This window comes from Scatophagus argus, chromosome 10 (assembly GCF_020382885.2).
Source record: "Scatophagus argus isolate fScaArg1 chromosome 10, fScaArg1.pri, whole genome shotgun sequence".
NCBI lineage: Eukaryota > Metazoa > Chordata > Actinopteri > Scatophagidae > Scatophagus > Scatophagus argus.
Window position 1 is genome coordinate 18,133,571 of NC_058502.1, and position 285,069 is coordinate 18,418,639.

The 285,069-nt window shown below is 40.1% G+C and overlaps 19 protein-coding genes across 37 annotated transcripts; 10 read left to right on the forward strand and 9 right to left on the reverse strand.

The window, feature by feature from the left end:
* Positions 1-6,282: 6,282 nt before the first annotated feature.
* On the reverse strand, positions 6,283-12,251 carry emx2 (empty spiracles homeobox 2). Of its 2 annotated transcripts, XM_046402714.1 has the most exons (3): positions 11,417-12,145; positions 10,019-10,203; positions 6,283-8,509 (listed from the first exon to the last, which is right to left on the reverse strand). In XM_046402714.1, exons 1-3 carry the CDS (start codon positions 11,805-11,807, stop codon positions 8,342-8,344), a joined length of 744 nt encoding a protein of 247 aa, XP_046258670.1. In that variant the 5' UTR covers positions 11,808-12,145; the 3' UTR covers positions 6,283-8,341. The 2 variants fall into 2 exon arrangements, with proteins under 2 accessions (XP_046258670.1, XP_046258671.1); XM_046402715.1 differs by lacking the exon at positions 10,019-10,203 and having other exon boundaries at positions 11,417-12,251.
* A 2,295-nt stretch (positions 12,252-14,546) lies between these two features.
* eif3s10 (eukaryotic translation initiation factor 3, subunit 10 (theta)) lies at positions 14,547-24,402 on the reverse strand. Its single transcript, XM_046402136.1, has 22 exons — positions 24,202-24,402; positions 23,509-23,699; positions 23,275-23,411; positions 22,760-22,923; positions 22,125-22,324; positions 21,664-21,872; positions 21,410-21,581; positions 21,082-21,186; positions 20,817-20,915; positions 20,592-20,708; positions 20,248-20,433; positions 19,460-19,807; positions 19,258-19,362; positions 18,933-19,046; positions 18,696-18,818; positions 18,174-18,327; positions 17,637-17,818; positions 17,002-17,084; positions 16,438-16,910; positions 16,165-16,297; positions 15,898-16,076; positions 14,547-15,417 (listed from the first exon to the last, which is right to left on the reverse strand). Exons 1-22 carry the CDS (start codon positions 24,248-24,250, stop codon positions 15,236-15,238), a joined length of 3,705 nt encoding a protein of 1,234 aa, XP_046258092.1. The 5' UTR covers positions 24,251-24,402; the 3' UTR covers positions 14,547-15,235.
* A 1,404-nt stretch (positions 24,403-25,806) lies between these two features.
* Positions 25,807-29,390, forward strand: dennd10 (DENN domain containing 10). Its single transcript, XM_046401259.1, has 10 exons — positions 25,807-25,966; positions 26,054-26,108; positions 26,403-26,599; positions 26,699-26,778; positions 26,869-27,017; positions 27,198-27,309; positions 27,421-27,521; positions 27,670-27,777; positions 27,881-27,975; positions 28,088-29,390. The coding sequence occupies exons 2-10, from the start codon at positions 26,063-26,065 to the stop codon at positions 28,253-28,255; spliced, it is 1,056 nt and encodes a 351-aa protein (XP_046257215.1). The 5' UTR covers positions 25,807-25,966; positions 26,054-26,062; the 3' UTR covers positions 28,256-29,390.
* On the reverse strand, positions 29,389-32,949 carry sfxn4 (sideroflexin 4). Of its 2 annotated transcripts, none has more exons than XM_046401261.1 (14): positions 32,797-32,949; positions 32,601-32,666; positions 31,886-31,942; positions 31,770-31,796; positions 31,526-31,580; positions 31,105-31,130; positions 30,954-31,007; positions 30,781-30,843; positions 30,597-30,665; positions 30,407-30,497; positions 30,117-30,232; positions 29,930-30,015; positions 29,731-29,848; positions 29,389-29,655 (listed from the first exon to the last, which is right to left on the reverse strand). In XM_046401261.1, the coding sequence occupies exons 1-14, from the start codon at positions 32,833-32,835 to the stop codon at positions 29,578-29,580; spliced, it is 945 nt and encodes a 314-aa protein (XP_046257217.1). In that variant the 5' UTR covers positions 32,836-32,949; the 3' UTR covers positions 29,389-29,577. The 2 variants fall into 2 exon arrangements, with proteins under 2 accessions (XP_046257217.1, XP_046257216.1); XM_046401260.1 differs by having other exon boundaries at positions 30,597-30,668.
* Positions 32,950-33,439: 490 nt separating this feature from the next.
* prdx3 (peroxiredoxin 3) lies at positions 33,440-39,634 on the forward strand. The gene is made up of 7 exons (XM_046401262.1): positions 33,440-33,589; positions 35,949-36,060; positions 36,712-36,853; positions 37,083-37,218; positions 37,502-37,605; positions 39,016-39,181; positions 39,440-39,634. The coding sequence occupies exons 1-7, from the start codon at positions 33,554-33,556 to the stop codon at positions 39,488-39,490; spliced, it is 747 nt and encodes a 248-aa protein (XP_046257218.1). The 5' UTR covers positions 33,440-33,553; the 3' UTR covers positions 39,491-39,634.
* A 227-nt stretch (positions 39,635-39,861) lies between these two features.
* On the reverse strand, positions 39,862-50,409 carry tm9sf3 (transmembrane 9 superfamily member 3). 2 transcript variants are annotated; one of them, XM_046401256.1, is made up of 15 exons: positions 50,195-50,409; positions 48,981-49,176; positions 48,692-48,814; positions 47,025-47,185; positions 46,827-46,904; positions 46,185-46,316; positions 45,750-45,916; positions 45,222-45,316; positions 44,978-45,108; positions 44,165-44,304; positions 43,471-43,539; positions 43,242-43,388; positions 42,984-43,067; positions 42,776-42,852; positions 39,862-41,523 (listed from the first exon to the last, which is right to left on the reverse strand). In XM_046401256.1, the coding sequence occupies exons 1-15, from the start codon at positions 50,285-50,287 to the stop codon at positions 41,456-41,458; spliced, it is 1,761 nt and encodes a 586-aa protein (XP_046257212.1). In that variant the 5' UTR covers positions 50,288-50,409; the 3' UTR covers positions 39,862-41,455. The 2 variants fall into 2 exon arrangements, with proteins under 2 accessions (XP_046257212.1, XP_046257213.1); XM_046401257.1 differs by lacking the exon at positions 50,195-50,409 and adding an exon at positions 50,011-50,161.
* A 1,339-nt stretch (positions 50,410-51,748) lies between these two features.
* On the reverse strand, positions 51,749-57,393 carry si:ch211-117n7.7 (Monoacylglycerol lipase ABHD12-like). The gene is made up of 13 exons (XM_046401258.1): positions 57,187-57,393; positions 55,192-55,307; positions 54,993-55,098; positions 54,748-54,867; positions 54,585-54,615; positions 54,434-54,479; positions 54,018-54,147; positions 53,349-53,386; positions 53,173-53,252; positions 52,992-53,074; positions 52,794-52,872; positions 52,539-52,660; positions 51,749-52,429 (listed from the first exon to the last, which is right to left on the reverse strand). Exons 1-13 carry the CDS (start codon positions 57,279-57,281, stop codon positions 52,408-52,410), a joined length of 1,068 nt encoding a protein of 355 aa, XP_046257214.1. The 5' UTR covers positions 57,282-57,393; the 3' UTR covers positions 51,749-52,407.
* Positions 57,394-57,924: 531 nt separating this feature from the next.
* mocos (molybdenum cofactor sulfurase) lies at positions 57,925-66,303 on the reverse strand. Its single transcript, XM_046402526.1, has 15 exons — positions 65,806-66,303; positions 65,636-65,725; positions 65,460-65,526; positions 64,706-65,350; positions 64,518-64,594; positions 64,176-64,375; positions 63,950-64,066; positions 63,478-63,861; positions 63,223-63,385; positions 63,006-63,093; positions 62,498-62,622; positions 59,830-59,926; positions 59,559-59,700; positions 59,358-59,462; positions 57,925-59,235 (listed from the first exon to the last, which is right to left on the reverse strand). The coding sequence occupies exons 1-15, from the start codon at positions 65,915-65,917 to the stop codon at positions 59,137-59,139; spliced, it is 2,511 nt and encodes an 836-aa protein (XP_046258482.1). The 5' UTR covers positions 65,918-66,303; the 3' UTR covers positions 57,925-59,136.
* Positions 66,304-72,063: 5,760 nt separating this feature from the next.
* zgc:110045 (uncharacterized protein LOC664755 homolog) lies at positions 72,064-79,594 on the forward strand. The gene is made up of 12 exons (XM_046401953.1): positions 72,064-72,155; positions 72,312-72,335; positions 72,461-72,493; positions 72,596-72,712; positions 72,918-73,049; positions 73,490-73,618; positions 74,741-74,830; positions 75,459-75,500; positions 75,907-75,982; positions 76,931-76,983; positions 77,811-77,980; positions 78,311-79,594. Exons 1-12 carry the CDS (start codon positions 72,078-72,080, stop codon positions 78,669-78,671), a joined length of 1,305 nt encoding a protein of 434 aa, XP_046257909.1. The 5' UTR covers positions 72,064-72,077; the 3' UTR covers positions 78,672-79,594.
* A 2,883-nt stretch (positions 79,595-82,477) lies between these two features.
* vwc2 (von Willebrand factor C domain containing 2) lies at positions 82,478-106,083 on the forward strand. The gene is made up of 4 exons (XM_046402861.1): positions 82,478-82,783; positions 90,498-91,215; positions 92,630-92,759; positions 104,591-106,083. The coding sequence occupies exons 2-4, from the start codon at positions 90,577-90,579 to the stop codon at positions 104,740-104,742; spliced, it is 921 nt and encodes a 306-aa protein (XP_046258817.1). The 5' UTR covers positions 82,478-82,783; positions 90,498-90,576; the 3' UTR covers positions 104,743-106,083.
* A 12,485-nt stretch (positions 106,084-118,568) lies between these two features.
* On the forward strand, positions 118,569-127,409 carry LOC124066283 (spermatogenesis-associated protein 48). The gene is made up of 8 exons (XM_046402551.1): positions 118,569-118,995; positions 120,924-120,963; positions 121,753-121,891; positions 123,357-123,424; positions 123,520-123,561; positions 124,206-124,313; positions 124,712-124,807; positions 127,016-127,409. The coding sequence occupies exons 1-8, from the start codon at positions 118,569-118,571 to the stop codon at positions 127,164-127,166; spliced, it is 1,071 nt and encodes a 356-aa protein (XP_046258507.1). The 3' UTR covers positions 127,167-127,409.
* Positions 127,410-130,798: 3,389 nt separating this feature from the next.
* ikzf1 (IKAROS family zinc finger 1 (Ikaros)) lies at positions 130,799-149,851 on the forward strand. 8 transcript variants are annotated; one of them, XM_046401830.1, is made up of 8 exons: positions 130,807-132,310; positions 136,772-136,825; positions 136,995-137,111; positions 142,959-143,228; positions 144,866-145,033; positions 146,975-147,100; positions 147,616-147,720; positions 148,218-149,851. In XM_046401830.1, exons 1-8 carry the CDS (start codon positions 131,977-131,979, stop codon positions 148,919-148,921), a joined length of 1,878 nt encoding a protein of 625 aa, XP_046257786.1. In that variant the 5' UTR covers positions 130,807-131,976; the 3' UTR covers positions 148,922-149,851. The 8 variants fall into 8 exon arrangements, with proteins under 8 accessions (XP_046257790.1, XP_046257786.1, XP_046257787.1 ...); XM_046401829.1 differs by having other exon boundaries at positions 130,811-132,310; positions 147,616-147,750; XM_046401835.1 differs by having other exon boundaries at positions 132,275-132,310; positions 136,772-136,869; positions 147,616-147,750.
* Positions 149,852-153,537: 3,686 nt separating this feature from the next.
* fignl1 (fidgetin-like 1) lies at positions 153,538-157,253 on the reverse strand. Its single transcript, XM_046401961.1, has 2 exons — positions 157,096-157,253; positions 153,538-155,726 (listed from the first exon to the last, which is right to left on the reverse strand). Exon 2 carries the CDS (start codon positions 155,707-155,709, stop codon positions 153,811-153,813), a length of 1,899 nt encoding a protein of 632 aa, XP_046257917.1. The 5' UTR covers positions 155,710-155,726; positions 157,096-157,253; the 3' UTR covers positions 153,538-153,810.
* A 281-nt stretch (positions 157,254-157,534) lies between these two features.
* On the forward strand, positions 157,535-162,833 carry ttl (tubulin tyrosine ligase). Of its 3 annotated transcripts, none has more exons than XM_046401965.1 (8): positions 157,535-158,082; positions 158,679-158,757; positions 158,977-159,055; positions 159,193-159,425; positions 159,695-159,830; positions 159,929-160,198; positions 160,788-160,931; positions 161,529-162,833. In XM_046401965.1, the coding sequence occupies exons 2-8, from the start codon at positions 158,718-158,720 to the stop codon at positions 161,725-161,727; spliced, it is 1,101 nt and encodes a 366-aa protein (XP_046257921.1). In that variant the 5' UTR covers positions 157,535-158,082; positions 158,679-158,717; the 3' UTR covers positions 161,728-162,833. The 3 variants fall into 3 exon arrangements, with proteins under 3 accessions (XP_046257921.1, XP_046257918.1, XP_046257919.1); XM_046401963.1 differs by having other exon boundaries at positions 157,536-158,082; positions 158,618-158,757; XM_046401962.1 differs by having other exon boundaries at positions 157,535-158,757.
* A 4,559-nt stretch (positions 162,834-167,392) lies between these two features.
* Positions 167,393-173,060, forward strand: polr1b (RNA polymerase I subunit B). Its single transcript, XM_046402050.1, has 15 exons — positions 167,393-167,669; positions 168,034-168,201; positions 168,289-168,435; positions 168,519-168,651; positions 168,772-168,908; positions 169,065-169,288; positions 169,392-169,563; positions 169,690-169,861; positions 169,943-170,224; positions 170,330-170,463; positions 170,556-170,726; positions 170,817-170,973; positions 171,111-171,307; positions 171,385-171,635; positions 171,818-173,060. The coding sequence occupies exons 1-15, from the start codon at positions 167,481-167,483 to the stop codon at positions 172,698-172,700; spliced, it is 3,417 nt and encodes a 1,138-aa protein (XP_046258006.1). The 5' UTR covers positions 167,393-167,480; the 3' UTR covers positions 172,701-173,060.
* Positions 173,061-174,202: 1,142 nt separating this feature from the next.
* LOC124066012 (N-acetylneuraminic acid phosphatase) lies at positions 174,203-177,788 on the reverse strand. Its single transcript, XM_046402051.1, has 2 exons — positions 177,538-177,788; positions 174,203-174,860 (listed from the first exon to the last, which is right to left on the reverse strand). The coding sequence occupies exons 1-2, from the start codon at positions 177,625-177,627 to the stop codon at positions 174,219-174,221; spliced, it is 732 nt and encodes a 243-aa protein (XP_046258007.1). The 5' UTR covers positions 177,628-177,788; the 3' UTR covers positions 174,203-174,218.
* Positions 177,789-200,718: 22,930 nt separating this feature from the next.
* LOC124065652 (cytochrome P450 1B1) lies at positions 200,719-207,288 on the forward strand. Of its 3 annotated transcripts, none has more exons than XM_046401242.1 (3): positions 200,719-200,798; positions 203,471-204,475; positions 205,306-207,288. In XM_046401242.1, exons 2-3 carry the CDS (start codon positions 203,481-203,483, stop codon positions 205,877-205,879), a joined length of 1,569 nt encoding a protein of 522 aa, XP_046257198.1. In that variant the 5' UTR covers positions 200,719-200,798; positions 203,471-203,480; the 3' UTR covers positions 205,880-207,288. The 3 variants fall into 3 exon arrangements, with proteins under 3 accessions (XP_046257198.1, XP_046257197.1, XP_046257196.1); XM_046401241.1 differs by lacking the exon at positions 200,719-200,798 and adding an exon at positions 202,653-203,329; XM_046401240.1 differs by lacking the exon at positions 200,719-200,798 and having other exon boundaries at positions 203,336-204,475.
* A 5,554-nt stretch (positions 207,289-212,842) lies between these two features.
* LOC124065653 (regulator of microtubule dynamics protein 2) lies at positions 212,843-241,095 on the reverse strand. 5 transcript variants are annotated; one of them, XM_046401246.1, is made up of 11 exons: positions 240,978-241,095; positions 237,246-237,700; positions 227,893-228,070; positions 227,695-227,797; positions 226,627-226,687; positions 217,245-217,320; positions 216,585-216,662; positions 214,899-214,997; positions 213,511-213,564; positions 213,319-213,399; positions 212,843-213,176 (listed from the first exon to the last, which is right to left on the reverse strand). In XM_046401246.1, exons 2-11 carry the CDS (start codon positions 237,689-237,691, stop codon positions 213,123-213,125), a joined length of 1,230 nt encoding a protein of 409 aa, XP_046257202.1. In that variant the 5' UTR covers positions 237,692-237,700; positions 240,978-241,095; the 3' UTR covers positions 212,843-213,122. The 5 variants fall into 5 exon arrangements, with proteins under 5 accessions (XP_046257202.1, XP_046257200.1, XP_046257201.1 ...); XM_046401244.1 differs by having other exon boundaries at positions 240,902-241,040; XM_046401245.1 differs by lacking the exon at positions 240,978-241,095 and adding an exon at positions 240,465-240,858.
* An 18,528-nt stretch (positions 241,096-259,623) lies between these two features.
* Positions 259,624-266,237, forward strand: cdc42ep3 (CDC42 effector protein (Rho GTPase binding) 3). The gene is made up of 2 exons (XM_046402723.1): positions 259,624-260,152; positions 264,393-266,237. The coding sequence occupies exon 2, from the start codon at positions 264,625-264,627 to the stop codon at positions 265,699-265,701; it is 1,077 nt and encodes a 358-aa protein (XP_046258679.1). The 5' UTR covers positions 259,624-260,152; positions 264,393-264,624; the 3' UTR covers positions 265,702-266,237.
* The last annotated feature ends 18,832 nt before the right edge of the window (positions 266,238-285,069 follow it).

Consider the following 285,069-nt stretch of genomic DNA (forward strand, 5'->3'; position numbering starts at 1 on the left):
AATAAACTCGTTTATATATTCCATACTCAGTGTTGCACCTGTTCTTTTTGGCTGTTTTTTAGTCCAGAATCGTGATGCACATGAGTGCAGTTCATGACTCATCATGTGACATCAAAGTCCCCTGCAAGTCATTTCTGTGGGTTTCATGTGTTTAGAGTTCATATGTTCACATTGCATGCAATTATATGGTAGACAGTGCTTCGGCCTGTGAACATAACCACCAGTTAGTGTCAGGTGAAGCAGGGTACTTCTCAGTTGCTGCTAATGCGTAATGAAGTGCTGCGCAACTGTCGATGTTGGAGGGTTCCCAACCGTCGCCAGTCGAACTTCAAAGTCTCTCGGTGTACGAGGAGTGCTGCTGCTGCTGCTGCTGCCGCTGCTGCCGCCGCTGTTGCTGGAAGGGTAATTATTTCACTTTAAGCTTACATAAACCCTCAGCAAGAAGTTATGCTTTATATTAATTAGAAGGCGGCTCTCGGACACTCCACTTGAGATCGTTAGACAATGCTAGCATCCCTCTCCTTCAATGACTAAGCTCTGCAGTGTGGAGGAAGAACATTATGAGTGAATGAGAGTGAATGATTAACAAGTATAATTTGGGTTGGTTTCTCTGCGAAGGTGTTAAGGTGTTCACTGGTCCATAATAGATGTCACAACCTGAATCAGTACTACCAATCATTTACACCGCCTGTCAAACAATGCTCTGACTCTCCAAGCAGTCATACTGAGACCCCTCGTTTATGCTCAGAACAAATAACTAGACACCTCCTCTTCTCTTCCTCCATTGCTTAAGCATGTCATTGTTTAGATGTCAGACACATCAGCACACTCTATTTTTTCCCCCTAACACACTTTGAACATATGGCTACACTTTTTTATGACAGGGAAGTCAAGAACATCTGCCACTAAAAGTAAGACATAACAAACATAAACTATCTCTTACTTTTTCCAACTTCATATTCTGTATATTACTTCCATGTTTTGTATCCAGCTTGTGCTTCATCTATGTCATCTAAGTCTTCAGTCCACAGGCTCGTGAGATAAAGCCACTTCTTCACTTAGATGTTTGTGCTGAACATACAATCAAATGTTTATAGCCACAACCCAGGACATCCAGTTTCTTGAAACAAACCCAGAGACTATTTTGTCAAACAGCATTTTTCCACTAGGAAAAGCAGAGAATGCAGAGATAGACGCAGCCTACCCACAAATGCATATGCACACATACACGAGACGTGCACGCAACCCTCACAGGAAATATTCTTTGTGAATATTAGTCATGTTGAGACCAACTTCAAGTGTCTGCTGTGCAGCGGGGAAGAGGGTATTGTGACAGCACTGACCAGAGAACTGGCACAGAGTTGCATCTATGCCACAAATAACTTCAGGGTAATATGAAAAGCTAATGAGAGCTGGCGTAAGAGTTAGGTCAGCATTCATGAAGACGCTGCATGAAGCCATGAAGAGGCTGAAACTTTGTGAATTACGTGTCAAGAAATCCCTGCTTGTGTGTTATGAGTGTTGTCTGCTGTAAATTGGGCCTCACAGGGAATAAAGTGTTCTGCTCAGCATTACTTGTCATTCTCAAGTTTATACAGGGAGACATTTTGTAATCCAAATTTAAAAGTGGATCATAATTTAAAACACTAGTCAGGATTTTGAATTTGTGCGAGTTCTTTTTTAAAGAGCTGGATGTGATGGCTCAAATATGTATGCAGTACTGCATTATTGTTTTAGCATTTCTCCTGCAGTGTCTCAGACTTTGATTTTTATCCAGTCTTAAGACAGTGAATATAAATTCCATATTTCCTGTCAATATATAAATCAACACAATAAAACATGCATTAAGAACATTTTTTTAATATTATCAGTAATGTTATTACTCTATTGTTGTTGCTGTTTTTATTTGATTTTAATGTTTATGGAAAGTCAAGCAAGTGATTTACACACAACTGTTTTATCATCATTTTATCCAGCCATTGTTTCTGTATTTGTTTTGTTCGTATAGCGTACTGCGTTTCATGAATTTCTTGTTGAGTTTTGTGTATTTAAATGCCCGGGGTGTGGCACTGCAAACTGTTGTGGGCTATAAATTCTGTGGTGTGGTTGCATATTCTCCCTATAAATAAACATTTAAAATATATATACAAAAGTAGATGCAGACAGTCCACAAGCAGTGATCCACATGTCATGGTAATTTGTAATAAATTGTCCAAATCATTGACACCCTAAATAATTTTTAAAACCACATCTGATGGCAGATTTTGCATTTTTGGATTTTGCTGTTTAAACCAATACAAGCAATAAAAGCATCATTTTTCCAAAATCATGCAAAATCACAAGCACTCCAAGACAGAATAATAAAGAGTATATAAGGATATAAAGTGTGGTGTTTACTGGTATGGGGGTTGTTCTCGTTTCACCTTTCACTTAGACAACAAAATTTATTTTAAAGCACTTAACCAAAAATCCAAGAATCTAAAATTACATTTTAAATATGTGTCACCGGTTTCAGTTGACTCTCATGTCAAAAAAAGACGAGACGATGCACCGTCCGCTATCCAAATGCACAGAAGCCCCTGTCCAGAAGGTCCACCGCTAGTATTTTATGCTGCCTCACTTTCCAAACACTAAGCACTCAACTGCTGTCAGACTCAGCCAACAGAAACTTGATATTTCATGTTGTTTTGGGGGGCAGATTTTTCTCCCTCCCAGCAACCAAGAGGGGGAGACACAGCGAAGCTCGGATGGGCGCAAAGCAGGGACAAGAACAGGTGCCCACAATTTCACCTGTCCGTTCAATAACCTACACACTAGCAGCTTTATTACATTTCAGCTCTAATTGAAGCCACATTGACGGCACTCTAACAGCTGAGGAGAAGCGGACTCACACTCCAGTTTTAGATGTGAGCTAATTTCATTGGATGTGATCTTATCCTGACATGCAACGACACAAAACATGGATGGGAGAATTAGTAGCCCTCTCATGGGTTTTAACAGAGCCAGACACACGAGCAGTGTAGCTTCACCAAGACGTACTCCTACAAGCTATTTAGCCTGCAGCAGGTAAAAACGGGAGCTTCTAAAACCTGTGGTATTATTTTCAGAAGTACCTGCTTGTGGTGCCATGGCACTGGCAGACTGGATCTGTGCTGATGATGTGGGAGGGGGACTCACGGGTCAAGAGACACAAAATAGTTCAGCAGGCACATGTGATATATTTAGTGAGGCCATTGTTTGTTTTATTTAGGGAGCGAATTGAGGATTTTCCAAACTGCAGGGCCCCTGAGGTATTTTATCAGGTGTACAGTCCTCCATATGTTACACATTAGTGTACTGAGGAGAATGCTGGTTGCAGATACGACCTATAAAATGTTTGGAGTTTGGAACTTCAGCAGGGGGGGTCGACAATTGCTCTCTTCAGAGCTGGTGCATATTTGGGAAACACTTATATGCAAATGAAACGGCATCACATTACAGCCTAAATTCCCTCTATCATTAAAGAAAATAAACCTCAGGAATCTATGGCCTAGCAGCAATTCATAAGAATATTAATGCATTGAAAAGAAATGTCTTCTGTTACAGTCAATGAAAATATTAAGAGGAATAAAACAGCTAATAAAGGCTTTAAAGCATCTTGAGGCTTCCCAGACTGAGCTGTGTCTGTGCAGGCTGACTTCAGGCAGATGCAGGAGGTGTCTGTGGAAGGCGCAGGGCATTGTGGGACGGAGGCCAACAGGAAGCCTGACAGAAGGAGAAAGAGGCATCTGTGCAGGTGGAAAAAGTTTAGTGTTTCTGAATCGCAGCCCTCGTTGAATATTTCATCGTGAAATGGCCATTTGTCACTTGTAAGTCATATGTTGTCTGTGTGGTGACCTTGGTGAACGTGGGCAACGGAGCACCAAAAACCTACAGACTGGAGCTCTGCATGGCTCTGTCTGAGAAGCTTGTAATGTGGCGCTTGGCTTCGCTCACCTATTAACAATCACATTTTGGTGCCAGGCTCTTAGCGTGTGTGTCTACAAGCTGTAACCCTTCTCTCAACTCATTTATTGTGATGAAGAAAATTAAAAAAAAAAAAAAAAAAGAAGAGAAGAAAGAAAAAAGAGAGAAATTGGAGACATTTAGCGGGCTAATTGGGGCAGGGACAGGAAATAACTTGATACATCACTGCCATCATTTGTCATCTTTTCACTCAAAAACATGGTTTTTGTTTATTTTAGACAGCTTATTAACCAGAATCCACTGTCTGACCGAACTGAGTTAGACTTTAACAGGAACGATTTGTGTCATTGAACGCATGTTGCATTTAAGGCCGCTGCGTGAGTGTATGTGTATGTCACATCTGCGTCAAAATCAAAATTAGAACTGAATTCAAATACATAACAATAAAAAAGCACATGCATTTGAATAATGTTTCGTGTCAGTAGAAAGTCAGTGGACTAGTTAGTCAGTCCGAGTCAATAAGTGCTGACTGCACCCGATGGCAAATTGGAAATTGCTACGTTTGGAAAACATAATCATCAGAGCACATCATGACTGCAAACGCTCCTCCCTCGTTATTAATAATAAAGAAAGAAACTGAATCCGAGGCTCCGATGTTTAATTTATTATTATGTAAGCTATTTGAAGGGTGATTGTATGGTAATTGCTCATTAGTCTTGTATATTTATCGCTGCACCTTATGTCAAGGCCAAGGGAGCTGTGTAGGGCTCATTCTCTCGTTTCAAGGATCAATTTCAGAGGTAATTTGTGAAACAGGACAGATCAAGTTAGTCCTGACGTCGTTTTATGGCAGGGTCGGCCTACAGGTGCCACCTCGTTTATTGCATCGTGACGACACGCTCGGAAATAAAACGAGAAAGACCCGTCCGGAGCTCCCTCCGCAGACAGCATGTTGACAAACTATCCAAAGCCTCCCTTTTCAAAAGCCACTTTTCCCAACTTAAGAGATTTCAACTCGATCAATTATTGACTTTGAGCACTAATAAGAATCCTGTCTCCCGTCTATTCCCTCCCTCAGCCACTATTCACATTAGTGGTGTCAGCGGACGTAATTATACCTACTAATTGCAGATTAGAGGTTTTGGGTCAGTGGGGTCACTCGATAGGACCGACTACTCTTTTCAGTGACGGATAATCATTTCACGTTGCAGACCAAATGCTTCATGCAGCGGAGTTAATGTCCAAAATGTCCAAACTGACTCGGTCGTGAATGTTAAAGGAGTAATCGAAGTGTTCAGGGGCTGCGATGCTTTTATGGAGCGTTTGGCCCCTGGACGGAGAGGCTTACGTTTAGATAAGCGGGTCACCGAAGGTCCCCGCAGCTGGCCCTCAACGCACAGCACGAGTGTGAGGATACGTGAGGGCCCACTTCACATCGTAACACACACACACACACACACAGTCTGAATTCTGCCCAAACCAGTTATATTCATGTGACTTTAGTCTCAAATTGCGCTTGATCGCCTTTTAATAAGCGTCAAGCTCTGAGAAGAATGACGCATTGATTTTTTAAGGTGCAAAAAATAAATAAATAAAACTAAATACTAGCCATTCTCTACAATCTACATGCGATGTGCATTATTATTGTTATTACTGTTATTTTAAAATATCTACCTTTTATTTTTTATTTGACTTTTTTTGTCTTATTTCGGCATTTTGATGGGTGCCTTCAGAATAAAGAGCTGACTTTTAATTTAGTAATTTAGAATACAGAAAGACAGTCGACCTAGTTCTGTAAATATGGATTTTAAATTGTGTATTTTTACCCGCTCAACTCTCATGTCCGCATTAAAAAAACATATGTGTACTTAATTGCTTCCCGTAAACAACAGAATAAAAAACGGAGATAATTCCAGGTAAAAAAGAAAAAAAAAATCAAAGGCGTTTAAATGAATCAAATTGTGTCAGGCTCTAATGAGAAGCCTGTCCTGTCTCCTGTGTGTCCATACAGGCGCACAGAGGGTGGCGGGAGGAGGGGGGGGAGTGCGCCAAATTTGTTTGCGGCGGATCAAGGCTCACCGCCTCCACTGCACTTTCTTTATCTTAATTCCAACTTGAAAAGATATAATTATCTAGTTTGAACAGGACTGCTATCAAATCCTTCTTTAGAGGCAGGGTAGGGAAAAGCTCGAGTGGATTGTGAAGCTCTGAGCCGCTCGGTGTTGCCCGAGATAGGAGTAATGAAGTTGTGGAGTCCGGAGATACAAAGGGCATTAACCTCATTAGCATGAAACCTTTTCTTCTAACTATTGTGGGACCCTTTCAGTCCTCTAATCCCCCCTATTTCAAAGCTGGGTTTGTAATAAAGCTTTTAGGTTTTTTTTTTTTTTTTCAAAGCTAATGGTATTCTCTAAAGATTTTTATTGCTGTTATAATCTATGGGCCGATTAAGAATTCCCTATGCCTTGCACCCCAACCTAAACCATAAAACTGCTCTTTTACTTTATCAAACAATTAAACAAACACATGCACCTCGCACCAGAAAACACTGAAGTTGGGCTTGTTATGTATTCACTAGGAAAAAAAAAAAAATCATAATCCAGTTAAAATGTGTCAGATTTTTTTTCAGCGGAGTGTTCATTGTTTTGCTGTTGGTTTGTTTGTGTGTAAATAGGGAATCACTTCCTGCTGTAAATAGCATCTTTTTAGTTTCGCCTACAGGGTCCTAAAGAGGCCCTGTAATGTTCCAGCAGCTTGCAGCATGATGCAGCCTACAAGACAAGATTTTAAACAAAGATCCCATTTTGCGGCACATTGCAACCTTCCCTTATCGCGTCGTGAGGGGTAGTCAGATTGTACTAAATTATGTCCAACCAAGCCCCCTTGGATCCGTGGATTAAGAGATTAAAGTGGACCACTGGGCAATGCATCCCCTTTCCCCCTCATATTACTCGCATGATAATTGCCTAAACTGATTTGCACTTTCACAAAAGCTTGTAGGGACTCTTTGTAGCAGGAGCGGAGCAGACGCTGCAGCCCTTCAAAAATAAAACTAACGCCGTCTATGAGGCTGAGAAACAAACGCAGAGCTGCAGGCTGCGGCGGCTCTCTCTCTCTCTCTCTCTCTCTCTCTCTCTCTCTCTCTCTCTCTCTCTCTGTATGTTTTGACTTTGCGTTCTAGTGTCCAAACGCCACATCACCAAACCTCACTGTACACTAAATCCAAATTATTTTGTTTGACGGCACGAAATAAGAATAAAGACCATCGCCCTAAAAGCTCCAGAGGCCTCCATTCATCTGTTCTATAATCAAAAGTCTATACTTTTACTGCGCGCAACATATTGATAAAACTTTATTGACAAAATATTGACAATTACATACTTCTTGGAAGTATACTTTGTGTTAAAATTGTAGCAAACTTAACACAAACACAAAATTATTTACATTCTGTAAAAGAGGGTTTAACAGAAACATTAACTTTTAGCATTTCTGTACATGGAATACGCTCAGTGCTTGAAGTTTTCTCTCTCTCTCTGTCTGTCTGTCTGTCTGTCCGTCTCAATTCTTGCATTTAGTCCTTCGTGGCAACTTTAACTGGAGGGTCAAGTCCTGACAGAAGGCTGCATGGGGCCACAGCGACACACTGGTAAAGCTTTAGGTTAAAGGAATGTCCTGATACCTTCCCTTTAAGTACTTGATCTGTGATCTGATTCACTTTTTAGAAAGGTTTTTTTTTTCTTTTAAATCGAATTTTTTGTTCTCTTTTTCTTTAAAAAAAAAACACTATAACGCAGCACCGCTACTTCATGTTTTCACAATAACTTTTACACGAGAATCATTAATTAAAGACTGCACACTTTGTAAAAAGGAAGAAGCACGACATCTCTCAGTTTGAAAATAGAGTTAAAAACAAAATTGGTTTTTTTTTCTTCTTCTGGGGTTGAGAAAACTTGTCAAATTAAAACAACTACCAGGGAAAAACATGCAATTCAAGTTTTACAAAAGCAGTTTGGTGTTTTGGTATCTTGAGTGGAAACGTTTTGTTTTTTTTTGTTTTTTAAAAAAAAAAAAATCTGAAGTGCAAACGTCCAATATGAACTGGAGAAAAAAAATAGATGGTGGTAGATGGGAGGTTGTAGTGGTGGTGGTGGTTGGTGCGTGGAAGGGTGCAGGTAGGTGGACTGAGACACTGTCAGTTCACATGTTCCTGGGTCATCTGGATTGACAGACCCACACGGGTGACAGCAGTGCCACCAGTCGGGTTTCTCTCACCCTCAGCTGCCGATCTCTGGAGATCTGAAATGTGACATTGGCTTGTTACCCTCTCACTGTCTCTACGCGGCATCCTTTATCCATGTCCTCCGTCAATCAGACGCTTCTATAGTTTGTTTGTTTTTTAATCGTCCGAAGTGACATCAATTTCCTCTGGGCTCGCCTGTTTAGTCGCCAGTCTCCACCGGTTTATGTGATGCGATCCTTTCTTCTTCTGCTGAGACTCGGAGCCCTCCTCCTCCAACTTCTGTCGCTTGAACTTCGTCCTCCGGTTCTGAAACCACACTTTTACCTGAGGAGGTGGCGAAAAAAAAAAAGAGAAAGAAAACAAAAAAACCTGGATCAGTGTCACGAGATAAACCGCGATTGGACAGTGCGTAAAACCACGCGTAAAAGAGACACATTGTTTGTATAGCAGGGCTAAATACAAGGAGGCAGCCGCGCATTGGAAATAAAAAGGTGAAGTGTGACCTGCAGGTGATGATCATACAGCAAACAAATGCCAGAACAAACAAAGATCAGTTATATTTTAAGGAAAGCGTGTGTTCGTGTCCTTTAAATGGCAAAGAAATATCGTAAAATTAAAAATGTTACTCCAATATTTAATCAACTCAACGCACAAAGAGTGAACAGGACTGAAGTTTGCCCATAAAATGTCAGCCAGCTCCGTTTGAAAAAACGGTGCAATCCATCACATCACATCACATCACGCAATAAGCCAACAATAATAAAAATGGGAAATAAAGTAAATTCCAACACTTGGATTGAATTAAAATTATTTTTTTATATACAGACTGACAAACATCTGATGTCTGGAAAAACGTTTCATCTGAAGTAGGTCAGAATCATTTTTCTACATATTTATAAATCAACATGTGAATGTAAAAAGAAATAAAGGAGTCATGTCCACAGCACGTACTGAACATACATTTTCACACACTCCTCTCAGTCGACTCAGCTCTGTTAAATGGTACCGTGGGGAATTAACAACATCTGAATCGATAAATTGTGCGCGCCTGCTTTGTCACTCTGCGGCCCTTTAAGCGCTTAAACGGCGACTGAGGTGCGTTTAATAAGCCTTCAGTGGGCTAATTGAAGTAGGTGATGGTTCATTTCTCCCTTCAGTTCCTCCAAAGACCCAGCAGTCCAGAGGAGACACAGCGAACAAAAGACAGCGGCTGATGGGCTCAAACAGCATCTTAAATATGGCAGAGGGAATTCACTGAACCCGCCTCGCTCTTTGTATCGTCTATCCCATAAAATGGTTAACTGGTTAATTTGCCCTCCATTTTGAAAGGCAGCATTCTCCCCCCCAAAACAAAGTAATTCAACCCCTCCTAAAATGAGGTTAGGCCTATACAATGATAGTGGATTTGATCCAACAGAAAGCCTCGGTCTTCGGCTGCGTTTATGGACCCTGGTGTGCTGAAACAAACTGGTAGCTGATCATTTAACACGACTGCTTTGCTAACTATATGTCCTTTCTTCACTGTCTTGTGTTAACATTTAATTTATAGCGGCCTCATTAAAAAAAAATAAAAGGCACCATGACGATAAAAACAAAAATATCACAAACATTCCACTACACCAACCGTAATGTGAGAAATAGCATTTTATAGTAACAATAAAAGAGACTACAGAGTGCAAATAGACCTGCTCTAGTAGTCAAAACACACACACACACACACACACACACACACCAAGAAGCAGCGGTTCAAAATGAAAGGAGCGCGTCGTCCAGGTGGAAGAAAAAACACGGGATGTGAAGTTTAAAGTTGAGTAAAAATGGTGTGTTTCTTACCTGAGTTTCTGTGAGGCTAAGGCTGTGGGCGAGCTGCTTCCTTTCTGCTCCCACCACGTAATGGTTTTTCTCAAACGCGTGTTCGAGCCGCAGGAGTTGCGAAGGTGAAAAAGCTGTCCGGATTCTTTTGGGCTTTCTGGCCAGCGCGTTGTGCAAAAGGAAGCTCTCTGGACTCGTTTCATTACCTGGAAACAGGCAGAAAACCGGGGTCCCTCTTAACCTTTTTGTATTTATTTGTTTTGTTTAATTTCACAAGAAAATTTTAAAAAACAAACAAACAAAAATAACAGGCCTGCGCAAGGGACAAAAATCTGCTGAGGGCAGACGAAATCTGGCATGATAATAATGTCGAGGGGTGGGGGGTATGGGGGGTGGGGGGGGTTGAACATCATTCAGCAAAAGATGATAGTTTGTGAAAAACTTATTTGTTCTAAATTATTTCTTATCTAACATCTTTCTTTATCAACCAATTGTGAGAGCACCGCATGAAAGGAGGGAGGACACAACACAAAGCAGAGGTGTAATCCTGGGCCTAATTAAATTAGCTCAAAAACAGCCTTTGCAAACAGAATCACAGGCAAAATGGAAGCAGCTAAAATAATCAGCAGACAAAGGGCATTTTAGAAATCAGTTTCTAATAAATATACATAAAATATGTTCATTTTGCTTTCATTTGCTCGGGGGAAGAAAAAACGAACAATCACAAGTCTAAATATCATAAAACGAGTGGCCAAAACAGTGAGTGTAAATAATTAAAAAAGAGACAATCGAATTTTCCATCTAAACAGATAAAGTCAACTTAGTTCATAAAATTTAAATGATCCCAAATTTGAATCATGGCAGCTTTAAAAAAAAAACAACAATAGGTTAAGAATAAAACCATCAGAATAGTTGTATTTTTGACTTATATTAAAATGTAAACGAAACTGCGGGGCAGCGAGATACCTCAGTTTCGTTTTAGACACGGATATAGATCACATGCTATACATAACCCGGCCGGACCAACAGTGCACCAACATGTCAAAATTTCCTGTGGTCTTTTTTTTTTTTTTTTTAGCCCTGAATAGACGCTCCCGACAGCAGACAGCTTATAGAAACAAAGGCAATTTATATATATATATATATACATATTTATACTCATGGTTTTATTTCTTTCTTCTAAATTAAGAAATTCAGAGTCATTTTAAGGGAAATAATCCTTTAAGTAAGGGTCTATTTTTGCCAGAGAATTGTTTTAAAAGAAAAAGCTGCTCTGCTACAGCTTCACATATTTTTTATTGCACGTACATCCTGCTGTCTGCGCTGACAGAGAGAGACAAACAATCAGTGACCACTCTCCTGCCGCTCGGCACGTTTCATGCGTAAAAGTGAGCCAAAGCAAGCACTTTAATGACTTACCTTGAAATCTGTGACCCAAGTACCTATATCTGTGTAATAACCAGGGGTAGAAAGTTGATGGGTCTCTTTGCTGGCTGGCAAAAAGAGGGTGTGGACTGTGTGAGGATGAAAGCGGGTGAGCGGCCAGAGCGTGCGGCGGTGCCACCGGATGCACCGGGACGGCGGAGTTTGGCGGATGCGAGACCGCCTCTGCAAACACCAAGTCCGGGTTAGAGTAGACGCCCCTGCCGCTGGAGTGAAAGCCGTTGAGAAAGGGATTCATCTGGCCAGAGTTTGCATAGCTGAGCGCTGCTGGCCTGATGGGCTCCTCGGAGCGGGACGCCGGTACAGGATTATCCTTCGCCACTAAAGACTCTATAGTAAAACACCTCTTGGGTGTAGGTTGAAACATGGTCTGATAGTCCAGATTCCCCAGTTTAAGTTAAAGTTGTCGTAGGCGCTCTCGCTTAAAAAATACTCCACACCCAAGAAAGGGGGAAAGTTTCTGCGCAGTAAATAAGTTGGGAAAAGGCGGCAGTGTTGAGAAAGCCAAAATAAAAAGTGCTCGACTAGTCCCAAACTAATCCATGGATGTGATCGTTTTCCTCGCCGTGTTCGTGCAGGCAGATTTGTTAGTTCATGAGCCTAATTAGCGCTGCAGTCCCATAAACAGCTTCCTCTGAAGGCTGTAATAGCATGGTGATTGGTCGCTGCCGCTGCTGCTCGCCTTAAGGTGGAGAAGGGGAAGACGCTTAAAAAGTGCGTCAATGGCAAGCAGGGGCGCGGAGAGGCGGACTCGAACGCGCAACACGGAACGGATTCGTCCAGAGAGGAGCCCCACGCACGCGTCTTCTCTCACACACACACACACTCCCTCTCACACACGCACACACTCACACACGTAGACACACTCACGCGCACATATCTCCCGGACATTTAACACACTCATCTGGACCAGTAGAAAAGCTCTAGCCTGCTTATTTGCATTTACGGCCTATGACAGGTTCAAGCTGATTTTTTTAGAGTGTGTGTGTGTGTGTGTGTGTGTAGTGTTAGTACCAGCAAGTGATTTTTATTTTTTATTTGTTTTGTTTTTAATTATGCACAGCAATATTGCGCACGCATCAAATCAACTCCATTAAAGTCTATTATCTCTGCTATGCGCGCGGATAACATTTAGCACGAGCTTAATTGGTCAGCCGCCCTTTATTTATTTCTTAATTCTACTCCTGCTTTTTTGCTTTTCCAACTGGATTTATGGTGTGAATTTGTTCTTGTTTCGTCCCATCTCGGTTACCCCCCCCCCCCCCCCCCCCCCCCCAGATTCTATTAGGATAAGTTTCAAACTGAAGACTCTCTTAATGCCTGCTGGACGGGATGTCTGCGAACAGCGGGGACACGCAGGCTTTAGCTATAGAGTCTTTTTGGCAACTGCACGGGACGCTGCGTGAAGACTGACAGCCTTCAAAATTCAATCACCCGCCGACGAGTCGCCGTGCGCCAGGGTTGTTCAGTGCACAATGCTCAGGTGTTTGCCGGAGTCGCCGCCTGTGACTGCAGGCTGTCACCCCTGTGCGCAGATCAGTGGCTGAGAGCAGCAGCACAAAGCTGGCCGCGCACCGAGGGCCTTCATAAACAAATGATACACACTAATACACTCATGAGGCTCTGACAATGAAAATATGCAGCCCTGAAACGGAACAATGCTTCAGTGTTTAAAATGTATTGCTATACATTTTCTTTTTCTTTTCTTTTTTTTTTCTTTTTTTGCATATTTTTGTTTCAGTTTTGATGGAAATATTCAGATGACTTCAGGTGTTGTAAAATTGAAATTGCCTTTTAAAGAAATACATATAAACCCGAATGGTGAAATATTTATTTAACCGTATTATTATTATTGTCATTATTATTATTATCATCGCTAACTGGCAATCTACTTGTCCATACGAGGACTATGAGGTCTGCTCGAGGTTTTGTTTGTGCGGGTGGGTTAAGAGTCTGTGGAGTAAAATACAAACTAGAGATTAAAATGGGTTCTTGAAGCTGTCAGAGCACCAGCAGCTCTACAGCACACAACACGCCTGATCTGAAATGTTCTAAATGTCTGACCCCAGGTTACATCGTTATTATCAGCTGTGAGGAATCATTGGGAGTTGGAGGTTTTAGATGTTTTATTTGAAGTCGCTTAGTCAGTTCGTGATGGCTGAGGCTCTTATTTTGTAATATCACCAAATAAAGATCAGGCAGTGTCTAAGCATAATTATTATTATTGTTATTATTATTACTATTATTGTTATTATCATTATTGTTGGTAGTGATAGTAATAGCAGCAGTAGTAGAAGTATTGTCATCATTATTATTATTGTTGTTGCTGCAATACGTCGTAAATGTACGTCGAGACGAATTCAAAGCCATTTTTAAGAGACGTTTTTTTTTAAAAAAAAAAAAAAGTTCAGCACAGTTGTGTTTCTTTTTTGTAACAAGTCTAACAGCATGTTACCGCTCTGTTAACTGACCGCCCGCATGTTTATATTTTCCTGAGCTTTACACCGAGCAAAACCTCGCCGCTCTCACACAGTGAAGCACGTCGGTCCTCTCCGCGATGCTTTACCGACCTCCAGCGGTCACATGGCGGCACTGCAATCAGGTTGGTATAATGACTGGGGTTTGAGGCGCCTTAGAGTACCTTGGGAGAAGAGAAGACCCCGCACGTCCCCAACAAAATGAGGAATGGTTTAGTTTTCCTGTGTAGAAGTTAGGGCAGGAGGAGAACATGGCAGAGCTCTAAGCACCTTCAGCAAACACAGGCCACCTAAACAGTTCTCTAATCAACATTTATTTCCAAAACACGGCTTGTCAGAGGAGGACGAAAACCATTCAGTTCTTACGGCGTGGACTAGCAGACACTGCTACAGCTATTCCGATGTAGCGAGTCAAATGACCCAGTGTGACCCTTAAAACACATAACTGCAACTCCACACTCAAGGTACCATTCATAGCAACCCACACACACACAAAAGAGGACTCAGTCCCCCAGGTCAGAAAACAGCAGTCCTAAAAGACATTTTTTTTATGCACCATGCTTCAATTAAGTGTGCTACTTTAATGGTGATATACATATGTGATAGGGAGAGAAAAATGCCCAAACAGGTGGTGAGCAAACATCTTTATTAATAAAGGCTTTATCTGTACACATCCAACCTGGTTTGATATCAGTGACTGCAGGAAGATAGAACCACATACTGGATATCGAGCAAGACCAATTCAATACTCTAAGCATGCACATCAAAATCTAAATTCCATGAATTCTTTACCAGGTTAAGAAGTGTCTGAACATTAGATGAAAAGCAGAGATCGTTTAAGCAGATGACAAATTTCTAGTCATTTTCAATATAAGAATTATCGAAAGGTTAATTTAAAATAGGCAGTTGGTGATACACTGAGTTTGCATTGAAAGTTGGTTTTCTGTTTGGTCAGCTTCACTTCATCATGGAAGGTAACAATACTCCCAACCACAGAGGGCAGTCTTGTTTACACTGATGGTCTGCGTGAGTCCTAAGTGCACACGAGTTCATCGATTCATGGTGTTGTGGGCGGTGAGAAGCCTCTGGGTCAAAACTGCAGGAAATCAAGATAAAGAGAAAGAGAAAAAAAAATCCCCGGAAACACTACTGTCTACAAATATTTAATTCAAGGGAATAACACACACAAGTATCAGGAGCTTGCAGCCACTGATTCACCTATGTGGCTAACCAGCTGATGGGATACTGAAGAATTTTTTTTTCTTAATTCAAAACCAATTAATCATCAACTGAGCCAATTAGATATAGAGGTTGTTGCTCAGCGGCGGACAGTGGTCCAACCATCATCATCTGTCTCGTTCTTGGTGCGACGAGGGTTTTCTTTCTCAGTACGCCAACTTCTCTCTCCGTCAGGTTCACGCTCACGCTCCCTGTCTCTCTCTCTGGGTCGTTCCCTGTCCCGCTCCTCCCTCTTATCATCGCCTCCACGACGCCAAGAACCTGATCAGGAAACAAAAGATGCTCATGAGGACATATTCAAGCAGGAACATACTGATTTTACAAATATAACTCACAAAACTTACGAAGTGTACATATTTGTCCAACCCAGGAAGAAGCCTTCTAAGATTTAGCAGTAATTTAAAAAGGTAAATAGCGCCCTCTGCTGGCTGAATACAACACCTCCACATTTGTTCTATTTTGTATCTTGACAACTTTATTTGGAGCCTGTCAGGCTATTTAACAATTTGAGAGTGTGACTGATGACTGCTACAATGTTTTCATCATGCAGTCATTGATCTGAAAGTAACTCAAACAGAGCCTGAACAGAACCTAAAGCCTGAATGCTACTGAAGGTTCTGTTCCGCCATAAGCTGAGTAGTTTATACAGCTTTTAATTCTATCCTGTCTTTAAGGGAAAACTGTGACGCACCCCTAATATGTACGCAACAGTTAAGTTTTCCTAAATCACGCTCTTCTTACCTTCTTCATGACTCCTGGGTGGGCCTCTCTGTTCACGGTCATCGCGGCGGTCTCTATCGCGACGGTCACCACGGCGATCGTCTCGGTCACGACGATCATCGCGATCGGGGTCCTCTCGTCGAGTCTCTCTCCAGGAGCTTCCTTCATCTGTGGGTGCTCTCCTCCAGTTAGTCTCCTCTCTGTGAATACACAGTGACACTCATTAACATAACTGTGACAACCCTGAAAAGAAATTATGATATCTTCTGCATTTATTTAAAAACACACCTTTGTGGACGACGGTCTCTGAAGCGGTCACTGGGTCTTTCCACTCCTTCAGCATCATCTCCCTCATCCCGTGTGTCATCACGGGGAGGGCCCCAGCTCTCCTCTCGGGCCTTCTCCCGCTCACGCCAACCACCTGCAACAGAAGCATTTGCTCATCATCCCTCTAGACATTAGATTTTAACAGAGCTGCTAAGCAGTCTGACTACTTAAACATTCCTCAGGTACATTACAACACATCATCGCTAATTAGCAGCTGAGTGGCAACAGGTTTACCAGGTCTGCCCAGGGGCTTCCAGGGTTTGGCATCATCACCACCACGTCGTGGGCCATCATCCATGCCTCTCCTTCCACCTCTGTCGTCATCTCCTCCTCTTCTGGAGCCCCAGTCATCATCAGCTCCACGCCTGGGACCCCTTAGGTCATCCATGCCTCTACGGGGACCACGGTCATCATCAAAGCCACGTCTTGGACCACGGTCATCATCAAAACCACGCCTAGGACCACGGTCATCATCTCCACCCCTCCTTGGGCCACGGTCGTCATCAAAGCCTCTGCGAGGACCACGGTCATCGTCCATCCCTCTGCGTGGAGGACGATCATCATCACCTCCACGACGTGGCCCTCGTTCATCATCAAAGCCCCGACGTGGTCCTCTGTCATCTCCACCCCTGCGAGGACCTTCTCCTCGCCTGAAGGGCACCTCTCTCTCCTCTTTGTCATCCTCACGCCCTTCCTGTCTCCAATCCCTGGAGAGCACAAGTATTGTTAAAGTAGCCCTCAGGGTTTAATGGTGTTAACAGTAGGAAAACAGGATTGAGTTAAGGTATCAACACATACCTGTCAGGTGCAGGACGACGCCATTCTGAATCTCCTCCCTCTGTGCGCCTCCTCCATCCTCCTTCCTCCTTGTCGGCCCAGTCCTGTATAATCAAAACATGTTGATCAAGACACATTATTTCTGGGACACTCAAACGTCTGTAGACTTAATTTGTCCCTAATGACAAGGTACTGTACGAGATTATTAGTGACCATAAATATGTAAAATGATTAAGCCTGTAGTGGATTAGTCCTTGAACTAATGCGATATACGATATAATACAATAAAACAATATATTTCAATCACACTTGTATCTTACAGACGATACAAATAAAACATATCACAATATTTCAGAAATTTCCTTGCAATATGTTACTGATAGACAGGCACAATGACAATATTTCCTTTACTCTAAACATCTGAACTAGCAACCTTTTGCTGGTTTATGGCCATTTTACATTTGAATGATTAAAAGCATTTCAATATGTAGTCAAATAAAAAGTATATGGTTTTCAAAAATTTCCTAATTTATTTTTCTTGGGACCATGGTATCACAGTTATGATGGGTTACATAGTCGTGATAAGATCTTGGATCAGTTAATTCGGGGTGATTCCCCCTCTGCATTTGCAGGAAGCTTGTGAAACTCAGTAATACCTTGGCTTTCTCCTCTGGAGGACCTCGTCTCTCCTCCTCGCGACGGCGTTCTCGCTCCTCGATCTCCTGCTGACGAGCACGTTGTTTCCGTTCCTGCTCCTCAAGCTTACGCAGACGCTCCTGGTACTCTCTCTCCTCCTCTTCCCGCTGCTCTTGTTCGAGGCGTTCACGCTCCTCACGCTCTGTAACAAAAGCCGGAAATAACATGAGACAAGTACAAGCTACATAAACTATAACAGAATAAGAGCTCTGTGTTTTACTCTATTAACAAAGGTGTGTCGTGACATATTTTGAGAGGCTGCCATAATCAGAAGAGTACCAAAGATGAAAGTGGAAAACATTTTCCTTGCTGAAACGGTCATGTCCAATTTCACTTAGCATGCAAAGGTCACCCAGTAAAATGAAAAGTTCATCAAAAGAATCACTTTAACCACCACTACCAGAATTTATACAATGATTTTCTCTATCCTGGTGGGATCACGATGGTTGGCTCATTCTCTGTGTCCTGGTGCACATGTGCAAACAGAAATAAATTACCTTTCTTGAGCTGCTCCTCGTGGATACGCTGTGCCTCCTCCTCTTTCTGACGGTAGTAAGCGTTACGCCTGTCCTCTTTGCGCTGCTTCTTCCTTTCTTCCAGACGTTTCTTCCTCTCCTCTACCAAACGCTCCTGGAAGGCTTTCAGTTTTTCCTTTAAAGACAGAATGGCGAATATGAAACCACTGCTTCAGTTATGCAATTGTTATAATACTTTTGTGAGGCATCAATGCTGCGGTAGAGATAGGTTCATCTGCATTTAAATTCTAATTGTGAGGTGCTGCTGTGTGCTCCAACAACCACCAGGAAGTGGAGTGAGTACATGGTGGTTGTAGTCCCACAGTCCAATACACCTTACTGTAGATGCTTTACTGAAAAGAGGAAGTAAAGCCACACAACAAACTGACAGTGGAAGGGAAATACTGATGCTCTGCAGTCCCCTTGTGCCCAGTGGCATAAAAAAAGGGAGTGACTACTGTTTCTGCACTCTGCTTCAGTTAATTAAGGACTCAATGGACGTACCTCATAAATGAAGCTACGGGCAGCAGTTATTTTGGACAGGAAGTTTTCTTTGTCCTCCATCATCCTGGACATGCGCTTCTTGTGCTCCAGAGCCTTCTCCCGTTCAATTTTCATGTTACTGATCTACAAGAAAGAAAGCAAAATGATTACAACGTAGACACTCACCTAGGTGTATTTAATTTATTTGATTTATGTCATTTTTCAGTTGCGTTTTTTTTTTTTTTTTTATAAACATACCCTCTCCTCCTCCTGGAGCTCCCATAGTTCCATGTCCTTGATACGCTGCTCCTCATAAGCCTTCTTGATGAGAGGAATTTCTTCAAGACGTTTTGCTCTCTCAAAGTAGTCAATCTAGCGGAGAAAAACAAAAGTGTCCATTTAACATCCAGGTGTCCATCTATTTCACCGATGTATTCATTTAATTATTTTCAATGTATTTATATAACACCAAATCACGACAACATGACACTTTCCAATTAGAGCAGGTCTAGAAAAAACTCTTTAATATGATTTTTAGAGAGACCCATCAAAACCTCCAGGAGCAAGCACATCACTCCATTACCTTCTTCTCCTGGTTCTTCAGACGCTCTTGAAGTTCCTTCTTCTCCTTCTCCAGCTGTTCCACTTGTTTGGCCATGATGAAGTCAGGATCGAGCTCCTCAAGGTCCTGTAATAACAGATTTGTTATTCTCATCTTTGAACTTGATATTACAATGACTGGTTTCTGCAATATGGAGTTCAACCCAATGAATGAGTTTGGTTACCTCAATATCAATATCCTTGAAGGCCTTGGCACCAAGTTCAGTCTTCTTGATCTGCTCCAGCCGTTCACGGACAGTCTTCTTCTTGATCTGCTCATGCTCCTGCATGATGCGCTCCTTCTCCCTCTCTTTGGCCTCCTGGCGCAGACGCTCCTCCTCAGCCTTGCGAACCTTCTGCATCTCAGCTTCCCGCTGCTCCAGCTCCTCCTTCTCACGCTGAATGTTCAGGCTCTCCAGGCGTTCCTTGCGTTCTTCAATGGTCTGTCTGCGAGCCAGGATGCGCTGATGATCTTTGCGGGCATTTTTGAGATAAGCTGCAATGGCCTGCTGGTTCTGCTCCTCACGCTCTTGCTGAAAGGGGACAAAAACAGTACAATGCAATTTAGAATTGAATAATAAAGTAGAATGTACTACAACAAGACAGACCATGAACTGAAGTTGGACACCACACGAAGATACATGTATGTGTCTATCACTATTATGCTGAGTGTATGTACAAAGCTAATCTTGCCCTGCATTCGATTAGTGCTCGTAGCGGAAACTCCAGATTCGGAGTCAAAAACCGATTTGCATGCGTTCTATTTGCTTTGTTCGTAACGTTATTCAGGCTCTGCTGTTATAACAACATCAACATCGGTTTCAAGCAAATTCAGACTTTGGGGGGTTCTATGTGTCACTTCTGGCTTTGGGAGTCGGAAACTCAAAAAACTACTTACGAGAACAAATCGAATGCAGCATCGATTACTGTTGATCAGGTGGCTCGGTCTGTGTCTATAGTACAGTGAACTTACCAAAATGGAAGCAGGCTTGATAACCTGGATAGCTTTGGCTAAAGAAGCAGACATGGCAGTCAGCTGGTTCCTTATCTGCTCTGAGGGCATGTTCTGCAGGAAAGGACCAACTGGGGCATCCTCTTTGGTTGAGTAGTTCAGGTCAGAGCCAAAGCTCAGAGTTCGAGAAGTGTGATCTATACGGACCTAAAGGGAAAAAGAAAACTTCAGATGTAAGATGTTATGTCAAACAATATGATAAGCACACTTTAAGTGTTAAAATCCTCACAAATGCGATCACACTTTTGCTTTTGCAATAGTTTAATGCATTGAAAAAGCAAATTCCCTTCCGATATTAACATTACCTGTAGATCACAGTGCCGGGCAGCATCCACAATGGAGCGTTCTAGCTGGAAGGCATCCACAAATGGAACCAGGGAGGCCAGACGTGTGAACTCAATACTTTGATAGATCTGTGCAACCTAAATAAAATAATGGCCACAGAAAAATTAGAGCGATTTTTACCATAATAGTGTAGATGTGACTTAGGTGTGTATTCCAGAGGAATGAGGAAGACTGAACATAATTACCTGTTGCAGGAGCCTAAGGATGGTATTACTCTGCAAATGAGGGACATACTGCTGCAGATCAGCCTCCTTCTCAGCCTGGTCTCTCACCCAGTTCAACACCTAGTATGAGAGTAAGGGTTGTCATTATACACTGCAATAACAAATGAATAGCTATGATAAATATACTCAATTAGATAATGAATATAAGCTGCATAATAAAAAACTACAAAAATGGATGGACAGATGTTTTCCTTATTATCAAGCTGGTTGCCACCAAAGCATTTACCTTGGTCACTCTTCCACTCAGCTTCAGAGGATGAAAGTCTACTTCAAGCCAGTTGTAAAGTTCTTTTACTTCAGGGACAACATACTGCAGCAAGTTAAATCTCACCTAGAATGCAAACATTAAAATATAAATTGCCAAACATAATAAAGCAAATATTTATTACCTTAATTTAATTTATTAACAGTTAACAGAGGAGCGAGGTGAAAACCCCAAGTCTTAACTAACTTTTCCTAAAGGAAAAAACAACAATCTTTGGACTTTGTATTCAGGGGCACCGACCAAAACCCAACACACTTAATCAAGCTTCTTTCTCATGCACAAAATGTACCATGTCATTAATGAGACTCTGTCGGGTCGGTGGAGACTGCAGGCCCAGCAGGGTGGCAAGCCTGCGGTGTTTTTCCACAATGATGCCATCCATGTCCAGCAGACGAGCAATGTCAGTGCGCTCAGGAGTGATGGGAATAGACAGTGTGGCCAGGAGGACTCTGGTGGACATCCTGAAAGATTTAAAAGTAAAAATTATTATTACCATTTGGTCACTGTGTGTACTCAAGTAACACTTGCACTTAACAGACATACCTCTGCATCTCATCTTGGGTCAGATTCTTACGCATCTCTCTTGAGAGGTGATAGAGTCGGTGGAGGGTGCAGGCATGGAAGAGAGCATTTCCAGATTTCCAGAACACAGTGGACACCTTGTTGTAGTAGTTGGCCATCAGCTGGGGTTTGGGAGGCTTCTTGGAAAGAGCAAACAGCCCATGGATGTCCTCAACAGCCTTGAATGCTTCCTGGAAAAGCGGTAGCAATATATACATCAGTAACAATATTGTCTTCACTTTGACCATGTGTGTAATGTTGAATTAAACTGAAGGAAATTAAAAGACTAGTGTTCATTTTTTCCACTAGTCATGCAATATTTATTATAAATAACAATCAACTACTTTCTACATAATTTCTGATATATTTACACATTTTTATACATATTAATTAATAATGAGCACATCTGGTCCTTTGAGAGATTCAGATTTAGGTGGACAGACCTGCCAGAGCTCCATGCTTATGGCGCTGTCCAACTGCACCAAACGTGTCTCTAGGTGCATAGACTGGCTTTCTGGGTTGTTCAGATTGATGGCAGTGCTCTGGTTGTGATGTCGCTGAATCTGACCCAGATGCATACGCAGGTTGTCACAGAGCTTGCGAAACTCGGCTTTGCGGGTATACTGAAGGCAAAACTTGAATGCTGCAGAAAAATGACCAAATATTATTTATAGTAATTAGCATGCAACGTGTAATTTACATCTGAATTTTTGATCGTACTGAATTGTTTTCTGTTTCCCTGTACTTGCTATTAAGAGGACAATCGTAACAAATATAAAAGCAATATTTAAACTGAAACGTTAAATGTATATGTTATAATGGGATCTATTAAAACATTAATTCTCTTGTTGCTGACTGAAAACAACACTGTTTACCATTGTAAAAATGGTGCCAATGCCATATTCTGCATATGTATTATCACTCAGTAACACCTCCCTTCATTAAAACAGAACAAATCTAAAATATTTTGTCAACAGCTGCTTTTATGCAGCTTTAAAAGTATCACACTCAGTTCAGGCAATAAGGGTTAAATGAATACAAAATATACTTCAATAAGGTGTTCAGAGTGAGTCACCACCTTGCTGGGCAATGTCATGGTACAGGCGCTCCACCTTGGAGTTGTTTCGCAGCAGGTCCAGGCACTGGCGGTAAGACTCCCACAAGAACTTAACCCAGGGAGTAAGCAGCAGGCGATCGGTACGATCCTGAGTGTCCTCACCACTCACAGCACTCAGAAGCACACTAAAATCCCAACAAGTTTCATGTCAGTAATGCACCTTAAATCTTTCAAGCATATGCTAATTCCCCTGTCCCCCTCAGCTCAGTATACTGCATCATAACATACACTTATCTTACCCACTTCATACAAAATAGCATACCCATTGCTGTACACCTGTCTATCGGGGTATTATAATTTATTGTATTATTTTTATTATATTTAAGACAAATGCACTATTATATCCCTATATTTGAGCTTCCGCTCTCATCTAAATTCAGTAACACATTAAAGGGAACCTAACAACAAACCTCTTATGTATTACAAAATGCTGAAAAGTAACGTCATTATGGCATTCAACATTTGAGAATATTCACCTTTCAGGAGTCTGGATGTTGTCCAAATCCTCAATGTCCAAGACCATTTGCTGGGACTCCTCCTTGGCTGTCTCAGTCTTTTCCTCAGCCAGCTTAAGGTAAGCCCTAACCACATCCTCCAGAGATTTGATATTCACCTGAAAGCAAAGACAAACATTACACGTGTACTCTAAAAGACTGTAGAGCCAACAAAAACCTGATCTGTGCAGACATCGAAGACATCTCCTCACGCACCTGCTGGCAGATGTTTTTGTACTGGTAGAGACCCTCCTTGGCCAGGTGACTCTTGCGGAGATCCACGCAAAGCTCCAGGTATTTGAGCATGATGGGCTCGTGGATCTTCTGCCATGTTCGATGTTTCTTGCTCTTGATAACATCGTACAAAACATCCAAGGCTGGCTGCTTCTTGCCAACCTCAAGAAACTCTGCATCAACATAACGAAAAATAGTCTAACTCCTTGACCGATCAGTGATGACCGCATACATAAACCGTCGAATATCAACATGTCGCACCTTAATTTACCGTAGCTAAACCTGCCTGACATTGTTAGGCCCGTACTGCTGGGTGAACCTGACATTAGCATCGATTACATGCTAAAATAACAGACGCACTAACAATCTGTCAGAGGCTAACAAGCACTGTCATTAACACTACCGAGCTTTCATGAGCCGCTCAAGATACATCCCAAAAATACTACTACACTGTTAAAAGGGTCAATGCCACAAAAATGGCCTAGCCGGGTAGCTAGGTACTAGCGTAGCCGTACAGCGATATGTCGTCCCCGCCATTCCAGCTAAAATGCTAACAGCCAGGCTAACTGTGCTGCAGTAGTAGTGACTAGGCATGAGAAAGCTAAGTCAGCTAATGCTAACTGGTTAGCATGGATGTCTGACATACGTGAAACAAGAAGCTGCATTTGTACTCACCATTCGCTCGTTTCAGAGCATTCTCTGGCCGTTGAAAATACGCCGGCATGTTGGTAGCGTTCTAGTGAAACTCGTAACCAACTGACTTGAGTGAATTTTGACAAATTTCACCAGTCCATTCACGCCACGCACTCACCCACTGCAACGGTGCTGGCGGAGAAAGGAAGAACCTCGTGAGCGGCCCAGCTTGGGTTGCCAGGTGCGTCATGCGCTTTCCCCGTATCGCAATATCTACCCAGTGAATGGACTGTAAAGTGAAAACTGTTCTGTTTTGTTTAAGTAAGTTTAAGTAAAATATTAAAGGTTGATATCCCCGTATTTAGGGTTTAGATTTAGTTACTTTTGCTTAATATGCAAATCTATAAACGTTAATCCGTTTTCAGGGGGGCTTCTGTGTCTTTTTGAATAGTACTAGTAGGTTACTTTCAGTATTTGATACAGATAAAGTACAGTTTTTGGCACATCTTGTGCTGTACACACTGCGACTGGCTCTCTGTATCGTCCATAAGTTAATGTGCTGGAAGTGAATATATAATATTGAGTTGTGTGGAGTGTGTACTTGCGTGTTGACCTGTTATTATTCATTTTTGCTACCACATATTATATGTACTCCCTGATATGTGACCATGAGTGTTAAGTGAAAGGTATCAAATAAATAAAATGTGTGGAATCTGTTGAGAACTGTTCTGAGTAGCCTAATTCTATGGTATTGCTTTTAAATAAGTATTTAAATAAATGTCCTTATGACAAAATAGATTGCAACGTCCTAAAACACGCTTTTGAATCAAACCTGGCAGCTCTGGTTGAGTAAAGTCCCCGTATGCCCTCCCTGATGTTGTGTTCATGTAACCCACGTAAAAATGTCAATCACATCAAAATATGTAGGTTTAATTCTGAACTGCATGGTCAACACAGGTCCTTAAAACAACGTCCATCAAAACTGTCATGTGAACTATGTGATTGAAGTGGTTTACTTTTTTTCAGCGGTTTTGACTTTAAAGTGAAATAGATTGCTAGCATAAAAGAGGAATTAAGTGTTTTGTAGGTCTGTCTTAAATTGCAAGTTCTGTCGTAGATTGAAGCAATTTTGCTCTTAAAATAGGGCTCTTCTGCTGTCAGGCATACTTAAATTGCTTCGCTAATTTTAGTGAAGGCTTAATGAGGCTATAAGTGAAGATCTATTGTTACAGAAAACTTGGTAAAAACACAAGAAAGTCAATATTAGATTGGTGTCAGTATCAGCAGATACTTGATGTTAAAGGATCAGTTTAAAAGGCATTGCCAGGACATCCCTAGTTTAAGATAAGAGATAAGATCCCTAGTTTTGACTTGTGACCTTGTGACATTCCAATGAGAAATATTTCTAACATAAACAAAGTATAGTTAATTACTCAATTTTACTGTTTTCAGCGAACACGTAACAGTTGAAATACACATACTATCACATCAGAAATGTAGGCAGTATCATTTATTCCATATATTCCACCTGTTCTCAAAACTTTGTATGTATAAAGGTAGAATTCCAGTAACATTGAACGCACCATTTTTTCTGACCTCCCGCCAGGTATGATTGGCTGTAAGCAGCTCGACTCCGCCCACACAGTCCTCCTTGTCCCGGAAGAAGGAAGATATTTCGCAGAGGGATGAAAGTCTCTTGAATGCAGAAATCCCACCCAGGCCACTGACAATTTTGAACTAATTTGCTGTCTTATTAAATCTGTCCAGCATCGCATTCTGCTATTTGGACTTCGCAGGAGCTCTCAGGGTACTCCCCAGTTGCATTAGTGTCCTCAGAGGAAGGTTGTTGTTGGTGGTTTCTCTCCAGTTAACTAGTGCTTCTGAACTCTTTCAGGTATGGAATATGGCAACAACTGAAACGCAGCTTATGTTAAGCGTCGGATTAATCGGTAAGTTTCAGGTCACAAGTCTTTTGTTGTTTCTTGGTTGGTTTTCAAGCGAAATTGGCGCCTCAAACACACTGAACGTGCCGGACAATCACATGATACCAGTGTGACCCAAGCAGGGCTTCGTGTGCCTCATTGGTTCATTGCGCCTGCATGATGGTGGGCAGATGGTTTCCTGAGCGCATCCGATGACAACGACCTCCGCATGATAAACATGTGGTCCCAGAAAGCGACAGTTTCTAAAGTTTGTCCAACTTTTAACACGTTATCATTTGTTATTGGTGGTTGTCTACCCAGAGAAAGATGTGAACGGAGACACGCTGTGGGTGTGGTGCTATCCCTCTGTGGGCTCAGACCTCAGACAAGTCCTGCTCAGCAAGTGCTGTCTGACACAGGACGGCCGGGATTTTCACACCTTTGTGTTTGGTCAGTTCTGTCGTACGTGGTACTACATCACCACAGCGGAGGTGCAGGAATCCACACCACTTAACAAGGTACAGTGTCCAGAGACTCTGGATTCAGAGGATAAGTGTGCAGCATTTCTATGTTTCTGATATTTATGCTGAATTGTATTTCCATTTTTTTCCTTCAAGGTCACTCATTTTTCAATAGTTGTTACAGCAAAAGACTTCAACCCTGAGAAGTATGCCGCACTTAGCAGAATACTCTGCAGGTACACTGTGCGCTTCAGATACTGTTGTTTGTACAGTATTCTTTACAAAGTGTTTCATTGCTGAGTGGTATGTGTTTGGTCGTTATCCAGGATGTACATCAAACATGGGAGTCCAGTGAAAATGATGGAGGCTTACGTCAACGTCCTCACCAAAGGAATTTGCCAGAGCGATGAAAACGGCTCATTTCTAATCAAGGACTATGACGCCCGGAAAGCGTACTTGGCCAGTTCAGTCAAAGGTAAGGAAACACAGCCTGTAAGATGAACATTTAGTAGTATTTTGACCACCTTTGAAATTCTATTGACATGATTATATTCATATTCATTGAAATTAATAGTGGTTAATAAAAGTTCACTTGAAAGATAGTCTGCACTCCTCCCGTCATCCAGTTTACTTCCATGTTTGTGTCCCACCTCAGATGTGGTGTCTCAGTTTGGTATGGAGACCATCATCCTATATACTGCTCTCATGCTGAAGAAGAGGATCATTGTCCATCACCCTCGGATTGAAGCGTTGTTGGAGTTTACAAGGTGCATTTGAGACTTAAATTCAAAATATTTTGGCTTGAAACCTAACTTATTAACTTATAACGGTTTGTAGTGGAAACGGATTGTCATCTGTGGGTAACTCTTTCCCCTTAGAGTTCTGCCCACTCTGACATGGCACAGGAAAGACTGGTCCATCGTGCACCCATATGTGCACCTGACTGATATTGAACTAGAGGATCTCAAGAAATGTCCTGGTGAGGCTGCCTCCTGGTTTGTTTACTCTTAATTAAGAGCGAACCTCCTCACGGTTGGTGATTAGTCATCATCTGCGGTGTGATCACTGTGATCTCCTGGTGGGGGGGATGAATAATTTATGCACCAATATGTTTGTTTTTTCTGCAGGATATGTAGCAGGGTTTGTAGATCCAGAAGTGAGCAACAGATCAGACTTGTTTGATGTATATGTGAACCTCCCAGACAGTGTCATCACAGTATCCCAGAGTGCCAAAGGTACAGTATGTTCAAAGAGAAAGCAATATGTTTCTAAGAGTGCTTTGATACCTGAGAGCAGGGCAGGATTTACCACAGACTGATGTTCAGTATCCCTCCACAGAGGCCATGGCTATGGGCAAGTTACACAAGGAGATTGGCCACCTTATTGTCCAGTCTGCAGAGGATGCTGAGAGGTCAGACAGTCAGGTCATTAAGGTGAGAATTCCTGAACGTATCGTATTCGATGTTATGTATGTATTGTATTCGACACATGGTTGTATGAAACGTAGCCTTGAATCTAACACGACAACCACACGTTAATTCACAGGATATTTCCGTCAAGACAAAAGAGGTCCTTGCTAACTTGGTGGCCCTGGCTAACGAATGTGAAGACTCTAAAATCACATTGGAAGCCTTAAAGCGGCATAATTTCCCTACTGCGACAGAGAACTTCCTCTTTCACTTGGCAGCTGCCGAGCAGCTGTTGCGGATATGAGCCTGCTTTCAGTCGCTCCGCTGCAGGACTCTGGCTGTGCTGTTGTGTGAATTTTGGGATAATAGCTGTTTTCTGAAAGGCTCATGCAGACTCTCACTTATCACAAGAGTGTGCACTTTCCACAGTAATCTTCATGTGAAAGTGTTAGAGTTTGTTAAAAATGACAGCGCACAGGTATTTCAAGTTAGTTTACCTTTTTAGTAAGTGAAACTATGTATCTGTGATTCCCTTAAAGGAAACTATGGGCCTGGAGCTAAGTGCTACACACAGTAGTTGAAAACAGACAAACGTGCTATCCATTTTGATCTTTCCATGGCATTTGGCAACAAAAAATAAAATAAATGAAATGAGTACTAGCTTTATCTTTTCAGCATTACTAGTTATGGATAAAAGGCACTACAGTTAGTGTCCATGAGAGGATGAGATGGATACAGATAAGCTGGTATGTCTGATGGTGTACTTCACATCTGACTTTCCGCTCCGCAGTGCGAAGCTGTACTCAGAAACGTCCGAAATCTCGTCCCTGGTCTGAAATGTCGGGTGGTCACTGTGAAGACACTGTGAAGTTTGACCCACATCATTATATAAATTCAGCATCAGCAGCTGAAGTGGCTCAGATGTTAACAAGCTCATATCATTATTGTTATTAAGTTAGTTGATGAAAAGCATTGCCCGAGTCTGCCTGGGTTTGTTTGCTTTTTTTTTTTTTTTTTTTTTTTTTTTTTTAAACAATGTCACATTTTGTATTTTACTTATCACTTTAGTGCTGAAATACACAAGCAAACTGTGTTGTGTTATGAGGCTTTTTCTCAAAGTGTTTTCTAAAAAAGCAGAAAAAGAGCTGTTCCTCAGCCGGTGGAATAACGATTGGTGCTTCCATGTCCACATTGATTAATACTGCATTGTGTGTCTTGCTGTTCAGGTTCTGTTTTTTATTGGTAGTTAGTGCTGTTGTTTTATAGCTGAGTACATTGTTAACCACATTGCCAAAAGCATTTTTTCAGATAAGACACACAGTGGATTACATAGCAATGCTGATGTAACTTTAAAAACTAAATGTATTTTCATGATGTAATATTTCCTATCGATAAATACATGCAGTAATCCAACTGAATAAATTTACTACCAGAAAGTGGCTTTTTGTTTGTTTTAATGTCGTAAACAAAATATTTTACATAAAGACAGAAAGGATAAAGCTGCGTTTCATCGCTGGGTCTTACATACATCTTACATTTTCAGCTGCATGACATTTAGCATGACACTATTCAGTGATGGCAACAAGTTTTTTGGTTGGTTTTCTATCTGCTATGTAAAACAGCTCCTCAGAGTCCTCGATGGTAGTATAACTGCCCGCTTTCTGCTGCAGCCTGCAGCTCCTCCTCTATGTTTTCCTTCTTTATCTGTAAAACAAGGTCGATGTCAGCTGAGTTCATCACAAGGAAAACATTACAGCACAGGAGGGCCGTGAACCTTACCGTTCCCAGCTGTGGAAAGAGACTGAATGAGACGGGGATCATCACGATCAGAACAAACGCAGCACTCATGTGCCACAGTGGAGAGAGCAGCAGAGAGTGCCCCTGGAGAAGTCTTCTTCTGTAAGGGAAGATCTCTGTCAGAGTCTTAACAGGTGCGACTTTGTCCATGTAAATGAGACTACTTTTAAAAGTGTCTGACCTCTGTGAGAGAAAAAGCAGGAGATTAGGAACAGCAGTGGTTGTGCCAAAAAGTGCCGCTCTTGACAATGCAGTCTCCCTCACAGCCTGAACAAAAAGAAAACAAAATTTAAAAAAAATTATGCAGCATTACAAGGTTTCAGTGGGAAGACCTGTCTTTGTCCATTTGCTAATTTATTGTTTAAAACCTTTTCTCCTGCTGCTTTTGACAGGCCGACAGGATTTCCATTGGAGTCAAACACTCGTATCCCAGTTTCTGACTCCTCACTTCTGACAACAAACACATTGAAGAAGGCCAGAGCAGCTGGAGAGAGTTACACAACATGTTAGTTTAAAAAGTCCGACCTGTTATAACTGGATTTACCATGATGTGAAATTAGAATGGACCTGTGTACCTACCTTCTGACACGCAAAATAAAGTATTGATTAACATACTATTTATGTTCCAGTATTTTAGCTTCAGAGATGAAGAACTCACCTGAGAGAGGGACTGGTAATATGAACCTCAAGAAAGTCTGGATTGGTGTGCTGCTTATATGAAGTCGGTTAATGACAATTTGAGGAAGGGCCTGAAACGATACACAGAAATTTATTTTTAAAAAGTTACAAGAAACAACTCTTTAAACTGGACACACTGTAGTCACCATAAGTTATCAGCTTATACACACCCCTGCACATGTTGTATAGGAAACTGCTCCTGCGATCAACAGAAGCTGCTTCAAAGACGCCTTCTTACCCTGCTGGTGAGAGATTAAGACAGATAAAGTGAAGCAGAGACAGAGGGAGGATGTTGAAAGACACTGAAGGAGGAGGAGTCAAGCTACATATTTTATACTTTTAATTATACACTACCTGCTCTGATGAAGAATTTCTGTTTGCATGGTTGAACCCCGCACTGTAACTCTGCATCAGTAACTGAAAGATTGCATTTTTAATTGTTAATTCATGCCGTAAAGTCACAGGTAATAATATATTTTTAGAAATACAATGAAAAATAATTACATATGATGAATATTCTTCGTTACCTGAAAAAACAGAGTGGGTTTGACATGTCTATGTGGCAAAAGGCTGCCAAGCACCTGAAAAAAGATTTGAAAAAAATTGGTCACAACATTCGTTTCACAACCTGCGTGAAGAACAAGGTGTCATTACACAAGCTGTGGACGACACACGTACCAGAGGCGCTGATACTGGCAGAAATGCTAGGAAGAGAATGACATGAATGGGGGAATTACCATCTCTTTTTTAAATGAGTGTTTCAGTGTTATTTTTGCATAGTAATAACAAACATGATACACTATGAGCAAGTTTGAAAAATGTCATATGAGAATTTTAGAGACTTATTTAATACTACCGGAACTGGAACTGAACCCAAACCCAACAAACTCGGTGTAAACAATGAAAGTCATTTTTGTTTGACTTGTTAGACCTGCAAATACTGTGATTTACTGCCATTACAACAACAACAACAACAACAAAAAACAAAACAAAACAGTATAATTACTGCCTGACATGACATACATGACATGAATGCATCCTAATTTTAATAATAAATGGAAACTCTAATTAATTTGTAAATGCTAGGATTTGACTGTACCTGGAGGACGGAAAATAGTTGGAAGAGCAGCACCAGAATCAGCGTGGACAGCCGACTATAAACACAACAGTTATAACACATCGGTAGAAATAAATTCTTAATTAATAACAGTCAAACTCGGTTGAACACACAGGAAGAAGAAGCAGTAATGGATGGATGGATGTTTATGCATAGAAATTTAAGTGGATTCTGATTTATTTTGAGAGGATGTTATTTGCGGTGTTGTGTTTCTTCTAACACTCACAAGTGAGAGGCCCAGCGCGCGTTCATCCTGGAGGAGGAAACAAAATACATTTAAATAAATATTCAGTTGATGAAGCTGACTGACTGTCCAGTTAAGATTCTTAAACATTAGCTGACCTTTTCATTTAGTTTATCTCCGCTTCCCAGCAGAGTGCGGGCATTCTGTATTTCAGCCTGAGGAGAGCAGAATCACCAGTTATCTGTCAGGTATCCATGTGGTCTGGGGGAACAGTCGATTCTGATTGGTTGCAGGGTGTCCATCAGTTCTGGACAATAGACATCTACTTAGTAGTTCCAGTCAAACTGTTATTTGTTGGTGAAACTTGGGATTGATTCAGGGACATTGAGACAGCTGGATAGTTAGATAATCTTGTTGTCAAACAGATGGTCAAGTTTTATTTACTGTTTATTACAGACTTGCGAGTATAACATCAGTTTTCCTACTCACAGCTGAGCAGACTAGAAAAATCTCCCTTTGTAAAGTCCTCTTTGATGTTAGACTGTATTTTTATTTACTGGGGTGGTGAAAAGGTTTCCATTGCACAGGAACCTTATGAAATGAGAAGGACTGTTCTTGGTATTAACCAAACGAACGATAAACTTAATATTTTGATTGAAAATGCCTTAAAATATAAATTGATGGCCTTTTTAATTTATTACTATTATCATTATTATTATTATTATTATCGTTATTGGTAAATGGCCATAGTATGATGGCTCCATGTCGGAAATCGCAGTGATTGATAATGAACTTCTCGTCGGGCATCATCCCTTACATACTTTGTACTCATCTCACAGTATAAGATCACTGCTTATACTGGCTGCGACTTACATCAGAAGCAAACAGGGAAGTTGGATCAAGAAGATTAAGCCAGGCCTGCAAACGACTGAGGAAAGACTGAAAAAGAGGAATGTTAGGCACAAAGAGGAACAATGATGTAAATTTTTTTATTGTAAATGACTGAATGCAACATATCTTCATTCAATGATGATGCTCTGCATTACCACACTGCTGTGCACATTTATACCTGACCATGGCTTTTCCAATACAACAGATTAGGATCCATTAGAACGACGATGACATCTGCTTCCCATTAATAACAATAATAACTTACAACAGGGCACATTTTCCCAGCATATCTTTACTGCCTTTAAGGTCAAGCGCCATGGACAAACTACTTCCGCCTTCAACCATGTGGTAAGTTGTGGGCGGGTTCATGCGACATTCCTGTTAATCGTAAATATCGGAGATTATAGATACATCGTGTTCAAATTTTTGCTGCGCTCAGTTTATTGGGTAGACAGCTAAAGTGCCGTTTGATGCAACTGACACCAAACGTTTGGAAGTATAAGTAGCGCAAATTTCTCCATAGCATTTTGCTGTCTTAACATTTACATTTACTTAGACATCTAAAAATGACTTGAAGGATTTTTAATTTAAAAATACTCTGAGCACATTATTTTTCCCATTGTTCGGAAACCAATAAATGGAACTAGGTGTTTTATTTTTCCACACTGCTATTTCATAGGTCAATAACTAACAATAAAACCCCGAATAATTCCCTTAACACCTGAGGAGCACCTGAAGGCAGCATAAAAAGCAGCGCCGTTGTTTTGTTATTAAGGAGTTATTTGTTATTTTTTGATTTTGATTTCTTCATGATTCAAAATTCTAGCTAACCGAATCTCATACAGATGAATATTTTATATTTATATTTTTTCAGTGAACAGGTTTGCGTCGAGCACGTGCTTAAATGACGTAACTGCGCTCTCACACAAGGTAAAATGGCAGCCACCATTGGAAGCCTGCTCAGGACGTCTGTAAGTGCAACTTGTTACAACACAACTTCAGATTTGCTCTCGACATTCTTTTGTCTTAGTTTGGAATTTTGAAGCAATAATAACCTCGTGGCAATAGCAGCTATTGATGAACAAGTCACCTTTGCGCTGAGGCGCTGCTATGCGTGTGTGTGCGTGTGTGTGTGTGCGCGCGCGCGTGTCGTACATTTGAACCAGACAACCAACTGACACTGTGGTGACAAACCTCTGGCCCGCGGTCACTGTTTTATACATAGACCGATAGTAAAGGCCCTCTGTGTTTCACAATGAATATTCAGGTGATACTCCTATCCCATTCAATAGACCTTCACACGGCACACAGTGACATGTCATCGCAGGGAAAAGCACAGGTGTAACTAATGACATTAACGTTCATCTATTGCTTATTATACTAAGCCATGTTTTATATTTTATGTTTTTTGTCTTCTTGTTTTTATGTTTTGTGTGATACGTTTGAGATTTTTATTATCCCGGAGAAACTACATTTAATTAGAACTGTTTTTTTGTTTTTATATCATTGGAGCAACAGCAACAGTTTTTGAATTTCAGCCATGTCCTGAAACTGACACGTTTAAGAGGGCTGCAGCCATTACTGATATTTCTGATATAATATAACAAAATGTATTTTATGAAAAAGGTCTGCACGCAGCATCCTTTAGCAGCCATGTGGCTTGGAAGTAAACACTGCAGCAGCATAAAATGTCATCATTTCAACATAAACAAATGGCCACTTATAGGTTGTTAATATACAATTTTACAGGTTTTTCTTTTGTTTGTGGCTTAAACATCATAAGATGAAGGCCATAATATTGATGAGACGATATTAAGTTAAGAGTACTGTTTGTAACATCAAAATACCTGTCAAAAGCTGCAAGTTACACATGCAAATAATACAGTTAGTGTGGGCTGAATTCCAGTTTTCTGCTTCTGTTTCAGGGTCTGATAGTGTGCATGCTGGCTCTCCCTCACTATCATGATGTACTGGGAGTATTTGGTGTATTTCTATAATCACATCTGCAAGAAAAGATGTTTTACTGGTTCAGGCACTTACTTTTGGCTGGCCTGTCTTTAGTCTTGTTGTTAGGTGTGTTGCCCCCGGCAGCTGATGGAAAACACCTGCTTATGCAGGTGTTATGTGACAATTTTGAAATTACCCTTTGATATGTGAAAGATTTAGTCAACATATTTTAAATAAAGCTTATTTTTTGGCCTGAAGGTGGTACATACTGGTAGAACTGCACGTGTATAACTATGGATATTTAGAACCAACAAAAACATTAGTGGCAAAATTTTAAAATAACCAGTGGAAGGTAACTAAATACAGTTTACTCAAGAACAGTATTTAGACACAATTTTGAGATACTTGTACTTGAGTATTTTCATTTTCTGCTGTTTTATACGTCCACTTCACTACACTTTGGAGGAAATACTGTACTTTTTTTAGTTATTTAACTAACTTTAGTTGCTCTTTACTTATTACAACTTACTCGTTGCCTGCATATTCAGATTACTTAACGTTGACTTACCCGTGGCGTGTAACCAATCAGATTGCTGTGAGTGGACATTGAGTGAGACCACATAGTGTTGACTACAGACAGAAAGAGAGGTGGCTGCATCAGAGCCAAAATAGAGCATTTTAAGTCAATTCATTATAAAACACCAATACTGAGAATCAGAAATGATGAAAATTGGATCCAATAATCAGTTGATTGCTATGGAATCATAAAGACACAGGGGGCATCTTTCTCCAAGTAACTCCAAAACAACACATGGACATGAATTGATAATACTCAATGATAAATATAAATCCAAATTTCATGCATATTCTTCACAACAATAAGCACATATATCTCATTCAATCGAAAGATAATTGTTAATGTTTCTACCTACAAATATTCATTATGTAAAATAATTAATATTAATTAATAATCAAAGCTGAAGCTTGTGAATAAGCTGTAGCATTTAATTCATGCTTAGGATGTGGTCTCATTCAGACTGATGATGTCCTGTGTATTGCATCACCCAGTGGTTCATTTGCAGCTCATTAAACAACCCGACATTCATTCATGTTTCTTAATAAGTCTTGTCCAAGTAGACTCTGAAGTGGGAGCAACAAAAGAAAGCTATGAAAATAATAGAAGAAGGGTAACAGACTCAAGATTCAACATAAGAGATTAAATAAGATTGAATTTTTATCCTTAAGCTCTTACGTTTCACTATATTTCATATTGGAGACACAAACGTCGTTAAACATAAGCGTTCGCAAGTTACTAACTAGAACAGCTTAGTATTTCCATTTATTTGTGGATCATTCATGTTGGATTAATGTATCTTCTTTCAGGCAAGGGTCGCAGCAGGAGGGTTGAAAATCACAGCAGCCTGTCAGCATGGAGCATCTGGGGCTGCAAGAACCCTCATCTGTCCTGCACTACCAAGAGCCTGCTTCTCTACCAGTATGTGCAAAATCAAAGAGAAAGAATATACCATCAATTGGATTGTTCACTGTTCTGTGGTAGGGTTTTAAAAGCACACCCTCCCATTATAGCTGGTCAATAACAGTATTATATTATTTTTACACTGAAATGTATTATAGCAAGGCAACTGCATTCACGTACATATGAAACATTCAAACTGATGATTAGTGTAATGAACCGGTCAGAAAAAAACCTTCACATGTAAAACAAAACCTTCAGGAACCTTTTGTTTGTTGGTGTTTGTTACAGACACGTGATCATCTCAACATCACGAGCATCATCACAATAATAAATGCACTGGCAGTGTTGTGTAGTTAACCTTGTTATTCTTTTTTCTTTGTGTAATTACTGTACATGTGTTGATGTGCTTAAAAAGAACTTTGACATTTTTTGCATGATTCAGTATCATACCTCCCATCAGTAAATACTCCATATAAATGCTGAACATGTTGTCAGTCAAAATCAGAGCAGTCACACTAACAGGCGTGTTGCATAACTGTTATCCTCACTTTAGACTTTAACAGTCATATTGTGCAGAGATGTCTCAGTGCTTGTCACTGTAAGAGTTAACCTTGGTTTTGCAAAGCTGATGGTGTGAATGAATAAATAGTGTTGGGCTTTCTATATCAGACACTTCCAGATGGGCCCCTGCTGTCACTCAGCCTGCTCCTGCTTTTAAGGCCACAGCCGTCCACAATGGAGAGTTCAAGGAGATGAGCCTTGCTGATTTCAAGGGCAAATATTTGGTGCTCTTCTTCTACCCACTGGATTTGTGAGTATTTGTGTCCCACATGGAGAGATGTCCTGAATAACATGATGGTTTTCCCTACCTTTGATGTAAATGTTCTCCTGCTGATGACCAGTAGAAATTTCCTCCCATCACTTAATGTTCATTTCATCTCATCAGTCCTCTGCAGATGTACCCTGGTTATTTTGTGACTGGCTCCAGTAAATATTTCACTCACAGGGTTTGTTTTGTTTCTGTGTTTGTCATATTGCAGCACCTTTGTGTGTCCAACAGAGATCATCTCATTCAGCGACAAGGCCAATGAGTTCCATGACATCAACTGTGAGGTGGTGGGTGTGTCGGTGGACTCTCACTTCACCCACTTGGCATGGATCAACACTCCTCGTAAGGTACTGTCTCTTTGTTAAACATGATCAGACACATGGTGCAAGGTTCAGCTCCGTGAGCTTTTTCATTCATCCTTTGATGAGGGCCATAAGGGGGCCTGTATGTATATGACTGACCTGCAAGTACCATATGTGTGTGTTGTGATCACATTGTAATCAGAATCAGAATTCCTTTATTTATCCTTTAATGTTGACATAATCTGAAATGCGTTCATATTAATTGTACTAGTAGCAGTAATGGAGTTAGTGTTAATCTAACAGATATTATTTCATGATGTTTTGTCAGACTGGAGGTTTGGGCAAAATTCATATCCCCCTGCTGTCCGACCTCAACAAGCAGATCTCCAGAGACTACGGGGTGCTGCTGGAGGGTCCAGGCATTGCCCTGAGGTGGGTTAAGTCTGTGCTCTTTAGAAAGGATCTGCTCACAGCTGTCTTTAACTATTGCTACTGTTAAGGTTACTGCTGCTATTATTTGTCATGTGGCAAACATCATAGGTACCTGAGCAATGGCACGATGTGTTATCTGATCCACCATCAGCACTTATTTTAATGAGAAATGTTACGTTGTGTTGGTCTTTCACGTAAAATGCCAATAAAATTTATTTATGTTTGTGGTTGTAACGTGACAAAATGTGGAAAAGTTCCAGGGGTATGAAGTGATGCCATAGGTGCATCTTTATACACACACATATATATATATATATGTGTGTGTGTATTGATGTCAAATTTATAATAACACTGTCAACACATGACACCCTTTATCAAGTGTTTCTAGTGTAATGTGTTTTTTATTGACACGTAAGGAATTGTCAATATGTCATGTTTCTTAAAGGGAGTTTAATAATATGTGTGTTGGTTACTTGTGTGGCTGATCAGTGATCATGATAATTACTAGCCTAATTGTACTCCATTTCTAACCGTGTATGCAGTGAGTTGCTGCCCTTTGTGCGTGTACTCTTCATCTACTTCCCTAATATGATGTGCTCAGGATGTTGTTGATGACTCCTGGTGAAACTTGAAAGCACAGCATTCTCGTTGCCTTTTAACTTCCCTTTAAGCCACATTAACATTTACATACCAAGAAAAAGCTAATGTTTCTGTACAATATGACCTCCGCTTCCTGTCAGCTGCTGTCTGCATTGTATTTTGTTTTCACTTTTAGCTATAAATAAGCGCCCATGGCATCACTTGAGTTTTGGTATTTTGTCTTATGTACAGTGGCTCACAAAAGTATTCATACCCCTGGAACTTTTCCACATTTTGTCACGTTTGTTTGTTACGTTACGTTGCCATTTTATGTGAAAGACCAACACAATTGTGAAGTAGAAGGAAAATTAGATATGATTTCCATTTTTGTTGTGGGGTATGAATGCTTTTGCAAGCCACTGCAGTATTACAGGACTGTTTTAATAAAGGGTCATCCACCTGGCTTCTATTGAATTTTATTTTGCCAACTCAGTTCATGTGTCTAATCCAGATGTTTTCTATGTTGAGTATAAAGATGTTGGTCATATGTTACAGTATTTGCATAGTGTCATTATCATAAACAGATACTCACTTCCAGTGTCAACAGAAGATGCAGTACATGTGTATGCTGTATAATAGTTGGAGAGGGTGGATTTGTCAGGCCTGACCCAATGGAAGCTCATTGAGAACAAAATCTATAGCTGGCACTGGTTTCGCATTGTTTACTTTTTCTTATGGCCTGTGAGTCTTCTGTTTATTTTATGTTTTTCAGTCTGTTTTTAAGGTCACAAGGCTGGATATCTTATTTCTTATGTTGTTACTGTCCTTCAGGGGCCTGTTCATCATTGACCCAAACGGTGTGGTGAAGCACATGAGTGTGAACGACCTGCCAGTGGGCCGAAGTGTGGAAGAGACCCTTCGTTTAGTCAGGGCGTTCCAGTTTGTGGAGACCCATGGTGAGGTGTGTCCAGCCAGCTGGACCCCTGAGTCACCGACGGTGAGTTCCTTCACCTCAGAATCTATAGATGTTCTGCAAAACACTGTATCCTTCTCAATCCTTTCAGGACTGACATTGAAGTATTTCTGTCACAGACCTAATACATTAGTATTCTCATTGTTTACTTGTTATGTGTGTGATTTTAATTTAAAGAAACTGTTATGTGTTTAAATGTGCATTACGTATTAGTACTTGTAAAAGACAGCCCCAGTGGAAACTAATTTTGAAGTTTACTTTATATAAATGTTTGCTTTTCAGATCAAACCAACCCCAGAAGGTTCCAAAGAGTACTTTGAAAAAGTCAACTGAAGACAAAGTTCACAACTCTTACACCTATTAACAGTGAATGGTGCAAGTCTAAAAATACCTGTACCCTCTTAGTTTACCATTTACAAATTGTAGTTACACATACTCATCTGAATACGCTAATAAATACATTCTTTATAAATGACAGATCATTGTGTTGATTCATGCACTAGATTGTGGTGTTTTTATTTTAAACAGCGGCTCAGCCTGTTAGGATTAATTGAACCCACCTTCCCCTGGACACACTGCATAAAACAAAACTCTAATACTGTATGGTTCTGTGACTCTAATGCACATCTCCAGTGCATTATGTATGAGTTAAATAATTCAGTTTGAAAATATTTGCCCTCAAAATCAAATCCACACTTAATAACCCCTGTACATAAACATGTTTATTTTCTCTTTTTACAGCAAGTTAATATGCAGGTTCAAAATGTCTAATCAGACACTGGTACACAACATGAGGTGCCGAAATCAACTTCAGTGGGTGGAGGACTGGAAATGAGAAAAAAGGCATTGCCACTGCCACTTCTCATACAAGTAGGGTACATACTGTATTTACACAAAATGGGGCGAAAAAAGTGTTTCAAACACTCCTCAGCACTGTGTGTGGTGATGAAAACATTTAGTTTTAAGTGTACATAAACTTGACTTTGTACAGTATGTTGCAGAAACAAAGCAATCGCCTCATTCCTTCTGACATTCACAAATATTTCAGGTTAGGCAACAGAAACAAACATGAGGGAAATGGCTTACCAGAAGATGCAGAGCCTTTTAAAGCTTTAAATAATATACGGAATCAAAATCAGAAGAGCGTCCATAAGCGGGTCTATTGATCATCAAAATGTACCGTTACACTTTGACTCAGAGGGGGGAAAAAAACAAATAAAAAAACAAAACTGACTGCGCTGACTGAAGTGGAATTCTATGAACAGTTTGGTGAAAACTTCATGCAATTTCAGGCAAGATGTAACAGCGCCAACAGCCCCATCCCAAGCACCAAACAAAGACCAAAAAAAAAAAACAAAAAAAAAACCCAACATTTTTTTTTTGTTTGTTTTTAACTGAATGATTCATTTTAAAAAAAACACCCTGTAGTAAATCTGTACAACGAAAATACATTTGGGATCTACATCTAAAGGTACATTAAGGTTATATACACTCCCATCCATATATTATCTTTACAAGTAGACTTCATTCAAACCCAAACATTAAGAAAACCCCAACTAAACGGGGAAATGGGATCACATCAAACATCCATTTAAAAATCAGTTCTCACTGTACCTCAACTGCAGATCAGTCCCTCTGTTTGTCTGTTTGTCTGTACAGTAAACTACAGCAGGACTAAAATCTCTCAAACTGGATGGACTGCTACTGTAACAGGGAATTTAGAATCATCAAAATGGGGGAATGATTCCGGAGTGACGACAGCTTTTTATATCATTTTTGCCATGGAAGTAAATCAGAACAGACAGCTGTACTGTGTAGTAATGATGATTCGAGTGACTTCGAGAATACAAAATAGAAATCAAGTCAGAACATGGGCACAAACCCAACTCTCCAACATTCTGACACAATAGAACAAAGGCTTTCAAATACACTTAGGCCTCTTCACTGAAGAGAGCTACACTGTTCCTTCAATAAACATTTATGTTCTCTGGTCTCAGGTGGGACTGGGTTGGAAAACAGAAGCCATGTCAGCCTTAAACATTTGCTCCAACGTTTGTTAGAAAGCAACTGATAAAAACAGAAACTTGTGTTTGATATCTCTTCCGCAGATTTGCTCTTGTTCATTTTGAGTTGCGGAGTTGAAATTCATTCAGAAAATGGAAAAACTACATTGTATAAAGTGAGATTCTCACAATCTCTTTGCAAGAAAGAAAAGTAATAAAGGATGACTTGTGCCTGCCGTTTTTCAGGATACACGTAGGCAAATCCATTAATATCCCTGTGTTGCTGCTTCGCTTCTTAGTCAATTTTCACATTTGTGTAGATCTTCCTCACAAAGGCACTTGTTCCCATGTATCCAACAGCACCTGGAAGAAACAAATGTGCTCTGAGTTTCTTTTAAGTCACCTATATGTGCAAGCAGTGCACTCTACTCTCACTTTTCAAGTAAATCCGTCACAGGACAAAATCACTTCTGGTGAAGGAATCCAGTAAAGGTTTGGGAAAGACAAAGCACATCTTACAGCCACAGAATAACCAGTCAGACTTTCAACAAGCCCAGAGGGCACCATGAGGCAGCTAGTGCACATTAGATGTGGCACCGCACAAGGTGCCATGTCTGGCTTATTACTCTTCAAGCTGAAGAATGAGTTTGGCTTGCAGCTGATGAGAAAAAGGATTTAAGCACACCTGAAGCTGAAGAACCAAAGTGGAAAATTTGTGCAGACTGCCCTCAAAAGATATCAGGCTTCATGTAAGAACTACTGTATGTACAGATTTGTGCCAAAGATACCTTAATCTGAATGAATGCTTAAATATAAAGGAAATCAACTAAAATAAAAATAGATAAAATGTGATGCTAAAATATATTCTGTAAATTCTATAAATATTTCTTTTGACCATTTCATTTTTTAGTGTAATATTCTCATATCCACCTCCATGTGTGAACACACCTTCCTAAACATCAAATTCAAGGACTTTACAGGCCCAGTTCTCTCAAATTCAAGGACCCAGTGTGACAGATACGACACAGATCAAGGTTAATTATTGTTAAAATACAGAATTTCTCTACTGACAACTGGCAGGCTTTTCACAAGCTCAGCGACAACAATTAAAAAGGCTTGAATGTGTGACCACTTCTCAAATGTGCTGTTACTGACAAGCCAATCTTTGTAAATGCTCTTTGTGAACCACCAATCATCAACAGTTAACATTAGCAATTAATGATAATCTATGTATTTTCTAAAAATAGATAGATGCAAAGACATGTGGGAACTTTGATTTATAAACAGTAGGCTGCTTTGGTTATCAATAAGTACACCCCAACTCAAACAGGCAACACTCATCAGGTTAAATCACATCATTTGTAGCCTCTGGAGGAGCAAAACTTCAGAAATACACCAAAAATATTCAAGAGCTCTGCCTCTTAGCTAATTAGTCACACTGGCACATTAATCCCGTCACTACAAATTGACCGATGAAGTTGTGGCAGTGTACTCCAAGTCTCTTGTGCTACAAATCTGGAGTTTAGAAAAGCTGAATTCTGTAAAAAGGATTTTCCAAAGAGTTTCTTTATTATCGGACAGTCCTGCAGTATTTAAACATGATGGAGGGACTCACCACACATGATTCCTAGGGCAGTGCTGAACACAGCCATGTAGCCAAAGTAGAAGGATGTCTGGAAGAGCCCATACATTCTGAAACAACATGAAGAAATGGACTCAATTCTTCAGAGGTGATTTGTTTGTTTCATGAATTTTAAATGTTTTTTCCCATAGTTGGACTGTATGAGATGTGGGCATTTGGTCAAATGACGGCTAAAACTTACTTAGTTTTGAAGAAGTAGTAGTAAAAGGAGTACATGTAAACATAAACAGCAGTGGATGCAGCAGAGAGGAAGCTTGTCCATTGCCTAGAAAAGAAAAAAGTAACAGTTGTTTTGTGTACGTCACTGGTTGATTCAGCTCTCAATTAGGTACTGAGGCAGGTGAACAATAATCCTCTGAAATGCTGAAAGAAAGGATAGTCCACCGTAGTCAAAGCCTTAAGTCAGCGTCAAACTATGGTAAACCATGACTCTACTCACCATCTGTAGTCCTCGGCGTTGAGCAGGAAGTACGTACACACGATGGTGACACACACGGTCACAATGCACAGGATGACCAGAACCAGCATCATGAAGCCGTACACATAGTAGATCTTGTAGGCCCAAAAAGATGTGAAGATGAAGTACCTGAAGAACAAGAAGAGATGTTGCCTACTGCAAGGATCATCTCACCACATACAAAACCCTCAGTATTACAGCACAGACTTACATTTCAATGAAAATGGACCCGAATGGAAGGATTCCTCCAAGGCAGACGATGACAGCTGGCTCCATGAACCTGACAAACCACATTTAACAACATGACTGTCAGTGGTGCACATCAGATTTGAACTCCACAACAAGGAAACATGACTTATTGTGTTATGAGAAGAAAAAGGCAGACACAAGGGGGAAATTTAAGCAACGTCTGACAGTGGCCTGAAGTCACATCTACATATCCTGCTGGCAGCTGGCCACCTTGGCAGAGGATTGTAAATGTTAATGCACTCAAAGCTTATTGCTTTGGTATTTTTCATTTCCCAAAGAGTTTGTGCAGACAGCAAAATCATTTTCCACTTCAGAGCTGACGCGTAATGCTTGAACAGAGTCATGCATGGAGTACAACTTTTTCACTGTCTACTGGTTGGTCATTGCACTTCCTCTGCAACCAGAAATAAGCCCAATAAGTCTATTTTTGACATTCTATAAGCAAAGTTCATTAACTTCTTGTCAGTTACTAGATCACAAACTACTTGATTGTAACAATAACGGTCTGTCTCAGCACTATGCAGTATGTTCAGAGTATGGGTTGTCTATGTTTTAACTGACATCTTTATATTGTATTTATGTACCAACTGTCTTCAGCTTTACTCCATTCTCATGAGGGCAGATCCCTAAACATTTCCCACTCAGCCCACACCTACCATTTCTTCTCGGGGATCGGCCGCGGCACAGCATTCACTCGGCACGGAAAATTTGGCTGGCCAGACAAATTCCTCCCCAGAATTGTCCCCACGAGGTTTAGCGGCAGAATGACAAAGAAGCAGATACAGCAGACGGCAACCTGCGGGAAACATGAATGATTAATATTCATGTGGATGGTCTGTGTTTATTGGCAATATCGGGTGCTCTCAGATCCCCTGTCAGTCATCTCTACTGTCCTTTAGGTTCAGGGAATGTTAAGTTCAGCTCAATAACGTTTGATAAAATACTGAAATAGTTTTAAGAGGATCTGGATCTCTTTATTCCCACATTTTCTTAATAATTAACACTCACAGCATGATCTAGAGGGACAAATCCCTCCAAAAGGCTAATTTTTAACATGGTTACTTGGCACTAAATACTCTGTCGTGCTCACGAGTGTTGTGTCGAGCCAACAAACAGCTGTTTGTAATTAAGACACTGAAGAGATTCTGTGGAAAACATTCACGTTTTTTTTTTGTTTTTTTACTGTTCAGTTTGGAAATGCTGCACTAAATGCAGAAATAATCAACTGAAATGAGTTTTTTTTTTATGAATCCAGTGTCATGTGGGACATTTTCACATCATTTTTTGTCCTGAGTTATACCATAATATTTAAGGACTCACAGAGCATGAGAAGCAAGTTAAAAACTTATGACTGAATATGTATTTTCTGTTCCTTCAACTCCACAACTGATTACTCTTTATCACATCAGCCTCGTAAGCTTGTTCTTCGTGACTCTGGTATTTAGGGAGGTCTGCTGTGTCAAACCTACCATGGTGCCAAATGGGATGGCTCTGGAGGCGTGGTAGTAGATAGCAATGAAGTTGATGAAGAAGGCAGTCCCACAAACCATAGCTGGGATCATAAAGGCCCCAATGAACATTTGCTTAATCCATCTTCTGCCTGTATTATTCAAACAAATCAAACATAATTTTAAGAAACTGACAGTAGCGTTTTAGAGGAAATCTCAAATCAATATACAGGAGAGAGAGAGAGGGACAAAGCTGTTTGACTACCTCCTTGTTTTGCATACAAGCTTCCCCCAAAGTAGCCATTAACAGGGGAGGTGGCAGCATACATAAAGATGGCTGTGCTCAGCATGGATCCTCTCCTGCAGAGAAAAACGACATGAGTGGGGCTCCATGAAGTCTCAGTGTTTGAGCTCTATTCCCCTTGAGACTGATATTTCTTATTTACCAATTTATAGTGTTTTCCTGCACTCATGTCTGATCATATATTTTTAAGCCACATTCCAATAGGGGGTTTGCCTTTTACCAAATATTCCCCAAAGTGCAAGGCTTTTCATACACACAGTCAATCAAATCACTTGTTTTCCAGATAAAAACAATATAGACAGACAAGTAACTCCCTGTCCTTTCCTCTCAACACCCATTCCTTCTGTGGTTTTCCCCATTCGTATAAAAATAATACTTCTTAATAATAGTATTATAATAATATTCCTAACTTTGATTGTAACACGTTTTATCCAAACACTTACACCGAGTTACATTTCACAACCTGGCAGATATTTGTCATTTACTCACTCTGTGTACAAATCCTCAACCATAGCAACGATGATGACGATGAGAGAGACGGAGAAAATCTGGCAGCCGGAGCCAATGAGCGAGGAGAATATCAGTGGATGGCTCGATGGCCGAAACACGTCACCGTGTACCTGCTTCCATCCATATTCATCTCCCAGGTCCCTGTCCTGATCATACACAATGGCAACAAGAAAAATTAAATGAAATTTCTTCACAAAGGCTTAGTGACAGGTGTGCAGGTTTTCAAAAACCTAGACTTGGAGGAGGAACAAGGAATGAACCACACTATTTTTTACTCTCTATGACAATCTAGTGCAAGTACAAACAAGCAAAAAAAGCAGGGGAAAAGGACTCACTGAAAGACAAAACCTACAATTCACTAAAACAATTAAGACAAAACTGAGGTCAAGAGCAGCTGAGCCAACAAAAACTTACCATGTCATCCATTTCCTCCTCTTTGCTGTATCTGGCATAATCCTTTCTTAGTGTTCTCATCAGAATCATGGACACAAGACCCACCAAGAAAATGACCATCATGAAGGAGTTGAAGATGGAAAACCAGTGAATCTAAAAGAAATAGTAAGATCAACTGTTAACTGAAAACTAACCCTGTTATATACTTTATCACATCAGAACAGAAGATATTAGAACTTCAATGAAACAATGCAGTGACACAAAAACCTTCTCAGAAGAAACTTACTTAACACAGTATTGGGGATATTTCAAGGCATTTAAGCCATACAAGCACTCATTTGTAAAATCCCTGCTCTCAGCAGGCCTCTCTGTACAAGTCATGGCAGGAAACTTTTTCACCCACTAGCTGTAGTAGCTGGCACATACTGAAATTCAGGCTCTTTAATCAGCCAAACATTAGACAGAGTCTGGCTGTATTCCTAACACAACAGCAGGAGGAGTTAAAGAGTCAGTTAGATGTTATCAGTTTGGTCAATTACACCAGACCTGCATGACACAAGGCCCAACTCGCACCCTCAGAAAGATAATGTGCGCTAGTACTGTTACAACAAGCTATCAGCGTTCTTGAATTGCATAATGAAGCATGAAGAATAGTCAACTCACCCTGTGCTGAAAGAAGGATGGATCGAGGTATTTGTCGAATCTGTCTTCAAACTTCACATCTGACTTCTTCCATTTCACCTGTGATACGAAAAGTTTACTTAGATTCTAATACTAACATGTTTATGCAACCTGAGTCCCATGAGATTACAAGACAAAATGTGGCATATAAAAAGTACCGGTAGGTCATTCAGTACTTACAGAATAAGACATTGCGATTCTTGTGTTTGGTATGAGTTTGACTTTGCCTTCACTGGTCAGATTTACATCAACAATTCTGTTGCCATTGAAGCCAATCTCCAGTTTTTTGTACGTCCACAGATAATGCTCTTCTCCGTTTTCATCTGCCTCACCAACAATGCCTTAAAAAAGAAATTCACATGCAATGAATTAGGGATCTGGTCCTTATGTAAGTGGTTAAATGGACAAGTGTAAACACTGGATTTTCAGGTACAGAACATTAATAATCATGGAGTGTAAATGCCAAATAAAGGTCATTTTCTACACTGCTTATTAACTTTGTAACCGAATCATCCATATTCATTTGTTACATTCTGTCTTTGCTGTTACCAAAGTTTGTCTCTGCTGGCCACCATAAAAGATCTCTTCTCTATCCCACTATCTCAAATTACTTTGAACAGTCAGTCTAAACCAACTCCCCACTGGCTGTCTGTTATTCTAAGTCTGCATTTTTAGCCTCCCGTTTCTCCACTTCATGGGACAAATTTTATGTTACACAGATATTAAAGCTCTATATATGTGTTTGCCACTTTTGTGATAATCCCACTGCTACTGATTATAGCACTGGTAACAGGTGCAGTTTTATAATACTATGAAAAATCTATCAATTTATCTTCATTCTGAATAATTAATTCATTTTGTGAGATCAATCTAAAATAAGAGACATTGTGGAAAATGATGCCGAAAGTGTGTTGTGATGAGAAAGTGATTAACTACAACTCCGCTTTGCAAAACCACAACCAAACATGTCACTGTCTTAGACATTATAAGAGCACCAGCTACCGCGCTATCATACCAGATATGGGTTCAAAGTCTAAATCTACTTATTGTGATAGAGGCACAAGTATGTAACTTACAACATGGAGAACTGTCTGAATAAATGCCACTGCCACACCCCCTACTTACAACATAACAAACATGGTGGTGTTTGAGGAGTGTAGGAGTGGCACCACTATGTAAACCATGTCAGTAATAGGTTTCTTAGCACAGAACAACACTGGAGAACTGTACTTCAAGTTCAGCATCAAATGTTCTTTTTTTTTTTAAACCAACACCGTAAGATGCATGAGCGTAATCAGTCACTAAATGGAGTGCTTCATTCAATAGATCAAACCAGTGCCATGTGTCAATACATTTGCAAAAGTGCAGAAATACAAAGTGTCCTGTGTGCACTACAATTATAACTGATTTTGAAAATTCAGCAGCTAATCAACCACAGCACCGCACTATTCAACAGGTGCTGAAATATGCAGAACTGTTTGAATCAACACAAAGGGTTGTGTGCATTGCTACACCGCTGTTTTAGCGAAGTTTAGTGAAGGATGACTGGACAGTACCATTCATGACTGAAAACTTGTTGGATCTTTTCAATATGAAGATAACTACACTGACACACACAATGCCAGCATTACCGCAAACCTCTGCAAGAGGCTAATGAGCCAATAACCACAAATAAGTCACAACTGAGACAGAATGGAAGACACAGAAAGGCAGAGCCAAGAAATACTGAAGCAATACTCTGAATAACATGACGTGTCAGGACACAAACTTGTATTCAGTATCTGGTAAACTGATAGAGGTCTGTCTAGCAAAGAAGATTTTTTTGAAGGAAATGAAGTTTCACTTACCCCAGATAGGCAGGTCATCTATGTACATTTGGTACCAGTAGTGATTCTTTATGGCGTAGACAAAGGCATCCCGTTTGGCTTTGTCCAGGTCAATTTCACAGTATGTTGTCTGCATGACTTCATCTACAGGGATCATAAATGTCATATTAATTTTGTTAAATAAGAGAATATTATGTGTGGGGAAAAAAATGGACCCAGAGATTAAGAGACATGTGACAAATTATTTTATCCATGCACTCATCAGTTCATCTGTGGTCAACAGGTGAAAGTCAGTGCTGCAGTAGAACACCTTTGAACTTTATGTCTAGGCCGCTGAACTCGAGCTCCACTCCCTGCAGAGCCTCTCCGAGTGTTTCATGGTAATGACTGATGGTCTTCTTGGAGCCCGCACAGAAGGGCAAAGAGAAATACTTGTATGTCTCCTGTCGATTGTGGTAAGGCCCCACTGTGTTCATCCATAAAACTACCTCCTCCTTATCTGTGTACTGTAAAGGAAAAACAAGGACTCTTGTGAATTTCAAAAATGCCATACCAGTACCTCTAGTCCTTCTGGTTTAAAATTCTCAGGATCACTTATGCTACAAGAAAATGCCAGTGATTGACAAATAACTTCCAATACATGTTCACACTGACATTAATAATAATACAGGAGATACATTTTCTTCGGACAAAGCGGCTTACAGGAGGATGACTTGTGTAACGTGACGTTAACGCCAAGTTTCTCCTGAAACGGATTGGTAAAAGGAGCGCTATTATATTCAGATTCATGCAAACAAGAGAATGTAACAGGCTTCTCATCGCTGCGTCAGCCTAACACTACAGAAACTGGTGCATGTTTGCTCACAGTCCATGAAGTCAGCTTCAATGCTATATCCCTTTCCACCAAGTATACACATAGAACAGTAGGATCGTGTAAAGAAGACAGCGTAATACACATTATTAACCTGTGAATCAGTAGTAATTAGGAGTCTGGGAGCAGATATGCCGAAAGGCCCTCATGTGAAACCGGTGTTTCGGCATAGTGTAACGTTGGCTGGTAACAACTAATCAGCCATCACAGTTATCACGTCGGAGAAATCCTATTTGAAATGAATGCCGAGACAAAAAGCTTTACACGTTCAGTATATAAATAGTTTTAATTTTGCTGAACAACTAACTGACGCCTGCTAGCCTAACTTGAGCACAGTTTCCGCCGGTGCTCAAGGAAAGCTTGTGAGGACCAGTGAGAAAGACGTGCTAACAAGCTAGCAGTGAAACGTTAGCCATAAGCACTTAGGCCGATAAGTGATAACAAGTTAGTTACCCAGATGAATGCATACCTGTTTAATAGCTCACCAAGTATCGATAAATCGAACAACACTCCAACCCAAGCATTCCGTCGTGTCTAGAATTATGTTTTCTTACATGCGGCTAGCCGTTAGAGCGACAGTTAGCAGGTTACACAAACGTCCATTATTTTCAAGGCTCCCCCTTTTCAATCGGCCTCTCAAAACGCTGTCTTACCGTGTGTTCATGTTCATCTGCGTCGACAGGTAATAAAGAGGCAACTATAACAAGAAATGCCGATGCTGCCACTTTCCACCTGGAAGAGCCCATTATTTTCGGAGAAAGTATGCAGAAAGATTGGGGACGTTAGCTATGCAGGGCTATCCCACCTTCTTCCTGGTTGTATGACAGAGGCAATTTTTAGGGATGCTCTCGTACGCATATGGCGTAAGCGCTTAACGAAAGCTCATCGCACGCACATCAGATTGGCTGAACTGGATCACGTGGTTCACAGCACCCAATCACTGTTGAAAACGATGGATCAAATGGTGACTAAAGAAACTCAATCGGCGCTTCGTCCGCAACCTTTAGCCACGTCATCCGACTGCCAAGACTGTAGCTTCACCTCACCTTTGACAGAGCTGGTGCATGAAACACGATCCCTGTGCACAACAAATGGGTCTATTCTCTGGATGATGAGGCCCCTTATGTCCCGAAAGTTGTCTGAACAATATATCACTTTTCACGCACTCACGAGCAGTTCAGAGCATTCATAATAACCTCAACCTTTCATTTCATACATGGTTTTCATGTGACAGGGAGGGTATAAGAATGTGATCTGGGAGGTAACTAAAGCTGTCAGGCAAATATAGTCTAAAGTAAATAAAGTAAATAGTAGGCTAAAATATATGCTACTGAGATGCAGCAAGTAGAAATACAAAGTTATAAAAGTTAAAATACTCAAGGTGAAAGTATCTCAAATTTCTAGATAAGTGCAGCACTTGAGTAAATGTACTTACATTCCACCACTGCTTTTACCATACCAATCTGCAAATGTGGGACAAGAGTGGACAAACCTTGACTTCAAAATGTGACAGATACAGGTTACTGGACTATTTGCTCAAGCACCTAAGCTCTTAATAATTCAATTTAACATCTGCAAATCAAAATCATCAGTATACACTACAGAAATGTACATGTGTATCAGTACATGTGTATCAGTATTTGAAGGGCCTCGATGGAAGGTTCATCTTATGTTATTGACTTTGATTCGTAGTTAGTAGGGTAGGTTACACTATAATATTCTGTTACTGTGTACAAAAGGTACTTGGTTCAAAAAATAATTCAAACTGACAGTTTGTAGAAAAATATAGTTCAGCATACAGAAGCAAAGAGGAAGTGCATAAAAGCGTACCTGAAGACCTAGTGAGCAGATATTTTTTTTATATATGAAAGAAAAAAACTGCTTTGTAGAAGATTTTTCACAATCAAGCACCTTTTGCACAAGTTTGCAATGCTGTGTGTGTAAGCACTCTTTAGTCGTTATATATTTCCTAATAAAACTTGTTTGAAAGCGCTCCTAGTGATTGAACAGATTCCTTTACAGATTCATTTAACTTTAAATGGTGCTGCATATACCTGAATTACTGGCAAATACTCTTTGCCAGTTCTTTGTGAATTCATAAGAGGTTAGGTTGGTGTTACATACATTTTGCAAGGTGAATATCTTTTCTTAATGAGACCAAAATGTTAATGTGTGTTTTCTTGTATCAAAAAATGCAAGACAGACAATTGCACTATTGGTTAACAAATTTACTGTAATCAATCTACAGTGACACCTGATTCTTTAAACTCATCTGAATGCATCTTAATATACAGATTTATGTGATTAAAACAAAGAACTCCAAACTTCATAATTCATGTTGTTTTTTCTAAAACCACACTTGTGATAGCAGGATCACACACCAGACATTTCAGCCTGTTCTCCTTGTATTATCCTGAAATGTCATTGACACCTAGACATTGTAAACCTTGGATTACCAAATTCATCATCAGGTGTTATAGATGGACATTATCACTGCCCAACAACGCCCAGTAGAGGGCATCTACTGCAACAGTGTCTCATCTAAATTGCATTTCCTGTGGGAATTGTTGTAATTATTCACAGATAAGGAAACAATTGTAACTGATCTAAAAACAGTTTAATATCTGTTTTCCTGAACAATTTTCTTCATTCTTCATTTCTTCCTTCATTCTTAAAATACTGAAAGTTTTACACAAAGGTTTAGTATTCATAAAAATCACATATAAAGTAAAGTAAATCACATATTTATGCAACATGTCTGCAGCAGTTAAGACAAACCATTTGAATGTAGTGTATGATCAAATGAAATCAGCGGTGTGCAACTCAAGTCTGGGAAGGTTTTTCTGCATCAGTCGTCTTTCCAGGATTACAACGACAGCACAAACTTCCTGTGGAGGAGATGTAATGAGATATACATGTTGTAGAAATAAAACAGATCATTTCACGTACAAAGATTTACAGAGCCAGAAAACACTTTTAGCATTATCAGTGTCTCACTTTATGATGTCAGGCAGATGGGGATCTCTGTATAAACCATTATGCAGGTACCCCAGAGAACCGTCAAATGACACCATCTTGACTCGCTCTGCATTCTGGGCACTCACTGCTACCTCATACATCTGGAATAGAAGAGCACAGAAACTTCAGTCTACCTAAACCAAAAAAGTTATGGGAAAGAAGAAATTGAATCATTTAGAGCCACAAGGAAAATACCACCTCAGTTTACAGTGTGGCTTTCTTTGCCAGTTATACCTGCTCAGCAAACCTAATGGGAACTAAGTGATCGTCCTTTGAATGAAGGAACAAGATAGGGCTTCTCATTTTCTTCAGGCTGCAGAACAACAAAAACACACGTGAACTCACTGCATTTCTCCGGTAAGATTATTAATAGCTCATCAGTGTTTGATATTATGCATGCATTATGCATGCTCACGTTTCGTCAGAACTTACTTTTCTTCAGTAGGAAAGACTACCTTGCTGTGCGCCCATGGCTCTGGGAAAAAGTAATCAAAGCCGGGAAATTTCCAGTAATACTTTAAAAAGAAGAAAAACAAAACACTTACAGGTTATGCATAATGTAGCAGCAACCACACGAAACAAACAAAGCAAATATTACTAGTGGTGAGTTTACCCAAGCAAAAGGATGACCTCTTATCTCCTGTCGAGCACTATTGAAAGCTCCCTCCAGGATCACACCATCAAAAACCACTCCTGAAAAAAAGAGTAAATAATCATCACACTGAGACGTTGGAATTATTTCCACTTATTGTTATGTGCAAAAAAAATCGCTGCCAGAAAAAAGCCTACCTTGCTCATTTAGTTTTACTGCAGAGTTAGTGGTCACTCTGCAGAGAGAGATGAAGAACAACAGCTTCAGTTTCTCCATTTTGTTTATCGTTTACATTGACAGACAGTAGCTACAGCTTTGCTCTTTAACTATTCCTGACAGCAGCAGGTTTCTTGTAGCTGTGGACTACTGCAGGGGATTTTTTAAGTATGCTACTCATAGTTACAGTTTCGAGTATTTCTCCTGCTAGCATTTTCTAAAACCTGTTCTTTCCTACGATGGCTTGAATTTGTAATGCTATATATGCTGAGAGCTGTCTATTGTTTGTATCAGTTGCCAACAGTGTCACCAGTCCCTCTTTCACAGAACTCTTCACAGTCTTCTGTTGTGATTCTGTGCTGAATTCAAAGCTTTTTGCACTACATTTTATGTGTCTGATTTTTTTCTTACTGATTTCCCTTTGATACGTGTTCAGTGTTTGAACACGTCACTTCATTTGTTCATGCTAACTGCTATAGGTGTCTGGTGTTCTATATCGAAAGGGTTATGGTTAGCAATGGGAAAAAGTGTGCTTTTAATTCAAAATTCAATATTATTACTCTGCACATCCAAGATAGTCCCTACGACAGTGATCTGAGTCATTGGTACTTGAGTAAAATGCTGTAGATCTAGAGTCCTTCCTAACTGACCCAGTGCCAAGAGAGTGTCCCCAGATGATGACCAGGCTGTTTCCACTGCGTGCTTTGACCCACTTGTACAAGTAGAGGGCATCAGTGGTCAGACCGGCTTCAGTCGGCTCCCCAGTGGAATCTCCAAACCCTGCCAGAATTTGTTGCATGAACTACTGTTCCCTGGCAGATCACGGAGCTTCTCCTCACTGCCACCAGATGGCAGGCGCTCAGAGGAAAACCTGCACTAGATACTGACTGCTGTCTTTCGACTGCCTTACATTAAAAATTGGTCAAGCACAACAGTAATCATATAGCTTCAAATGATATTAAATCAATGTGAGAGGTTTGTGTACTACAATCAATACAAAGGCAAGGATGCACAGAGATGGAAAATATGTTTGGACAAAGAGTCATAAATCTTCATTTGCACCAACCTCTGTAGTCAGGCACCAGCACGTGGTAACCAAGTGCACTCAATATCTGTAGACACATAATGCTTATTTGTCATCAGAATGGCTACTGAGACTTTCATACCTTTCTCGAACATCCAACAGATTATTTTTGTTTGTGCTGTTGATCACTCACCTTTGCCACTCCTACCCGATGTGGGGCTGCCCTGTTGGAACACGCGACCCAATAAATTGGGATTTTCAAAACCAAAACAAAAAAACAGTAGCTTGCTGTGTGACACTTTCAGTCTCTGCTCCTTCAGGAGCCAACTATAATACAAATGAATTATTTATCATACCTGGTGCCCGTGTTCCCGTGAAGATATATGAAAACTGGACTGCCATCATTTAAACTGTTCTGGTACCATGCCAAGTCCTTCCCTTGTGCCTCTTTCCACTGACTTACAGGGACAGTGTGCCTTGAATAGGTTAAAACAATACACCCGCTTAGAGAGATACAACTGAGGATAGCTTTGTTAAAAAAAAAAGCTTTGGTCTTTTTATATCCATGGTAGAAAAAATGTTGAACTTGGGTTGTACTCACCAAACACCAAGGGAGATTCCCTCCTCTGATGTTAAGTACATGTTGATGGTGTGATTAAGGGAGAGATCAGCAGGTCGGCTGAGGTCAACAAAGAATGGCACCCTGACTACAAACAACAAAAGAAGAGAAGTGGGCCTTTTTATGTGAGTAACTTGAGGATTTACCACACATCCAAGAGGCAGAAAGGGAATTCACTTACTTCTGTGAGTGTAAACAAGGTGCTGGATTAATTCTGGGAGTATTCTGAGAGAGAAAGGTGTCAAAACTAAGACAACAAAGAGGGCCAAGAAGCCTCTTTTCAGCCACCATTGGGACCTGAGAGAAGATAGTGAGAGATATAAAACCAATGTGGCGACTTAAAGGCGGATGACCCTCCAGCGTCACGAGTCTCCAGGTGGTCTCTATGTAACTTAAACATTTGTTGTACTCTCATTCTTATAGGTAAGCCAAACTGGAAGAGACCACAAGAGCGCTATATAAAGTTGGATGACTCAGCCAATGTGAACAGCTCAACATGGAAATCTCAAATCACTTCAGTAGTCTTTGTATCCAGCGACATGCAGTTTGTTTACTTTTTTTCCTGAGAAAAGCTGTCATACTTGAGAAAGCGAACGCATCTCCATTCATATGGCCTGACCTTCAAGGCTGATTCTGACCTTCTTCAGTTCAAAAATATGTTTTGTTTGTTGCTAGACCAAGCTGTCAAATTCAATCAAGTGCAAAACTTGCCAGTACAAGCTTTGCCCATGAGGTTAATAGCACAGCTGTATCTGTGAAAGTTATCAAATTATAACCATCACGCATTATGATTAGCTTGCACTGTTTTTTTGCCACAAACTAATGCAGTGTAAATCACAGCTGAGCAGACAACGATCACCGGTGAGGGATCTCTGCTGCTTGTTATAATGGTGAATCAGCACAGTCATTTCATTTTGAACACTTGTAGGTAAAGATTCATTTACAGATATACTGCACACCTCCAACAGATGCATCAAGGGAGGACAGAGGAGGATGAGGATGTGGTGGATGACTTTGTTTAGTGGTGCTAAAACAACCACCTGCAGCTCCATGTGGCTACATTATACAACAGATGTACATGGGAATGTACACTCAGGTCCACTGGCATGTGCAGAGCTGCTCCACACATGTCCTACCAGTCTGTAGTTGCAGCATTAATATGGAAACATTAATATGGAAGAGAGGAACTGAATAATCTAATCAAGCAGGCAGGCTGTCACTGGAGTCAGTCTTGACTCCCCAGAGGCAACAACAGAAAGGAAGATACTATTCAGACTATTGCCAATTAATGGACAATACATCCCACCCCGTCCATTAACACTCTAATCAGCCAAATGAACCCTTTTAGTCAAAGACTGATTTCTCCACACTGCTCGAGGGAAACATATAGGAGGTTGTTCATTTCAGCAGCCATCAAACTGTCGCTTCATCTGTCCAGACTTAATGCTTTTACTTTACTATTCACTCCCAATTCTTCCATAGAAGATGTCCAAAAGCTCATAGGGGATTTTTTAATGAGAGCACAGCTGCAGTGTCATGTAAGGCAACCTTTGCTTTAGCTGCCAGCCACTCTACAGAACAAGTGTCTGCTCATTTTTGAAGTTGGATTCATTTAACTGTTATCTTTCAAGTTTACAACTAAAACTCTGAATGTAAAGAAAATAATTGAGACGTTCACAAAAAAGCTTTGAGATATTTATAGTTTTTTCAAAAGATGTCCAGTCTTTGACTACAAATGTTCATAATTCAAGACACTTTGAGGAAATTTACAGTAAGTTCTGGAGGGCCATTCGAGGAGCAGTGTAATATATTTTGTTCTGTACTAATAGGTTCTCTCACTGTTGCATCTTGTTATTGCTATATGGTTCATACTCTTGCGTACTGTGTGTTGTCCTGCTACAACATTCAAATATTTCTGTCTATAAACTAAATCATAGGCTAGTTCACGTCTTGTCAAAGAAAGGTGTCGCACATGTCGTCACCTGGTAAATCTTAACTTCAGATTCTGGATTTTGATCAACGCAGAAATTAATCAGGAAGTTCGTGGCAAAAGTATAGAGTTCACCCTTCAGAGATCATTTTAATTATACCCTCATCACCACTTTTACATATTTAACAGTAACCCTGCGTGTTCATAGATAATTTAAAAATGAGTGAAGCTCGCTAGCTAACTTACGGCGTCCCCTCCTCCCTCTGAGCCCTGGCGTCTCTCTGAACGTCGTGGGATGCGGAGGACGAACCATCCTGTTTAATGACCCTTTTCCTCATCATGTGGCGTCAGTATTATCCAAATAATTAAGACGTGTGACAAAGTCGAGTAGTTTTTTGACCCCTTGTCAATGGCTACTATAAAGTTAGTTCAAAGTCCACGGAAATCGCGTAGAAGTCGAAGTACATGAAATTGTTAAGGTGGCACTGCTTTACAGCCTGTGTAGTGTATAACAGCATAAACACAGCATGTTACATATGACGCCCCCTTAAAAAGAAATCCTAACCCGCTAAGGTCTTTCATAACGGTACTGCACCGACAGCTATGACGCAAAAAATACTGTTGCAGTGCAATTGAAACGGTCTTTTAATTACACAAATTACCTTATAAAATTACAAACAGAAACATACACTATACTGTACTCTCTGCTTCTCCAGGAGCCAACTACAAATGAAATATTTATACTTGGTGCCCGCGTTCCCAATGAAGAAACATTGTGTGAAAACTGGACTGCCATCTCTTAAAGTGTTCTGGTCCAAGTCCTTCTTCTGTGTCTCTTCTGACTTGCAGGGACTGAGTGACTTGAGAAGCAACTGACAACTGGTTACTGACTTAGCCTTTTTCCAGGTATTCCAGCAGAAATATTATTATATTAAATTATATATATATATATTATATAAATATAATGTTGGACTTGTGTTGTAGTTTCTTATTTAGTGTTCTTTAATTCATTTTATTTCAGTAAATAAATAAAACATGCACATATAACAATAGAAATCACCGATTAGAAACAATTAGAACTTCTCAACAACATTCATTGTCAGAGTGCACAGAGTAACTTTAAAATGTGAAATGCATCAATGAAGGGTAATAATTACATAGCATATCCTATGGCCTATGGGAATATCTTTTGGAAGAATTGTGCTCATTCCTTCAGTTCAGTTCAGAATTTGAGCGACTTGCAACACTTTGATAGGACACTTCGCTTCATGTACTTCTTTTAATTTGTCATCCATCTCTATATTAACTTGAACTTTCCTGTTCCTGATTCCTGTTTGGAATCCAACTTATCATTCTCTACCTTTTGACCCTATCCAATCTGTGCATACAATTATACATATGATTTCTCTGTACCATTTAACATGTTATATGCTACAAGCAGTGCAAACGTGCTACAAGCAATACAAAACCTTGGGACACACTGCAACCTCCTCATGCCGCTGTTCCTATAACTACAACACAAGTGAGCAATCTGCAGAAGCAAATTTACTGCCAGACCTTGACAGATCAGTTGAGCACACATGGACTTATTGTACAATCATATGACTCTGGGTAAACCTTACCAATTTTCAGGTAATACAAATGTTTTGTCCCCTTTACATCAAATTAGAACTTTTTCTGGCATTAAATCTGTCCAAATTTGCAGCACTTTGGGAGCACTGCGTGACTGGGAGGTCTTCCCATCACAGAGAGCAATATGTTTTAGATTTGTGGCAGCTGTAACCCTGATGGTGTGTTTGGAATAAATAATCTTCCGTGGGAATGAACAGAGGAGGAAATGCCTGGGAGAACTGCCTGTTATTATTGCCTCAAGCCTGACATGTTTTGGTTTGTAATACATTCAAATTATAATTATACTTCATATCTACTTTTTTCACACATTCTAAGACAGAACCACCGGGGGTGGGGGTGGAATCAAAAAATCTCATTCATTTCCCATCAAAACAGACTTAGATAAAATGAAATCTGAATGTCCTGGTATGAAAAGGACAGGGCTTCACGCTCAAAGAAAAGAGCAGCATCTATAGAAAGTCCCCACAGTGTTTGACAGGTGAACTTTAGGACATGCAGTGCAGCAATGACCACTTAGGACAAAAAGGAGTCAGTTAAAATAAGAGGATGTTACAGATGAGCACTTCAAGAACTGTGTGGCTGTATGAAGGAACCAGCAGAGAGGACATTTGCTGTAGCGGAGCCCCCTGGCAGCTGATGGGTCAGGTACACACCAAATGTTACCTAAAAATGTGCAAAAAAAACAAAACAAAACAAAAAAGAAATAGTCATGGACTTATCCTGCCCGTAACTGCCATTACACACAGAGAATCTATATGAACGAGCAGTAATTGTTTTTGACTAACCTTCCTGGTGCGGTAGGCTGACAGAGACAATAGTGGCTCTTTTGTTTTGGTCCCAGTGTCTTGGTCTACTCCAACCATCTGGCACCTTCCACACTGACCTGCGACCTTTGGGTTAATCACACAGGGAGAGCATTCATTTTTGAGAAATCTGCTCTCAATGCATGTAAAGATTTCCTCATTTATCTCTAAGTGTCAGCTCACCATGAATCGAATGTTGCCAATAATCAAGTGTGACCAATTATCCTCCTCAAATGGTTCTATTCCAGCGATGACTAAATTGGCTCGGAAGCGGCTAATGACATTCTGTGTGTCGAGGAGCTGATCACCCTCAGAATCGTCCTGCCTGAGAAAGGGAGTGTGGAAATTGCATGTTATTTTCATCCACTGTAATGTAAATGCTCAGGCGTCTACACATCCTGATGTTTTTCACCAGAGCGTTGCATTTTTTGAATAACATATCATGTGTTCAAACCTGCTGCTCATTAGTTTCTGAATGAGCTCCACACTGGCACGGTTGATCATGAGATACTGAGCTTCATTCACCAGGGAGAGGGACGTGGAGGTGGAAGCTAGAAGGGAAAGACTTTATATTACCCCGATGACTTATTTGATTTATTCGATTTGAAGAAAACATTCAGATTTTTGGTCTGAGAAGCCTGCATCCTCAACGAGCCTGAAAATTGAGGTTCTGCAGTACTACAGAGGGTGAAAAATATGTCACTTTAGTTAATGTGTTTGATCAGTTCAATCAGTCAATGATCAAATTGTGCACTCACAAGTCAAAATACATGAAACTAGGATGGATTCAAATCAAGCGATATTAATCTGAGAAGTCCTTGAAATGGTCTGAAAATGTGACTCATCTACAATTCCGTGGTAACTGGACAAACTCTTTCTGTTAAGAAGACTGTTTGAGCCAGATCCAGATCTAGAACAGCCACTGAATGGATCTTGTGATAAGATTCTTTGGTCAAATTTGATATTGTCATTAGAGTATTTTAGAGATTCAGTTTATAAAGTGCTGACAGATAAAACAGCTGAGATGGATGTACGTAATTCATATTGATGAAAAGAAGGAAAGGTCATATCGCAGTGATTCTCAGCAATGCACCATTACTACCGTAAGCACAAAACAGTTATAGATATTAAATGGGCATTTCTACACATGAGGGCCAGTATACTCGTGATGAGGAGTGCACGATCCGTGAGACTCAATTGGATACATCAATACATAAATTTATTGTATTCATGATTGTCCATAGGCATACCATAATATACTTATACCTATATGATACTAACCTTCCCTGTAACCATAACTCACTGTCCATCCTGCCTGCAAGTAGGGCAGAGGATAGTGAGAGATGCTGCTACAAGACTTTTGTGTGTCTGTGCACTGTCTCTGTCCTCTTTTCATGCTGCCATCAGTAAGAAATTTGTTTTTCACCTTGTATAAACTGTATAGTATACTGATTAACCAATAAACTTTAACATTTACTATTACTGAGTGTAATTTGGTTCATCATATTCTATTTTTTTTCTCAAGTTGAACAAGTTGAAGGAAAAGCATTCTTGCGGATTCACCCTTTGCTAAGTCCCGCCTGCCCCATGAGCACAGATTGGCCAATCATAGCATACCATCGGGTTCGAGTCAGGTGTTGTTAAACCTGGGTTCTCGGTGTGTAAAATACTAATGAGTAAAAAAAGTTTAGAGCCACAACATGGGCTGCAATGGCAGTCCTTGTAGAGGATTCAGACTGTCAAGGTAAGTCCACTCAAAGTGCTTGCGTTTGCCACTGAAAGACGATTATTATTCTGTGGCTGACATGACTCCTACAGACCAGCCCTGTTTGGTTTGGAATAAAATCCTTTTTGTCGCTCTTTCTAAATCAACCATAATGCAAAAAATTGTAATTTTGCCAGGTTGTACAACAGACAAGTTTCACAATCATCCAAATCTGCCATAAACAAAATAATACTCACCAAAACCAACTTGGCTCGTCTTTCCACTATTCCAGCAATCAGTAACTGGTATATAACTTTGTAAATAACTGGTAAATAACTTTGGTTGAAATAAAAAGTTTACTCCCCCACGTAGATGTGAAAATATTGGGACAAGAGTGAGATGCAGGGAGGACATCAGAGAAACAGCGGGGGAAAACGACAAGAAGAGCCAAAGTATTTTCACATCTAACACAGTGAATTTAGGGTTTGTTTCAACCAGTCCAGAGTTGGTGATTGCTGGAAAGAATAACAAAGATGGTGGGTTTTATAAAAATTTCATTGTCTTCTATCTCAATCACCAGGTGATATGGTGGTTCACTTTTATACTCTGTGCTCGGTTGGCTTTAGCTTGTCTCTTTAATTTTTTAACTGCTTTCCCTGCTGAGTCAGTTTGACATCCTGGATACATCCTTCAAACACATTTTGTAGACCTTGTTATCGGCTTCTCTCTGAAATCCCTTTTTTGTTTTTCCAAAGATTGGATAAGATTTCTTCAGGGAGTGCAGTTAGTAACAGAGCAGTCTCCACGCTAACTCCAACAGCTTGATGGAGTAGTGGCAGCTAAAACTGCAGATGAATATTTAATATAAAAGAATTCACATTAGAGACATTAGCACAGACTGATGTAATGATTTGGCTACAATGTTGTTCACTGATCATATACAATTCACCTATATACAAGGCGACGACCTAGCATTGCTTCTATTTAAGCCATTTAACCATTAGGTTAAGCTACTTGTTTCAACTTCTCTGCTTGCTCGATAATAAGTATAAGGCAGCGTGAATCACAAGATGGCGTTTGGGAATTGTAGCCGATATCTGGAGATACTACTATTATAATTTCTTATTTTTGAAAGTACTTGAGTTACTCACGAACTTTCCATCCACCTTGTCGGAAATGACTGATATATATCATTATATCACTCAACCTCAGCCTGAATTTAATTTTCTTTCATGCAACAAACGGCATTTAAAGAGAGTAACTTGCAAAAGCAGAAAAAAAGAAGAAGATTTTCAGTGCAAAGTCACAGCTACAAGAAGCAGGTACTGTAGTATTAGTGAGGAATGTGACCTTGTGTTGCCCATGTGCTTTACGACAGATTAAAAACAGATAGCACAGGTGAAGTGCTTAAGGGTACCTCCACTAGGCCTCTTCTTCATGTCTCGGGTGAAATCAGGACTTTGTCTTATCAGACGGCATGGCTGTCCAAGGAAGTCTGAAAGCCATGATGCAGCCTCATCCCCACAGTCGACAGTCTCCACCCTGGGGGAACACAGAAGATTACGTTGTGGAGGCCCCGAGGGAAATCTGCAGGGTCTGATGCTGCTCACTATTTGGTATAACATCTAATCCAAGAATCACTAAATGAAAAGCGTTTTATAACTTGCGACTGGTCTTGCAGGTATTTGAGGAGATAAATATCATGTCCTGATTGTTGTTTTTTTTTCATTAAAAATAGTTAAGAGAAATTGCACAGGTAACTGAGAGCCGGAGACCTTATAATGCCATCCGTGGTAAAAAGGTAGCATCAAGAACAATGGAAGGAGAGAATGCCTTGATACAAGAGAAAAATATGGAGCAAATCATATGTGTCACAGTACTTCCTGCAGCTGCTGCTTTCAGATGTTTAAAGATTGTCAGCTCACCTGTCACCACAAACTTTACTCTGACACACGTCATGGCTAGTGTGCATTTGAGTGTTGTTTTCCAGGGGAACCGAAATGGTATCCATCCCTGCAGGGCAATGGAAAAACTATAAATCCTCTAACAAAGACAATTCGGAGCTGAAAATCTGACTGATTGAAATTTCTTTTGGCTAAACAGTGTGTGTATTTTCAGCGAGCTGCTGACAGACTGTCTGACCTGATGCCTGCAGGAACAATCTGTTTGAGGGCACGTGGACTTTTGGGCGAATGAGACATAAACGCGGCTCTCTCTTTTGACTCAGGCACACACCGTTTCTATTCACCACCATCCAGCCTCTGTCATACAGTAAACCCAGCGGTCCCACTGGCCAGCCGTGTACCTGCATGAAGAACAGCACAGAATCAAATCAAGACAGAGAGGGGGGAAAGAAATAGGCGCGACAGAGGCAGAAATACGTGAAAGAGAGAAAACCTCATGTGCTCCACAAGATTTGATGGGATATATGTAGATGTTGGTCAGAGTATAAGCCTCCCTGTGGCTGTTTGACTCTCTGTGTCCAAACCCTCTCTGTGGCACTTCTGTAGGCTTCTTCTTCTCATCTACTTTACATATTTCTCCATTTGTGATTTTGATCGGAGGATCCTCATTTGAGCCTTGGGATACTTCTGCGGCTGTTTTAAGCTTCTCTAGTCTCACTTGGTCCACTGTGACTGGTTTCTCCACAAAGCACTCAGCAACAAAGTTCAGGAACTTCTGACAGTCTTCAAATGTTGACATGTAGCCAAAGGACACGCGAACAGATCCGGTCGGCTGGCCGTCCACCAGGTCAATGCTGTCTCCGCAGACATGGCCGGCCTTGAAGAGAAAAACATAATGTTTTATTCCACCTACGTATGCCCTTAACATATTTAAACATTTTTTTTCCTTTTTGTTGATCTCTCACCTGCAGATTTCTCCTCATTTGCTGATTGGTGATCCCAAGAAAAGACTGACAGGCTCCAGTGTTACAGAAGCAACCTGTGCGCACATGAATATTGTACAGACAGGCCATTCTGTCCACCTGTCGGCGAAAGAGGAATTATTTTAATATTCACCAGCACTGCCTAAGCATAAACATGCAGTAATTAAACTGTTGTGAAATAAAAATAACTCATATTTATTGAATGCACCTGAGTATATCCAATTATCTGCCCATGAGGATCCATGATGTTGAAGTTTAAGATTGCGCCCTGTGTGCTTGGACTCTCAAACTGGCCTTCAGTGTATATCTGAGCCACTGGTCGTCCGTTGCCATGGCAAAGACTTGACAGCAGCATGTAAGTGTAGCGTGCCAAGCCAAACGTGTGCTGCTGGATGTTGTGCATACCACCTGAAGGCAAAAAAATGGATGAAGACATACTGTTAATTTGAAGCAGATTATCATTATGAATGACTTACATATGCTTAGTGATTCTGCTATTAAATTAGTGGTTTAATGTTTTTCTATGAATCAACATGATCTGTCACTGCACCTGTGATCCTGTCAAGAGCTTCAATACTGTGATTTAGAGCAATGATGTCCAAGAAAGAAACAGTCCCATCTTGAAATCTTTGAAGGAAAGGAAAGCATTGCATTTTAGAATAAGGATGTAGAAGCCAGATAACCAGTCTGGGCTTTCAGAGAATATGTAGGATTTGGCAGGCTTGTACAGTACTTCACCTGTCAGAAATATTTGCTGCATGTACATAAAAATCTTCTCCAGAAAGATAAGCTGCTGCTGTGCCTCCTCCAAAGTAAGTCTTTTTTAGTATGCCCGCTGCGTCTTTATGGACAAGAAGGGCGCCCAGACCCGTAGGGAAGCCAAACATCTTGTAGAAGGAGATGGGAATGAAATCAGCAGGACAGTCCTTTAGGTTTAGAGGGGAACAGCTGACATGCGAGGCTGCATCAAGCAGCACAAACCAACGGCCCTGGTGGTCACATGCTGGGTAAAGGCGTCTCGCCTGGATGCCTTGCACATAGCTAAGAGGATACTTCCTCCCAGAGAAGTTGCTCTGTGCTGGGTAGCAGAAGAGGTGTGGCGTCTGGCAAATAACATCTTCACCTTGAGCCTCATCCTTTGCTCGGTTTTCCACTTCCTGGGGGGAGACAGGCAGGGCAACTACCCCCCGGGCAGAAGTCAGTCCTCTTATACCAACTACAGAGGTATGGCTGTCAGTGAAGTAGCAGAAGTGACTCCCTGCTTCACTCACAGTCTGTGGCCTCCAGGGAAAAATCTCAGCCACTAATTTGAGAGCAGCCGTACAACCAGAAGTGAAAATCACAGAATACTCCTCAGGGGTAGTGTTAAAATGCTGCAATACCCTGTAAGAAAATGTTCTGTTTTTTTAAGTCATTTAATCCAGAAAAGTACAATTCAAAGGAGTCACACGGGCCCATTATAAAGGCTTCTGAGGGCACGAACAGACTTTACCTGTATCTGACCCTCTCCACGGTGTCATGTGTCAGTGTGCTGCTGGGGTTATGGCTGTGAGGATTTCCTTTTGGGACACATCACAACACTTAAAATACGTTTATTTTGATGAATCAGCAAGAAACTCCTGAAAATAACATGCGTTAACGCGAGTAATTACATGTGATTTCTCTCACCGTACACATTCCTTGAAATGTCCTGGCAGTAGTTCCTGACGAGAGACTCAGGGTACAGAGTAGTTGCTGCATGATCCAGATATGTTATTCCTGTTTACGATAAAACAGCAGCCATGACAGCAGTCAGTTTTGGAAATGCTACTTATGAGCCGACACAGGGAACACTTTACCTTTAATCCGTGCGAACTCCTGCTCAATCACGTCTTTCAAGTTTCCCCCGTAACCGTAGTGACTCCAGACCTGCTTGAAACTTTCAAAAGTGCATAATCTTTGGAAATCCATCGAGCGCCTCCCCTTGCAGCTATAAGGCACAAGGCTGCTGTTTTAACAGAGACATAGACAGAAACAACTGCTTTCATGGGCACTGATATTTTTCGGGGTCTAAATCCAGGAGCAGCAGTTGATACCGTCCAGCTGCAGCCGTCTATTTACTGGTATGACGGGTACATACATTCATGTTGCATACAGTTGGTTGGTAAGTGATTAACTCCTACACAGCCGAGTTTTAAACACAAGGTACAACGGTCAGCAGTCCGAACTTGTAATAAGTGCTTTGCAATCATGTGACAAGCGGGTGTTTGACTATCTCTCCTCCCACAAAACTGTACAACTAAACAGGCTTTTCCTGATTAGTTTACACCGCACTACAGCATGAGGTGCGGTGTAAACAGCAGCTAAAACAGAACAGGCAAGAGAGTTGACTGAGTGTTTACTAGTGGAGCTATGAATGCACCCCCCCCGCACCACACACACACACACACACACACACACACACACACTTAACAGATATAACCATAGTTGACTGAAAGAAAATTAGAAAAGAAAATAAGCGAGAAGTAAATTGATTAATAATTTCAAACGTTTTTCAAGCCAAAATGTCAAACATTTGAACATTTGCTGGTTCCAGCTTTATAACTGTGAGGATTTGCTGCTTCTCTTTTGTCATTTATGAGAGCTAATGAAGTCTGTGCGTTGGACAGAAGAAGAAATCTGAAGATGTCATTTTGAGCTCTGGGAAACTGTGATGAGAATCTTTTTTTGTTTGTTTGTTGTTGTTGTTTTAGATTTTATAGACCAAACATTAATGAGTTAGATGTGAAAATATATTATTAATAGTAAAAACAACTGATAGTTGCAGCCCTATTATTTATAATGTATGCTGTGCAATATATTCATAGTATTTCCTCCAAGAAATGTAAGCCCTCCAATAACTGTAACTATTTATAGCCTATACCAACAAATATACTTTATGACTTCTATACATCTTCATTATTTAACCCTCCTGACTTCTAACTCAAACCCAAGTTCAAAACCAGAAAAAGTAGTAGAAAGTAAAGTAAAGAATGTATGTTATGTTCATCTTTCATTTTCTGTAAGGACATTTGTAATTTAATTTATTGTAATCCTGAGAAATATGTAATGTAACCTACTGTCTTCAGATGCCTGACAGTAAAGTTTAAGCACAGACATTGATAAAAAAACATGAATTATGTGATATTCATTCTTTACAGCAATTTGTTCCTATAAAACATTATTCTTATGGCATTTCTTTCAAATACATTTTAAGTAACTATATAGTAACTGCAACAGATTACATTAATAAGTCTCAGTGATCATTTCCCAGTATTGCCATTACATATAATACCTGACTCTCATCCTCAGTGACACAGTCAGGACATAAAGGATACAGTTACTTAAAATCAGATAGTGTTCAAAATCTCCTTAAAAATGTTACTTACTTCACATTACTGCAGTCTAATGGTTACTTTATATGTCAATACTGCAGAGTACTGCAGAGTATTATTAATGTTAAGGAATGAAGAAGGGAACCATCTTTATAATGTATACATCATTTGGCTATTCTTTCAGTTTAGATAAAATGAATACAATTTTGATCCTATGTCTTTTCTTTTTAATTTGAAATCTACCCTACTTTCAGCAACTGTAACTGATTACACCAACAAGTCTCAGTAATCGCTTAACGGTAATCCCATTACACATAATCCCAGACTCTTTAATCTCACTGACACACAGGGTATGTGAAGGAGTGGAAATTAGTCACAAGTGATTGGCATTTCATGCCATTTCATGCCAATCACTTGTGGTCTTTGAAAGGGCAGAAATAACTGTCACATTTTGTCTATGTCAGATGCCTTGTTCCTGACAACTTTTGCTAGCTTTGTTCTGGTTCTTATTCGGTTTGCAGAAACAAAAAGGCACATTTTTGTAGAGTTTTGCTATACTTTTCTAGCCTCTTACTGACCTTTAGCCATTAACCTTGAAAGAGTCCCTGAAGAGAAATGACAAAATACCGCTTCTTCATCGTTCAATTGTTGTCAGCGTTGCGTTCTCACAGGGACATTCAATAAGTTTAATCACAGAAATACCACTTGGAAGTTGTATTGAAATCCTAGCGGAGAAATGAATGTAATGTGGCCTGCTTGGATGCCTGATAGAGGCTCATAGCTGCCATCATTGTCCTAGTGCAATGCAGTGAATAGTAATTAAATATGCCACTTATGCTTCACTGATTCATTTCCTTCACAATTTTGAAGCTCAGCTGAATACATTTTTCTGCGCAGAGGGCCTGTATTGTATCCACTATGGCCTCATTATGAGGGCAGAAGGGCTTGGTGTGGGGGAGGGCAGAGGCAGTGGGGGGGGGGAACTCCCCATGAAGACATTGTGCTTAACATCACTAAATACCTCAAACACCACATTGTCCTTCTGAACCCTCAATTAGTAGGGCTCCTTGTACAAAGCGCCGATTTCATACAGGGAGATTTATTTTTAGAGAAAATCCGGCCCTGTGCAGGCAGGAAGTGCTCTGAAAATCTAATGAAGAACATTGCAGTCATGCAGAGTTGCTAGCCTTGGTTAACAAAAGCTTCTCTTCAGTGTCTCAGTGTGCGTTTCTGATGACTGCAAAAGGCTAGACCTTCCCGATTTTTGGTTGTGGTGGCTGTAACCATAGCTTGCCCTATCTATGCTGGACGGTGTCCAGCCAAAGAGCCTCTTTGCCCTGCCCTCAGGCCTGCTCGGCTTGTGGATCTCCGTGCAGAGGAACGCCTCTTTGGTGGCCGTGACAGGGAGAATTAGGCAAGAGATGCGGGTTCACTTGCCCTGCGTAGGGGCTTATCTTGGGCTAAGCTGAGGGACTAATAGCAAAGCCAGCCTCCGCTCCAGCCGGTCTGAGGGCACAGTGAACCATCTGTCCACTCTGTGCATAACTGACAACAAAGGGGGCAAACACTGGACACGGACGACAAACTAAAAGGCTGTTCATTTAGGAGATACCAGAAAAGAGGAATAAGTATTTTGTGTATAAGGTCAGTACTTCATATTAATCATTCTTGTTCCATTACAGGCCTCTCATTGAGCCACTGCGAGGGTCAGACTGTTCATGATTCAGTTTCTGCTGGTAACAATGTTGCAGACTACAGTATTGTTGGGGTTTAGCCAGACAGAAAGTTGAGGTTGAACTTTTAATTCAGCCTGTTTCTATTTAGATCAGTTTAGCCTGTGTACATTTAAAGAGAGCTACGTGGGTCTTTGTTTTAATTCACCACTCCTGACTCTCATCAGAGTTAATTTGAGCTGGTTGTTTTTCTGTGCCCTGCTGTGTTGTACATTCGTTTTGTTGCAGTCATAACTTCAAAGATAGTTTGGAATACAATGAATTATCACATAAGGGGATGCCATTCATGTCTGATATTTTATGGCCCCATGCTTATAGTCTGAGATGTGGTGGTTATAAATAGAATGAGTCTATAATGATCACGACATGATGAGTTATTAGTCGAAATCTTGAATTTTGATAAATTATTTAACACATGTTGTTTCCCCATGTACGGAACATTGTTTTAGTTATTGTCTGTTTAGGTGCTTTGTTCCTCAACCAGAGCACTACCATGTCTAATAATCTTGTAGAATACAATCATCTCTTCATTACATTTTTCAGAATTCTTTGTTTTAGCCTCCAATTTGAATATATTTTATAATGAAACCCTTCAAGTAATCCACTTACACATTGTTCTCCATTTCTCTCAATGATTAAATGCCGTTTGTTTGTTGTTTTTTTTATTATTGTCTGATGCACACTTGTGCCTGTCAGTACTCTGGGAGCTGGGTTCCTGTAGATTATCTGTTTTATCATGTATACTCTGTGGGTGCTGTTGTGCGCCAGTGTTTTGTTCGGAAGTCTTGAGTGGGCGCTGATGTGCTGGAGGTGACAGAAGTGGGTCAAAAGGGTCTTAGCATTAACTAAACAAATCCCGGCCTATAGGATTAGATAGAGATGTTGCTGTTTATTTGATGTATTCACTGTAACTTTATAATGATACACAGAGGGGAGAACAGTTGTGAGCCTTGTTAGCAGCAAGACACCCTCCACTTATTCATGACATTGTTTGGATTAAGTCCTTTAGCTCAGTCTGGGTATTATCAACACTGGAATGTGCCAGAACAATATTTTACTGTAAAGTTTACTGTCTCAGCTCCTGGAAAACCATGTTTTATTTGTTGTTGTCATGCTGGCATTGCCTGCATTTCGTCAAATAACTACTGATGCGTGTGCTATCAACTGATGCATGTGCTATCATTAGTGTTAGCATGCTTGACTCGAACCCACACTCATTTTCGATCTTTTTTTTTAGGTGTGGGGGTTGGCGTCACAGAGCTCTGTATTTATTGGTTTGTGTTAGTATCCCCTTTAGCTTAGCACAGAGACTGGAAACGGGGAAACAGTTAGTCTGGCTCCATAAGGTAACAGCGTCTACCTGCTGGCTCTTCTAAGGTTCTCTAATAAACACATTATAAGTTGTTTGTTTAATCAGTAAAGTGTAACAGAGACAATTCACAGTTTCTGCAGAGGGGTGGGGGGCAGACTATGTCTTGGCTGGGAGCAGTAACCTCCTAGAGTCAGTGGTGTTGGCTTGGCAACTGGTTAGTCATGAACCACAAGGTGTTTTTACATAGTTTTTGTATATATTACGTAAACAAGACATAACATGTTAATTAGTGAGCTGTGGAGGTGCTGCCAGACAGATTTTCTTATGTTGTGTTTCCCCTGTTTGCAGCTGTGTTCAAAGCTAAGCTAACTGGCCGCTGGCTATAGCTTCATATTTACCATGCAGACATGAGAGAGGTATCAGTCTTCTCATCCCACTGTTGCCAAGAAAAGAAGTAAACATATATCCCAAAATTTTGAGCCATTGCTTAAAAATTGTCACAACCCCATAGCAGCATTGAATTAAACTCTGGATTAACTTGGAACAACTCATGCACGCTCACCAATAGCATGCCGCCATATTCTCTTTGCTTTATTACTACAGTCTCAGAAAGTAAATCTACTGTTTGCATTAAGTCAACAGTTTCACACATCCAATCCTAATTTATTAGGATTGGATGTGTGAACTTTCTTTCATTTAGATCATTTTGTTTATTAGTTCCAACTTCTTCATATGAGGCATTTTTGTGTACAATTTGTCTTTGTCAAGCCCACTGTCGAAAATTAAAAAAAAAAATGCCACAGTGATCTCACAAACAAGGTTATTTCAGTCCTTTCATGGAGTATTCTCTCTGTCTGTCGTGTTGCTATAAGCTGCCCTTCCTGCACTGCATCGAGACATTCTTTATTTGTTCTGCAAATACAACAAATTGGATACACTGCCACAACAGAGCAGACACTGTGTGGTGTCAGTGCGATATTAAGAGACAGTCACACACACATCACTTGATTTCCCACAGCACAAGTGGCTTCCTTTGTATCTTATCTTATCCAAGGGAGTCACACAACTTGTATTTAGCCGGAACTAAAGACACAGTCCCATGTGAAGATGGCACCTAGTGATAGGCTTATCTTCCCCCTCTCACTTCTACACGATCAGAAGACAAACAACAATGATCCACAAGTCTTTAGAGAGCCTTGGTTGCCTGATAAATTCTAAAAGAGGGAATTTGGTTCCTTTTAGCAGCATAAAAATGACTGTTCTAAGTTTGGAACATTTTCTGACTTTTTGCATTCACCATTATTTAACATAATGAACCATAACATTTTCAAATAGAGATCTGTTTTATCTGCTGCAGACTGAGTAATGATGATGTGACTGGGACACAGTTCATGCACAGCTTTGCTGTGTCTGGTAGCTCTTTCCCAAAAAATGTTTTTGGAAATGTTGTTTATCACATTTTCTGTAGCTGCACCAGTTTGATTATAATAAACAGAAGAAGAAGAACAGGGTAGTTAGCATAACCACATAAGACAAAGAAAAGGCTGGAAATTAAAATTATGTATACGTTTGGATCTTGCAGATGATCTCTTTGTCTCAACATATAATCTACTGAACTACCTAAAACACTAGGGCTCTTGTGATACTCAGGAACCCTCTTCAAAAATGTCTTTCTTTTTGCAGAGTGTTTTTCAACACTTAGAAAACACACAATGTCTGACAAGGAGGAAATGGCTTCAGATGGGAGTCTGAATGTTACACTGACGCTGAGACTGCTGATGCATGGAAAGGTAATAATGTAGAAATGTTTAAAATAATTTTGTGTCTTTTGTAGAAATAGCCTAATGGTCTGGTAATAGCATGTTAAAATGATTGCATCCTGCTCTAAATGTGAAAAGCTGTCAAGAGAACATCTTACTCAAGCATTGTTATCTTTTCATTCACAGGAAGTTGGCAGCATAATTGGGAAGGTAGGTTTATCTTAACATCTATCAGCATTTATTGATTCATACTGCTTTCATTCTAACTGACTTATTGTCCTCTCTTTGTAAAACTAATCAAACCTACTATTTCATATTTTTCTACATGATTCCAGAAAGGAGAAACAGTAAAGAAAATGAGGGAGGAGGTGAGCATTCACTTTGATATTCGCTGTGTGTACACTTTCTGTGTTGTGACAGATCAATTACAGCAAATTGTGGCAATAATAATTGTGCATTTCTGTTTCCAGAGTGGTGCTCGTATCAACATATCAGAGGGTTCATCTCCTGAGAGAATAGTTACAATCACAGGACCCACAGAGGGCATTTTCAGAGCTTTCGCCATGATTGCACAGAAGTTTGAGGAGGTACAGGAAAATAAATATGCAACAAATTTCACCACAGCTCTTCACATATGGTTAACAAAATATCATTGTCTTAGACAAGAATTTAAGAAAGACTGGTTAAAGATTAAGTCTGAAGCCCGAAGGACGCTGAATGCACCTTTTCCTCAGTCAAAAAAGGGACCTGTCAATTGGTTCAGAAAAAAACATATTTTGATTTCTTCCCCAGGATATTAGTGCTGCAATGACAAACAGCAACGTGACAAGCAAGCCACCTGTGACACTTCGCCTGGTTTTCCCAGGAAGCCAGTGTGGCTCACTGATTGGCAAAGGAGGCTCAAAAATCAAAGAGATCAGAGAGGTAGGAGTTCTCATCTTTTTTATATTCCATCAGGAAGTTGTTTTTCTGCACCCAAACAGGGACAGAAGATATTCTCCATGCTGCTCTGACACCCCAAGTATCAAACACTCAAGTCAGACTCTCCTTGTTTTTCCCTGCCTTAAAGTCTGTGTATTTTTTTTTTTTTTTTGGGGGGGGGGGTTGGTGCTCATGAAAATCCCACTGATTATGCCTGTAAAGATCAGTGAAGGCTGAATACTTGCTCTGAATGGACAATATTTGTGTACGCCTCTTCAAATATTGGCGCACACACTGCTATTTGGCTTGCAGCTGCTCCCTGCATGACAAAATGTGTTCGGGGTAATTTGTGGGTGCTTGAAACAGCATTTCAATTTGGGTGATGGTGTGCTCTTTTCAGCAATAAATAGCCTTTGTTTCTTCTGCTGTCTGGGGATGTTAAGACCACAGGCGCTCAAGTTCAGGTGGCAGGAGACATGCTGCCGGACTCTACAGAGAGGGCTGTCACAATCTCCGGCACTCCACAGGCCATCACTCAGTGTGTAAGACACATCTGCTCTGTCATGCTGGAGGTAAGCGCTGTCAAGCAGCAGATGATCTTCACATTCAACAGCTCTATTTAGGCGTCAAGTATGTCACATTTGTTTAGGATGTGGTACAAAGTATTCAGTAGCACATTCTGGATATTTGCAGTTACTCCTGCGAGGCTAAAGCTTTGCACTCAGGTGGTAGGTTGTAGTGGCTGGTCATCCCCATGTGACGTGCAAATAGGCACAATTTTCTATGATGTTCGGTATATTATTACTTTTTTGAAGTATCAATACCACAAGTAAATGTGGTATTGATACTATTGATACCACAAGAAAAGGTTACTTAAGTAAAAGTGAGCAACATGAGTATCATCAGTAAGATGTACTTAAGATATCACAAAAAAGTACTCAATGCACAAAAACGCCCCCTTTGATTTTACTGTTCACAGTGTATCTAATGTAATCTTTTATTATGTAGTTTTGCTCACACATTAATGTTTCAGCAATAATTAATTTTTATCTAATATTTTAATCATGTATGTATCTGCTGGTTATTTGTTTAAGTCATCTGTTTATTGTTTGATTTGTGAAAACGCAAGATCAGAGTTAGAAACATCACAATTACCGAGTGACACCTTCATCTGTCTTATTTTGTCTGACAAAATTAAATGATTAAATGCTTCATCTGTCACGAAAACAGTGGTCGTTTGGTAGTTTACTTATTTATGAATTAAATTTTTACATTTTTAAAGTTTTAGTAATTAGTAACAAAAGCTGTTAGATAAACACAATGGAGTAAAATGTACGATATTTTGATATTATTATTATTATTAGGTATTGTTATGTATTGTATACTATCATTTCTATTCAATTACTTACATAAGCTTGACAATACATATAAAATGGATTTTTGTTTAGCATCCACTTGACTTCTTTGTACTGTCATAGGCTTCTCTCCTTTCAGCTTTATTCACAGCTGCATCATGGTTTTTTTTGCCCTTAGGTTTCGTGTAACTTTTTCAACCAGTAACTGTGATATAAAAAGATTCAGCAAGTGATATAAAAAGGGATATAAAATACATCAGTTCCAGTAAGAGTTCTTTTCTCACTTGCAGTGGCATATAAATTTTTATCCCTTTTTGGTGTGCTTGACTGTGTCTTTAGTCTCCACCAAAAGGAGCAACTATTCCCTACCGTCCCAAGGCCATGCCTGCTGGAGCCCATGCAGTATTAGCACCACAGCATGCTGCACAAGTAAGTAGCCGCATGGGCATTATTTAGCTGTAATTGTAGCCACTTTGCGAAAATATAGATCTTTATTTTGTGGAATCGCCCAGTCACACAATCATTAAGCATATTTTCACCACTAGAGGGACACATCTGTGTAATTATACAGAAATAAGCTCTTCATATTGTAGTGCTGTTAGCAGTAAGATGAGGTTATGATCATATAAGAATGTATTTAGCCAAGCTGTAATGTGTCAGAAAGATGTATAGAAAGCATTTACATGAATAACACCCCTTGCAGTGTGAATCCTGAAAGATGTTATGACTAAAGCTTGTGCTTTCCATGAGCTTCTCTAGTTGCTGTCCTGAATTTGGCACAGTGTGTCCTGACCTATCAGACATCTGTTTATGTTATTGGATTTCTGGCCATGGTCAAAGAGGGTGAAAAACAGCAGATGACATTTAGATGAGATTCCATCAAATCTATACACATTAGAGCTATGGAAAAGAGGAATGGAATTGATTTTCAGAAATGCACTCAGTGCACTGACTTATCTCATCGTGCACTGTGACAAATTCAGCTGTCAAATAACATGTTTGAACATGTCTGCACCGCCTAGTCATGTAGCCACATCTCTTCTCTTATTCCTTCCAGGCCTTTGCAATTCCAGGGCAATATGCTTTTGCACATCAAGATGTAAGTATGTCCTTTTGAATGACTGACATCAGCCCCAATGACCTCCCCCTGCCCACTCCTTCCAAGCCACCACTATGCCCTCTGTGTACCCTACTCTGCAAAAATGAAACTTCTGTAATCCTGATCTTTTGAAATTACTAACACTAACAAAACCGTAGCAGCATGCATTGATTGAAATAAAAGTGAAGATCTTAAGATGTAATGATCAGTTCTAGTCTTGTAGCCAGAGATGTGTTTCAGATGACTGCCATGAGAAGCCAGCATGCTTTCTGAAGGAAATGAATCTCTTTACACCGACGCCATCTGTGATGTTTGTGAACGTCAGATTGGCTCTGTATTGTAGTTCAGCTCCTCTGAAATTAATCCAGTTTGATTGGTTAGCTCTAACTTCCTTCCTACCCTGCAGTTGACCAAGCTTCACCAGTTGGCTATGCAGCATATCCCCCTCCCTTCCCTTGGGCAGAGCAACCCTACCTTCCCTGGTACGTACCCACGGCTCCCAGGGGAAGTCCATCTATCCCTCTGTCTTCACTCCTCTTCGAATCACATCATCAAAACACCCTGTCACTTCAGAGAGGATCAAGGATGTCACCATTCTCTCAGAGTTTACAGACTCTCACAGGTTTTTTTTGTAGGAGGTGGCTTTACAGAAATGTATGTAGTGTATGCATTGTGCATAGTGCATTGGTATTTACATCTATTTGCATCACAAAATAGGATGAAAACAAAACAATACTGAATAGTAGTGAAAATTTAGGGTTAAGCCACCAAAGTAGTTTGTTATCAGCAATCTAGAAAGTTAGTTACTGAAATATTCATAATCCAAAAGAGTATGTGACAGATTGAAGCAGACAGAATGAACTGCAAAAGAAAAACAGCAGAGTTCTCTGAGAGGGAAATGTGAAAAATGACAAATATTTACAATTCAGTAAATATTTCACCATTTCTCACTATTTCTCATATTCTGCCAAAATATCATCTCCATTTGCCCAATTATCCTCTCCATAAACAAATCCTAATCTCTTGATCCCACCCTCCACCTCTGCAACATTTCTCCTCTAAATCTAACATTGTCTTGGCCAGACCATCCCTGACCTCAACTACCCCATGTCCTCATACATTCTGCCAAAACTAACAGAGGACAAGACATTACAACATTTGGACTATGTAGGTAGGGCCGGTGTGATATATACATGCTCATTTTGATTAAAAAAAAATCTCTCATATTTTAGCAATAAAATTTGTGCATAGAATGTGTGCTGACTATGTATATTTACAGATGCTTATCTATAAAGATTTTCATGCCACATGCCATTTTCATGTTCCTAATTTAGCAGTGTACCAGCGATGAATTAGTCGAAGTAGGGCAACTTGTCATACCATGAAACTGAAAGCCATTAGTGCCATACTGTTGTTGTCCTACTTTGCAGGATTGGATGCATCTGCCCCCACAAGTTCACAGGAGCTGGCAATACCTAATGATGTAAGTGTCACATTGTTTGTGTTCTTCCAGTCACTCTGTTAATCCTCCTGCTTCTTCCCTCGTTAACACTTTCTAGGAGGACTGCTATAATAAGGAATTTTGGGACACAAGTGTTTCACTTTCTTATCTGCAGACAGTAATTTATCTTTTGTTATTTCTTTATTTTCGACTAAAATGAATTGCATGTGTGAACCACAATGATGATGTAGCATTAGTAACTTGTTGCAGTTTAAATGTTACATATACAGTAGATATAATAGACCAACAAGAAAATGTTTGCATGGATTAACAGTGTATTAGTTATGCTTATTTTATATTTTCATCATCAGAATCATAAATCATCTCAGAATTACATGTGATCATAGGTTTACAGAAAATGTCTGCTAGAGGTCAAACTTAGAGGAGAAGCTCTATACCAACTTGTTTCTAGTCTATTTAGCTAAGCTAAAGTAATAGAGGTTGGTGGTAGCTTTGTATTTACTGTGCATACATGAAAGTGGTATCAGTCCTCTAATCTAACTCTTGGTCTATTTCCCAAAATGTTAAACTATTCATTTGAAATAATTAATAATTAAAGCCTATGCATCCATAGCACCATCAATTAACCTTTCATGTGATCAGTATGATGTGTTAGTAATATAAATACAACGGACTAATGGAGATGTCCTCTGCTGGGAATGTGGTTTCCTTCTAGGGAAAACCACCCAGAGGTTGGTACTGCTACCATGGCAGTTGCTTCCACATGCTGTTTTGAAATCTAATTGCTGAAAAGCATGAAAACATGAGCTGATTTGCGATTTACATGTTTCCAATCTCTCCCCTTCTAGTTTATTGGCTGCATAATTGGAAGACAAGGCAGCAAGATCAATGAGATTCGCCAGGTCTCTGGAGCTCACATCAAAATTGCCAGCGCCACTGATGGCTCAGCCATGCGCCAAGTCACGATCACAGGCTCGCCGGCCAGCATCAGCGTGGCCCAGTACCTCATCAATGCCAGGTAAGACATTACGGAGGGCGACCACATCCAGCAGGGCCTCACATCACAACCTGGTGATAAAACAGCAAAACACCATGCTATTGTATGAGGGAAGAGTTATTGTACTCAGAGTGAGGCTGGATTTGTTCCATCTCACTACTCTGTTCTCTTGACTGCATTAAAATCCTTATTGTCTCTTCTTTTTAACACGTTCCTTCTTTGATTCTCATGTTTTCTCCTCTCTCACCTCCCCTCTCCTTTGTCTCACCCATTTTCGTCGTTTTCATTTTTCACTATCTCCTCTTAACCCTCCACCATCTCAACTCCCCCTCCACACGTCACGACCTGCAGCTTAGAGATGGCTAAATACACCATGCAGGCCGCTTCCTCAGCGACCCCAGTTGACCTCAACATGGGCTTCTCTCAGTCCACTCCCACTGCCTCCACTGCTGCTACCTCTATGGCCGTCCTGGCGGCCACCACCCCAGCCCCCACCACCATTAACGTCCACTCTCCCTCCACCTTACCAACCATCCAAAATCCACACTATGCCATCCCTGTTTCCAGCCTGCTTGGCATGAAAAGCCTCCCTGTCCTGGCTGTCCACCCAGCAGCCGCTTCCAGCCTAACGCAGGGTTTATCCCCTTACACCGCAAAAATGACAACCTCCGGCGTCAAAAAATCTGAGCGGCAGAAGTTTGCTCCCTATTGATGCCTGCTTTTTAAGTCTAGTCAGTGTAGCTGACTGGCAAGACATTATTAAATGATGAGAAATTATTTAAAATTTGGCAGACAGGCATAAAAAATAGCTTACACCAGTGTGTGTAAGTTTTGCCAGTGTAGCACTTGTTTTCCATAAATCAGGAGAATATTAGAAACAGGCTGAAAGGATGGTAGTGTCAAAACATGTCCATATTAATTGACACTGGCAGCTGAGGTGCATAATAACTCAGTATTATCTTAAGCGTGTGCATAAGAATTCATGTGGGTAACTCAGGCTTGTATTAATATCCAAGAAAAGATATTTTTCAAATGGATTCATGTTACAGAGCTTTATATGAAGAATTACTCCAGGAGAGGCATTTTCCATAGTGCAAATGTTGATTTAGTTTCCTATCTGCGTAACTAGTTTTACAGACAGTTTTTGTTAGAAAATGCAAACTGGTGTCATAAGAGCTGGTGCTTTGTTGGCAGCAGGCTGTTAAAATGTTTGTCTTGTACAATAGAAATCGGTGCGTTGAGTATTTGTTTTTTCTTTTTTTGTTCAACAAGGATTGCTCCACTCTACTATAGGCTCTCATCAGTGCTAACAGGCTTGGGTGTCCTGTAGTAGCATGGCACTGTAGCAGTTCTGATGGGATTATCCTAAAGCCACATTGGATCTTAGTGGATTTCACTCCACACAGTAATCCTGTAAGGCAGGAATGGTCTATCTAACTCATTTATTGTTTCTGTATGCTAGCTCGTTTCTTGTTTATTCTCCAACCTAAATGAGTGGAATTCTTCAACTTTCAGCATCTGAAATGGACACTGATCAATTAATGTAATAAATGTTTTATTCATGCATTTCTGATGCGGGTCTAATCCCAAACGATGCAGATTTGTAATATTTGTCAATGAAATGACTTTGAAATAAATGGGACTTTTTATGAATACCTATTGTTTTGTTATAATTCTTCAGCTCTATGTAGAAAATATTTTCCACTTTTGCTGATTACTCTGACCCCTAAATACAAACATTTAGTTTGAGAATTTGTGCATTGTTTAAAGCTTCCAGCTTTAATTGTATATAAATCAGGACAACAATTTTCCACTTAGCTGGAATTACAGTTAATAAGCATTGAAGCTATTTTCTTCAAAATATCATGAAGAACTCCTTGGTGCTAAAACATTTTTTATAAAGCAAATATATTAGTTTGTCAGCCTTATTCTACACACAGTCGATAAGAAATTTGAGCACCTGTAATGATGTAATATTTGTCTAATTTTCACTTTTTATTATTGCAAATCCTTGACAAATAAGTGAGCTTACACATAAGGTTATATTTCTCCCATAGTCTCACTTATAGCTAACAGATGCTTTTCTGCATCTTCTGATATTTTTCTCCAAAGACAAACTGTACCTCCACAGCCTGTGCACATTGTAAAACATTAAACAGCAGTGATACTAAAATATAGAAAACAATACAGAGCGGTGGCCATTAGCAGTTTGCAACACATGGACATTTAGAGATTTTGGCAGGTGTACAAAGACAACTCTGCACAAACCAGTCTTTGGTATTATGGATGCAGTTTGCTGATGGCAGAGGGCACAGAGCTCCTACCCAAACAAACTTTTTCACCTGCACTCTCCTGCAAAACAGATGTAAACTTGGACTAACCTCACACTAAATATTCAACATGTGTTGTGGCAAAATTCTCACGGGTCCCGAAAAAAGAACAACTTAACCTCCAGTTGTCCGCTCAAGCATACTGCTAATGGGCAGGTGGGTACAACGTAGTCAGTCTTTGTTGCTCTGTGTCTTGCTTTGTCCCTCTTTACCCCTGCCCCCTGAATCTGAATTTCCCCCTCCATTTTTAGTGTAAAAGCCACGAGGTGGGCACTTCTGTTCAGCCTGAACTGTGGAGAATGGGTAGAGAGCCATGTGGGTCAGTTCCACAGCAGGGCTCAAAATGTTGAAGTGGAGATAATCAATAGTTTATGGGGCCAGAAATGTAATGACATTTGAAAGATGACATTTGAACCTCAGGGAAGGTTTAGCAGCAGAGAACAGTTCTGCATGTATGCTGATGTGTGCCCTGGGCAGTTATGGTTTCACAGCCAGCTTCTAATGCTATATTAATGATTTCCTTTTTCAACCTGACACAGGAAGAAGTTAAGTCCCCATTTTTGGAGCTTGCTGCCATCGTGCAGTTTTGAAAAAGCAATTTAGAGGTAAATAAGTAAATAAATAATTTTAGGTGCTAAGCCACTTGAAAGTTTGTGGCAAATTGGTAGGCAGGGCCGTCACTCAATGCCTGATGAAAAATCATTCACTCCAAAAATATTCCCTGCATGTGGCTGCTGCATAATTGTATTTTTTTACTTTGTCTGTGCTATTCTTTTGGTAGTTTTCCACCGTATATATGCCAGTGTCATAAATCATAATACTGTGATCATACTCTGTATTTTATGTATATTTATAAGCTTTTTTTTTTCTTTGATGGCAGTAAAGTTTTTAATCAGTTCTGCTGCTTTTGGGATTGCTGGAGGTATTTGGTAAGGTAAAATACAGGCCACACCCTTATAAGTAAAACCCCTGCATTACAAATACTAATTTTAGAATGCAAAATTGATTAATTGCATTAATTAATGTTCATTTATTGGATAAAACAGAAAGCTAACTGAAGATACCATATGAAATTTACAAATAACATTAAACATGAATTACTGCCTCACCTTTTACGTCTCTGATAGCCAGTCAAGTTACAGTTTACATCCATATATGCAGTAAAGACTTTAAGGGAATTTAATAAAACTTGGCAAAATGGAAGTCCTCACTATATTGACATGTGTGATTCCAGTATACAATTTCCAGTGAGAAAATGCTGTCTTCACTGAGAAACTACTTTTTTTCTGTTTCAGTTCAGTTTATTTATATAGCACCAATTCACAATAAAAGTTATCTCATGAATCAGAATCAGAAAAACTTTTATTGCCAGATAGGTTCTGCCCACGAGGAATTTGTTTTGGCATCTTTCCAATTAGAGCAGGTCTAGACCAAAATCTTTAATTACAGAAGAAAGCTTCATCACATGGTGCAACAATACTCACTGACGGTAAGACCAAAACCAATGAGTTTGTGGTGAACTGTACTGCTGTAAAATTTCTTGGATGTGTTCACACGCTTGGCCAATAAAGCAGATTTTGACAAATTACAACAAAGCTAGAAATTCTCAGATGGGGATGCTTCACATGCATCTTCATCCTGGCAGCACAGATTGAAGATATGAAGATATTGCACTCCCAAAAATGGGATGGACGGACATATGGACTTTGTAAAAAGAAAATGCCTCCAGTCAAGCCATGGCCATACCTACATTAAAACTATGTACATTTTCTTTTTGCTTTCTGGTCAGTATAATGGTGGGTCATGCGTGGGGCTCAAGACTTCAGCGTTTCAAAATTCCTTTCTACGGCCCTGCATGGGTCTTGGTTCCGGTATTACAGTCACAGCCGTCTGCATTTTTTATTCCCTCTTTGTATAATAATGTGCTTTATTCTTTTCTCATTAGGCAACAAATTACCCGGTGACCAAACTGTGTCACGGAAACGACTTTCTAATTCGAGGTAATTAAGTAAAGTCGTTAATCACAGCCGTGTGTGAACCTTATGAACCGACCTGTGAACATCTACTGGGCTCACTAATTGACTGCCTGTTATTCTTCAGTCATTTAAAACTGCTCCATCTAGTGGCCGTTGGGCGGAACGTGACGTCTGAACACCACTGTTTTGCCCCCCCTCTTCATTAAATTATTTATTTTTTTGTCACCGTGAGAAATAAAGTGCCTCCGAAGAGCAGGGACATCAGTAGCCGCGCGGCACTTGCAGCGGCGGATCGCCGGAGACGGAGCGCTTTCACTCACTGTGGCGATTAAAGTTGAGCGCGACACGCCGATGACCTGCAAGCATCCTCAGGGGAAACTGTGCATTTGACTGGCGTAACGAGCGTCAGTTTCCATTTCTTCACTACTGATCATTTGTTGCTGTGGTGGCTCCGCTGTCCAGCAGTCCGAAGGCTGCGTTTCAACCCAGCGCACTGACGGAGACTCCGAGGATCACAGGTGAATTATATCAATGCTGCTGTGTCAGGGTGCAGCTTTTTATTTAAGCACGTTGGTCTCGTTTGTCTTAAACGCTCAGGTTTCACATCAACTTACTTTAGGACTGGGAATGAACTGGCCAGTGGTTTCAGTTGAAATTGGTATTTGGGAGTATTTCATCAAGGCTTTACTCTCTCAGGGTTACAATATAATACAGTGCCTGTAAGAAAATTAAACTGCATCTGTCACAAAAGCCTTTATATGCAAATGAGCTTGATGGGGAACTCTTATGCAGATTGTTCCACCCTGTGCAAAAGGCTGTTGCACCTGTAGACAACAGATATATGTCAGTGAGTGAATATTGTTGGTATTTTATTGTAAATAGGACCGAGGCTTTTCTAAGAAGCATTAGAAAGATTTCAGGGGCTGCAAGAAGACTCTGCCTGCTTACACACTCCAGGATGCAACATCCAGTCCACACTGGCTCTAAGACTGGAGTGGGAAGGCAGCCAAAACACATGATACAATGTATTCATCATTTAATAAAATAACGGTTTCCAGTAAAGTAGGTGCTTGAATGATGAAATGTAAGCCCCTGTGAGATGTATATCTGCATGGTTTTGGTGCTGCTTTTTCATTTAGTTTTGATCACTTACTTTATTTATTTATTTATACACATTTATATCTAAATATCTCTACATCTCTGGGAGTGAAGAAAGTCAGAAGGGCCGCTTGCCATCACCATCTATTCTTCTAGAAAGACAAAGTTGGCTTACAATCTTTGCCTTAATACATTTCCTGCTCGAGACTTTTCTTGACGGGCTTTGTTTATGAGCAAATTTTCACCTTGTTCCACTGCACATAATCTTGAGATCATGTGACAGGTTTGCAAGGGTCGTTGGTTTTGCACTGCATGTTTAGGCAAGCTTTCTTTTGATTTGGGTCACTCGTAAGATTTACAGTCAGAGGATAAAATTCAATTAGGCAGCCCTGCAGCAATCTTTACTCACTGGCAGAACTGTCCCCTATTGCTCTAATTGGATTTCATCATTTCACACTGTTTATCTGTATAAAAATGAGCTTTAAAATGTGGCATCATTAATTCAATACTTTCTCCGCCCTGTCAGATCCAAGCCCACTAGCCACCACTGTCCAAACATTTCACGTCTCGTCCCTTGTGATCTGCTTTGTCATAAATTGATGTAGACCTCCAAGTAAATTGTTGCATTCCCTATGTGCCATCAATGGCATGTTGGGATGTTGGAACAGGAGAATATGTAGTGTGCAGTAAATGAAGTGCACACAGCAGTGAGGACATATTGTCTGTCTGAGTTAATTCTAGCCCTGAGGAGATGGCTTTCCTCTCAATGACATCCCGCTTGATTTACAGAGGGACATCGCAAGAGTTTCATTCTCCAAGACAATATGACTGTGATGTTTGCTTGTTTTAGAGACTCATTTTCAGACTTCACCCAAAATCAAAACGAGAACGATGCTGTAAGCCTCACTACTCTTTCAAATACTGTTATAGGACCAAATGGTAATAAGAAGTAAACCCACAGATGAAAATATCTGAGCTTGTGTGTGGAAAATTCCTGGAGATGAGAGCGCTGTCAGTACATTTGGCCCTATTTATAACATTATTGTGTGAGTGAAAATGCTATCAAGGCCCTCAGAAGAGTCCTTTCTGAGTGACATCAAAGAAGAAGGCAAGAGGCAGATCAACCCTAACACAACTTAACTGCCTTGCTTTTGTCACTGAAGCCTTGCCAATTCAATCTATATGAGTATTAATATCTTATTAGTCAAGGTAGAGCTTAAATTTCACTCCAAGCTCAGGTTGTTGTGTCAAGATTTGTTCGCTCCGCTGGGTAATGAAAATGACAATAATTTATGAGTCATAAATCAATGCGATGTTGAGCATCGTTGAACCGTGAACTCACAGCCAGGTTGAATTCCTGCTTGATTAATCTTTGTTGCTGCACCTCAGTGGTCAACCATGCTGTGAGATGTAAACAGAACTTTGGCCTTTGACAGGGGGATTTACAGCCACAGTGACGGTAATGACTGAACCTCCTCTTGCCAGCAAACACTGAGGCTAACACTGAGTTCATTCTCTGGTGCACGAAGCCACTGCAACATTTAAATGTCAGTAAGAAGTGGAAACATCGTCAGTCCTCAACAATAATAGCACAGCGCAAGACAGCATTTAAATTTGCAATGTTAATAGGTGAGCAGAATAACAAAATGCAACTTTATCATTGTGAAATCAGGCATTTATCTCAGATGATTATAATTTAATGCTGCTGCATTGCAATTCCAAGGTAACGTCTAAGGAATATCTAATAAGGAATATCTAATAACAAGCTGTGGAGATCTGGAAATGGAATTTGTGAGGAAATGGGAAACATATTTTTTCAATGTATGGCAAAGCTGGGTCCTGTTCTTAAAAAGGTCTGGTCACCGTTTGTCTTATGTCGTTATCTCTACGTATAAACAGGCACGATTCTTTAAATTTAACCTCATTTATACTAAAAACAAATTAGTTATTTATTTCTCAAGACAATGAGACTGCCTTCCCTTCGATGTGAAATGACACCACTGCCTGGCAAAGATCTTATATGTGCAGCATTAACGCATATATGTTTTTGACACTGGCTTTACCTCCTTGTTATTTGGGATGTAAAAATATTAACTGCTTTCCCCCATTTTAATATTTTTGCAGAATATTTTTGTAGAAAGGTACTGAAGTGGTAACATGTCACTTTGACACAGACTGGACTTCAAAGTGACACTCTAAGGAAATTACTGGACAGAGTTGTTATTACATCAAAAAAGGGGTGTTTTTTGTGTTTTTTATGTTACGGGGCTAAGAATGAACAACTACACGTACACTCACACACACACACACGCACACACACACACACACAACACATATCCCTCTTAGATCTCTTACCAACCAACTTCAATAATGCGAGTACAAACACACTTTTTTGTGATTTTGGAAGATTAAAAATCTGATGTATTTGACCATATTTTACAGTCATTCTCTGAGTCCTCAAGCATGTGTCATTTTCTGGAGTGGACTTATGGTGATTGTTATTAGTTCAAAATCACATTTTTAGGCAATTTTCATAGAATTTGAGAAAAAAAAATGTCACCAATTAATAAAGTGATGAAACAATCTCAAGTATATGTTAAAGCACAACAAACCTAAAATCGATGAGACTGTTTAATATACACACTGTGGAACAATTGACCATCTAACACTAATACATGTCTCACTCAGTCCTCTCTATGATAGTCTGTTCTAATGATGTAATATTGCGTTTCACAGAAATACACTTCTCTGCTGTTGAGTTTCTAGCCGAGGTTTTCCTGCTGTTCGACCTGTCAGACCTGAGGTTTTGAACTGACAGCTTTCACATCACATCCCAGTGCTGCCTGACCGCAGCTGGCTGGCTCAGTGTCAGAAACTCACTTCATTTAAACTCTTGTACCACTCAATCATTAAACTTTGATAATATGCACAGAGATGAGTTATATATTTTACTCCAGGGATGAGTAGTTTGTTTGCCAGTACACACACACACACACACACACTACATCTCATAGCTCCTGATTGCATTGTTATTTATTAATCAAAAATCAATTAAAGAAACAACATTTGATTACAGTTTTGGACAACAGCTAAGCAGAGAGTTTTCATGTGTGTTTAACCACAAGAGGTTTTCTGCCAGGTTCTCAAAATTCTCTTGGTTCAGCCTCTTAGAGTGCAATACAAACTGCATGTTGGTGCGTTTTAAAATCTAGAAGAATCTGGATGATTTTTCAAATTTTGCATCTTGTGTTTCCTTTTTAATTGGCCATTTTTCGCTCAACTTATATGTCGTTTTATCACTTTATGTCACTTGGTAATTGCTTAGACCACCATTTGGAACCATGCAGAGTCCTGTCACTTGCAGATCAGATATGGAAACAGCGAAACCACATGACCACTTGGCTCTGCGCAGTTTAAAAAGATGACTGTTCTTCAAAGATAAAAATATGCAGCTAATTTTTCAGGATTAATAAGTGTTTGTTTTCCACAGATAATTATTTGGAACTGACAAGTGTAAATTGCAGAGTTGTTTTCCCACTTACAGACTTGATTTTTTTATTTTTTATTATTATTTTTATTTTTTTGCTCTGAAGTGGGTGTTCAAATGTGTCAGAAGTGTGAATGAACTCAGTGATGCCGGCTTATATAAACCCTGGTATGCTGCTGATTGATGGCTCCGTCTGGCTGCAGAATCACTCTAGCAGTTTCGTTAAAAACAGAGAATTTCTACATCAGGTTCTGATCCTAAAGAGACCATGTAAACCACAGCTGCAGTATATCAAACAATGTGTGCTCATTACATTCAATTTAATGTTTACAGTTTGTCTGAGCAATTGTCCACAGTGTTGCACAGTGCCCTGTGCTGCAGAGATGTGTTGACACTGTATTGTCGCTTTATGCCAATTCATAGTTGTTTTTTCTTTCCTGTCAAAATACCGTTGCAAGTATTCCAGATAGAGCAGTGAAGCAAAAAACTGAATCCTCTGCAGGACTGTAAATCCATGACCTTTCCCCAAATGGTTCCCCAAATATATGCAACACTGAAAATGTAAGAAAGTTTGCCACCACTTGAATCTGAGGAATGTCATCTTGAAAATATTTAACAGTAATAATACTGTAAGATACTGTGATTTATGTTTCAATCCAGCCAGTAAAATTTCATGACATCTTAGTCACACATGCTGTGTGATTAAGAGTTCATTAGAAATTTACAAAAGATGTAATCTGTAAGATGGAATTAGAATGTAATCAGTGGAGTTTCATTTGTTGATTCATATGATCTTGTAAAGATGTTTTTATTTGATTAAAAAGGTAAATATTAAAGGATATCACTGAATGTATTCTCTGGTTATATTATCTTCCTTGAATCCCATGAAAAGACAGAAGCTGGCAATGTCAGGTCTGTCTCTTAGTACTTTTAATTTTCTCTGTGCCGTGTTTCACTCGGGCCTAAGCCCATGTATTCCTGTTGAAGACTCAAGAGACAAATACAATAGTTTGAACCAGGCTCTGTGTCTTGTCAAAGAAGCAAGGCACCGCAGTTTTAAGCAAAAGTTATTGGGGATTACTTTCAGTTACTGATTAATACACATTTGGTGCTATTGGTTAGTATTTATAGGAGAAGAATAGTGTATTTATGTCTAACTGAGCACAGCCAACACCACCGACTGACTAGTTAGCAATGCCTTGACTCTGTGTTGCATTGTTGGTGGAAGGAATAATAGAAGAGAGGCTTGAGTTTATTTGTATGCTTATTTGTACCTGAATAGGAACAGAATGTACAATATGACGGGCTCCAGACTTACTTTTTGCACTGGTGGCACAGATGCACTTTTTCATTTAGGTGCACCAACCGTAATTTAGCAGCATTCAATCATTGGTCACCAATGTGCAACCAGTGTGCGATGAATGAAAATATTAAGGTACACTCGACAGATTTTTGGCTCCTTGTAAAACACAACACAACAAGATCATCAGATGAGTTTATCTAGCTAAACGCTATAACTAGCATGGTTACTGAGAGCAATATTACATGCTGTATGTCCAAATTAGCTCTCTAAAATGCATTACACCTTTCATAGGAGCAGTTCACTGAGTCACAATGAAAACATGTTGACATTTGATATGAATTATTGCTGCATTTGTGCAAAGCGCTGAGCTTAACAATCTACAGAGTCATGAACTGGCAAAGCAACACAGCCACCAGCGGCTTTTTCATATTCCAAAAGCCAGTAGACTATTAGTCTACTGAATATAGCATATCTGCGGTGCCGACAAAATAAACCTCAAATGCGTATGTTCATCACAGTGAAGGAACAGACCTTCACATTTATGTGTTTTTAATCGTTTTTTGAACAGTAGAGCCCCGTGGAGTGGATCAATACACTGAATTAAGCTTTGGATAGACTTAAAGTTATACACCCCTCTTTAGTAGGATCAATTTATTAATGGTTTCGGTCTTTTCATTGGAATTTGTCAACAATGAGAAAAAATCTATTGCCAACCTGTTAGATACTGTGGTGCTATGGCTAGTTGTGGTATTTTGAGAAGCTGCCTGAGGGCCGCCCAGCGCTCAATACTGACGGAGGGCCAAGCAGCAGCAGAAGCAGTGTGACAGCTAGTAACAGCTGTTAAGGTGGAGAGGTGAGGCTGAGAAAAGCCAAATGAGGTCCTTTTACTAATGAAACTTGGGCTCATTTCATGTCTCTCTCTCTCCCTCGCTCTGTCTCTCTGTCTCTGTCAGCTGCAGCAGCGTTATCGGTATGCACCTCGTTCTGCTTCCTCTCAGTTCCACAGCAGCTCCAAGGATTCTGCCACAAACACAGCAATTCAGCTAAAACAGCGCTCAAATACCACAGGCGTGCCAGCAGTCAATTTCAGCCTGTTTCCCCTCTGAATAGATCAGAATTCATGAATATCAAAATGCATGACTTAAAACATATGGAGAGACTTCTTTGGCTTCATAGTCGGAGCCGGATAGAATTAATGTTTCTGGTTGTTGCAGCATTATCTAGCTCATACTGAAACAGATTTGCTTTACGGCTTATTTGATGCTCAGTTTCTCCTCACCTCCTGTTTAGCTCTCCTTATAGGTCTGTAGGAAATTAGTTGCGTTCATTGAAGTTGACAAGTTAATCAATATGGTGAACTATTCCTAAACAAGCGCAGACGGCACTTTAAAGTTAATTGTTGAGTGAGCCAATATGGAGCAGTCTCACCTTCTTTCAAAATAAGCTGCAAATGTCAACATGGCTGCAGCCTGTTAAACAGAGCTCAGCATTGACAACGCACATTTGGTGAGGAAATGAATGGAAGTAGGCCACCGAATGCAGCAAAGCAGGCATTTGAATTTCAAGACACCGCAGTAAATCAAGTTAAGCAAGAGACAAAAACAAAAACATTGACTACAGCTTTTCAAAAATGTGCAGGCTCTGCAACGTCTGCAGCTGATCCTGGGATTTCAGTCTACTTGAGCGTTTGTGTATTGACTCCTCACAGTGGTGAAAACTGCAAAGAAAGTGATGTGCTTTTACTTTTTATTAAAACTAAACAATGGGATATTTAATGGGCTTCTTTCAGAGAAACTTCTAATGCCCATACGACTCTTTGCAAAAGCTGTAGCAGATCGGGTTTTATTTTGAAATTGATATGGCTGTTTCTGTCAGCTATAGTAAATTCATCTTTCCAGACTGGAATTATGTTCTATTTTCAAATCAATTTCTCCTTTTGTACAGTTGACTGTGATTCATTTTAAAAAAAGCAGACATTGATCCTGATTTCTTTGTTCCGTAAGAGGAGCAGAAGCTATAGAGTGTTAGATTCAGGTCCTTCTTTGGCTACTTGCCTTTTTCTCTGTCACTACTGGGACCGATTGATGCAGGGATGTGTTACAGTATGAAGCAGTATTGATTTCCTAACACAGCCCTATGAATAGTCCCTGTCCTGGTGATCCATTTCACTGATCCAACAGGCTTGCGTCACACTCAGCAGGATGTTTGACATGATGGAGCGGTGCTCTGAAGTTGCCTGAATTTCTCTTTCTGTTCTAGAGGTTTAATGATACAAACCCCACACCTGGGATACAAAGTGACAAAATACTGAGCGCATAACCCCAGTTTAATTTTCTCTTTCCAGATGGACTGGCTCACACCTGAGATGTGAAGTGTGTTATGTGAGCCAAGGTGTTTTCCCACCTCACTGGTGGTGGGGAGAGATGCTGTACTCCGTTGCCATGACAGCAGAAGTTCTCTTTGTTCTCGGGGTCCTGATGAGCAGCGCTCAATGTAATCCCATAGTGACCTTACCAGCGAGCCGAGAACGTCTGGAAAGGGTGCTGACCCAAGCCAGGGAGGACAAACATCAGGACAAGCAGGCCCCAGTGGGATACGCCGCTCAGCAGCAGGAGGAAATCAATGCCTTGGGCTCCAACAGGACTGTAGTGAGTCGCGTCAGGCCAAACTTCAGCTCCCAGACACGAGGTTCCAAGGGCGGGAAGCCCCAGGAACTGTGGAGTGAACAGGACAGCCTGAATCGAATAGATGAGGGCCCCACCAGTGACGTCACTCTCTCCCTGGACGCCATTGATGAGTACGCCTACCCAGACTACAGGGGGAAGGGGTGCATGGATGAGAGCGGCTTTGTGTTCGCCATCGGTGAGCAGTTCACCCCAGGCCCTTCGACGTGCCCTTGCCTCTGCACAGACGAGGGCCCTCTGTGCACCAAGCCAGAATGTCCTAAGGTTCACCCTCGCTGCATTAAAGTGGACACTAGCCAATGCTGCCCGCAGTGCAAGGAAAAGAAGAACTACTGTGAGTTTCGGGGCAAGATCTACGCTTCTCTAGAAGAGTTTAAGGTGAGCCCATTAACTGCATTCACTCATTTCTGACATGCTCAAACAAAGAAGTGCTGACCGAACGCTCCTTGCTGTTCAATGGCGTTCATCACAGGCACTACACAGAAACTACTTACCTTGCCTCGCAGCATGCAAGCAGGCAGGCAGGCAGATTTATAATGGCAAAGGTCAGCACTTGTCTTTTTTTCTCACACAACGCCTGAATATTACTGGAGGCTGAATTTAGCAGTGCAGCTTCAGCACAGTGTTTCCATATTCAGTTTGTTGATACACATGATACGGTTACAGATGTAGTAATGTTACAACTCTGCAGAGCACAGTGCTGCATGTAGGTGTTTGTGCAGTTTTTATGTTTCATCCTCTGACCCTCCTTTGAAAGGCTTGACTCAGGATTATGCCAGAATTCTGGTGTGATGTCTCTTATAAGACTTTTACATTTTCCAGTTTCTAATTCTTCTCTTCACGTTGGTGAGTATCTCAACAGGAGGTTAATACTAATATGGGATTTTCTTCCTCTAGCTTACAGACGGCTCTATGTCAAGTCTCTGCTGAGGGAAATCTACAGAAAGCTCTACTTTGACAGGCAGCATATGTCAGCCTTTGTACTGCGTGGTGTAGAGGAGGGTGCTTTGAAACTAAGCAACAGGCAGGTTTTTATGCTTGATTGCTAAGTTCTGGGGCACTGTGCTAAGTGCTGCCTCGCTCCATTTTTCATAGTGGAGTGCATTGCGGAGGCGCAAGCCTCTGCAAGCTGCAGCAATGCCGGTAGAATTAACCTTTGCTCTCTTGTTAAGACTAAAGGTGTATGGCTTTATACAAGCTGCTAAATGAAGCCTTTCATAGTGAATGTCAGAGCTGTATGTAATTCAAACTTTATACTATTAATTCCAGCTTTGTTCTATTTCAAGACATACAGGAACGCTTGAACAACCAAGTCATTTCTAATGTTTCTGTTCATGCACCAAGAAAATTGGAAGCATCTTTCTTCTGTTTCCCATCATATTGATTTTTCCATATCCCGATTGAAGAGTGAAGTTCAATTCTCGACTCGGCTCGCCCTAAAGTGATGCGTTCATTGGCAATTAAGTTGAGAAGGATGAGGCTTCTGTATAGATGTAGCTAGTGACATTGAATGCACACTGTCTTAAACAAACCAGACAGGCAGGAGCATTTTTGTGTGCCTGTGTGTGTGGGGTGTGTGCAGGCGTGTGTGTGTGTGTGTGTGTGTGTGTGTGTGTGTTTGTGAGATAGCTGTAGAGAGACAGAACAGTGGAAAAGGAGAGACAGATAGAGATAAAAACAGAGCCAAAGATAGCAAGAAATTAATTAAGAGCAGAAGACTCTTCGTTGTCTGTGTATCTGTTTGTGAACTGTTTATAGGGGTGTTAATTACTATTCCTTCTGTACTATTCAGGTGTCTCCATGTGAGAAGTGCCGATGTGAGCCAAGTGGAGAGGTGCTGTGTTCTGTGGCAGCGTGCCCTCAGACAGAGTGCGTGGACCCGGAGTACGAGCCGGATCAGTGCTGTCCCATCTGCAAGAGTGGTGAGTGGAGATAATTTCCTGCAACAACACTGGAGCAAATGCTTTATTCTTAGTCCTCTAGTGGTGATTCCACCAGACCAGACTACTGTCAAATGTTTTTTGTTCAAGGGCAGGAGCGATGAGGGCAAGGTATGGCAACACGTTTGCTGACGCAAAGCACACAACACTGCTTAATAATCCTGTGCAGATATTAGACCTTGAGGATTTTTTTTCTACAGTTAAAGATGAATTTGACTGTGAGCAACCCCCCCCACCTAAAAAAAAAAGTTATATCATGACCATTATCCTGAATTATTTTGGCCATGACAATCACGTGCTTAAAATGTGATAAATGTGTTACTTGTTACACCCCCCACAGTAGTCAGTTAATCAGTAATGAGTCATAGTCTGTTTTTTAATTTTATATAATTTCTCATTTCACCTGATGCAGACTGTAGCATATGAACAAAATCTGTCTCTGCTGTCTGGTGCAGAGATTTGAGGTCTACGTGTTATGCTGCTAGGCGTTGTAAGTTTATGATCCTGTTGGGTTGAGAGCTTTGGCCCATCTGAGAAGAAGGAATTCTGCGGCTCAGAGTCGATTATCTGAAGTTGTTTTGGATGATTCCAGACAGCATGTCCTAGATTATGTCCCCTTGTTTTCTTGGTGTGACTCTAATGCAACATGGCAATGTCAGCAACATTGCTTCCTTCAGCAAAAAGAATGATGACTTGCGATATGTATCTATGACTTAGAATCTTAAAGTGGCGCAGGCTGTCTGCTGTAAACAAGCAATCTGCATTAAGAAAAAAATCTCTGTGTTTGAGGTACATAGTACATTGCACTTAAAATGCTTTGCCTGTATGAATCCTTTATTAGATGACAGTGCTGCTAATAATCATTTCTGAGCAAAACTGTAAGCAAGATTTTTTGGTTTTAATGGTGTTTGTTGAAAACGAGCATTTACACATTGAATGGGAAACACGAGAGATAGAAATAACAGATTGTGGCAGGTGAAATTACAAAAACAAAAAACAACTGTTATTCATCTAGATTTATCTTCAGAAGAGGCGTGACAAAAATACACTCATGTCAAGAAGGTAATGACTAAATGAAGTACAAAAATAGCCTTTAGAACATACGACTCGCATTTACTTAGTTTATTATAATTACATCCAGAATGTTACAGTAGGATAATTCTTGACTCATAAAACATGATATAAGTATTTGCATATGATGAATGTTCATGACTTGTTATCAATCAAAGGCTGTCACACTCAAATTAAAAGCCTTTCCTACAACCTCCAGAGATAACATGCCGAAAACATTGGTAGTCACTAAGCATTACTCACACTATTAATATTTGCCTGCTGTAACCTTGGGAAATACATGTTGGTCCTTTGTTTCCACTATTTTTTTTTGCTGTTCACCCACTTTTTCTATGTGCACATATTGATCATGCTGAGAGTGCCTTGTGCAGAATTTGGGTAGTGCTCCACATTTTCTCCTGAGAAATGCCCAGTGGATTTACTGGGTTGGATTCACATCCATGTCAGTCTAGGAGTCAGATGTAGATACTGTACAGTATGTGCAGAAAGGTGGCAGACTGAGAACATGAGAATGTGCATCTGTATTCAGAAGTCCCACCAAATCCATGGGCTCCTTCAGCCGATGAGGATTTTCAGGTTCAAGATGGCATCAGTCCTTATTACCATAAGATTACCACACAATCCCATTCAATAAACAGAGCTTACTATGTTTAAAATGCCAAGTTACTAAACCATATCTAACACTGTCTCAATCTGAATTAGAAATATTCTGATTATATTAGTCCTTTGGGATTCTGTGGTTAAAGGCACACTACACTGATTTTACACATTGAAACCAGTTTTACTCATCATGAGTAGGACTACTAAACTGAACTACTTCAAAATACCAGGCAGAGAGTGTTTGATGCAGTTTTCAAATGAAAGGTTCTAGAAGTATCATAAGACACTGCTAGTACCAAGCATTTCTTATCATGACAGTCTGGAATGTTATGGATTTTAGTTTATCACCTTGGAATTGTTTCATCATTGAGAAATCCTATTTTGTCTGTCAGTTTGACATTGCAAAAGGTCCTGCTTGGTCCTTGACTGTTCATTTTAAAACATTCTGTCTTTAGTGAGTCCCCCAAATTTACTGAACTGAAATACTAAATCGCTGGAGTGCCCCTTAAACCTGGTCATATTAGTTTTCATCATGCATACACCTGTACGGCACTGCACGTCTAAAAGTAGGATTCTGTTGCTACATCATCACCCATCCTCAGCCAGTCCCGCACTCTTTTAGAGTAATCTACAAGAGCACAGTGGTATTTATGAAGATGCAGAAATGGCCATTGGCAGCATTTGCGCCTCATTTGTGTGGCAGTCAGGCAACAGTGCTTTAAAGCTGCAGCAGGTGACATTATGCTAAAAATAAATTGATTTTTATGTTTGTGCCAATCACTTCCAAGACTTCCTTTCTCTTTTCTACGCCTCCTGCTGGTGTTTTCACATATTCAGAATAGCTGTGAATATCAGAGCTCAAACTGTTAATTAGTGGAGTTGAGTATCTCTGTATCAGTATGTGTTCTACAACTGCTTATTGGACAGAAAACAGGTTTGGCTCTCATTTATTGAACAGGACTGATGGGGTTGTCACCTTGTAAACATGAGGAGTAAACATTCTCTGCAATTGCCAAACATCTTTTTGAGTTTTTGGCTCTGCATACTGCTGCTGTCCTCCACCTACCGGAGCTCTCTGTCAGTCTGTCAAAAACACGTTACTTTTTCAGGCTTAATTTATAACGTGCTTCATTTGCATTTACAGTTCATTTCATGCTAGACTTGACACCATAAAGTATATATAATAAACATGTTTAAAAAGGGGATGTGGATATGCTGTTCATTAATTGGACGGGACATAAAATGGAAGAAAACTGAAATAAATGAGACATCACTTGCTTGCAGCACCGATCTTCCATCAGCTCACATCAACATCAGAACGATTAGACATTGGATTTCACTTTGTCTTTCATTCATTATACCTCTTTGCCAGGTATTACAGACGCCATGCTCTAAATGATGAGGATCATCGATTGTCAACTCCCATTTCAGCACTGCTGATAGTACAGCGCTCAATATGAGACAGTGCCGCAGTGGTACCTCCATGATGAAATGCTGATGATGTAAAATAAGGTTATCGGAGGTCATCAGAGAGCTCCCGCTCAGGTGGTGTTGTTTGTCTTTTCTGCAGATGTTGTTTGAAGTGTAGACAGATGTTGAAACCTCCAAGGAACTCTGAAGCATCCGTGTCACATCAAAGCTCAGCTTATTAATGGGAAAGAGTTAAATGCTTATCCAGATGTGTAACGCTACAGAAAGGGAAAGAAAACAGTGTAAGAATGTGCACATATAAATATAAAAATGAGGTGAAAAATTGAAACATCAGATCTGTAAAGAGAGAAAAACCCATCAGATTTGGTTTCTCATTCAGCAAGTCATGTCTGTTGTCTTTTATCCTCGTTTCCCAGCTAACAGCCTTTCTCCACTTTACCATCACTATTGATATAAGTCACAATGAAGTATTTCAATGTTTGATAAGTTCATCAAATATGCACAGGCATTATCTTGGCCTTTTCAGGCATGCAAAATCAATGCTTATGGCGGAGCACCCTGTCTCCGATGTGTTATTCAGCCTGTATGCAAGGAGACACTTGAGGAAGAGCCAGGGGAGGAAGATGAAAGTGAGAGGTATCGCTAACATCCACCCCAGACAGTTGTTCATGAATATCAAAGAACAGCTGTGAATGGAGGCAGGTTCTCATCATTTTTTGCTCATTATCTCAAAGCACTGGAACACATTGCAATTAAATGGTTTCATACCCTGTAAAGTTTGCGACTATCATTCACTGGCTGCCATAAAGTTTAATTAAACAATATTGATTCTTGCAATGAAACCTCAGAGAGGGAAGACATGTCCTAAATATTTTTTCCTACTTTATGTCTTGTTTTTATTTTCCACAAAATACAGGTGTGAAAAACATGGATGTGTTTGTTGTAAATTCCATGCCAAGTGTTTTCTCTCATGCAGCATCTGCTTTTGAAGAAAGCTTATGGGAAAAAAATCAATGCAGGAGAAGCATCTCTCCTCTGCACCTTGGCCATGGCTGCCTCCCTCCTGTCCTTTGCTTTTGCAGGGTATCGCCTTGGCAACGCATGAGGAAACAAGTGGTGCTCTTCAAGACTCAGACATTAGGGTCAACACTAATCTGGGGGGGATGTGATAAACAGTCTGAACCCGAGCCAAAATCACTTCAAATAGAGCAACACGAGACATGGTAGCATGGTTGCCAAGAGGGATAGAGACTCATTTAAATGAAGAGAGGCATGATTCATAGTGGGCCTTTTAAGATGTGGCAGTTTTTTTTTTTAAAGGAACACATTAATAAAAAAAAAAAAAAAAAAAAAAAAAAAATAGCATCCGAGTGAAAGGGATGTTGTTTATATGGCTGTGAAATGGTGTGGTTTGTCCATTTCAAGCAGCCTCCATCTCATCCTGGCAACACAGACAAGGAATATTTTGACAAACAGGGCTAGTCTCAGTCAATAATTAATAAAAAAAATGTATTAATTAAGCTGAGAACTGACCTGCCATCCTTAGTTATTATTATATAGTTACTATGCCTTACAAGCGCTCTCGTATGGCACATATTACAATTAAGATGGCAAATTAACCATCAAATTTGTAGTAATTTTTTTGGCAGTTGTTTTCACGCAGAAGTTAACCAGAGCAGGCTATTTTTAACTGATGACCATGGATTTTGGTAGCAGAGTTTATCAGATGAAGCTAACGTGTATCAGCTAATGTGTGTGTTAAAAATCAGTTTGTTGATGAAACATGTTTTTGATTTATTTTAAAATAAAAAAAGCTGTAAATTGGTCTTATGTCTGCATGTGATGGCTAGACATACATGATGTAATGCTAAAAAACAAACAAACAAGCCAAAACAAACCCTGGGACTAAAGCTGCATGTCCCAAAAGTCTGCATTGTTTGCAGCTGATGACCCATGAAGATAAAGCATATTGTTTGAACATGTTTGCATGCTCAAACAATATGCTTTATTTTTACAAGGAAAGGATTCAAGAATGAGGAATGCCTGATGGGTCTGACAAAATAACATTATCAAATTCAAGTTTGGCTGCAGTTTCTGGGGTGTAAATGTCCAAAACGGAACAATACAGAGATGCTAATGGTATTCTAAATTCTGATGTAGTTGCACCTTTGCTACTATGCAAGGGACATTGCAAGGCTGAACATATCTTAATATTTTGCAGTCTGGTACTCCAAATAATAATGAAGTCCCTTGCAATGGTAAAACAACAGCAGGTTACCATGGTAGGTATTTAGCCAATTAGCTGGACATGCTAACACTTGCAGCTTATTAACTTACGAGCAGACTAATTCTCTTAGTAGAACTCTTTTACCACTTTTGAAATTCAAAGGCCTTTTGTGCTTAGTTACATTTCTAGGCTATAAATCAACAATTGCTTATTGCCTCCTTTTAAGATACTGTATTACATCAGTATACAACAAGTAATGATGACCAGGATTTGAATCAGTGTGAGGTGTGTGTATTGCATGCTGTAATCTGAATAATAACCAAAGTGTAGACTTATTTGGTTTTTTAGATAAACTGAGAATGCAAAGTAGGACATCAAATCATCTAATAAAGTCACAAAAGGTTTAAAAAAAAAAACTTCACCCTTTGCTTTAATTCTTTCATCATGCAACTATATTTTATTATATAAAGGTCATTTACCATTACTGGACTTCGGAGTTATGATTACAATAGAGAAAGGTCACGATAATGAAGGTAATGGTTGATCACATTATGTCTTAACAATTAGAGTACTGCTGAGTCACTGAGGCGTCCGCTTGTTATGTGTTATTTTCTATATTATTGCCTGAATAAAAGTCAGTGTTAATATGACTTCCAAACACATTTTTCACAAACTGAACAAAACCACATGATAAGATCTTCTTAATCAACATAAAACATTAAATATACTGTTTATGAGGTTAATGTAAATGAAGGCCTCCTTGTGAAGTCTGTCACCTGGACACCGCTGAGATGGCTGGCGAGGTTTTGTGTCTCATCCCTGTGAAGGACATCGGTCGTGACAGTTCTGCCACTTGTGTGCAGCTGGGTTGCTCAGCCACAAAGAATATCAGTGGGTAGCAGCAGTAGTCGGAAAAGACATATGCAAACAAACATTCAATATGAGGTGGCACTTCTATAAAACTTATTGTTTGCAGGTTTAATCCGAGGAGGTTCATATTGAAAAGTCTGAATCTGTTTCATGCAGCATCTCTGAAAAAAAAAAAAAAGATTCATGTTGTTATTAAATCATCATCTCTCCCTGCAAAGGTCTCCCACTTCCTGTCGTTACCAGGCAAGGTCATTTTTATTCTGCATTTATAATGCAAATGTACTCAAGAAATGCATTAAGATGAGTGATTTCTGCTATTCTTCTCTTACCATTACCTCATAATGGAGCTCTGCAAGTTTTCAACATTTCAGAATTAAGGGGTGTGATGATTGGGATGTGTCCTCGTTTTCCTGTCCATTATCTGGCGCTGCTATAGAGCCAAAAGTGGGTGCTAATGGCTATCTTTTTCACATGCTGCCCATGCCAACTTCTAACAAACTGTAGTGACAGTTTGGGTCCAACTGTTCATGCACATGCACAGCCCATTTGTCTCTGCCTCTTCGAATGTGGTTGAAAAGCTCTTGTGAAGCTTGATGTGCCTATGAAAATCTCTTTCTGCCACAGAGGGTGAGAGGCAGAGGAAGACAGAGAGTGATGGAGAGACAGGGATATGTTATATTAATAAAGCAATGACAAAATGGTGGGTGTTATTTGAATGGCAGAATAATAGGGTGACAGCGATGAGTAAGCACAGTGGCGCCGAATCCATGCATTAATTAACACAAATGAGTGTCTTGCAACTGTGAATGACTCGCTGACAGGTTGTGATTTAATCCCAGCTCCAGGAGAAAGTAATTTTGATTTATTTTGTAAAGTGCATGATTATTTTTTACATCTTTCTCTCAAAGGATATCCTTGACATATGCGTCTTTTATTTGAGACAGTGTGTTCTAAATGCTGCTAATGATGATGAATCAGTAGCGACAGCAGCCTGGGCCACAGGATGAGTTGTTATTCAGATAGGGTGTGTGCGTGTTCATCTGAAGACTTATAAATGTGTTAGGGTTGACATTTTGACAGGCCTCGGCAAACTGTTCTCATTGATTGATGTGCCAGCACGCTCCTCTTCTGTGCTGACATCCAATGAAAAGCAGTGGCTGCAGCTGAAAGACTCCCCATTTATCAGCATCTTAATTATACAACAGAGTGGCTCAAGACCTTGTTAGTCTAAGGGAAATAACCATTGTTATGCCGTACCTGATGTTGTGGAGGCATTGCCCGCAGTGTTTATATTTTGCTGTGCAGCTGGAGAGATAATAGATGATTTATGAGCACTTTCTTCCAGCCACTGGTTGAGAACAGAGGCACCTTGATGAGACAAAAGCTTTCCTATCACACTTGGTACCAAAGAAAGTAATGCTGTAGGTGATGCAAGGAGGACATTTAAGTTTGATATCCTGAGCTTGGCAAGTGGATTATTTGTATACACAATGCTGGCAGACAGAAGAGAGCACCAAAATAATCCAGGCCCTGGTGGCAGGTCAGTTTTTTGCATGTCTCTGGGTCGTATACAGATCTCAGTTCTTAATAAATACAGCCCTCAACATCAAAATTTCCATTAGTGAGATCCAATTTCCTAAAAAATAATAAAAAAAGAACAGTCCCTTGGGGTGCACTTCAGAACTGCATTAAAGCACTGCATAACAGTACTTAATTTATTTTTGATGCGCAATTCCCACTCTGTACATTCCAACCTTGGAGTCACATATACAGGAAGGTTAGCTTCAGCAAAAGTTTTTATTTACTTGTGTTGTATCTAAGGAGTGTTCACAAGACTTAAATTAAAAAAAGGTTAAATGTTTGAAACCCAGGACAAGACAGTAGAAGAGATAATTGTGTGAATCTGGCCCTTAAGCATTCAGTGTAATCATTCTAATCTCAGGATGCATCTCTTTTCCTGGTGGGAGCTGAGGGAAAGAGCTCAAATGCTCCTCTACATCAACCATGAGTGGTCACACAGTGGTCTGAAGAGCATGCTAATGGTCAATGGAAAAGATTTTGTGAGCAGATACAAAGCCAAGTATCAGAAACTGCAAATTACCACTTTAAAGGGACCCCAGTGACAGCTCATATTCATTATGTTAAATGTGATCAGCATTGGTTTCATTCTGAATTAAATCCTGTCAGAAATGGCCACTGATGCTAGCAGAAGCATGTTCACAAATCTTGATGCCTGCTGTGTATCCATTATTTTTTCTGTGCCTTTTATTACACTATTTTGGGATACAGTCAACGAAGGCTCAGATGTGAGAGCCCATTTTCCACTGAGAGAAACGAAATGAAGGGCAGCACATTTGGTCTCTTGTGTTCACTCTCCTCTTTGACTGACTGCATTCAAGTTTTCTGGGATTTCATGAAACTATCTTAAAGAAACAAGATATGATAAATAAATGCACTAAGCTCCATATGGAAATGTGGTAATACCAACAGTTATGGAATCTAAAAGTGCAACAATAACTGAGGTCTTGTCCTACTTTCAAACTAGCTTGTGTCCCATTTGCCTTCATTATACAATATATTTTTACATAGAAGGGTTTCTTCCATCAGCCTATGTGGAAAGTTGAAATATATAGGTGGATGATTCTGCTCATACTCTCTTTTATATGCTCTTACGTTGATATGAATATCTGCACTTGCTATTAAAATTTGAGCACTTTGTCAGAGCATTGACCTACTTCAGCTTTAGTCTTATAGTAGAACAGGAACATTATCAAAGCGTTGTCATATAATAATGACAAAATAATATAAAATGTATAAAATCATTTTTGTCAAAATGATGAGGTACTTTATCCCCTCAGCGTCTTCAGATCCTATCAGGTGCAGAGCAGATGGCTTATTGCAGGACCTGTAGTGGATCCCTACACAGCCTGTCGGCTGTATGGAGATGAGGCCTGATCTATAGACGGATGGAACCTCAATCAGAAAAAGGACAAAAAAGACCAGCATGGCAGGCAACCAAAGAAAGAAGACAAATGAGTATACAGTTTGACATTCAGTGATGCTGGATGCCCATACAGCCACATTCCACAGTCAAGCCACATATTCAACTGAGAGCCATTGGCATTGGAAATAACATCATCAATAATAATGTCATTAATGAAATAACCTCCTGACTAAACTGACATCCCTTCTTTTTTTCTTTACACATTTATTGTTCCAAAAAACGATGAGGGAAGTGTAAATACAGCAGACAGGCTGCAAGCTTTTAAAACTGACAGCAGAATCGACCTAGAGTTGCTGGGGCCATACTGAAGGGGCACTTAGGGGATGGAACAAACAACAGTACAAACGGGCCGCAGTGCCCTCGCTGGTGCTGTTTGCTGAATAAGATAAGAACCCCTAGGCAGTGGTGCAGGCCTGGGATCAGCCCAGTTCTGCAGTAGATGTGATCTGAGTTTTTGCTGCAATCAAAATACATAATCACATTTAAATGAAAATACTCAACTAAACAACAAAAATGCACATGCAGTCAGGCAGGATGGGCCTAATGTAGGCCCCTTTATATCTGAAAGGACCCTCTGATACAGGACATTATAGTAATGTCATCTGCATAGCAATCCCCAATGCTTTCAGCTAACATCAGAGAAGGAAAAAATACCAGAATATTATACTAAAGTGAAAGTGAATACACTTGGGTTAAAATGAATATTTTCAGCACACTCGAATATGCTTTGCATTGAGTCTATATATAATTATGCCACATGAAAAATCTTAAGTGTGAACACAAGGTAATTATTTTCACTCGAAGTTATGACCAGAGAGATTTAAATATGTTGGACTTGAACAGATTTTTCTGGTTAAAAAACAAAAACTGAACAAAACAAAACAAAGAAGGTAATTACCAGATAATGGAAATTCTGCTCGCAACCCAAGCAAGCAGTAAAATGAGACATCACACATGCGTGTTTTCCAGACTGTCAGCCAAGTGCAGAGTGTTTCCTCCCTGGACCCAGAGCTCTGGAGCTCTTCCCTCCTGCAGATGCGAGCACTTCAGCTGCTTCATTTAAAAGAGCTAGAATATACTCGTCTTTAATTACAATGCTACATAGTTATCTATGTAGTGATGTTTATTCATATATATTTTTACAATCAAAATGCTGATTTTGGTAAAGGGTGTGAAATGTATATAAAGATGTATATAAAAGCTACTTATCCTGATTTATGTCTCTTATCTGAGTAACTGACAAAAACAAAGGAAGGTTTTCTATCAAAGGAACTGCAGGATTTTCTGAGCAGCGTGTTCAGAAAGATGTCATACAGTGGACAGTTTTGTTGGGTGTTGGAAATGGAAACTTTGTCTGTACTAGACTAAGCAAGAAAAACATTTTAGCTTTTCACACATCTTTATAAAAGAACACTAATAATTTCAACAATATTATGATACAATATGGACCTAGGTCACACACTGTTTAGCCAATGCTTGTGTTAGCTTCAGTTAGCTATGGTTAATCCCTATTAAAGTTGCTCAGTTAAGCATAAAACCAAGCCAAGTGTCCATCTTCCTAGGTATAAAATTACCCAGATTGTCTGATAGCCTCTGCTTTGTGGGGGCCATGGAGCATGCCCACATGTATATTACTAAACTTCCAGTTCAGGTCACTGCTAACTTGAATGGTCTTCTGCCTGGCCATGGCCAAGGCCAGCCACCTCTCCTCTTTCCACCTGTTGATGCATAATGCAGCCAACATATCTGCACGTTTTTGTGTATTTGGTGGCATCCACATCTGAATTATTCAGTTTTCGCCCTGCAATTGACTGCATCCTCCTTATTTTGTTTTTGCTTATCCATCTTGACAAAGACACTCTCCTTCATCCACAGATGTTTGGCTCCAAGCTCCATAGCATTTGGCACAAGAAATAGAGGGCGCTGAGGGAGAGGGGCGGGCCTAGTCCATTAAGAGATATGATGGTCATTTTAGAAATTAACCATTAGGCCACTGCCCCTGCTTCACAAGTGGGTTGTTAGTAGTACTTTTTTAAACCATTAATGATGAGCCCCAAGATGCACTGACCCACTGGAAAATGCCTGGTCTGTCAGAGTACCAGGATACCACTGCTGGGATGCTCTGAGCAACAGCAAGGAATGTGACATTGAATCTCATCTTTTGTCCTCTAATTAAGTGTCTACACAGTGAACAGTGTCCTTGGTGGGTCTATTATCAGAAAAAATTATAAAGACTGTGGTGACCTTAGTAACACAGGTATTTTTTCTTTAAACTAGACCAGCATACAACATAAGGAGGATTTTTCTGCTCTGTAACTGCACAACTGCAAATTTGAACAATAAGACACAAATTGACAATTCATCAAGTTTCTGTGCATTTGGTTTGACCAGAGCACTGCTCCCACAACAAGTTATATCTCTGGAGCAAAGCAGATCATGCATTTTCAGTGTTCAGAGTTTGACCTCGATAATGTGACATGTCCCTGACAGCACCAAATATATGCATTAAAAATATATAAGGCCAATTTGAAATTCAATTTTGAAACATATTTTAAACGACTCTATTTTCTATTTTGCTCTAATCTTCCTGTCATTCTTGTACACCTACAGGACCAAATTGCTACGCAGACACAGCAGTGATACCGGCTGGCCGAGAGGTGAAGATTGATGAGTGTACAATCTGCTACTGCACATATGAGGAGGGCACATGGCAGATTGAGCGTCAGGCCACCTGCAGTAAGAACGAGTGCCAGCGAAGCTAGAGACTGGCAAGGGTAGAGGGGACGCTGGAACACAAAACCAGCGCCAAACCGCATGTAAACTCTTGGCCTTTCACCCCGTCTACCGGACATCAGGGTTAGACAGCAACCCCGTGCATTTCAGCATTTATAGTCACTTCTGTGTCACTGAAGAAAAAAATGCTTTTATGGAAGTTTATAATCCACACACAGAATATCTATTTATCTATGTATTGAATTATTTATTAATATATACAAAACTATGACTCATTAATGCTGAACTAGTGAAAAAGTATTTTTTATAGCCTCTGTATTTTAATAAGCAATGTACTGGACCAGAGGTCAATAAAAAAACAGAATGTATAGAACACACACAGCTGTCTTTGGAGGTGCAAACCTCAATGTCTTGACATGCGGTGTCATCTGATAAATCCTGACACCAGTCCCTCTACCACCAAAGTGCAGACCAGACTATGTGTGATCCATTTCAGAGTAAAGGGTAAAGATTTGCTGTGTAGAACGATCAAGCAGAGTATTAAAAACAATGATAAAACAGAGGAAAATTCACGAAGACATGACTGTTTCTTGATTTCTTTTATCTTTTTTGGATGTTCAAATGTGTTTTGATTTGAAAGTGCTTTTTTGTATTTCTCTTGGTACTGTGTGTTCATGTTTCAAATAAATGCCAATCTGTGCTCTGTAAATGATCAAACAGTACTTTTCAGCTGTAGGTCCTCATGTTTAGTCATTGCTGAAAGGATGGTGTTTTTACATTTACAGACAAATTGAATAAAACGTTCATTCAAATCAACAAATGATACTGAGAGGAAATGTTCAACCCAATTTCTTCTGATTTTGCATTTCAGATGTCACATGTAACCTTTAAATGTGACAAGCTTGAACAAATATACCTTTTGTTGTAAATGTTTTCCTATTTTTAAGTTTCAGTATGAGAACTATTTGCGGAAAAGTTACAGGTAAATATTTAATGAGTTTTCAAGAGGATATTAAGTCATTTAGTAATGCTGTGGTTTCATTTTCAATAGCCTTAAGGATCACAATATAAACAAGAGAGTTTGTAAGTGAGAATACAAAATCTCCATATTGCTTCTGGGTTTTCAAGGTCCATTAATAAAGGCCAGACTGGACAGTGCACTGTCATTGATCCCAATTTGCTTCCAGAACTTTGAAATTGAAAGGTCATATGACTTGCAGCATATTTTTTTCTTGCCTTCGCCTTCAATTTTAGGATGAGGAATAATGAATGCATGTATCTGGCAGAGCCATGGGGCCCATCGACCAGCAGATCAAAATGATGATTAATAATTTAAGTCCAGGTTACAGTACGAACACTGAAGGGCAGGCTGTGATAAATGGATGCAGATGTGTTTTTGTTATCGTTTTTTGCAGTGCGTCTCTCTCTCCCTCTCTCTCCCTCCCTCTCTCTCTCTCTCTCCCTCTCTCTCTCCCTCTCTCTCCTTCTCTGTCACTGTTTGCAATGTCCTGGCCACACAACAAAACTCTTTGATCAAGGGGTTGCCAGACAACGACATTGCATCTCCAACAGTGAGACGTGCCTGTCAGCCAGCCGGAAGGATCGAGGTAAATAAGCCTAAATGCATGTACATGCTACATGACAGGCTTCTCTCAGAGCAGTAGGGGAGCGATGGCACAGATCTATTAAGGTTTTCTGACTGTCCTTAACTCCTCTCTGTTTATATGACTGCCAGGATTTTCTCAAATCAAACTCATTCCTGAAAGGAATGCAAGACTTGTGCTTGTGCGCCCATGTGGTAAATGATTGTGGGATTTTTCTCTCCCATCCACCAGTACTCACGTGTAATACGCAGAGCTCATTTTACTGTGCCTTGTTCTAATGTGCTCTCTCTATTTTTTCATTTTACAAGATAACACTCCCATACGTTGAATTTCCCAAGCAGCTTTCAAGCTGCGCATCAGCTGGTGAAATAATGACTCTGACCAGAGATCTTATCTGTCGGCCCGATCTGCTCCGTCTGGGTCATTAACATTCACAATTGGCTTTAGATCAGTTCATATTCCAGCAGTTATTCAAGGCCAGTTCTGTGTATGATTGGACAGAAGAAGGTGGTGATTATGACTGCCAATAGAGTCTACTCATCAGAAACAGGCTAGGTCTTTTACTTTGAAATAGAGTTCCCAGAGTAGCACACATCCAAACTCCTTCAAAGACAGGTCATTAATTGGACACATCTGTTGGAAAAACCCATAAGAGATTAGCCTCATCTCCCCAGTGCTGTAACTAAGTAATTAGGCCTCTGCCCTGCTCTGGACAATGCACTAGCTGCACTGAGATGAGATGTGTTCATATTACAGTAGGTGATGAAATTCATTATTCATTTATAGCAATATGCCAGTTCTGTAATTTGAAATCAAAGCATCATAAGAGCAACCCACAAGCCTAGTCAACAAAGGAAAGTTGAAAGCTTCATCAGCGTCAGTTTCACCACAAAACTTTAGGTCAAATATAAAGGCATTAAATCAAATGATGCCCAGAATGATTGGCTCCAGATAAAAGATTGTTAAATGTTGTTACTTAAATGAGAAATGACACAATATGACAAAGTCTATTCTACTCCTCACTAGCTTTAAATTATTGTTAAAAGAAATGCCTCTGGTGCCTCTAGGAACTCTGTATAAAATTATCTGTCAAGAGTCTTGAATTTTTGTCCATTTTTGTCCAAGATTCCATTAACCATTAAATGCATACCTTGTGAGTCAATCCAGTCTCCTATAAATTACATTTATATACAACTTACTTATGATAATAAGCATAATTTGAGGAACACTTAATGCTGACCAAATTGCGTTTTTTCTTAACATAACGAGCAAATGTTCTTAATCAAACTGTATTGAGGATAAAATCAAAATATCAAACATGAATGGAGCCACAGAAAATGTGTCAAAATGTTAACTGACAACAAATTTAATTATTTTTTTTGGCAAAATAAGCAGTCTCGCAATACACTATCTATCTGAAGTGACCACAGCATTATTCAACTTGTTATGTTTAGCCACTGGCAGCAATTAAGGTTAGGGAAAGATGACAGTCTGTTTAAACACAGAAAAAGCCAGCAGTGACTGGAGTTATTGCTAACATTTAATTGAATCACCATCCTTCACTAACGTTAACCAAAATGTGTCTTGCCTAAACACAACCAGAGACAGGAGTCCAGACATAAACTCTGTATTCTGGTGTCACAGTCTTGCACTTTGTATGCCTGCCATCCACCCTCACCACCTCCTTGCAATTCCAGGGTGGTTTATAAATGTGGTGTTCCATTCACTCTGAACTGTCTCTGAACACAATCCAGGCAACAATCATGTTGTCACCACAACATAATTATGAAAAGAAATTAACAAACTTAATTTCTATGAGACTAGGTTTCATGAGTTAAATCTTGTAGACCACGTTGATGTTAGCCATGGTAGTGGCATGGCTCTTTGAATGGTAGTGTTGGCCTGTTGATGCAGTCAACCTTTCAGATTGAAATATGTCAGCAACTACAGAGCTAATTTGTCACAGACTTTTTTTTTTTTACAGTCCCAGAGGATGAATGCTACTCATGATGAGTTTGGTGATCTCTTGACTTTTCCCTGCTGCCAAAAGGTCAAAGCTTTCACTTGTCCTTATCTGCCATGGTTCCCAAATATCTACAAAACCAATGATATCCACATCAGTCCCCAAGCTGTACTTGTTTACTGCTAATTACAGAATGTTGGCTAAACAGCAACATGTTAAAATTGTGGGTGGCACGGTGGTGCAGTGGTTAGCACTGTCGCCTCATAGCAAGAGGGTTCCAGGTTCGAATCCCGTTCTGGGCATGGTCTCCCTGTGCCTGTGTGGGTACTCTGGCTTCCTCCCACAATACCAAAAACATGCACATTAGGTTAATTGGCTACTAGGTGAGAGTGTGTGGTTGTTTGTCTTTGTGTGTTGGCCCTGCGATTGACTGGCGACCAGTCCAGGGTGAACCCTGCCTCTTGCCCGTAGTCAGCTGGGATAGGCTAAGACGGATAAGCGGTATAGAAAATGGATGGATGGATGTTAAAATTGTTCCTGTGAGCTTGTTAGCACGGTAACATTAGCATTAAGCTCAGTCTCACAGAACTGCATGCATACAAATTAAGGCACATTTGTATGGGTTTAACATTGGGGAGGTGAGATTAAACATCAGGAGAAATCACAGGCTGTGGTCTGTGATAAACATGGGCATTTTACAGGCTTAGCCAGCACTTGTCATATTGGTTCCCAGATAGGTCTAAATGTAAAAACATTTCCCGTTTCCTCTACTTCACACAAAAGTCAAATTTCACCCTCAGCTGATTAAAAAATATAAAAAGTAGAAGTACAAGCAGTTCTTTCCACAGAAAAACACTCTGAAAAACACCCTGAAATACAAGGATGTCACCTTGGATAGAAAATTACAGGAAAATCAGCAATTTTGCCAAATGGGTAATTGCCAGAGTAATTATTACTGGTGAGGTAAAAAATGATCGATGTATGTGCTCTGACAGGATTAAAATCACTGACAAGCACAGGTGATGAAAAATCAGGCTTCAGACTTCCCCTGGAGAAATGAACTCAGTCCAAATAGCAACTCTAATCTTGTTTAACAAATCTCTAGCGTCAAAATTTCAGAGATCTATTTTGTTTTTCATGGTATGTTTGACCATATTTTGTGTTACTGTATTACAAATGTACACAGACAAAAGAATGAAGTTATTTGGTTGTTTCAGAGTATTCTCACATTAGCCGTGTTGTTGATTTTGAAGGGTTTTGATGACACTAAAATGACGATACTGTATGTTTGAAGAAAGTGATGTGCCAAGTGGTCTGTAAGATAATTTAGAATCAGAATTGAAGCATGAACACAAGAGTATTAGCTCAGAGGACATAAACTTGACAGCAAAGAGGACCCTTTAACACAGCTGTGTTGCAATGACCACAAGTCAGATGTTTGTGTCAACTAGTTTGTTAAATTTGTTAAGTTTCAGCCTTTGAATGGTTACAATGACTGGTGTTTGGGGGAAAATAATAGTAAATAATGTGTTTTATATAAAGTTATTAAGTCAACATTTAGAAAGGTTGAGGTCGAAATTTCTGTTTAAAATCACAATTTCTATATGTGGAAAAAAATGCCAGCGAATGCACTTAAGGGTCATGTTTTTAGCATTAAAGTGATATAATTATATCATATTTACTTAGCCAAATGCTAACATTTAGTCAGTATTGTGCCTACTGCCAATTTTCCCACCAAAATATTGTGTTTGGGACACATTTATTTGTAATAATGCGCTTCTTCACTGGGGTGCAGGCAGATTATGTGGTTTTAAATGACAAAGACGAATAAATAACAACAAAAGCATTTTGTCATTTTGAAGGGAAATCTCTCCTGATACTTTTTATATTGATCATTTAAACCAAGTGTCAGTTTTGCATTTGTCCTTACTGGTTATAAAAGCTCATTAAATTAACAATCATCATGTGGCTGTATTTGCCACAAAATAAATTATTGATAGCCAGCAGGAGGCTATCTATGAGCATGTCTGTTATTAAAATAGTCTCATTTTCACTCTCATTTCACCACCATGCTTCCACTTAAATTACAACCAAGTGATCTAAGGCTTAATATAACCTTTTCTATGCTGAGTAATTTGATGAAAATAGATGAAAATCAGAAAAAAGAACTGCTGTTCTGTTGGATGGATTGTCACATTTACTGGTTGTTCTCAATGATATATTTAAATGTTATATTGTTATAGCCTAACCTATGAGATGAAAAAATATGATATCTATCAAAAGAGCATAAGATTTACTCCGGTAGTTTGATTTTAAGACCTTCAGAAAAGTCATCTTCACAGTTAAAATGAAACTTTTTGTTCATTTAATGCAGGATCTCCTATTCAGGTTGTGTGCTGCCCTCTCCTCTCCTCTCCTGGCAGCAGCTCTATAATAGGGCTGACAAAATCAACCTCAGACCAGTATCACAACCTGCAAGTCATGGTAAGTTACTGTGTTACACGGCACACACTTTACATTATAATTCAGTCCAATACAACAACTGTCCACTCCTCAGTCACTCCAACCCACCACTTGCTCTTTCCCATCTGTCAAAGTTGAACTTTTAGGGTGATCTACAAAAAAATGTTTTAAAATAGTTTTTAAAATGTAAGAAATCAAATCCTGTTCAAATTTAGAATGTGTATAAAAAGTTGTCTTAGTTTCTCTGTAATTTGTGGGAAAATTTTCATATGCATCAGTGTTATATTTTCCCCTTGAGTTTATTATGACTTCTAAAATCATCTTTTTTGTTTGTTTGTTTTTTAAATTAAAAATGAAATCATTTTCATTGTTGCCCTCTTGCAACACAAAAAGATCATGCAGCTGACCCTCAGCGATGACCAGCAGCACTGGAGAGAGAGGCTGAGAAGTTTCAGATGAAAAATAATTTATGCAAGTGTGAAATCAGATGAGGTGACCACATCAATATTGTATGTTCTATAAGTGTTTCACTATTTTACACATACTTTAATTTGCAAGCTGTCATATTACACTTTACTTTACAATCATTAACTCTGGAAATGTCAAATGTTCAAGATATTTTTTTTTTAATTAAAGAAAATGATGAACCATACAATGTCATGTTGTTCAAATGCTGTAGGAGAAAATAGTAGTGTAGTAATGTAACATTGTGTCAGTATATCAAATTATATTAAAACTAAACCCCTTTTCAATTACAGTGAATCAATATTGATTCTGTGTCACTAAAACAGCAGACATCAACATTGCCATTGATTCAACATAAGCAAAACAAGTACTTATAATTTTGATTTCAATATTTCACTATTGATTAAATAATATTTTGGTATCTGTAAAGTTAATGCTATTTTTTGAAAATAAATCTGTGGCTCCATTCGCGTTTCTGTTGAAATGGGTTTCTGAAAACCTGAGACCTGTATCACTGTTTTACAAAACACAAGCAAGCAAACATAACAAATTTTGAGGCTCATTATTTACACCCTCAGGCTTCAAGAATGTCTTACATTTGAATAACTTGTTGTTTTACAGAAGTATGCAGAAAAGAATGAATATTAACAATAACAGACTTTTTCCTCAGCAGGTGTTGTTTTTATCTAAACTTAACTTTATGGATTGCTGACACATTCCTCTCATTTTGACAGCTTTGATTTTTTTCTCAGTTAATCACATATTGAAAGTAATGCACTATTTACTTCACATACTTGAAGGAGATACTGAGCTGAATATGTCAAGTTTTCCAAAAGCTGGATGATAAAGTCCTTCAGCGCCCTGAGTTGAATTTGGAAGCTTTATCAAATCTTTTGAAATGATAATAAGCCCCTCTTATTGTTTTATCAAATCATTATGTTATACTGCAATGCAAAATATAAAAGCTGTGGTTTCATGAACGTGTAAAGATTTATAAATGTTTTTCCAGCTTGGTTTGTCTTTAAAGTTGAGAAAAGATGCCATTTGACTGAAGCCTTGGATGAAACCACTTCAGTGCCAACTTCAATCTAAAGTTTTGAAAGCGCAGATTTACTTTCATAATTTCCCACACGAATGTAAGTCGAAGTCAGTGGCCCTATCTGTCTGCAGTCTTATGAAATGCATTAAAAGCTTTGTGAGACAATGATTTGACAGGGACCAAAATGTTCCAGGAGCCAACAAGCGAGGAAAATAAGCAGTCGATGCAAAGTTTACTCATCTGCATCTACAGAGTTCCAGGCAGTGTTAGTTCTCGTTGTCCAGAAAGAAACTGCAGCAGCGCTGAATGTCTCATGTATATCTCATTCCACATAAAAGAATCACTTTCCCATACTGCTGTAATAATCTACCTTCATGGACTTCTCACTTATCGGAAGTGAATATTTATGTAAGTTTTTGTTTTTTGTTGCATATCTATCTTCAAATAGGAAGATGACAGCTGAAAGTTATGAATATTTAATGTCACATTTTCAGCATTTATTTCAATTTCTGAGGCAGCACTTAGTTTTTAACCAGAATCACTTTAAATAAAAGAAAGCTTGTTATCTGTAAGTCTGTTATCAGCAGCGCGGCTCATTAGTAGATTTCCGATTCTTCTTTGAGAGGACCAGATGCTTAGAATTTCTGCTGTGAGAATACAGAATAAATTGCAGTCCTCTGTTTCTCTGATGGTGACTTTATTCCTCCAAATTCCACTGTTCTGAACATTAATTTCATTGGACAGCTGCTAAATGCTGCTAAAATGCTTTGAGGATTCCATTTGCACCTTCTGAAATGATTTCCAAGCACATCACCTCAGATCCATTAAATCCAGCTTTGAATCTCTTGACAGTTCTGCAAGTCATCCTTGAAGCCATACGTAACATTCCCATGTGATTACGATGCTCCTTGATCAATCTGAGTGAATCATTTCATGATTGAGAGCCTGAATCTCCAGAGTCTTGGGCCTGAAATTGTCCTTTATAGATTTAGTATAATATCTCCAGCACTGCTCCTCTGCCACTAGCCAGACATTCACATTTTCAATTTCACTTCTTTCTGTCTTGTCTTGCTTCCATATGAGGGTGAGTAATGTTGAATTGTTTTCCCATTCATACATATGTGGAGCACATCTCACACAGTGACAGAAATGCTTTCATTAACTACAACCAGGTTGTGGAATGACGATACAAGAAGAAAACACCTAACTTGACTTTGCCACAAAACCAAGTTAGGTGATTGCTTCTTTGAAGTAATCTGAACCTGGGAGAAAGCAAATCCCTTATTTTCTGTAAATGACACAGGTTGGATAGGTGACTGCAGGTTCAAACCGGCCCGATCCATCAGAGGCTGTTATAGGCCAGGTAGATGATTGATAAGGCTGAGAGCATCTTGGAAGACAGCATTTCAGAATTTCATCGACAACAGGCAGCTTACGCCAATGTGACCTGCTTGCTGAACACTTTTGAAGAGGGCTCAGTTCAACCGAGCAGCGCACATCTCTTGATGTCAGACTGGAGATAGTATTGTGGACTGCTAGGTTATGGTAAAGGGAGCAGCTTTTGTGTGAGCCATGTAGAATACCAAGTGTTTATATATGCAACACAACATTCATCCTTGTGTTTTTTTTCTCTATGGTCCTTGTTTGGTAATTCATCATCCAGGCCTTAATGCATATTGTGAGAGTGCCCGGCGAATGTGTTAGCCACTGGCTCATATGCAGCTGTGGGTTGCCTTGGGATATTGTGTCTGTGAAAACTATAGGGACAACAGGCCTCAGTGCAAACCACCCTGCACAATTTGTTTGTTGTTTTTTTTTCCTTTTTCTCTCTTAAAGAACATACAAAACCTTATCTGGCAGGCAGAAAATGGAGGTTCACACTGTGGGCGACTACTCTGTGGCTTCTTCACTGTGCTTCAGCTTCAAAAGCAGGTAATTTCACTTTGGTCAGAGGGAACGGAAACAGTCTAGGTGGGCAACGTGCTAGAGGTCTAATAATGGAAACCAGGTCTCGAGGGACAAGTACATCTTTCTGAGCAACAGAAAAAGTCCATTACACTCAGCGTTTTTTTGCCTAATGCAACGTCTTATTCGTAATTGAAAATCACAGGTGTGTTGTTGCAAGCAGATCTGAAGCCCAGTGGAGAGTGGTGTCCCTTATGCCACATTTAGACACCTTTAGACAGAGCCTAAAATATTTATAAAGGTAGAGCTGATCTAAAACGGTGGTTACCTTTATTGTAAGCCGTAATCTCAAATCCCTATCATATGAGCTGTTTTTCATTCAGTTGAATTATCTGTTTCTAGGTTGGTTTGTCGACCAACCTCTGGAGTGGCAGAAGCTAAACAATCAAACTACTTATCCATTACTTTTAACTGATTATTTCCCCCGTTTACTCTTAGCTATAGATAGAGGTGAATAAAAAGCAAATGTACCATCTGAACAATATTTGGAATAATGTCAGCACACAACCCAACAAGATATATAACAAAGGTCTAGTTGTTTTTAGACATTTTGATGTAAATCTTTAATTTTAGGAGATTATTTCAACAATTTATCCATTAATTGTGGCAAACTGTTTCAGTTGTTTCATGTTTAGCTATCTGTTTTAATTCTCTCCACACATGCCAACTAGTTTTTTTACTGCATTTCATTTGGCATAACATGAAGTGTTCCAGCTGAGTTGGCGTGAAACCTGTGCTGTGCAGTCAGCCTGTCATAGCTTGTTTCCTCCTAAACACAAATACATGGATGTGGCTTTTTTCTTTTTTTCATCAAATCCTAATTTCTAGCTGAAGCACCACATCCGAGTGTCACCTGAGTATTTATTTTTTATTTATGGCATTGGTTATGTGTTTCCATGCAAATGAATTGATTTAAAATATTTGATTTGAAATAGTTACAGACCTTTGTTATTTGTGTGATGACTTGCTTTTGATTCTTTTTGAACTGCACTTGTGTTCATTTGCATAATCTTTGGATCGTTATGCTTCTCTCTCATACTTAATAGTCCTCCATTTCTAGAAGCTCATGGGCGTGCTTCCTTGTAAACTAATTAATTACTGTAATGATGTGAGTCCTGAATAGGTGACTCGTAGTACAGTAAGAGTTTTTTCCCCACCAGTAATTTCCTCTTCTTTGCATGGAGGACAGGGACTCTTATTCCAGCTTCTGACTTACAGTTCCTTGTACATCTGCTGTAGTCAACATATTCATCACTGAAAGTGACATTGCATTATGCTGTCTCTCCCATGGGGAATGTTAACATTAAACGTCATGCTCAAGCAGCATCATGATAGCCCAGAGGGTGCTTTGCGGGGGAAGAGTGTGTGTGAAAACTTCCATATTAAAAGCATTATAAAGAGCAGATTTTTCACTCCCACCACTCTCATGAAAAATGTACAGCAGCATATTCATTACTTCATTGAGCTAACTGAGTGTGACAAGCGGAGAGCTGCAGCAACTGAGGGCAGGGAGGCAGCACTACAATAAAGCCTTCGGCCACTCTCTGAGGACATGGCTACCCCCGCCGCTCCAGGGAGTTTCATCTCTGCACTCTGTTTGGATTTTTCCAAATGGGTGCCGAACACAGCCCGAGACAGAGTTCACTTCAGCCAATTTTCCCTCTAATCTAATGTGTGCATGGTCATCGAGCAGTAATCAATTCACTGTCTTTACAGTGTGATGAATATGACCCATGAGCTATGACTTAAGTCCCTTATGCTATAAATATGTTCATGCACTTTCTTCAGTTTATGAGACATGCACACATAATCCCAAAAGTGTATGCATGAAGCATTAGTCATAGATGGGGCTCTTTGTCAGAATTGTATTGTATATCATGCATAGAAATACATTAGAAGGCTGTGACTCTTTCGAGATAAAGCCCTATACAGGTATCCACAGACAGCTAATGCATCACGGCTTTATATAGTTATAACATTGAACCTTAATATTTGTCAGTCGTATGTTCCCATTTATCTGTTTAATTTCTTCATGCGATGATTTGCTAGCACAGTTTGTGATGAAGGATACCGTCTGTCTTATTTTGAAGCAACCTCTCCACTCTTGGATGATCCATTCTCTGCAACCCGTAGCCATATCTCCTCCCAGCCCTGCCCTGTCTGGGGTGTCATCCTAGGTCACCCTCAGCCCTCTTGTCTGATTAACAAAAATAATGCCCCGCCTAGAGCAGCATCAGCCCATATTGTCTTCAGCCGTAACACTGCAATTGTGACTTTGCCTTGATGACCCTCAGCAGCAGCAGCAGCAGCAGCAGCAGCAGCAGCGACAATGCCTCTTAATCCAGAGCAACAGTTTCTCTCAGATGAATGCAGCCTGCGCAAATTAATGGCTGCTGCACTGTAGCATTGGGCCTAGCACCATGGGCAAAATGTGAGATTTAAATAATTTCTGAGACTGTGGAGGAGTCTGCAGAATGGCAGACAAGCTGACTAATAACACAGGATTCAGTAACAAGGACTGCACTGATGGTAATGACTGCTCACTCCAGAAATATCCGATTCCCAGCAAAAAATACAGTCATCTCAGACTGAGGTTGGTATTTAAATTCACAAAAAAACAAAACAAAAAAACAAAAACCTGAAATAATTGGGAAACAAAGCACTGGGGGGAAACAATACAGTGTGTGAAGGAATTTATGATATGGGAATAATTTATGGTTTCCAAATGTAATAAATCATGTGGACCTCTGGACCTATAAAGCCTCATTCATTAGAAATGAATATGAATATATAATCAGCGTGGCTCTCCTGAGACATAAGGCTGATGCAACAAATAGTATGTTTATTATCTGGAGAACGATTTCAAAAGGAGCTCATAACAGATCTCACAAGTGTCATTTTATGCTCTCCTTTTGTGGAGGAACATTGTGTGGGAGTCGGGCATATTCACCACTCAGTTATCAGAATAACTCTAATTAGGCTATTTTTAACACATCCTTTTCAACCGCTCTCGGGTGTTTACATTTGCTAATGACAGCCTGAGTAAAAATCATCTATCAACAAGCATCACCATCATCGCCACTGACACATTAACATGGATCCTTTCACAAGGAAAAGACCACCAAGCCAGGGTGCTTTCACTGGCTGTACAGAGCATGCATAGGGCTGTGTAGCCTCAGTTTGTGTGCTTATATATTTAGGTGGTATATTTAGATTTGCACATTACATCTCAAACTACCCAAGCAAACTAATTAACAGGCACTGAGGCACACAGTATTTGGTGTTTTTTTGCTCCAGCGAATATAAGACAGTTCTTTCAAGCCAGCGCACTCACCAGATTACACCCTTTGTGGAAACACTTTTCACATCCATGTGATTTACATAATTTTCATTTAGTTTACTGTCAACATTAAAAACACAACCTCTATTTGAAGTTTTTCTGTCAGCTAACAACACTTCTGCTGAAGAAAATGCCTTGTTTAGCCTGCATGCGCACTGAAAAATCTTTTTAATGTTTCTCTGGGACTTAAACTGTGTCTGAGGTATTCAGTATTAGGTTTATGGTCACCTTGCTGTACTATAATAGTATTTTTAATGTCATAATGTATCATCATAATTTTACAGCTGGGACTTACATTTTTCCCCGTTATATTTAATTTGTAGGACAGCATACGCAGGCCTGTTTCTGGAGTTACCACCTAACACAGGTTCCATTACTCCATCTAGTGGTCTGTTACAGCAAAAGTGGAAAACTAGCCTACCATCTTCTACAGACAGGAAAATATTTATTTATTTTTTAAAGAAAATTAACAATTCCTAACTCATCACAAGAAATAGCACCCTCTTGGGAGGATCAGTTCTCCAAACCCCGAGGCAAGGCCAAGTCTTCTCATTATTATTTGCTACCAAAACACATCTGTTCTCCAGGGACAATAGCTGCCCCTGACTACTGCAACATTTTTATTTGGTCAGTGTGATAAATCAGTGGCTGTAGGTTGCCAAAATATGGCAGCTCAGAGGAAACAATATTGATTGTGAATGTTCCCCCTGGGGCAAACTATTGGTGTTTGGCATCCAAAATAGACATCTTTGTTCTCTGTTATTATAACAAATATGAAATAAATGTTCACACATAAATGATGTGCAAAGGTATGTGGAGCTACACACATGCACAGCCTGCAGGTCATGTTGCCCCTCTACACATCGGTAATTTGATCTGAGCAGCAAACACAGACGGTCTCTGGGCAACCATCGCTCACTGCATCATTATGCCTGACAGCAGATCTATGACCTGCTCTGGCAAGTACACACAAACGGACACACACACATACACTGCAAGTTTCTCTCCTGGTAATAATGACTGCAGTTTTGGATTCCTCCAGGCCGTTCTCCACAGAGCTACATGTCATCAGACAGCTGAATTCTAGTCTGTACGGAGCTGGTGGCAGACATGGACTGGGACCCGGGCGAGAACACTCTCCCTTTGCTCGATTTCATGCCCCTACTGAACACGTTACCCTGGCTCCTTTACGAGATGACGTCCCCCTGCTGGATCCTTGCTGTGGACAGCTGAGTGCTGGAGCGGAGGTAGAGCTGGGGGTCAAAGGTCGACAGAAATTCATAGATTTCCATCATGTGGCCTCTGCTCTGTGGGTCCCTCCAGGTTTCAGTGAGAGGCCACAAACAGCCTTAAACCCCTCCAGTACCTGTGTAGATCTGAGAGAAGACAAGGCCTGGAATTCCAGGAGGATCCCTGATGCAGCCTGGAGAGCAAGACTCAGTGGTAAAATGACAGGAGATCCATTTATCATTGCCCCAAATAACACCATTGTTGCTAATACTAATATCCATCACAGTTTAAATGAGATGCTGTGCAGGCTACAGTTGTGACGTGGGACAATATTTCGGTTTGAGACAAGTCAAAATTGGCTTACTGACAGGGCAAGTACTCCAGGACCCCAACACTCAGGGGCATAAAATAAACTTAAACCAGACTACAGCTGATATGAGTAGCCAGTTAACTGATTCACTGTTTAACAGAAAATTAAGTGGCAATCAATAATTAATTAATTAATTAATGACACCCTGACCCTTTGATTTTATGTGTCAGCTATTATGTGTCTTATATCGTAGCAAATTAAATATCTTTGAAATTTGTTCTATTGACCTTGGCAAAGTCTTTGTTGGAGAAAGACATTTATCACTATTTATGGACATTTTATAGACCAAATACTACTACTCTACTACTCTGAACAGATATAGTCACAGAGATTTTTATGTTCTTGTTTGATCCCAAGGTTCAACCAATCCTCTTAAATTTCAACCACACTCAATGAGGACAGCAACCAAAGAAACTTCACACAACAGTTTACCTGATAAACACACTGGACGTCAGGTGGGTGATGACTGTACTGACTTTCCTACTGAAGTGCTTTGCAGAACATAACTTTTTCACTCCGTAGTATTCATATTCTCCCTGTCTACATATATATATATATGTATATGCACTGTATGAACTCCAACAGGTTTTTGTTTTCATTTTTCTTAATTTTTCCTGTTTAACTCTCTGAGCACAGAAACACTCATTGATTTATACATCCAATTTACTGCTGCACTGACACTGAAAACATTTGGTTGAAGTAATGGTTCGATTTCTACACAAATTAGTTACTACATTTCATCACATCACTTGTGAATTAATTACATTATTATCATAACACAAACACATATTAAATATGAAAGCCTAATCCATTTAATCCCATTGGGTCTCACCACACATGTTAACTCATCGCATTAGCCGGCTGTTATGTGGGCAGGTGTTCACCGTGAGAACATAATCATGTTTTATTGTTATTACTATTAATTTGTTTCTGAGTCTGCTAATTGAAGAAATCATAATTAACTTGACATACATTATGTTTTAGGAGAAGCTTTTCGGTACTCAGATGTAGGGAAGGATTCTCAGTGCTGTCTCGTGAATGGAGGCTTGGTTGGCACCTGTGTTTACCCAGTTTGATATGTGGGAGCAGAGTGCTGAACACAGTGCCACTTCTTGGTATATAAAAACATCAAATTGTTTATTGGCTCATTTATTTTCACTTAAGAGATTGTATCTGTATTTTTTTTTTTTTTTACTTTTGTCTTTACTTTTGTTTTGCATTTAGACAACACCCTGCCATTTTGTGTTTATAGGCAGGCTAAAATCATTGCTACAAGGGACTGAATATTTCTAATGGTAATCCGGTGGAGATAATCATGTTTTTCAGGATTGATCTGAAAGACACAGGTGATCTCTTGCAATGTTCAATGTTGTTATCTTTTAAAGAAATATCTCAGCAACTGGATTGCCATGATCCTACACACACTCATGCCCTCCCATGTGTAATTTATATTAACTTTGGTATTCCCTTCTCTGTTCATTTAGCACCACCATCTGGACAAAAAATGGACTTTAGTTTATGTAAAAATTACCACATTCCCACTTAGTGCTAATGTGCAAATGCTCGCGAACACAGTAAACATTGTATCTGGAATTGACACTGTGAGCATGTTAGCACGCTCATGTTAGCACAAAGCATTGCTGAGCCTTGAAGTAAGTCCTCATGGACCTTCTAGTATGGTTGTAGACACTTAGTCTTGTTTTATTCTATGTCTTATTAGATATTTGGAATTTTATATCTTGATCTCATTATTTATTTATAATTACTGCAGGGATTTTGAAACTGTGCAGCCTGGAGTCAGATAAGCTGATGTAAGAGGTATAATACTGTTTCTATTAAAATCTAATCATCTGCCTATACAAGAAATGAAAATTAATGTTTTGCTATATGGTGCTATAACAATATACATATGAATAGACATGTTCAAATTACCTATCTTTATATAGAACTGAACAAGACCTTTATGAAAGACATATTAAACAAAAGGAGACAGAAAAAATATCATCAATAATTAGACTTCATGACTTTTCAGCATCTCACGTGCTAATCTCCTAATTTTTGGCACTTGCTGCCTTTTCAAATGGATTGACAATAATAATAATTAGATTATGAATATTGTTTATTAAGGATGGCTTCCCCTCTGATATGAGACTGTGGACAGACAACTCACGGGTGGTTCAGCGCCTCAGATATACTTCTGCAACACAGAGGTCAGAACACAGAAACCTTTAATTGTCTCATTTCAGTAATAATAAAGCTAAATAAAGCTCACTTCCCATGTAATTAATTACATTTTTGCTTTGAGGGTTATTGAAAGGGTTGATTTTGTGTTCCAGTACTAGTCATCAGGGGGACAGTATGTCCTCTTGTTGTGTTACCTGCTGTTCAATGAAATGATGTAGATGAACTGTAGCCTTGTTTAAGCCTCAGGGAAGAATCAGCTCCCCAGTTAATAAGCTGCCTAGTTTACGTCATGAAACTATGGGAGCTGTTTAAGAATTCAAATTAAAGAAAATAACATTTGGGAATCACGCTAATCAATTAGATTCAAGGAACTTTGTTCTGGTAGTTAATGGCTGGAATTTCCCATCTGTGTGCAGGAGTTACGAGGATGTTGGATGGGATAGAAAGTTAACCCGGCACTTGAAGGCACCACAAACTCCCAGGGAGAAAATGGCAGATCCAGTGAGTGAGTGTCCCTCATCGAGGCGCTATAGTAGTGGACCTCAGTTGTGGCAGGTGAGCCTTGGAGAACAAAGAATACCGATGAGACCAAGGCTGGAGCAAATTTGTTTTCAGCTGTGGGCTTCTAGACATTTTCACTCCTTCTCACAGCTGGCTGAAAGAAACAGAAATGCTGTGCTTATGTAATTAATTAGTGGTGCTTTTTAAGGAAGTAATTTAGAAAATCAATCTAATTGGGTTACCTGAAGATAAAAAAAGTAAAATACAAAATGTTTGAAAATGAAAAACAATTTTCTTTCCAACACTCACTAATTTGTTTTATTGTTGTTTCAGTGAAAGGTATAAATGAGGTATTTTTTCTCAAATGCTTTCCCTCATTCCACCATGTTTCAGTAACTCTGCAGACTGCAGCTCTGTACTCTTTGTGCTGTACAGCAACGTGCCACCGATCAGCCACAACATTAACACCACTGACATGTGAAGTGACTAACATTAATCATGTTTACAACGCAATATTCTGCAGGGAAACCCTGGGTTCTGGCAATCATGTGGATGACCTTTGACACAAACCACCCACCTAAACATTGCTCACTAAATATACCAAGCAAGTGGTATTAGTATTGTGGCTGCTGTGCTCATTATGGCCCTAGTGCAGCACACTGGCTATCAGTTTTGACCAGCTGGAACACAATGTAAAATGCGGAAGGCACATAAAGGATGTGTCTGGGGATAATCTGTTTCCATCAAATCCCATGAACAGGCCAAAACCAGCAATGAATTGATGCAGTAATGTACTGAAGGTGCTGTATCCAGTATCTGATATAACTTATCAGGAATGAAGTAAAATAGCCTTCAAACTAGAGCTGAAACTGAGCCAAATAACATTATCCTAAATTATTTTATCCTCACCGTCTTCTGCTACCACTTCAGCTGCAGAACCTTAGCTGGTCCCTTCACTGATCTCAGTGAACTGTGGTCCTGAATCTGTTTTATTACTCTGGTCACCCTACTCCACATTTGGATGCCTCTATATTGTGGGATGTCAGCTTATTTTCTTGTGACTTTATAACCTTGCTAGTCCTCACGGGGTCAGTGTGGATATTTAAAGATGTCTTCCACAGAAATGTTAAAGGGGTGGGCGGGGCTGTGGGACCCGGCCAGGTAACTGTACATGTTGTCCAAGATGAAGGGCTGGGGATGTTTTGATGTGTGATATTTTCATGCTTTTTGTAAACAAGAAACAGAATTTAGAATATCACCTGACTTATCATTTAAGTCTTCAAGACAATGTAGTAGTAATGTAGTGATACCAACTACTGCATGCAGCTTTTTATTAAAGCTCAGATGACCGAGTTTATTTTTCAGCACTATTGAAGTTCAGGTCAGATTACAGCTTGTCGCATGTCTACCTCTATGGGTGTAGTGAAGGGAGGGCCTTTGAGGTTGTCAGGAGTGAATTTTTGACTAAAGATGCCTGATAAATTGTGCTAAACCATGTGTTGTTACTGTCCTTTACCAGTCTGTAGGAGCTGAGTGGAACAGACAGCAGCTTCGACTGAGGAATGATGCCAAGAAACCCGTTTCATTGTAAGTTTAAAAACATGCACCACCTTTTGTCATAAGAGTAGCGATATTAACGAGAATCACAAGCTTTACACCAGCATCTTCTCTCTCCTCTTCAGCTGCAGTGGATGTCCCAGGTCCGGTCAGATCCCTCTGTACACGTGAGTGCTTCATGTTTGAGTGGTTGCTACAGATGTCTCACATACGGCGACTGTTCTGCTCTGTAAATAGCTTGGAATTGTCTGCCACAAAAGCTTCATTCAGTGCAGAGGACGAGTCTGTATTTTTGAATGGTCTGCTTTCAGATTGTAGTAAGTGCTCTTTACAAATAGATGTTATTTTGTATGAAGGGTTTTCAAAGAGGTAATGCTTTGTACATGAAGAACAAAAACGCTGTACAAACTAAACTGACAGCTGAAAGGACAGAAAGAGACAAAGACACCTCTGAGCAACAGTTAAATGAGACTATAATAAATCATTAAGTCATTGCTGAGTATCAAAATCTGTGCAGAATTAAATACAAACAGGTTCTTGTTTCAGTGCCAGAAGTAATTGGCATGTTGCTGATCACCATCACCATCAAGTTTTATGTCTGTCAGGACCTAATAGTTTGTGAAATTATAATAAAATGTTTTCATCACTTTAAGGGTCAATGTAACTGATAGTAATAGTAATAGTAGTAATAATAATAATAATATATACTATGGTTCCATAAAAACTGTGATATTTTCTGAGAGACAGCTGAGAGACAGCTTCTGAAAGACAGCTTTGTGAATGTCCCGCCCTTGTTCTAATGTGTTTGCAGTGGTACAGTCGGCTCTGAGAACATGGATAACATTGACAACATGGATGAAGACTTTCACCCACTGACCCTTAAAAGGAGTATCATACCTCCATACACGTCAACAGCATGGCAAGACATATCATACATGCACACACACACATGTTCTCTGTGGATCTCAAGAGCTCTTATTTTTACATCATCACACTGGTGACTGGTGTCTGTCTGTCTCCATGCTTGTCCTTCTGTCTGTCTGTCCCCCTGTCATGAATCATGAATACCTTCAGGTGATTGTCACTGCACCATGTCATGTACTTTTTACTACATATATGGACAGACATGGATGTAAACTGCAGCTTGACTGGTTGGTGGAGGCACACAACCTCAAGGAATGCGATTCAGAATGAAATTCGTATTGCAGATGAATTTATTTTTTTTTTATTACACTCTGGAGATTGCAGAACGTGGTAATATCCAGCCTCCTGTTACAGATTCTGATGAATAATGTGTAAACTTCTGGTTTGTGTCAGCCGACCCACCATCCCTGGATATACAGGCAAGGCTGTCTATGCTAGCTCTGCTGCTGGTGCTGTAGTTTCTGTCTCCAGCACTGCAGACTCCTCTGGGTAAGTCTTCAAAGCAACTTTTTTTGAGACTACTATCACTAAAGTGTGTTCTCAGTCCTTATGAGCTATTTTTTAATAAACCCGTCACCTTCTTTTTTTATTCTCTTGACATTCGTTTGTACAGTTTCTACTTTCTAGTCAGTTGCACACTGAGATTTTTTTTCCACCGTCATCCATAGCACACTTTTTTGAGTTTAAGACACTGAAAAGGAGTGATCATAAATGTCCACTGGAGGGCGTTCTAATGCACTCCATCAACATCATGCCTCAGGCAGTACTTTGACTTCACCATACAGATGTGCTCTGCAGTGGTAGAAGTATTTAGATCCCTTAGGTGAGTAATAGTAGCAATACTATAATGTAAAAATACTGTAAAAGCCCTGCATTCCTACTTCTATTCCTAAATAAAAGAAAAAAGTACCAGCATTAATATATTTGAAGTATTAAGGGTAAAAGTGCTTATTTTGCACAATGAACCATTTCAGAATTGATTTGTATGTTTATCACTTTAATATTGGTGAGAATTGGGCTCACTTTAAAGATTACTATTGGATAAGTTATTCCATAATAATATATCAGAATTCATGTATTTTCTATTAATAATCTAAATCTATAAGGTAACTAGAAACCAACGCTTCAATAAAACATGTAAATTAGTAAAGAAGCAGTAAATATTTGCCCCAAAAATATTGAAGTGTAAAGTAGCCAACAAGTACAAGTACATCAAAATTGCACTTAAGTACCAGTAATAGTAAATGTGCTTTGTTATATTCCACCACTGATGCTTTCTTTGCTGTCCCTGACTCATCTTTAATAACAACTACTACAGTGGGTCATACTGAGTTAATGATTAATGTAATATATATATTTATATATACAATTATATAATGTATTATTATATAATATGAAATATCTTGAAGATGCTTTTTTTCACCCATCATCTAATTAACTATAGAACATTTGCATGTTCTATAGTTCTTAATATATAAATTAAAAAGCATAATGTGCTATATTAGAACATGCAGGCCTTTCTCAAAGAGTCTCAAAGAGTTCAACCTTCATGACAACCACTGCAAGAGTGTCTTATGTCAGACCAGATGGCTTTGAGTCCTACTGATCTTGACCAAACAACACAAAGGCATATCCTCACAGAGGTTCACCATCTTTCATTCACAATTTATTCTCACCAGATAAACAACCTTAATTCAGGTTGAACCAAACATACAAGCCACAAAACAGATTCCATCAGGAAATGCATGGCAGATCTGTTCTTCTGAGCTTTTTTTTGCCAATGTGCATTTGAGTGGCATCAATTTAAGCTTCAAGTATTTGCATCAGCTAAAAGTGCATCTTATTGTTTTGGATGAGCGGGCTGGTGACATACAAGTTAATGGTCAGTTGGTTAACTACAATAATTGGAAATGTTAAGACAGTGATTAAAAACCAGTGGATGTCATTCCTGGAGACAGACAGGAAGGAAATTGGAAGTCTTGGAAAACTGGGGAGAAAATGACACGAAGGTTAATTTGAGGGCAAAACAACACTGTCTTATAGCAGAGATTTTTACAGCAGATTTCTGATTTTGATTTTCTTACATGGCATCAAGAGCAAAAGAATATGTTTCCTTTAAGAAAATGTAATGTCCCAAAATAAAAACGTTAACCGTGATAAAGTCAGTTAACATGAATGAAAATGATAAGCACTTTAAAACATCTCACTGTGTAGAGCGAACATCCCTCTGCTCTGGGAGTGTTGGCTGTCTGTTAAGGAGGTGGAAACCTGTTTCCTAGTTGGGCCCCAATTGAGCGAACTTTACCGCCTTTTGGAGCAGGCATTTCCAGATGGCTGAATCCAGAGCAGCTCGTGGTAATCGTGGTTTTTCACAACCTAGATCCATTTTCCTGGTGCCCGACACCCCCTGAGATCTGTTTCCTCTGCTGATTAGGCTGGCCTCCCATATTTTTTCCCCAAAACAGAAAAAAGACAAGCACTTGGATTGATTAACTGTCTGCTGCAACGGTCAGACGTCTTCTGGATTTTTACTTGTCAAAGCTAACTCATTTCACAAGTTCCTATGGGTATTTTTTTTAAGAAGCTGTCTGTAGCAGTGTTAGTTATTTTAAAGTTAATTAAGTTTACTGTTGGGTTCTTAGACTTGATCCAAAATAATGCATAATCTGCTCACTCAAAATCACCATATTTTCACAGGACAATCAAAGAAACACCGGGTGCTACTTTTGGCCGTGCAGCACCCCTCTCCCGAATGGTGACCACCGTGACCCCCCGCAACCCCTTCCTGAGACCTGCACCTCCTGCCTCGCACTCAAACGCACCAGGACACATTAGACAAAGCAGATGAAAAAGTTTTGAAGGTGTCAGCCTTCTTTTTATGCCATCCAATCTGTTTATATGAATACAGCTATAATGATGTGATGTCAGTGACTGATTCGGAGTGAGTTGGAGAATAATGAGATGCCCCATTATCATAATTTCCCTGATTTAGATGAGTGGTTTTCTAAGTCTGGGTGGTGAGCTCTCGCATTGTCCTTTTAAACATTCACGCTCTCACTGGCTTACTGTGTATGTGTGTGTGTGTGTGTGTGTGTGTGTGTGTGTCTTTCAGCCCACACTTGCCTGCAGGCAATGCACGAGACCAGAGAACAGAGAAATATTTAGGGAAGTAAGGATTTACTGCTCTCCTATTTAATGGTATAAAAAACTTGTTGCAGGTGCAAGTGAACAGTTATGAGTATGATTTTGGCATTAACTGAAGCTTATTTTCTCAGGAAGCACATATTAAATACAGCCTGCTCTCTGTGCTGCACACATCAGAGGTGTTAGTTTTCTGTTGATGTGCCTGCAATGCAAATCGACATTATTAAGTGTCTGGCAGCTATAGCTTTATGTTTGTGGTTTGTGCAGCTTCACGCTTACACAGGAAATAGGGATGAGCTGGTTTTCCTGTTTCTCTCCATCTATATGTTGTTTAGATTTAAATTTAAAGGATTTTTACTTTACCACACTGCTGATTTTGTGAGGAGTTCAAGTGATGTGATAGTCCTACTCCGCATCTCAGTTACATTATCTTACATTTATTGTCATTACAGAGGCACTTCAATGATTGAGCATTGCACTTCCATAAAGTTGGCGGCTCACAATAATAAAGAAAAATGGTGTAAGAGAAAAAGAATGGTCATAACTGTATCAAAGTATCAAAGGCTGAAACATTGTGACTTTTATTGGGGTAACCATGGGATACCTCCAATATTGCATCCTCCATTTCTCATCATGCAGCTCAATAGTGTCTTTCATCAGACATAATCAGTTATTATATAAAATTCTGTACACCTGTTGTCGGTGTCACATTTAGTTTTTACCGTTGTAAATGAATAGTCAATCTTGATTTGCAGATTTTTAATTTAAGAAATAAATCCTTTTTCTCCTGTAAGAATAAAGATTACATATATTTACAATGGCATTTCCAGAGTGAAAATGTAATTTCCCATTTCAGATATCACTAACTGCCTTTGATATGTTGAATATATCAACAAACCATGTCTGCATATGACTAAAATTAACACATTCATTTAGGTTATTTTACCACTTTGATAAGCAGAAATTCCATTTTTGGTAACTAGTAAGAATGTAATTTTTGCTCATTTCAGCTGAAATACAATCGTAGGTATCTGAAATTCCATTTTTATTAAGGACAACTGTAGATATTTACTGTACAATGAAGATTTCCAACAGTAGATATCATTAATTCATTGCAATTTGCAATGAACGAACTCTAATGAAATCTAATGGGTAACGTTAGCAAGCCCGTTGAGAACACTTGCATAAACACAACAACCACGGAGTCATTGCTCCTCTTTTGATAACTGCTAAAACATCCAGGACCAGACCGCTCGCTCCACTGAACACACAGCAGAAACTAAACCTCCGTGAAACTCGTGGTGAAACGTGCACGAGTTGACTCTCAAAGCATCTGATGAGCATAACTGGGCTTAGTGACTTTCAGATTTTAAATCATGCGTTGTTCCCCAAGTGAACTTCATGTGTACATAAAAAACCCAACATTCACGGTAGGTTTGTGAAGTTTTAATTTTAATGAATCCATTAAATTGATGGAGAGCAGTTTTCCTTTTGGTTTGATGTCATCTAGCAGCTCTGTTGGTGGTTGATGTCTATTAACCACCATTTAATGCACGGGACGATGTTGATTTTGAGCCTAATCAGCCACATTATTAGATGATGGCGGGACCTGACTACTATTAACTTTTCAAACTAATAATGATCATTATTTCACCTATTTAGGATGGTTAGAGATGTTTTAGACATGTAATTTAACGTTTGGGAAAACACTGTTATTTGCCTTATTGCTGAGAGTTAGATGAGAATATTGATACCACTCTCATATCTGTTTGCTACATATGAAGCCTAGCAGCACATCTAAAGGTCCTTACTTCCTGTGGTATGAATCTTGTCCAAAATGTTCTCATCTTACAAAAGGTTGCACAGTTTCATCAAAATTGGCTTTATATTGTACAAAACCAATAAAATTGCCTAAATGCCCCTCCACACACACACACACACACACACACATAAACACACACACCACCCTCAGATTTCCCAGCCTGTGGTCTGAATCTCATCACTGGCTCCTTTTCAAAACAGGCTCACAAACATCATGATTGATTCAGCCACTATCCTCCAGGATCTCTCAATGCCTGCCTGGGCTGGAGATTAATTTCCTTTTCCTCATCTTAATTTTTACTCATCGCCTCTCCATAAAAAGGCTAAATGTCAAGCATGCCTGACTCCTTCTAGTGACACGTCTATTCCAGCAGATAATTACCATAAGGAAATAGATGCTTTAGTGTGCGGAGGGGAATTTAATTTACTCTGACATCCTCACAGCATAATGCATTCCTAAAGAAAGAGAGTTTTTCAGTTTGCAATTGACTTTTTAGATAAATTGGACTATTTAATGTGATTATCAGCCTTGAACGTCTTTGACTTATTAAGGTGTTGAAACCAATTAAGGGTTACATGGTGCTCATGCTTCCAAATGTGAAACAGTGAATACTGCTTAAAGATCCATGAAATAAGAACCAGCCAGTGCCTTTTGTTCAGCAGTCGACCGCCTACATTGTCTGATGATGTTTTGAGACTTGCCAGGTAATGATATTAATTACAACAACATGGCTTGCTTCGGGTTGTGGATTAACCTGAGGGAGCAGTTGATTTTCAGCTGTGGATTACAGCCTGTACATGTGGTGTAACCTTAAATGCTGCAGAATTAAGTAAACTGAAGCCCTCCACAGAAACCTGCTTCAGTTGGTAGGCATTTCCACATGACCAGTAACAATTTAAACATGTTTTATAGAAGTCAGATGTGAGGATGATGATCAGGAAGTCAGCCAGTGGTGAGTATTGATCCCACTTCTGCAGTAACTTCTCAAAAACCTCATTTGGCTGAATCATGGTCCCTTTTAGCTTCTCAGACATACGTGAGTGAAGCTGCTGTGTCACTGGGACGGGACAGTATCTCTGGGTCATGGAAGACCACAGACATGGTTGGACCCCTCTGCTTTTGCTGATAGCGCTGAGTCACATTTCAGTCCCGACATTCCCTCTGTGAGGCCTCAGGAGTCGCTCACCCTGCAGCCTTTTCATACCTGCTCACATCCAAAAGCTTCAGCTGCAGTCTGACCTCGCAGACAGTGTAGCGCCGGCTGTGAAGCTTTGAGGAAGTCCATTGCTGCAACCCCTGTTATGGCCATGAAGACACAGCAGGCGACAGTGCTCCTGCCCAAAGTTCCTCCTTTTGCAACCAACTGCCTGAATGCTGTGCTTCTTAGGAGATAAGGGCAGCCTCCCACGAAAGGTGACTCAGCAATCCAGCACACACAGCCTCTCCTGAGATAAGAGTTGTTCTGCGTGGCCTGAGGGCAGTGGGATACTGGGATAAACAGTCACAAGCAAAGAAAACAGTGGAGGGTAAATTCAGTGCAACTACCTCTTATAAACTGTAAGTTAATCAGCAGTGAATATAGACAGTTCAAGATGGCATAAGCTCTACTTTAATAGTATAAACTTTAAGCTCATGTAATTTAAAACACAGTAATTACAGCAAAAATTCACTCCACCAGATATTCCTTTGAGATAATAATGACTGGACACATCTGAAAATGAGAGGTGAGTACATTTTAGCCGAACCAGATGTGTAACTCATAATTTATTTAAAATTGCCATCAATATTAATCCACAATTTATTTTTCTTTGATTGATTTCGGACAGTACATAGGCACCCATCACGACTGAGAGACTGACACTTAGATTGGAATTATAAGAAAATTGGAAAGCCGTCATTAACCATCTTAAAGGGCTGCTGCTGTGCTGTAGTGGAGTGCTTTGTCCTTACATGTTGTGTGCAGACTCCAAGTATGAATGATAACAGAAAGGAGGGAGATGAAGTATTACGCATGATCCAGTTGTGTGTGCTGTGGACAGCAAGCTTAGGGTGTGGTGTCGGTTCACTTATTTACATCTGATGTTGTGTATCTCAGTTTCAAGTCACTTCTGAACACTTCTGAATTTAGATGATGGACTTTGCAGCAGCAAAGGCAGAGTGAGCCTCACAGAGCTCACACTGATGGAAGCATCTTAAACCAAAATACCTCTGATGCGTTTGGCACCAGTGGCATAGTGTTGGTTTGTAGACTCCTGCACACAAAACCAGAGGAAAAACCACATTTTAGTAAACATAATGTGAATTTCTGTACGATGTTCTTCTGCAGGACCGAGCCAGTAACTCAGTGAAGATGCGCTCAGTGGACATGCATTGTAGCAAAGAGTAAACTGCTGAAGGAAGACAAACGATTTGCTCAGGTCCACACACAATCTGGACACTTGCTGATGTAATGAGGAAAGACAGGAGGCTTTGACACTGAGGGGACAATCACTGGAGAGAAAGAGCAAATTCAAACGGATGAAACATTAAAGAGAAAAAAACAAGTCATTATAAGGGAAAGAAAACAGTTGTGTTAATTTCATGGACTGCTTCAGCGTGCCAGAACAGGTGACAGAAGGGGAGCTGTCCAATATGCAAGTAAGGAGTCCCCCCCATCAGCTTCCTCGGTGAGAATGAAATAAATAAACAATGAATGGTCCACTCTCCTCGCGCGCCTCATCCCATCTCATGCATGGCTGCCAGTAATGGTCTACTGGGTGTCAGCTTTTATTGGCACGGCACAAAGCAAGTGCCAAGGGCTCGGTGGCTCGACTCCCCGCCGCAGACTCGGCCTGTGGATAAAAGCAAGCAAAATGCCCCAGTCGAGCTCAGAAACATAGTCATGTTGGGCTGGAACGAGGAAGTGCAGTGGAGAGGGGAGGGACTCAGGGCGCAGCTCCATGGGGCCGCCGCGGCGCTGCGACCTTCTGCACATGGAGCCGGGGAGAGTTGGAAGAACTTCATACTGCAAACTCAAGGAATAGCAGGTAATGTGACTTCCACCGCGCTATTTTTGTTTTGTTTTTAGATCGACAACAATCTTAAAGGGTAATTAAAGATTTCTAAACTGAGCTCGTTTCTTCTCAAGATTTTTTGGAGGCATTTGCACCTGATTGGAAAAGACTCTCCTTATAGTTTCGGTGCAGGTACGCCACAGCATCAGATCCCTTTTAGAGCGCGTTGTTCTGTGCTGCTACAGGACATGTAACGGATTAATAAACCAGAGTATCTTTGAAATTACACACCGAATATGTATTCATTTTGACGCGCCATTTGTTATTAAATAGGCAGCCATGTAACGGAGAAAGTGGAATGTTCCCCATTTTCCATGTGCATCTTTCTTTTGGGAACATATGGATTAATAATTTCACAATCATTTAAACTTATTTAAAAATACTAATCCAGTTTTCAAGATTTTCTAACAATTATGTTGGGATTTCCTTGTAATTTTAAGATGTTTAATACGTTTTTACACTCCTCTTCATGCACCTGTTGCAACAGATGTGCGCACTCAGTAAACTTAAGATCGTCGTGAAGCAAAACAAGTTTTATAAAATATCAAACGACACATTTAGGCCTCCAGGGGGGGAAAAATAAACAAAAAAATAAAATAAAACACAACTTTTTATTTAGACGTAAATTTGTCGGGGCCAAAAAGCAAACCGTAATATTTTAGCATAAACAGGAAATCAATACGCACACACTAACGCTGTATCTTCTATTTCAAAGCCTGTAAGTTAAGTTAATCTTTAAAACTGATCATTTCTCATACCGTTAAGCTTTGTATTCACCTGTTCGACCCACAGTCTCAGTTAGTTGATAAACGTCTGTGTGAAGAGAAGAAAAACACATATGTAGGCTGGACTGAAGAAACTTTTTACACTGCTGACACTGAGGTGGAAAGTTGTTCATCAACGCCCAGACGAAAAAACAGAAAGCTTCACTGTTGAGGAAATTGAGTGTTTAAACTCTTGAACATAAAGTTTCTGGTTGTAGAAGTTGAGCATATACAAAACAAATATTTTACCCTACACTGGTTTTTGATCAAATTAAGAACCAGTCATAACTGTATCTTTTGTGTGATGTAAAAGTCAAGGAGTCGCCTCTAGTTTGTTCCAGTCTAAAGCTGTGGCAGAGAATCTTCATTTCATACCTTTTAACAACTAATAATGCATTTGGACTTTTTATTTTTCTGTGAGTGTGAAACATTTCAGGGAAGTTAATAATTCTCTCTAATAAATTCACTCGGATCGGATTGAAATGAAAACTCTTCAACATAAACTAACACCTCACAAATGTCGTAGAAAAATACCTTTGATTTCAGTTGTTAGTGCAGTAGAAAACTTGGAAAGCAGCCCCAGTACCTACACAAATAGAACATTTGATAGCTTGGTTGGAAAGAGAAGTGCTGAAAGTGCTGCAAATCTGTCTGTAGATACATCATCTTTCTTGTCAGTAGAAACCGAAGTAGGAGGGGGAGGGGGGCAGAGGAAGGCAGACAGTTATTAAAATGATTGTACTGTCTGAATAGCAGAGTAGTGAAGTGTGTCAGATGCAAATGAAGGAAACTTCTCTCCGGCGCACCTTTACTCTACCCTGCACCCCCTCGATAGGCTCCAAGAACACATCCGCTAACTCTATCTACCCACTTACACCCATACATTTCATGAATTACTGATGAGAATCTCCATGTGAAGATGAACAAAGGTGACCATGCACCACATTGCTTGGCAGTGTCGGATAATCTCATCTCCTAATGGTTGATAAGAAAGCGCCCACGGCTTCATTACGTCTCATAAACCCACAACAGTGAAAATTATTAATTCAGACATTAATTGTCAGTAAGTCTGCTTAGTCGAAAGTGGAAACTTTTAGTAGAGTGTGTGAATATAAATTATTCGAATTATGACTCATATTGTTTGTGCTTGAAATCAAAGTGAAGTCAGCAATATTGTGCAATGAATTTGGATTCATATAGTGATGATATAGCTCTCTTATTTATGAAGTGATATATCTACATACTATCACATTTTATTGCAGACAAATCTAATTGCCATAAGCAGAAACATAAAAACAGTTTAACATGACCTTTACTGGCCTTAAATTTGATTTTGTTTTTTTTAATGTTCCACATTCCATTCCAAAGATATCAGATGTTATCAAATTACACCATAATCTTGGGTTATTATTGAAAATGTAAATATTACCAATTTTAATGACATAAAACTACATCTAACGGTGACTGAAACACTCTAGCAATTGCTTTTTTTTCTCATTTCTATACTTGAGTGTCACTTCATGTTTTCAAGTATTGACTGCTAATTGTGTGTTATATATCTGTACATGCACAGCAGTGTTAAAGCTTCCTCCTGGGTATCCAAACTTTGTTGGTGTGGTCCTCAGTATCTGTTAACGGTTTCGTTGTTTCTCATCTCCACCCTGCTCCCTGGTGTAGCTTTTGCACCTCACTAAAAGCAGACGCCTCTAACCCCCCCCACCCCCAACAACCCACCAACACACCACCATCATCCACCCAACACACACACACACAGGAGGAGGACCGAGAATTCTGTCAACCCACAAGCCTCTTCCTGCCTCTCCTCACTTGACGTACTCAGACTGAAACTTTTCCAGTCCCCCCTGCGCTATATGTCAGAAGTCTTTTCTGTGACTTCCATTTCACTGGCTGAAAGATTCCACCTGCCCCCAGTTCATACACACACACACACACACACATCATGCCCTCCTGGTTACAACCAGAACATGAGCAATAAGGTGTAAAAAAATTCTGCTATTTCATAATTTCAGTCTGATTTCATGAGATAAATGAGAAAGCTGGATGGCAACATTTAACTGCTCTTCACCTTCTTAACATACATACTGTATGTTCTCAAAGTAGGACTTACAACTTTGGCTAAAGAAAATGAGTCACAGTATCTAAAGATTAAGGTACAACTAAAAACAATATAGGAGAAGTTTTCAAAACAGTAACAAAAATGTCTGTGACATGTAGAAAATAAGAACAGCATGACAGCCACTTTGAGTTCTAACTGAATATTTCCTGAATATTCTATATGCACCTTACTTTCCACATGCCTACGCAAGTGGGTTGTGGCTGAGTGTAGGAACTCTCTCTTTTTTATTTCTGTCAAAGCCCCCCCCCACCACCACCACCAACACATCCGTGTTTCCCCTCGCACCATCTGCCCAGAAAAAAAGGGCACATGAGAATATACCCCCCTCTGCCCCCGACCTCCAAACTCCAGATGCTGAAGAACGGCGCCGCAGAGTCGTAGCTCAGCAGAGTAACACGCAACACTCCCGTGTTGTGCTGAACAAATCATCTGCACCAGTGACCTTTGCCCCCCCCCTCCTCTCACACTTGCATCCTGGGCGTCTTCAGGCCGCTGAGCTCCTGACTTGACTATGCAGAATACTGTGCATTGCGACAGAGTGGCCCGGCCGCTTCCCACTATTTGTTCCAAATGTGTGGAGCCATCTGTCAGTAAAACAGGAAGGCCTAGGTTCCCCTTCTCCCTTGGGCTCGTTTCGCTATTTTCGGGAGCTTCACTTCTCCCTGAGTGGTTGCTTGGACTGGGCAGCGGCCCCACCAAGGGCTTCTTGAAGTGGCGGAGCTGGGGCTGAGGCTGTCGGGCCCATCTGCTGCAGGCTTGAGGGCCATCCATTATTAATGGGGCCACGAGCACTGGTGACTCCTCAGATATTCAGCCCTGGCCGAAGGATCGCTTCTAAAAAATGAAGAGAACTTCTCTGTCCTTCGGCCCGCTTTTCCGTCTCTCATTTTTTCTCTGCACCTTCCTGTTGCATTTGCTCCTCTGACTTCTTGCCCTCCCATTGCTGTCTACTTCTGTGCCTCTATGTCTATCTGGCTGCTTTTCTGTCTTCCCTCTCTTACTCTCTCTTTCTTTGCTTCTGACTATGGCTTGCATGTGTCTATGCTCAGGCCGCGGACTCAGCGATGCATGCTCAGTAAATTAGTGAGAACATGAGCACCGATCAGCTGGGCACGGCAAACACCCGCATCCTCATGACCCTAGGCCAGTTAATTTTCTGCTTAATTTTGCGGCAGTCAGTTTGCATTTTTGGATGATTACGTGGCAGGAAATTAACAATAAATAACAAATGCGGTCTGAAAGCCCATTCCCAGCAACCCTGCACTAGCAGCGGGCCCCATCAGTTGGAGCCGAGCTGCTCTCCAAGCTCAGTCTCTCTGTCAGACTTGTAATGAAAATGTCTGTAATTCTTTGTAATGTAATGTGGGGGACAGTGGTGGGACTGCAGCTGTGACAAGAACGATCTCACTGAGGTGACAAAGTCACGCCGAGAAGTACACCCTTTACTCCACTCTAGCTTTTTATAATGTTGTTTCTTCAGCCTTAACTTGATTAAACTTACACACATCTACATCTCCATCTCTCTCCCATTAGAATACTTGCACCGCATGGAGACAGAGGAGGCCCAGGAAATGGCCCAGATGCCAGGTAAAAGACTACCTACCGCATGATTGAGCTGTAGAGTGCAAAAGGTAGATACAATAGGCCCACAATCAGCCTCTTACACCAGCCGGAGGTAATTTTGCTTCCCCTGAATGAGACACGTCAAGGGGTTGTGTGGTGAGTGATGGGTGTTTGCTGGTGTGTGTCTCCCCAGGCAGGGACAGCCCCCCGGCCAACGAAGCATCTGAGGAGGCAGAGGAACCCATGGCCGTCCCGGAGGACCTGTCAGCCAGCTCCACCCACCAGCAGAACAACACCAGAGGGGACAAAGGTATGAGGCAGCAAGTCACCAATTGCACCCACAGCCATTCAGAACCTCACTGATGCTTGTGTAAATTAAGAATAAATAAATTCATGTGCTACGTTAGGTTGAGTTTATCCCATGAAGCAGCAATCAGAATGAGTCAAAAACCACTGCACTGCCTTTCCCAACAGTAATGTATTCATTCCCAAAGCATACAAATCAGACTAAAACCATTAAATGTAAGTAATGTCAGTATCAAAAGCATAACATATATATCTTAAAAAGAGCATAAAAATGTTTTTATAACTTAATACCACACATATCCAGTGGGAGATATCTGCCGGCCCAAATCCCTTGGAAAAATTAATTTAAGGCTGCAAAGAAGAGACACATTTAGGTCATTGGCAGAAAAGGTAAAAAAAAAAAAAAAAATCCCTTTGATCCATGGCATGTCATTAATAAGCCGAATCTTAAGGAATAGCTAATGTGGCCTTGATTTGAGTTTGTGAACATCAAGCCAGGGAATATCATGGTGAAAATAAGGATGAATATTGCGGTGGGGGGGTTCATGCACATCGGTGGTGTATATTTATCCCCGCCTCTTAACATGGGTGGCTTGTTCATGTTCAAGGTGGAATCATTATTGGTCATTAATAGCTAATCAGTTTTACATGACAGCAAGATGAATCAGGTGCAACGTGCAGTTTTCATTGGATAAATAATATAGGTATTATTTTTCTTCTTAATATTGTTTATTCATGAAGCACATACAATAAAAATATAAAAAACAAGTTGACCATCCTATCTGTGTTTTTCCACTTGTCCAGATAACGACAAAGATTAGCAGCACACAGTCAAAAATAAAATGTGAGAGGAAACTGAAATAGGATGTGTAAGAGTTTCCTAAGAAGAACTTGCCATCAGACAGTTTCAACACTCCTGGAGATAAAGAGTTCAGGAACAGAGCCAAGCTCAGAGAGATCAGCACATCACTACACCACATAGGTCACACACCTGTGCGCGCGCACACACACACACACACACACTTACTCACAAAGGCTCTCTGTTTGACTTTACAACTGTTGAGCTGACTGGCACTGAACTCAACACAGGCAGGAATCACTGAACACTTCTGAACAAGTACCGCGATGGCATCTGATTAATTAAAACATGTTAAATTGAGTTAGAGAGCATTTGCACAGCCACATTTTATCTGACAGACCTCAATCGAAAGATGGACATTTTGTACAAGCTGTAAGAAAAAAAAGTAAAAAGAAAATAAAGAGAAAATTGAGAGCAGATGAATTATATGTCTGACCTTCCTCAGTGGTGGTAAAGAGAGTAAGAGTAGGTAAGAAGCCAGCTGGTAAGGTGGATGTACGTACTATATGTAAGTTTCTGTTCATTCCTTATACAGTCTGATCACTTCACACGTGTCTATACAGGGACAGAGACAAAGAGCCCAAAGAGTGAAAGAAGGGAAGTGCAAGTATCTGGTATCTATGACATCTATGCATCATTGCCTCTGTGATAAAAGCCAGAATAAGTTATAATTATCACCCAGGATCATGTGCTTCTCAGTCTTCTGTAGTGAAAGAGGGCAAAAAGCAGGGGGACTATATGTGGGACATAGGACCTCAAAGTATCGAAAGCTCAAAACCTCAAACCCAGGTTGTTTCCTGTTGCAAATAAGTCTTCACAGGCACGGAACGTCATTGTTGTTGCACATTCACAATGCTGCAATCCTCACATATATGACTCAAAGCATAAGGGAAGTTTGTAGGTCTAAGTGAGGCCTGTTTTGTCGTCCGTATTATCCAGCTCAGTGTGTTGTGTAAATTGTCACAGAAATACAACTGAAAGTCATTTTATTGTCTAATTTATTGTTTAAAATCACATTTGGTTAAAATCACGAGACGGCAAGTTAACCCTCTCAGCTTCCCAGTGAAATGATTTCTCTTTCACTTTCAGTGATTCAGACGGAGCCTTTGCTATTTCAGAGACTTGAGACTAAGAGGGAGACTGAGCTGAGTCTAGTTCCCGAAAACAAGGAGGCGAGTTTTTAAAAAGCGTTGTGAGGGGAAAAGCAGGCTGTTTTTGGTGTTCCTGCAAGTTGTGTTGAGTGTGTTGCTGGCGTGGTTTAACACATGTGGTTCCACTATCATGCACACAGGGTTATTTTCAGGCAGTGAGAGCAGCACTAGTCAGTAACAGGAACCTCCAGAAAGCTCCCTGCGTTTCCACACTGCAGAACTGCTTGCTAAATTGTCTCTAAGCTACTGTCAAACTCAATATAACTTGATTATTTCTTTTTTTATGACAAAATATTTTTTTTTACACTGTTGCTCTAGCCTTTTAGTTAGTTAAAGAATGTGTTACTTCTTTATCTGTTATCTGAGCATTAGATCCACATCAGGTGATAACCCATTTTATTGCAACCTGTTTTGTGTGTCTACAATGTGATCTGACACTTGCTTCCCAAAATGAACAAATCAGGATGTGTGACCATGACAGACATAATATAAAGTAAAACGCCTTCTTCCTACTCCCAGTTCAGTCACAACTTCCCCATATCCATGAGAAGCGGGTGGCAGCTCAGCCTTCATGGTTCCCTTCTGTCCGCTTAACCGGCTGATAACCCGAGAGCCTCACTGGTGTGTTTGGGAACTGATGATTAGAGATAAACATGGTGCATTGTTCCAGTACTTCAGAAACAAGTGAGGAGAAACAAAATGCCTTGTGCAGAACATACACCTGTTTTAGGATTTACACTGAGGATAAGAGGCTGCATTCCCTTGTGCAGATACAGATACCCAGTCTGACACAGTCTGATTGAGGCTCTTTATTGAAACATAATTTTACATCTCTCCATTGACAGAAATGTGGCAGTCAGGTTTTGTGGTAAAACCATAAATTGAATTTAGAGGTTAGAAGCGGTGGAGCCACTTATCAAGTTTTGCTTTCGAGAACTGTGATATGCAAATGTAACGGATTTAATCACTTCACCTAAAAATCCCTCCTTCTTAATTTTTTTCTGACACTTACGTAATCATTAAAGTGCTTGTGCCAGATGAAAAACCTTGGTGGTTCAAGTGAGAATTTCATATGCACGTTTTGCAACATTTGCAATATAAGATCTCCTACCCCCCTGAAAAAAAAAAAAAAACCAGACTGCAGCTCAGCGTAGATCGTAATTCTCTTTCCCCTCCACAAACACTGGGAGTCGGACACATGCACAACTTGACTTCAGAAATGTCAGAGAATATGAAAACATGTCTTCCCAACTAGAACAGTGATTCCCACCTAGAGGTAATTGTAGCCTACCATGGGGAGCATTTATGCAGTTGCTTGGAGGATGTGGAAAGCAGTGAAAATAACTGGGAAAAAAACTAAAATTCTAAGCTGAAAAATTTAGAAACATGTGATATTAAATCAACTGAACATTTTTAGTTGAGAGTGTGCATGAAGTTGGTGAGCGAGCAGCCAGCGGTTAGCTAAAAGTAGTTAGCTAAATGTTATGGATAAATGATTACAATAGCTAACATTTGCTAAAAGTAGCCTAATGCTTCCTCTAAAATGTAAAATTAATGTATAGTTGAAATAGCTGAAGCAGTTGAAATACTTAATTTAATGGATGACCCTAACTAAAATTAACAAATACGTGGTTATAACTGATTATCAGTTTGGTTTGATAAAAGTAATGAAAAATGATTCAAATCAGTCAGGGTGGAGGTGAAAGAATACTTGTGTCCAAACTTAATGACTAAAGAACAAAAATATATCTCCACTTACATGCATTGTTAGGCTTGTTGCATTTTAATTGCATTGCACATATGGGAATAATTCATACAGAGTTCTGTAACATAACTCATCATTATCTTTTGCACTTTAAGCACCATTTTAGCCACTAAATTTTTTTTGTAGACAGTGCCTTTAATTCCCTTTACATGCACGAGTGACGTCTCTCTTATCTGATCATCTGATCTGCTCAGCAAAAAGACAGGAGAGTTTGTCCAGAAAATTTCAGCAATCGAACAAAATGAGCAGATCACTTGTTGTGCAATAGCAGACTTTAAAAAAAAAAGCAAAGTTATGTGGAAATGGACCATCAGATAAAATGAATTTGATTGGAAAAGTGATCATAAATGTCTTGTGATAGTCTGTCGCTCTACCTCCTGTTCTAAATGGGAAACATTTTGCACATTAGGGGATTTATGTTCCCTCTGTGGCTCTCGCCGAAAAAAAAAAAAAAACCAACATGTTTCAGTTACAGGCTGTTTTACAATTCCTTTCCTGTGCTTCCCTTTCTGTCACTTCTCCATAATTCTTAGTATTTCAGTTAGACAGGCCCTCTTTCTGAAGCTTCCCCTTTTCCATAGATTCCTATATTTCATGATTTCCACTTGTTCCTCTTCAGTTGTACAAACAGAGGTAGATGCATGGGGAAATCAGGCTGCCACTGCTCAAACCACAGGCTGTGGGACTTGCATGATCGGTCAGTTGTTTCTAAAGTTCTCTGCTGGGGAAAGAAGGATAGGGTAGTTCAATATGGAGGACACTTCTCCTTTTTGATCACTTTGGGAACACCAGACACCAAATATAGACTTTGTAAATGTCTCCTTCCACAAATAATAGCATTAATCAGTTACCTTTTCCGGAATTAAAGACATTAGACCCCTTCTCTAAATGGCGAGAAGGCCAAATGCGAGTGTTTTCTTGTGCGTGTGCAGTGTGCTCTGTTGCTCTGACAGACTCTGCTGTCGTCCCTAGTTTCACACCGTTTCCTGTGTCTCTGTTTCCTGTTTATCTTGCTGTCATTTGTTTCACCAAAGTGTGATGGTGTGAGATTAGCTGTGTTTCTTCATGTCATCACTGATATCCTTAAACAGTAGACATGCTATCCACCTGTGTGTCCTTATGAAACATGCTATGCTGCCCTGAAAACTCTGTAGTTTAAATGAGTAGCCTGTGGGTTGATTATATCAGTCTGATATTTGATGACTTTTTTCAGGCTGAATTCACAAAAATGGCTGAAATAAAGGGAAGGGTTTTGAAGTTTTGATGCAGCATCCCTGTGCGCGGACGAAGGAAGTTTGTCATTATGAAGCCATAGTTGCTCTATTGATATTACAGTGCAATTGCAGTTTTAATACTTTCAGCGTTTATCCTGAAAGAAAGAGGGAATGAACAGAACCATAGTGACTATAATACCAGACCTATGAATCCAAATAAAGCCAGGCTACGCTAAAGTTCATTTTCCTGGCTGTGAGAAAGACAGTTTAAATTCAAATACATTGAATAAGTCTGTCATTTATTTGAACAGGAATAATGTCTTAAGAAAAACCCATCTCACCAAAATAAAAGGTCAAACATAAAACATAGAAGAATTAAAAAATAAAAACTAGTCAAGGTAAATTGTGAAATAAGTAGAAAACAATTGAAATAAAGAGATAAAAACAATGCTGAATAATAGTAGTAGTACTGAGATAATGTTTGAACATAGAACAAAGAAAAGTCGTACTAAACAAAATGAAATGGATGATCATCTGTGAAGCAAAACAAATTGTCTTACATTTTTAGAAATGACAGGTAAAATGGATACAATGATCAAACATCTATTAGAAACATTCATTCATTCAGCGAGGACAGCCACAACAGTTCACAAAATCCTTTCACTTTCCTATCAGGAACCCTTTCAGATCAGAGCAAAGTCATCTTTACGGCTACATCACAGTATTTCAACAGGCAGCTCTATCTTTTCTCCTGTCACAGCATCAATATGACACTGATAAATTGCCCATCTTTAGTATACAACATCATGAAAGAATCATGCTCGTATTCTAAACCGTGGCCCCCCCTTGCCCTCTTTTCCAGCCTGTAACATTAAAGTTGAGGCTCGCAGTGATGAGGAGAATGGGCTGGCCTGTGACATGAATGGCGTGGAGGAGGAGGAGTGTGCGGAAGACTTGCGCGTGATTGATGCCTCGGGGGCCAAGGTGAACGGCTCACAGCCGAGCCCCGAAGCCAAGGCCTTCTCCTCGGCTGGAGGTATCCGGCTGCCCAACGGGAAGCTCAAGTGTGATATCTGTGGGATAGTTTGCATTGGCCCCAATGTGTTGATGGTGCACAAACGAAGCCACACTGGTAAGCCGTCTGTAATACTTCTTGCCCTTCCTTTGTACCCATGTTGACTGTTAGATTGAGAGGATAGATCAGGGGTAGAAAGGTGTCTGCTGTGGCTCCTCCTCATGTTTAGAGCAAATCTTTAGTATTTAATGGCAGAAATTAAGTGAATAATTGACTGCTAATATTTTTGACATTAACACCAGCAGTATCACAGTGTATAGCCTGGTGTCTTGACGGCACATAAACATTAGCGATAGAGTCTTAGGATAAACAGTAGAGCTAAAAAAACTGTTGTTATGTTTGCAGTCACCCTTTTACTGAGTAGTGGTTGCATTTGGCTGTATGCATGTAAACCTTCCTATCGTGCGTGAAATAGGCTTTGAGCATACCATTAGCATTCATTATTGTTCATCTAAATGACTCTGAATTACCACATGACAAGCAACAGTAACTGATCAAATTATTATAAGATAAAGTAGCAGAAACAAACTTGGTCCGAAAAAACCCCCCCCAAAAAACAACACACACACATACAAAAAAAACCAAAAAAAAAAACATGCCCTCGCTTTAGGAACAGGATATCTGCTGCAATTAAATGGGATCTCTATGAACTGACAATTATCTGGCTATTAAAAGTTTCTCAAATTTCAAAATTGATATTCTATTGTAATGAAGCCAAACCAGTGGTGGGGAACATTTCTGAAAAAGGCACTTAACTGTCAAGCTTTAGAAACTAATGAAACTCAAAATGGAAGAAAGGAACACTAGACTAATGTAAATGCAAAAGAAAGTACAATAAAAGATATAATGAAGTGCCTCCTATTTAAATAGAAAATATTCTGTGGTGAGTCTTTGCTCCTGAAATGCATTTTTAATGAATTTCCTTTTTTATATATTTTTGCTGCTTCACTGGTGACTCTTATTTTATGGGGGGCTTTGAAAAAAAAAAGCCATATTAAAACGTTCTCACAGAATGCCACAACACTCGGAGAGGCTGGATATTGGTTTATTCCAGAAGCGCTGATCAGGAAGACTGGCTCTCAACACAAAGTGTTTCCTTCGCTTTATTCAAATGAGGCTGAATTTGCATTGTGATGTGCCGCTCTTATTTTAGAGACGAAGGAGAGGAAAAAATGAGATTTTCAGATCAAATTGACCTAGGCAATGGTGCATTACGGAACTGGCAGGCTGAGTCTGAAAGGCTCTTGTTCGATCAGAGCGCCAGAAGTCGGTGGGGCAGGGGGAGCATGGAGAGATGGAGTGTCACTCTGCTGTGAAACCCTCCCACAGGCTGCTGGATCGCTCTCTGCCCCGGAGACGCTTCATCATCCGGCTTGTTCTGGTGCCCGGGATGCTTGTAGTGCAGTGACCCCGCGTTCCCACAGCAGCAACACGCTTTTTCATCCACATAGAAAAGACAAAGTCTTTGTGTTTTTATTGCTGTAAATGAAGTCATCCAACATAGTGAGATTAGGGAAAGCAGTGTAATCACAAAAAGGACTGAAAATAATGAACTGCCTGGTGGGGTACATAAAATACATAAAACTGGGGTGCCAGTAAAATGTACAAGGTATTCTTTTTTCCTGATCTTTTTTTTATGTGTTTTATGTACGTCTCTTTACAGTAATGTGCGTCTGTTGTGTTCTCGTCCTCAGGTGAACGTCCTTTCCAGTGCAGCCAGTGCGGCGCCTCTTTCACCCAGAAGGGCAACCTACTGCGCCACATCAAGCTCCATTCAGGGGAGAAACCCTTCAAATGTCACCTATGCAGCTACGCCTGTCGCAGGAGGGACGCCCTCACCGGCCATTTACGCACCCACTCAGGTGAGTGTGCAAAGCTATTCCACACTGAAAACTGCTGCACTCATGGTCATTTTAGGACTGCTGGGTGGAAGCCTTCACCAAAGTCATGACATGTTCTCCAGTGCATGCAGTGAGAGCTCAGGTCTCCATAAGGGGAAGTTCACAGGGTGTAGATATGGTTGCATTTTTTTTTTTTTTTTTTTTTTTTTTTTGCAAATGCTTTGCAGAAGTAAGTATTAATCAAATTTTTGGGTGTAAACTGTATACTTGCAAAGCCTGCTCTAAGTAGTCAAACAGAACAATGAAACTGTAAACTACAAAATAGTATTTGCAGTCTTAACTTAAAAGTCCAGTGTGTACTATTAACTAATTGATATTCATAATTATATTTCATTACAGTGCATTGTCACCTGAATTTGTGCATTTTCCTTACCTTAAAATTAGCCTTTTTATCTACAGGGGCAGCAGGTCTTTTCCATGTCTGCCATGTTCCACCACCATGTTTCTACAGTGGCCTAGAAAGGACAAAACAAACACTGGCTTTAGAGAGGAACATTAGCATTTTTTGCATTTTTTGCATTTTTAGCGGAGACGAGGGGTGTACAGTTGGTTGCAGTCTGCCACTAAGTCCTACTCACTGGACCTGTAAAATAATTTGCATATTAAACTGCCGTAACCACTAACAATAAATGACAAAAATTAAAGTGCGCATTATGATCTCCATGATGGGAAAGTTCTTATGCATAGACGCTTAAGTTAATTAAGTGAAAAGAAAAGGATGCATAGACGGTGCAGTCGAAAAAAGCTTAAAAACAAGGGTGGCCTGTGCTTAAAGAATAAGCCTGGAATTATTTCATTTTTGTTTTCACTGTCATCAAATCCCATGAGAGGCTTAACACCAACAGTCTGTTAGTCCGGCTCTCAGTACTTTCCCTTCTATGTTTGTGACTCAGCTCAAGGTCCATTCGCTCATACTGGAGACAGTGTTTAAAAACAAGTCACAGATATGGAATTTCATTTTTAAAAATGGCTGAACAATTTCCTAGAACAGCAGGGCACAGTAGTTTAAGGCAAACATTAGTCAATAGAGTAAATAGTTAATAGCTGTGGATTAATATAGATTCGGTACATCACGTATTTACAGCAGCAGCAGAACTTTGGAAGTGACTGTACAAAAAAATAAATTACATTGCCCATATTCTTATTGACGATGAATGTTCCACCCAGTGAAACACAGTGGGTCATTTAATAGTTTCTCTTTTTTTTTTGGTCTATTCTAAAGAGGAATAAATTCTTTTAGAACTAATGTAGTTATATTTACTTTACTATTTTTATTTAAAATGTTTTATTTGATCAAATGCTCCTTTATCATTTGATAGATTATATTCCACAACTGTATGTCTGTTAAAATTCAGTTTAAAAGCCCTCTCAACAAGGACAGGCTCACATTTCTGGTTGGTAAATAGTCATTCTCTTTTTTTCTTACACTTAAATCCCATCTATACAGGAATCATCTCATGAAATACCCTCCATGAGTATTTGTTAAATGGGAACTCCCTCCTCTCTTTCCCTCTTTCACAAATTCCCCCCCAAAAATACAGAGGGCATGACCTCAGTGACCTCAATAGTAGCTACTACATGCTCCGGTTCAGCAAGCCCATTTTAAGGAATGTGAAATTATCTATTTGTGAAATTTTTGTCCTGGACTTTTTTCTTTGTCAGACCACCGTTCATGCTAAATTCCCAGTTTGTCTTTTTCTTCTTATGACAATCAAACTGGAAGTACAAAATCCATCACTTCCTGTGTTTTTCCATGAAGAACTCATTTAGAGTAGCAGATTATTCTGGAACTAAACCAAAGTATACTAATTTTAAGATACCACGAGTTATCACTTTATTTTTAGCCATCACGTAAAATATCGCACTGCTCTGTTCTCTTACATCATGTTATTTTTTTTGCAGTCGGAAAACCCCACAAGTGTGCTTACTGTGGGCGGAGTTACAAGCAGCGCAGCTCTCTCGAGGAGCACAAGGAGAGATGTCACAACTACCTCCAGTACATGGGGCTGCAGAACAACATCTACACAGGTTAGTTCCTCACGAGACGCACGCTTAGCTTTCACCCAAATCTGATGACCTACTTTACCCTGAGTGCAGGACTCACTATGCATGTGACAGCAGTGTAACACGGCAACAGTTTTGCTGTTTTCCACTAAATGTTCCAAAAGTCAGGTTAAATTACTGTCATTTCCCTTTGAATTTAGAAATTCTTTGGCTATTTAAAATAACTGCATTGCATAACTGCAATTAAGTCAATTCAGTCACATGAGTGTTAAGGTCTGCATTAGTGCGTATTTATACTGAGCAGTCATAAACTGAATGATCACACTGTAAAGTTCTTGCGAAACACATCCACACTTCATTTGTGTGCATGAACAAATACTATATTTATAGACCAAGCGCTTCATGTGTGTCAGAACAGTCCGCTCTGTGCTCTGTGAGAAAAATAACATTATGTTATCAGGCGCCAGCTCATCACTTTAAACAGGACAAGCTCAAATTACTTCTGACTCTGAAATCTACTTTTCTGTCTTGCTTTCCAGTAATAAAGGAAGAAAGCAACCAGAATGAGCAGAGGGAAGACATGAGCCAGACGGGATCTGACAGAGCCTTGGTGCTAGACAGACTAGCTAATAATGTAGCTAAACGTAAGAGCACTATGCCACAGAAGTTTGTGGGTAAGGGCTGAAATCTTCCTCTGTGTAAATACAGTGTCACTGCTTTTGCTTAAAATTAAGTGTTAGTGCTGAACTGGTGGAGCTGCAGTGTGTTTTGTGTTCATTGGTTTTGTATTTATGACATTGGCTCTGCAGAATGCATGCATTGTGACAAAGTATTTTCCACAGTTCAGCTTTGTGCATTGAACTTCTTTCATTACCGTTAGTAAATGCTATGATTCAGTATTCACTGAGTGTTAACTCCTGCATATTAATTTTACACTGACATGGTGATAAATGCAATAACAAAAGAGGTAAAAACTCTGAAATAGCTGAGGGGGAAACTAGTATCACAGAAGAAATGTCAAGAGGAGACCATGAAACCAGAAAGAACAATATAATGAGTTATTTTAAAATTAAGCTACAGGGGAGGAGGCTTGGTATTAACATGGTGAAATGACACCTCCTGTTTCTGTCTGGCCTCCCAGGTGACAAATGTCTGTCAGACCTCTCCTATGAGGGAGGAGCAGGTGAGCTGATTCAGCCACACGTCATCGACCAGGCCATCAACAGTGCCATCAGCTACCTGGGGGCTGAGTCGCTCCGGCCTCTGGTCCAGACCTCCCCAGCCTCCTCTTCAGATGTGGCCCTCAGCTCCATGTTCCCCCTGCACAAGCCGCCGCCCGACGGCCACACGGGAACCGGTCTGTCAGCCAAAGACAGCGCAGCTGAGAACCTGCTGCTGCTCTCTAACTCCAAGTCTGCATCCAGCGAGAAGGACGCCTCGCCCAGCCACAGCGGCCAGGACTCCACAGACACAGAGAGCAACAACGAGGATCGCCCAGGTGGGACTGCTCCAGGCCTCATCTACCTGACCAACCACATCACCTCGGGGGTGAGGAACGGCGTGCTCCCTCTGGTGAAGGAGGAGCAGAAGAGGCAGTACGAGGCCATGCGGGCCAGCATCGAGATGGCCTCTGAGGGCTTCAAGGTGATGACGGCAGACGGGGACCAGGTGAGGGCGTACCGGTGCGAACACTGCCGCGTTCTCTTCCTGGACCACGTCATGTACACCATTCACATGGGCTGCCATGGCTTCAGAGACCCCTTCGAGTGCAACCTCTGTGGTCACCAGAGTCAAGACCGTTACGAGTTCTCTTCTCACATAACGCGAGGGGAGCATCGCTGTTGAGCCCCCCAGAATATACAAACACACACACACACACACACACACACACACACACACACACACACACTTACTTTTGCTCAGATGAACAGGTGTACATATGGAAGACATGCCACACACTCTCACTCATTGATGTGCACATGTAATAAGTGCATAGAAATACAAAATGTAAAACACACTGTTAATATCTGAAATCTCAGTTTTTTTTATACAAAGTATGCATGCTTTCTGGACACAACTATTAAAAATGCATTTATTTTCATTTCAAATACCATGCTCAGATGGAAGAATAATTCATGTGTCTGTTTGAAAGAAACAAAATGATGCTCAGTGAAGACAACACAGCAGTTGCTGTGTTACATCCTACACAAGTTTTAAATCATGTATTTAGAGTTGCTAAATGTATAAAATGTATAAATGTGTCTTTTCTTTTGGAAAGCCAGGCAGCAACTTTTTAAAACAGAAAAATATTCATCCTTACATGTACAAATCTCTGTACTGAAGTATCAGAAATGTCAATAAAATACTCTGCTCTGCAGGAACATCCATTTAAATATTAAATGCGTACAAAAACCTAACAATCACTGTAGATAAGTCCTCATTTCCTTTCAAAGTTTCAACCTGTTCTTGTATTTGTAGCAACATATTATTTATATCACATTTACACAGCTGTCTGTTTTTTGTATTTATTACAGTGATTGATGTTTGTCGGTAGAGTAGTTAATAACAGCTGCACCTCTTATTTGAGGTGAAAATGTGACGGCTGCTGAAAGCTATTTTTAGTTTTATCAAGAGAAAATGTTATCCTGGCCTTTTGTTTTATTCCTGATGGCTACAAATTGTTTCACTCACAACATGAAAATGAGCCATTTGAGGTTTGAAGGAACTTTATGCTTGCAAAACACCAATAAAGGATATTTTATATATGCACAAAGAGTTGGCGGGGGAAGTGTTTCATTTTCTTGTGAATGAGAGATTTTTTTTTATGGTAAACACATATGATTTTAATAGGATACTTTTTGACTTGACCACATTAACCACTTGTCAAAGATTATGGACTCGTCCACATTAAAGTGTAAATTGATTGTAAATTAAGGGCAGACTCAGGAAAATGATTCCTGGAGTTAATGCAAAGTTTCGCTGAGTTTTACTATATCATCTTCCCTCCTTAAGAAATGTGAACATTTCATTTCACACTCTTGAACCTTCCGAAATAATTACGTTCAGATGTCAGTCAAGGTGCTACTCACTCCCACCTGTCAAGGAGGAGCCAAAAAAAGAATGAATGACTGACATTTAAGTACAAAATAGAAAAACATTAAACTCATTGAAAACATTTACAGTGAGGGGTGAATAAATGAACACTTCTCCACATGCTGCATGAGCACCACGTGCAGCTGCAAAGTACAGAATCAAAATAAAAAAAAGAATTTCCATCAAATTATCCATCTTTTGTTCAGTGATTTTCAAAGTTATAAAAAATAATTTCCAAATAAAAACATTTTTCCTGCATATTACCACTGATTCCCAACAGACAGAGAATACGAGGCTAACACATCAGTGACATGTCTGCACAGCGACTGCTGTGTTAAAACTATGACATCGAGGGAGTACTGGTACTGCATGAGCAGCACACACACATTAAGGGTCTGTATGAGTATGGGGAACCTTCATGCACACACACACCAGCATGCCGACATGTACATGTCCTGCTGGCCCTCTGAGGAGCGGCAGCAGCAGAGAGCTGGGACAGAGAGGATCAGGCACTGGAGCAGAAGGCAGGGGCCGGGGCTCTGAGGGCCAGGCCTGTCTGGAGAGGCTCAGCCGAGGCCGGCAGAGGAGCTCGGCGGCATTGCGCAGCGACAGCCTCTTCCAGATGGCTGCTGTGTGATTTAGCAGAAACGGGAAGCAGCTGTGGCCAGCGCTGAAACAGACCCCCCCCCCCCCCCCCCATGCTTGACTGGCACCCGACAGGGGAGGGAGGGCATTTGCATGAGAGGGATAATCTGGCCAACCAACTCTGGCCCTGCCAAATCCAAAATCTCACTTCTCCTTTCAGCCAGCTGACTGAAATCCTCCTTTAAGAATCAGACTTACCCACTTCCAATTGTGCTATTAAGAGAATCCAACAAGATGTTAGTATTTTTTTTTTTTTTTTTACATGGCTGTGCTCTAATGAAAGGTCACAAGTGTAAATTTTGTGAACTTGGTCACTTTTTCATTTCAGCTAGTATTTCTAAAAATTTAGGACTGACTGAACAGTTAAATGCACAGTTAAATACCACATTTGATTGCCTCTCTTGGCTTTTCTTCACATGACTGGATGTCTGTTTGGGAAGGAGCAATGAGCAAATGGGTTGTATACTTGAATTTGTGCATTAAGGTATTTAAGCAGCGGGAGAAGGTAACTAAATGCACTCTCAATGACAGTATTTAAGTACAATCTTGAGGTATTTGTATGTGAATCTTTGTATTTTATGCCAGTTTAATGTCATACTTTCCATTTATCTATTCATTGCTTAATTTTCAGACTAAGGTTTTACATTTAATATACTGGATTAGTGTATCAAAGATTAAAGAATAAACTAATGGTTTCCAGCCTGTTACACCCTAGAAGCCCAAAGAGGTAAAATTAGCCAGTATTGTACTAAAAGAAATATTAGAAAAATGACATTTTTTTTTGCTTTTATTTTGTGTAACACTAAGCACAGCAGTAAAGTACAAAATTGTATGGGGAGTTAAAATAGTAGTCAAGTAGCTAAAAGTGGGGTTTTAAACTAAACATTTTTACATTTCTAGAAATATAAAAGTGACTCCACAGTGCAGTGCAGACCAACAAACTCCGTTATTATTGTTTTACTACTAATAATAAATCTGCAAATTGCAAGTGCAAGCACAGTATGATTTTATGCTGCATGCAGCTTGAGCAGTCAGGACGTAAATGCCTTGAACGGAATTGCTGAAAAAAATGCAGACCATTAATAATATCAAAATGTGCTTTGATTTCATTAAAAATTGAAGAATTATATATTTAATTGCATTTTGATTAAAAATGCTTTTGAATAAAGATACAACAGATACTTTTACTCAAAGGCTGCAAGTGCTTCTTCCTCCACTGTCAATCAGTGACCTCTGGGAACAGCATACAATATTCCAAACAATAAATAATTTAAAAAATCATCACAAAGGTCAGATTATTTTAGATACCTGAGTGAAGCCCTGGGTGATAAATTTCTCCCTCAATTGTCAAATTTGAATGGCAAGTATATAGGAAGCAAAATTACATCCTCTGTGTGATGTGTTTGTGACCACTCAAGCCCCAGATGTGACCACTGCAGCGTGGCCATAATCATATTGAGCTACAAGCTCACACCATATGGCAACATTTTCAGCCCATACTCTATGGATCCAGCCAGCACCAGAGGAATTCTGTGCATCTGTCCCGGTCCAGCTGTGAGGAGTCCCCATGTACAGAGGTGCCCGAGGGTGGGGACTGGCTAATTCAACAAAGTTTCAACCCAGTGGCCAACCACATGACTGAAATATTTATCAGCAACTTGACAAAAAAAATGAAAAATAAATGAAAGTCTTTTTTCATGGTCTTCCAGCTTTTCAAAGATTGTTTCATTAAATTTACATAAGACTTAATTTAATGTGTGCAGAGTCTATAATAGTCCTCTTCTACAGTGCAGCATATGACTGACCAGTGAGGCATTCAACTCAAAAAACATCAACAACATTAAGAATCTCAGCTGACAAGTGCTGCCAGCGGCGAAGGATTAACCACATTTCTCCTGTGCAGAAGAGAGCAAGTGGCCATCTTATCTATTAATACTAATACCTGAGAAACTAACTGGACCAATAGGTTGAAATGCATATAACTACAGCGGCCATGAACCCTATGGCTGAAGATCACTACCAAAATATGGAGCGTGTGCTTATCCTCTAATAAAAGGGATGTATTGCTGCAACAAAATTTCCTGCCAAGTCCACTGCTGTCTTAGTCACTAACAGGAAGGGAGGCAAAGGTTTTCAAGGTTTGCACTTATTTTAAACATGTCACTGCTTCAGATATGATTAGCACATCCAGCCTGAGGGGGACATTTCAGGACAGACTAAAGAGAAAATGTTTTATGCAAATGAAACTCTGAAGTGATCACAATGCCCTCTGTGGATTACATAGGGAGGGGATCAAGGTCAGAAATGTCCAAATAAACTTGATTGATGATTGATTTGTTTCAGTTCTGAGACATAAACAAATATGCAGACAAACATTCACTCTTATTACGGAATATGCTCAATGTACTGAATGTTCATCCTAAAAATATCACAAAAAGGTGCTAATTGCTATAAAGGAAATTAAAATAAGATTACTGCTTCTTGAAACACGGTTTATGTACACATGTTGTCTAGTGCTTACAACAAACCACAAAGCAACTGCAAAATTAAGAGCTAAACAAAAAGAGTCATTAAAAACTCCTGAAAATAATTTCCATGTGTAATTCAAACTGCTGGGAACAATATGCAGAGCAATTTCCCAACACTGAAAAGCAGCTCATTCTCTCACCAGAAAGATTACTGTGAATAAGGATAATTAAGGCACAGATATTTTCAAACCCATGTTCAGGCGCTGTTCACTTATGATATGTTTATTTTTGTTTCAAGTGTAGTTTTAACAAAACATCAGGCTGGAAAGAGACAAACATTGGACACAGGAGTGTCAAAATAACAGAAACACCGGCTCAGCATAAACACAATTTGGTTTTTGTGCTTCATGAAGACAATAGTTAAGATCTATGGATATCTCCAGAGCTAAAATATTTATCTCAACTCAGTTCAAAACAAGATCCACAACGTTAAAAGACATAGACATTTATCAGGATGAGGAGCCAAGTTTAACGTCCACATCCAAAAGTCTTATTCCACTCCTCGTACAGTTCCAAGTCTTTTGATGAGACGCTGGGCCGTACCGTCTTCAGAGCCTCCTGGAAGTCATTGTAGAGGATTGGTCGCACCTGATCTGCAGTGATAGTGGCGATGTCACTGAGCTGGATGCTGCGGATGGGTCCCAGAGCTGCTTCCCTACATAGCTGAGTCATATCAGCCCCTGAGAAGCCCTCAGTGGCTGTTATTACACTGTCCAGCTCTTGCTCTCTCAGCTGGTTCTTTTCTCGAGCCATGAGGTTAGCTACTATCTGCAGTCGGGCTGCTGCCTCGGGCAGGGGGATGTATAATCTCTTTGCTAGGCGTCGTCGGGCAGCCTCGTCGATCTCTTGAGGCCGGTTTGTGGCACCCACCACCAGGATGCGGTCCTCGGCTGCTGTGGCAGCCCCATCCAGCTGAACCAAGAACTCTGTCTTTATCCTACGAGATGAATCGTGCTCCCCGTCTGTCCGCTGGGACAACAATGAGTCAATTTCGTCTATGAAAATGACAGCAGGCTGGTGGCAGCGGGCAATGGCAAACAGGGCTCGCACCATTTTTTCTCCTTCACCAACCCATTTGGATGTGAGCGATGAAGCACTGATGCTAAAGAAGGTGGCCCCTGACTGACAAGCTATGCATTTTCCTATCAGAGTTTTTCCAGTCCCTGGAGGTCCAAACAACAGGATGCCTTTGGGTGGACCACGGAGGCCAGTAAAGATGTCAGGTCGTAGCATGGGCCAGACCACAATTTCCTTGATAGTGGTTTTAGCAAATTCCAGGCCTGCTATGTCATCCCAGGCAACAGGAGGCCCGTGGTCCATGATCTCACTCATGATCAGCTCGATAATCTTTGGTTCAAAGTTTTTAAGACGCTCATCCTGGATCTGAGGTTCCTGATTGGAATTGCGGCTCGTCCCACCTTCTTCCTCCTCCTGTCGTGGAATAGGTGACACAAATTTAGAAAAGGCACCTCGAGGCCTGTTAGCACCCAGAGATTTCTTCACAGCTGCTGCCATCCCACTGGGCTGAGCTCTCTGGGGCTGATGAGAATGTTTTTTCTGTTGATCAACGATGAATTGCTCGCGAGCTGTTTTGAAGTTCGTCCCAGCATGAGAGTCAGTGCCTGCTTGTCCACCATGCTGCCCCCTGACTCCATCCCCTCCATTTGTGTTATAGAAATTCTTCCGCTTAGATGGATTGGAGGTGGAGAAGAAGGAGGACTGATTTTGTGTGCCCCCTGGAAGAGCAGGACTTCCCTGTGGAGGAACTGAAGAAGGATGACTAAACACAGACTGTGGACGAGGTGGAGGTCGGGAGAATGAATTTGGATTACCTAAGATCCCCTCAGAACCTCTTGACCTCTCTGATGTAATATTAGTAGTGGGATTACTGGCAATGCTGTTAACCTCTGTTTTAGACTGTGGTGGTCCTAAAGACAGAAAACTGCCTCTGCTCTCTTGCCCCACAGATATGTTAACATCGCCCGGTGCCACCTGCAACCTTTCTGCCCAGGTCCCTGCCTGAATCATCTTCTGCACGCAGGGCAGCTCCAGCACACTCTCCATAGTCAGGCAAGACTCCCATTTGTCACTGTAGTTCCTCTGACTGCGAGCCAGATGCAGTGCACTCTCTGCATAGTTGTTAAGCCCTGTGCGGGGGTCATCCGAGTCCAGCACTGCGGCATAGCGCTCCGAGTAGGTCCTGAGCAGGCTGGCCATGCCGGCCTGAGAGAGCTGGGAGCTTGCCCATGCATACTGAATGGAGAGGATATGGGCCCGATAGGCATCGGCCGTCTGTTCAGGTGTACAGTTGCCAGATGAAATGTCAAAGGACCTCCTCTGCCATTCGTCCAGGTGTGCGCCACTCATGCCTGGCCTGCTCCAGTCTGGTGAAGGAGAGGGGACAAAAGTTATTAAAAATACATGACCTCAGTAAAAGCCAAGGCACACATCATCCCTGACCCACAAACATAAAAAAGTTTCATCTCATTACAGTACATATGTATGGGTATATGATACATGAATCAGAAGAACAAATTTAAAAAAGCAACGTTAAAATAGATGTTGCAGAGGCTAAAATATCCTGACATTTAACAGAATGTTTCAAGTGTCTAAAATGCTGGATCCCCCTGACCAGCATCTCAACTCGCAAACATTTTTTCATTAACAGTCCAAGCCTGGTAAGGACCCATGTCTTTGAAACACCTACATTCTTCTCTTAGTCTCCATCACCCGGCTGAGTTAACATCTAAACATAAAGGATGATTTTCACAGTCTAGACAAAGCTCCTCCAGAGCTACAGAGAACAATATACACAAATATAAATCCAACACATGAAGACTTACTGCACACACAAGACTTATTTCTGTCCGATTTTAGAAACAAAATAAAATCCATGTTAGTGAGCACTTCTTCTTTGCAAAGATAATCTATCCATCTAAAAGGTGTGGCATATAAACAAAATGATTACGGCAAAGTGTGCCTTGGTCTGGTCACCATAAAAGGCCACTGTAAAAGGTGCAATATTATCACACAACACAATGCAACAGATGAAGTTTTGACGGAAAGTGCACTTTGGCTAAGGTACAGAAAAAAGCCTTAGATCATTTACTTTTACAATTCATGAAAAACAGGGGTGTTGCGTTTGTATTTCTGCTGAGTATATATCGATTTCACCGGATGAGTAATACTAACTATGGCTAGTAAATGACTGTGTAAAATCCCTTTTAACATTTAGTCAGCGCTGAAAGCTGAGCAGCAGTCATTTATTTTTCACTGCAGGAAATGACATTTCAACGTGTCAAACTGTCAGCAAATAATTTAGAATATCTGTAAAACCAGTTTTACATGTTAGCAAAAATATATTCGCCTATAGAAACATTTTGACTCATCAAAAGCGAACTGTTACTAGTCAAAATTACATTATGGATACATCGGCTTGGAATTCTAATCCAAAAAGCAATTGTTTTACATCTACAATTGCTGTTATCACTACTGATTAAATGTTAAAAAGGCTTGCCATATCGGGGCTAAATATTTCATTTGATGAATAGTGAGCTGTACTGGAGAAAAGTTCAAGAGCTGGTGACACTGCCGCAGTGTCTTTTAACTTAAGGTTATTATTCAACATACCGCCAGGGAAACCTAGCTTAGCGTCCACAACATGCAGCTGTAAACAATCTACGGTAGTACCATACCAAAGTACCCCACAACATACAACGGGCCGCAATACTGAAGGTGAGGGAAACCACTTACTATTAGAGATATCTTCTTATTATCGTATGACAAAAATAAATAGGTGCAACACAACAAACAAACGTTTCATAGCATTACCCTGCTGATGGTGCCTGTACTTAAACTCGCCGTTTATATACTCTTCCCGCCACTAGTTTCTTCTCAACCAGTGCGACTTCCGGCTACGTTCCATTTCGCTCTTCAAAATTCTAAATTCATTTTTTGAACATCGCTTTCATCTAGAAATGTCCAGAAACCCAGCCAGAACTGACACAAATTGGCTCTAACTTATAACAAAAATGTCATTTTAAGGTGAAAAGAGAAGAACAAATGAGACAAAGCTAAAGTAAATAATTTATGTGAAAATATCGGAACAGGACCCATAAATTGTCACTCCCAGGGAGTGCTCCATTTATCCTCCAGGTTCGCCCAGAGACCGGTCTCCCTTTGCTAATACCCCATTAAGCCGCTTTATCAGTTTCCACGTAAATTAAAGCTCGTTGATTAATGATGATGAACTAAAAACAGGCGTACCCAGAGTCAGAACATTTTACTTGAATTTCAAAAGTTATTTCCTCCGGACCATGGTTTCAACACGTTATCCCCAGGTAACGCGAAATAAGGTGTAAGACGCCATCTTGTGGCTACAACATGCTAAGCAAATGTGATGACTAAAAGGGCCCTTTATCGTGTTGTATCCTGGGAAACGCAGTACCATTGTTGTTGGAATTCGTCCGGGCACCGAATTTCATCATAAATACTCTTTAAATAAATTATACTGCTAAATAAATTACATTCCAATATATGTTAATTAATTATTTTCACATGTAAAAAAACATTTAAATATAAACTACCCGTTATAACTGTGTACGAGTAAACTACAATGACCACAACCGTAGAGCTTTTTGTTTATGCTGTCGACAGTGGATGACAGCAGCTGCAAGATCTTAAAGCATACACCGCCGGTGGGAAAATAATCTGCGTTTGTGATACTGTGTAGTCAACTAGGTAGTAAGTTAATGTTTTTCACAATCTATCATTATTTATTATAGTTTCGTCTTTAAAGAGGGATACCTGAAAAGTTTCCAGGATAGCTTTTCTCAGTAGTCGCAGCCCTTTAGCTAACGTTATATCTGAACCGGAGACGGGATGTAAATGAACGTTAATCCAGACGGGAGCCGAGCAGCAGTCAGTCACACCCATGTCTGGGGTTACTAAAGGAACTCCGTCTGCTGAGCTACATTAAATAGCTATCCTTAACATGTTATGCTGTTTTATATAAATAAACGTTAGCCTCAGACTTCTGAATTGGAGCTTTAGAACAACAGAATTAACCGGGAAGTGTGGACTGGATATGACTGACTCATCATCATGGCACAGACAGAGGAGATAACCCTTAACGGTCTGTCTGCTGCAGTGCCAACCAGATAGCTTCATAACTAGTTCCACAGATAAGATATTTACACCTTCAGTCGTTTTCTTGATATACAAGCCCTTGTAGTCAAAGTGGCATTATGAATTCCCCGATATACACCTTTGTTAGCCGCGACGACAACAGCACTGTTTATGCAGAAGTTTCCAAAATCCTCCTCTCAACTGGACAGTGGAAGAGGCTGAAAAGAGACAATCCCAGATTCAACTTGATGCTGGGTGAACGGAACAGACTGCCCTTTGGACGTCTAGGTAAAGGCTGTTCTTTCCTACTGCATATGAGAACGACAGCAGTCAGAAAAGCATGCCTGTGCTATATTTGGTGTACGCTCAATCAGATGAAGCAGCTTCTATGACTGAAGGGCTGATGCTCGAGGATCCTGTGGAAAGAGTGCATCTCTTTATGTGTACAGGGTGCACACATCTGACCTTTTCACTTCATTTTAAAATGTCCTCACTTGGACTTCCCAGGTCATGAACCAGGACTGGTGCAGCTGGTGAATTACTACAGAGGAGCAGACAGACTTTGCAGGAAGGCGTCTTTGGTCAAGTGCATACCTGTCTTTTTAAATTCAAATAAATAAATCTTTGATCTTGCCATCATTCATTCTACTGATGTACTTTTTTGCAAATAAATTATTTAAATGGATGTTACATTAGCTGACCATTTCCTTTCTTTACCTTCAGGCTAATAAAGACCAGCCCAGAGCTGTCTGATTCCTGTAACTGGTTCCCAGAATCCTACATCATCTATCCTACTAACCTCAACACCCCTGTCGCTCCAGCCACAAATGGCATTAGCCATCTGAAGAACAATCCCAAGACGGATGAGCGAGAAGTTTTCTTGGCCTCCTATCACTCTAAAAAAGAAAGTGGGGAGGGCACAGTGTGGATAGCAAAATCTTCTGCTGGAGCTAAAGGTAAAATCAATTATCCATTTTTCCCTGGTTTAAATCCATTATACCAGTTGGCCTTGGTCAGACATTTTCCTCACAGTCTCTTCTCTCTTGTATTACTTGAATCAAAGAGATTACTTACTCTTTCTGAACTGTTTTGAAAAGCTTTGCTCTCCCAGTGATAACCATTTTCTCTTCAATAGATCTGTTTCTTGTGTAGTTTATGGTTTTGAAGTGAGGATGTAATAGATGGCATATTTAACACGTTAACATATTTCATTTTATTTCAACAGGTGCTGGGATTTTGATATCCCATGATGCTAATCAGCTGCTGGAGTACATTGATAATCAGGGACAGGTTCATGTTATTCAGAAGTACCTGGAGAAACCTCTGCTTCTGGAGCCGGGACATCGGAAGTTTGACATCAGGCAAGTCTTTTATGTTTAATTCAAATGCGTCGAAACCGCGCTATTCTGCCTGGACTTTGTAACTGAGCTTTCAGTGGGTTATGTTATGCCATTGCTAGGAGCTGGGTGTTAGTGGACCACCAGTACAACATATATTTATACCGGGAGGGTGTGCTGCGGACTTCCTCTGAGCCCTACAACAGCTCTGACCTCCAGGACATGACCAGCCACCTGACCAACCACTGCATCCAGAAAGAGCACTCCCAGAACTATGGACGATATGAGGAGGGAAATGAGATGTTCTTTGATGAGTTCAGACTGTACCTGCTGAACACTTACAATGTCACCCTGGAGACCACCATATTACCTCAGATCAAGCAGATCATAAAGTAGGTCCTTCTTGTTTTTGCTGCTGTTTTTATGTTTTAGCTTAATTAAATTTGCTACAGATATTTAAGATCTCTAGTGGATAATTTCTAGTGATTCAAATGATCCTCTAAATTTCCTTTTAGTGTCATCTTCAGGTCAAACCTTCATGTTTTCCATAACTTGGGTTTATGATCCTCAAAACTAATGATATTCTGATTAGCCTGACCTGAACTTTGACTTGAGCGCTAATTATCAAATGTTAGCATGCTAACATGCTAAACCAACCCAGTGAACAAGGCGTGCAAATATGCCATTGTGAGCATTTACTTCAACTGCAGCCTCATAGTCACTGACATCACCACAGACCATTTAAAATGCGCCATTGAGGTCTATCATATAGCAGCTACCATCATTTAAAGGACAAACTGTGATCTGGGCAGAAGGTTTTTTTTTGTGCATTTCCTTTTCTAATGAGAGCAGAGGTCTGCAAAGGTCAGCGTTGCCTTTGTACCTGAAAAGTTCCTAATGAAATGCACACTGCATGAAGTTGTCTGGGTGTTTATGATCAAAGCCAGTTGGTTTTAAAAGAATTGTTGTCTGGTGTCACAGGAGCTGTCTGACATGTATTGAGCCGACAATCAGCACCAAGCACCTGTCCTATCAGAGCTTCCAGCTCTTTGGATTTGATTTCATGGTGGACGAGAGCTTCAAAGTGTGGCTCATTGAGATCAACGGAGCTCCAGCCTGTGCACAGTCAGTGACATTAAGCTCATCGTTTAAGTTAAATTGTTTGTTATGTAGCAGCCCTGTCAGTTTTACTTGTCTTTTACCACTGTTTTCTGTCTGTAAATCTTGGGGCCTTTCCCTCTCTTTCTCTCTACTATTCACATTTATTCCTACAGACTTCATTTAGAACAGTTTTTTGGGCTTCTGTTTGTGCTTCTGGAGGGTCAGAGTCAGAAATGGGAAAACTGAAAATGTTACAGTTACTGTAGATAGATACATAGATAGTTAAGACTTTATTGTCATTGTAATTACACAACAAAACTTTTTGGGTGGCTCTCAAAGACAGGCAGCATTCAACAGGAAAAATACGTCTAAAGATAAACAGTAGTTTTATAGCTAAACGTGAATTTTGTTCCTTGTGAATTTGCATTTTTGGAACTTTGACTCTTGTCTGTTGTTTTTCAATGTGAACGTGTTATGCAAATTAATTTCCAGTGGTAGATATTAAATCTGCCTTAGCTAGATTAGGGACATTAATATTTCCTATAGACCTTATTTAAACACCCATTAAGTCAGTAGGACAAGTGTGAGGGCAACTTGACACTTTTTTCTTTCCTTCACCAGGAAACTCTATCCAGAGCTATGTCAAGGTATCGTGGATGTAGCCATTTCCAGTGTCTTCACTCTAAACAGCGGCGGTGACTCCTCATCTGCTTCCTCTTCCCCTTATTCCTCCTCCCCATCCTCCATGTTCACCACAAACTCATGCTCCTCTCCCAAACTGAGAGCACCTCTTCATGTGGGCCCTTTCACTCGACTGTAAGCACACCCGTGGGGCTTTTCCATTGGCACTTAAGGCCGTGCCGAGTCAAACCATGCCGCACTGATTTCTGATTCCATTGTCAATTCAACCGCTCAGAGTTGTGCTGTGCCTGAGATGGAGTACCTCAGGAGTGGCGTCAAAGGGCACCAGGTTCACCTGCCCGCAGGTTGCCGTGACATGTCCTCTACCGTATCCAATCCGTGACGTCCCCCTTTTCCCCTTCTAATAAGCGTGTGTCGTGAGACTCAGCTCATGCTTGGAGACCAGAGAGAAATGTATTTTAAAAAGTCTCTGTGTGTTCAGCTCTCAGTTCCTTTGCAGCTTCTATAACTGGATTTCTGTGGTTTTAAGTCTAGTTTCCGTCCTGTGTCGATCTTTGTACTTTTTGATGTCTACTTTCCTTTACTGTTTCTTCATGTTTGCTGTTCGTTAAGCTGTAGGAGTCGTGTTAGGTTACTACAGGAGAAAATCCAACATTTCCTGATTCATAATAAAAGCCTTTAAATAACAAAATAATGGCGTACTATAAATGTAAATAATTTATAGGGAATTAAATGTGTTAACACCTTTGATAATACTGCAGGGAGGAAGAGTACAGTGAGAAAGAGCCACAGTCAGATTGTAAGTGAGCTGCAGTGTGTTGTCAGTTAAAGACACACCTTCAAATGGGTAGCATTTTGTGATATTTGGAATATAAAGCTATGCTGGACTGATGCGCTGAGTCAAATCAAGTCACGGCAAGCCAGCACACGTGCATGGAAAAGCCCCAAAATATTCCCTAGTCTCCGTACTCAAAGCTTCTTCATACCCTGTCCCCTCTCATCAACTCTGTCAGCGAGCCGAGCCTTTAACTGTTCCTTGCCTGTCATGTATGGAGGGAGTCTGACTTTCTCCACTGAACTGTATGGAAATGATCTCTGCTCTTCTGATTATGCATACAAGGAATGTCAGGATGGTTATGAGCAAATCAACAGGACAGATGACTTTGCGCTCTCACTTCCACCCCCAATTTCTCCCCATGCAGACTAAGGGAGCTCTAAAGGATGCAGAGCTGCTCCCGCTGAGACTGTAGTGCCTTACATTTCCAGCCACGCTTCCTTAAAAAAAGTTAGTTTGCTCTGTTACTGTGACTCATACGTGTCCTAGAAGCCTTTGCACTGTTGATATGATGATATATAAGATCTTATTGACTTTATATAATTTTGGATGCTTTTTTTCCTTCATCAGACACATTTAACACACTAACTCAATGTTCCTGATGGGTGAAACATCCAAGATGTAGCATTTCTCTAACTTTACCATATGGACACAACATTTTATTTACTTTCAATGCAGCAGGGTGGCACAAGTGAACAGGGAGACTGTCCTACACCTGGTAAACCCAGCTTTAAGTCCGTCCCCATAAGTTCTCCTGAAGTGTCCCTGCCCTCTGACCCTGGTATGGCAGAAGGAAAAAGACCCAGAAGGGGATGGGTATACTATTATCTGACATTGTTGTGTCCTCAACAAATTCTTCACAGAATAGCTGAAGATGTTTTGTCATTTGAAGAAAGCATGTTTGTGTGAAAGCATGTTGTAGTATGCATCCTCATACAAGCCCCCACAACACCTTTTGGCCCAGTGTGTGAAGAGCTGCTCTAATGTCTGTATTTTATTTTTCCGATGGTCGACCAGCTAGTCATTGGAAAGTGTTGTCGGCAAGTGTGTAGTTAATGTTTTTGAACTGCTGAAATGAAAGTAGAGTAGATTGTACAAAGTGTGTTAGTGTTTGTTAGAAGCATTTCAACACCCCATGAAATGAAAACGACTGGACACAGATATGCTTGTAAGATAAGAAGCTGATGGAGGCATAAAACATACAGCCCTACTTCAACCCTCTTCCACTGAACTAGTCGAACATACTGTGTTTAATGTGTTACTATTACCAAAGAAAAGTCAGACGCAAGTCTTCGTCTTGTCACTGCCTCTTAATTAGTTGCTGCGGGGTTGCATTTCATGAACGACTGATTTTTTTTTTTTTTGTTTGTTTCATGGGGTCCTTAAAGTTATCTCAGTTTTTCACTTTTCTTTTGACTAAATCTCTTTGTGAATAGGCGAAGTCTTAGAGATGTAACTGTCTGAGATGACTGAAATGTCTTTTATGATACTTTTGGAAAGGAATGCTTAGCTTTTCTTTAGAGTTGAAACTTAAAATTAGCTCAGAACTTGTTCCAGCCGCATGTCGGGTAGTTAATTCAACCGTTGTGTTTCAAGGGGCTCGTGTTAAACACACAGTAAGTTGCGATAGGAGTTTTACAGGTATGTCTCTCATAATGTTAGAATCCCTTCTCTGTTCCTCTCTTTTAACCTTGTTTCAAATGTGTGAGGCTTTGCTTCCCATGTTGTGAGTATCATAATTTAAGGGACACCATTAGAAAATGTATTTATGTTTTTAATCACCATGTATTTGTGTTTACAACATGAATTTGAGAAATGAAGAATATGTAAGGTGTGGAAGGTCACAAAGATGGAATAATGTTCTAATGTTTTTTCAAGAAACAGGATCATTGCAAAGATTGATCCCACTAAGAACATATGATGAATCCATTTCTATGATGCATTGCAGAACATTTGGAAGAATATCAATATTAGTATTTGTGTCATGATTGTGTTGGCAAATGAGTTACAAGTGTTTGCAGATTTCTAAAGTATTGAAAGCAAACTATCAGTGTTTGTTTTTTATTAAACTTGTAGGGAAACGTCTTTCCATCAAAGGGAAAGGTGCCTTAGAGGGAATTGCATATTGATAACAAGAAGCAATGGACCTCCAGCATTTAAATGCACCTTCATTTGTTTGTATTGGAGTGAGTTTGCCTCATTCATTATTAGTTATTATTATTATTATTACTTTTTTTAAATTTAATGATGTCATGCCTCTGATTTGCACATCTGACTAAGTTTGTCTTGGTTTTCTTATGCGTCTCATATTTTTCCTGGATTTCGTCATCCTTACCAAAGATCAGATTCATGCTGTTTTTTCAGTGTCGAATGATGTTTTGTATTGTTGATAAAATCTGGATATTATCACATCAATTGGCCAACATGATCCAAAAGCGAGTATCATGTTCAGAGGGATGTCTGTGCTGTGTTTTTCTTAGGTGATGTTTTGTCCAAAATCCTGCATGAACATTTGTCTTTATCAGAAAAATATAACTAGAATAAAAAAATATTATACTGCTATCAAGCTTCTGTCATGTGCATTTTTCTGGTTTCCATGGTTCATTTGATTTCCCCCAGCTGCAAGTTTTTGTTTTGCTTAACTCAGCCGAACACAACAGACACCAACTCTGTACTGCACATGAAGATGAAGGTGATATCCCTCTTCTCCTTTGACTCTGAGTGAGATGTAAGAAAGGGTGATTCCCAAAATGTTGTACTGTTTCTCTGACATATGTAGTTCTGAAGATGAGGCAAGGCCAAACAAGATAAGAAGTCTGTTTCTGCACCATGAATGCCACTTGTCGCTCAGATATGCTGAGTGACATCAAACACCAACAGTAAGATTGTTCAAGTGCAGATGAAGCAAATGCATTAATCCAGAAAGAACTAAGAATATGAGCTGTCCTCCACAGTCGAGCGATGATCAAATCAAGCTCTGACCACTTTGGATATCTTCAGGTGTGCGCTGCCTTCAGCTTGTTAAAGCAGACCAAGTTGTAACTAATAGCTTCATAATCCAGAAATGATTCATTGGCATTGGAGATCAGTAATAAGGCATTATGTGCTCTCTGCTGTATGTCTATTTCTGTAATGTTACTTCCTGTTGTCATTTTCCTTCATTCTTCAGAAAGACCCGTCCAACAGACAGTTCAGCCACTTAACTGAAACAGAGCTGCATGCCAAACTCTGCATGTGCCATAACAACAGGCTTGATGGGCCCTTTTCACAGAGGACATGTTGATGATGAGTGATGGCTCACTGTCACACTTTCATGGCCTACTCGGACTGGAGCAGAACACAGTCATTGATAACATTACCCAGTAAGGCCTGTGCGCTTCTTTGTGTGACGAGTCAAAATATCTGCGGTGAAAAATATTAGAAAATTTCAGAAGCAAAAAAAGAAGAGAAGCATCAGGTTCATAGATGTGTGCAGAATGTCTAAAAAATAAACAATGAGGACTACAACATTAATGCAGGCTGAACTCAGTGTGATGTCTGCGGAGCGGCTCTTTTGCTCAGATGGCAACTCTTCCCTGACATGCACAACAAAATAACATTTAAGATCTTAAATCTGGAACACCAAAGCGCAAAGACGTCAAGCGCTGTGAAACTTCTTTTCAATATATATGATGAAGGAATAAATATGTTTATCTCACTCCTACTCTCAGAGTGCTATGAGACAAACTTGAAACTGACGCATAAATGCTTTGACTATATACCAGACAGCTGCAACCCACACCTCCACCTACAGCTTCTACCAGATGCCTGCAGTCTCCGCCATCATCAAGTACTGGAGGCTGCGGCAGCATTTTTCTGTGAAAACCTCCAGAAACCATTTCTGTTCATCACTTACGGCAGCTGACGCACCACAGATCAAAGTACATTAGATACGGGAGCTGTTGTACGATACAAATAATACGAGATTTTTTGTTTTTTCGTTCATGTTTCTTTCGTCACTAAACGCCGCCTGTGTATGCTCCTGATGACGTCACATTTGTAACACTCGGAAACTTGAATGAATGAAGGCTATCTGCCGCCGGGTGCGGTGGCGCGCGCCTGTAATCCAAGCTACCGGGAGGCTGAGGCTGGCGGACCGTTTGAGCTCAGGAGTTCTGGGCTGCAGCGGACTATGTCGATCGGGTGTCCGCACTAAGTTCGGTATCGATATGGTGCTCCTGAGGGAGCTCGGGACCACCAGGTCGTCTAAGGAGGGGTGCACCGGCCCAGGTCGGAAACGGAGCAGGTCAAAGCCCCCGTGCCGCTCAGTAGTGGGATCGCGCCTGTGAATAGACGCTGTAGTGCAGCCTGAGTAATACAGCGGGACCCAGTCTTTTTACACCCCTTCTGCTGCTCAGCAAAGAGCCGTGACAACACACACGGTCAACAACAACGTCTTTATGCGTTACGACAGGTTTAGCACTGCTGCTTTATTTTCACGTTTCCATGAAAAAACCCTCACACATCGGTTCTGTTTGTTTGTCCAACACCGCCTCCACCTGGCGGACAGGAGCAATGACATCAATCCCAACAGTCAGTGTATCCACAGATACAATAAAGAAACAGGTTCCATTTCAGCGACAGGATGAAATTGGTCGAGAGGAGAAATGAAATTCAGACTTTCAGTACAAATGTGCTGCACGCATTTGTTACTGTCAATCTGTTTTGGTTCTGCCTTGTTGTGAGATTGTTGTTGTCATTGCTGCAGTTGTCGGTGTTTGTGTGTGCGCCACCGTGTAACATCGTCACTTTAATTGGATATCTCCGAGTGTGTGCTGCCTTCAGACTGTAAAGGTGTGAGAGAATCACTAGGCTAGGGGCCCAATCCTGGGGAAACCTGTTTTATTTCTTCCAACCTGTAGCCTACGGCCTGATTGCAAACAGATCTTGCAGTGATAACTACGACCACAAGGGGGCAGTAGTTAAACAAGATGGATGCGAGCTGCCACACAACTTCACCGAAGAAGAAGAAGAGAAACGCTTCCCGTGCCAGAGGCTTGCGCTTCCTCTGTCACCATGCACATGTGGTAAACAAGCGTATGTAGCGCTGGGAGTGTATGCAAGCAAGCATGGACTTTTCAGCAAAGTGGAGCAATTTGCCCAAAGGTCCGAGTCTAAAGAATCTGACAGAGGGAGGATTTGGGCTCCTGAAGGAGTCTCAACACGCAGCTGTTCAGGACCTGACAAAAGCTCACGTCGAGTCGTTTGACCAGGCTGTCACTGACGGACTTATCCGCGTTGTGCAGGTCAGTTCAACTTTCTTTGAGCGACGTCAGAAACCATGAAAGATAATACATTTCTGTTTTAAGATAATCCAAAACTAAATGTGACTGTGTGTCAGCTGAGCATTGTTCGGAAAGCTTGCTGAAAAGCTTTTAGCAAATGAAAACAACAGCGGCTTGTTCTTAGAAGTTCACGTGAATTGATGAGTTAAAGTCCTAGCCAGCTAAATCAATAAATGTTAAGATTTTTCGAGGTTAGAAGCTTTTTAATGAACGCTACCAAAACATTTCTCTGTGTACTTTTTTCGTCACTCAATTTGTTGCTTAGGATCTGTCAGTTTTAATCTCACAGTGTTTCTGTTTCTGTGGTCTGACTTGTCTTCCTCAGTCCATCCCCCCGTTGGAGTTCTCTTTGAAAAATGACAGGATCGGCCTCGCGTTTGTTGACGCCACCATCTACAGTCCAGTGGTCTCCAAAGGCAGCATCTGCAAGGAGATGAAGGTGTTCCCAGCGGAGTGCAGGGGAAGGAGGTGCTCGTACAAAGGAAAGCTGGTGGTAAGTCTGATAAATAACAACTGTATGTGAGATGCGTGGCAAGACGTTGGTCACTTCTTACATTTGTTATGTTTTGTGTAATCTCAGGCAGACGTCAGCTGGTCAATCAATGGCATTCCAAAAGGCATAATTAAACAGTCCATGGGTCACCTGCCAATCATGGTCAAGTCCAAGTTGTGTAACCTGCACGGCATGTCCCCCGAAGAGCTTGTAGAACATCATGAAGAGGCAGAGGTGAGACACACTCTTAACCTTCAATGTGGAAATGTAGTCATTTTTAACTCATAAAGTACAAACTTGCTCTTTAACATTAACAGGAAATGGGAGGTTATTTCATCGTGAATGGAATTGAGAAAGTTATTCGTATGCTGATAATGCCGAGAAGGAACTATCCTATTGCCATGGCAAGACCTAAGTGGAAGAGCAGGGGGCAGGGGTACACTCAGTATGGTGAATATAATCTTTTAATTCATGTGCAAAAACACAGTGAACGTGTGATGATATTCTAGGCACAGCAAGTAAAGCTCTTTATCTTTTAAAATGGGTGTCGTCATCCTTTTCTTGCCACAGGTATTTCTATGCGTTGCGTGAAGGAAGAGCACACGGCCATCAACATGACCTTACATTATCTGGAAAATGGGACTGTGATGCTGAACTTCATTTACCAGAAAGAGCTCTTCTTCCTCCCGCTTGGCTTTGTGCTCAAGGTAGAAATCAGAGCTAATGTAGTCTTTAGAAATGAACACGTCTGCATGCATTTTAAATAGAACAGAATATTTTGGAGAACAGTAAGAAAATATAAGATGTCAACTCTGCAGTAATGATGTGGTAATACAGCTCTTTGTCTCTGTGCTATCCTTCAGGCGCTGGTGGACTTCACAGACTTCCAGATCTACCAGGAGTTGATCAAAGGCCGTGAGGACAATTCCTTCTACAAGAGCTGTGCATCAGAGATGCTGCGTATTGTCATGGAGGAGGGCTGCACCACCCACAGCAAGGTGCTCAGTTACCTCGGAGAGCGCTTCAGGGTTAAAATGAGCCTTCCTGAGTGGTACACGAACGAGCAGTGTGCCAAACTCTTGTTAGAGTAAGTGGTTATGACAGATTTTTTCCATCCACAGGCTGACATAAGCAACACGTGTAACCTGTTGGTGTGTACAGTAAAACCAGTTGTGCTCTGTTTTGACCAGTGAGTGCATCTGTATCCACCTGAAGTCAGACGTGGAGAAGTTCTATTTGCTGTGTCTGATGACCAGGAAGCTCTTCACGTTTGCCAAGCAGGAGTGCATGGAGGAAAACCCCGACAGTATCATGTGTCAGGAGGTACTCACTCCTGGTCAGCTCTACCTCATGTTTCTCAAGGTGAGGCCATGAAGTCACCTGAACGAATAGAACCAGTTCAAACTTCTGAAATTTAGTGTTAGAACAACAAAGAAAACATTTTTTCCTCAGAAATCTTCCTTTATGGCCCTGTAATATTGCCAACAGGAGAGAATGGCCGCCTGGCTGGTGTCTGTGAAGCTCTCCTTTGACAAGAGGGGCAGCAGACTGAGTGGAGGATGGAGTGCTGATAATCTGATGAAGATATTCAACATGGGCACTGACCTGACCAAACCCTTTGAATATCTGCTAGCCACTGGCAACCTCAGCTCCAAGACAGGTATGGATGTGAGTTAAGTATGCGTATGTGTGATAAGAGTGTCTTTCATCTGTTAAATATTGTTTGCTCCTCTGTCCACAGGCCTTGGCATGCTGCAGAACACCGGCCTGTGTGTGGTGGCTGACAAGCTCAACTTTATCCGCTACCTGTCTCACTTCCGCTGTGTGCACAGAGGCGCGGCTTTCGCCAAGATGAGGACCACTTCTGTTCGTAAGCTCCTGCCTGAGTCCTGGGGCTTCCTGTGTCCCGTCCACACTCCAGATGGAGAGCCTTGTGGACTCATGAACCACATGACAGCCATCTGTGAGATTGTGGCACCAGCCTTGCCGACAGTATCCCTCCCTGCTCTGCTCTGTTCCCTCGGTGAGTAAGTCAGCAATTTTACAGAGCACACGATGGATCAAATGGGATTTTGTCCTCACACTTGTCAGGGGGCTGAACGTTATTTTTTTGGCTCTGGTGACTCAGGCATCACGCCAGTGGATGGATCTCCTGGCCAAGCCTTTTCAGACTGCTACCCTGTGGTCCTTGATGGCGCAGTTGTAGGTTGGGTGGAGGCTGAATTAGCCCCAGTTGTGGTTGACTCATTGCGAAGGTTCAAGGTATGTCATAAGATCTAAGATCTAAAATGTCAGCTGGTTGTGCTTTGCGCTTTCTTTTGGAAGAAACTTGATATTTAAACGAATACCTCCAGGTGCTGAAAGAGAAGAAGATCCCTCCCTGGACTGAGATTGTTCTGGTCCCCAAGACAGGCAAGGCCAGCTTGTACCCAGGCCTGTTCCTCTTCACAACACCATGTCGAATGGTGCGCCCTGTGCGAAACTTAGCTCTGGGCAAGCAAGAGTTGATTGGCACCTTTGAACAAGTACATGTCAATTATGATTTAAAAAGATATGCACATTTTGTTCCTGTTCCTGAAATGTAATCATTCATTCATCTCTTTCTCTTACTACAGCTTTACATCAATGTGGGCATCTTGGAGGATGAAATTGAGCCAGGAGTAACCACACACCAGGAGCTCTTCCCTCACAGTATGCTCAGTGTGGTGGCTAACTTCATCCCGTACTCAGACCACAACCAGAGTCCTAGGAACATGTACCAGTGTCAGATGGGTAAGTTTGAGATCACCATTAGAGGCCTCATTCACCCACACAGATATATGGGCCGATAAGATTCAAATCCTTTCATTGTCATTTTTAACTGCTGTGAAGCATCGCGTCCATCAGTAATTAAGCTTTTCTCTTTTCAGGTAAGCAGACTATGGGTTTCCCCCTGCACTCGTTCATGGATCGCACAGATAACAAGCTGTACCGGCTGCAGACCCCTCAGAGTGCGCTGGTCAGGCCCTACATGTACGACCATTACAACCTGGACAACTACCCCAGCGGCACCAACGCCATCGTGGCTGTCATATCCTACACAGGCTACGACATGGAAGATGCCATGGTGAGTAAAACCCCGTAGTTATATTTTCCCCTTACAGAAAGAGAGGACAACACACTGACACACTCTGATCTTATTAGATTGTGAACAAGTCATCATGGGAGAGAGGCTTTGGCCATGGCAGTATCTACAAGACTGAGCTTGTGGACCTGGCAGACAAGGTGAAGGGAGTAGACAGCGTGGTGTTTGGGGCCAATCCAGGTGACCCTAAAGTAAATGAGAAACTGGATGCTGATGGACTCCCACACATTGGGTCAGTGCTTCAGTATGGAGACCCGTTCTACAGCTACATCAACCTCAACACTGGCCAGACCTTCGTCAACTTCTACAAGTACGTGTCAACAATTCTGTCTGTTTGAAGGATATTCCACTTTCAAATCAGGAAATAACAATTTCAGTATCAACTACATGTCTTGAAAAATAAATTTTGCAGTACCAATTAAATTCTTTTTAACTTTGCAGCCTAACTTTAAATTTACCATCAGTCATGTGTTTCTTCCCATTTTCTCCCAGGAGTCAAGAGGCCTGTGTTGTTGACAATATAAAGATCTGCAGCAACGACGCTGGTTCAGGCCAATTTAAACGCGTCTGCATCACTGTGCGGGTGCCACGAAACCCCACCATTGGTGACAAGTTTGCCAGCCGCCACGGCCAGAAGGGCATCCTGAGCCGTCTGTGGCCGGCCGAGGACATGCCCTTCACGGAGAGCGGAATGAGTCCCGACATCCTGTTCAACCCCCACGGCTTCCCCTCCCGCATGACCATCGGGATGCTGATTGAAAGCATGGCCGGCAAGTCCGGCGCCCTGCACGGCCTGAGCCACGACGCCACACCCTTCACTTTCTCAGAGGAGAGCTCTGCGCTCGAGTACTTTGGTGAAATGCTCCGAGCAGGTGGATACAACTACTACGGCACCGAGCGGCTCTACAGTGGACTGAGCGGTCAGGAGCTGGAGGCCGACATCTTCATCGGAGTCGTCTACTACCAGCGGCTACGTCACATGGTCTCTGACAAATTTCAGGTGAGGACCACAGGAGCACGAGACAAGGTCACCAACCAGCCAGTGGGAGGGAGGAACATTCAGGGAGGCATCCGTTTCGGGGAGATGGAGCGAGATGCCCTGCTCGCCCACGGCTCATCTTTCCTGCTTCACGATCGCCTGTTCAACTGCTCGGACCGATCGGTGGCTCAGGTGTGCGTTGACTGTGGTAGCCTGCTTTCCCCTCTGTTAGAGAAACCTCCACCCCACTGGTCGGCCATGCGCCACCGAAAGACTGTCTGCACCCTGTGTGGTAAAAGTGACTCTATCGACTCTGTGTCTGTTCCTTACGTCTTCCGCTACTTTGTGGCTGAGCTTGCAGCAATGAACATCAAAGTCAAATTAGATATTAAATGAATTTTGCAGCACAAGTAAAAGATGTGCGCCCTAACGTGAAAGGGTTCACAACAAAAGAAAAGTGGCTATTCAGAAACTCTTCCTTGTTTTACTAAAATGGGCCTTTATCAATAAAGAATTAAACAATCAAAGACATATTAACACACAAACTCTTCAGTGTCAGAATAACCAGGTGCTTGAGAAGTTTATCTCCTTTTGTCGAAAGTGATTTATTAGCCAAGACTTTGGAAAAAAATAACCAAGCAGCGGCATGTGATGGAATGAATGTGTTTACATCGGTTGTGGTGTGTGAAAATGAGCCAAAGGAATTTTTTACAGCCATTGTGAGCTTCCAATAAAAATGATGTGCTGTAGCAAGAATTCAGAACCTTTACTGAAGTAACTCCTCACTCAGTTACAAATGGATGACATTTCACCATGAAGCGAAAGAACAAAAGCTATCGGACTTATTCGAGATGAGCCAGGCCTGACCATCGCTTCTCAGTGCATGTCTGTTAGATTTGGGTCTGACTTTCTCTGACGTCGTGTGCACGTGGCTCACAGGGTCAGTGTGACTGCAGCTTTTACGTCTGCTCTCCACCCACTTCACTGGGCATGATGGGAAACACGGGCTGCCGACTGATCAGAGAGCTGATTAGTTTAGATGTTCACTCAACAATATGAGGTTTTATATAAAGCTTTCATTTCAGACTGGGATCTGCATTTAACCCATCACTGATTGAAACACACACACACATGCAACATGCAGTGAAACACACAGGAGCAGTGGGCCGCCTCAAGCACCCGTCCGGTGGGGGAATCGAACCAGCGACCTTCCGATCACAAGCCTCTTTGCCAACCTCTAGGCCACGGCTGCCCTCAGTTATCTTCAGCTCTCCATCGATGTGGCTCGTGATAAAATCAATTCACCTCATCGTCATCTCATCCTCCTTTGGAAATTTAAATAAGGTGACAGCTCTGGTGCATCATCGAGCCACCGTTTAGACCCGCCCTGAAAATCCTGAATCTAAAATTGTGAAAAGCTGTTGGAACAGAGTGATTCCATAACTCATTTATGACGTAGTTCACTTTCTTTTCACGTTTTCACAACTATTTTCTGACATGTTTAACATCTTTTGAAAGAAAGAAAGAAATTTGCTTTACATGGACTTTAACAGAACACGTGTCATATTACACACTGCATGCAATGTATAAAGTATATATAAACTGTCTGATTTGACAACAGCTTTTCTTTGGCTCAAATACCAACTACAGCTTTTCAAAAGTAAGGAGTAGAAGTATAAGTAAAAAATAGTAAATACTCAAGTAAAGCACTATTATCAATTGTATTTAAGTACAATACTTGACTATGTGCACTCTGTGTGAGCAAACAGTTGATTCCTGAGTATGTAAGCATTCTGGCAAGATACATAAAACAAGTAAACATTACATATGTTGAAAAATGGAAAATAAAAAAGACATTTCATTTTTAACATATCCTTAATTTAAAAAAAAATATATCCTCAATCATTCATTCATTTAATTCAGTCGTGCCAGAATCTGTGGCAGGTCCAGCACAGTAGGGATAGTGTAGTCTGGCTTCACTGAACCATTTGGTACAGCACCTCCTGCACTGCTGATCCAAACTGTAGCCCGTACTCCAGCATTAAAGGCCCCCAAAATATCGGTGTCCAGGCTGTCTCCCACCATAACACAGTCCTGGGCCTCCACCTCCAGCATTCTGAAACATAATGTGAAGATGGAGAGGAATGGTTTCTGCTCTGCATGCTCTCCACCAATCACAATAGCATCGAAGAACTCCTCACATCCCACTGCCTTCACTTTCTCTCTCTGGATCTGAGATTCCCCATTGGTCAGCAGCAGCAGCTTGTACGTGCGGTGCAGTTGTTTCAGCAGGTCGCATATTTCAGGGGATAGAGTAAGAACCTCCAGGCGGGTATTTTTCCAGAGATAGTAACACTGAGCTGCCAGATGTGGTGTAGCACAACTGCCCAAGGCCTCCTGGATGCTCTCCTCCCAGTGACCCACACGGACCTCATCAATGGATCTGCCAGCTGAGGGGTCAAAGCTCTCATGGAGAAGCTTCTGCTGGAATTTGTCACAGATGTTGCTGATAGTCAGATCATCAAGGGCCAGTGTGGTCTTCAAAAGTCCACTGGTCTGCAAGATTCAAACACAACAGATAACCAACACGGGAATCTAATTCAGAAGTGACCACAAGAGGTCTGCCTCAAGATTGTTCCCAAGGTTTACGCAGAGGTGAACTAGAACAGAAGACCACAGTTGTCGTATATTTAATTAAAGAATACATCATCCTATACGGTCTTAACATCTATCTCTGTATGTTTTGCATTAAAAATCAGACATTTGCTGTAAATGTGTCTGTAAAATATCTATTAAACCTCCTCCTCTAAAAACCTGACTATGGCCCTGGGAATGGTGTTCAGATCTCCCCACGTAAATAAATGTAGCTCAGTGTTAACCACAGTGTAAAAACTCAGCTACAAGTAGAAGTCATCATTTACAATTAATACATTAACAGTGAAAAATAATATTGTGTTAAGTACGATAAAGTATCAAAGCTAAAAGTTACACAGCATGGCTACTTTTACATGTCGAAAGTTAACATTTTAATGTTGTAATTTGTCAATATGGAGCAAATCCAACTGCTCCTGAACAGCACCGCATCATGTTTTGCATGTAAAATCCTTTTCTCCAATAAAACAATGATTTTCAAATAAAGGCAGTAGAATAACAGGACTAACATTTCTCTCAGAATAGTTAAAGAGGGAAAATAGGATCACATCTGGATGCACCTCTGTTCAGGTTGATGTTGGCCTCTAATGAAATGGTATGAGCTAACTGAACTTCATTTACTGATATGACTGATAATGAGAGAGGTGATAAAGGTGAGTTGCTGGTGTTTCAGTGTCAGAGTCCTGGGATGTGAAAGTCAAGAGGACAAATCAACAAAATGCAGATCACTTTAAGTATCAGACATCAACGTACTTATGAAGGTCATATTACCGAATTATTATAACAGATGCATAAACACGTAAGAAGCATTTAAGTGTTGTGGCTAAAATCTGTACTACAAGATTGAGTAAAAGCACTTCATCGTAGCTACGTTGCTATAGGCCTACGCTGCCGGAGGACACAAACATGATTCACCAAGCAGTTCCTCCACCTTCTCAACACCACCACCACTGCTATTCCCCCACCTCCTCTCTTCTTCTTCCTCTCCTCTCATCGACATATGATCCATGATTTTATGTCACTAACTGTGTGTCCAGTTTTCCTTGTAGTTTTGTGTCTCTCCCTCCCTCTCTCTCTCTCTCTCCCTGTATCTTTCTGCAGGTCTCTCTGTCCAGATCTACATGCTGACCTGCACCTGGTCCTCTGACAAGCCCAGTGTCTACTGTCAACATCTGCCCATGTTGTTCTTCTATGTAGTGCTGTTATAACTAACCTGAACAACATCCATCCATCCATTTTCTATACCGCTTATCCGTCAGGGTCGCGGGGGAGCTGGAGCCTATCCCAGCTGACTAGAGGCGAGAGGCGGGGTACACCCTGGACTGGTCGCCAGTCAATCACAGGGCCAACACACAAAGACAAACAACCACACACTCTCACACTCACACCTAGGGGCAATTTAGAGTAGCCAATTAACCTAATGTGCATGTTTTTGGTATTGTGGGAGGAAGCCGGAGTACCCGGAGAAAACCCACGCAGGCACAGGGAGAACATGCAAACTCCACATAGAAGGGCCCAGACCGGGATCCGAACCTGGAACCCTCTTGATATGAGGCGACAGTGCTAACCACTGCACCACCGTGCCGCCCACCTGTACAACATATCAGCTAAAAATCAAATACATGCAATACATAGTTTTTCAGAATTCCAAATATAACAACCTATCATGTTTGCCCTTTGTAATGTATGATGTTTAATGCATGTATGTTTCTCTCTCTCTCTTTCATCCTCTCTGTCTTGTCTACCTCTTCTTCTCCTCCTCTACCTAGCCAACTATCAGCATTATAGGCTCAAGGTTTCTTCCTGTTAAAGGGGAGTTTTTCCTTGCCACTGTCTGCTTGTTTGGGGGTTCAGGTTCTGGGGTTCTGTAAAGCACCAATAGACAATTTTGATTGTAAAAGGTGCTACATAAATAAAACTGAATTGAACTGAAATTGAACTGCCTGTCACTGCATGGCTGGGTCACTTGTATAGTAATCAGTGATAGCACATGTTTTTGCTATCATAAGTCCAGATGTCTGCTATGAAAAAGGGCCATCTGACACAGTGTATAACTTTCATGCCCACACAGTCCTGAGAGGAGATGTAATCACACAAAACAAGGCAAGAAGACACTGAAGTTAAAGTAGCCTACTTCAAAATTATAATGAAATACAGTCTATTTGAGTAGGTCTACACGTACTTCAGTTGCTTTCCACCACTAATATCAATAACACAATTATAAAAATAAAGAAACTGTTAAGTAAGCGTTAGACATGTGCAGTAATTTCAGGCTAAATGAATAAATTTGTGAATCAGCTTAACATCTGTACAGTTATTTCCCCTCACCTTTGAACGTGGCTCGGCCAATCACAATAGAACAAAGGAGGCGGAGGCGAGCTAACCAATGCGTTCAAAACACCTATGTTATTTTAATTACAGCTTAACATAGCTTTTAGAGCAACCCGAACAGTGACATTTATCATCCGGTTGTTTAAGACACGTCATCACTTTAATTGAGTTCATTGGTCTACGTTAGGCTGACGTTACAAGTATGGAAGTTGATTATAAATGCTACATGAGGAATATTCAGACTCGTCACCTTTTGTAGCGCCACCACACCCGCCCGAGTAGTTTCAATTAACGTGTTGTCCAAGTCAAATAATATTGCCTTTACAGCTTTACCGTCCATTGCAAGAGCACACTCTTTCACACCCGGAATACGTCTTGGTTTGATTGCGTTGGTACTACCGGGTGAATTGCATGATGGGAGTTGAAGTTATGAGTTCAATAGGCCTACTTGCAAATTTCGTCCTCTGGAGGACGCCAGTAAATAAAAATAAGGTTTCAGCGGCTCATAAGGTTCTTGGTGATCTCTTCACACATTTATAAGCGGTCGATCAGTCACTCAGTCAATCAACAGCTTTATTTTTTTGTTTTTATTATTATTATTTTTTTACATGTCACTTAAATAACAAATACAATCTTGAAGTATACTACAAATGTTCAAATGTTATTGTTTCAAAATACTTGTAAGATTTACAAAACATCCCCAAATCCTAAGGTTACTGCAGAGTCACCAGTCCTCATGGTGTTGACTTGTTGTATAGGCTGTATCTAAAGAAATGATTGTTAAAACACAACAGAATTATATAATTAAAGCATTTTTTCCTCTGCAGAAATAGATTAGTTGGTCTTATTTGACCAAATTATTACACTTTGTTTCAGGCACCACAAACCATTTCCATTATGGACAAGTTTTCCCTTTGGTGGTGACTAAACTGCAGCTGTTTACATTATTATTAGAAAGGTGACGAGTGTAAAATCAAGCAATCAGTGTCATCACTTGTCTAATTAAATGCTCTACGTGACTTCTGACCATGCATTTTGCCAATTTAAACACATTTTCCATGACACACTCTTTCAAAATCAAAACATACCACAATTCTTATGCAATCTGTCCTTTAACTCCCTTTCTCATCTGGCAGTGGGCCAGAGGTTCACACGCAACAGTGTGCAGGCCTGTTACACCACCTACCTCTATCAGAAATCATAACAATGCTTTCTCACGTCGCCTGAGAGTGCTTCAGTCTTTAAAAGAAATCTGACCAAATTATTTCAATTATCTTGAACAAATAATAAAGATGAAGATATAATATATAGCTCAAGAAATTTTGTGAGAGGACTAAACTACTATTATCTTTGTCAGAACAAATAACACCTGCTGCTTGCATGCGAAGAGGAATATGCTTGTTTAAATGACAGACGTGCTGCAAATGAACTCAAAATTGTCCTTAACTTTAAAAAGGAAATGGAACCATAAACAGTGGATGTGTGAAGGGTGAACTTAAAAGTGGAAAGATGGAATTTCCCCTCTGATATGGAGTAGAAAAAAAGAATCAAATGACTTCTTTAACGGTCCGTGTGTGACTCTTCCAGGAAAGGCCAGGCACCCGAAGGGCCGTTGAGGCCTGGTGTCTTTGTCTGCACGACACCATTCCTCTTTTATCTCTGTGGGTGGCCGTGGCTGCACAAAGTCATACACTATCTCTCAGCTGGGCACGAATCCTCTGCAAAGACCAGTTATTAAGGTGTCATTCCACCAATCACATTCTAGCCTTTCCAGTGCAGGAAAATAACACTTGAGTATTTTTTTTTTTTTTTGATCTGCCTTATTTTTTTCCATGAGATGAAAGACTTTGCCACCACCTATTAAGAAATGGGGTGTTCCACTGGGTCAGCTGTGTTTCTGATCTGTATGTGTTTGCGAGCATGCAGGGGACAGGTTTGCTCCTTTTTCATGACTAATTCAAGGTCAGACTTGAATAGGACAGGTTTAAGTCAGAGGGAGAGTTGAGTCATTATTAGTTCAGATTAAATGGATTTCAACAGGTCAGGAGCCCTCAGTTTTACTAGCTGGTCCTGAGTCCTATGTGACACCAGGCTTGTATAACAAGAAGGATGCATATCACCTGCAGATCAAGATAGAATGATTCCCTTACACATAAGTAGCTCACCGGTGCCATTCTTTCCCAGGGGACACCAAATATACTATCTGCACTCATTAAAATATTGAACATTCTTCAGATCTGAAAGATTTGGATGAAATATGCGTATGATGTTGCTGCGATGGAAAGCAGAGTGATAAACTGAAAACTCAGCCTACCTTTCATTGGCAAGGTGCTCCCATCAACCCTGGCCTCTGATTTAGAGACAAACACACACGTAGATGTGAGATTTTATCGAGGCAAGGGGAATGTATGAACTACAGTCTAAATAGAGAAACACTACTGTGCCTAATGGCACTTGTCCTGGTAAAAAAGGGAGTCTGGCGACCTGCACGTACACACAAACAAAAACAACACGATCTGGGGCAGGATGGTGCCTCTTTGGGCGGTTATGCAACGCTCTCCATGATCTAGGAACGATATGCTTTTCTGCAAAGCTTATGTAAATTGTGTTTTAGGGGCCTCCAGCAGCCTCCCACCCATAGACGTCTTTGTGAAATTGTAAGCATTTTGCATCTGCTGCAATCAGTTGTGTCAAAACTGGCTAAATTGAATGTTCCCTCTGAAAAGAAAGGACTTCCCATACTTGTCTGGCTGGTTGCCAGGGCTTCCAGTAGCTCTCATCTATATGCTGATACACCTGAGTTGTCCTGACCGGCCACTGAACCAGCACAGCAAAGGGGAGTGGGGTGGGGGTGGGGGGGTGGCCATTCAACTACAGCCCTGACAGCTCAGACCCTGGAAGATCATCCAGTCTCAATCCAGTCCAGGCTCAGTAAAGTCAATAAGCAGAAGGCAATGTGTGTGTGTGTGTGTGTGTGTATGTGTGTATTAACTTATTCTACTTATACTACACATTAAAAAAAACAACAAACAAACAAAAAAACCTTTTTTTGTCATTTAGAGTCACATTTTGGTGATGAAAAGCTGGTTGGACTAAACAAGGGTTGGGGTCAGACATGTTATGGTAAAGTTAAGGCTCCTGGAACTGTTCAAACCCTGGACGTCCAGTTTATAATGTTTTTCCAAACACTAGAAAGCTCTTTCTAGAGCCATAGAAGATGCTCAACAGCTGTTTTCACACGACGCTGAGCAGTCAAACTACTGGACAAAAAGGAAGGAGATAAGAAGCAAATGAAAATGGATATGAAAAACACAAACCAAATCAGGGGGGGGGGGACACACAATCAAATATGGCAAAAAGACAGATGCTGACGATGTTGAGCATTAAATTACACCGAAATAATTTTTAATCTTGTTAATTTTACATGCCACTATTTTTGCTGACTATTTTTATGTAACAACAAAGTGTAAAAAATGGAAAATGAGCATGGGTATGAACTGAAAAAGAGTTCAAATAACACTGGTTTTCCTGTATTATTTATTATTTATACCTCATGCTGCCAGCAGACTGACAGAAAAAAAAAACTCCAAGCAACAAATACATAAGTTAAAGATTTCTGAAGAATCATGCCTCCACTGCTGCACAGGAAACAAAAGTGATGATGACTCCCAAAGTGATATACTGAAAGATCAACTCCTTCATTTGTAACTCCAGCTCTTTTTCAGATGGAAATAAATCACCTAAAGAAATCAAAATGCTTCCTAATTGTGACCTTAAGTACTCTGCGACTAATTTCTGTTGCAACAACCTGCACAGTTCCCTGGCACTGCTCTGTTGGCATGTCACTTTCATAGTGAGGCACGGAAATAAGGAAAGTGAGATCTGACAAAAATGTCTGATACAATAAATTACTGTAACAATGAAATAGTGTATTAATGGCAGCTGCTTTTATAAACTATAAGCACTTGTCTGTTGAAGTGAGTTTTAAAAGCCATAAATCTCAAAACACTGTCAAAACCATAAAATGTAACTTTTTATTCTTTTCATATTTACTGCTTGGTGAAACATCTTGGATGCAGTATGAGATAATGTAGCGGAACAGTAGATACATTCATAACGTTCACAAGGGAACTAAGAGAATCAGAGATTCACACTGATATGAAAAACTGAAGATTACTTTCTGTTCTGAGTTGATTCATTATGAGAAAGCCTGGATTAAAATGATATGTGTGGGTGTGTGTATGTGTGTGTGTGTGTGTGTGTGTGTGTGTGTGTGTGTGTGTGTGTGTGTGTGTGTGTGTGTGTGTGACGGAACTCAGCTAACCCAAAGAAGTTAAACTAAACTAACGCATTGTGCATCACGTCACTGTATCCCAAAGGTGCAATTTTCAGGCTGACTGGATGAGGACGAGACAGAACAGGCTGAGACAGGTGACTGGACAAGGTGTACCAGAGGCTTTGATGCTTCTCTCTGACACACGCAAGGGAAACAACAAGAGATACAAATTCTGTTACCAAGCTGATAAAACTGTAGAGCAGCAATGTAGTATATTATTAACATATCATGTAACATATCTCTATAATCACTCATTGTGGTTATAGAGATACAAACAGCAAAATGTCCATCACTACAAATTATGGTTGAATGTAGCATTCTGTAGGCTCACCTCACACCGAAAGAAAAAACTGAAAATCTCAAAACATGAAACACACCAGAAACACTTAGTGAAACAAGCATCACCTGATTGTTTTTTATACAAATCAACAACTTCCACCCTGTGAAAATTTGAAACGCTGACATCATGGGTTTGTACACAGCATTTACCTCGGAAAAACCCTCAGGGGACGTTTAGAAAGTTGAGCTATTTCAGTGAATTGATGACAGCTTTGCCCATCATGTGTCAGATGATTACTCATAAAAAGAAACTCAGGACATATCTGTCCTTTGAAATTGAACCTGAACTCTCACAAAATGTCTCAGATTAAAGAATTGTGATCTAGATCATTTATTCCCAATCTGGCAGTCAGGATCTTCAAAGGGGTTACAAGATAAATCTGAAATGATTAGTATGACAGGACAAAATCTAAAATACATTCTGCTATACAAAATTCTGGTTATTTTTTCAGGCTTTCTATATTTATTGCTAGTTTTGTGCAAAATATCGGATATTTTAACCCCTTCAGGCCTCTAGTTGGTAAGACTTGAAAATAATAATTTAGTAGTTAATAGTTTCAGCTACTGAGTTTAAAACCAGATTTCCAGAAAAATCATCTTGAAACACCTTCTCAATTTAACTGCGCTCGTCTTGAATTGAACTACACATTTTTGCATGTCGACTGATCAAGTGGACTAGTTTGACATTTTGGAAAAGACACTTATTCAGAGTTAAGATGGGAAGAGCCATGCCGCTCTCATGTCTGTGCTAAATATGAAGCTACCTCAAGCAGCCAGTTAGCTTAGCTCAGCCTAAAGACTGGAAACAGTGGGAAACAGCAAGCCTAGCAATGTCCAACAGGAACCACTTCTGCCCACCAGCACCTGTACAGCTCATTAATTAATAATTTGTTTGTTGCATTGACACATCACTGTTTCTTCTCTTAGATCTTTGTTGATGTCCTGCCATCCGTCCATTGTTTAAACTGAATATTTCAGCAACATTCTGCTCAAAGATGAGAAAGCAAACCCTATCAAGTCCGTCTTTACATGCACTCCCTGATTGGATCATGATGTACAATGCAGAAATGCAGGGAGTATAGACAACAGATGGTGTAGCTGCCTGACTCTGACTGCACCGAGTGCTGACACTCTCCATTTGAAGGCTTTTCTCCTTCATCAGGGAGGAGTGCTGATGACATGACATGTCGTCCAGTGTCAATTGCAGAGGTTTTAAGAGGCTTCCAGATGGCAGGTCTGGTGCTGACGTGAAGAAGAGATGACTACATATGGATTCTGTGTGTCATTCCTGCTGGTCCTGGTATATGGGCTCACTGTCAGATCATCTACCCATCATGTGCTCATAAGAGTAAAGACAGATAAAACAGTTTTCTCTTTCCATATACTATGAAAGTGCACTTCACAACAGATATTTAAAGGTCTGTGACTTTTTTCCTTTTTCATATTGCTTCCGTCTCTCCTCTCTGTGTGATTTTAACAAGCTCATGTGCAGAAACATTGCTACTCAATTAAGTTAAAACGTGTATCAAATACATGTCAACTCTTATTACTTACATTTAGTTACATAAATCTTTGCAGACAGCTTGTGATACAGAAGTAAAATAGTTCCCATACTAATATACTTTCTGTATCTCTGATGAACAGCTCAGTTTCTGTTCCTGCTGAAAAATATTTGTGACATAATATGATACATGCTACTTGCCAAAGTGTCACAGACAGCATGCCAAAGTTGATTGGATCATCTTCAAGAAACAGAAAGCATAAACCTTACACCCACACACACACACATTGTACAGACATAGACACACATACAAGCATGCTCACACGCAATGTAAAGTCCCGGGTAGTTCTCTAATTTGCAACATCCATAAATTATTCTCACTTTGACAAAAAAACAGTCATTGATCCATGGAAAGAGTGATTTATTATAAAGCATATGTTTCTTTTAAGGAACTCGTGACAATAAATCTTCTGCACACTTCTATTAGTGAATTTGAACTAAATTATTCTTAACTTTTACTTTTACAAAGCTTTATGACATAAGTTTATCTGCTAAGTCATAGTCATGTGTAACAGGATTATGTAGTGAATAATGAGACAAAACTTAACTCAAATTCTTGAGGCATCTGTAAGAAGACTGAAGCAAACCTGAGCGTGACCTTTGACCACCCTGCTAACAGAAAACACTGATACAACATAATTAAATGTAGGAAAAAAGCATTCCTATTACTTCTTTTAACTGTAAAGATGTCTCAGAGAACATTTTTGGATTCATAAAAGTGCATACACTTTGTGATAACTTGGAGTGTTCAAGGAGCTGGAAAAGTCTGTCAAAATTTTCTCTTTTAACAGTGACTATATGGCTTATATCATCATATAATTGGATGAAGGGGATCTTGTTTCTAGTGTAAAGGAAGCAAACATATAACACACAACAATAGCACACCGCTGTTTAGTGTGGACTGAGAATATATAAACAACATCAAATTTAGCCCTACAGTACATAATGGGAAAACAAATAAACATTTTACTCGACTTATTATACTTAAATACTGTAATTTTAAGGATACCCTTACATGTAACAAGTCAGCAGAGATAATAAAAAAGAGTGGGTGTAGAGTGCTGGTAAATTACATTCCACACCAAACATTCCAGCAGTCTTTTTTCATGGCTTCTCTCGTGAACCAGGATTTCAGATGCTGATATGGGCTAATGACAGGTGGCCCCCTTAGATACTGATAGCTGGACCTGTCTTTTATCTCACCTGGCTGAGAGGAATGGGACCTCTGACCTGGCCCACAGAAGCTCAAGGGAACCTTTGTTGTCAGCATTGCATGGTGGCACCAGTGGACAACAAAGAGGACCTCTATGCTGGTCAGCAACCTCCTCTTTTCTTCAGTAACGTGTGCTCTGAAGACAGGTACACCTGCAGCTGTGAAGAGTTTGCTCATGATGTGGGTAGAGCTGCAGTGTTTATCTGCTGTTACATGGGTGAGGTAAATCAAACGATCAGCCCTGCTATGGCTCACTGAGCTTACACATCACAATATGGTAATAATAATAAACTATTACAGCATGTAGGCTTCGAAGCAGATTGTGCAATGAGAAAAGAATGAAGTACTAATGAGCAGGAAGTAGGAGGAAGATGGTAAACAAGAGAAATAAAAAAGAGTACCCATGGCAGTAAGGCAAAATCAAAAAGCAATAAAAACAAGGGTTGTAATCCGCATTCTCATATGAACAATGGATCAAATAACAATTCATGACCTGCAAAAGTGCAAGGTTGCTTACAGTGATGACCCCCCCGCCCCCCCGAGATTGTGCCACCACCACCACTCTGGGCTATTTAATGTTTTTAGTTTTTACATCATTGTTTTAGTTGTATGGATTGCAACTTCTACTGTTGCAGTTCAGTCTCTCAAAAAACATCATCGGCTGTTTTCACCAAGAAACTCTGACTCTGATCCACTGTTTCCAAGGTAATGAACCCACCAAAAAAAGGTTGACAGACAATTAACAGATGTAAGCTATTTCCCTCAAGACTTGATAAAGACCAACCCATAGCTAAAAGGAGAGAGAATATTAGACTTATATTTGCCAGCTGGCCTGAGACACAACTCCACATAAATGCACCATGCCTGCAAGATGTGTCAGTCTGCCAGCCTGTGCAGAGAGCCAAAGTGAAGCTGGAACAGGGGAAGAGGAAGTCTCATTTAATGTCACACTGATATTTGTAACAAATTGAAATCCAGTCCTGGAAGGACATATCCTTACCCAAAAAAACAATCCTTAAAAACAGTCATTATTGTTTTTTTTTTTTGGTTGTTTTTTTTTTTTTAAATATTCTGTTTCAAGCTTCCTTTACCAGACATAATTTTCCTTAAGCCAATTGCTTGACAGAATGAGGCTTATCTGTGGGCCTAATGTCTGAGGCTAATTCAGATATGGCTGTTATGACATTATGTGACAATTACTGCAAAACATCCGGAAGAGTGGTAGTGGATGTCAAAGAGATCAAGTTATGATGATGTGAATACCTGCACTTGGTGAAAAAACATTAAGGATTCAGAATTTAATAGTTAAGTGCTTCATTATGGATACAAAATAACTCGCAGTGCACTTTTCATTTCCCGGAAAGAAATCCTCCTTGAAAGAATGCACAGAAGCTAATGGCTAGCCCAGGAGAGGGATGTCAGGGGTTTTGTTCTTCATAAGGCAATAATATGTCCTATGTACAGTTTCTTCCTCTGCTCGCAAGACAAGGCAAGGCAACTTTATTTGTATAGTCCATTTTCACAAGCAGTTTGTCTCAAAGGGCTTTACATAACATCATAGCAACATCCTCTGCCCTTAGACCCTCACATCGACTGAGGAAAAACTCCCAGAAAAAACCAACGGGGAAAAATGGGAGAACCCTCAGGGTGAGCAACAGAGGAGGGATCCCTCACCCAGGACAGTCAGACAATCATGAAATATGGGATAGATGGGGAATGGAGGCAGCTGGGCAGGCTGGGCCGTGAACAGGGGAAGCAGGAGCAGCAGAACTGCTTTAAATAAAGGCAAACCTTGTGTGTAATAAAACAAAATAAACACCATTAAAACATGGCAAAACTGTACTAAGTCTACTTAGCTAACATTAACTTAACTTTCTAATTGTGGCAGTTCATTATTCTCTATGGCGCAAGCGCCTCTTTTTGAGGTTAGAAAATTTAGTACAAAACATTTTCTCATTATGTGACTCAATCTTATTATGAAATAGCTGCATCAGGATGAAGACTCAAACTGTGGAGTAAATGCCAGCAATAAACAGCATTGACGTTAGCGATGACTGCTATCTGAGAACTTCTACCTGTGTGGCTGAATGTGGTGTAACCTGAGGGTACATAAAGCATGTGTTAAAAATGATTTTCAGATGATTTTCCATGACTAAGGAATGGTGAGCAAGCTGGTAATAATGTGTTGGGACTTTGGTTTGTAAAGGCTGGTATGGTGTGTTAGCAGACTAAGCTAATGGTGAGCCAGACTATGGTTACATTCCTGGAATGATGTTAGTGACTCAAACTGGCTTGCAGAGGGAACAGTATGTTTGTAGCATAGATAATTATTGGGTCTTGATTCTGTAATCCTGCCAGTGGATTATCTTTCTCATGACATGTGTCTGTATATCAAACAGTTAATGTGTACATTGTATCTGGTTGAGCCACCACGGCCTTATTACATCTGCATCCTTATGAATGAAAATACAGTTGCAACACACTAACAAAGCCACTGCAGGATAATACTACTGCATTTATAGCATATTTGTGGATTATCCTTTATCCACAGCAGGCCACAGATGATCTCTTTTTGTTTTGAACTCAACAGCATGTTTCTTCAACTTAACGTAATTAGACTTCTATCTCTTAGCTTTAAATTCCTCAGATTAGGTTGGTTAGGTACGACTTTATCTCCTTCTGTATCGCAGCCTTCTTTCTGGTCAATTACAGCCCTTTACTAATACCACAGTGATGATACACCCATGGATATGGGTGCACACACACATTCCCTTGGCGCATTGTACTTCAACAGAAGTGGAAATTACATGAAAAGTCAGTTTAGAGGTAGGGTAGAGGTTTTTTTTTCTTCATCCCCCTAAATCCGAAACCAGGAAGCTATAAATTGTTTGATAAAAAGAGACAGACAAAATGGCACCACATTGTTATTTAGTGTATCTGGCCTGACGGTTATTTTCCAACAAAGAATCAAAACAACAAAACGGAGCCAACTGTGCAAACACAATGGCAGCCACCAGCGAATACAGCAGGATTAAAAATAGAATGTGGCAATATCACGTACTGCACAGGTAGACAATCACATTTTAGGAAACATGTCAGCTGGTGCAAGGGGATGGGCAGGATATGCAGACCGTGACACAGTTTTATTTTATCACCATTACCCAGGAGGTTTCTTCTCACTCAGTCACACCAGGTTCCAGTTGAGGTGCTTTGCTTTATTTCTCAGGGTGGGACAGAGATTACTTTAATACACTTAAATGCTTGTAAAAACATACTATCCATGGTGATGACATTGTTACATGAGGGTAGTCACATTATACCTGCCTGAGCTCTATTTGAGCTCTATTGGTTAACATGATTAAACTTATGTAAAATTAACCTCAGTATCCTTTTTTGAGGAATTCTGCATTTTACACCTTCACCTTATTTAATGCACGCTCTATGTTTTCTTATGTTCTTACATGTTGTATTCAACCTGCACTGGAAGGAAAGTGGCAGATGTTGACATCAATTAGCAACGAGTAAACATATGAAAACAAAGGTCTGTCACTAAGTCCTGTGGAAAGTGCTAAATTCAGCACACACATGTCAACACCAAGAAGCTGAGAACCCGTCAGTGCCACAACTAGCAGTCCGGTAATTACCGAACACTTATTTCACTTGTACTATAGGAGGAGGCCTAGCTTAAGTATCACTGAAAAGGCCTTGATCGAAGAGAATACACTTAAGTGATGGCTCTTAGTGAAGAAGCACAAATCTTAGCATTTGGAAATGAAATGAGGTTGGATTATTGTTAACAGTGATGTAAACAGGTATGTTTCCATGAAAACTAGCAACAGCTGGTGCCATCTCCCAGGGGCATCAAGCTATTGGAAATCAAGTAAAATAAACTGCACTTTGGGAATAATAAAATAATCATATCAGTCCATATCTGAAAGTATCTGATGTATTGTTCATATAGGACAAATCTGCAAATCACAATGGTGATAGTGTGTAAGTGTAGCTGTCCTCAGTGTGTTTACAGAGGCCTATGTTTTAAGGTGTGATTTAAAGCACTCCATTGGTCTAACTAGTCTATGCTCCTCCGATAGAGTGCTTCAGCCCCTTCACAAAAAGCTGTTGAGCATTTGGTCAATTTTGAAAGTGCCAGATCTGATGTTTGCACTGAGCACATCATCACGTAGCTGGAGGAATGTCAACATTGTTAGGTGCAGTGGCCAAGAGCGCTTGTCACACTGCAGCTTAAGAAAACACATGCAAATATGAAATCGTCTTCATCAATTTGACGACATATGAGCTGCAAATTGGCAGGATAATAATAAGCAAAGGCTAAGGCTAACACACCTATCTGTAGTAATATCTGGATCATGCCATCACAATGTTAAAATAAACAGAAAATACTAATTTTCCTGCACCACTGATGGGCGGCTGACTACAGTGACTCTAATACTCACAAACGGTTGTAAACCTGTGCAACAGCAAGTGTTTCCCTGCCCGGTTCATACTTGTTTGTGTTCCCTAGAAACAGATCTAGATGTGTACTACTTGCAGCATGTTTTCCTTATTCGTTTTTCTTTTTTTTGTTTGCATGTTTTTACTGCAGCATGTTGAGTTCTTTCAGGCACTTCAGTTCTTCTATTAGAAGTGAAAGTTCTGCATAATGAACTAAAATGATTTGCCTTGTCCAACCTGTATGTGACACTACTACCTGAAAGTGTCTTAAGAGTCTAAAAAAAATAATTCCCATTACTTAGAAAATGTACTCTTCAGCAGAGTGTGGTATTTCAAACACTGTTTCATTTATTGTCTGCTGTGCACTCACTTTGATATGTGACACTGCCTTGACTCAGTGAAACATGCTCCTTGTAAGCATTTGCCTCATTTTTCTGTTGTATTGTCACCCTCCTGAGTTTGCCAGAAATACCCCTCCAGCTCTGTCCCACAGCTGATTTCTTTTAAGGCTTTCAGAAAAATCTTGATATCCACACAAGCTCACCATTTATCTGATGTAACAGACTCTAATAGCTACTTCTGAGAGATTCTTCATTAGATATTGCACTGCGCTGCAAAGCCTCCCCTCCCTCGCTTGAAATTTTCGTGAGAAGACGGTGCAACAGAAAGTTGTCAGGGCAGAGCCGCCACACGTGATGGTTGCGCTGTAACAATAACTCGTCGACAGCTCATCTTACCTCTGAACACCCTCATCTGCTCCCATTTACTGAGCAGCCCAGACCAAGTCCTGTGATTCATAAATCATACATAGTCCGTAAATGGTTGGAAAACAGACAGCTCCTAGTACTACCAAAATAAATCACTGTAACATAAATGCATTTTGTTTTAGATTGGTCTTTAAAAAATGCAATTTCTACACACTCGCAGAGCAAATTCCTGAAGCGTTTGAATGTGTTTGAGGCTGCAGAGCAAATCTCACAGCAGGTGTTTGCATGCACACATATATGCCTGCAAGAGTCAGAAGATTAGAGAGCATTGCGTGCTTCTGCTGCTGCAACCTTGTCCATCCAGTTTAGTGTGTTCCATTAACTTCACACACACACACACACACACACACACCATTACTTGGTTACAATCAGGAATGTAAACTACAAAGAATGTCAATGCAAAAAAAACAACACTCAGACACACAGGGCAGAACATCGAGGCTTTTATGAATGGAAACAAGCCTTTCTCACATACCATTCATAAATCCACTTGAACGTACATGCATCATGTGTCTGAACAACGGGAATACTACAACAAACTGCAATGTTGTGAATTAAAATGTCTTAGTGTTGTTTTTCTGACTAAAATATGTACCAAGATCACACAGACAAAAATCACAAGCTGTTTTTTTTTTCCTGGAAAACTTGCAGCGTGCAGTGCACAATGCTGCACTGCACACTGCAAGTTTTCCAGGCACTTGCCAATAGAATCTGTCCTGTCCATGGGAGCCAATCCAAACACAGAGAGGAAGCGTATGTTCCTCCAGCTTGTAAATGTTATCTGAGGCTGTCAGTGCACATCAAAGCCCTGCTGAGATAGAAGTAATCCAGAGTGACAGGCCAGTCTCTACCAAAGCCATGACAGTTTTTCTTTTTTTAAATCTTAAATCAGAGAAACAAAACAATCCACATGATCCTGGCAGTGCTTTGTTCATCTTGGTAGCACACTGAAAACCATGGCGGCTGGTGTTAAACCTGGGAGTGGATATGTAGTGTGGCAGCATTAGAAAGCGGCAGAAGGCTCCAAAAAGACTGATCATAGTCTGTATTGCACTGTAAAAGAGGGGTTGGCAATGCTTTTTAAAGTCCTCAGTGGAAACTGCAAAGATTGAAGTTCTCACTGGATGGTGATGATATTTCACCATTTCAGATGACCAAACTAAGTGTACCTTTTTGAGTGCCTCTTAAAGAGGAAAAAGTTAATTCACAAGCACAGGTGAATCCAAAATCATGCTTCTCTGCGGTGCATGTGCTGTTGTGCATAAAGACCAACTTAACTTCAGAACTCAGAGAGTCTCTTTGATCAAGCAACAAAGAAGACAACCAAAAAGTCTTCATGATAAGATCAGATAAGATTCTCGAGTCTTTTTTGAGTTTGTTTGCTAGTGGCGGCTAAAGAAAATGAAACGTGTTACCAAAAGAAGTGGTCTTGTCATCACAATTGTATGGAACGTGATGCATCAAGACTGTGAAATCCTATTGCATCTATAGTGCACAGTTAGATTTCTTTCTGTTGATTCAAGACAAGAGGAAGTGACTGAATTCAGCCAACAGACCTACCAACGCTAGGATCTAATTAGAGTTCAGTCTGAGTTATTAGAGCGTGTCTGTCTTTGTGCTTTCGACCGTTAGACACACCCAAACAGTGGCTGAGGACGGGCACCAACATATGTTTGGCATCAGTTAAACCTGTCAACATTCGTATTTTAGATTCATCCAGACCAGAATGATCATCATGCACATGTATTTTTTAAATTAGCCCAAGATGTAAACATGTTTTTTGAGAGAAAAGGACACTTTGGGGGATAAGGTGTGTCTCCAATCCTGAATGCATGGAATTCCGTTTGTATTCAAATTTCCACCTCATACCGACATCGATCATCAAAATTCAAATTAATATGTTCACTACTCCTGTAGTCTCCACCAGCTCATCTTGGTTTTTAGCTGCTAAATGCTTTCATGTTCACCAGATGGTTACTAACTTTGTCCGTCTGCTGTTTGGTGCTGGGCAAGAAGAGCAGTGAAGGTTTATCAAAGCTTTTCTTTAAAAATAACTATAGCCAAAAAAATACAAAGCTGACAAGAATGAACCAAAACAGTAAAACAAAAGACTGTAAAACAGGTAAAGCTAAAACAGTTTGCAGGGTGGAGTCAAGTTTATATTTCTTTGTGGATTTGTCACTTCTAGTTACTCTCTTCACATTACATGTAATCATTTGAATGATTGTTAGCAAAAAATGCTCACAAGTGCAGCTTTAGTGTCTAAATCATGGAACGTCTCTTTTCCAAACTAAAGGACCTTCAGTGCAGAAAGACTTTGTAAGGCAACAGTTGCTGCACTAGGACACTACCGTTAACAAAACGGTTTGCTGCTCACTCTCCCATGCCCCCAAAATCCTTTACTGCTTTTCAGATTGACTGTCCAAGTGTGCCTGGACCTCCTGTGCAAGCTTTATCTGCAACATGCTGAGGAGCTGTGACATTCTCACAATGTTGTGGCAACATGATGAGAACTTCATGCTTGAGAGATCTGTCTCCACTGTCTCACAGTCAGTCTGGGGTCTTTTTGTCTTAGTGTGAGAGAGAAAGTTTCATCCCAACACAACAGGGAACGCTTTAGGGGTTATTTATTTTACAGGGAGCCTTATGTCATAAAGGGGCCACGTCTCAGATAATGAGTCACCAGGTTTTACCCTTTAGAACTACTTTAAAAGATAGTTGTCAGTCATTTTTGTTGACAATTAATATTTGTTGATTTCGTTGTTTCCTCTTCCGTTATGATTGTTGCCTGAAAGCGTCAGCCTACATCTAAAAATAACAACGACCCGACAAACACAGGTTTAACAAGTTTAAAAGCTGCACCTTGCACATTTCGATTCAACGCCAGTGATTATTTTTTAGTATTCATTAGACAAAGTGTGTCATCCAAAATAAACATGCATCCATTGGTGTGACGTCTGTTCTTTTCCTAACATGATAAAAATAAGACCAACTTCAGAGACGGTTCCTCCCGCAGACCTGTTGGACTGAAACCTGATCACAGCAAAGCAAAGCCTATTGGGAAGCTACTTGTTACTAAATGCAGTGCTATCACAAAGCTTCATACTTCAATGTGACCGTATCTTTAAAGTGAAGATTTTTGTCCAAAAAATTGTAGAGTGAAATTTAAGCATACTTACATGGAGTTAAATGTGTGTGTGTGTGTGTGTGTGTGTGTGTGCGTGTGCGTACGTGTGCTTATGTTTCAGCTCAGACGATAAGGTATGTTTAGCTGGGCTACTCTGTCTGTATTCCTCCACCCTTCCTTCTCTCAATAGAATCAGACCCACTGGGACCCTTTTTTATTTCTGTCAGGGGTTTTTTTACCGTTGGAGGGGGAAGAGGGACGTGGGTGGAGAGGAAGTAGTTTGTTTTCATTGTAGCTTATAGCAACTTATTACATAGTGATATTTATTCTCTTTGTGGGGCTTTTTTGGGTGCATAGGACAACTCATTTCTCTCCTTTGCTCTTCATAATAGGCTAGAATTTCTTAAATTTCTCAAAATATATTTTTTTCTCTTGACAACAGCATTGATTAAAACACAATAAGAAAAAAACCTAAGATTTAATTCAAATAATAGGTAGAAGATGAGATCTGCCACACTTAAATTTAAGAACTGAAAAATTGCCTTGACTGAGATGTTTAATTAAAATATATATATTTAAAATATATAATCATTTCTGTTATTGAAAGAAAATCTAAGATATTTGAATTCTGAACATTTGAGCTTGTTAAAACGCTCTTCACAGACTCTGAGCGATCTCACTGATAACAATAACAGTGGGAGCCACTCCTCTTAATCACCACAGCATCTAGTGTCATTTGTCTGGCTCTTTTCAGTGGTTGGACATAATATCTCTGTTTTTTACTAACCTGTGTAATATTTTCTTTGTGCCTAATTTGTTTTCTTGATGTTGAGCATACTGAATCCTATAGCTCTGTATCATGGAATGGTAAAAAACTATTACATAATCGTGAGAAAATGCAGACAAAGCATTACTATTACTCAATTGGGCACAATCATACAATAAGAATATATTGGCAAAACAAAAGAAACTATCATTTCCAAACCTGTGTATTTAGCTCATCATACGTTTGTACTGGAGCACAGTTCTATAAATCGTTATTTTTCTCAACCCATAATCTATTCTGTCACTCTGGACTAACTAAACACAACAAAGAGAAATTAAATCAAAAAGTGCAAAACTGACTTATTACACCATCTAATCTGCCCCCATACGACACTATGTGATGGACTGTGCTGTATCAGCAGCAACCAACAGCCCGAAGGAAATACCAATCCCTATGTGAAACAATAAGCTAAGAACATGCAGTTCAGAGCCTGAATAGACTCCCATATGGGACTATAGGGCAGGGATCCCATGAGACTTCCTCCTGCAAGGTTCACACACAATGTACACAATGCCATGCTGAACTACAAATTACCACAATTTTATGAGCTGATTAAAATAATAACAATAAAAAAGACTAATGATTTGTAAGAACCATCAGAGGTTTTGCATGCTTTAGCCTATTTACTACACATCATATGCTTTAAATGACAGCTAACCTTGACTTCCATTCATTTCTGTACAATATGAAAATACAGGAAATCTTTATAAAACTTAAAACATCAGTTATATTATCTGTACCTGTTAATGCAGTTCATGTACAGAAGGATTTGAAACGTTAGCACTGTTTTACTGTACAACAATAGTGTGACTCTGCAAAAATGAATGCAGACATTATATTATAGGATATTACACTGTAACGAATTACAACTCACAGAGGTTTCAAGAATCTGCAATTATAATTTAATTTCATATGGAAATGAATGGGAACCAACTGCTGCCTGGAGCAGTTGTGAAAATCCAAAAATCCAGCAACTGAGAAGCAAAAGGTCAAGTATATTATTGCAACTGTCCTTTAAAGAGCATCACCAATGAAGCCAATCTAATCTGTAAATTATTACAGTGTACAAAGTAAAAACATATAATCTCTAATCCTAATCCTTAGGATTTTATAATGAAGCACATATCAAATTAGTCTTACTTCCGACGACTGTAATGATTTCTTGTATCTTCATCATGACTCTGTAGAAGCGTTTTAAACCAAAAATGCCCAGGATGAAGTTGATTCACTGTTCACTTTTTTCGGAGTTGTTATCCAAAGATGGTAGAAGGTCCATCACAATGAAACCTCAGGTGAGGTCAGATGAACTGCCAAAGACCTAAAAACAGTTGAATAGCATCTCTGGATGTAGGAATGGAGCCAGGGCCGGAGAAAACAGCTCAAAATACAGTACAGTATGACCGGTTTGATTATAATCCTTGTGACAATCTTCCTCTAACGACATGGTCCACGTTTCTGTGATATTTAGATGCAGCATCAACCTCTAAAATATTTTGGTTAAAAAAAGGAGCAACGATCCACTGGATCATCTCCATGTAAACAAATGTGCTGCCTGCAACATTCACTTTCTTGGGCACTAGAATCAGATCATCCCACCATTGTGGCTGGGCATTTTATACACCCTTTGTTTTCACATGACTGGCAAAATAAGTCACAGTTTAATGCTTCAGAGGACTGATGCTGGATTTGTTTGGGCTTTTCCAGCCATGAAGACACAAACATAAGACAACAATCTGTAATGTGATACAAAGGCCGAGAGCTTCTGAATAACTGGGGCATCGATGTTCTTTTGTGCTTGTGCCATTTTGCTTGTAAAGAGTCACAAGAAACACGGCTGGCTCTCAAGGAAGTTTCTCAAATCTGAAAAAAATAGCCCGTAGTGATATGATCAGAACAGAACGTCTATGCTACGTACTGAGGTCTTTGACAGAATAAAGCGTTTATGAAGCAGGGAAGCTATAGTGAAAAGATGCTATTTGGTTACTTTATGGAAAATGTAGGATTTAGTGTTTTGAAACTCGAAGCATAATAGAGACTGGGTTTGTATAACTCAGTCCCAGCTGCTATGATTGTGACCATGCTTTTACAAAACCACTGAAGGATCTCAAGGACCTCTTTCAAGCACTTTTTTTTAATCAGTTCCCAATAAGTTTTTGCTGAAGTGCTGATGCATTTTTTTTATTTATTTTTTTTTTTCACTGTTGCCCTTGAGCTCTCTGCTGGGCTAATTATTGCTCACTACTACCTTCTTTTTCTTGGAATTTTGCATCTTAATTTTACATGGTCTGTAGAAGATTTGCCTGGGATAAGACTCAGCACCTTGCGTGACTTCCACCTCTGCAGGCCACAGCCCATCATGCATGACTGTCCGTCATCATTACTTTCTTGTAAAAACACCAAAGACAGGCCTGCGGAGGGGGTCGCCGAGGAGAGGCCTAGCTTCCCTTTGAGCACTGCTTCACCTTCGACCTCTCACAGGGGGGAAGAGATAAACACAAGGGGGGGAGACAACTAACCTTCAGTGACTTTTAATGACAGACTTGCTTTAGGTTAGAATAGCAGCACTGTCATCACGCAGTGACTGGATAAGACTAGGCCTCATCAAGCAAGGGAAGGAGAACGGGCAGCCTCTGGAGCTCTGTTTTCCTCTGCATGGAAACTCCTCATTTAGCATGAGCACTGATGTGTGGTGGAATTTGCATTTGCATATACAAAGTATACACTAACATAAGATGTAAAATGTGTACTGAAATCACCTGGTTTCCTGTTGGAATCAACCATTTATAAACACTTTTGGAACAGCATTTGCTAGGTGCAGTTTTGTATTTAAACTCAAAAAGCACAACAAGGTTTTCACCAATTTCTAAATTTGAGGTCCTGATCAAACTTGTCATTCCAGTTACACAGCAATCTAAAAAAACAAAAACACCTCCGCCTTCATTAAGAGCTATTCACACTGTTCACTGGTTGTTTTCCATGGACTTCTTGTCAGTCTCTTCAATTAAGCCAATAAAAACAATGACTGATGAAAACAGTTACAAGGACAGAAGTGGGAAAGGTTTTTTTAGTTGGCGAGGATTTAAAAAACGCAGTCATGCGGCTGAACACGTAACAGGCCTCCCATTCTTTCCAAAGAAGCACCAACAGTTCAGCTGGACTCCACAAATCCCTGAAAAGGTTTTCCTCCACTAAGACAAAAAATCCGACATGCACGCTGATTCAGAATTCAGGGGGAAAATGCCCTTTTAGTGTGAGAATGGAGGGGAGACGCCTTCACGGGCTACTGACTACGCTTTGGCAAGGGCCTCTGTAGCACTTGGCCGCACAAAAAAAAAAAAAAAAAAAACATACCGATAGAGGTACCTCAATGAACACTCAGTTAATCTGCAAGGTCATTAGGATACTTGAAACACTCATTAGCATCATACTCATGAACTTAGGATGGCAGGCCATTTTTTTTCAGTGTCGGTAAAGAAAAGAAAAATACAGGATTTGTGGGTTTCTGGGAAACATCGGGGTGAGAGTGGGGGGTGGGAGTGGGAGGAATGGGGGGTTGCTGAGGGACAGTTTGACATTCGGAGTCATCGGGGTCGTTCAGTCGTAATGAGGCATTCGCGGTCAGACCAAAGTAAAAGAGTTTGCCCTAGCGTTCAACTCTCCCTGATTCATCGCCAAGCCAGATGACAGTTTGGTTTGGTGGTAGTCAGACCAATCACACGGCGGCAGGTTGATTCATCTCTAATGGAAAGTAATTAACAAGATGGGGCCATACGGACAGTCCTGATGTGTATTTCTGTGCGTGTTTCTCTGTGTGTCTGCATGAATGTGCAAGCACATGTCTATTTGTATATAGATTTTCCTTTCCATTAAATGTTACAGAATGGAAACAGTTCATAAAAAAGGACTTGTTCCTTGAAAAACGGACAGCTATGCTGATGGGTTATGTTAGGCTGAATGCCAAGCGGCAGCATGTGTCAACTCATTATATACATGTAGTGTTTGTATCATATCCACGATGGTTCAGTTGTAATTTGTCTTTCTTTGGAATGGGTTGCCACTTGAGGGCAGCAGAACAAAGACATGCTCATGCCATTAGCTGTCTAGGATGATCGAATAGCCCAATCAGCATGGAACGCTAACTTTTGCTAACTTAGGGAACTTTTTTGCACTTTAAAGCAGCAATGTTTATATTTTTGGCCAGTTAGGTGCAGTGGACCAATCTGTAAACAGAACACTGAAATATTGTCACTGTACAATATCATTATGGCAAATGTGCTAGCACAAATATCTTACCAAGCTAGCAGTTTTGGAGCAACATTAGCATTCATTTGGAGACTTTGCTTTTGTCTCTGGTTTGAATGCACTACTAGACTGTCTACCACTTGTTATTGGGTAGGTAGCCTACAGATGGCGTATCAGAGCTTTTTTTTTGCCTCAAACTACTGCCTAGTTGCTGGAGACAATATGAGCATTGAAACTGACCCATTAAGAAGAAGTGGGCTGTAAAATCAAAACAAACACTGCTAAAATATGTTAAAGAACAATGTAGAGCTCAGCTACAACTTGATCATTCTCTGTGCATTTGTTACTAAATTTAACCATCTCACATTACACATTGTCACTTCAGACATTGCTAATACAAAATAGAGTGCAGCTTTAAAGAATTTTTGAAAACCTGAAAAAAAAACCTAAATATTGTTTGAATGCTTTGATTTTTGATAGTTGCGTTTAATATGAAACATGAGGAGACATTCTGACAGATGTTTTTTGCATCTCCTAGTGTTTCTACAGAAGTGCTGTATTTTCCAATCCCTGCAAATTTTTAGGGTCCAAGAAAGAGTCAATAAAATAATTCAATGCCATTCTGTGCTTTGCCTTTGTTTGCTTCTCCTGAATGCAGTAGATATTATTGTTATTTCATAGATTGTTTACATGGTTTGAAAAGTGTCATTGCTCCGCTATACAGGATAATTAGGCACTCCCTGTATTCATGTTCTTGCACTGGACCTAAAATATATTGAGCTAACTAAGACTCACTTTCAGAGTTAAATTAAAGGTTAAATTAACACAGTTTTGTCTTTTCATCTTGTGCACGTGCACTTTCATCAAGAGGTTTTAGCAGTTTTATTTGTCAAATTACAAAGTTCACTTATGATGGTCTGTAAATGTGACTATATTGTTTAAATGCATGCTTGTTTGCGAGAACCTCATTAGCAAATCATTATCAGAAAGCTTAATCAACTCAATTTGGGTTAGCAGCTCTATTCTGCTTGACAAGCACATAGCCGTAGATCTGTGTTTAGTGAAGTTGTCAGTAGGTTTCCCTCCAGCTGTCACCCCTATGATGAAGCACATGTGCGTGACTGCTCCGCACCTTTAGAATAGCCTTGGGCAGTCCCCTCTATTCCTCTGTTTTCCCCAGGAGTTCACAGCATTGATTCAGAAAGTAAGATAAGCCCTGTATGTGCTGTAAAGACGTGCAGCTTTTCCGAGCTGTGTGCTTCTAATAATTACAGATATAAATCAAAGCCCTTTCAATTATCTTTCCTGCTTGCAGATGATGTAACTTCCTGATATAGTTTATTGTGATTTCCCGTGTGCACAACTATGCTCTGAATGTGAAAAATGTTGCTTGAATCAGCCCTGCCAGGCTGGAACTTAACAAAGTAACTGTACCTACTGTCTGAGCAAATCATCACCTGCACACACCTTCCTGAGCTCCTCCCTGACCTCCATGTTCCCTCACACGCAATGAGCAATTGAGCTGTCAGTCATGCAGGAGAGGAAACTGGTGTTGAAATTGAGCTTTGGGGGCCCACTGTGTGGGCCCGTCTACCCTGCAGGTTGTTCTGCAGCTAAACTCACCTCACTGCACCTTTGAGGGGATTACCTAAAAGTCTCAGCATCCATGCACAAACAAATGTGGGTTTAAGGGCTATATTTAAGAGGCTTGCATAGAAACAGAGCTCACTGATGACTGATTCTCTGCATCAGACTGAACAAATATCTAAGATTAATATTTGCATTGTAACAAACATGATTTTCAAGTGATATGTAAATACATTTCTGATCCACTAAAATTGTCTGATATTGTTCATCTCCCACTTAATTGACAAATACTGGAAAAAAGATCAAAAAAGAAAGAGAAAGAAAAAGAATGCAGTGGGTAAATCTCCGGCTATATTAAGTGGTTTCCAATGGAATGTAAAGAAGATTACAAAAACAGGGAGTTGCATTAATATTTTAAACAAATCTTTTAATTGGAAAAATGATACCCCTCTGTTTTTTATCAGGCAAATCAGTTTTCCCCGTCTTTTCTTTTAATAATAATAAGAAATTTAAGGTTTTTGGAAATAATTTACTACAAAAGGATGAAGAAGATTTTGATCTATTGGGGATTAAATAGAATTAATTCAGTATCGCCATTCATGAACAGAGTCCATTAACAAAACAGTTAAACAGTCTGTCTTGTGACTATGGGATGGGATGACAGACAGACAGACAGAGGGACAGAGAGAGTGCAGATCAGATACATTTAAATGCAAATAAAGATATTATAGATATATTCATGCATTGGTTAATGTCTTATAAATTATTTGTTTCAATTATAGGTTACAAAACTGCTGTTGCTTAGTCACATGAGGGGATTTGAGCAAATCATTACATGCTTTTTACTACCCAATGAGCATGTGAAAGAAAAAGCGAAGGTGCCTGCTGGGGTTTGGTCTGATAGCTGGATCTGGCCAGTGAAGGAGGCTGGGACCAGTTGTTCATTCACTAGCTTGTCTCCACCCTCTTGGATCCATTAACTACTGGGATAAAGCGAGATCACACATTGTCACCTTGTGTGAGGTTCATCAAGGGGAGGACAACCGGAGGGTCTTGACTCAGTAAGGATGTGCTTTACATTTGATTGAGCTGAATATATTTACTGTCTGATTTAGAATTTTAAACAGGGTAGAACTTCTAACGCTGTAATTTATCATTTATGATAACATGGTTATATCTCTATTTAAATAAGTGTATTATAAATTATTTGCCGCTACCAATATTCGTTAAAAGGCCTTTTTTTTTTTGAGACGCATTGATTATTAGGCCACAGGACCGTCCAGCCCGGGTTCACAAATCATAGCCTGCGAATTCTGCAGAAATCTTTTCAGATAATAGTAGACTGCAGATGAGCCGAATTATGCTAATCTATATTTTTTTATGTTTTATGTATGTTTTTTATTTTTTTTATCTATATATATATATGTCAGAAAGTTTAAAAGTTGAAACTTATATCGATGATATAGAAAAACAAATATTAGATGGTCATTATATTCTGCGTGTTTTAAAATACGAAAAACTAAATTCGAACTTATAGCAAGTTAGATAGTTTATTTCCTACTTTTTTAAAAAATAAATATATTTGATTCATTTTTAAACCCATCATAAAAATGAGCAGCGTGTGCTCGGCTGCAGCGCAGAGGAGCTCTTGACGGTCAGAGGACACGAGCGGCTTCATCTGAGCCGCTGTCCGCGGTGCTGAAGCTGGACCCCCGAATCACATCCCAACCAGACCAGGCCTGAGCAGAGAGAGCCGAGCGGAGGACAAAGGGCCAATTATCACCTGCAGTCGGAACCAAAAACTCATCTAAACAAGCATACAGACTGAAAAACAAACAAACTAACTAACATCAGTGATCTCTAAAAGGATGAGGCGAATCTGAACTCCTACTTCCGGTTTTGGAGGCATACGCAGAACCACGGTGGGGATGGACAAAGGAAAAGAGACTGGGAACTCTAACTATCAACATCCAGTGTTGACCGGGTGCACGCAAATCATATAAACACATCCCACATCTATCTGTCTTGAATATACGTTCCTGGCGTAAATTGCTCCGTGAATTTGTTGCTATGCAGGAGCCTGAGACATGCAGGGTGTAGTGTGGTGCAGGACAGCTCTGATGATGTGTATGTTTGTTAATTAGGGTGAAATAACGAGTTAGAACACGGGGTTCGCCTCCTCCTGGTGGCTTGATGGAAAAGCGCACCTTCAAACTGTTGCATCCGCAGAAATCAGAGGAAACACCACAGACACTCCACGCACACACGGGCCCACAGTGTCCGCGTCTCTGCTGCTCTGTAGGGACGAAGTGTTGATTTATTTCATTTGTAACAACACGATCATAATATAAGTACAGGCTACACTGACTCTGTAACGGTCATCTGCAAAACAGATTGAGAGGCAAAAATACACAGACAGCCACAAACGAGCCGAAAGCCATTAAATGTGCATAAAAAAAATATTGACGTTTATAATTTGACATGTAATAATTTGATGAGACTAAATTGCGCTGTAGAAATTAAAACACACACACACAGACAGACACACACACTCACCGTCACACCTACGTCAAAGCAGCAGCTATAATTTAATGTTTACACTGGATTCAAGCTGTAAAATTTATTTTAAACCTTACTTCACCTGACGCAGCGACGCACGTTGTTACAAGCGCTCTGACTTAAAGTCTTGTTCTCTATAAAAATAATTAAAATATCATAAAAATTGCTAAAATATCCATGTTTATATTATATATAATAATCATTATATAATAATAGTAATCACAGCAATAATAATAATAAACATACAAAATAATAATACTAAACGTATTATTATTAATATTTTATTATTAGTTTAACTATTTAAAGAATAATATATCACCACCAATAACAATTCTAATAATAATAATAATTTTTCTTTAGGCTCTACTAACTATTAAAGCTGTACTGTATTGGCGCTTGCACAGTTTTACTCTATTATTGTATTCCAAATCATATCCGAACACCTCCGGAAGATTTAGCCTTTCTTAACTCAGTAAAACTTGCGTTGAATGTAAACGCTCCCATTTACAAGTCGGACAACAACGCCTGTAGCTGTGTGTGAGCTCATTAAGGCACGGGAGGAAGAGCGAGAGAGAGAGCTGGGTGGAGGAGGAGGTGATGGCGCGAGGGTGGGGTGACACCCTTTGCAACAAACCTGCCCACTGTAGCGAAGCTAGGGCACACGCAGACGCTGACGGGCCGTGATGCTGCGCTGTTTGGGGATAAATGACTTCAGCTGGTGCAGTGGGGCTTCAAAGCATGAGCAGACTGCGGACAGAGAGCAGGGAGCGCTCTCTCTCTCTCTCTCTCTCTCTCTCTCTCTCTCACACACACACACACACACACACAACGGGCTGCACACCTTACGAATGAAGATTTCTTCAACCCCATATTTTTGATGGTTAAAATATATATTTTTTTCATTCAGTTCACGGAGAAACACAGTTGGAATGGAATTTAAAGTTTGCTGAAACAGAAAGTATTAAAAACTTTGGATAAATCGTGAAGGCTGTTTTTTTTATTTTTTTTTTTAAATGAATCACGGACATAGCAGGTATTTAATCAGCTCCTGGTTTAACAGAATTTTATTTTGTAGATTTCATCTCACAAGCCTATCATATACTGTATTATATATCTTAAAACTTTGATAATATGCCATTCTAATACTGATGTTACTGTCACAACCCCTGTGCAGGATCCCCATCATGGATGTTACACAGGAGGGGATTAACCCAGCGACTCCAAGAGCCCTGCTACTGGCATGTACGACTCTGCTGTTGTCCCTCCAGCTGTGGTGGTGGCTCCGGCAGCGGTCGATCCGCTGTCCACCCGGTCCGATCGCCTGGCCGATCATCGGGAACGCTGCGCAAGTTGGCAAGGCACCGCACTTGTATTTTACGCGCATGGCGAAGAAATACGGCAACGTCTTCCAGATCAAACTCGGCTGTCGGACCGTGGTCGTGCTCAACGGGGACTCCATCAAACAGGCGCTGGTCAAGCAGGGAATCGAATTTGCCGGCAGACCGGACTTCACCTCATTCCAGTATGTCTCCAACGGGGACGGCCTCGCCTTTAACACTATCACGGACTGGTGGAAGGTGCACCGCAAAGTGGCCCAATCGACTGTTCGGATGTTTTCCACCGGGAACCTCCACACCAAAAAGACATTTGAGCACCACGTCCTCTGTGAAATCGGAGAGCTGCTGAGGGTGTTTGTGGGGAAAACCGAGGCGCAGCAATATTTCCAGCCCATGACATATCTGGTGGTGTCCACGGCCAACATAATGAGCGCGGTGTGCTTTGGGAAGAGGTACTCCTATGAGGACGAGGAGTTTCGGCAAGTTGTAGGCAGGAATGACCAGTTCACCCAGACGGTGGGGGCAGGGAGCATAGTGGATGTGATGCCCTGGCTCCAGTACTTCCCAAATCCCATCAAAACCATATTTGACAACTTCAAGAAGCTCAACATGGACTTCGGCGTTTTCGTTCGAAATAAAGTTATTGAACACAGAAAAACAATCCAGTCAAGCACCATCAGAGATATGACAGATGCTTTTATAGTGGCGCTGGACCAACTTAGTGAAAAAACAGGGCTCTCATTCGGCAAGGACTACGTGATCCCCACTGTTGGGGATGTGTTTGGAGCAAGTCAAGACACACTGTCAACTGCGCTGCAGTGGATCATTCTCATGCTTGTCAAGTAAGCAACTTTTCATTTTATAGTGATCAAGTTTAACCTCCTAGATTCATAAACAAACAATAAACAGACAATAAATTATTATGGGAAATAACACGAGACTAAATAAGCTGTTAAAGCCGTACAGACATGAGGAAGATCAGTAGCCTTTGTGTTATGTAACAGCCTGGTGGGGAAGCTGGGGCAAAGGCAGGTAATGACAACCAAACTGCGAAGCTGAATCCCATTCTTGCCTGATGTCTCGATCAGTAGGCTGGTGACACCTTGAGTCACATTTTGTTTTTAATAAAGAAAAGAAATACTTATGTCTTCTTTGGTACTTTTCACAACAAAGTGCTTTAAGGAAGGGGTTTTCAAAGTCTGAGACTGTGGGCCTTGCTTAGTCAACTAGCTGACTCACTTACTTTTGTTCAATTCCTGGATGCCTATGGGATCATGATTATGTTATTTTGCCCCACAGACACTCAGTTATTGAGCCAATATGGTCTAATATAGATGTTTGAAAGAACTTAAGACAATAACAAATACATAAAAAGATCTCTCCAAAGGCATTTATTAATTTCTGACTCTGGGTATGTGGGGAAACAGTAAAATTTCCCCAAACCCCAGTACCTCATTTCGATTCTATATGCTGGGAGAACTAAGGTAATTTTTTTCACTTACATTCACAAAGCCTCTCATGAATCTTTTGGGAGACCCCCTGGGGTCTGGCCCACCTCCTGGACCCCAGGGGGTCTCTCTGCTCATTACATAAAGTATCGGTGTAAGTAAAATAAAATAAATCATCAAATTGAAAAACTAATAACAGTAGTGCATCTCACCTGTAAATTCAGGTATCCTGAGATGCAGCAACGTCTCCAGCAGGAGGTGGACAAAGTGGTTGACCGCAGCCGACTCCCCTCCATCGAGGACCAGCCGCAGCTGCCTTACATCATGGCCTTCATCTACGAGGTGATGCGCTACACAAGCTTCATTCCACTCACCATCCCCCACTCCACCACCACAGACACCACCATCATGGGTTACACCGTCCCAAAGAACACACCCATCTTCATCAACCAATGGTCCATCAACCACGACCCAGCTTTGTGGTCTCATCCAGAGACCTTCGATCCCAAGCGTTTCCTGGACCAGAATGGAGCGCTGAACAAGAACCTGACCAGCAATGTCCTCATCTTCTCCCTGGGAAAGCGGCGATGCATTGGTGAGGAGCTGTCCAAGCTGCAACTGTTCCTCTTCACATCACTGATTGCCCACCAGTGCCACATCACGTCAGACCCAGCCAGGCCACCCAAACTGGACTGCAACTATGGTCTGACTCTGAAACCTCACCCTTACCACATAGCATTGTCTCTGCGTGAAGACATGAGGCTGCTGGATGAGGCTACCAGGCAGACCCCCTGCTAAGGAGGTCAAGGGTGAGCCCACATCTGACTCATAAGCAAAAGCTTAAAAAAATTAAAACTGTAGTAAGAACAGAAATGAAGGCTGAAATACAAAAAAAGACTAATAAACAGTAGCTGAAGTTTGTGGGCTGAAAAATATATTTATAAGCTGAAATCTCAGGGTAATTTCTTATCACTAATTACTGACTCATTTTTAAGTGTTATTGTGCCAAGCGGGAACAGATAAGCTTCTCTGTCACAGGAGATGTGGCATGGTCTCACACAACCTGAAGTTCATCTGGGGTGAATCTGGTGTCTTACAACATCAGACACAGTTTGACATACCACTTCGCAATTAGCATTTTTTTTTTATTATTCATCAAGGTGGGGGACTGCAGCCTGCAACACATCACAACTCCAACCAGACCTCACTACAGACAACACTGTGGTTACAGGAACAGCTGCTGTAACACACCCTTGTGACTTCAGTGTGAATTTAATTGCTGTAGGAATTTACTGAAAAGTAGAAATCATTCAGCGTACAGGGGCACCATAATGTTATTATCTATCTATTAACATTTTTTGATTTCAGAAAATAAAATAATTTTTTTTTTTAAAAAAAGCCAGCTTTACTGGTATCACTTTAATTTGGCCACCGTTTTCATTCATTTGAGTCACATTTTTTCCTAATTAGAATTCCAAACCATTTCTGAGGCAATATCAAACTTCCCAAAACATACAAAAAAATGTGACATTTAAAGTAACGGCCTGACTGATGCTGTGATTCTGCAGAAAGAGATGAATAAGCTCATGGAGTGCATCAGCCCTGAAGCCTGATGTCTAAAATGTTCAGTACTAACATGTAATCTGTGATGTATAGTGTAAATGCTTAGTTACTCAGGAATAAGGTGTATTGTATACCAAATACTATTTAGAATGCTTTTAAAAGCCATCTAATATATTCTGAAACCTACTGTAGATGCTGTTTGGAAGGACAAGGCAAAGGAGCATGAAATGATTACACCAAACATATCTGCTGCATGTACTGTTTGTGTCTGTGAACTGCTGTCCAATGCATGTATGAAAAGATGGCTATTAGATCAGTGTTATTGAGTCATTTATTTCTCTTGTTATGTTACTCATAAAGGTTTTTGTTTAAGCCTGAATGGTGTAGAATGCTGCTTTGTGGAAAACCTTTCACTCTGTAATTTAATTTCCATGCTCAAATGCCAGTAACCAAGTTATTTATCCTCTGTGTTGTTTTACTTACAGAAATATCCATACTGTCAAAATTAATTCATCTAATTTCTGTCTAGGCATGAGACTGATGCACTGACTATAAGGTCTTGGATTTGTGCATTTGCTTCCTACAAAGTAATTTGGAATAACAAGGATAATTTTTTAAATAAAAAGTGACTTTAAGACCTGAAATTATTTGTACGTGTGAGTTAATCACAATATATCTATTGATGTATATATATATATATATATATGTATATATATATATTTATAATATGGATTGATATAAGCCCAGTGAAACAACAATAGTGAGGTGGTACAGCTTTCTTAAGGCAAAAAAAAAAAAAAAAATCCTAAAATGACTGCCAAGGCTGATCTTCTTGAAGCAAAAGCATAATCTTTAGGAAACTGTAGCACTCAGTTGGTAAGATCAGAAAAGCTTGGCATAAACCTTTCCCGAGGAAATCAGGAAATTACCGCTCACCGCCGCAATACATTAATGAATGCTCATCAGGCAGAGCTGATTAACATAACATTTCATACAGTCTAACTATGAACTCAAATGTGAACAGCACCAAAAATGCAATGAACCCCTGGCATCTTGCCATGTCAGGTGGAAGCAAAAAGGAAGTGTTTGGGAGATCTCTTTCCCTGCACAGCACTTTATCTCACCCCGCCAGAACATCCTGTAATTTTGCAGCCAGCCAGCCTACTTTTGTGAGTGCGTGACAAATTCAGATAAAACTACAGTAGGTGATTGCTGATATGACTTGCTCTGTCTTCCCTTTTTTACAAGTACAAAATTAAACCTGAAGACGAAATAGTGTCAGTAAAATCATGTGGCAACCCTCCAAGCATAATATTTGTAAACTGGAAGGGAAATCCAAAGTTTGTGTCTGCACCTCTCAGGTGAAATAAGGAGCCAAACTGAGATGACAGATTATCAAACAAAAATGAGCTAAAAATGCAGAGATGCTGACAGTGTCATGGTTAATATGCCACATAATGACTTTGGGATAATGACTTGAGTTATAATAGCAGACAATATCAGCCTTCAGGGGTTATTGCTTTTGTTGTGTGTCCCTACTTGCATTACATGAAACTGCACAAGGAAGGAAATATCCTTAATACACAGCACAACCACAGAACTGTCATATTCTGTAAATTATGGAAACCAAACACAAAAAACATGAATATATGAGGTACATGCTAATTAAACATGGAAGATGACAGGAAAAATGTTATGTAGACATAGATCAGAAGAAGGACTATGGTGGAATAAGCCTGCTGAGAAAGATGAAATATCTCATGAAGCAGTGGTAAGACACATGCTATGTCATTAGAGCTTAGACCTGTCAAGACTGAATTAACAAGATTAGCATGAATCTCTGTATTCAAGATTGTAATGTGCACTGACTGAGAAGCAAATACACACAACAAGATCCTTCTGCTGCTGACTGTAAGTTGTGTAACTTAGACATAGCTGAGCTCAGACTGCGAATGGGGGATAAATGGAGATCTGAATGAATGTTAGCAAGACTGTACAGACGTGACGATCAGAGTGTACACTGGCTGTTCAGACTGACTGATAGGAGCTCAGGAATGAAGGAACAATAGTGCTGAACTGCCAGCGTAGGGCTGAAGTCAACACTATCTTAGCTGAATCTGAAGCAATAGCAAGACCAGGTCCAAAACAGCTGGGATCACGACAACCCCACCTAGGTTCTTTTTTTGGGGTAATCCTCTATGCATGCACTATTAAAGTGCTGTTCTAACAGAAACATTATTACTGGTGATGCATGGATCACAGTTATATCCAGTACAGTATACAGTTAATATGCAGAACGAACAGGCCTGATCATAAAATGAACATTATAATTATTAGGGGATGGGTTGTGGGTGGGCGACAATATCTCCATCAAGGGAGGCACAGCAGCTTAACTACAATGATTATTTAAATATCCTGACATGCCAGCAGGACTGGTCAGGATATGATGTTAATTAATGTTGTTGGTTCTTCTACATATCCAGTGAATACCAACGAAAACAACAGTTTACACATAAAGTCCAGGTTCATACAATATAAGTGTTTGCAGTATAGCAGCTGTCCTCCTGATAAATTCTGAGCTCAACCAGACCTGTGTTAAATTAATTCTGTTTCCTCTGAAGAGATTCAAGGAGTGTGAAGTTTATAACTACAGGTTTTAGTTTTGCTGCTTGGAGTGATATTACTACAACCATGGAAACATTTCAAATGACTGACAGCAGAGTAAATCATTAAAGAAACAGAACAAACATCTAAATAAAAATGTAAAAAACTAAAGAATTCACTCTCAGAGTGCCTGAGAATAAGTCCAAATGGCATTAAAACAGAAATCAGGGGGAAAAAAAATCTGAAAGCTGTATGGTCTAAATTCTTATGCAACATTTGGTCCTGTCTTTCAGGCCAGTATGTATGGACATCAATCAAGATTAGATGTTATCACATGCGAGAGACATACTATATGATGCCTGTGATTAAAAACATTTCCTTTAAATTTAAGAAAAATCAGCTGCAAGTAAATTGAGATTTTTACAGTATAGTGGTGATTAATAAACAGTCAAGGTTTTAATGACTGTAAAACAAACACCTGTGCTCATTTGGGAGGTACCCATTTAAAGTGGTTCCACGAAAAAAGAAAAAAAAAAAAAAGCTAAAACATGACTAGACTAGTGGGAAGTTGGTCTGAATCTGATCCAGTAACAAATTCCCAGTTTCCCTGGCACAATATGTGCAGTCTGGAGAAAAGGGAATGGATGCCTTAAAACTCCATAATTGTTGATAGTCATGCAGGAGCCTGCATGTTACATCTTAAGTTGCTTCTGGATTTACATAAATCTAGTCTATGACAAGAAACTATTACAGATTACAGAGACTTATCATAACAGGCTATTCCTCATAAACAGCAGTAAAACTAATGAGCACACAAACAAGCTCAGATACAAAAACAAGCAAGACAAATGACATACTGACAGTTTATATCACAAATGCCTAAATTTAATTATAGACTCCAGTACCAGTAATCATTCACTGCACACTGTCTATGATACTGTACAGTTATATCTCTACGTAGTGTATCAGATTTGACATAACCTTGAGGAATACTGTATTGAATTGCACTGGGTTTTGGCATATTAGGAAAAGAAACTCAAACACATTCGTAGTGCTGGTAGAAAAATCAGCTCTTTCAAAACAAATCTCAAGAGTAAACAAAACCGAATCCACATGGTTTCATACAATATGCACATCTAACACGTATCACATGTTACATGATGAGGCAGAAACATAAACAAGTGTAAAATAGTTAGGAATGCATAAGACATTAGTAAAATGAAACATTTAAAAATTACTTCAGTCTGATCACATCACCTATAAGGGGCGTTATTTTACCTCAAATTAGTAATATGTCTGCTACCTCTGCTATATTTATTATAGTTTTACTAGAGAGCCATCAATCCTCTCTGTTACAGAGATGATGAAAAACCACAACTTGTTCTCCAATTTCCATGTCAATGACTCCACTTACAGTTAGGTTCGAATATTTTAGGACAGTTCTTCATTTGGCCTCTGTACACCACCACACTGAATTTAAAATGAAATATTCAAGATGTGAGCAAAGTGAAGACTTTCAGCTTTAATTCAAGGGTTTGACAAAAGTGTGTCATTAACCATATAGGAATTTCAGCCATTTTTATACACCCACCAACATTTGGGTGGCTTAGAAATTATGGAACAAATGGATGACTAGCAGTTTCACGGAAGGTGTGGCCTGTTCCCTCGTTAGTCCATGACAAATCAAGCAGATAAAGGTCTGGAGTTGGTTCTGAGTGTTACATTTGCATTTGGTAACTGTTCCTTAGAACGCTCAACATGAGGTTCAAAGAGGTGTTTATGCAAGTGAAACAGGCTGAAAACATCAGGAGTGGCCAAAAAACAAAACAATTTGGAACAAGGAATTAACTGTTAAGCTCCATCAAAACAACAAAAGACTTGAAAGCCCATAGAAGACAATTATGAAGACAACAGAATTCTGTCATTGGTGAAGAAAAAACCTTTTCACAACGTCTAGCCAAGTCAAGAACATTTTTGAGGAGGTAGGCATGTCATGTGTAAAAGTCTGCAGTCAAGAGACGGCTTCATGAATGTAAATTACAGAGGCTTCACAACAAAATGCAAATCACTGGGAACGCTCAACAACAGTCGGCCAGATTAGACTTTGCCAGAAAACACCTAAATAAGCCTGTCCAGTTCTGGAATAAGATTCTCTGGACTGACGAAGACAACATTAACTTGTACCAGAATGATGGGGAGAGAAAAGACTGGACATGGAAAGGAACACAAGACAAGACTGAAGACAGAAAGAATAACAGACAAGCAACAGCTGAAGAAAGCCACAGTAAAGACCTGGCAAAGCATCTCAAAGGAGGAAAGTCATCATTTAATCATCTCCATGGGTTCCAAAACCAAAATGGGGCTGTATAAAAATGGCTGTAATTCCTAAATGGTTATTGCCACACTTTCATCAAACCCTTTGGAAAAGCTTCACCTCGCTCACATCTTGAGTGTTTCATTTCAGATCCAATGAGGCAGTGCAAAGAGGCCAAAAAACTTGTAACTGTCCCAATATAAATGTACGTAACTGTACATGCATAACAGTAAGGTCAATTTTAAACAACTCAATCCAAGTTATTTGTCTGACAGCAAACTGATGAGGCCTGATGACACTGAAAATTTTTGTCAGTATATGTTTTAAATGAACTGAAACCTGAGCAAAATGTGAAGTGAACCTTAACTCTGGGTGTATATATATGTATACATATAACACCCAACAGGAGCCTTCTATAAGTATTAAACCCTTTCTTTTTTTTTTTTTAATTGGAATGCCAAGCTTGAGTAGTGTTCTTACAATGTCTCTGAACTTTGCCTGACTCATAATAATTTATCTGTCAATAAAATTAATTTGCAGATTTTAAAATAATGTAAAATGTCTAAAATGTAAGAGAGACAGAGCTGCATATACATGTTCAAAAAAGCCATTTTAAAAGGGGATGTGCACCTTCTACAGTGTTTTCACATTGGACCATTTGATTAACTGCAGTTAAGCTGGGGTGACATTACTGTCATAGAGGTTGAGTGACAGGAAGTGGCTGAATAATGTCTTCAATGGACACGAGCCAAAATCAACAACCACGGTTCATCAGATCTCATAAAAGGACATATTCATCAATGTATGTTTACGGCGCAATTAGTTTTACAGTGTGCATGTAAATGTAGCCAGAGAGCATTTATGCTGGTCTGAATGACAACAGTGTGAAGATTGTAAGAGGTCATCCAGTGGTCAAACCATTGTCCAATGGGCTTTTGTTACTGCCCCTTGAATGTGAGGTGGGAGACGCTTGACAAAGAAAAAATAACAGGACAGAACAGCAAGTCCTGTGGGTCACTTTCTCAAAAAGTGACAGGTCTTTGTTGTCAATGAACCTTGGTATTCTTGGGATACTCATTATCAGAGCAGTCAAACCTCTGAGAGAATGTTTCCTACACATAAACATATAGATTAACTGGGAATATAATACAGTCACATAGAATTCACTAGAACTTATGATTAATCTAATTTCTGTAATAATTAAAATCAACAAAAATCCATCTCATAAACTTGATGCCAATTTGAGAGGAAAAAATCAAATGAAAAAAAAAACCCCAAAAAACAATTATTTCACCGATTTGGTACAACCAGGTATGAAAAATTTGTTTTCCACATTAATAAAAAAATAAAACAAAATTACATTATATTTGATTGGAAGATAAAACTAAAGGATGATTCTATCTGTGGTAGCCACATGCCTAATATTGATGATATAATGCCACACAAAAATTTCCTCCACTCACAGAGTGAATTAACATGATGGCCTCTCAATATACCCACACACACACACGCACACACCCACAGCGCATGATATATCCATTTTCAATGCTGTTGCTGTTGTCACACTCCAAGTGCTGGGCAGAGTAAGTCCAGCTCCTTTTGTGCCTCTTCATCCTGAGGAAAGATTATTTAAAATAAAATATGAGTCAAAGTGGATTCTTTACAATGCATTTTACAAAGAGAGACAAGTCAGATGGAGTAACCCAGTGAGACGGATATGAACACAGCATTACAATAAGACAGTGATAAGGTCTACCTCTTTGGACACAGCATTCATTGAACAAGCAGCTTGACACATCTTCCTAGCGTTCTGACTCTGTCCGAGGTCCTTGTAGCACTGCCATTGAAAAGAGCAGGAGTGATCAATGCACTCGGCACAATCCCCCACAACAGTAGGATCCACAGTGTAATTCCAAAACAGTGGCAATGTAAAGTTTCTAATACTGACCTTAGCTAGAAACACATAGTTGAGTTTGGAATATTCTGGATGGATCTCCTCAACCTGAACAAAGAAAACATTCTCTTTCAGCTTTGGAAGACAATTTAGTCTTTAGTGTTCATATTGCATGTCTGTTCCCAGCAGCTGCCTCAACCTCAACAGCCGCCCCCCCCCCCCCCAGTTAGTCAGGTACTGATAACCATTGATTATAGGCTGGGGACCTACATAACCATACAGGATGTTTTTTGTCAAATCTCTTGAAGCTTACCGGAGGCTCTCCTCCAGGTGATGAGCGACATGCTGTAACAAGGCCCGCTTAAATCAAATTGATGGATACACAAGACGTGAGGAAGAGGCATGCACAGGAAGATTGGCCAGAAGCAAAATTAATTTCTCTACAATATAAACATTTGCACTGTCGGAACACAGATTAAGTCTTTGTAAATACAAAGCATTTGGCCTTGGAAAACTGGTACAAGAGTGACCTGAAGGCAAAATGCAAGTGAACCCAAGACAAACAGGACACAAACAGTTTTAATAATCATGGTATCTCAGAGCAGAATATGCAATCTATTAAACATCATGGAAATAAAACAAGCCACTTCCCAGGGATTAAAGTAAAAAGTAGGATTTTTTTTCAGGCTATGTCAGGCCTATGTTATCAGGATTCTAATCAAAAGACATATAAGGCATTCAAGAATATTATGGCCGATACACAGTATAAACAAGACTATTCGGACACACCTCTTTATGGAGCTGTTTTTCAGGGGTTGGGTGCCCCTTGGCCAGTCAGCCACAAAGCACTTGGTTATTTTTTAATATGTGAGGGCTGAGGTTATTTAAAACATGTATATTTTGCACCCAACTGGCCCCAACTGAGAAGCGGCTACTCTACATTGCCCCTAGGTGTGAGTGTATGTATCTGTGGTTGTCTGTCTTTGTGTGTCAGCCCTGAAATTGACTGGCGACCAGCGCAGGGTGTACCCCACTCCTCGCCCACACTCAGCTGGGATAAGCCCCCGTGCGACCCTGATGGTAAGTGATATGGATAATGGATGGATCTCTTACTGGCACCAGGGACATAACGGCAAGTAGCCAAGACAAAGACAATGATGATATTTACTCTCCTCTCAGGAATAAATCAACAGTGTGGAAATATTTTAGATTTCGGAGAAAAGACAGGTCAACAGACAAAGCACATGCCAAATTCAACAAATAAACTATGTTTAATATACTAAGCACCCACATTGAGTGGAAAAATTCCTAAAGGTGTAAGTATGCTTCAAACAAAGTGCTTGTCAGATTGTCAAATGGCATCTGCCGGACATGGACGACACGTTTCAGCCTTAAGGACTTCTACGTATAGAAGCTGGGAAGAAAACAGCAAATCGCAGCACCTTAAGAAAATTCTTCAATGCGTCCTCAACTGTAGCACTTGGAGGCTCTCCAAATAATGTTGCAGCAACTTTCCTCTCAATCCATGACAACTGAGCCACCTGCAAAATAATAAATTAACAGCTCAAGTTAAAGGCCAATTATGTACATTATTTTTGGAACAACACCACCCACACAATAGGCTAAAAACAGAGTCTCACTGCCCTCTCGGGTTTAATGTTTCACATGTTGGGTGTGGTTAGATGAGTGCAGGTTAAACCACCGGAGGTCAGCAAAAACAAGATTTTCACGGGATGTTAAATTAATTTTTAAGACATCAGGACTAGCTGTTGGGAGTCGCAGTGGTCTTCAAGTTTTTTCTTGATGTAGTTCTTATAAGCTGAAAAAATGTTCCAAGTGAAAATTACATTAAGATTTTCTCATCAGGTCTTATGTTTTGCTGCAGAGGGAAAATAGCTCCAACATGAAACTGCTTGCAACAAGGTCTGTGCATTATCTGGAGTAACTGGGTATTGAGTATTTAAAATACACTTCATTTGGTGCTATGCAAATATGCAAAGTGCCATATAGCTCCATTATATTCATGAAAAAGCAGACATCTCTGCAGTTGATACCTCCAAAATTTAGCAACTCACACCAACATGGATATATGGCGCTACAGATAAAAGGAAAAAAATGTGTTTTTGATTTTGGGGTGAACTCGCCCTTAAACATTTAATCAAAACAAAGTAATGCCTTTTGTAAGTATCCATTTCCACAAACAAGTATACATAAAACTTTCTAGCCAGTTTGATTACACATCATTTTTCTTAACTATTCCAGGCCAGAAAACACTTCCCCAACTGTGACTTTTCAAGTATATCCATGACCACAAGTACCCTGTACACTTTTCTACTGACACAGAAGAAGAAGAAGAAGAAGATGATAATGGCCAGGACAAGCCTGGGTCAAACATGTAATGTTCCTGCCTCGTACCATTCATCAGAGCAACATCTAATTGCAGGTGTAGCATTGCTTTGGCGTCATCACAAGACCTTTCAAACAGATCCGCTGGCTGAATACAAACAGTAGATCATTGTTTAACATGAACGCACCACAGACAGCCCATAAAATTCAATCCCTGAAAATATCGGATGTCTCTGCTCCACACAGTCCCTTCTCACTCAATCTCTGGGACCAACAATGGAGGTGAGTACTATAAAATTTAGTCAGAGCAATGTCTGTAATAACTTCCTTCCTTACAAATATCTCATGAAACAACCCAACAGCACATATCTGTAAACCTTTATGTCTAAATGATAGTAGTTCATCATCACACATTATTTTCAATAAGAGCAGCAATGATTCAGTGATTGACAGACATGATGTTCACAGAAACAATCACTAACTCCATCAAAAACTGCTTGGACCAGGAACAGGATAAAAATGATGTCCTTGGTATAATCTGATTTCTATCAAACAATGGCTGGTGTCAACCTCCTGTAGCAATTTCTGCAAATATTGCAGAGGGCAAAACAAATCTCAGGGAAACCTAAACAGAAAATGAATGAGGGGAAACTGTGGGTGGGTTAGCAAAGGAAGACGAGAGGCCGTGCAGACAAGTCAGCCTCAGTAAATCTTTTGTCTAGGTCAGGAGAGATGGGAGACATACAGTATATGCGTTGCACAGTGTTGGTAGGGTTACATACAGCGTAGCACCAGCGGCCCAGAAGGTAGTAGGACATGGGGTCTTGTGGCTTCAGCTCAATGGCTTTATCCAAATGATCCTGTGAAGAAAGACAAACAAACAGACAGGGAGAAGATTTTCACTGTTGATTCATGACACGACTGCTATTTCCACTGCCTTCTGTTATGACCTGATCTGTCCTGCTTCACCAACCCACAAGTATTTCACAAACACCACTTACACACGCGATCTTGCAGGGCGAGCGCATACACCAGACAGTCACACACCCTCCCTCACTCATTCCTTTCCTTTCTCCCTGCCTCAGATTCAATTTTTTTCATATCTTTCCTCTCCAGTGCCCTATCTCTCCCTCTTTTCACCTGTCAAGAATTTTGAAGCAGCTGACAGAGGATTAAATGCTACGTGCTGTTGTTTTTATGCAAGTGAGTGGTTGTAGGAATGACCTCTGGCCTAAGTGATACAAGAAACCATTCCATTCTACTCAAAGTATATGGGAGAAACAGTGCCCATATACTACATATAAATGAAAAATGGATACATTAAATAGTGGTAGCATTTCACTAATTGGTCATGATGAGTTTCAGGATTTGCACAGTCCCAGGTGCAGCACAAAACAGGACTGCTTTCTGTAATAACAACAACAACAACAACAACAACGTACCTTAAAGAGGTATCCGTTCTTTATTTTGTTCTGTACTGTGTCATATTCTGCCATAATGCCACACATGATGGCATACCTGCAGAGAGACAACATTCTGTTTTACAGGTCAGGTTTACAGGCATACTACTTGGTGATTTTACAGTTTGTACGTTTTAAAATGAACATACAAAGTTTCATTAAAACAGTAAATTTGTTTGCTGTATCTCAGCTGCAAAAAGGCAATGACCACTTCCACTGGCAGTAAACAACTAGAATATGGTTATACGCCCCTGTACACCAGTTAAGTTGCAGCTTACATCCAAGACTGTCCAGACTAGTATACGCAGTGATTGGCTGAGCTCTTCATCACATCGTGCAGCAACGATCACGTCAAGTTTAATATCAGCAAAACCAATGAGCTTGGGCTGGACTACAATATTTCAAATATGGATGCAAAGAAAAATATGCTGCAAAGAAGCTTCAAATACGGATGCTTCACGCACATCTTCAACCTGACAACCAACAGAAGTTTGACACAGTCAGCACAGCAAAGACCCAAGATTAGTCTCGAGTTGAATAATGGACAGAAAATATTGATGTCATAATGAAGCTGACCTTTGTTCTTTGGATATAAGATATAAGATGTAATCGCTTCTTCATTTCATCTGGTCGGTATCATATGTATGAAATATTGTCATAATTACTGCACGAACTATTGATTTATGGCTAGAAATGTGTTATGAGGTCATAATGATTTTGGAGCACCAAAATCTAATCAGTTAATCTTTGAGTCCAAGTAAGTGTGTGTGCCAAATTTGATAAAATTCCTGAGATATCGCCTTGACAAGAATGGGATGGACAACCCAAAAGCAAAATGCTCCTGGCCATGATTATGCCCTATTGGGATTCATTTTTATTTATTTATTCTTTATTTATTCTAAAAGCACATGCCTCTAATACTCCAATACGCGTATGTTTCACATTCACAAGATGAAAGACATCATATGCTTCAAGATACGTGCTGGTGAGACAATTGAATAGTGTCTGAAAGTGGGTGTGAATCATTAGTATCAATGGTCATCAATCAATCAAACAATGGTTTCAGTGTTTACAACTTTCATCAAAAGATGAAACAGAACTATTCCTCTTGTCATGAAGAAAAAAGATGTCAGGGAATTGCAGGAACAATAACGTAAACTTGCACTGTCTAATGTCCAAGTTTGGAGGCACGTTAAGCTGATGTGCTAGCATGCAGTTCATGTCTCTGCAATCTATTTGTACTTTGTGCGTTACAAAGATGCAAAAATGGAAACCAATGAAGTGACACCAATTAAGCAATTAAGCAACAGAGCCGAAGCTCAGCATTTCTCATATATATATATATATATATATATGTAATTTTTTTTTGTCTTTTATTTTTAATTTTTTTCTACAATTTCTTCTGTTTGTTTGTAGCATGTACGATCTAGCCTATACAACCTGCTCTCAAAATGCAAAATGATAGATGCACCAAATCCTGTGGGAAACACTGGGAACAGGTATACACACCTTTGCACTATGATGCTGTATGACTGGGTCTCCAAAGAACCTTACTGCTATCAGTTGATACTTTACATGTAAATTAGTTGAAATATAAGACTGAGTTGAAAGGATATAAAGTTTTAAGTGGTCTGAAATGTGTGGAATAGTAACTAATAGTGTGTTTATTCTTGTAATGGTAGTGCAGGGTGTGGCCACGCTGCCGCTTGCTGGCGGGCGATGAGTACAACTGTAATAATTATTGATTGCAGCAACACAGAAGTCAATTAGTGAAATTTGACATACATGGAAGGGCTGGTGAGAGGTTCTACATTACCTTTCAGTCACACCGCCCTTTGTTCTGGGTCACTAACAATGAAAAACCAAAGGAGCATTGAAAAAACATCAACACTCTTCAGCAAGACTCTCATTATAAAATGAGATTTCAGCTTCGGAAGGTGTAAGTCAGCATGACGCTGTGGGTTTGGAGAGGAGAGAGCTGATCAAAGTCTTTTCACTGCAAGGCTGCTTTAATCCTGCTGGTACTCTGTCAAACACCACAGAGCGACATAAACACCTTTTTATATGAAGGATCAGTGGGTACAAAGGTCATCTGACAGTGTCGTCTGACATGGTGGTGCTGATGGTAGATGGAATCTGCAACTGTGTGTGTGTGCACCGAAGTGTCTGGTATGTGTGAATGGATTTTTGTTTTTAACATTGCAGGATTTAATAGACACTGGCTACTGTTCTCCGTAGTCGCTCTCACTCTTTTTTGTCTGGTTCTCTGGATTGTGATCAGGCACAGCATGCTAGCACAGAACACCGAGACAAAAAAAAGGGGGTGAAATGTAGTGAGTTGTGGCAGAGGGTAAACTGTACAACATGACTTGTAGGTAATCACTAAAATGAGATAAAGTAGGTACAATGATCTTTCTTAGCAGGTAACAACGTGATATGACTTGAGTTGAAAATTTTCCAAGCACTAAGAGAGCACTAAACAAGATCCATAATTCAGGTGGTTGTAAATGGGTGAAACATCATTGAAACATTAATCTTTGTGCGAACTACCATGACTCCAACTTGCTGTGGGGGGTGTGGAAAATTAACAGTGCTAAAACAAGTACTAACCACATCACTTATAAGTGGCCTAAATATTCCCTTCAAAGCAAACAAAGACAGATGAACTGTGTGGAACTGTAACCAAAAAGATCCAAAAAAGATCTGTGTTTATTTTTCTAATGGTAGTGCAGGGTGCGGCCACGCTGCCGCTTGCTGGTGGTTGATGAGTGGAGAGCTCCACAACATCACAGGAGCAGAGATGCTATCTGTCTGCAGTTGTGCTGCATAGCTTCCAATGAAAACAGACTGCTGGATGTAAAGGCTTTGAGCAAATCCATCACCGGAGACTAAATACATGCTGTGAGGAAACAGAGTCAGAACACAGTTGGTCGGCGCTTGGCTGCCACATTTTAATCAAATTTTGTGCATTAAGCGGTAGGAGGTGCTCACAGTATCCAGTGGTTTCATAATCTGGTCAAATGATCCAATTTAAACATAGTGGGAAAATGAAAGCAACAGTTTTTCAAAATTTGTAAATGAGAAGTGTGAACAGAATTTAACAAAAATGCACTTAACAGCCAGGAAACCATCTGCTTGATTAAATACTGACATTCTCTTTGCACCACCATGAGCACCGGAGTAAAATGAATGTTAATACTATATAGAGGGGGTTTGCATAAGACCTACACAACACCTGCCATGAATGTGAAGGGGTATTTAAAAACATTTACGACTGACAGTCAGTCAGTTTTAACGCAAAGCTGATGTTGTTCGAGATGTCTTAGTTATGACAACTTGAATTTAAGACAACTTGTCATAAACATCATCATAATGACTTTGACTTTGGCCGTCATGAAACCATTAAACTGCATCATGCAATTTTCATGACCTCAACTACAGTGGTGGAATTTGGACTCATTAAGATGTCATTTAATGTTACAAGGCCTCGTTGATGACAGGAAGTAAGTACTGAGGTGATTTAGAGAGATTTACTGGTAACTTAAGTAAGCTACCAGTCAAGTTACGAGATCAGGACATCCAGTCTGATTGGTACTGAACATGTGCAACACTCAGGAGGTGAGAAATAATTATGGCACAATTATAAAAGTCTCATAAGAGCCAATATCAAAACAAACCATACAAATCATACAAATGTATAGTGTTAATGACAAAAAAAGCGACAAGAGGAAAAAGAGAGAGAAAAAAACAAGCGGGTTTATCTATAATGAAAATAATCAATAGTTGCAGGGTTAGGAAATGATTGAAAATGATGTCTGCTTCAACCATCCACAGCAGTAAAATCCTGCTTTTTCATCATTGCATGAGTCATAATAATAATAATAATAATAATAATAATGATATCATATATAATACTCAAATAGGGCACTTTACTGCACTGAGTACTTTTACTAATCAACAACAACAATAATAATAATAATAATAAAATCTTTACTTACAACCTTATGCAGATGAACAAAGTAAATTATAAAATACTAATCCTGTTTCATTAACAAGAAGCAGTGCTTGCTTCTCTTCACTGGTTGAAATCACCCACAATGCCCTGTGAATCCAACTAATGATCTCTGTGAACTATAATCTTCCTTCAAGAGTTATGCTAACTAGTCAGTCATTCCTCCCTCTCTCTCTCTCTCTCTCTATGAACATGCTGAACTATTTTAACGTGATTAAATGTAATAAATCGTAGTAGTGGTGAGGAGTGAAGAGAGCGACCAGAGCAGCATACCCGAAAGGAATATAATTATAATTAAGATTGAGCATTACTCAGGTGAAGGCTGTGGGAGAGATTGCTCAATATACAGGTTACCACAACACGTATTTTTACATCCCTCTGATTGGCCAACTCTAACATTATTCAGCATGTAGCAATTTTGGCAGTTTTTACTAATATGTGATCCAACAGTGCCAGTGGCAGTGTTGCTCATGATTGGAACAACATATAACAGAATTATCTCATCTCTGCACCCAGACTGTCAATAGAAGTTCAATCTGATCCTATGCTTCTGTCGTCTATACGTATAAAAAAAACCCAAAACAAAACATATAGAAATCATGCATCAGATTTCCTGGACCATGCATATCTATTGTTATTGTGTGAAACAACACCACAAATTCAGCGGAGAGGCGGAGACAGGTAAGGGGAGGGAGCGTATAAGGAGTCGGAATGTGGAGGTGTGTCAAGCCTTAGGGGCCAGTGTGCAGTTGTTTATCGTTTCCTTTCTTCTCTGAGTTGAAACTCTATCTCTCCTTGACTGTATAAGGGAAGAAAGGGGAAATAACAAGAGGAGAAGGAAAAGTGGGTGGAGGCAAAACATGACAGGGGGAAGACAAGATGAGGACAGAACACTTAATTGCGCAAGGTTAGTCCGAGTTTTTATCGCAGCTCAGTGAAATCCCCCACTCTGCCGGGCAAAAACAAAAGGGCCTAAGTGTCAGCTGCTTGGAGGAAACAGCAGATTGATTTCAGCCTTCAAATCCAAACATAGAGAGCTCATTCAAAACAGAGAGGGCCAGGCAGGACTCCAGGCTAAAACTTGTGCAGAAACCGGAGGAGGAACTTGAGGAATACATGGACAATCTGTGTGAGACATTGAGTGGGAGTGTGTGAAGTGTGTTGATATACCTAGCCCATAACAGAATGAGCTGTGTGTGTTTTAGTGTTTTCTCTGCATATGAGGTGGTATTTGTACCAAGTGTTCCCACAGTGAAGAGCACAGTGAAGTTTACACTGACACCATGTTTCCATGGCTACTGGGAACAGAGCACAATGCTGCCGTGGTGACACCAACGATGGCCGCAGCAAACAGAGGCACGTGTTTGAAATTAAAGTTGTCTTTGTAGAGGTCAGAGTGACCCCACCCCCCTCTGACTGGCACTGCCACAGGCTCCCTGCTTAATCCGCGGCCCTTTGTACCATCAGAGAGGCCCTATAGTGAGGGATTTACATGGGCTGAATTCACACAGGAGGGATCATTGAAAACACACCTAAAGAACAAAGCGGGCAATACAAGAATGCAATCACATCTCACAGCCTGCTAAGACTGTACAAGCAGGCTTCATACTTGCTGTCCCGAAAGAACCTCATGCAATCCAATGCATGCATACTGTAGGCCCACTCACACACATTCATACACCTGTACACAAATACACCTCTTATGCTATATTCACCTCTTGCAGTCCACACATCAGCTCTCTTTGTAAAGTGGTTTACTAGAAAGCTTGGGACCTCACAGCCACACATTACTGGAGTGCTTTTGAAGAATGAAACCTGAGAGGAGAGAGGTGGAGGTATCTCACTCTGTCACACACAGAGAATTAAAATATTTTGGGTTGTGACAAGTGTGGAGAGGCATGGAGATGCTGATAGCATTCATTTCAATGGTGCTCTTTGACTCAAGTGCTTCAACAGACAGCCAGCTTCAAAAGAGCCCTCATTACCTTCACCTGGGAAAGGAACAGAGATCTGGTGCATGACAGAGTTGGAAAGTATGCATAATCTCCTGTGAAGTGATGACTGTTGCCCAGACATCACATTCATTCATCACTTCAGGTCTCCCAACTTGCTGTTATTCAAATAAATATAAACCCATAGAATGTGATTTATGGTGTTTTGTTAAATACAAAATTTTGTGAATGTGGACTCAACACTGCATTTATGAGGCCAAGGCCAATGCAGTGGTTTCCACTTGTGCATACAGTGTCCAGCTGGATCAAAATCACAGCCAGCTGGGGACGGGGAACGAGGGGCGGGGGGCAGCTCTCCACTTGCTGGTGAGACAGATTTGGGTATGCAGTTCAGCTGGAAAAGCTCTGCTTCAGCAAGACAGTATGCAGTTTATTTTCAGATAACGTTAGCCAAGACAGAACATCATTCACTTGACCGGTATTTACAGAATATTGGCATTCTACAGCATACCTGCAATATGGTATAAAGATCACTTTGTCAATATTGTGTTGTAATACCTGCAAAACAAATTCCCTTCTCATCAGCCTCAGCTGTGCTCTCGATGTTGTTAGTGCTAACTAACATAGACTAATATGCCACTTCTGCAATATGCAGCATGTTAGTTAAATTAGGGACTGCTGCATGTTCACACTATATAATGACTATGTGTCACAGGCCGGGTCCTGGTAGGGGCACAGCCCATGAAGGAGTGTCTTCCAAGACACATTAAAGACAGGCTGAACCTGCTCCTCTTCCTGAAGCAAGATATTCTACTACAAAGCTAATTTCACCAGCACAGAATGACTTATGGGATACCATCTCATACAAAGTATAAACCGTTTGTGTCCTGGAAAATGTAGTCAAAAAGTCCCTGCATTGGGTGGAGCAACTGAAATGCCTGTTAAGACATTTTCGGTGTAAAATCAGATCCAGGATCCAGGCCCTTTAAATAGTGCACAGCTGCAGTGTCACTAACATCTGTGACTTGCCCTGCCAGCTACAGATACAACAGAGCAGGTTTTCGAGGCCGTCCTACCTGCTAAACTGTCAATCAAAGGAGTCGGAGTGGATATGAATGAAGCTGCTTTGGTTTACTGGCTCCAGTTTCTATTTTGTACATCCAAAAAATTTTTCATTAAATATCCACAAAGAAAAAAAAACTTATTTGGTGGAAATTACAATTGTATAATATTCTGTTTTAGAGATCATGATCAGTAATCTGAGACTCTTTTAAAGGCTGTACCACGAAAACAAGGGATGAGCCTGTGGCCTCATTTTTCATTTTCTCATTAAACTGGAAAGTCGAGATTCAAAAGCTCTGTCCCTCTCTGTAACTTATAGCACACAGTATACAGCAGTTCCACTGTCAAAGTCTTTGTGCTGATGACAAAATCCAAATGCATATCTTCATTTTGCAATTGCAATAATATTTTGTCGTGCCTATCATTCGCTGAAATGCTATATATTTCACCAGTGTTTTGCATGCGAATTTCAGTGGTGCCTGCATCATTTTTATTTGTGCATGTATTTACCCAGATCCAGAAAAGCTGTTACAAAACTATAAGTTATAAATGATGAGAACAAATTTCATAGTCAGTAAAGTATTCAGCATTCATTTGAATCAATTCCAACCTCTAACAGAGTTGAGTTAAAGAGTTAGATTAGTGTAGATAGGTTACGTCGAAAAAGCCATTCATGCACTTTGGCTACTTAGCCTCTGTAAAGAGTTTCAGTGGCAGAGCAGGAACTGACTGGCAAAGCATCTAAACAACATCTGCCAAACTGTGACAAGCTGGGCAGCATTCAGGAAAACAGGTGACAAGTTTTCTCACGGCATTGGTACGCTAAGTAAACAGTTACCTCAGACATAAACTTCCTTGCAACACCGCCTGGCACCGTCCCCAGTCCCTGCCTCCTCCTTTCTCGCAGTGTGTGGCTTTACCTACTTTGCTCTGTCCATTCCATTTAGGCAGTGTTTCTGCTCAGCTTAAGAATCTTACAAATTCCATTAGTGGATATAGGATTAAGCATTAAGCTTTTTTAAAGCTGTTGCTCTTAATTAACTAAACAAACACGGCCTTCTACTTCACTTGATGTCTCGAGTGCTGCGGTATGTGCATGAGCTAATGCTAATTATTCCCTAACGAACAGAGCAAACAGGGCTGCTGGACTGAGCAGACGGTTTGGGTCTGTTAGTCAAAGACTAACCACATGGTTTCAATTACATAGGAAACTAATTCAACTAATGGAATTGATGGTAACAAATACATAAACTGGTAAAACTGTTAGTGTTATATAAACAGGCACATATTACTGTGTGGTATTCATATATGCTCATGGCTCAGTGTTGAACATTAGTTAATAAAAGGGGCTTTGCATCATTTTATTGCAGCTGTATCCGAAGCAGTGTTCAAATCCCAGCATTTGCAAGTTGATCTGAGAGCTGCGCCTGGTGCAATCTTTATTTCTCTATTCCAGTCATGAATTCCATGTGTGATCAGCAGTCAAGTTTTGACATGAGCAGTGTTTCAGAAGAGGAATGCACCACTAGGGCCTGCACAAATACAAATGGGATACATGTCATCAGACCCACTCTGAACAACTAACTAAAAGCAAGGGAATTTTTCCCTGAGTCATGGAGCAACCAGGGAGGTATACAAGGGGAGAGGATCCTTTGTCTAAGAATGACCTGTGGCAGCTAGATTCCACTTAACTCGTGGTTACACCAAGGACCACTCAGAGAGAGAATTATTGGCCATTTGAAACATCCACTAGCATCAAATGGCTGAAACAAAATGTAATGCATTTTTTAAATTCAGCCACTCTTTTAAAGATACAAAAGGGTGACAAAGATGCATGACTCCAAGCATTCAGCAAAGAATTGCTGAAAACCAAACCAACCAAAATATATAATTTTATCGGCACCTTTTCTTTCAAGAAGTTAAATTACATCATTCAAACATGTATTTAAGTCACTCTCTCTTTTACCTCCGTGGGTTTTCTGAGATTTTCCTCTGGATTCATTCAAGTTAAATTTACTAAAATCCCCTCAGAGAGGCCTGAGTCAAACATCCATTCAAACACTTCAAACGGTTGCTTGAGGCTGACGTGTCACTCAAAAGGACAGAGACCTCAAAACCTCTCATCTGTGGAAAGTCCCTGTGTTTATGCTTTCATTCTACCTCATTGCATTTACTGAAAAAGAATTAGAATTCAACCACATGTGATTCAAATAATGGGAGGCAATGACAGCAGTTCAATATCTTTTATAGACTTCCAGCTGTAAAGACCTTACTGGACAGAACAAAAATTAGCTTGTACCTGATGAAATGTGGAAGGAGGGTAACAACTCAAACCTACCACTGATGACTTTCAGCACATGTAGGGTTCAGGCTCACTGCCTCCTCACCAACTTTCTTCCCTAAGAGGAAAAAAAGACAGACAGAGAGAGAGAATGATGCTGTAGTGATACACAAAGTCAACACAGGCAGTTCATACCGGACGCTCTTGTTCACACGACAGAAGAAGAGAGCATGGATTAGTGGAGTCAAGAAGCGTGTTGACTGAGAAAACACAACAGGATACAGACAAATCAAGAAACATCACTGGGCATTGGATTAAAGCGGTAAAAACAGAAGTGATATGAAAAGCAATCCGTGAAGAAAGCTCACTTGCAAATTCTTCATCACACGGTGGAAAAAGTCTCATTCCATTTGCACTATTAATATTTAAATGAATGTTAAACATGTTGCTTTAAATATCCAAATCTCTAGCAATGCCAAATGCTTTGACTCAGGTGTCCTTGCAGGAAGCACATGGTCGGCTCTGATTAGAGGTCCTTTGATAAGGAAGGATTACAGAGAAACAGTAGTAATATCCAAAATACCATCACGTAACAAAAACCTCACCCCATCATTGCTTGTGAACAACTGAGCCTTTTCAGTGATGCCAATTTTCACACCCAGTCATGATGCTATCACCTGTTACCAATGAACCTGTTTACCTGTGGAATGTTCCAAACATGTTTTTTTTTCTTGTTTCCTTTTTTTTTTGAATCAGAAGTGTTTGTGTGTGATACAATAAGGTAAATGTTGTCCTAGATTTCGCCAAGATTTCTCTTGTAGTTACCATCATAACATCATCTCATTCATTGTATACTGTTACCACAGACAATTTGTAAGTTGACAAACATAGATTCTGCTCCAGCAATCCACTAAGGGCCAAGAAGTCAAAATAACTGAGGTCATTGCAGGGATACAGACTTGCATGGATTTGGGTTTTGTGGTGCTGTACCATGTGTTGGGTCTCCAACACTGACTGTTGGAGGTTTGCTCAGTATAACACCATGGTTATAACATTATAGCAACTCACATCCAGAGTGGGTTGCCCGGCAAAAGTGAGGGTATAACACAAGGTTTAGTAGATTACCAGTTTCTGCATGGGTCTTCTTCTCCTCCAGCGTGGAGCTGATGTCATGAACATCGCAGTATGCTCGCGTTAGCCGCCAAAGAAATGCTGAGTTCTGTCCAAACTACCAAAGCACATCAAATGTTAAGACACACTGTTTGTGTTGAGTGACAGGATTACTAAAATCCATCAGCTGAATGTATGCAGGGAGTTACACACCTCCTCTCTCAGCTCCAAAAGGATGTTGAGACTTTCCCTTTTGTCAGATTCAGTGCCCTGATGCAAACAGTCGATCCTCTCAAGGAGGGCAGATAACTTGTCTGCAGGTTGTTCTTCATCTCTCTGTTCTGCATCACTCAGCTCTTCTTCCTCAGAGTCTGTCAGTGCAGTCATATACCTGAAAGCACAAACAAACAGAGAACAAAGCGTTGGTATAAAGAAAAGGTGTAGCTTCAGTTAGCTGTCAGCATGTGCAATTAAACTTTACTGATGTGGATTAGAAAGCTGAACCAAAACCTGGGTGGTTTCAATCATCAGGCTAGACTGTCTCCATCCTGCCATCAGCAAGATGTTCAACATGGCGTCAGGAATAAAGTGTCCAAAAGTTTCCAGCTATAAGAAGACGGCCTGTGTCCTAGTAACTCAATGTAAAAGCCATCTTCGACTTGTGAGGTAAGATGAAAACACCTCAGCCAAGGAGTTTGTTACATCAATCAATCCTGTCTTAAGCATTTTTACAATCAGTTTTCTGCCAGGTGTTGATTATAAAGGATCAATCTTTGCTGCCTGTTTACACACAAATGGCACAGGGTTTGTTTACATAAGTGAGCCACTTAATAAATGCTAGCTGTTAAGAAACTCTCGAAGTCTGAACGTGTATACCTGAAGGCTTTTACACAAACAGAAGGAGACTTGTTTTTCAGGGTGAGGCACGCAACACTCACATTTGATGTTTTATAGTGCGCTTTTAAGTAGTGTAAAGGTACCAACACCCTAAGCTAACACTTAAGAAGCAGCAGTAAAGAAAGAAAAAATTGCTATACCTACGGTACAGGCAAGAATGAAAGACACAAACAAAGGTGAAAATATGAAAAACCTCTATTAAGTGTTGGCAGCAGCTCCATGTGCGTCATTGGTGGTTAAGGGAATATTTTGGGCAGTGAGCCATGGTTCTGGAGGGATGTGTCAGAGCGGGCCACAGACAGCAACACTGTGGACCCAACAGGTGCCTCGCACCAGAGGCTGCTTCCTGTCTCCACCCCACAACACACACCTTCAGCTGAGAGTGGTGTGATTACAGGAGTAACATGAGGGCATTTCAGCTGCAGTCAAGGAGGGAACTGTCAGGAATAACGCATCTCAGCTGACAAAGTCAACAGCACGACTGAGGCCACAATGGTGTGCAGAGATGATGGAATTATGCCCCCTTTTACAGAATACAGCATTATATTGTCTCTTACCATCAACTGCACTCTACTTTAAATGACAACAAATCTGCTTTCAAAATCTATATTTAATACTAACAAAATTACTGAATATAGACTAAGTGTATGTGGAAGGTGTGGCTCAGTGTGACAAACTCACACAGCTATGAAGCACTCTATTTTATTTCGGCTCACTGTCTCCCTTTTGTGACCTGAAAATGTACCATTTCAGATCATGGCTTTCTGCTGAGCACCAGGCAGCACATAGCACACAGACAAAGCTAGCGTCTTGCGGGTGAACACAGTGGACCATTTAGATTTCCACCCAAGAGTTGGCTGAGACTGAAGACTGAATGGTTTTCGGCAATAGCATGTCTGTTGCAAAGCCTTAGGAATACATTTAACATCAGAAAGATTAGTGCATGTATTGCTTGGTGCTAAATGCAAGTTTGCAAAGATCTCAGTTCAGAACAATTTAGTTCAAGATTGTCATTTCTAAAACCAACTAATGTGAGTTTTGACAAAAGCACTGGCTAGCAGTTGCAATATTTTGAGACATCTAGTGTCATAAACTGAGAATTCTGTGACCCATACGATTGTGCGTCATTCAAATCCAGAAACTTAGTATGAAATGGAGAATTACTGTAACTGCTAGAGAAACTAGACTTTAATCTCCATCTGTTTTTATACCATCATTTTGAGATAGTGTGCAAAGCCGTTCTACAATCCCCCTCTCTCGACTAACCCCCGAGTAAACCCTCAAACCTGCAGACAAGGCTCAAACCATTTATTGGCCAATGCATCCAAATTGGGTGTGCCATGTGTTTACTCTGACTGTTGTGGTCTTCTTTTTATTGTCTGCCAGCAAAATACAACAAACAGAGCTGATTTTTAACTCTGGCAAGACAGTTAAATTATTGAACTTGTGTCATTCATTCATTCCCTAATTCATTCATCCTCTTGTCCTTTTATTCATTCAGCAGTCCATTTTCCCTCCCTCTGCAGTTATTTACTCAGTAGAGCTGAAGAGACAGGCAGCAGAGTACTGAGTGATCAGCGCATTCCTGTCACGCCATTCCACAGCTCATGAATAACTTGAGTTGAAGAAAAAAAGAAGCTAAAGATCTATTTGTATTTCTGTGTGTTTATGTAGTATATATACTGTGTGTTTGAGAAGGAACCATTATTATCCTTGTAATGTTACCAGCATTGCATAGCTCTGAAAGAGCAAGTCTAAATACTGTCATTAGCATTTCAACACTGACTAGGACCAGCAGGCCCTTATGACACACATGACAAGTTGTAATATTTTCTGCAGAAAAATTCAGTTTGCAAGAGCAAAATAAAAGAAGCATTCAATACTTTCTCTTACATGAAAAAAATTACACCTGCCCCCCACAAATAAATAAGTCAATGTCATTAACACCTCTGGATCCTTTAGACATTAATTTGAACTACTGAAACAAGTCAAAGTAGCAGATGTTTGCTTTTCTCTGATCGATATTGCTGTAAATCTTTTTGTTCACTGCTGATCAAACAAGAGAAGATATATGGAGTAGGGCCTCAACTAATCATTTTCATTATCAAATAATCTGTCGATTATTTTTTTCAGTTTATCATTTGAGATAATTGTGAAAAATGAACAAAGTTCCACAGTCCCATGGCTAGAGAGTGCCTCCAAAATGGAATCAAAAAGTCAAAGATTTTTAAACACAAAAAATAACAAACACTCATATTTTAGAAGCTGAATAACTGTTATATCAAGTCAGTACCAAAATCAGTAAATAGTTTTACCTTTCACTTTGTATTCACAAGAACCAGTACATCTACCCATTCTCTGTTAACCCTTGTAACACTCTATGTGCTATGTAAAGTTTGAAAGCTTTAACCTTCACTTTCAACAAGCTGTGATCTCATTAGAAGAGATCAGCCATCCAGCGTACAGACTCCAAGGGGAAATGAAGGGCTCTCTCAATAGAGCTTAGCAATGGCAGTCTCTGCGGTTACACCTTTCAAAACAAACCCGAGTTACCATCCCAACATCACCAGGCCTTGGAACACGCAGCCCCGCTTATTCAGTCTGTGTAGCTGTGGTGACAGGACCAGTGAAAGCCTGCTCTACAACAATGACAGACTGACTGGAGAGAGTCCAGTTATTTATTCTTTAGCCTTTCCAAAGGCTGGGCAGGGAATGACTCTTTGGATGTTAATTCTCACTGATCAGCTGTTGAGCCACCTTGCTAAAACCAGTGCTGTTTTAAATGTCACCCAATCTTTATAAATAGTACAGATGTGGGTGAAATATATTCCATGTTTCACTGACTCATGATTATACTACAAGTCAATGAATGCAATAATTCAACCTGCATGTCCAACCATAAATAGCACTTTGTTCCTAAAATAGCAGGAGGAAGAAACAATTGGAACAATTGCACACACCTTCACAACAGTGATGTTTGGCTTGTAATTTTGCCAAAAGGAAATCAAATCCATCTGAATGGAAAGTAGGGTGACACCTACTGAACAGAGAATGCTACTTAAGAAACGAGTAAGAGACAGAAAAGCAAAGTAAAAGAAATGGAGTCATGGCTGGTGAGAGTGAACTGAAGATACATTTAATCCTGTAACCATGGTAATAATATGTTCTATTATGTCAATATCTTCAAGCGACACTAAAAAGTCCATCTTGTTCATAAAGCAGCAGATGAAAACAACACTTTGAGAGTGGTGAGAGTGAACCAAAACAGTAAAGTTGTAGACCAAAAAACCAAAACCATTAGCTAATAGATGCTAAAGTGCTCTGTACAGCTGGGGGGAACTGCAGAATCAGATGAAACTGCTCATCATTAAGAGTAGCCCATGTCACATGGAAGCAGTTGTGTCATCTAGATAGACAGAGAAATATTTTATTGATCCCAAAGGAAATTTAAGGCATCCGGTGACTATGTATAAGGGGAACACCAATGCAAACCAAAACACACATAACAACTATATTTTTAACTATATATTTAAAGTTGACTCAAATTTAAAGAATCACATATCAAACATACAAAAACAAGTAAACAAACAATTGGAGAGTGCTGTCACTCAGACACAGTACAGTGAATGCAGTGGAGATGCTATCAGTTCAAGAATTATCCTATGGAGGAAGTTACAGACAGACTGAATATAAGTGTAAAAAAATATAATTGACTGAATATTAAAAATATAAACAAGATTTGCTGTTATGATAACAAAATACTGATTATAGCAGCTTTAATGTATCACAAAAAAAGGCAACATCAACATTTCACAGATCTCAAAGTTTATGTGAAGGATCTTTTTGCACTGCAGAATAACAGAAAATCCAGCACTGGCCTGCATAACTGGGATGATGTGGGTGGTCAGAAGCAAACTCAACCGAGTGACACATACACATCAGACAGCTGAACATGTCTGCTAGGTGTGCAAGGTATACACTGTATGCAATTCAATAAATGTGTTTGTTTGGCCTTTCAGTGAAGTATGAATCTGAGGATATAGACATGAATGTCTTAGATATGGACAGCTGTGGAGCAGCACGTACCATGATGTCACAGGGAAGTTAAACTAAAGCCTTTAATCACAAAGCAGACAATAAGCTCCTTTTTCTCTTTCTAAACATTTGTGCGCTGAACAGGCTTGCCCGTCACTAAACAAAATTCCCGCTTAAATCTGCTTAAATCAACAACTATCCAATATCATAAATGCTTTTTTTTTTCGCAAAGGAAAAAAAGAAATGGTAATATCCTTGAGCTACAGCAACATGGTGTGAATAAACTCAGTGGGAACTGTTCAAGAAATTACAAGTTCCTACAAGACACTTTTAAATGAGGCCTCTGACAGCCTGGCACACAGACAGGGTGATTGATGGGTCTCCTTTCTTGCAGAGAGGTAGCTCTGAGGAAGCCGTCATGACACATGAGTGAATAAACAGCTGGAACTTGCAACCTTCGAGAGACTGGGTTTACACGTTCCCCTGTTTTGATCGGCATAAACCCTGTTCCATAATTTTGACAATATGTCACACTAATTGTTCTGTCACTTGTAAACTTTTCAACAGAGGAAGTGCATCCTTACGCGGACTCATGATGGAGCTAGACTGTCTCATAAGACAATATGCCTATGTCTGACAAACACACAGGACAAAGTCGATTTAGAAAAATAATATATTTCTTATTAACCAACTGCTACTATGCAACTAGAAAAAAACATTTCAACGCAAATGTTAGAAATCCAATAAGCTTGCTTGAGCAATCAGCTCCAGAAGGATTTAAACACCTGCCTTTACCTCTTCATGCTGTGCATCTATCATGTCCTGCAGCTTGTTGAAGGCCCTGTTCATACTTGTATGATGCCCCCTGTTGGAAATTTGCTGCTCTAGTTAAGCCTTCATTTACTTAGGTTCAGTAAACAACATAATTGAGGATTTTTCTATAATTTATCAAATAACTTGTTGATTGTTACTAGAAGAGATCTGCACGCAACACCTAGACATGCCTTCTTCTGGTTTTTGAGGCAGTAAAATGCTGAACTGAGATCTTTGCGAACTTGCATTTAGCACCAAGCAATACATGCACTAATCTTTCTGATGTTAAATGTATTCCTAAGGCTTTACAACAGACATGCTATTGCCGAAAATCATCTACATCAACATCATGGTTCTTACAAGGATACTGTGTGGAGATATTGTGCTCAAAACAATTCCCAGCCAGCTGAACATACATGGGGAACCATTTTATCGGATGTGAGGATCACGGGTGTAAGCTGGCTCCTCCAGGGAACACTTCACATTCCCTAAGGGGCTGAAATTTCTTCACTGCACCCTTCCCACTATTCCACACACCCTCTACCCTTATAAATAACAGAGCGGCAGCAAAAGGCTCTTTAATTATGGGAGGTGTGTGTGAGATGTGATTTCTTTTAAAGGCATAATAACTTGGGCTGTAATTAAGAGCACTTTGATGCGGCCGATGACTGTCACTCAAAACCTGTGAACCACATCTGCTAGAGGGCAGTCTTATACTTCCATCGACCGCTCTGGACAACAAGGAGGAAATTGGTAACATAAGTAGAGGTAGGGTGACCTGAAAAGTTTATCCATTACGAAAGAAGACATGATATGGTGTCATTACCTGTCTATGTTCGTTTCACTTCCAATGCCAACCAACATACTTGGGCTTGAAATGATTTGAGTGATATCGGTCACTTTCGTCCCGCTTCTAGGTCACTGTGTCGCACATTTTATCAAGTAAACAGAACTCCTAAAATGTTTCTAATTCATCTTTCTTAAAAAATATAGTATGTTTATGGACACATGTATCTTGTTGCATCTGAATTACCAAATCTCAAACATTATATAACAACTGACACTGGCTTAACACTCGAACCCAACCTTTGCGTGGAATGCCATCCTTAGAGGACAGAGACAGTAAAACACACCACTGATTAATTATCCAGGATGCACGAGATCTTCGCTTGGCGTACTTGATGTTATCGTAGCTGTAAAAACAAATGGTTTCAAGGCAATTGATCAATCATTGCGAGTGCCAGTGTTATGGTGTCTTCTTGGTGCTTCAAATACTCAACTTCCTACAGAAATGAAGCATAGGTCATTCTAGGTTTAGTAAGACAATATTTCCAACGACATCCTTGAAAAATTTACAATTTGGTACAACATCAAAACTAGGCGTTCCATGATTCAGTACAATTTCTTAATCACGTGTTTAAAATATTTTCAGTCGTATCCAAGAAAAACTTAAAAGTCTGCCTGACAACTGAAAGCACTAAAGCCTTCACTTAATCATCACTGTTGAACTGTTGATATTTATTTTTTATGAGATGAGATTTAAAATGATAGTCCATTCAGAGGGAACACATCTGTTGTTTATGTTAACCAAAGACTGGCATGAGTTCAAAGCACTTGGCTGAGGGTAGAGGTGGATGACTGGGCATGTGGTACTTGATCAGTGTGCTGTACTCTGCAGCGCCAAAGGCAAATGTACCTACTGTCATAACTATAATTCAGCACATAAAACAAACCAGTGAGTTTAACCAGTACAGGAGGAGGGCCACAAGAGTGTTTACTGACATACTGATCAACAAATAAAGCCGTTAGAGTAGAAATGAACCTGAAATCAATTTATATTTTATTATTTATATTTTATTATATATATTTTAACACCTCCTGAAATATTTGGAACTGTTCACATTAAGGAATTACTAGAGCCTGTTGAAATTTTAGGGCCGATGCAGATATTGATCATTTGCAGAAAAAAGATTGTTATCTTAATAAATTGGCCAATATTAATATAACTAATGGAAATTATTTTTGTGATCAGAAGAATGTATCAAAAATTAATACTTTAGAGAGAAACACAAACATCTGCTCAGCTGTTATATGAGGTCTGCTGGACAAACTACGCAGTGATGACACTGATTCTAATCATTACAAACTCAGCAGTTAATCCATCCATGTGTCAATATAACATGTGATGGCCATGACAATTTAAATTAAATCTTGTAAGATCTTGTAAATTTTAAAGTGAAAATGTTAAGCACACAAAATGACGCATTAAATTAGTCTTAACACTTCACACACTGATCTAAGGTATTACTGATCTAAGTTCAAATCTGAAGAGCTTACAGGTTGACAGTAAACCAAAGCCTACTTTCAATCTGTTAAAATCCACCTTTGCAGAGCAACAACTTTCACTAACAACACACCATACAAGTTCCTTTGACTTTTTACCAAATAGGTCTTATTTAAAAGAAACAGCAGTGAAAGTGAGAATATAATTTTCCTAAAAATATATTGTATTTGTGAAGTAACACTGACGCATGTCTTTTGGAGGTCAAACATATAATGTGCATGAGATCCAGAGATTGGAGAGATTATAAAGGAATTTGGACATATTGGATGTACATGGGACCAAACAACCTAAAGGCAGGGACGCATCGGTGAAACTGCTTTTAGGTTGTTATTTTAGAGGCTGATAATTGTGCTGTACTGTTGAGGTTTTACAGCATTATATCAAATTTAAATCCAGTGTCAAATCTGCTTTTCAAATCTGAATTTAATTTATAACCCTTTTAAATCTATGATGTTAACTTCATTAACTACACATCTAAATAAGAAAAATCAGGCCTTTACAAAAGTCATATGTGTGCTTATATTTCTATGTACACTATATACATACATATCTATATGCACAGTAAAACAAATGTTCATACTTGTAAGAAATAAGTAACTGATCACTGGAGGTCCCAATTCTGAAGTGTTAAGGCAGACAGCAATTTTTGAAACTGATCTGTCTTGTCATCTTTCCACTGTTACAAAACTCACTAACTCATCGGGGCAAAATATAATATAAATATATGTATGTGTATGTATAAGATGTAAAAATATTCTGACTCAACACACTGTATTGCTTGCAATAAACTACTCTGTAAATGGAGTCTGGCGGCATTAGCGTAAGCAATTTGTCATGTATTTCTGGAAAAAGAAACATTCTTTAAGAAAAAGGTGTATCTTTGCAGGAATCCTTTGTGTAAGGTTGTAACACACTTACAACTTTATGCACATGCATTAGGGACTCCTTAATAGCATGGAGAGTACATGTAAAATTTGGACAAACTATATATATATTCATGCATGGAACAGTGTGCAATTACTGTACAAACAGATGGAAAACGTGATGAGGATATTGCACTTTGTACACAAGTTGTTCTGGTAAATTAATAATTGTCATGGGAGCAATGATCTGAACTTCTACTTCTGATCAAAGGTCCGCTGTGTCAAATTAATGTTTGGTTTGCCAGTTAGACAGGGGACAGTGTGTGAGTGTGTGTGTGTTCAGTTTAACATCTGTTCACAGTTTGTGTTATTGTGCGTATGCGTAATCCTATAAAATTGCAATGCAATTGTTAGGTTCAAATAAAGTAGTTAAGATCTGCGTGAGGGGTGAGGAAAAAGGGACAGCAGTATGACTCTTGTGGCTTGCTTGGAGCAGGGAAATTTAGGAAAACATGTTATAGAATGACAAAAGTGACTGTGGATAATTTGGAAATCTTTTGTGAGTGCAGTATGGCAGGACCAACGTCTAATCTCCAAGCTGTTAAAGTACTCACCCTCCCTCACTCTCCGCTTCCTCCGAGCTTCGACCCCCAGCTCTGGCCCCAGTGAGGGTAGCTGCGGCCCTTTTCCTTCGTGTCGGTGTAGTCCTGTGGAGAGAGCTGGCTCGACGCGCCTCATCACGTCCTCGCAGCTCCTCCCTGACATGATCCTGCAGCGTCGGCAGAGCATTCTTCAACGACTTCATCTCATCCTTCAGCTCGGACACACACCGGATCAGGGCCTCAAGGCGATCCAGCACCTCAGCCTGACCTGACGAAAGACCTGGCCCGTCCACTAACATGATGCCATTCCCCTGTTCATTAGTGCGATTGAGGTAGAACCCTGGGCAGGAGTTTCTTCGTCTTGACCTAAATCCCTGGTAACACACCACAGCCAGACTGATGCCAGCTACTCCAGCCAACGCTCCCAGAACCAGCACCTTGCTGTCTGCCTGAGACATCCTGCAGGACTGAAGAAAATGACAGAAAAAACAAGTTTTAAATTACATGATTACATTACATTACATGAAATTGAATAATGTCAGTTGAAAAAATGCATGACTACAACTCATAAGTATTTATATAATCAAATTTAATTATTTTTGCAATTTAAAAAAAAAAAAATTCTATATAAAATCAATGACAAATTAGAAATATTGAAAAATGCCCGACATAATTTTCCAGGGCTCAAAAAGATGCCTTAAAATGCTTCCTTTTTCTGATCAATAGTAGAAAACACAGATATATCCACTGATGAAAACTAGTAAATCCTCACATTTGAGGAGCCAGAAAAATGATTATTGTACTTATTGTTTGACTAAAGACAAATGTCAAACTCTTCTATTTCTCCTACTTTCAGCCGCTCCATGTAGGGTTTGTCACAGTGGATCACTGGCTTCCATCTCACTGTCAAACCAGTCCCAACCCATTTGATGATCCACATATTGTATATGGAATAGGCTTTTTTACAACAGATGCCCTTTCTGGTGCAGGTATCCTCATTTGGAGCGGTAAGCACTTCTGTGTGCATCCCCAAAGGCTGGGGAGCAGGAGGAGATTCAGTGTCTTACCTGCTCTACCACCTGAGCCACCGCTACCTCCTGTTAAATAACTGAAACAAATAATTCATTACCAAAACTGTTGTCTATTAACTTTCTGTCAGATAACTAATCAACACATTTTGTGTGTTTAAAAATACATCTAAATTTCTTTGTTACATACTGATCTACTTGTTTCTGTCGCTTGTTCTTTTGAGCAGCTGATGTTAATATTTGACTTATATGAAATGATTGGTGATGAAATGATGACGGGTTCAGTTTAACAACTGTTCAACTGTTGTATTTTGAGATAGCCATTATGTATTACAGTGCTATGTTCATAGGTCCAAAGTGGACATAATTATGAACAGCTAATCAAATAATGCAGAGTGAAATATTAGCACTGACTCAGTTACAAGATTTTGGTCACAGTAAGCTGATGTCTAGCATAATATTAATATTGCACAGTCCAAAAACAAGAAAAATGTTTTAGGTTTTATTTCAATTATACCCGTACTGACAAAAACAGTAGAAACGACAGCTGGGAAAAAGAACAGTGACCTCTGATGTGTACCTTACAGAGTATCTAACACTTAGAGAACTCGTTTTAAAGAGTCTGGCAAGTCAATGTGAAACACAGGAACACAGAAACCTGTGGCTTCTCTGTAAATAGCACATTATTCTCTTATCTATATTTAAATATCATTTACCCTTTGTTTGTCCTTGAGGCGTTCAAGGGAGCAATAGATGTGTGCATACGGCTAAGAACATATCAAAAACAGCAGATATTGGTACACAACAGTTTTCCCTAAAGGCTGTGTGTACAGTAGCCATACCCTTTTACTAAACATCTCACCTGTGACCTGCTTCGGGTTTTGAGTCACTGACTCTCTGGAAACTCATTTATGTACAGCACAGTGTTTACGTTAAGGCTGGCTGGCCAACTAGCTTAGATAATTGGATCGACATACTAATCACCGAGCAAACGTGTTAACCAACAGCCTGAACAGTCAGGCCCTACAAAGCCTAACCACATTAATAAATCCAATGACTTCCAGAGTCTAGAGCACGCGTCACATTTTCATTATTAAGATGATTTGTTTTAATTAGCTGCCAATGACAAAGTCCTGTTGGTAGCTAAAAGTCGTCATGGCACAAACGTTATGCTAACACTCAAAACAAAGTTACTCGCCAAGGTTAAACAGTTAGAATGCATTACACTGCAAGTTTTCAGCAAAACAGCATTATAAAAACCCGTTACATAAACACATTTATTATAAATAAACACAAAACTGACAACAGAGACCTTACTGCACAGGTAAGAAGGAGGCACTTCTGTCAGTTTGACAGCTCACTGGTGTAACCTTCAAAACATGCCGTGTGGGCTCAAGCGCCAAAGGTTCCGGGCTTCCTTATGCGAGGAACGTCATAATATAAATGCTACCACACATGTATTATTTCTGAGTTCGGCACAAATACATCCCCAGTGAAATTCAGTTGCCTTCTGTTGTAGAACAGAGAGTCTGCATTAAAGTCTAATGCATCTTAAAATATTAAAGTATTTTTTGATGTTGTGCTTCCCATGTGGGTTGACTTGTTCATCACTGATTCTGCATTAACAGTACAGCTCCTGTTTGCCGATGTTACACTGGACGTTTGTCCTCTGACCCACCGACAGCACATGTAGACTTATGCTTCACAAATAAATCTTATCTTATCTTATCACTCATTTGTTATTAAATGCGTGTAACAGCAAAAAACAAAATTATTTGTATTTATTTTTCCTCCTCAATGCAGAATTTAGTAAGCAAAAATGAATCATTTGGTGGTTGCACACATTAAGGTTTTGTATGCACAGTTTATTAATATATTATTATAAATTTTAGTAACACAAATGTGAATTAAATCTATTGGCAGATTTAACCCTTTTTTATCTTTGGCCTCAGAATTGTATTCTTTGAGAAGAGTTCTTAGTTCATCAACCTTATCATCACAACATATGAGTGAATAATCAGTGAGCAAAGTTCAATACAACAGTGATAACAACATAGACAGTGTTTCTTAAAACTAGCTGTAGGGAAAGGCATGAACAATTCCCAATAAAGTGAGTCATTTATCATGAGCTTACACATTCCAAAAATAAATTGGAATCCAATCAATCATTGTTCTGCAATAATGAGCTTCATCAAAGACCTACCTGAATGATTCACTGCTCCAGGAATTGTGTCCTTTAGTGAGTTTGAACAGAATGTGCACCAAAACTTAAAAAGTTACTAAACACACGTATTATCACATCAGCCTTGGACCTGTACTCCTTACTGGTTTTATCCAAATGTCACACCCGTCATTTGCTGTGGAGGAAAGTTAGAATAGTTAACTAATGATTTACTTCAGGTTTTTCTTGTTATACAACCCCATTAATGGTGCAAGATCACTGATACTGATTTTTAAACTGGATCTTATTTATTTATTTTGCATATCTTTCATCAGAGGTTTGTGTTTTTTTTTCTTCTTCATTTTATCTTGTTGATCTGTACATAGAAACAAGTTCACGGTTAACAGTTTGTGGAAACTTTGCATCTGACAAAAAACAACAATGACCATGATGAACTTTTGTGAAAGTTTGTTCCTTACATAAGTGGCCTATTTCTTGTAGAGAGGTAGAAAGCCAGACTTTTTTGGAACCAGAGGTAACAGGGAGTTCCCTTACATAATATGATGAGAAGGTCGCTACGTGCAGTTTCTTCCTTGCTCTCTGAACACAGTATTGTTCCTCAGCCCACAGCCTGCATTCTGCCTGCACGGGGAACAAAAAGCCCACCTGAAACCTTGAGGCATGGTGGTGCAAAAAAAAAAAAAAAAAAAAAAAAAAAGCTTGGGCCGTTCTTTTGGGCTGGCCCCGCAGACGCAGATAAGGCAATAAGGGAGGTGCATCCAGCCATGGCCTTACTCCCATTGGGTCAAAACCAACAGATAAGCAGATATTGTCAACACTGTCGTTTCATCCACCCACCACATATCAGCCCAAGCTCCCATAGAGGAAGAAATAAAGGCAGCCTCAGATTTGGCTTTGTGCACATAAATAAGCCCATTACAGTTGTCAAACAATACATGGGAGAAAAATCAGAGTGAAATAAGGCATCACTATCAGGACTCTACTGACAGACCACAGAGTGTGAAGCCCAATTGTTCCCTGTCAGTTTTGTAGGAGTGTTTTCTATTTGTGAGGACGACAAGCACTGGGAGGAAAACTAACTTCTGTATCGATTGCGATTTGCACATTTATTTGGTCATAAAGATGTAGCAAGTGTTGTGTAACAGAGGACACAATATCACTTAGTTATAAAGCTGTTGAAGAATTGGGGAAGTCCAACTCATAGGCCCACACTTGCTTCACTGATGTCTATCTGAACTCAGTGTGCTTATCCTGAGGAGACCCAGCTACTGAATTAGGGTGTGTCACCAAGGAAACAAAAACTGTAACAACATATCAACATATCATTGTGAGAGGCCCTTCAAGGCAACAGCTAACACTGAAAACCCATGACTGATGAAACTTTTGTATTTGAGCTCTGTCTTTAATCAACTTCTATTTGCAACTCTGATTTGAGTACGCTTAGAATCTGCAGAGCTGATTGTCTGACACTGAAGTGATGATTCACTGCTTCAGATGGTTTCAAAAACAAGGGCCACAGAAATTTTCCTCTTCAAGAAACCAGTTTTACTGAAAGTCTGCATCTGTTGCTGAAATAGCAACTAACGCCCTGAAATAACCCTGCAGTAGAACTGGTTAACTTGATCTCAATCCCTGATCCCAGGCTTGTTCTTCAACTCTTCAACTTGTGTGGAGATCCTGTGTTATCAGCATCTGACCAAATTGAAGCCAATCAGTTCTTCTTTTCATTAGGCTATGACTACAATCTGGTGTTTATGAATATTTTTCATGAAGTTTGATACACTGTGGTATACCAGAAAAAATTTGCACCATTCTTTTGTAAGCTGACTGCATATTTTTAGAAACTAGAAACAATTCTGTAAAGTGGGTGATAAAATAAACCAAACAGAATCCGATGAAAAATATTATTCACAAGAAGAATGTCTCTTTTACTGCATGTTTATGTTGTGACAATCATGCTTCTTTATCATCGTCAAGGAGTCACACTCACTGAAATCTTCATTATCAACTGATTATCTGTGCTTTACATCTCAAGTCTTTACTCTTTGTTTATTTGAATTATTAGTTTCCACAAAGTGGTCACAAGTCTCCCGAGGTCCACACAAAAACAACAATCTAAAGTCACAGAATATGAATACAAGAAAATTCTAAAAAGTTAACTGACTGGAAAAATCAGACAGAACAAGCTCTGTTCCCATCATATTGTTTGTTAGCAAATACTGCTGGATGAAGTGCTCACTTGAAGTGTATTACACACGAAAACCCCAGTATATATATATGATAGCTTTGCCACAAAAGAAAGGTGCATTATTGCAAATGACATTTTGCATGAATGAATGACAACTACAATTTAGATGTCTAGTTATCAGTTGTGTTTAGGCTTGAATTAACCTGATAACGTTAGCTGGTTTTGTGCAGCACCTTAAAAGGGTTGCAATAACAACACTGCTTTCATCCACATCTACATTTGTTCTCTCAGCACAGCAGCTCAAGTACGCTGCTATTGCGTTACACTGGTAATTCAAGTTATCTTGAGACAAGACAAGTTTCCACTGTTTACTGTTGTATTTCCTCCTGATAATGCAGTCTTTGTTGAAAGAGAGGCTAAACAAGAACTGGATTGTAAGAATACAACTCATTAGCATGATACACACACACACAGATGCACAGTCACCTCACTTACCTTATTAAAATCCTGTTTCCCCTGTCTGATAGTCTGCCTCCACATTGAAGGCAAACAAAAAAGGAAGGCACTGTATATAAAACACGAACGTCTTACAGTAACCTTACAATCAGTCCTTATACACTTATACACCTTATACACAAAATATTTTTTTTTAACCTGGTACATACAGTATGTGTATCTATATGCATAGATAATGAGATGATTACTTTCCACTACATTAATGTGCTTGTATTTAGTAGTTACATAACTTACAGGCGTAGTCACATGGGTGCTTCTGCCACACCCATGGATTCAATTTATTACGTCTGTCAGTTTTTTGTTTTAAGGCCTTTATTGAATTTGGGAGCACTAACATATGCAACATGTCAAAAATCTCACATTGCAGACATGGATGACCAATATACATGTAATGTATATGTGGAAAAAAAACAAGAACACAATCTGAGGAAACTGTAAGAAATAAAAGTCACACAGGCCTTTTAAAAATGCATGTGGTAGAGTGCATATTTTTAAAACATCACGGTAAAATAGCTACATAGGGTTTATGTAAAGTGCAGCCTACAAAAAGAGTGATTAAGGTTGTGATAAAATGTTTTTACTCCCTAACAAGTGATGAAAACAGGGAAAATTTAAAGTAGGCAATCAGAGACCTCTCTGTGACTTTTGACTTTGGTATCTGATGATTTCACCCTGCCTGTCCTCCTCTGCACTGATTCGTGCACACAGTCATTCATGCCATCAGTGTGCATTCCTTCCAGACCGGATACACATCACCAACAACTCATTGCACCACAGATTTTTTGATCGCTCAAGTTAAAATTAAGGTATGTTTCTTAATAGATGGAATAGTAGGTGAGAACACATTGTTCCCTAACAGGTGGGAGGGAGGGTGAATTTGGTTTATTCTGTTGCATCCCACCCCACAGATTATTGATCACGTTGGGATCTGAGGAGTGTGCAGGCCATTGCTGTGGTCCTTGAGACATTACTGAGCTGTTTCGAAATGTGAGGGGATGCATCGTTCAGTTTCCATTTGGTCTGAATGTTTAGGTGGGTGGTATGTATCAAAGAGCATCCACATGATTGACATTCCCAGCAGAAAATTACATTGAGAACAGATGCCTAATGTTACCTACATCACTGGTGTTAATGTTGTAACTGATCAGTGTATGAGGAAAGAGACACTTTCTAGTTGTAGGCAGAAGATGACCAACAGGTGGCGCCTAAAGAACTAGTATTGAGATCCTCCCGAGGGATGTGGTGTGAGTGAAGAGCACAGGTAAGGCTTCTTACAGGCAGAGACATTGCTCATTGTCATCCTCGGCACGTTCTGTATTGTACAATAGATCTAATGAGCTTTGTCACTAGTCTGCTAACTGAGACACAACAGCTCTTTGTGGTTCAGGCTAGAATAAGCCAAAGATCAAGATAATCTGCCCTTAAACACAGTCTATGCTTTATGTTGACAGTTCCAGACTCATTAGTTGATTCATTGTAAGTGTATGTATATGAGTCATGTCTATCTAAGTTACATTATGTCTACTGCCCTCAGGTAGACCAAAACTTGATGATTAGATGTCGCCAAATGCCAAAAAGGACTTTGTTTAAAATATATGTATGCATGTATTAAAATTTTGCAAAACTATTGAAACAAGAAGGGTTGTTATGTTTTTGCTCTAACATAAAAACTTTAAAATACTGCCACAAATAAAAAGACGGAAATGTACATATTATTTTAAATAAAAACATTAGATGTCAATAAAACAAGCTAAAACATGCTAATGGCTCTATCAAGCATGGGCACAACAGTGCATTGAACTGAATACCACCAATATTAACAGCTTCACATGCGAAAAGTTGATGTTTGGCACATCCATGGTTTCCATGTTCATCTTTCTAGTTTTGCATTTTAGCATGCTAGTATTTGCTAATCAGCACTAAAAACACATGTGGCTGATGAAAATCCCATTAGCTTTGGAAATACACTGAATTTTTACTCAAAAAAAAAAAATATATATGTTTAAAATTTTAACAATGCTAGAGGAAAACAACATCAAAAGCATTAGGATAAAATGCCTTAACTGTGGCTGCAAAACCTCAAAACCAAAGATGTATGGAGTACAATACAGCAAGAGAGAAACAAGAATTTCAGCTGTTTGTAGGCTAGGAGGTTAGCCCCAGGAAACGCTGTTGTAGAACATCCATCAGCTTCAAAGAGCAACTGAATTAGTTGGTTCTGTCTTCATTTTCTTTTGATCAATGTTTAACAATTTCTCAAAAGGGAAATGTTAGGTGTACAGCATATAAAGTGAATTCACCACAATGGACAAATACACCTGAGAGTCCATCCCATTGAACAAGTGCAATACCACATCACAGAATTAATTGCTATTAACACATTTCAATCAGTGAGTTGGTGGGAAAGGTGCACTTCAGATGATTAGCTTCTTCAGAACAACAGTGAAGCCATTCACAAGGCAAACTACAGAGGGCTTGTGCCACTAAGTTACAGAAAGATCAGTAGGAGGTTGAGAGGCTGGTTTATTGTCTGTGACACAATGAAAAGATCCAGCACTCAGCACCGGCTTGTATTGTCTGAGGCCAGTGAGGCCTTACAGGGGAAACGACTAAAACTTTGCTATATGTCAAAAACGTGAGATAGTAAAAGCTGAAGAACACATGGTGGTATTTTGTGGTCTTGATGGTTACATTCTGGTTCAAAAATGGCAAAATATACATAGAATAAATCCATTCATTGTTCTGTGGATTTTCTAAGCATTACTGCATGGGGCATGACTAATATAAAAACTTTATCCTCTTGGCTAAATTTTTTTTATAACACAGGATACAAAAGGCATTACAGCAAAGTTTAAGTGTTTTCTAAACTATTATTTATTATTTTTGATTGAAACATCAGAAGATATGGACTTAGGCTATGTGTCATTATAATGTCCACCTAACTGTTTGTTGAGATCTAGGAATGCATTGACATTTAAATAAAATCAAACACTGCAAGAAACACAAGCAGTCAAAAGATCATACAAGTTTTAAAGAGATTGACGGGTCAGTCGAACTTCTTTGAAAGAAAAAACAAAGACAAAGTAAAATATTATCTAAACTGTCCATGGTACACATCAATCACAGTTTAATAACTGACCTTCTTCAACTATGACCTACTGCATAGTCAGACTGGACATCTGGAGCACAGAGAGAAATCCCAGTGGGTCGGTCACTCTGTGGGCAGCATGAGAAGCCCCTTATAGAAAAACAAGAGCTAGATTTGTCATCAGCCCAGTGTGATTCTGCATCAGTTCCAAATCCAGCCTCATTGGGGTAGGGGTGGTGGTTGTGGTGGGCTGATGTGGGTAAAAAAGTCCAGGGCCATTTTTTAGTGCCAGTCAGTCCTTGACCTACTGTACTTACCTTGGGTGTACACATAGTCCTGCAAAGAGGGGTTAGAATCAACACTCCAAGTATGCTCATCTTTGATTTTATCTCTAAATGAAGTGGATTAGATACAGCAATTTGGCTAAAATGTTGTTTTGGTTTTTTTTCACCTCCTGACTAATGTGTCTCACTGGACTTGGTTGTATCAGTGTGATCTTTTCCCCTGACAGTTAAGTTAATATAATGTCACCATAACTGACAGTGAAACCTGCAAAAGAAATTTAAATAAACTAGATAGATCCTTTAAGCATGTGTGCTGGTAATGCTATGACCAACATATTGTAAACTGCAGCTGGATGTTTTTGTTTTGGTGATGCCGCGGTCCTATAAATCAGCCCAGAAACCATATGATGGCAAGACATTAAAAAAAAAACAAAAAAACAAGACGAACAGTAAACAATGCATTTCTTCTCCTCCTCGCCTGAAGCTTCAATTTCTCATGTTTTTCTCTTGCAGGCTGTATTTGTGTGGTTACTGAGTGAAAGCCACCGCAGTGCCAGAGAGGCCCAGAATAGCCGAGGGTGGGGAAGGTTAGCGGGACTTGCATGTGGGCTGCTGAGCTGTGTGCTCTGCAGTGTCTCTAAACCATCCGCTGGCCTGTGGAATGGAGGCTGCTTCCTCATGCATGCCAGTGGTCAGAGCTGGGCCTACACACCCTCAACTATTTCTGTCCTCTTCTCTCACTCTTTTCATTTTCTCACTCTCTTTTTCTCTCGCTTTTTCACATGCAGCTGGCTTTAAATGCTGTGAAAGCATACAGGAAGATGAAAGCTGGGAAGAAAATTGACTACAGAGAATAGATGGATTCACTAATATTCACCTGATCATACAAATATGAAAATAAATGCATACATGATTCTACTTCTCTTTCCCCACCAATCCTATTTTATAATTTATTATAAGCTGAATAACTTTTAGTTAAATGTATTTGACTTATTTATTCTACATACTGTCTGTTTTGAAGCATGCACGTCTTATTTTGTCCGGTTTGCTGTAATGTAATACAGGGTGACACAAGAATATTTATCTATTTTTTCCCCCTGTCGTAAACTGCTCTGGGTAAGGCTATGTTTAAATGTAAATGGAAGAAATAAGATATGCTTTGACTTGAATGCATGATGCTATTTCTGGATTGAAAAAAGCAAACTGCAAGCAGAACAGGAAAAAGGATAAACAGACCCCATGGAGCTGGTAATCACAGCATCAGTCATCAGAGTGAAATACACTTTTAACGATAACACCGACATTCCTGGGGCGTTACTGTCGCTAATCACACAATTATGTGGGGTTGATTGAGTCTAATTCAATGAGTAATGAATGTTTAGCTACCTCGAGGCAGGGCAGTGTTGTCTGAAAGAAATGTGAAATATTCTTTTTGTTCAGTATTTGAATGTGTCGGCCAACTGCACCACTGGGAAATATAAATTCAAAACAATGTAATGACAGGCTCTTGGGGAATTCTTCAGCTGTACAGAGAGTAGTATTGTTTAAGGGAGGACTTAAACTAACGTTTGTTATTCTTCTTTGCTGACTTTAATGTGCAGCATTCAGCAACACAAAGGGCCGTATGAGTGAAATATAGTCTGTGTGCTCTGATGCATTCCAGACACCTGGTGAAGCACAAACACACAGACACTCGCTGTAGAAGAATGCGTCCACTGAACACAGTATAAAAACCTAAACTGCTGCTATATCTCCCCCTCAAATACTCCCTCTATCTCTCTCTTTCTCCCCCACACTCACACTTACCATACTTAAGTGAAAACATGGCAGCTAGACCTACAATATTTTCTACTGTTCATTACATATCTGACATCCCACAGAGGCCCACTGTTTTGGCTTTATGATCTATGCATTGCTCATATTGTCAAACCCAACACTTTTCAATCTAGAGATGTAAGAAATACCCCTTGCCATCGTCCCCCATAATGCACCCCAGTCTTGTCTTCACATCTCAGCTTAGATACTTCTGTCTGTGTCAGCAGCTGAAGGATCTGATTGACGGTCAGTCTTGGTTCCAGAATGTAAAAGATAAGCAGGCCCAGATGGAGCAGGTCGGATGTGTCTGCCCACGTGATTTAGCCCTGAGTCTGGGACAGAGGGGACCAGCGCGGAGCTTGTGCTCCCACCCCCACCCCTTGTCAAATACATACCACATTGTGGAGGTGTAGATCACTGTTTGATCCTCCCTGTGAGGGAATCGGGATATCCAGACAGGGGCTGGCGTGCTTCTCTGTCCTCAGCCTCTGTATGACCCAGCTGCCACGGGCAATGAGGTTGGGATAGACTACTGCGCAGTAAATTCTGATGGATAAAATATATGGCTACTCATTATGCCACAGAAGATGTCTGATGGTTTGATCTTGGACTTCAGTGTCATCATATTACCACTGTGTGCTCTTTCTATGACCCTGCTGACTGGTTAGGTTAGGAGGTTGCATTACATTGTGGTGCAGTAAAACAGAATTGGTTGATGCCTGCTAATCATTGCACAGAAGATGAGTGATGGCCCGGTAATAGTAGCCGATGTTATCATGATTGAATAAGTGTTTCTGTCTGACCTGGAAGAATGGAAGTTTAGTCATGTCATAATCATCCATTATTTTGTAGTGAATTGTGATGGATAACAGGTCAGTGTTGGTGTAGACAGAAGACAAGTCTGGAGAAGAATATGATCCTTATCAGTTCTCTTTGACACATAAGTTCTCAGGCTGTCAGAATGTAAAAAAGAATGTAAAAAGCAAGAAATTTTACAAAAACATCTGAAGGAGGAGCTTGTGGATTTCACACACTACATCTTTTAAACATTCTTTAATTATTACTGCACACAATAATGTCGCTATATTACAGCAGTCTTACAGATACACTTAGATACACTTTGAGCCAAATTGCAGGCATCCATCATTTCAATTCAATCTTAATAGCCCTGTTATAGTTCAGAAACATTAACCTCTAGGGTACTTTGAGCTTAACTGATGTCTAAGGAGTTCATGCCTAAAGTGCTGTACACCACCATTATATTTCACAGTGATTTATGTGTTGGTTTTGCCTGTGAGTTGTTCCCCGTGTGGAAAAAGGGGGAGAAAAAAAGCATTATTAAAAGATAAAGTCAAGCAGAGAGGAAAACAACTTGGTGTCAAAATTTAAATGAGACGGTAAGCGTTTTAACAAATGGAAGGCTACAGTCATGCTGGCGACACTGTCAGGCTACACGGGACCACTGCAAAGTACTTACTATTGTCAGAATGCTAACATGTTCACAATGTCAACATTAGCCTACTTAAGTTTAGGTATAATGTTTATCATGTTCTTATTTTAGTTTAAGTTTTATTAGCATGCCAACATTTGCTAATGAGCGCTGAAACAAAGTGCAGTTGAGACTGATGGTGATGTCAGTTTTGCAGGTATCTGGTCTTAAACCAAAGTATTAGACAAATTGAAAGGTTGACCTGTTGATGGGGTTATGAAAAGTCAAGGAACAGATTTCACCATCCATACAGCCTGTTGTTACTGTGGCCAAATAGCTTATCACAAAAAAGTTTAGTGTAGGCCTAAATTGTTTTAAATTGAAAGAAACGTAGTCAACTAAACAGATAAAATTATGTTTCGCTGCTTTTCAGTGCACTGAAGGTCAATGCCTGAAGATTGACAGAAAGTGCAAATATCTTACATAAGCACACTGTTTAATTAGAGTAACATAAGCAATTTGATTTCATTACTACCGGTCTTGATTTCCCAGGACTTTCATTATCTAAACCTGTAATCCAGATTATTATATTCTGGGTAACACTTGATCATAGCATCAGATGAATGATTCTGAAACTATTAATTTGTTAACTGGAAAGATCCTTGAAAGATGAATTTATCAACTTGGCTTCCAGTCAAAGTCCGCTTTGATGGCTCTGTAAGCCATACACAGTTTGTGTCCAAGCTATCAAATTCCCTTCCTTTCACATGATCAGCTCTTTTGTGGTCCTCTCTGTGCCTCTGTCTACTCCACACGCTCAGTTTCACCGCACACGCCTGGTGTCTCAGTACTTCTGTACATGCTGGCTAGCTCTGAAGACAATAAGGCCTGAGGTATCCCTGGTATTCGCCTGCAGCAGCTCCCTCCACCTTTGACACATACTGGAGTTTCTGAGAAACAGGCCGTTATTACAGGTCTCCTTTCTGAGACAATTTCTATGTTTGAGTTGAGAAATGTAGAGTATGAAACTGTGTGTGGCATCTCGAATTGACATTACATAAAATGAAGGGTCAGTCAGTTTGTGAAATTGAGCAGAGGCTGAGAGGAATGTCAGGGTCAGTGGACTTCATTTAGTTAGAGTAACTGAAGAGGCGTCAAGTTAACATACCTGCAGTGTTCTTCCCTTCTGTGAACAGGTTTGGACAGGTCACCACTGTATAACCACTGTCAGCTTTCAAACTACAGTGTCAGCTTTACACTCAGGGCAGATAGCTGAGAAGCTGGGTTACACAACTTCGTTCTGGTGGAAACATAAGAATATAAAATCTTGGCTAAGCCATCTGCCAATAGACTTGTACCTACATAAAGGATGTGTCTATCTTTTAAATGAAGGCCCTCTATTTCAAAATATTGCCCTTTTTCTGTCTCGCCTTGGCACCAAAACGCATACGTAAAAGAGGTGACTAAAATTAGCAACTAGCTGGTGAACAAAATGGAGTGTGTAGCATCTCAAGAGCCTGATATTTCCCTCTAAAAACACCAGAGTAAATATTGGTTTACATTCATCAGATCGGGGGAAACATGATCCAAATTCATGCTAATATTTCTCTGTATCAGCTCGAAGGTAATTGTTGAATTGTTCGCTGATATGTAAGCTTTATTGAGTGAAAAATAAGTAAGATAGCTTCAGTTGAATAATTCACTATTAGGATTTTTTATGTAGCTTGGAAAGTGTTCAAGACACATTATTTAAGCTGAGCTAATGTGTATAAAGTAAACCAGGACTGGTGAGGTGTGCTTTCAAAAAGACTCCTCCTGATCTCATAGATGTCCAATAATTAAGACAGCCCAATCTTGTTATTCTATATCTTTGAACTAAATGTAGAAACACGCAGGAGGGAGCAATGAGATTACTTCAAATTCAGACAGAGATTAACTGGATCCATTTAGGGGAGATGGGTGTTGCACACATTGCATTCATTGTTTAAAAGAATGAAAATTTCAAATTAAAACTGTTGAGACATAAAGTACAGCAGATGCTGTCTGGGTATTTTTAAAAATCCTGGCTCAGTTCTTCCTGTGCCTCTATGCCTTTCGTGCTCAGTGCTGTTTTGGAACCAATCATATGATTTAGTGTGGGATGCGTGCCATACATAGAACTGCCACTAAAATGACCAACAATGCCCAAGAAATCCTCAAGAATGCGTTTCTTATTTCAAATTACACAATTAAGCAATTTTATAAGAAGCATGAATGCAATCAGTATAATCAAAGTGTTTCTAAGTCAACAGCTGGAAACCTCCAAACGCCTTTAATGAACTGAGCCTTTGGAGATAATCTCACCAGATGTTACAAAGCACAATGCTGTTGTTGGAAATAAAACCACATACACTATCTGAAGTTGATGAAAAGTAGCCAACAAACACTCACTCCCAGAGATCATAAATACTCATTATTATTACTGGCATTATCACTTAAGTTGAATGAAATCAAAGGCATAACTTTCTGTCAGTGATTGAGGACTTCTCTCCTCTGGTGATGTTTTCAGTAACAGCATGTGATAATTTATGTTTTTAAATTGACACAACAAAATTTACATTGTCAACTGTAAATACTTTGTTTTTTAATTTAACCCTGGAATGTTATTTACTGGCGAAACAGATAAGACTTTCATAAACCAAAGTGGAGCGACACATTTATTCCCAGAGAACATCCAAGTAGGCATAGAGAAAAACAGGAAGTAATCATTCGATCAGATTGGAGATAAAGCGAAAGTCATCATGTAGCAGAAAGTCATCATGTAGCAACCATGTAAGGTTCAAAAATAGAACGGAGCAGTTTTTCACTCAGTGTCTCACTTTATCTCACAAGGAATGTTGAATGTTTTTCCTCTTCCTGATCTGACCCATAAGACACACAGTTAAAAATGCTACTGTCTCGATTGTAATAATTACATCCAAACAACCTACTCATATCATCCTCTGTCATGAACAAGCATTGTGTAACAACTGCTGTGTACATTCTCCAAATTCCAACATGGTGGGGCATGTTCTCAAGCATGAAACACATTTCTAATGAGGAACAGGCTTTGCCAGGGGCCAAAGAATAAATCAGAGATGTGCTAAGGACACTGTATGCACTGCATATTGTGTCCCTCAAGCTATCTAAAGATATCCACCAGTACAATGTGAAACATCCATGACCAGTGTTGGTGCTGTCCTCCCCCATTCTCTGATGTGAACGCAGCTCAGGTTCAGCCCTCCGGCCCCTCAACTCTCATGGTCTTGGTGAGGGCAGTCTGCTTATTCTTGGTTGTGGATGCAGGCTGGTGGAAGTGGACTACAGCAAGAAGATTGTAAGAGGGTGGCCTGTTGAACAGCTACTGGAATTCCAGTGGGAAGACTCACTCCTTACCCAGTGATGTATCACTTGCTCTCTTTCCAAGAATGGGAGCCAGACACTGACACACTAGTGTGGTCAGATAGTCTGCTGTGGAAAAGAGTGTTTGTCTCTTCAAGGTTAAGGGGAAAAATCTGCCTTGGATTCTGTTACACTATCATCAGTCTGGGATGTTTAATGCATTCCAGGAGTTATTCTGTGATGAAGTGTAACATTAAGTTACATTTACTTTTTTCCCCTCAAACATTTTCCTTCAGAACTGTGTGATGTTTCCATGTCCCAGAGAACATGCCTCAATTTTCTGCAATCAGTTGTGGTTTATTCATGGACGTCACAAGCGTGAAGAGAGGCACAGCGGTGATGAACGAAAGAAATAACATTAATGAGTAAGTGTTGGAAAGTTTTTTTTTCCATTAATAAAATTAAAGAGTGGTGCTCATTAGTCCAAAGGCAGCATGACTGTGGCTGCACTGCATTCTGGGCTTTTGAGGCCATCATTAGTAAAGGTTGGTAAAAATGTCTTGTTTGTGCCCCAGTTCGATTGTTTAAGGCAGTGATTGGTTTTCAGGCCACAGAGGGCCCATGAAACTAACTGTGAACGCAACATTGGTTTTGGTTATGGCAAATTTGTTAGCAAACAGCTATGAAATCACACAAGGAGAAAAATTAGCATGAATTTGGCAATATGGGCTTAGATTTCTGACCCCTGATGGACATATGTTCAACATTTAACCTCTTTTAGCTTTGTTTAGGGCTTTTTCAAATCCTGGGGAAAATATCTGGCTCTTACAGCCACTGAAAATCTTTTTCAGTGTGTCATATGGGGCGACTATAAAAACAACAGGAAACATGAAAACAACTAAAACTTTTTTTTATTGTATCTGCGCTGCAAGAACAAGGAATAATCGTAGTTCATGAAACTGAGTTTTAAAGGACTATTTTTGCTCCTACCTCGGAGTAAATACTCTTCCAGCACAAGAGGAACCTTGAATTACATAATTGTGTGGTGATTGGTATAGACATAAGTGTATGTTGATGAGTCCAACACCAACGCAGTGCTGTCAATTGTCATTTTTTAAAACCTGTGTGAAGTGTTAACAATAGCCTTAAAATATGAAACAAAACACATATGTCCCCCAAACTTTTGCTGTTTCATCATCAAAATCAAATCAAATCATTTCAACATTTCTATTGGCAGTGCAAACAGAAAAAGGGTCTTTGGAGATGTGTATTTCTTGGTGGGCAGTGGTCATTTCCTCTCAGAGAGACCCCACAACTCTTTGGTCTAAAAACAACTGTGTTTAGGGTGCATATTTGCTTTAAAGGTTTAAAATTCCACTTGAAGTCAATGTACCATCCTGCAAATTTGGTTGCACATCAAAAGGCAGTATGGCAATTACAATTAATAAAAGTACAAAAACACTTCCTGAACAGAGTAACTGCCCTATAGGTTGCATTGTTCACAGATGGCAGCATTTTAAATCTGTACTGCTTGCTGTCCTTGCCCTTGAACTCCACCTTTCACCTTATACTGTGTTTGTTCAGTTACTAAAATAGACACAAAAGCTGAGGTGCTACCTCTGGTGTGTGTGGTCTGCTGTAATTTAGGATGGTGAATCGCCTGCACACGCACAAACTCACACACACAAAACATTTTGGGACACAGCCACAAAGCAAGACAGTGTTTAGACTACCCACAATCCCCTCCTCCCCTCCGCTCCAGTGCACATCTCCTGCACTCAGAACACTGGCCAGTGCCCTCAGGATCGGTTTCCTCCCTGTGTGCTGCCTCTACTGCTGGGAACATTGTGAAATGTTTACCGTCAAGATGAAAATGAATGTTCACATGAGGACCTACAGTGAAACCATGCGGCCCTGAAGGACAGGCCTGATAAAAGCTATCAACACATGCTGTCAAGTCTCTATCTTACTATTAACATGTATATCAAACGTGTAAGCTGAATATTCCTCATTGCGATATTTTCAAAAGCTGTGAAAATTATTACATGCCATGGAAACCCCCTGCTGTGTTGTAGGCAGGAATGTTTTTCTTATTGCTGTATCTTCATTGTTTCCCTTTGAAATTAGTTAAACTAACCATTTTGCTGCTTCAGATTTAAACCTAAAAATCAAAGTTCACACGGTGACATTACTCTCTATCCACACAATTTTTTACATGCCTTCAACTTCTGTCTATATTGGCTTTATGATAGTGTTTCATATTCCTCACCTTGCTTGCTTCGCCTGCCCCAGACAGCAAGTGATAATGATGTAGCTTGCTCCATAATGGGTGTGAACACATGTGTTGGAGCAGCTTGAGGAGGAAGGGTGGAGTAGGCTGATGCATCAACTGAGTAAGGTGATAACATGAGATTTTAAGCTAAATCTGTGAGACAAAAGAACATTATCAACAGCTCTTCTCTTATAGCCGCTTGCTACACCTCATGAGTTACAACAGGCAAGAAAAATATGTTGAGAGCTGAATGTGCTTCTTTAAATCCTGTTTTTCTCAGTTGATTTACTCACATAGACAAGGACAAGCTTGTTTACCAGTGGAAGAGTTCAGACTGGACACTTCAATCTGCAGGAAAATCCTCACTTCAAAAGCTTTCCTTGTGTAAAAGAAATGGACCATAGCAGGCCAAGGCAAATTAGTCTAGAACTGGAACAAAAAATGAATGTAACTTCTCCCATAACACAACCCAAAACACACTGTGTGATGAAAAACATAAATAAGATGGCAACCATAATCCTGGTAAGCAGAATGTAATGTGTATTTTTAACAAAATACACCATACAGTTTGGTTGGAGTTTGGTGACGGAATATCTGAGAATACTTTAGGGGAAAAGCACTCATTTCACCTTCAGCAGTGACAATGTTAAGTCTTTCAAAAAAGACAAATTAACTCTGTCAGTTGTAACTCATGGCTTAATGAAAAGCATTCATTAAGGCTGTATAAATTGGTAATATTCCTAATTTAACAAGCGCAGACTTGCTGGCTTATCAAAAAGTGAAACGTGTATGATCATGTGCTAATGATTTACTGACATGTACCTACAGACGTATTAGAAAATCAGTAAAGCTACATTCTCAATGCAGCAAAAAATAAAAGGACACTAAGAGTCTTGTTGGAAGTTACTTTGTGAAAATGTTAATGATTCATTAGTTTGTAGTTTTATAATCTAAGCCGATCTGCTCTGATGAAGCTACCAGGCAGAATGAACTACATTATGACAGACAGCAGTGGTTAGCACTGTCGCCTCACAGCAAGAGGGTTCAAGGTTCAAATCCTTCAATTGGTTTCAATGTGACAATGATTTACTGTTGTACAGGAACATTTGAAACACCCCATACAATTTTTTCTTCTATTTTGTATGTGCAATGTATGGCAAAGATCAGCCCAGCTTGGAAAACTGTGCTGATCTTTCTGACCTTTCAGTGCCATCAGTGTGTGGTTATCATGTAGACTGATGTTTATGATCATAGTAGTTTTTTATTCCTGTTCAAGGTTAATTTTCCCTGGTCTACTTTGGCCTGTGGCCCACAATAATAGTGCGAGTCCACCATAGGTGGATTGTTCAACAGTAATCCATTACATCTGTATTTGTAAAACATAAATGGCTCATCTGTGGATTTTGGTCATTTTCAGTTTTGCAACCCATACTTCTCACTTGTTGATGACTGAGCTGATATATAAAGCACATCATATACAGACTTTATACTGCTGTTAACATTTCATTGAGATTAATATCATGGTTGTTCACATTGTACTCTTTGTCTTCTTGTGTATTGTTAAGATGTGCAAAATGTTATTATTAACATGTTTTGCTTGTTTGTGCTTTGCAAGCAAAGACTTTGAATAGTTGGTGTTATTGCTGCTGTTGTTGCTGTTGTCTTAATTTCCTGTGTTTGTATTGTTCTTGTTGCTGGTAGACTTCTTGACATAACTGTAAGTTAAGAACAGGTGTGTGTATATACAGCTGAATTCTGTCTAGCTGCTTCAGTTTCAGAGTCCTGCTGTTTTTCACGCTGGCTCATTGTCACACTGTCATAGTTTACTGGGTCCCTTATAGAGCCATTGTTAGTGTTGTTAGTAACAACTGTGTTTGTCCTACTATGACAAGTAAAAACAAAAAAAGTCCTATTAGTTTTAGAACATCATATTGATAGTGATGGCAAATAAGGTTCAGTGTACAAACTTGAGTCCTTCCAGATCCCTCAAAACACTGACCCAAGTTACTTGAGTTCTTTGAGTGACTTGTGTCAGTATCACCAATCTACCAGTGAAACCAAACTCCAAACTCAAGTCACGCAAGTCTGAGTCCACATTATAAAGGGCGTAAGCAATATCCCTGGAGCAGAGCATAGCATTATAGAATATTTGCGTCCAACACGACACCAAAAGCTTATGTACAAATAGTTACATGTTACATTGCTACACAGGTGTCATGTCTTTGGAATAAAAAAAGTTGATAGGAGTATTAAACAAATGTAATGTAATATAACATTACTACTGACAACACTTTATTTACTCAAACTTTAAATTGTGCCATTCATTGACCTTATAATCTACTCCATATGCTCTAAGTAGTTGTCTCGTAGTGGAAGCTGTTAGAACAAATAGCAGGAGTTACATGGACCAGCAGTGGTTGCTATCTTATTCCTCATCAGGGGACTCAGGGAACCGATGGAGTTGGGTTAGTTGAGAAATGCTTCCTGCATGGCCAGAAACATAGCCGATCCGGCTCAGATGGATCAGGCTGTAACCGACTGACTTGAATGAGTGTGCAGGACTCACGGTTCCAAACAGATCGGATTCACAGGACTCATGACTGTAACCAAAATTTTATTGGCTCTCAGTTCTAGTCACAAGCCCTGTGGATCCGGCTACTTAGAATGAATGGGATGGATTATGAAGAATAAATGAATGGCACAATTTATAATTTTGTATTTTTATGGGTTGTTAGTAGCAAGTGTAGCCGAGGATTGAACAGATCCGGGTTAATGAAGAAGGGTATTTGTGAATCTCGTTTATTTTTATAAGCCGTGTGAATTAACCGACTGACTCATGGCTCGTACATGTCTACTTGTCAATGGACTGTGGCTGAAAATCACCCAGCTGGCCAACACTGGCACATTTAGAGATGCTGATTAATGTACACTGTCATTGTGAATAAGTAAATTAAATAACTGATTTGACAACTTATACTTCACTTATTGAATTTCCCATGGGGAGGATTACATAGAGTTTCCCTTTAAAGCAGCATCTCTGGAGTTTCCCAGGTTTAATGGTCTTCCTAAATGAAAAGACAGAGTTGTGAGTTTTACTGTACGAACAGATCATGTGCCGGCCATGCGGATGCCACAATGACATCACCCTGAGGCAACATGACAGCACTATGCTAAAAGGGCTCTATTCACAACTGCTGTTTAACTGGTGCTAAATAACGCCTGTGTAACTTAAATAGAGGGTGTCTCAGCAATGTAAGCTGTCCACAAACAGACACAGCCCCTGCATTCATTTTAGTGTGAATTTCCAAAGCATTAAATATGGCTATTTATTGCAGTGGTGCAACCGTCACTTGAAATATAGCAGGAGAGAGAAAGCGGATTAAGGAGAATGAGCTCCCCAGGCCATATTTACCAGGAAGGAGAGCAGAATCTGTGCTGTTTGTAGAGGGATGTGCTGCCTCAAATGCTAGACAATGTGGGATTACTGTTAAGGTACTACCATGGCTTGTGAGGACATGCCCCCCCTTTTTTAACCACACACACATGCACAGTGATTGAAATACAAGCACCCCTCCCCCAACATGTCTCTTCTTTGCCCTTCTGTAATACACTATACAAGCAGAAACATACACACCTCTCCTCTGCTTTTCCCAGCCTCTTTGGGAGGCTAAACTATACAGCAATGTGTGACATCACCTCTGAGCTGCACTGGTTACCAAGGTGATGGGGTATTTTTTTTGCCTCTATACCAGAATAGAACCTCAAATAAATTAATAAATAAATAAAATAAGGATGCACTAGTGAGGCTTGTCTTGTCCTTGACTTAAGGGCATCAGGTTAGAGCCTTTTTGTCTTGAGTCTCTGTCTTGCTCTTGCATTTAAAATCATTATAGGAAAAGAAGTCTATTTTTGCTACAGCTCTACCCATGTGCTGTCCATTAGTCTTCTTGTAAATGTCCTCTACATGTGCTGCAGTGCTGCAGTATTCTGCAGCAATTAATCCATTTATAAATGACTTTTGAGAGGCAAAATGGCAGAGTGTGTATGCATGTATGATAGACAGAAAGGACAGATTTAAACAGAGAGACAGGAAGAGTTCAGTGAAGTGTCTGTTGGCTGCATTTACAGAACAGTTCTTATCAGATTTGGGCAGTCACAAAGTCAGACAGGGTGAGGCAGAAAAGCAGATAAAGGACTGAGGAGTGAACACACACTCAGTGTCATTATCATGGACTGTTTTAGAGAGGAGAGACAGCCAGACATCCCATGCGGCATGAGCCCCCACGAGGCGCTCATTTTTTCAAGCCAGTGCTTGTGATCACTCATCACCGCAGCTCCACCAAGGCGCAGGAAGCAAGGAGGATCCTCAAACACCACAGGGCTGCTTAAAAAATCCCAGCTCTGTGTAGGAGAGGACAGACATGCACAGGTGCTGCTAAAGAGAGAGAGAGAAAGAGAGAGAGAGAGAGAGGGGGGAGGGGGGAGTGTGGGGAGGTGTAGGAGGAGACTTGACTTGCTTCAGAATTGAATAGGAGCCTGAGTGCAATTCCAAAACAGCTGTCCGGCAGACGTCCCAGTCCACAGTAGTGCAGCCTCAAGGCAGAGACAGGAGGCAGAGCAGTGTCAACATGCCACAGGAGCAGCATAGCAGCCACTGAACACACACATACAGACACACACATCAACCTGGGACTGCAGCGTTCACCACCACCAGCGAACCTGGGAAGGATCAAGATCTCCCCATAGGAATATCTGAGGTGAGTGAGAGCGGGAACGTGTTTCATTTCACACTCTGCTTGTACAGTAATCTGAATTACTAGAGAGGACAATGATGATGCAGTTAACATGCTGTCATAGAAGTGTCTAGGTTTCACGTCTGGATCAGACTGGGTTATTGCTTAGTAACAGTGAAACGTGCCAAATGCATGAGAAGTTAAGCTTGTACAAGGGCATTTGTCCAGCAGGCGCTCTCATGTTAAGAGCAACATGATATCCTACCCGTTTTCAAGAGAGACATTTTTAGTCTGGCTACACGCTTAAGGCATGTTCCGCTGAAATGCAGAGCTGGCTTTGCCTCTCTCTCTCTCCAGAGGTGCAGATTTGGAAGTTTTTTGGGGTTTTTTTTTGTTTTGTTTTTTTTTTTTTTTTTACCAGTACACTCAAGGGAACAGATTTTTTCCTCTTTTGCTAGTATATGTTGACATTCCCTTCATGTTTTATATGCTTAGATTCAGTTTCCTCCTCCTCATCTTTGCCAAGGATAACTCTGGCAAGTGCTGGCCATGCTTGCGGGTGGCACAAGGGGAGCGAGAAAGTAAAACAGAACAAATACTCCACCCTGCCATAGTCCTGGCAATGCCACCAGGCCCCCAAAAGTTAGGCCTTTGCCTATAATTGAGGTTTTTTTATGTAACAAACAGCTCAGTTTATTCTGTAAGGCTACCATTACGCTGTGTGGTATGCACATTTGCTTTTTATAACAGCCCCAAACAGAGGGTCTTTCTGCTATTTAAAGGCGTGACAGAAGTCAAGTCCATGGTTACATGTAAAAAGAGTATTTGGAAAGTTCCAACTTCTACTAAGTTTCTTTGAAGATACAGTGACAGGAATCCAAATTCTTCTCCTAAACGCGGCTGATGAAGAGAATACAGCAGAATTGCATGCTATATTTCAACAGCACTGATGTGAAATGTCAGCACAGTAATCCCATCACGCGAGGAATATTTAGGGGATGCACGGCTTCTATTTTGTGACCTATTTTAAAGAATGGTGAAGTCATATAGAGGTCATATTTTGAACAGCTGCTCTCTCTGTATGTCACTCATCACCGGCTTTGGAGCAGTTTTGCTGTAATGTATCATCAAATTGTGGTATTTGTTTAGGCTACAGTAGTGGCACACTTCCTCTAAGAATGTACTGACCTAGTTATATCACACGTGACTTTTAGGTGTGCAGAAATACCCAGACAAATCGCGAGCCGTTAGTTTAATTACCAGATACCATACCCACATTTATCTGCCCTCACACTCAAACTTTCATCACCTCACTCCTTCTGCTGCCCGCCCCAACTAATAACTAACCCTCCAAGCACCAACTGATGTGGCAAAGCTCCGTTTTTAAAGAGACTGGAGTGGCTCCAGATCGCTTCATGCCCAGACAGATAACTCTTGCTGACCCAATGACACAGTGGCTTTATCCTACAGCTCTGATTATGACTGGATGGCTGCTCAGGCAAGCAATTTATAAAGGAAGGTGTCATCAGATCTGCACTTCCCTGGAGGTGTAAATGAAACCCGCGACTGCATTCTGCGAAGGTGGCGCCGCCGTGCTCGAACCAGTCAACACGTGCCATGTCGCCTCTTTTTGGACAAGTTCCAAAAGGAGGGTGCAAATCTGGCCTTGGCTTTGAAATATACAAGAATACACCCACTCAACTGCTACCATCCTGCAGAGAAACAAATGGATTGATGGTTTTAGCATAATGGTCCAGCCCGGGATACTCTGAGCTCTTGTAATTGATTAGATTCCCTTTTGGTCCAACACAAGTTTAATTAACATTGCTATTACTCTTGAGATTCTCTGCATATAATCAGATCAATACTAATATCCCCAAGCTCTTATTAAATTAACCCTCATGCTGGTTATGTAGCAGACCGACATGAGGATATTATTTTCCTTGTACTTTTCTGTTGGCCTCTGGAATTCCAATCATGTTTGTCATATAAGCCAAACTGAGCCACCAGCAGGATGGCCCATGTGAAGGTCAGACCCTCTAGGCTTTCACCGTACCAGCTGATTCTCATGGGCCACAAGTGTTGACCTTGTGTAGGATGCACAGCAGATGTCCCCGCGTGACTTGCAAGAGTTGAATTGCTTTTCTGTTAGAGGATTTCCTATACGTTCTGTCCATACTATTGACTTCAACCAACATTATCATCTATTATAATGCATAGGTTGTGCATTTTCTCATGCCACTGGAGAGCAGAGGACTCACACAGACCAGGCAGATGTTATATATTTCATCAGAGCTGAACAATAATCAATAGGTACTTGTGATAGTGGTTCCACCAGCAGTTCAGCAGTGACCTCCTATTTTTAGGAATGACATTGAAAAACTTAATACAGACATAGATATGTGCACTCTGAGCCCACAGGAAACAGCTTTTGGCGTGGTGGTGCATTTCTTTCACTTCCTATCCAAGCCCTATTTCCCACTGCAATAAGCATCAGCTGTCAAGGTCAGAAAGGATTGAGGAGCAGCAGCGAAAGGGAGAGACGCTTCAAAAAGACTAAACAAGTGGGAGGAAGAGAAATGGAAGAAAAAAAAAGAGCTTGAGCTAAACAAGCAAGGGATTTTGCTGCCCCCCTCCCCTTCATCAAACACTGCAGTACTCCTCATCGCCCTCCCCCTTCACTTTCTCTCCCTCACTATTAGCAAACAAGCACGCTCTCCTTCGCACACATGGCATGCATTCAAAACCTGCTATCTCTCACAAGCACAGTGAGGCACATCGCACATACACTCACACCAGCACTCAAATACACAAGGACCCTCAGAGAGCCGGTGTTGCCATTCAACACACTCACACATGCTCTGCATCCCTCAGTGTTTGTCATAGCTATAAATATAATGCCATACAGTGCTATCTGGGAGACAGGTTTATTTGTCTTATTATAGAGTTTATTGAAGTTGTGGCTCTCACAAGGCAGATAATTCATCAAGCAGGTTCGAAACACAAGAATCCATACTGAAAGTGGATGTCATTGCACTGCTTCTCATCCTGGTATTTGGATTCAAATACACAGCAAGTGTCTGTCTCTTTGGTTCCACACTAATGTGCCTGCTGAATAAACACAGCCTACTTAAAGTGTCTCTGATAAGGCTGATGCACTGTGTCTCTATGGGGTCGGTTGCAGCAGGAATGTGGATGTTTTCCCAGTGAAACCTTTTTATTTTTTTTTTTTTTTGGGTGGACTTGACCGCCCAGGCACTTTTTGTGCAGTGGTGCGCTCTGTCAGACGGTCACTGCTGACAGACCTTTCATAAGTAAATATGTCTATAAATGGGCAAGCTCTCTCCTCACTTGTGCTCTCTCCCACCCCCCATCACACACACACACACGCACACACATACACACACACTGTCAACTCCCTTCCTCTACCAAGTGTTTTTTTTCCTTTCTCCTTGGTTGCTATGTCACTTCAAACGGTCAAACCAATTCTCTTCTTCTTTACTGAGATCATCCTACACTGAGCTGGATGCCAGTGTAGTGACATTCTCGGGTGGGTTTTTAATGGAAAAGCATGAGAGGGCAGCATGCAGTCAGAAGTCTTTTATCAAACACAATACCTGCTTACTAATGTTGAGGTATTGTGCAACCTAGCCGGTATCTCAGCCATTTATTAAACTTGGAGCTGACCCCTTGCCCATCAAATAAATTCACAATCTGCACCACCTTCTTTCTTAAGATTCACTTGCTCTGTAATCCGTTACTCTCTCGCACACAATCCCTAAACCCCCTTACTCCCCTCTCCTCCTCCTCCTCCCCCCAGGGTCCATCTCTTTCTATCTCTGTGCGTGTCTGAGCGGTAGCTTGTTCCTAAAACAGGCTGCCCTGCGCTGATCCTACTAAAGTCCAGCTTTGCTTCTCCTCTCCCAATCTGCAGTCCAGCTGTTCCACATTAGCACATCCAGAGTTGTGGAGGCCAAAAGAGCCTCATGTGTGGAAATGCGAATAGAGCAGCAAGAAGCTTTCGACCCAGGCCTCATCCTCCTTTGCTCTGGCCTAAGCTTGAAAGATGAGGATATTTTTTTTCTTGCAGGATCCACAGTCTATCTGTGGGACTTGTGTTGGTGACCAGATTTCTTTGTCAGGAAGGCAGGACAGGAGTTTTGTACCAGTAGTAGCACTCATCAAAGTAACCTTCAGGAAATTTGTCAGTGCTGAGTTCATGGATTAAAATGCTGACTTATTCTCTATTTGTCTCTGATTTCAGGAAAGTGGTCATTTGAACTTTCTGCACTGTTGGACATCACTAGTCCTGCTTGGAATCCCTTTTCCTGATCGATGCAGCAATTGCTGAAATTATTTTTGGAGTTCTGCATGACCCATGTGTTATTGAGAATGTAATTGGAGCTTCTCCCCTGGGACACTGTAACTTCCACAAGTTATAGAGCGTTTCCGACTTTTCATCCTGCATATCTGACACCGCTTCCTCAGTTACAGCTATGCCAGCAAAAGCACCCATATACTTGAAACCCATCAATAACAAGAAGGGAAAGAAATGTCGCCTCAGAGATATTTTGTCCCCAGACATGATCAGTCCACCACTTGGGGACTTTCGCCACACTATCCATATTGGCAAGGGTGGAGAAAGAGATGCCTTTGGAGACATGTCTTTCCTCCAGGGGAAGTATGAACTCCTGCCTGGGAAGGGAGATGTCCCTCAGTATGGCATCCAAAATGAGTTTCTGAGAGCGAACAGTACTGGTGATGCTTCCTTTGCCGAGACACCCTCCCCAGTGCTCAAGAATGCCATCTCCCTCCCAACCATTGGTGGCTGCCAGGCACTTACCCTTCCCCTGATCTCCTCCACTGTGCTCTCCATGCCCCCAGAGCCACTGGAGGGAATCATTGGGCCTACAGCTCCCATGAAACCTGACAGCGCAGAGGAGGTAGAGATCCTGCAGATGGATGCTCTATTGCGCTCCATGGACGTGTTCGGCAGTGAGCCTTTGTCTTCCTCTGTGGGTATCCAGTCGAAGCCAGACGTCCTCCTGGGTCTGCTAGAAAACACGGATAAGTCGACCTTTAAGTCAATTGCCAAAGCTAACAAAATAAACAAGAGTGAAACCAGGTTTGACAAACCAACATCATATTTTATCAATAGTCACAGCAACAGCAGCTTCAAAGCTAATGGAAGTCTGAACAGCAACACAAGCAACGACAGCTTTGACAGCTTTAGCGGTAAAGGAGACTTCCAGAACAAGATCTGCAATGACAGCAGGAATCTCAATGGCAATGGCAACTGCAATGGTTATGGACACTTTGACAATAAGCTTACCACAAGCTTCAAGCAGGAGCTCTCAAAGTTTAATGGAGAGTGGGTGGACAGGGACAGTGGGGTGGAGGAGGGCCGCATCTGTGATTTTGAGTTTGATTTTTCCAAGGAAAAGAGCGCATCACAGGATTCCCTCACCCAGATCACAGGGTCATTCCTCTCCCTTGAACTTGATCTTGGCCCATCCATCCTGGACGATGTGCTCAACATAATGGATAAACCCGCAGCAAAGAGCAGGCCTTGAGCTGCACTGAGACCCCAAGAGAAAGGGAATTATTAAACTACAGCCATGAGGAGAGAAAGACTCAAAAAACAATCAAAATGGTGTCTGGATATATCATTGAGATGAAAATGAGCTACAATAGACAGAGCTGCTTATGTTTTTATTGTCAAAACATATAACTATTCTAGCTTCTATGGAGTGTTTCTTGTTTTGTTGTTTGCCATACCAGCATGTTTAAGATGCATGTACTATTGAGTTACAGCTAAAACACAGCCATTGTGCCTGTCTGTAAAAATGATACATGATAGATTTGCATTCTTACATTGACCTCCACAGTATATACGTGATAACTTTGAGTTCATTTGCTTTTTCTTTTCTTTCTTTTTTTTTTTTTTTTTTTACACAGTCTTGAACATATTGCATTTTGTGACTTTAAGTGTGTTTAACAAGTCTTTTTTTTGTCACAAATAATTTGTCACATAACTATTTCAAACAACAGAACACTATGCATATTTGTGTTTTAAAAGTTTTAACACAAATAAATTGATTTTGTCTTTTTCTGGCTAATTTCTTGCAGGTAGAGAGTGCAAACACCAGAGCTGAGAGTTAATTCCAAAAATACCCAAACAAGATAACTCAAGAGAGGCTGAAAATCAGAATACTGTAAAAGGGAGACAAGAAAGATACCATAGAGAGAAAGAGCTACCGATTGACAGAAAGAAGGATAGAAAGGATTTATTTTCTTGTCTCTGACATTCCTTACATTCTGCCTCCCTGCCCTGCAGTGGGAGCACCGGTGGGCCTTCATCTGCCCAACCAGGCGCCTGCTCCATTTGTTTGCGTGTGGACAGGACAGGCAGAGGAGGGGTCTGAAATTCCCTGCATTCCAGCCACAGAGCACAAGTGTCCACGACCAGACATAAATCAGCTGTTTCAAGTGGGGAGGGAGGGCTTCGGTCTTTGAGCCACACTACAGTCAGCCAGAATGTATAGGGAGATAAGGTTATAAAACATGCGCTTACAGCCCTCAGGCAAACTTTGCTCGGCACTGAACAATAAATGAGTGCTCTCCCTCTGTCAAAAATAAAGATATGTTGACCCAGCATTGCTGAAGCAACAGTCTGAAAGCTGAAAGCAGGACAGCTGTGACTACCCTCACATGTAGCCCCTTGAATTTAACTACCCCTCAGCAGTGGCCTCCTTGCCCTGATCCTCAGTCCCTGTGCACTTCAGTGTAGACACATGAAGGGTAAGTCATAACAAGAGGGCTTATGGTAGGCTTCCCCCGAACGCCCACGTGCCACTGTGTCATGCTTGTTTATACAAAACAACATCAACTCCATCACTACCTGAGTCAAATGCACTTGTGTTAGTAAGCTATTTTCACACACAAATAATTGTATGGGTTCAATTTCACTTTTGTAATTGAGCGGGTCAATGTGGCAAACCCCTCAAAGGCCTTAAAATGTCCGAGAACAAATGTCATGCTGAGGCGCCTGGAGCAGCCATAACACCAGATGTTAGAGGAGACATGATCACTTCCCCACACAAGACAACCCATGCCATGGAAAATTCCAGTATTAGTCCTGAAGAATTTGCATATGCTGAACTGAAGCAAACAAACACTCAACAAGTTTGAGTAATTAAAACCTTTGCTGTCAAGGTAATTACTATGCTTATATTTTCAATGGCACATCATTGACTTGATGATTGGCTTCCTTTTGACTGACATGGACCCCAAGCAAACTCCCTTTAGTTTGTAAAAGAATTTGCAAATACAGCACTAGTGTGTTGTGTAGCACATTAAAGGTATTTCTGTAGCGATGCCAAAGCCGTCGGACACAAAATACCAGGAAATACCAATCCAATACAAATACTCAACATATGGTACACCCTGAACACTGAGTGAGTTCAGCACTCTACGTGAAATACTTTTTGTGTGTGTGAGTGACCAATGTTCTCATTTTATGGAGGTATGTCTTATGCAAGATTGATGTTACTATTATTTCAAGCCTAGACAACAAATCACTGCATCAGTATTTGATTTGCACAACTTCAACAGTGCGTTGACTACCAGCAGACACAGTATGTTCTGTCTTGTTTCTGGTTTAAGTCTTCTCTGAGAGCCTAAGGGCAGACGAGAAAATACCAGAGATAGGGAGAAGAAATAGTCCTGTTGGACTGCTTCTCATTACCATGGGGCCAAGGTGGAAGTTTGACCAAAGGAGACCTTCAGTTCAACTGCCTCTGATATTTCATACCATACAGCAACACAATCAAAGCAACTCACTGTGACACCCACAGGCACACAGGCAGAACAATATTCCACTTGTTTTACAAGCAAGTCACATCTTATCTTAGCTTGACTGCATGTTTTTCAGCTTGTTTTATTCTCCATTAAACTAAACTTACTGAAAAATAAATGTTACCTTTGTGCAACCAAAGTGGTGTTACTGAAAACAGGGGTGTGACTACCAAATTGGGGATATTATCTGAGAGAGGGAGGCGACATGGGTGTTGCCACTACCTGCTTCCTTGTAATTTCCCAACAAGTTGCTTTCTTAACAAAACCAGAAAAAGCCTAATTGTTAAATTCTATCTCTTTGGCTTTTATGGAGTGGTTTGGTAGAAGGGTGAAAAAAGGAACAAACAACCTTTTCAGTATGGTCGCATATGCTTGCATATGATCGCCAGAAAATATATGTTTAAGACATATACTGAGGCAATTTCAAAATCATAAAATATAAAAAAGGCAAAAAGTCACAAAAATACTATTTGTCCTTACATTTTGAGGTAAACGATTCAAGAACATTTCACGAACAGCAGATCAGTGATCCAGGAGATCCAGCTCCTCACTTTCCTGCGCGAAGGTGAAGCTGTCAGTTCGCAGATGAATAAGCTTTGGCCCAGAGGCCACTGGTGCCAAAGAAAGCACAGCTCAGACCCAGCAAAATTTTCCACCCAACTTCCACAACAGAGCTGCATAATGTGCACACTGTCTTTCACATAGAGGTGTCAGTGAAGGAGCCCTTCATAGGTGGACTTGAGCTGTGTCAGGCGGATGAGAGAGGAAACTTTAATAAGATGTTTCCCTGCTCGCTGGTCCTAGATGGAGACAGCAGAGACGTGAGTAGCAGGATAAAGCTCCTCTTGTCTTCACCTGCTTTAAATGTACCACAAAATGAGCCCAAATACAAATACAGTACTTTCCATCTTGCCAACAGACTGAGCAAGAGGAAATATCTGAGGTATGAGAACAGCTTAGAAATATTATTGTTAAATATTTCTCTTGCTTGCTGGAGAGATATCATTCATTGTTGATACATACTGCACATGGTCCAAAATTGAATGCCATGACTATGATAATCAGGGCCTCAGTAGTAGACGTTCCTTGGGAACATTTACTTTGGGATGCTGAGCATGGAGCTTGGAATCAAGTGTTTCACTGATCTGCTGATTTAGCAGTGTAGGGCTGCAGCTCCCTTTCAAAAGACAACAACCAGAGAGAGCTGAGAGAACTTATTCTCAGGGGTGAATAAAATGAGCCTGAGTAGGGGTTGATGCAGTGCAGATATGACACACTCACATGCAGTTGTTCTGGCAGGCAACAGATACCCTAGACTCACTGCACTGTTGACTGCTGTTTGCCTGACAGTAACCATAGAGAGTTGAGTTTGTGTCTTCAGCACGTGAGGGCTGAGCTGAAAGGAAGGCAGAGACAGGACAAGTTAAACAGAGCAGTGTCACCCCAGAATACTTCTGTGACAAAACCCAGGCTCGGTTAATCGTGGCGCCACTGTATGTAGAGCAAAACAAGAGCTACTGTACGCCTAATCGTGTACTTCAATATCATGATTTTGGGCTTATTTGCTCAGGGCAGAATGCAGCACAATACCTGGGCTTGTCTTAGTCTTTAAGTGGCTACCATTCAAAAAGTTTTCATACACATGGAAATAGTATCATTATAGCATTAAGTATCACAGACAAAGAAAGGTTTGTCCTCAGTATATCACTTCACAGTACCAAAGTTAAAACAGCGATTTTATGTATCTGTGAGTAGTTTCACTGTACAGATCACAAACAAACAACCTACAGGCCATATGTTTGCCGCAAAAGCTTCCCCAGTGGTTCACAGATTAATAAAGAATTAAGAAAATGTGTACATCTAATGTTTTTCACTATAGTGGAGAAATTAAAAGTATATATATATAGATATACACACATATAAACATAAGTACGCAGAAAGCAAGAAACAGCTAATGTGGAGATAAGCCACATTAGCTGTCTGTAACTTTACTACTGATAATATTTGACTGAAATTTCATACATATGAACTAGCATCAAAAACTCAACAGGATATTATTGAAGGCACTAATAGTGAAAAGTAAGTAAGCCCTCTAAAGTAAAGTATGAACATTTTTTTTCAAATCAGGATATGGGAAACTCCCTGAACTGGTGCTACGAGCTTTTAATTAGTCTCAAAACCCATACACCTAAAAAGCAACTTGGCACTAGTATGTAACAACATATTGTCTGTTTTGTTGTAAAAATACATTTTAGCATTTTCTATTATCTTCTTTTGTAGCCACAATTGCAACAGTGCATGGATTCACTTTAAATCTAGTTCTATGTGTTAAAATGTTTTTAAAAACCTTTAAAAATGAACAGCAAGAAAACAAAGAAATAAACACAAATCTTAATGAAACTCATGAAGTTTAGCAGCACGCTATATTTATCCACTGACGCAGATACACAAGTGACTTTGTGTCACAACTGTGCTTTATTACAATGAGTCATTGAAAACAGACTATTGTCGGGTGCTACAGTGCAGTGTGTCTTCCAGACAGACGTTAGATAATTATATCAGTGTATGAGGTTCAGCCTGCAGTCAGTGACTTTCACTCTTTTCCTGTCAGCTGTATGATAAACAGTGCAAGGGTGCTCTGAGACACTGGGTTTAGCACCAAAGTCTCTGCTTTCCATTTAATCGGCTTAAATTATAATAACCCCCACACTGCAAACAATTCATGAATTATTCATATTTTATTCATATTTATGCTAGCCTGGGAAGAATGGGACCGTGATTGAGGCCAGTATATGGGACAGTGATGTACGTTCTCTGCATCTGAGCTCTCCTTCTAAGGCAGCACAAGAGAATGAAACCAAAGGCAGTGATCATGTGAGTCTTTCTAAGATCACCCTTGTCTATATTTTGTCTCTTTTCAAATGGCATGCCCCCAACCCAGGACAGCAACTACCCATCTGGGATCTTTTCTTGGGCCAGCAACCTATATTCAACCACAGGAGGTATTTATACATTTGCTCTTTGCTATATTTCCTCAGGCAACCCTCTGTGAATTCCTTCAATGCTATGCAGAGGGAATGAAGTGGGTGGGAAATGCGCTCAGGGGGTACCTCTCCTTATAGATGTGGGTGACATCACTTACCATCTTTTCCCCTTGCAGGTCAACAACATCTTGGTCGTCCTAATGAAATTACTGTGCTCAGTCATATTCTGGGAACTGGTAATGAGGCCAGGTCACTGAGTTGCTCAGGCAGTGGTGTTTATTGGCAAATACATGCCACATCCCAGAACATATCATGATCTTATGAGGGTTCACACATGTTTAGCTCCACTGCTGGTCTTGTAGCCACACCAATGAAACAGACTAAATCTGCAGCATTTGAGGATGTTTGTCAGCAAGAGAAACCAAATCAGACCATGCATAACTTAAAAGGAACTGAACTAAATGTATCAGCTTTATACTTTTTAATTTTTTATTTTTAATGTAACTGTCAGTTCTTTTCTTTATGAGAAAGATATCTTCACTGTCAGAAATTCTTCTTATCTCTGACTCAGAATTATAGCTAGGAAGCTGACATTTTATCTGAGTAGACTCAGTTACTCATGTTATAATTATGATCTAAATGATATGATGTCAGGGCATAATTACAGAGTTGGAGCCCGGACATAATTGGTCTAGCTAGCATAAAAACAACTTGTTCTCGCAAAAGTTCCAAATATGTAAATCAGCTATATGCGATGTTAAGAGAATTCACACACTTTAACTTAAAAAAAGAAAGAAAAAAAAATCAGTTTATGCATCTATCCAATAAACTTATCCAGCTTTAATGCATGTTGTAGATACAGCTGACAGGTTGCAGGTGTCTGTGCAGGCTACAATAGTACATTGCTTCTAACTGTTTTTGCTAAGATACATTACAACCCCCACCCCACCACCCCACCCAAACAAAAAAACCATCCACTTCAGATCCAGGCTGAACCTGGATCTGAAGTGAGTGCCTATTCAGTCCAATAAGAATTGCACACCTGGTACATATGCTAAAAAAAAAAGCTCTTCAGGGCTTTGGAAAAGTTTTGCAAAGATTAAATCCTTGTGACTCAAAAATATACAATGCAAAGAGTAAAAATTGAGCCTAGCTGGAGGTGACCCGGCAACAGTTTTACAGATGTCTTTTTTACAGTGGTGGTCTGTTAGAAAAATGTTCTTTGGGTCACAGGAAATTTTTGTTGCAGTAAAAATTGGCAGCAGGGCAGAGCAATGGTGTCATATCCAGCTCACCGTAAAGACTAGAAATGAAAAACACCTAGCCTGTCTCTGTAACAAAATCTTCCTTCCAGCAACATGTAAATTAGAAAGCAACAGAAGTGCTCCTGGGTATTTCTTTTTAAACTTTGGGCAGATCTTGTTGCTAGTTCTTTCTCCCTTTCCAATCTTTATGCTTAGCTAAGCTAAGCTGTTCACTGTAGCTTCATATTTGGAATACAGTATCAATCTTATTATTTAACACTCTGAGAGAAGGAAAATTTATTTCAAAATATGTGTTGAGCTTTGAAATGTTGTTTTGAAAGCTACATCCTTCAGCTGCTGCACAGACAACGTGATGAGCATTATGTAGTCTGTTTATCTCTCAAAAAACCTTTGTAAAGGTTACAACTCTCAAAAAGCAAATCTTCCCACATTGCTAGAAAACTATCTTGGCTTTAGAAAGTCAGCCTCCTGTTTATTATCAGCGGATTTGGTCTCATGTTGAATCCCTGACTGTCTTGCATCTGCAGGAGGGATGACTCACTACTTACCTAAGACCATCAGTACTGACCATATATATACTCATGTTTTATTTGAGTGTATTAAGATTATAATGTAAGTTCCACCAGTATGGGCTTACACAGCTATAGAAAGTACGGTAACTGAAAGTACTGAGCTTTCAGGTAAGAGAACTACATTCCTGTCGTTATGGCCTACAGCCTTCAGGATTCTGCCTTTTAAGGTAAGACCCCATTCTGTTTCTCCTTATCCCCATGTAAGCTTGATCCCTCTGCCTCCCGGGGGCTCACTGGGTGCCCCAGAGTCTACTTTTATAAGTTGCCACCAGCCAGTCATGCGATCACATCTGCAGGAAATTTCCAAGCAGGTTCCTTTCCTAGGACCGTAAAAAGAAACAGCAGCTGGTGGCCATTCATTTTACTCTTTGTTTGGAGGAGCTTTTACACTTCAGGTTTGCTCAGTTGAATTACGACCATCAGTAAAGTAGAACAACACGCAGTTTAAGGAGATAGAGAGCAAAACACAACATTTCCAATTCTAGAAAATGGGGAAGGGTTATGAATGAGTGTTGGTGACATTCTCATAATGCTGTGACCTCTGGCCTGTTCTCAAGAACTGCATTGTGCTTCCACCTGAAACACACACAGCTATGCCTGCAAAATTCATCTCATTTCCATTTGACACCATGGGGAGTAAAGCAATATAACAGCTTATACTTCAGCCTCTTTCACTGGATTGTCAATCATCTGTGAGGACTGAGGAGCCTACTGAGGCTCTCTTCATAAGCCTTGTCAACATAAAGACTGTCTTGGACAGACTCCTGGTATGCATCAGGATCAACGTTAAATGGCTACCAAGAGTTTTAACAACCATTCCTATTGAACAATACAATGGGAGTCAATGTCTTGATCCCCAAGGATGACTCAATAACTCAAAGCAGTATGTCATGTTTTCTTCCAATATTTTCCTGTAAAAATATACCTGTAAATCTCTTCTCCATAGGTCCAAGTCAAGTTATCAATTCTTCATTAATCTGACAGGAAAAAAAAACAGTGACTCAAGTGAGCCCTCTATCTACAAGTTGTGCCAAAACCCTGAATTACACACTATGAAGAATATTATTTTTGAACTTTCGCTTTCCCCAGTTTCTCAGATTTCCTTTGCTGATGCCTTGAATTCTACATTGTTGCACAACAAACTCATCAATCCCACTCATCAACTGTTACATAACTGACCTTTCCCAGGAATCACAGGTCACAGGGTCTTCTTCTTGCAAGAGGGTAAAAAACAGCAATGAAGTCTCCCAGATGCAAAGTTCATCTTTCAGCTGTCAGTGAGTTTGAAGATCATGGCATCTTGTGGGGAATACCCACAAGCAAAGACAAATCACTGAGGCCAAACTTAAGGTCCTCGGAGGTCTTGTGTGTCCATGGCCTTTGAGGGCTGCTCTGCTGTTCAGGTTGTAAAATATGTCAAATTGATGAATTATAGATGGTTAATCAGATAAGGAACCAACACAGAGAAGCAAGGCTAAATGGTGCTAAGACATGAGTTCTTCCACTTCCACAAAGTTGGAAACACAAAGATGCAACAAACCATCAGGACACAGTTAACACAGAAACTGGCCAGGTTTCCATCCAAATGTAGAATGTGTGTCAGAAAATGCAACTAAACACGTGTTTCATTGACTGAAAGGACAGACTGTATGAGTTAAAAATACACATAGAAAGAAAGAATACACTTATCGACTGTGTAAATGTTTCTAGCCTCCTCCCTGTTCATGAGATTGTTATATCACATGCAGTGCTACTTCTCAGAGACGCACTGGAGGACTGGGGTTAACTGTGTGCATTCCCGGCCTTTCTCATTGTGGAGATTCTTTATGGATTTATTCACTCTGTTTAGTACTTGACCAACAAAATCAAATGAGTTTTGAGGTTAATATTCACACCTGATCAATTTATACCCCAAAAATCTTAACGAATTACATGTTAAACTCACAATAAAATAGAATTTTCTCACTTTTATTGTTGCTAAATCATTTTCACTGTTACAAGTAAGTAGTCTGAGTTTTAAAGCAAGTTCTCAGTGATTTTAGGAATGTGATTAAAATCAGAAGACCAAGTTTAAACAGCCTTACAATGAAGCAGGCAAGTACCAGGCATCCAGTTACAGGAAGGATGCGTGTAGAAATAGGCAAAGTTCCAAAAACACACTGGTAGACTGAAATCTGAAGAAGCCGCTTGACACACATGGTACAAAGTGGTGACGAGTGGAAACAAAAAACAATCGCATACTAAATACACCTGGGCAGGAAAGGTAATGAGGCACAGATGAAACCAGTCAGGGCGTGGCAACCAATCAAACAGATGGTAAACACTTTGAGATGTAAAACAAAACATGACACAAGAACACAGTAAATTTTCAACTTATGAACAGGAAATAATTGCAAGCAAACTCCAAGACCATGAAGAAATATGTAAAACATTGTGTGTTCCTACGCCCTGGTAGTTCAGGTCATAAATGCAGCATTTCAACAGAGATTATGATTTAAATGTTTTATGTTTCAAAACATAAAATGTGAACCAACTGTAAAGACTTTTTCCTAAAAATGTCATATGGACAAAGCTGCACAGTGGTGTGCAGAGATGTCTCAATCAGAAAATGGTGAGCAGCACCCTCTACTGCTGTAGGAGTGTCTGAGCCCATGGTCACTGAAAGACAGCCATATTTAGTAAAAAGAACCCAGAGCTTTAACACTGGGAGCTTTAACTTTATTTAGAGGATTTTTCTATTGCTGGCAGGAAGGGGATCTCCAGTCGACCCAGATTTGTCTCAGCACCTCATTACAACATTACTTGCTTATCAGTGTCAAACACAATTAGCAGAATGAGTCCTCAGTCATACAAGGACCAATATCTCCTTAAGTAGAGAATCATCAGTGAGATAGTAGATTAAAATTGTCTTTGAGAATCTGTCATCATAAAGAATAAAAGTGATTTAACAAGCAAAGCATGAAGATGACAAAACAGGTCAGCATTTTAACCCCGCAAATCAGACGATCTTAAGATGATCATCTGTGTCATCTGTGTGGTCATCCAACTTCCATTCATCTTAGGAGGGTCAAGTGTAAGAGTCAACACAAGAACTAACCACTCAAATCACAGGCTGGCTGGGTGGTTATGTGGCTGATGAAACAGGCACACAAAACTGTCACTTGGTGTACAGAGTAAAGGTTATCACGAGGATGATATAATAATAACTTTTAGATTTGTTCAGATTTACTCTGTAAATTTGCATGTATACAATAGCTCAGTGCTGGTGTATCAGTTTACAACTGCTGAAAATGTTCCATTGAGGGTTAAAGCTCTTTTGCAAAAGTTATGTTTTACTAATGAGATTATCCACATTTGCACTTCCCTCTAAGGGCAGGGAGAAGAAGAATGAAAATGACTCAACTATTTTGTGGTCTGGCCTGATCCCAAGTCCTTTGCATGCAACCTGCTAATCCGTCCGGCTGGCTAACGACCTGCTTGCGTGCCAGTCGATCATTAGCGGCCTGTCAGAAGCGGTCACCAAACATGTCACATGCCCCTAAGTCAGGGCCCAGTGCTGGGGGCATGAGGAGAGATGACCATGACACACACACAGCCAAGATACAGAAGATATGGGAAAAATTAAACAAATTAGCACCATGAGGCACAAGCCTATTAAAACCAGTTACAGCTAAGGTTTATATGTTTTCAGCCAGTTTAATGATTGCTGTTTTAAATAAATCCTACCACTAAAATGTGTTTCCAGACTCAAGTCACCTGGTGGACTGGAGGTATAATACTGAAACAGAAACAAAACAGCTTACAAAATGTTTTTGTTCCTGAATATTAAAGAAAAATAAAGTTAAAGTAAGAAAACTTACCATGTATCTTGCTTAGCTTTTCGGTTTTACTTGCAGATATGTCAAAATATTTACCACTCCTGAAAATATTGCTACCTCCCAGTAAAATGTTTTTTAAAAAGTATGATAATTTTGAAATTTTTAAGTTAAGATTTAAGTGAAGCAATGGTAAAATTACAATACAAAGCATATACTTAAAACATGCACACTGTCCAGCTGTGCCTCTCCCTCATTCCTCTTGTTTTCTGTTTTGTTTTTTCCCTCTTTTTTCTCTCTCGGTCTGTGAGTTGTCTGTCTATGACATGGTGCTCTGTTTTCCTCCTGCTATCAGTCACCTGCTTCCTGCTGCAAGTCACTCTGGCTCTAATGCTGTGGCTCCATTCTAGTCTTATTTTTCCTCTTGTTTGCTCGAATGTTATGTCTTCCCTCTGTGGTCTCCATCTCCCTGCCTCGCTCATCGACTGTTTTTTCCTAGTCCTCTCTGACTGCTTCAAGGTTGTTATTGTCCAAACCTCAACCTCTGCATCTGTACAACAAATCTTCGTTTTTACAGTTTCATCTGTGTGTCAGAGTCCTGCTTTTTTGGCATCCTGCTTTAGTACAAGATCACATACAGTATTTAAACTGCTAAACATTGTTCACTCGCCTCAGCCTTGGGTTTGTCAAGACTTGGAATAGGCCACAAACACATTTTTATGGAATTGGCTCTCATGCTGTAACCCCCAATTTCTATACAATCAAGACCAGTCACACATGTTTCAGCAGTGTATGCCAGTGTATGGCAGGACCAGAACCTTATGATAAAGTGCCTTCTGAAAGACTGTATGTAATCTGAACTTGGAACAATGCAGTCAGTGATCAACTTCAGATTGCTAATGTCTGCTATAGACAGGACATGAGGGTATTACAGTACATACAATATACAATATTAGATATATATATATATGCTTGAATCGTGCTTGACTTTTTGTTTTTTGCACATGTGGCTGTAATTTGTTATATGTAATGGCTACGGAAACAGACAAAACGTGCAGCTGTAAAAAGCCAAGGGAGGAAAGAGGGTCGTGATTGGGTGATTGCTACTGTATGCGTGAATCGACATGGCCTCTCTGACTCTGTATGTGAGTAATTCTCTTTCTGGGAGTCTGTGATTTGTGACTTTGTGATTTGCAAGGGGAGGGTACAGAAAAAGTCTTGTTTTGCCACATGCTGTGACTTGGAAATGTGATGATTATGTTTCTATGCACATATTCTACATATTTTGTCCTTGTCATGTGTGAAAGTGAAACTTGATTGTGGTCAGAAATCATATTACTCTGTGGTACTAAGCTAAACAGTTACAGTACAAATATGCATCTTCTCATCCACTCACTCTTTTAATGTGTGGATCCACTGGGTGGCACCCTGCCTTCGTGAAATGCTCTTTAAAACTGACAACAGATGCTCGTTTGTCTGCGCTGTCATGAAATCACAGAGAGCTGTGAACTTTGTCTGCACATGGCACATAACTCTAACAATTTATATGTGTTTTAGCAATGAGGGAATATCTGAGCTCAGTGTAGTATAGTGTTGTTGTTAGTGTCCACAGATTTAGGCTGCATGACACACACCTGTTGGACTACGCCATCCTAAAGGTGCATTTTCAACACCTTCACTAAAATATTTAATACATGCATATGACTGTACTTAATGCATCTGATTTTATGTATGTATGTGTGCCCCAACATGTACCCCTACCAGTATAGGAAGGAAGGAAGTTACTGAACATTTCTTCATTACTCTGGTTAAATAATAGCACCAGAAGTTTGCAAACCTCTTTTATTTTATTTTCATATGCTTCATATGTATTATATTAACACAGAACACACAAGCTGACTTTCTTATCAGGACTGCGGTGGTGTGAGACATTGGTGAGGCTGCTGCAGAGACAACTGTTGGAGGCCATTATTTTTAATGAGATGTTTGGACAATTTCTAGCTGTGTTTATGATGACAAAATAAGATAAGCCAAAATATGATCTTTTCCTACTCCCTCACCATGTGGGTTTTGTATCTACACCTGACCTGAACTTATGCACAGCAATTCTCAACATAGCGAAACATTTATTCTGTTTTTTTCAAGTTAAAAAATAAAAATCAGATTTTTTTGGTAACATTTTGAATGTCTCTAACAAATGTGTTAAGTGTTTTTCCCTCAACTCAACATAGCAGATTTGAGGGAAAGGCATAGAAAAGTACAGGAAGTTGTGACATTTTTAAATAATCTGGTGAGTCCTCAGATTTATCTTGAAACAGAATAGAAAATTACATCTTTACTATTTGAGGCCCTAACTTCCCTGTTTTTCAGGGATCAGATCAGATCTGCCTCCGTGTGTTTTATTAAACAACCTCACACATTCCTGTGATTTTACTTTCAAATGTAAGTGTATGTGACTTTGAACTGTGACCTACACCCTGTCTTTATATAAAGAAGGCGGGTATAAGCTGGCATTAATACAGAAAATTATGAGGGAATATTCCAGCTGCTTAGTCCTTGCATGCTAACTGATCCATTAAAGCCCTAAAATGATCCGATCCAAGCCAGCTTTTCTAAATTACGATAACCTTATTAGAAGAGTTTAACTACTCAGAAAGTGGAGCGGTCACAATAAGGCCACTATATGACTGAAATCTCATCGATGAGCGCAGCAAAATCATGTTGTTTTTGAAATCTCTTTTGTAATCTCACATGAAAACCTTTTGTTTCGTCTTTAAACAAATTGCACTGACTTAGCAAGCCATGTGGAAAGTTTTTGTTTCGTCTTAAGTGGTCACAGTTCAGTTTCTGGCCCGGTCATTGCAGCAAGTTTATGTGCCCCTGATGCAGCTGTATGTTTATTCGCTCACACTTCATGGCATGAATTTGTACAACACATACAACTATTCTAACACTATTGGTAATAAAAAGTGATTTGAGGTGATGCATGAAAAGCTGAGCTGATGTCTGACATATCTTAGTTAAAATGTCTTTAGACTGACACTTCTGTATCCGTGATGAAGCCATAATGAGTTTTCTGTCAGACGATTTGTCTTCAAAGACTAGACAGTTTGTAAATCTGCAAGTTAAGCCTCTTGTTACAGGATGGCGAGATGATGGGAAGCTCTTGAAAGCAAACTGGACTGCCAAACTGACAGTTCTAGTGTTTGAAGTGTTCGCTGTCTTTAATACTCTGGAGCACAAACAAGTATGGCAATGGACCAAGTTCTGTGAAATTCTCTGACTTCAGAAAGTGTTGAAAAATCAAAGGGAGTTAATGCATCACACTGAGGAAACCTTCCGGAGAATCATTTTTGCCTGCAAGACACAGTTGGTTATTTAGTCTCATGTGCCATCTAGTGTTAAAACCAACACAGTGCAACAACAACTACTCTCTTTGAACAGTACATTACGTCAGAAAATAGTATGGAATCTAATTTTTTTAAAGATTTTTAAAAAAATTATAAAGATGTATTTACAAATTGGGTGCTTTTTGACATAAACGCAAAATTCATCATCTAACTTTATGATGACTAAATTTGGCTTTAAAGTAATTTCAAGGGTTTTTTTTTTAAATCAGTAACCACATAATTTCTATTTTCTTTGCCACTGCACTGCCCATACTTTGGTAAACACACATCGTCACCACATGGGAACAACTGAACAGTTTTTGTAAGCCAGCTAAAGAATCTAAAATGAATAACTTGTTTAAAGGGACAGGTGGAGGTGTTATGTTGCATGATGTGATGGATTTGCGGTCCTGTGACTTTTCATGACAATGACAACCTGCCATGTTTGCTGAGTGATTAGAATGAAAGTCAGATGTTCAGTGCCTGACTGTCTGTGTGCCTTGCATACAAATACACAGGGATCAATAGACAGCAAAGGTTACATGAGCAGAAAAAGTTAGAGAAAAGGCAGCGCTGGATAAAATAGTCAGACTTCAGTCTGTTCAGACAGATGTGTGTGTGAGGTGTATTTGTGCATCACTGCAGTCATTAGTATTTATGCTGTTGAATGTAGTTTGCATGCACAAGTTTCACATTACATGGTAGTACATGTACAGTATAGCGCAGTACTTCTTTTGTAACTGCATGGTGGACATCTCATGTGATCTTATCGTTGTTACTGAAGCAGTAATGTAAAGCACAATGCATGCACAATTCATCATATCCTGATTGTTATCAAGAGAAAAGGCCCATCCATTTTATCAGTTTTATTCTATTATTTCTAATCATAAACCTAAACTGATTCAAGGATTGATATAGAGATATAACAGAAGACAAAACAGTAATGCAAACTTAAGACTAATCTGAAAGAGAAACTCTCTCTGAAAGAGAGAGAGATTTTGCTAAATATTTTTTTTAATCAACCTTTAACTCATCATCAACATCACTGGGTGGCACTTTCTTTCCTCTTTTTTCATTTTCTCTGGAATCTCTTTTCCTCTGCAGAAGACATTATTGAACTTTGAATGTGTAACTATCACCAGGTTGGCTTTATTCATACAGGAATCCTTTTCCAGTCTTCTTCCTACTGAGCCAAAGGGGAAGAATTCTTAATATGGATGACTTAACATCTTAAATCCTCTATAAAAAAGAAAAAAAAGGAAGGACATACAATAAAAAATGAAATCCACTTATGTGTTAAACTGTTATATACTAGATTTTAGCATTGCACACTTTAAATTAAAATAGTCAAACCTCAGGTGGAAACAACCCACTGTGAGCAATGAATAATTACAAATACATTTAAATGATTAAATGTCTCCCTGTATGGCTTCATCATATGCTATCTCAGACAGCTGTGGCATCATCAGCGGGAGGTCATCATGTATTCCCTCTGCATCGTTTCGTTAAAGGTCATCAGACGTATAGTTATTTCGCTATATGGAAGGTAATGGCGTTAACCACGTGGCTAAATTTAATTGAACGCCTTTGAAAAGGCAAATCGGAGGAGGGCACGTTAAAACCCCATCAGTCCAAGCTCATCCATCAACTTGTGTATCCGTGGCAACAATGAGACTTCAGTAAGAGGTTATATCCTCCTGTTCAGGTCAGACTCCTGGTTCCCACCTCCTCTGCTGTCCTGTGATGAGTGTGCCATAAATCACCCGGCTTCAGAACCTTTTACTTGAGCAGTATTTAGAATGAAGGACTTTTGCTCATAAGAGTATTTTCACACTGTGGTCTAAGGATTTAATCACATCTTCCACTGTGGCCTTGTTCTGATCAAAAAGCTGATTTGTGCACACAGGAATCCAGCACAGCACAGCATTGTGAACATTATCTCTGGATGCACATTTGGACAGTGGTCCAGCTTTGCCTGCTGGCTGAGATTTTTATCGCCCACAGGTGGGAGCGGAAATGTGGGTGGAATTACAGATATTAGTCTGTACCAGTGAATCTCTGCTGTCACATAGTGGCCAGCTGCCTCCCTCAGGAAAAAAGCAATCAAGGGGACTCTAAGCGCTGGGGCACAGCCAGGATGGTCTCTCTAAGCAATCACTGGCTGAGACAAAGAGAGAAGGGAGCAAATAAGGGGAGAGCTGACTGAAGTTTCATTTCTATGAGGAAATTTCGTTAGAAAGCACTGATCGGTTTGATCTGAGTTCTCCCTTTTTCTCATACAAAACGGCCTTTTTTTAGTAACTTAATGCACACATTTTTCCACCAGAGCCCAATATTCTGAAGCACCCTGAGGCGAACTGAAAGGAAGAAGAGAAAAACAAGACCAGCATTTGATTAATTCAGTCTTTAATTCCCCTAATCCTCAGACATGCAAACAGGGACGAAGCAGCTTTAAGACAATATATCACGAGGTCTGCTTAAGCACCTGAGTTCAATTCTAAGCCATCCTCCTCTTGAGAAATTACCAGTGGATGTTAATATAGAGTTGCCTGTAAAACAGCTGAACAGTTCTTCACATAAGACACACTGTATGCTGCATGACTAGGAAAATCCAAAGGATGTGATTTCATGATAATCAATCCTTGTGAGCATCAGCCTCTAGAGAGCATGATGTATTTGTTTTGTCAGAGTTTGTCTGCCTGCCCCTCCTCATGAAGACTGGACACTGCTTTCATTTGATGAATTATGGATGTTTTGTTGCAACTCCGTGGTGAGAGGATAGCACAAAGGTGCAGTCTGCATCTCACGGGTTTCATCCTCTCTTCGATGCTACAATGCTCTTCACGTCCTCTTTTGCAGGCAGAGCAGCATGTGATGACGACATCCATTTTCAAAGTGTTCTGGTATCTGGGAGAGCTGTCAGGGATTTGAGAGAGAGGCTGAGGGATGTGATGACACAAACACGGACAATCAATTATCTAAACTGCTTTTCAGAAGCCCTTTGAACAACCACAACAAAACCCCATCTCTCCACCTGAGGTTCAGCTTCTGCTTAAATGACAGATTTGTGGCAGGAGGAAAAGTGAGAGATGACAGACAGCACACCCTGTGGGACAGTGTGATATATCTCCTGGCTGGCCTTCACCACACTCCCAGCATCACTGTTCTGTCGCTCTGTGACACATTTAAAAGATGACCTTCTGAGCCATTTTGGCCCTTGAAGCTGCTTTAAGATGACACTTGATTGATGGATGATTGATACATTTCGGGTAAATTTAGGGACACAAACATGACTGCCCCACCAGCGTCGTGATCAGATACAGACAAATACAGACAGCAAAAGGACGATGTCACAACCCTCATACTGTCATGAGTCTAGTGACATAAAGGCATCTTGGGTAACAGTTTCAGTGGTTGAAAGCACCTTTACTCAAGTTCAGTTTTCACACACTTGTACTTTCCACTAATTCAAACAGAATACTGTACTTTTCACTCCTCTTACATTTACTTAAAAACTTAAGTTGCTAGTTACTCTCCAGATTCAGATAAATACAGTACACAATTAATAACAAATTAATTAATTAACAAATAAATTATGATGTAATTATATCAGTAAGACTAAATTGACTCCCAGAGGGACATTCACAAACTACTAGTGTTCATATACTATTGTCTTTATAGTTATACTGTATATCTAAAACATATATAATATTTATATATAATATGTAATATGTATATATAAATATTTGTCCAACAGTTACCATCTGCAATATGAAAATGATGCACCCAATAAAATTAATCCAATAATATACAGTAATATGCACAATTCATAAATGAGCTATTCTGCAAAATAAATATTTTTAGTGTTGGTATTTAGTGTTTAGTAGTATAGTGTTGGTTTAAGTATATTTTCATTCCAATATTTCACTAAAGTAAAATTTTAAATGCAGAATTTTCACTTGTATATATGTCTGGGCACTTCTTCCACCATTGATGAAATGCATGGAGGGCTGGACTGCAAAGCAGTGGGAAAGACTCTCACTAAATTTTGATTTTGCAGTACACATGTTAAAGTGTGCCAGGACTAAAGTTTTACTAATGTTAAATCATAAGCCCCTCAGTGTGTATCAGACTGTGCTGCCATGAGTCATCTCTGACAGGTAGCATCGTTCTTTATCTCTGACCAAACACATCTTTTAAATGTTTTTGAATTCTGTGCAGATATTTGACTACTTGATCATATTTTAACTGTATCTGTGTGGGCTAAATTACATTGGCTGGATAGTGGCTTTACAGGCATTTTCCTCTGAATGTAATGGCCCGCTCAGTTTTGTGAACCATCCCTGTTTGTGAAATCAGCACACCAGCAGTGCAGTGCAGCAGCAGCAGTAGCTTCAGTCCTCAGTGTGTGCACAGGATGCATTCAGGCTCAGGCTCAATACTGAGTGTTGGTCACCCACCTATTGGTAACACACAGAGCGATCACTCATGCATTAAATGGAAGAAAGACGACATAAAGCATGAAAATACAGAGTAATTGGGTCCAGTACGTGATCAAATATAGAATGTCTTATCGCATTAGTAATTCCTCACAGTAAAATAAATGGTACATTTCAAAACTTTCATCTCACTCTGTTTAACTATCATCATGTGACTGCCATGAAAGCTTCCAACTCTGTTATAAAACACCTCACCTGTGCATTGCTTGTCAAATGATTTCTTCAACAAAAATGAAATGTATCAAATCCTCAGAAAGGTTCAGCACTGAGTGCTGACTCACACTGTCATTATAAATCCCTGCCTAGTGTGGACTTTGCTGTGATTGTCAAACACCTCATTTAAATGCAAGACAACCGTCTGCCAAGCGTGCTGCTTCCGATGTCGGATTTTAAAGCCAGAGACAGAGACAGCCCTTAGATGTGACACAAATAAAAGGCATTCTGGTGTTTCTATCTGTCACTGCCTTTGATCACAGTGGCCTTCTGAACCTTGTAAGGGTGTTTAAAAAAACTTTGGTGGAGATGGCAACCAGTGCGACTTTTTTTTTCTTTTTTCTTTT

What these genes read in the sequence shown, in the direction of transcription:
- emx2 (XM_046402714.1), bottom strand. Translation starts at nt 11,807, where the DNA reads ATGTTTCAACCTACACCCAAGAGGTGTTTTACTATAGAGTCTTTAGTG. An exon ending in CTTGGGTCACAGATTTCAAG is followed by an intron (nt 10,204 to 11,416) that starts GTAAGTCATTAA and finishes GCCTGTTTCCAG; the next exon opens with GTAATGAAACGAGTCCAGAG. An exon ending in TTAGCCTCACAGAAACTCAG is followed by an intron (nt 8,510 to 10,018) that starts GTAAGAAACACA and finishes CCACCTCCTCAG; the next exon opens with GTAAAAGTGTGGTTTCAGAA.
- eif3s10 (XM_046402136.1), bottom strand. Translation starts at nt 24,250, where the DNA reads ATGCCGGCGTATTTTCAACGGCCAGAGAATGCTCTGAAACGAGCGAAT. An exon ending in ACAAAAACATCTGCCAGCAG is followed by an intron (nt 23,412 to 23,508) that starts GTGCGTGAGGAG and finishes CTTTGCTTTCAG; the next exon opens with GTGAATATCAAATCTCTGGA. An exon ending in TGAGTGGAAGAGTGACCAAG is followed by an intron (nt 20,916 to 21,081) that starts GTAAATGCTTTG and finishes CTCTCATACTAG; the next exon opens with GTGTTGAACTGGGTGAGAGA.
- dennd10 (XM_046401259.1), top strand. Translation starts at nt 26,063, where the DNA reads ATGGCAACAACTGAAACGCAGCTTATGTTAAGCGTCGGATTAATCG. An exon ending in AATCCACACCACTTAACAAG is followed by an intron (nt 26,600 to 26,698) that starts GTACAGTGTCCA and finishes TTTTCCTTCAAG; the next exon opens with GTCACTCATTTTTCAATAGT. An exon ending in CTTAGCAGAATACTCTGCAG is followed by an intron (nt 26,779 to 26,868) that starts GTACACTGTGCG and finishes GTCGTTATCCAG; the next exon opens with GATGTACATCAAACATGGGA.
- sfxn4 (XM_046401260.1), bottom strand. Translation starts at nt 32,835, where the DNA reads ATGGATCCTAATCTGTTGTATTGGAAAAGCCATGGTCAG. An exon ending in CTGCTTTTTCTCTCACAGAG is followed by an intron (nt 29,849 to 29,929) that starts GTCAGACACTTT and finishes CTTCCCTTACAG; the next exon opens with AAGAAGACTTCTCCAGGGGC. An exon ending in TCTTTCCACAGCTGGGAACG is followed by an intron (nt 29,656 to 29,730) that starts GTAAGGTTCACG and finishes CTTGTTTTACAG; the next exon opens with ATAAAGAAGGAAAACATAGA.
- prdx3 (XM_046401262.1), top strand. Translation starts at nt 33,554, where the DNA reads ATGGCAGCCACCATTGGAAGCCTGCTCAGGACGTCT. An exon ending in GAAGCCTGCTCAGGACGTCT is followed by an intron (nt 33,590 to 35,948) that starts GTAAGTGCAACT and finishes ATCTTCTTTCAG; the next exon opens with GCAAGGGTCGCAGCAGGAGG. An exon ending in AAGAGCCTGCTTCTCTACCA is followed by an intron (nt 36,061 to 36,711) that starts GTATGTGCAAAA and finishes TTTCTATATCAG; the next exon opens with ACACTTCCAGATGGGCCCCT.
- tm9sf3 (XM_046401256.1), bottom strand. Translation starts at nt 50,287, where the DNA reads ATGGGCTCTTCCAGGTGGAAAGTGGCAGCATCGGCATTTCTTGTTATA. An exon ending in CTTGTATGCAAAACAAGGAG is followed by an intron (nt 45,109 to 45,221) that starts GTAGTCAAACAG and finishes TGAATAATACAG; the next exon opens with GCAGAAGATGGATTAAGCAA. An exon ending in CCATCCCATTTGGCACCATG is followed by an intron (nt 44,305 to 44,977) that starts GTAGGTTTGACA and finishes TGTTTCCCGCAG; the next exon opens with GTTGCCGTCTGCTGTATCTG.
- si:ch211-117n7.7 (XM_046401258.1), bottom strand. Translation starts at nt 57,281, where the DNA reads ATGATGAGGAAAAGGGTCATTAAACAGGATGGTTCGTCCTCCGCATCC. An exon ending in GGAATCTCCCTTGGTGTTTG is followed by an intron (nt 54,868 to 54,992) that starts GTGAGTACAACC and finishes AACCTATTCAAG; the next exon opens with GCACACTGTCCCTGTAAGTC. An exon ending in ATCGGGTAGGAGTGGCAAAG is followed by an intron (nt 54,480 to 54,584) that starts GTGAGTGATCAA and finishes ATGTGTCTACAG; the next exon opens with ATATTGAGTGCACTTGGTTA.
- mocos (XM_046402526.1), bottom strand. Translation starts at nt 65,917, where the DNA reads ATGGATTTCCAAAGATTATGCACTTTTGAAAGTTTCAAGCAGGTCTGG. An exon ending in GTGGAGAGGGTCAGATACAG is followed by an intron (nt 65,351 to 65,459) that starts GTAAAGTCTGTT and finishes ATTTTCTTACAG; the next exon opens with GGTATTGCAGCATTTTAACA. An exon ending in AAATGAGGAGAAATCTGCAG is followed by an intron (nt 63,862 to 63,949) that starts GTGAGAGATCAA and finishes TTTCTCTTCAAG; the next exon opens with GCCGGCCATGTCTGCGGAGA.
- zgc:110045 (XM_046401953.1), top strand. Translation starts at nt 72,078, where the DNA reads ATGTCTGACAAGGAGGAAATGGCTTCAGATGGGAGTCTGAATGTTACA. An exon ending in TAAAGAAAATGAGGGAGGAG is followed by an intron (nt 72,494 to 72,595) that starts GTGAGCATTCAC and finishes TTCTGTTTCCAG; the next exon opens with AGTGGTGCTCGTATCAACAT. An exon ending in CAGTACCTCATCAATGCCAG is followed by an intron (nt 77,981 to 78,310) that starts GTAAGACATTAC and finishes CACGACCTGCAG; the next exon opens with CTTAGAGATGGCTAAATACA.
- vwc2 (XM_046402861.1), top strand. Translation starts at nt 90,577, where the DNA reads ATGCTGTACTCCGTTGCCATGACAGCAGAAGTTCTCTTTGTTCTCGGG. An exon ending in CTTCTCTAGAAGAGTTTAAG is followed by an intron (nt 91,216 to 92,629) that starts GTGAGCCCATTA and finishes TGTACTATTCAG; the next exon opens with GTGTCTCCATGTGAGAAGTG. An exon ending in CTGTCCCATCTGCAAGAGTG is followed by an intron (nt 92,760 to 104,590) that starts GTGAGTGGAGAT and finishes GTACACCTACAG; the next exon opens with GACCAAATTGCTACGCAGAC.
- LOC124066283 (XM_046402551.1), top strand. Translation starts at nt 118,569, where the DNA reads ATGACTGCAGTTTTGGATTCCTCCAGGCCGTTCTCCACAGAGCTACAT. An exon ending in CTGGAGAGCAAGACTCAGTG is followed by an intron (nt 118,996 to 120,923) that starts GTAAAATGACAG and finishes TAATTACTGCAG; the next exon opens with GGATTTTGAAACTGTGCAGC. An exon ending in GTGGACCTCAGTTGTGGCAG is followed by an intron (nt 121,892 to 123,356) that starts GTGAGCCTTGGA and finishes GTCCTTTACCAG; the next exon opens with TCTGTAGGAGCTGAGTGGAA.
- ikzf1 (XM_046401829.1), top strand. Translation starts at nt 131,977, where the DNA reads ATGGTCCACTCTCCTCGCGCGCCTCATCCCATCTCATGCATGGCTGCC. An exon ending in GCAAACTCAAGGAATAGCAG is followed by an intron (nt 132,311 to 136,771) that starts GTAATGTGACTT and finishes CTCTCCCATTAG; the next exon opens with AATACTTGCACCGCATGGAG. An exon ending in CCATTTACGCACCCACTCAG is followed by an intron (nt 145,034 to 146,974) that starts GTGAGTGTGCAA and finishes TTTTTTTTGCAG; the next exon opens with TCGGAAAACCCCACAAGTGT.
- fignl1 (XM_046401961.1), bottom strand. Translation starts at nt 155,709, where the DNA reads ATGAGTGGCGCACACCTGGACGAATGGCAGAGGAGGTCCTTTGACATT.
- ttl (XM_046401962.1), top strand. Translation starts at nt 158,589, where the DNA reads ATGAATTCCCCGATATACACCTTTGTTAGCCGCGACGACAACAGCACT. An exon ending in CATCGGAAGTTTGACATCAG is followed by an intron (nt 159,831 to 159,928) that starts GCAAGTCTTTTA and finishes TGCCATTGCTAG; the next exon opens with GAGCTGGGTGTTAGTGGACC. An exon ending in GGAGCTCCAGCCTGTGCACA is followed by an intron (nt 160,932 to 161,528) that starts GTCAGTGACATT and finishes TTCCTTCACCAG; the next exon opens with GAAACTCTATCCAGAGCTAT.
- polr1b (XM_046402050.1), top strand. Translation starts at nt 167,481, where the DNA reads ATGCAAGCAAGCATGGACTTTTCAGCAAAGTGGAGCAATTTGCCCAAA. An exon ending in TGCTCTGCTCTGTTCCCTCG is followed by an intron (nt 170,225 to 170,329) that starts GTGAGTAAGTCA and finishes CTGGTGACTCAG; the next exon opens with GCATCACGCCAGTGGATGGA. An exon ending in TGATTGGCACCTTTGAACAA is followed by an intron (nt 170,727 to 170,816) that starts GTACATGTCAAT and finishes CTCTTACTACAG; the next exon opens with CTTTACATCAATGTGGGCAT.
- LOC124066012 (XM_046402051.1), bottom strand. Translation starts at nt 177,627, where the DNA reads ATGGACGGTAAAGCTGTAAAGGCAATATTATTTGACTTGGACAACACG. An exon ending in GTGTGGTGGCGCTACAAAAG is followed by an intron (nt 174,861 to 177,537) that starts GTGACGAGTCTG and finishes TGAATCTTGCAG; the next exon opens with ACCAGTGGACTTTTGAAGAC.
- LOC124065652 (XM_046401240.1), top strand. Translation starts at nt 203,445, where the DNA reads ATGTTACTGTCACAACCCCTGTGCAGGATCCCCATCATGGATGTTACA. An exon ending in ATCATTCTCATGCTTGTCAA is followed by an intron (nt 204,476 to 205,305) that starts GTAAGCAACTTT and finishes CTGTAAATTCAG; the next exon opens with GTATCCTGAGATGCAGCAAC.
- LOC124065653 (XM_046401246.1), bottom strand. Translation starts at nt 237,691, where the DNA reads ATGTCTCAGGCAGACAGCAAGGTGCTGGTTCTGGGAGCGTTGGCTGGA. An exon ending in TTTTGGAGCTGAGAGAGGAG is followed by an intron (nt 227,798 to 227,892) that starts GTGTGTAACTCC and finishes GTGCTTTGGTAG; the next exon opens with TTTGGACAGAACTCAGCATT. An exon ending in AGAACGGATACCTCTTTAAG is followed by an intron (nt 216,663 to 217,244) that starts GTACGTTGTTGT and finishes CTTTCTTCACAG; the next exon opens with GATCATTTGGATAAAGCCAT.
- cdc42ep3 (XM_046402723.1), top strand. Translation starts at nt 264,625, where the DNA reads ATGCCAGCAAAAGCACCCATATACTTGAAACCCATCAATAACAAGAAG.